The following is a 228186-nucleotide window of genomic DNA, read 5'->3' as shown; positions in this document are numbered from 1 at the left end:
AACGAGAAAAAAGCAGCCAGTGGTGCTCAAAACCCGCTTAGTTATTTTCATTTAGTACTGGGGATACCCAGTTGCCAAACCTCCCCCTCCCTCATGGCAGCCCTCAGACCCTCTCACCAATCTCTTCTAATCCCACATCAGAACCAGCAACCAATCCTGAATTGATTTTCACTTCGACTCTCCCCAAAATCATTTAGCTGGAACCCAAACCTTAAGATACTTTCCTCCTCTGTCTTGGGGTGCAGCATTCCAAGATTCCTCTGGAATTCCCTCCCTCACTTCAGATCAACAAACCTGATTTTGTCAAACTATGGCTGGATCCTGGTGAGTTGTTTTGTTTTGTTTTTAAGTAGGCTTGGGCCTTGAACTCACAACCCTTAGATTAAGAGTCACATGTCTCAGTCACAAGAGACTGAGCCAGCCAGGTGTCCCCCTGGTGAGTCTTGGCTGATTAGGCTTTAACGCATTCATTTTACAAACATTTTTTAGCTCCCACTGAACAAGAAATTTCAATAAGTCAATCTTCCAAATGAACCAGGAGTGGACAAAATTTCTGTATGCTGCTTCTTTCACTTGATACAGTGTAAATTTTTCCCCTTGTTATGGTCAGAATGGCTTTTTGTTTGTTTGTTTGTTTTAATATTTTATTTATTTATTTCCAGAGAGAGTACAAGCAGGGGGAGCGGCAGGCAGAGAGAGAAGCAGGCTCCCCGCTGAGCAAGGAGCCCAATGTGGGCTCGATCTCAGGACGCTGGGATCATGACCTGAGCCAAAGGCAGATGCTCAACCGCCTGAGCCATCCAGGCATCCCTATGGTCTGAATGTTTTATCCCTGCAAACTTCCTGTGTTGAAATCCTAACTCCCAAAGATGATGATGTTAGGAGGTGGAGCCTTTGGGAAATATTTAAGTCATGAGGGTGAAACCGTCATGAATGGAATTGGTGTCTTATAAAAAAGATTCAAGAGAGATCCCTAGTCCCTTCCATCATGTGAAGACACAGCAAGAAGGATCTGGCTATGAACCAAGAAGTGGGCCCTCACCCAAACCATGCTGGCACCCTGATCTTGGACTTCCAGCCCCCAGAACTGTGAGAAATAAATTTCTGTTGTTTACAAACTACTAAGCCTATGTTATTTTGGTGGAGCAGCTGAACAGACTAAAGACACTCTTTGTTCTTAAATATCCTTTTGCAAAGATGATTCTCACAACTGGTTGCAGCTGATCTCCCAAGCTGATCTGAGTTTGGGAAAAACATAGATCCACCATATAAATTCCATGAAGACAGGAATTTTGCCTTTATCACTTCCATTCCTGGGACCTGGAAGAGTGGCAAAGAGTGTAGGCATTCAACAAATTACTGTTGAATGAATGAATGAGTATATATGTGTTGTGGAGGAAAGAAGAGGGACTAAAATGGGCAAATTATAAAAATTCAAAGATGAATGTAAATACCAATAACTGTAATTAGCCTTTACTTAGCCAAACTGAGATGGTCTTTGACTCTACAGATAGAAACACAAAGCTCAAAACATACATTTCTGAGGGAGTTAAGAAGTACCCAAAAACGAATTTTGGTCCAAGAACCAAAGAGCTAGAGATAGGGAATAAAGGGAAGGCTGGGATGAAATTCATGCAACTGTAGTGTTGGTGCTGGAAGCAGTCACCTGAGGGGTCATCCAGATCACAGGTCACATGCCAGTCAGGGTCAATACTTTACTGGTCTATGGTAAAAGAAGTACAGTCTAGTGATACTCAATGCCTTTGCTGATATTCAAATGCCTTTTCTTTTACAAGGCAATAGTGAGACTAAATGGAAGGTTTTTCCCCCAAAACACTATTATTTGCCAAAATAAAGAGTTGGCAACATTTTGTTAGGTCTTCTCTTTTTATTTTTTATTTATTTATTTATTTATTTTTTAGAGAAAGGAGGAAGGGCTGAGGGAAAGGGAGAGAGAATCTTAAGCAGGCTCCACGCCCAGCACAGAGCCTAACACGGGGCTCGATCTCACAACATTGAGATCATAACCTGAGCCAAAATCAAGAGTTGGACGCTTAACCCGCTGAGCCACGCAGAGGCCCCAGGTCTTCTTCTTCTTCTTCTTCTTTTTTGTTTTTTTTATTTATTTATTTATTTACCGGGGGCGGGGAGAGTGCGAGAGCACAAGCAGGGGGATTAGCAGGCAGAGGGAGAAGCAGGCTCCCTGCTGAGCAAGGAGCCCAATGTGGGACTCCATCCCAGGACCCCGGGATCATGACCCAAGCCAAAGGCAGACACTTAACTGACTGAGCCACCCAGGTGCCCCATCTTCTCCTTTTAAAAACAAGTTTACTGGGCGCCTGGGTGGCTCAGTTGGTTAATCGACTGCCTTCGGCTCAGGTCATGATCCTGGAGTCCCGGGATCGAGTCCCGCATCGGGCTCCCTGCTCAGCAGGGAGTCTGCTTCTCCCTCTGACCCTCCCCCCTCTCATGTGCTCACTCTCTCTCTCTCACTGTCTCTCAAATAAATAAATAAAATCTTTAAAAAAAAATAAAAAATAAAAACAAGTTTACTAATGTGTAAAATTAAACATATCCGTAACAACTTTTCACTGGAATATCTGAACCAACTCTTCATTTTGCGAAGTTCAGAAAGGTGAAGTGATTTGCACAAGGTTTCACAGCAGAGTAATTTATTCAGTGAGACACAGAAAGAAGTAACCATAAAAGAAAATATTGATAAACTGGAATACACTAAATGTAAGAAATTCTGCTCACAAAAAGACACCATAAGGAGCACTAAGAGGCAAGCCAGAGTGAGAGAAGATATTTGTAGTTCATAAAACTACAAAGTATGGCAGCATATATAAAGAAATCCTACAGGGGCGCCTGGGGTGGCTCAGTCGGTTAAGCATCTGCCTTTGGCTCAGGTCATGATCTGAGAGTCCTGGGATCAAGCCCCATGTGGGGCTCTCTGCTCAGTGGAGAGCCTGCTTCCCTCTCCCTCTGCCTGCCACTCCCCCTGCTTGTGCGCGCTCTCTTTCTCTGTCAAATAAATAAATAAGACCTTAAAAAAGAAAAGAAAAGAAATCCTACAAATCAATAAGAACTAGACAGACAATCCACTAAGAATGGGCAAGAGACATGAATGGGCACTTCACAAAACTGGATATCCAAATGGCCAATTAACAAATGGAAAAATGCTCAATCTTGTTAATCAAAAGAGAAATGCAAATTAAAACCACAATGAAATGCTACCACAAACCCACCAGAATGGCTAAAATTAGCAAGACTAACAATAGTAAGTGTTGATGAGGGTGTGGAGCCACTGGCCACATATGCAACAGGAGGGAGTATCAACGGATACACCCACTTTTGTGTGGTAGTATCTAGTAAAACTTAATGTATACCTTCTCTATAATCCAGCCATTCACTTCTGAGTATATACTCAACAGAGATCTATACTTATATGCATAAAAGACATATATGATCATGTTCATAATAGCCAAATACTGGAAATGACCCAAATGTCCATCAGCAGCAGAATGGATAAATAGATTGTAGACTATTGACATAATGAAATAAGATAGTATTTAACTGTATACAGTAATGAGAACAAGCAAACTACTGCTACATGCAACAGCCTGTATGATCTAAGTTGAGCAAAAGACTCCAGACACACAAAAAAAGAACATCCCATTAGAAATTCAAAACCAGGCTTTGTTATTCTACAGTATTAGAAGTCAGGATAGCAGTGACTATGCTGGAAGTAACTGAGAGTGGACACAAGGCTTGTGGTAATATTCTAATTTTTTATTAGAAGGGAGTTTACATGGATGTCTATGCTGTGTGATAATTCATTAGCTGTGCACTTATACTTTGTGCACTCTTCTGTATATATGTTACTCTTCATTGATTTAATAAAAATAGAAAGTGCTCCTGGCATGCAGAGCAAAGAGAGCACGAAGACTGTTAGTGTGAGAAGGTGTCACTGCTGAGAAGATAACTCAGTGCTGACTCTGGGCCCTGTACCTCCAGCCATGAGAGTCAATACACCACCTGCCGGCAGAGCCCACTCCTGGGACACAGGCTGAGATCCGGGTGGTAAGGCTGAGAAAAGGGAACTGGTGGCCTGAGGAGGAAGAGGAAGCCACGTTTGGAAACTTGTAAGCAACCTGGTGCTCAGAGGTCTAGATGTGGGAACAGTCACTGAGAGAAGACCTAGAAAGTGTTGGTTAGAGTCTGGACTTACTTTACCCCATGACACTGGGCAGGGATTTAACCTCTCTGAGTGTCCGTTTCATATTCTGTAAAGTGGTGATAATAATACTGAACCCATTGGGCTACCCTGAGGATTCAATATGAAATTGTATGTGTATGTCAAAATACAACGCCAAAAATGTTAGTGGTACCTTGTGAAGGCTGTGGTGGTGCACCTTTGCCACCAGAGGGAGTTCTGCCAACAGCCAGTTAAAACTGAACCCTGGAGAGAGGCAGCAATATCGGCTGAGCAGGCTGGAATTTTGCAAATCAGATGGGGAGAATGAAGAGGCCCCGGCTAGTGGCAGCCTTCCCAACCTTTTCCTGGTCAGCAGACACCTGCTGGCCTCCAAACTGAGTCTGCTAAATCACAACCGGGTACAGCCTCTGGATGAACCACCTCCCTGGGAGTGCCCTCCATCTGGAAGCGTCAACTCAGAGCCTCCTCCAGAAGATGGTGTCAGGAGAAGCGACACAAGGTAGCCACATGGCTTGAGCATACTTTCTCCCACTCTGCACAACTAGGGTTCACCTTTCTGGTGAAGGACTGACTTCGCTGTCCCTGAATTCCAGCATTGTCTTCCACCCAGAGGAATTAGCCTTCTCTATGATAATCCATACAATTTATGGCTAATAAGAACCACTCACATTTGGGTTAGAATCCAAGTACTACCACTTGCTGTCTGACCTTCAGCAAGTCACTTTACTTTCTAGGCTTCTAGTTTTCCTCAGCTGTAAAATGAGGATAAGAATGCCTACCCATAGGGTTTATGAGAACTAAATAAGATAATACCTATAAAGCGCTTAGCACACTGCCTGGCACTTAGTGAGAAGGCAATAAATGTGACCTAATTATTATTATTATTCAAAATGCTCTTCTTGAATTCCAAAACACCTTCTAACCTATTCTCTAACTGAGGCAGAGCAGTGTCCTCATTTCACAGTTGGGGAACTGTGATTCCAAGGGCTTCAGTGACACCGCAAAGTCACACAGTTGGTCGATGGGCAAAAGCCAAGAGACTCAGCCCTTACCAGAGGAGCTCCCTCTGCAACCATTACTCTCAAAATTGTCTGTGAAGCTCACGTGGCGGGAACAGGGCTGTTGCATCCAAAGTCCTGAGCCCAAGACCAACAGGAAGGCCATTTTTACATCAGTGGGGCTGTTATCTGTTACAACACTGGGCAGGAGGAAAGGGAAGTTGAGGCTTAGGCTCTTGCCCTACACCAAGAGGAAGCAGATGGTTTGGGTGCTTAACTTAGGGATCAAGTTCTGGGAGAGGGAGACGGGCCTTGTCACCCTGGGCAGCCCATCACGACCCAGGTGGTGGAGTTACAGCTGCTCGGAGGGTTGTCCTCACTGCTGGAGCTGTGTCAAAGCCCCGGCTATGGACTCAGGCAAGCCTGTGTTTGGAGCCACATCCCAGGTGTGACTGGGGGCAGGTGGCTGAACTTCATGAGCCAGTTTCCTCACCTGAAAATGGGGCTGCTGTTCTGAGGCTAAAATGAGATCATGCACACAGAACATTTAGCCACATACCTGGGACATCACTGTCACAGAGGCCTGCATGTCCCTCAGCTTTTGGGGCATTAATGTTCCATCTGGCTGAAGAAGAGCTTTTAAAAAGAAGGGCTTGCTTCCTAGACTAAGTCTGGGGGGATGAGCAGATGGCCTGGTGTACTAAAGAGGACCCCAAACTGTGAAGAGGATTGAAATCTGGGCATGGCAGATGTGCTTTTACTCCAAGAGGGGACTGCCCCCAAAGCAGAGTTCACCCTTGTTTGTCACCTGACAGCAGGTGTCCATGACAGGCAGAAGGGAGTGTGGGTGAGCAGGGACCATGTGATCACCACTCTAACCTGGCATCCTGATGCCCCCAAATTCATTCTTATTGCAAAATTAGGCATTTCCCCACCTACTACTTCCAACCCCCCATTCTCGTCAGGGCCTCTGTAGCAGGAATGAATTGTGTACAGGGGCTATAACGGAGACCTCAAGATAGTGGCTTAAACCCACAGGATTAATTCTTCACATTCAGCAAGTCAGGAGGTAGGTGGGCAAATCCAGGCTAATATGGTGGCTCCATAGAGTCCTCAGGGTCCTAGGCTTTCTCTCTTTTTTCTGCTCCACCCTCCATGGTGTGTGCCTTCCATCCTCGGTGTCACCTCATGCTCCAAAGATGGGCTGCAGGAGCTCCAACCATCACATTCACAGTCCAGGCTGAGGCCCAGACTCAGTAAGATAGAAGCAAGGAAGAGCCAAGAGGGGCATGCCCAGCCAAGTCAGCTCCCTTTAAGCCAGTTCTGCTCACATATGATTAGCTAGAATTTAGTAATTTGGCCAAACTTAAGTGCAGAGGGGCTGAGAACTATAGCCTTTTAAGTTGGGAACATTGCAGCCCATCCCCACCCTCCCAGTGGGAGTTTTGTTGCTAAGGTAGAAGGGAGGAACTGATACGGGGTAGGCCATGAACAGCCTCTGAATCTCAGGTGTTGAGAGGATTGGTTCTGATCAACTTAACTCAGTTACATACCCAAAAGTTATCTCTTGAGCACTAATTATATGCAAGACACTGTGTTAAGTAAGCACATGGAAGTACATAAAGATGCTTGAAGGCTCTCATTCTGCTCTTTTTTTTTTTAAGATTTTATTTATTTATTTGAGAGAGAGAGCACATGAGAGGGGGGTGGGTCAGAGGGAGAAGCAGACTCCCCGCAGAGCAGGGAGCCCGATGCAGGACTCGATCCCAGGACTCCAGGATCATGACCTGAGCCAAAGGCAGTCGCTTAGGGACACCTGGGTGGCTCAGTGGGTTGAGTGTCTTACTCTTAGTTTCCACTCGGGTCATGGTCTCGGGGTCGTGGAATGGCTGTCAGGCTCCGCGCTCTGTGCTCTGTGGAGAGTGCTTGGGATTCTTTCCCTCTCCCTCTGCCCCTTCTCCACCACTGCCGCCTTCCCCGCTCCCCGCTTGCGTGTGCGCACGTGTGTGTGCATGCCCTCTCTCTCTCTCTCTCTCAAAATAAATAAAACTAAATCTTAAAAACAAACAAACAAAAGAAACCTACAGGTTACTGGTGCTGAGACAAGCACAAAACATTTCAGTCTTCTCATTTGTAAATCGAAGATGTATCTAATTCTCTCCAGGACCTTGGAACTTGAATGCTCACTGAAGCTCAATTCATAGAACTGCATTTCGCTTCCCTGCTTCCTCCTTGAAAAAAAATATTATTTATTTATTTGAGAGAGAGAGAGAGAGAGAGCAGAGAGAGAGAGAGCATGAGTCGGGGTGATGGGCAGAGAGAGAGGGACAAGCAGACTCCCCACCGAGCAGGGAGCCTGATGCAGGGTTCGATCCCAGGACCCTGAGATCATAACCTGAGCCGAAGGCAGATGCTTAACCGACTGAGCCACCCAGACGCCCCTCCCTGCCTCCTCCTTGACTGTTGGCCCCCCTGAGGACAGGGACCATGTCTGGTCTACTCTTATGCCATCAGAGCCTTCCTCAGTGTCTGCACATAGCAGGTGTGCAATACTTCTATTTGTCAAATGAATACGTGACATAAGCAGAGCTCAGCCAGAGGCACAGGAGAGGTTCAGTGTGGCTGTCAGAGGGCTATCTTGGATGAGTAGGAGACTTTCCAAAAAGTGAAACTGACAAGGTAGATTGGGAGCAGTTCCTGAAGGGCCTGAGGGTCGGAATAAAGAGTCTGGATTTTAGTAGGGAGTTTCTGCACATTGCAATCTGGGAAAATAACTTAAGGGCCTTGTACTTTAGGAGTACTGGTCCTCCACTTATTCAGCCGATACACATTCCTGCTGAGTGTTCCGGGCACTGTGGCGGAGAGGAGGAGAGGAAGATAATATCTAGCGGACGTCTCTGTGTCGGGGACTCTTCAGGGTCATAACGACGATGCTCGCCGTCGATTAGCGTTCCCAGAGCCAAGCGCCGGGCCAGGCACCTCACGTGCGCCCTCCTGCTGGGGCCTCACAGCCACGCTGTGCATTCGGTGCTATTGTTTTTTTTTTTGAAACTGTATTATTACTTTTTTTATTGTTAAGGAATCCACTTCTGTGATTGTCGTGAAGCCCAGGCTGGGTTAAGGGTGACAAGTGTGGGAGGTAATTACACCCCATTCTGGGCTTTGTGGATATAGCCCCAGTCTTCTCCCTCTACCTTGGCTGAGAACCCAGACCCATGAGGCCTCCATCCCTGGCCTCCTGTTCCTGGAAGGTGCCAAGTACGTGCCATTGTTAGCCACGCTTCACAGACCGCAAAACGAAAGCTGGGGAAAGTCAAGTAACTTGCTTAAGTTCTCAAAAGCATTAAGTGGTGGAGTTGGAATTGTAACTTACTTTGTCCCAGGTCCCATCCTTCACGACGGGTTACAAAGAGATGAAAGTAGCCTTGCTCTCCCGCGCAGCGCTCCCAGGCTGATTGGAGACTCAGCAAAGGCAGCTGGGGGGTGATAAGCAGGGCAATCATCTAGCTCTGCCCCGGGGGCCTGGCAGGGAGTGGTCGGGCCTAGGAGGAGAGTCAGGGACAACTTTGGGGTAAGGGGACTGTCCTGGTCTGTTTGGGCTGTTTATAAACAACAGAAATTTGTTCTTCACAGTTCTCGAGGCTGGGATGCCCAAGATCAAGGTGCAGATTCAGTGTCCGGTGAGGGTCACTTCCTGATTCCAAGACTGGAGTCACGGATGCTAGTTAGAGACTACCGCACCAGTTCAGACGAGAAACGCTGTGGCCTGACACTAAGACTGTGGCAGTGGGGTAAAGAGGAGGCGAGAGATTGGAAACTGTATTTAGGAGGTAGAATGAGCAGCACTCACTGCTGACCAGGTATGAGGGGTGAGCAGGGTTGCTGTATACAGTTATGCAGACTGTGGACGGCTTCATTTCCCAGCTGAGGGGTTTGAAATCCAGTCTTCACTGGGCCTTGTCTAGAGGAGTTGGCCTTTTTCTATTTTTTTTTTTTTTGTTTAAAGAATTTTATTTTCTCTCGCCAGATAAGGATACAAGTTAAAAGTTTTACTAAATTTAACCATAATCCTGGATTCTTCAAAATGGGCACAGGCCTCTAGACAGTTCTCAGGTTACACAAAACCCTCGTGAGACTGATTCAACCAAACTATCACCCTTTCTCAGGAAAGCAGAGGCAATCTTTTCCAAGAACCCTTGTATTCCAGCTCTATAGTTGAGAAAGTCCCGTTGCAGGACAGACTGAACCAAGCACATTCAGGCCACATCTATTTACTGCCCTGTGGCTCACAGGGCTCCCAAACCGCAGGAAGTTAGCCCGTAAAACCAAGATAAGTGACCGGATTAGTTGGCCTTTTTCTAATTCACCAACAACACTGGAGCAATGGCCTTGGAAGTGAGGATAAATTACTCCCAGGAAGGGGATATTCCAGAACATGAGCGTGTCTATGGAAGAGACCCCACTCTCAATATCTGAAACAAGAGCTGCATCTATTACTTCCGGAGAGCAGAGCAATGCCTATCGGTTGGGATCTCTTTGAGGGGAACAAGGGTCTTCTATAAGGTGCTGGGAGGTGTGAAGGTCAGTGATGGACACACTTAGACGAGGTAGAGTTTAGGGATGGGTTGGTGGTGCAGAGTGTGGCTGTTGCTGATTGGCTGGCTTACAGAAGTCTGGTCACTGAGGCAAATTGTCATTGTTCAGTAAAAGAGAGATGAACTGTCATCGATTAGATGGTTTAAAACCCTTTGTGGTGGTTCCTCGTTGCCATGGCAACAGGACAATCTTTAGAAAATGAGAACTTCTTTCTTCCCCTCAAGTGACGGCTAACTCAGACCATTTACCCTCCCAACGGCATTTCACTTTACCAGTGACCATGTTTGCTCAAGGGGATAGATCTCCAGAGGATTTAGAGACTGTCTGGGGTGAGGCCACTGCCTGGTCCAGGCTGTGGCAGGAAGGTCTGGTGTCTGTCACCTCCCTCCAAAGTCTTGGGCTGGGTGTTCTGAGAAAAACTAGTTGCACAGCCAGGAAGGCCCTCGCCTGGGGTGGCATATGAAGTCAGAAATGGGACCTACGCACCTGACTTCCGGTCACCTGTCAGGAAGGAGATGTGAGGTACCTGGAGACAGAGTTTGGGCCGTGAGGCTAGACCTCCAAGTTTTTGTCCCTGTTGCCACCAAGACCTAGCCTTCGTCCCTCCTTCACGTCTCTCAGTTGGTTCAGCAAGAACCACTTACTTGCGCCTGCCCAACCACACCCAGAGGAGCACCGCTGGAGCTGCCTGAGGAGGTCGGGGGCTGCGTGAAGACTGGCGGGAAAAGAAGACGGCTGCTTCCTGCCACTCAGCAGCTTCGTCAGTGGCCCCAGGCGCTCCCCCCACACCCCCTCCCTGCCCTCGGGACATGGCTCGTGGTGGCTAGGCTCTCACAGATTTTTTTTTTTTAAAGATTTATTTATTTATTTTGAGAGAGAGAGAGAGAGAGAGAGAGAGAGAGCACACATGAGAGGGGGGAGGGCCAGAGGGAGAAGCAGGTTTCTCGCTGAGCAGGGAGCCTGATGCGGGACTCAATCCCGGGACTCCAGGATCATGACCTGAGCCGAAGGCAGTCGCTTAACCAACTGAGCCACCCAGGCGCCCTCTCACAGATTTTTTAAAGCAGCTTTATTGAGCTATAATTCACATACCATCTCCTTCACCCATTTAAATTGCACAATTTAATGTTTTTAGTTCACTTCACGGTTATGTGTAACCATCCCCACAGCCAATTTTAGAACATTTCATCACCTCACAGAGAAACTCCATGTCCCTTATTTAGCAGCCCTCAACTTTCCAGCACCAGGCAAGCACGAAATCTACTTTCAGTCTCCATAGGTTTACCTCTTCTGGACATTTCATAGAAATGGAATCATATATCATGTCACCTTTTGACTTCTTTACTTAGCGTTCGATTTTCAAGGTACATCCAGGCAGCACGTATCAGGGTTTTATTCCTTTTTATGGTTGAATATTCCACAGTATGGATATACTGCATATTGTTTATCCATTCATCAGCCGATGGACACTCGGGTTGTTTCCACATTTTGGCTTTCGTGAATAATGCTCTTATAAACATTTGTGTATGAGTTTTTGTGTGGATATTTGCTTTCTCTTGAGTATACACCTAGGAATGAAATTGCTGCATCATAGGGTAACTCCATGTTTAACCATTTGAGAAACTCATGTGGGTTTCTGATTGTTGTTCTTTCTTGTCCACATTTCTTAGGCTGGACAACCCTGAGCTGGCTCATGTTGTCACCTCCGGGAGACAGGCATTTCCTCCACTGCGCTCAGGTATATGACAGCCACCAGCTCCCCTGCTCTACCCCCAGCAAAATCCTTAGCAGGCATATTGGAAACCTGGCCAACCACCTTGCCATTGGCTGACAGGCCCCTTTGATAACTTTCCTCAGTTAGTCAGTAAGTAGTCACTAAGTGCAGACATGAAAATATTTCTGACTTGGGGCGCCTGGGTGGCTCAGTCGTTGGGCATCTGCCTTCGGCCCAGGTCAGGGTCCCAGAGTCCTGGGATCGAGCCCCGCATCGGGCTCCCTGCTCCGCAGGAAGCCTGCTTCTCCCTCTCCCACTCCCCCTGCTTGTGTTCCCTCTCTTGCTGTCTCTGTCAAATAAATAAGTAAAATCTTAAAAAAAAAAAACAACACACTTCTGACAAATTTATTGAATGTACGTGCACGACCATGAGACTTTATCTCCCCGATCTCATACAGCTGGTTGACCCAGGGCCCCAGCTGTGTTACTCTGAAACCCCTCAGAGCATTCAGACAGAGGTCACGCTGCCCACGGGCTGTCCAGCCCTGACTTAGTATCCCTACGTCAAGGATGCAAAGGCAAGGCCTGCTCTGAAGAGTGATCTTGGCTCCAGGATTCCTCAACAGCCTTCCTGAATTTCCTCAGAAACATACCGCAGTCCAGATGCTTCCACCTACCCAATCTTCTTTTCCTTCTTCCTTTACTTGGGTCACACCTACTCTATCACCTCCCCATTTCCTGTCTCAGGCATTTCCCCTAATACATTTTATGCAAATCCTGTCTGGGCAACGGCTTCTCAGAGATCCTGTCCTAACTCATACGACTAATCTCTCAGTCCTTCACTAAATTTAATGTGAACTATTCCCAAATAACAAAGTGTCTGCCTGTTTTGTACTTAGAATTTCATCCAAAGAAATAGAGTAGGAAAACAGTTCTACGTGAAGGAAAGTAGAGGGGTCAAAAAGGTTTGCTTATTGCCCCGCTTTGAGCAGTTTAATCATCGTACTTATGACACGCAGGGCCTAGAGGCAGAGGGCACCCCCCCCCCCCGTGGTTGGTGGTTTCTTTTTAGAGACCAGAAGAGTTCCAGAATCCAGAAAGAAGGGCTTGTACTATCGCTGGGCCAGACACTCAAGTCGGAGGCTGGGTTTTGAGGACAGAAGGAAGGGTGTTGTCAGGGGAGTTGTAGGAAGCCACAAGTCCACGGTAGCGCTGGCCTCCCTCTTTTCCAGCCACACTCCTTCCTGCTGTTGATTCTCAGATGGCGACTGCAGGGGCTGGAGCGGGACTTTCGGGCCTCCTTGAAGCACTCTTCCTTTCTTCCAAGCCGAGTCCTGAGGCATGAGCTACGATCACCTGGGCTCACTCTCTGAGACAGAAATCCTGTCTTCCTCAGATAGCAGCTGAGCTGACACATCCGAACAGCAGGCCATGAAGTCACAAGATGTTCCACAAGTAAGGACCTGGGGTGTCCTGCCGGGGACCCCTGTGGGCCAAACAGCAGCTGCCCCTGTAGAGAACTTGGTTTGCCTCACTTCGATTCTAAATCGGGCCCTCCACTGAATGTTTGGCGCTTGGTAACGGAGTGATACTTCTGTGGACAAAATAAGTGGGGAGGGAAAGCTGAGAGAGGCCTTTATTGTTTTAATGAACAGTGGAGGGTAATAGGGCTGTGCCTACTGATGATCCTTATCTGAATTTTTGTAACAGCTTAACCAATAAGCTGGTTGGTTGAAAGCTGTTCCTGAGATTTTCCCTAGGCCTGGGGAATTAAAGCACTGGGCTGGAAGAGAAGCTATCTGCCCTAAGAGTTTGGAATTTTGAGGCTGGCTGGAGGCCTCAGGTGGAGGTGACGGTTTGTTATTAATGACTGCCCCTGGCCCAGGAGATGACATCGGAGAAGAGTCTGGAGCACAGATCCCCACCCCCACACTCCAGGCGGGAACAGGGTCCTAACTGGCCACAGTTGCCCCCTGCAGGGCAAAAAAGCGAGGGCAGTGACCTGGTTAGGAACTGTGAAGTAGGTCCCTCAGGTTGCTCCTATAGCTGGACCCCAGCTGCAATCAGCCCCTCACTCCTGTTTTGTTCTCGGGATGTATGAATTCTCTCCTGTATCCACGCGGTTCTTCAGAAGGGCCCAGGAATCAACCCTGACAAATGTCTCTGTGTTGTCTGTTCAGTAGAGATAACAACTAAGGTTAAAAAAAAAAAAAAGTTGAGGACAAACGCTACTGATTTATCCTTACCTTTGACTGACATTTGGGAAATCTCTGTGGTTTGATAGGCTCTAAGCTTCTTCCCAGATTTGTGATTAAAGCTGAGTGAATCCCCATCTCTGTCCAGGAATTCTGGCTTCTGGCTGCAAAGCAAGCCTTCCGGTCTTCCCACAGTGCTTCTCATTCCCCTTACTCTCCCACTCTCCGGATCCCTCCAGGCTCCTGCCTCACTTCCTGACACAGCAAGCCCCAACTTAGGGGCCCTTCCCCGGGGATTACCTCTGATTTCTCCCTGATAAACCTGCTCCCCTGCTCATCTCCTGCTCTTTTTGAATGGTTCATTTCACTTTCCTCTTCTGTTACGTGTGAACTGGGGGTAGCAGGAGGTGGGGGGTTGCAGTGGAGGATTTTCAAGGTCTCTCCCAGCCCTGACACTCAGGGACACTCAGAGAGTCTACCAAGGGCAAAGGCATCACGCTAAGTGCATGTGTGTGTGTGTGTGGGGGGGTGTGTATAAAATAGTTAAGGTGTGGTGTCCGTCCTCAAGGAGTTTCTAGTTGAGTTGATCTGAGGCCTACCTAAAAAACTTCTGATGAGTTAAGGAAAATATCCTGTAAATGGGGTGCATAAAGTTATCAGAGTTCCCCAGAATTCCAAGGAAATGAGAGATGCCTTCTGGAGGCAGAGGGGGTTGGTAAAGGAATAAAACAGGATTCCCAGGCTCTTTCCCAAGGCTGGTGGTACAGATGCCTTAGATACCCAAAGTATCCTACTTATCTGCCAGTTCCAATCCCAGTGGGTAAACCGTCCCCTACCAGGCATCCTGCTAGAAGGGAAATCTGCTCATGGACCCCCAGGCTCATACCCTTTGAATTGGTGCTCTTCATTAAATCTTTTTGCCTTCTTGATCACACTGCTAGTAACATTTGTTATTAATGTTAGTAATGTATTTATTGTTATTATTATGACTATTTGCTAGGCACAGTGCTAAGCGCTTCCCATGCATGATCTCACTTATTCTTCACAACAGCATTTTAGGTGGTTATGAATATGATTGTTAACCCAGTTTACAGATGGGGAAAATGAGGATGAGAAGTTGAGTGACCCATCTTAGGTCCCATGGGTAATCAGAAACAGAGACATATTTGAACTCAGGTTTCTTCCCATTTATACTTCCTACTTAGTGCATAAATGGGAGACCTCATCTAGACTAGAGCACAGAAATCTTGAAGCAGAGAGCAGGGGGAGGAGAAAGGGACATGGCAGGAGCCATGACTGGGAGTATGGATTAGGGCCAAGGCAGGGGGACAAAAAGTCCAGTCTGAGAAGCCAAGGTTAAGGCTGGAAAAGCTCTCCCTGAGAGGGCCGGGGTATCAGGTTGGGATGACCAAGCACTAGGAGCAAGCAGGAGGAGAACCTGCAAAGACGGATTCTTTCAAGGATCCCCACGTGGGCCATGCTGGAAGCTTGAACTGAAGGCCTTCCAAGGCAGTTCTCACTTTGTAGCGCTGGGATTCTGTGAGCTCTGGGTGTAGTTTTAGTGCTGGACCTCACTCTGGTCATCTCTCTGGTCACTGAATTCCATCTTCTCCCAGGTGCATTGTGGTTAGAGGGCACCCTAGGCCCTGGGACTGCCTGGGTTTGAGTCTTGGTTTCTCCTCCATTTCCGAGCTGTGAATTTGGACGGGGATTTGGAAGCCAGCCTCAGCTTGAATCCTGAGTCCTGTAACCTTAGGCAGTTTACTTCATCCCTCATTTTCCTCATCAGTAAATAAGGAAATATAATACCCACCTCATAGGATCATTATGAGGATATGAGGATTAACTGAGTTAATGTTTGTAAAGCACTTATAACATTGTCTGGTACATAGTTTTTTTTTTTGAGAACATCTTAAAAACTTTTCTAGAATCTGTTAAATACAGCACACAGCACAATTTCATTGTTAGCTGTTTACATGTGGGTCTTATTTGCACTCCACTTGCTGTGAAGGGCAGAAAACACATTCAGCCCATCTTTGGCCCTGGCCCACTGACTGACTCCCGGTTTGGCGCTCAATACAGTGGCTAGTTTGAAATAAACCAGGAGTCAGCGCCAAAGGCGTCAGAGAGCTGTCCAGATAAGCAGATATTAAACTGCTGATTGGGTGTAGGGGAGGAACAAGCAGTGACTCTCCTCTTTCTGGAATGTTTGAAGGGGTCCAGAGTTTGCGTCACTGTTGGAGGACCAGGAGGCACCGACTAGAGGCTGAGAGACACCCGAAGAGGTGGGATAAACAGCCCCGTGTTTCTATAAAGAGCAGGACTTTGGAGCCCGCAGTCAGAGCCAGCTCTCTTACGTGCACAATAGGAAATGAGTACCCACTAAAAAGAGAGAGCACCGGTAGTGGCTATTGACTGAGCACCTTCCAGGTAGATAGGCACCAGCTTAGCATTTATTATGACTATTCACAAATGAGGCTGGGCGAGGTTAAGCGACCGGCCCAAAGATGCAAAGCAATAAAATGGAAGAGTGACGATTCGAGCACAGGTGTGTAAATCAAACTCTGCGTACGGATGGAAAAGTGACCTGGCGCAGCTAAGGGCGGTTCAAATGATAACGGTCACTTTATTACGACAAACGGCTTATGAATAACAGCAACACTGGGAGAGCAGAGACGTTCTCGAACGCCACCGCGGGCACACCCACCCCGGCGCTGCCCGAAAGTCCCGCCGCCTTTCGGCGCTTACGTGCGCTCCGTGACCGCCGCGGCAGACGAGGGGCCGGCGGCCGAGACCGCATGCGCTCTGGCGCCCTCGAGCGCGCCCCTCCCCCTCGGCGGCCGCAGCGCTGGCACGGGGGCGCATGCGCACGCCCGGCGGGAGGAGGGCGGTCTCCAGCGAGTGGAAAGATTTGGGCGACCAAGTGCGCGGGAGCCCGGCGGTAGGGTGCGAGGGCGCAGGCGCGGCTGGGGCCGGGCAGCGACTCCAGAATCTCGGCTAGTCTCAGTCTGTGTCGCACCCGGAGCCGCCGCCATGGCCGCATACAAGCTGGTTCTGATCCGGCACGGCGAGAGCACTTGGAACCTGGAGAACCGCTTCAGCGGCTGGTACGACGCCGACCTGAGCCCGGCCGGGCACGAGGAGGCGAAGCGCGGCGGGCAGGCGCTGCGAGGTGCGGAGCGGGCCGGGCCGGGCTGTGGGTGGGGGCTGCGGAGGCCCGGGCGGTCGCCGCTCAGTGAAGGCCGCCTGGCTCGCCCCCTTGCCCTCCCAGAGAGGGCTGACCTTGGGCTTCAGCTCTCCAGCAATTTATTTTGCAATTGACAAAATGGGCCCAGATTTGGGGGGGGTCGACTTGATCAAGGTCATCCAATGGAGTGAGGGGCCGCCCCAGGAAGAGGACCGGGGGCGGTCGTCCCTTAACACACTGCGTTCTCCAGGGCACCACCTTGCGAAATTCTCCCATTTTTTAGCCTGAGCATTTAGTAACTCGGGGACGGGTTTTTACATTGGATGCCCGGTGTCTTCCAGCAGCCGTGACCAAGCCTTTTCAGGAGGTCGCTGCGGATCCTAGTGAAGCGTCAGGCCACACGCTTGTCCCCGGCTGTGGGGAAGTATCGCGGCACTGGGGGGGGGGGGTGGCCCAGCGGGCCTCAGAAGCCCACGTGCTTATGCAGGCCTTTGCCGTTAAGCAGCATCCCACAAATCCTGTGTCCAAAATCTATTTTCAAATGTAATTGAATGAATGAATGAAGGATTTTAATTGATCCTGTGCACGATTCCATAAAGTAGACGATTTTTATCCCCCTCTTTTCTATCCCTCCCTGGCCCTCTCTTATAGTTGGGAAAAGTAAGGATTGCATAGATGACTTGTTCAAGGTCGTATCTTTTTATTCCTAGTCCATCTCGCTTGTTCCAGTTCAGGGTTGAGTAACAGGTAGATGCTGGGCAAAGGTGGAAGTGGCAGTGAGATAAACTCGCCTACCCCGGCTTGCCCCGCTGTGGGGGGAATAGCTTTCTGTGGTTTTGGAATGCTTTTTATAAGGAGTCATTCTCAGCTGTCCGCAACCTGGAGAATCTCTCTGGTCTGAGAAGGTGAACGCGCCCGATCTCGTCTGATCTCGGAAGCTAAGCAGGGTCGGGCCTGGTTAGTACTTGGATGGGAGAAGGTGCTTCCATTGATGATTAGGGCAGATCCCGCCCTGCTCCCTTCTAACCTCTGGACAGAGAAGCAACCCTTTAAAAGGGTCATTGATGCCTGATATGGAAGAGGTATTTGGCCTCAGGTTACTCTAGCTGCTGCTTTTTTTTTTTTTTTTTAAGATTTTATTTATTTGAGAGAGAGAGAGAATGAGAGAAAGAGAAAGCACATGAGATGGGGGTAGGGTAAGAGGGAGAAGCTGACTCCCTGCCGAGCAGGGAGCCCGATGCGGGACTCGATCCAGGGACTCCAGGATCATGACCTGAGCCGAAGGCAGTCGCTTAACCAACTTGAGCCACCCAGGTGCCCAGGTTACTCGGGCCTCTTGCCTTCACTCTAGATCCTTTGAAATGAAGCAAAGGTTTGGAAAGTGTGGGAAATGTAATCCTGCTGGCTGTGTGTGTGAATGCTGGTGTGACTTACATTAGGAGAGGCTGGGAAAGGGAAAGTGCTGGTAAAGGAGGCCATTTTCTCTCCTGTCTGGCAGGAAGAACTGTATGAGTCTGTGGTGGTTTGCTGAGGACTAGCCCAGGACAAAGATAATTGCAGCTGTACACTAAAGACTGATCAAATGGTCAAACTTGTAATTTCTCTTTAACAGACCCTATTTCAGTTTTTTTTTTTTTTTAAGATTTTATTTATTTGAGAGAGAGAATGAGAGCACGAGAGGGAAGAGGGTCAGAGGGAGAAGCACAGGGAGCCCGATGCGGGCGGGACTCGATCCCAGGACTCCAGGATCATGACCTGAGCCGAAGGCAGTTGCTTAACCAACTGAGCCATCCAGGCGCCCCTATTTCAGTTTTTTTAAAGTTTATTTTTAGTAATCTCTACACCAGTGTGGGGCTCAAACTCCATAACCCCGAGATCAAGAGTCAGATGCTCTTGTGACTAAGCGAACCAGGCACTCCCCATTTCAGTTTTTAAGTAAATGTTGGTAGCATTAGTTAGAAAAATCTCATTTAAAATCTTAATATGAATATGTTATGGGCATCACAAATGATACTAAAAAAGACTAAAAGCAGAAATCTGAATGGTGAAGACCATCATGAGTAATTTAAGAAACCTAAAATAAATATATTAAATTCTTCAGAGCTTTAAATCATAGTAGGGTTTTTAAACTCTTGAAACGTTTCAGGAGGAAGCTAGTGAGAACTGAGTTTCCCCATGCAGTCTTACCTCGGGGGCAGGGGGGAATGAGGTCCACACCACACCATTTACTCCACCCATGGGAGTGTCCTAGTCTATGTGTTTTATTTAATGGGCAAGTTAAAGGAAGAGGCCTTAGAGTTCTCTGTTAAGTGCCCTGAGGCGAACTACTTTTCTCCTTGGGGACTTAATTTGAATATCCAACGGGATTGCAAGTGGAAAGATCTGGAGTGAAACAGCCGGTAGCTGTGCAGCATGGGAGATGAGGCTTGCACAATGGATGGTTGCTTTCCCTTGACTCAGCCTTTTACTGGGGAGCCATTCCTCCCCTTAGAGTTAGGGAGGAGATGGTAATGGAGTCTACTAGGACTTGTCCTGAGGCTCAGTGATGAGATTTGTCATCTTTTCCCTTGTGGGTAGTGTAGTGATGGGTTTCCTGGTGATTAATCCTCCCTTCCCCCATCGGCATAGTTCTTACTGGCCTCATTCTCAGTCGAATGACTGGCAGGAGAATTCACTTCACATTGCATTAATTACTGTTGGCAACCTCCATATGAGGCAATACCCAGGAAAGTTTGTGCTGAATTTCAAAGAGGGCCTTGTAGCCTCATGGAGGAAAACACTACATAAAGGGCTATTTCCTTATTAAATTGGGAGGGGGGATAATATTTCATGAAATATGAATTGTAACCTGTTGGTTGGGGCAACGTAACTCTTGATTACCACCCCTTAATAACTACCGTGTATGTGTATGGAGGAGAGGTTCATTTATAAATGAATCAGTGCACAGCACTTGCTCTTTTTGCTCTTTCTCCAGGGAGTGGCTTCTCCTAACCTTGGTCTAGCCGTCCATCTAAGTAGGTACAGGCTGGCACCTGACTAGAGCAGAAACTGTGGATTAAGAGATTGTGATGTGATTTCCACTCCATAGTGAAAATATAATTTCAGGCAACAAACTGAAGTTTTAATCATCATCCTCTAAGAGCTCTTGCCGTGTCCTGATTGTTGGGGGTTTAAAATCCATTTCCCCTAGGGCGCCTGGGTGGCTCAGTTGGTTGAGCGACTGCCTTCGGCTCGGGTCATGATCCTGGAGTCCCGGGATCGAGTCCCACGTCGGGCTCCCTGCTCAGCGGGGAGTCTGCTTCTCCTTCTCACCCTCCTCCCTCTCATGCTCTCTGTCTCTCATTCTCTCTCTCAAATAAATAAATAAATAAATCTTTAAAAAAAAAAATAAAATCCATTTCCCCTAGACAAGCAGTTAGGACTGAAATATATTAGTAATTATTGGTCAGAAGTGACTATTTTAACTAAAATACATCTAGATTCTTAGGGGTTAGGAAAATATGGCAGGGGCTAGAGATGGTGGTTATGAGTTGGATTTTCAAGTCACACAGCCTGATTTTTTTTTTTTAAAGATTTTATTTATTTATTTGAGAGAGAGCACATGAGAGGGGGGAGGGTCAGAGGGAGAAGGGAGTCCGATGTGGGACTTGATATCCGGGGACTCCAAGATCATGACCTGAGCCGAAGGCAGTCGCTCAAACTGAGCCACCCAGGTGCCCACACAGCCTGGGTTTTAATCTCCCACGTATAAGCTTCAACCTTGAATGATTTGCTTAACTCCTCTAGCATGGGTTGTAAGGATTGTTAGGAAGACAAAACACGGACAAAATAGTCCAGTGCTTGACAGATGGTAAGCCCTCTATAAATATTAGCTATTATTATTTATTAAGAGATTCCAAGTTTTTAAGCATCCTTTTCTTGAAAGAGTTGAAGCAGAAATAAGTTCTTCAAATGGGCTTAAGCACAGCACTCTGGGGTTTAGGATAAGCCACACAGATGGCACAGATTAGCTACTTGACAATATGTTTAGGTCTTGAGTTAGATGAATTATTGGGGAACCACTGGGAGGTATGTTGTCAGCTATAACATAAATCAACAAATTTTATCTTCCGTGAAGGCGGAATATTTCTTTCCTGCTAGAGTATACAAACTAGTTAAATTTTTTTTTTTAAGATTTTATTTATTTATTTGAGAGAGAGAATGAGATAGAGAGCACGAGAGGGAAGAGGGTCAGAGGGAGAAGCAGACTCCCTGCAGGGAGCCCGATGTGGGACTCAATCCCGGGACTCCAGGATCATGACCTGAGCCGAAGGCAGTCGCTTAACCAACTGAGCCACCCAGGCGCCCCCAAACTAGTTAAATTTCTATGTGAGAAAATTCTGGTTCCAGAGTGGACCTGATTAGCTTATCACTTTGAACTTGTGATTCCCAGATGCTGGGTATGAGTTTGACATCTGCTTCACCTCGGTGCAGAAGAGAGCAATTCGGACTCTCTGGACAGTGCTGGATGCCATTGACCAAATGTGGCTGCCAGTAGTGAGGACTTGGCGCCTCAATGAGCGGCACTATGGGGGTCTGACTGGCCTGAATAAAGCAGAAACTGCTGCGAAGCATGGCGAGGCCCAGGTGAAGATCTGGAGGCGTTCCTATGATGTCCCACCACCTCCAATGGAACCCGACCATCCCTTCTACAGCAAGATCAGTAAGGTATGGACTAATGGAGGTTTCACTCACTCCACCTAGGACCACAGGTTAGGGTCCTGGGCCTCACTCTTTCTTAGCTTTTTATTAGTGTCTGCCTAGTCCCATTGAGTTTATAATTTATGACAAATTGTTAATTGTTTTAGTTCCCCTTCTCCAAGGAATGACCTTCACTTGTTAAAAGATAGAGCTGGTAGTTATTTAAAATTTTTTTTTAGATTTTATTTATTTGAGAGAGAGAGATAGAGAGCACAAGTGGGGAGGAGAGGGAGAAGCAGTCTCCCCGCAGAGCAGGGAGCCCGGTGCGGGACTTGATCCCAGGACCCTGGGATCATGACCTGAGCCGAAGGCAGTTGCCTAACCGACTGAGTCACCCAGGCGCCCTATCCTTTTTTCTGTCTTTGCTGACATACTTTATAAAACCCATCCATATGTGCTCGCTTTGGCAGCACATATACTAAAACCCATCCATAGTTGTAGGGCCTTCCTAAGCCAAGTGCAAGATTAAGTGAATTGGGAAGAGCTTTGTGCCTACCTTTTTTGCCGCCTTTTCTAAGTTTCTTTTGAATAGTTAATCTTCCCAATTAGTGGGTAATGGTGGTAGGAAGAGCAGCAAGATAATAATTACCCCCTTTGCCAAGCTCTCAGCTCCATTCTGTGCCCTGGTGAGAGACTTTCATCCATCACTTTGACTTAGGGGATGAGGAGTGGGCAGAACAGATGCAACTACTACTAATTGGTGAGTTTGGGGTTTTTTTGTTGTTTAGGATCGAAGGTATGCAGATCTCACTGAAGATCAGCTACCCTCCTGTGAAAGTCTGAAGGACACAATTGCCAGAGCCCTGCCCTTTTGGAATGAAGAAATAGTTCCCCAGATCAAGGAGGGGAAACGAGTACTGATTGCAGCACATGGCAACAGCCTTCGGGGCATTGTCAAGCATCTGGAGGGTATGTATATTTTTCAGGGGAATCCTCAAGGAGGGATACAGCAAAATTGCCACCAATCAGGGACTTAATTCATGCAAAGGAGACCTTTAGGAAAAGGCCAGACATATGGAGCGCCTTGGAGATAGTCCAGATTGACTCCTAGTCACCCTCTACCCTTGTTGCCTCCAAGCATCGTAGATAGACTCGTTGGGTGCTTATTATATATGCAGAGCTTCCGGTCCCCCTTCAGACCTGATGCAGAAGCCGCATCTTACCCACGTGAGTCACATACACATTATAATTTGAGATGCTCACCTTTAGACTAGGACTGCCACTTGAAACTACTGATAAAATCCTCCTTAATCACAACCTGGTACAACTTCACATGTGAATCTCAATTTGCATCCTAAATTGTTTCACCTGAAGGCCTCGAGGCGCAGATGTGCTGATTTTTGGCAGGCTGCATGGACTACATAGGACATTTGAGATGTGTATGGTCCTGCTTCGCTGTGGGTTTCCAAACCCTACTTTGGGAGAGAAATCTGTGGTACACACCTTTTCATACTTTTTTCTTGCTTTTCAGTGGCTGAGAAATAAGTATTTGGCATTCTTTGGGTGACTGATCTATAATACAGATCATCACTGTTATTACAAATATCGGAAAGGGTGTCTTGTTTTAATTCCTACTGTAGTCCTTTGTCACCTGCAGGGGTGATGTGCATTTGTGTCTTGGTTGGCTAATCATGGTGTGTATTTTCAGGTCTTTCCGAAGAGGCTATCATGGAGCTGAACCTGCCAACAGGTATTCCCATGGTCTATGAATTGGACAAGAACTTGAAGCCCATCAAGCCCATGCAGTTCCTGGGGGATGAAGAGACCGTGCGTAAAGCCATGGAAGCTGTGGCTGCCCAGGGCAAGGCCAAAAAGTGAAGGCAAGCAGGGAGACTACTTTCCCAAGGATCCCTCCTTGCCCATCCCACTCCTCTGCACTTCTTCCCTGCACATGTCACACTGACCACATCTGTAGGAATCTTAAGTTTTAGCTGCAGATGGGAACCAGTGGCTCCTAATTTCATTTAGCCATTTTATTTCTTGCATCCATTCCCTTCATATATTCTAGTCAGAATGGCACTTCTGGGGCATGAGTTCTCAGTCCAAGCTGAGAGAAGACTCTTACCCAAGAGTAGGGAATTAGTAACACTGGGGTTTTTGCTACTGCTTTATTACTAAGGACCTGCTTGATTTGGGGATAGGGAGGAACCATGCTAGGTGTGACCAAGTGAGAAGCAGGAGAGCCTATGTGTGGTCTCAGGAGCAAGTCCTGTACTATTCTGTAGTCAGGTGGGGGGCTCTAGTCATTCCAGTGGAAGATGAATGTAACCTGCATGGTGATTAAAAACAATCATTTCCCCTCTGACCCCAGAAGAGCTGGCTCTAGAAGATTGGGATCAATCTGAATGTTTTACATGTTGCATTTACTTTTACAAGGAAAAAAAAAAGTGTGTGTGTGTGTGTGTATATATATATATATATATATATATATGTATATGTATATGTATATGTATATATATATATAAAATACAAAGCAAAAACCCTTCTGGGGTTTCTAATGGCGGTTGAAATATTCCCACATGTGATCATCCAAAAATAAGCCATTCCTCACACCAGTGTGGGATCAATTCCTTGACTTCTGAGGCCTAGGAGTTTATCCTGCTGTGTGTTTCAGAACCCCTCCCCTGCCTTAATGTTTTATGGCAGTGAGATGCCTCTTGATCATGTCCAAGTGTGTCTTTCACTGTATCTGTTTCTGATCATGTTCCAGTTGCTTGGCCCTGCCACGGGCCCAGTACTCATTTTGAGCGTACCTGTACTAAATCTTTTTTCCAGATCAGTATAATAAAGGAGTGATGTGCAATATCTCTGTGTGATGTAGTGATACCTCTTATGTGAGGTCAGCTTGAACATTAAACTTGAAATGTCCCTCATCACCCAAGTCCTTGTATGACAGAATGAGAGCTTTAGGACAACCAGTCAGTTTACACAGTCTGGTCCAAATACGGTGTATCTTACTAGGTTTTCCATCTTAGGTTGGAGAGCTGATGTGTGGGGGTGGGCAGGTCATCTTGGCTGAGCTCTCCATTCCTATTGTCTACAGCTCTTGCTCAGTGATGCTGGTTACTGAATACCACTTGAGTGGAAAGTCAAATTCTGAAATCCCATTATGCCTTTTGAGTAAGGTAAAGTCTTGTTTACCTTAAAAAGCTACTCTTTTTCTATTAGAAATCTGTAAACTTGATTCACACTTTTCATCCTCAGAAATTACACAGACCCTTATAAAATGATGCAGGAGAAAAGGAGTATGATTATATATGTAATTAGGAAGGGACATGGCTCACATTTACCTTCTCTCTAAGGCCTCTGAAAAGATCGTGGGATCTTGCCTACAAGGCAAGAGAAAGCTCTTACTGCCTTTCTTCTAGTTGGAGGAAGTAACGCCCTCCGTCTGGGAAGCTCTCATGAAGCTCCTCTGTGCCGGCCATTGGGTGAAGCATGTTATATACAATCTGTAATCTTCACCACCGCTGAAAGGGCTGCTATCCCCAGTTTACAGAAGAAACAGGCTGAAAGAGGTGCAGAAACTGGCCAAATATACACTGAGTACTGGAACCCAGAGGAAAAATATTCAACTACAAGTCCTTATGCTAAATTTAAATACTTCTAATCATCTTGCTTCTCCAGTTTTTTGCTTGATCTATATAGAAACCCTAAGATGAGCTTTAGTAATTTTAATTCCCCAACAGTTTGGTGGAATGTTAAATTTACTTAGCCTATACTGAATTGTAGACCAAAAAAAGTTGGTAATTTTCTCTGACCAAGGCTCTTCACCCAAGTCAGACTGGATCAGCTTACTCTTATGTCTTGACATCACCTAAGTTTATGGCCGTCTTCACTCATTGACTAGAACTCTTAGGGGTAGGAAAGTAACAGAAAGCCTGCATTATTTACCAACACCACTAGGAGGCTAACAACTATCCTTCCAAGACCATGCTTGGCTTGGGTAGCTAGCTAAGCATAATCACCTGTGGAGGGGGGGAACCCTTTGTAGGCATTTTGAAGTTCATCTCACCCAGGCTGAGAATCACTATTCCAAGGCACAGAAACAATATTCTCCTTGTCTCTAGAACCAGTTGTAGGTGAGCAGATGATATCACTAAACATCACTGTTCGGGCACAGCCATTGAGTCAGCTATGAGAACACTCAAACTTTTAGTGTGCTTTGCTATGTTTAGTCACAATACCAGGTACTGAAGATTCAAAGACAGAATCCTGCCCTAAAAGCTCAGGCTAGTAGGGGAGACAGGCACATAAACTTGTAATACAATATTGGACAGTTAATGGAAAAATCCAACCTGCTCTGCAGCAGATCAGAGAGAGCTATTCAGCTGTTTCAAATGTTTTTTTTTTAAATTTTTTTTAAAGATTTATTTTATTTGAGAGAGAGCACATGAGAGGGGGGAGGATCAGAGGGAGAAGCAGACTCCCCGCAGAGCAGGGAGCCCGATGCGGGACTCCATCCTGGAACTCCAGGATCATCACCTGAGCCGAAGGCAGTCGCTTAACCAACTGAGCCACCCAGGCGCCCTGTTTCAAATGTTCTTTATGACACTTTATTAGAACGTTTGTTTACATATCACCTGTCTTTCCCCATTCTGAATGTAAGCTCTACAAGGAGAGGATTCTATCATGTTCACTGCATTAACTCCTAGTTCCTCAAACAGTGGTTGGGAGAGTAGTTGCTCAATATATATTTATTGAATGAATGATGTCCCAACAAGCAATTAATGAACCACTGTCAATTTGGAGAGCCTCTAACTTCATGCCCAAGGTTCTGGTCAATACTTAGCTAAGGAGGCACAACAGTAGAGAAGAATGTGGGCTTTACACTAAGACAGACGTAGGTTTGAATAATGCTCTAATGCTCTGCCACCTGACGTCTATGTGATGTAGGGCAAGTTAACTAATTTTTCTAAGCCTTAGTTTAATTCTCTGTAAAACGCAGAAATGATTAGTACATTCCAGGGCCACTGGGAAGGTCAGAGAGAAAATAAGTGGCTAATGCTGTAGAATCAAATTGGTAGCATCCTCCTACAAGGCAACATGGGGAAAATCTAACCAAAATTTTAAAAGTACACATTCTTTGGCCCAGCATTCCACTTCTAGGAATCTGTTTTGCCATAAAACCCAGGCAAGCACAAGGATATATAGTAGAGGGGTTTTCTCAGTAGCATTGCCTATAAAAGAAAAATCTGTAAAGTTTAAAACCTCTATCAGTAAGGGGACTGCTTAAACTACATCAAAGTGTCTAACATAAGGCTTGGAATTTGACAGATACTTGATAGAAGGCAACCAGGTCTATAATAACAACACATAATAATACCGGCATGTACTGGAACTTTAGCATTTCTTCCTCACAATAACCCTGTAAGACCATACTATTCCAGATGAAACAAGACTTTAAAAGAAACAAAAATAGCTTGCACTATTATCAATGTTCAACATCCTGATTATTTTCGTATACTGTAATTTGTACAATGTCACCATTGGGGGAAAATGGGCAAAGTGTACAAGGGATCTCTCTGTATTATTTGTTAAAACTGCATGTGGAGCTACAATGATCTCAATTCTATTTTCTATTTAACAAACAAACAACTTAACCTATTCAAGGCTAGCAGCTAGAGAATATAGACCCAGGCAGGATGACTCCGGAGTTCACCTGTAACCACTGTCCCTACACATAAAAGATACGGGCTCCTTGAAGAACGTCTCAACAACTGACCTCCGCTAATTCTTTCCTTCCATTCCCTCGGCAGCTTCTCCATGCTTAACCCTCATCCCTTCCTCATCCCCAAACTTGCATGTTCATTCCTGCTTCTGCACTTTGCTCAGGCTTCTCTGTCTGCCTTGAATATCTTCATTCCACTTAGCTAAGTTCTTCAATTCCTTTTCACATCACAGATCCTTCCCTGGTCACCTCACATGACAGTGCTCTGTCCCTCTCTTCAGATTTAGCAAACATTTCCTGGGGTACCCACTAAATCAGTAATACTATGTTCACCTAATTACTTTCAGAACTACTCACATGTACCCTGAATCCCCATGTGTTCTGTAATTTGCACTAAACTGTAATCGCTCTAAATGGATGTATATAAAGTGCTTGATCCAGTGCCTGGCACATAGTAAGTACTCAATAAGTGGAAGTGCTTAAAATAGAACATAAAAAATACAAAAAAGGTTGGAGATTAGGCTTTTCCAGAGGAAGTAAGCACTTGACACATGTCAGTTAATGGGTGTCAGCAACCAGACAAACCCCTGCTCTAAATATCGTGATGCTTTTTGGATTCCCTTCCCTACTGAAGACAAGAGAAACCATAAAATCCTTTTAGTAAAAATGTTTTGTCACAGCCAAAAATATGTATTTGCAAGACTGTTAGAAGGAACAGGCTACTTCCAACATTATACAGTTTGTTTGCTGGCTCCTCCAAAAGAGAAATTGATCACTTAAGAGAATGAAATGCACTGAAAGGTTCATAAGAAAAATATTCCACCTACAGCGGAAGTTGCTAGCAGGTTTTTCTAAAGGTGGTTGTTGGCCAACCCCAGGTGTCTGAATAAAGACAATGGCATCTTGATGTTGGGTTTATACATGTACTCTTAGAAACGGCTTACCCCTCTCCATGGGGTAAAATGTGGCTTCTTAGGTCTGCAAGAATTCAGGTTGTACTCGGGCCACTTTCCGGAATTCTTTAGTGTGGGTCTTAGGGCACTGCATCTCACACCAGCTAATGGGAACCATCTGGACACCTGGAAGGGAAGAGCTGATGTTGGAACTGGGACCCCAAATGTTTACCTAAGACTCTTCCCTTTCAAGGCTGGCTTTGAACTGAAGTATCACCAGACAACCTAGTGAACCTCACCTCATACAGAAAAAGCCTTGTTTATTCCACTGATTTATACAGTGAGTCTCCCATTACAATTATATAAGGAGAATCATTCTAATCTCAGGAGTAAGTACTGACACTCATATTGCTGCCTAGATAATTAAAAAAACAAGGGTAACGAGAAAAACAGTGGATTAAATCCCAAACCACAGCTCCCAGGGACAAATAAGCATGTGGACGCATGGACCTACTCACCCGATTCACTGTGGGCCACCACCACCCCAAGTTCATTCTCAGCAGTGGTCAGGAGGTAGTTGGACTGTGCATCACCCAGGGAGATCTAGTCACACAACACTGGTAAAGGAAAATGATGGGTGATAAGTCTTCCCTCCCATAGCCACTTGAGTTGTTTTCTACTTGTATTTTTTTTTTAAGATTTTATTTACTTATTCAAGAGAGAGAGAATGAAAGAGAGAGAGCACGAGAGGGAGGAGGGTCAGAGGGAGAAGCAGACTCCCCGCTGAGCAGGGAGCCCGATGTGGGACTCGATCCCAGGACTCCAGGATCATGACCTGAGCCGAAGGCAGTCACTTAACCAACTGAGCCACCCCAGGCACCCTCTTTTCTTTTTTTTTTTTTAAGATTTTATTTATTTGACAGAGAGAGTGAGAGAACACAAGCAGAGGGAACAGTAGAAGGAGAGGGAGAAGCAGGCTTCCCATGGAGCAGGAAGCCCGATGTGGGGCTTGATCCCAGGACCCTGGAATCACGACCTGAGCTGAAAGCAGACGCTTAACCATCTGGGCCACCCAGGCGCCCCTCTATTTCTTATTTTGACAAAGGACCACAAGACTGCTGGGAATAAAGGATACCACTTTGGCCAAGACAATGTCACCTGGGCGGAAACTCTTATAAATCTCAACCTGCAAAAAAAAAAGAACAGGATTGTTAAGTGAAAGCTCTAAATCAGATCTACATGAAACTATTACCCCTCTGGTAGAAGCAGTCTACTTTTTAACCCACAGGGTGGAAGTCATCATTAATCAAGCCAATTAACAACTTCTACTGCTTTTACAGCATCATCATATAAACAATTTTTAATTCAGTAACCTGATCAGGAATCTGACTTGGACAAAAGTTACTACAGTTGGCTCTGAAAGGATCCAGAGTAAATCTGAGGGATCAACAAAAATAAACATCTGGTTTCAAAGGCAAGGAGTAAACTAACCCCCTTCTGGTCAACAGAGCAAACAAAAATCCTAGGGAGAGGAAAAGGCCAGTGAGGAGAATGCCCCACTTTCCAGTAGGAAACACCTTAAAATTCCTTGGATCTTTGGATCTACATTCCCACAGATGTTTGAAATTCACTGGAATAATTTAAAAGGATTGAGATTCCTAAAGTCATAAGGAAAAAAAGAAAAAGGACCAACCAACAACCTTGTCTTTTTCAGTAGCTCGGACATCTTCCTTGCTATAAAAAAGAATTAACGGAAAGATTAATTATCGGTGGGAAAGAATTATTCTGCAGAATCATAGTAGACAAAGAGCTATAAGAGTAGAGATAACAAGTCATAATTGGGACCCAAATGCCACGCACAGAAGTGGGGTAGAGAAGCATTCCAAGTCCTCATCCGGAGGAGAAAACCACATTCCCATTCTTGGGTCACACACAGCAGCAGTATCAATACCTCTGACTAGTGAAAAGCAGATCAGATTTGGCAGGAAAAAATAAGGAACTTTGCTGCCTTAGGAGAGCTTGAACAGAAGCACTATAGAACCACATGGAACCCTGAGGGTGGAAAGGGCCTCAGAAGTTAAATTATCTAGCTCACAAGAATTGTTTGTCCCTTCTCAAAGAACCTACAGGAAAAAAAAATACCATTTCACCCACTAACCATTTTTAAAAATATATTTTTAAGATTTATTTATTTACCTATCTTACCGAGACAGAGGGAAAGAAGAGACCACACACACGCATGTGAGTGGGGGGAGGACACACTCTATTTTACAGAGGGAGGGAATCTCAAGCAGACTCTCTGCTGAGCACAGAGCCCAACATAGGCTCAATCTCATGACCCATGAGATCATGGCCTGAGTTGAAATGGCAAATCGGTTGCTCAACCAACTGAGCCTCCCAGGCACCCCTAAGACTTTATTTTTAAGTAATCTCTATACCCAAAGTGGGGCTTGAACTCACAACCCCAAGATCAAGACTGGTGCATGCTTTACTGACTAAGCCGGGCAGGTACCCCTCACCCACTAACCTTTTTAATATCTTAAAATCCTTGGGTTTAAACTATATTAAAGAAAGGAAGATGCTTCCTAAAATGTCTTCTACTTTGTTTCATATGAATCATCCTGCATCACTAGTCTCCAGCTTAGCTCAATTCTTTTCATTTTATTTTAAAGCCCAATCTTGTCAATATTTTCCTTTTGTCCTAGCTCATACATTTTAACATTTCCTTTGGACACTACCTGGACAGAATCAAAACACTAAGAGGAGAGCCAGAGAGGCAGGTATAGGAACTGTAATTGTTCCTAAAAATTCCAGTCCCCTGTTCTATCCTAATCTCATTCCAGGTGCTGAGGCAAAGGCAAAGACGTGAACACTGCTTACCGGATAGTTCCTCGAAAAGAGTTCTTAAGTGGTGTGGACCCTACATATAGGATGTGCACTTTGGCAAAGCGCGAATTGATGCTAGAGACCTGGATAACAGAGAAAAGATCAGCATTAGAGTAGTAGCAGTTGTCAGCTCAAGGAGGAGGCAAGAAAGTAGGAATTACCAGGATTTTAGTCCAAGCAACCCTACTAATTATAGGATTTAAGACAAGTTAACTCCTACTTAACTCTGTATAAATGATATATATAAAGTGGAATGACAGTCACTCTGGCCACCTAATAAAGTTACTGTGGGCATCCAATGAAATAATATGGAATAGATCTTGAAAAATACAGAAGCCTAACATAAAAGACACAGGGCATCACAGCAAATCTGGACCTTTAACAGATCTTGCTACGAGCCCTGTAGAGTGGACAGAATTTAAGTGTACACCTCAGCTACTGCATAATATTTGGATCACTGCCTCTTCAGTTATTTTGAGAATAACACATAGATTTTTTGCTGGAACAATTTATAAAGAGAGCAACTAAGAGCTACAAGTTAATTTAACTGGCAGAAGGTGGGGATGGGCAGGAAGTAAGGATGTATTACATTTATTGATCCGTACAGCCTTAATTTGTACTTCCCCTGAAACACCCTAAAAGATGAAATTTAACAGGAATGCTATAAAATAAGGTCTTTTGCTTCTCTGCAGAATAAGATCTCAGCTTCTAGATGTTAAAAAATAGACCTCCTTATTACCCTTTGACATCCCTGTTTCCCCAACTGCATACGCAGAGACTCAGCTCAGTGAAAGAACTATGTGTGCCTGAACCTGGCTGCCTGGATCACTATCCCAGAACTTTCCAGGCCAGCACAGTCCAGTAACACTGTGATGACAGAAATGTTCTGTGCTGGCCAACAGGGCAGCTCCTAACTGTATGTGAGCACTTGAAATGTAGCTAGTGGGACTGAAGAAATGAACTTTGAATTTTGTTTAATTTTAATTCAATTAAATGGCCACATATGGCAAGTGGCTGCCACATTATTAGACAGTGCAGTTCCACAGTGATCATGATTTCACCACTGAACAAGTGTCCTAAGCAGGGAGGTTAAGACCAACTTACCTTACAGGTTACAATAGCCCCCACATCTGGTAGTAATTGGGACTCTGTTTCTCTCATGACAGAAATGACAGGAAGCTATAGAGAAAACAATAAAATGTGAGATCCTGACTAAGCCTTGCATAAAGGTAATCTGTGGCTTAAGAGTAATGTAGGAATGCTTTGGTCCACAGCTGAGATCACAAGGATGGGTGGACTATAGACTCATATGTGCCCAGAGCAGACAGCCTTAGAAATTTTAGGCAATAGGAAGGTCAAGGGATTCTTCAAGGGAAGAATGCTACTAGAAGACATAATCTAATCATTTCAGATCAGTTCTAACAAGGTTTTTGGTGATTTTCTTGGGTTTCTTGGTATATAACCATTGTCTATCATCATGGATAACTTGACTCCTCCAAAGTTATACTTCCCTCTGTTTCTCACTTTATTGTACTGGCTAGAATTTCCAAATAAATGTTCTATAATAATGGCCATATTTGATTTCTTCTATTTTAAAGGAATACTTGTAGTTTTCTCTTTGAGCATGGTATTGGTTGTTGGTGTAAGACAGATATCTTTTTTTAAAGATTTTAGAGATAGAGCACGTGCATGAGCAAATGGGGAGAGGGGCAGAGGGAGAGAGAATCCCAAGCAGACTCCCCACTGAGTGGGGGTGGGGGAGCACTGACACGGGGCTCGATCCCAGGATCCTGAGATCATGACTCGAGCTGAAATCCAGAGTCGGATGCTCAACTAAGCCACCCAGGCACCCCAAGACAGATATTTTGAGCCTCATCTTTTATTTACCTCTCCCTCACTTACTATGCTTCAGTTCCCCAGCCTTCTTTCAGTTTCACTAATTCATTAAACATCTTCCCATCTCAGAATTTGTGTTCAACCTGTTCTTTCTGTCAGGACTGTGCTCTCCCCACCTACCCAATTTTTATTTATCCTTTAGATTAAGGTTAAATGTCACTTCTCCTGACTATGGTGGGTTTGTCTTTTACATGTTCTCATGGTAACCTGTAATATTCTTTCAACATAGTCATCCCATTTGTAGCCATGAACTAATTTGAGCATTTACTTGTTTACAATTTATGTCTGTGTCCCTTGATAACAGAAACCATGTGTATTTGGCTTGTTACCATATCTCTAGAGGTCAGCATTGCACCTAGCACATAAAAATGCTCAATAAATATTTCTATGAGGGGCGCCTGGGTGGCTCAGTCGGTTAAGTGTCTGCCTTCGGCTCGGCTCATGATCCCAGAGTCCTGGGATCGAGCCCTGCATCGGGCTCCCTGCTCAGCGGGAAGCCTTCTTCTCCCTCTCGCACTCCCCCTGCTTGTGTTCCCTCTCTCACTGTGTCTCTGTCAAATAAATAAATAAAATCTTTAAAAAAATAAAATACATAAATATTTCTATGAAATGAATAAACTTAGATATGTTAAAGACATTCCCAAAATTGATTGAATAAAAAGTCTCTCATTTTACATATGAGGACAAAACTAAAACCAGAGAGATCAAGTTTCTTTCTTTTTTTTAAAGATTTTATTTATTTATTTGACAGAGAGCACAAGTAGGCAGAGTGGCAGGCAGAGGGAGAGGGAGAAGCAGGCTCCCCGCTGAGCAGGGAGCCGGACGCGGGACTCGATCCCAGGACCCTAGGATCATGACCTGAGCTGAAGGCAGCCACTTACCGGACTGAGCCACCCAGGCGCCCCCCAAGAGATCAAGTTTCTAACCTAAAGCAGAAACAAGGTCTAGTTAGCCAGTACCTAAATGTTCTAATTCTGAATCCTCTTTCTACTATGCTCCCTGTCTTTAAGCTGCTCCTTCCAAGACTCTTTATCTGATCCTGGGCTAATCCTGGATCAGCCTTTGGAACTAGAGAGAACAGTGTTAGGCATTCAACAAACATTTACTGAGCATAGGCCCTTGTGCTTGGCACTAAAGGTATGGTGGGAAGGTTTGCTTCACATGGAACTTAGAGTCTAGTAAGGGAAGAGTCTAGGGGGAACATGTAACTGAATGTTTAACTGTATGCAAAGATGAGCGCGCGGAAAGAAAGAAATTTAGTTCTTTGTGAGAGTTTAACAAAACAAACAAAAAATAAAAGCTCACAAAACTCCTTTCCTTGACTAGTGGGTCTAGCATGGCTTCTCTCATAAAGTGATACTAGAAAGGCTATCTGAAAGATAGGTAGGAATTAAACAGGCTAAGGAGATGAGCGTGTTACAAATAGATGCCGTGTGTACAAAGGCTCCGTGGCAGGAGAGAGCTTACCCCACTAGCGACAGTGAAAGAATCCTATATGACTAGACTGCAGAGTGAGGTGGGAATGGCGGAGCAAGATGAAACCGGAGAGGTGGGCGACATTTGGACAAGATTCAGCTCACTGCAGGGCTGAGTCCGCCTCTGCTCGTCCCCTAACTTCCTTCCCCGAGTGTCCGCAATATAATGAAGCGAGAGCAACACATCTGGTCTGTGGTGGCTAAGTGCCCAGCAGTGGAGACCTCAGCTGGAAGAAACTCGGAGACCAGCTGTTCTGCTGAGGCACTAAAGACGCGTCCGTAGTGCCCCTGCCTAATGACCGCGAAATCAAAACCAGCCTAAAAAAAAGGAAGAGAAGGAGGAAATGGGAAGCTGTCCCTTTACCGCGCCGTTCTCGCTGCTCTTCGTCAGGCAGCCAGCAAGCGACGAAAAGATGTAGCCGTGTCGGGTGTAAGTGCCGCTGCCCGGGCTGCCCTCCTCCAAGTTACACAGACGTTCGCCTGAAGAAAAACGCTGCATTAGTCACGGGTCCCCATAAGGTGTTGGCCATCCAGCCTTCCTGCCTCTGTCCCACCCAGAATTCGCTATGGGCCCCGCACACTTACCCGGAATACAGTACCTCACGGGTGGCGCCATGACTGCCACTGGAGGGAAACGAAGTCGACTTCTCATTGGCCGAAGTTCAGGAGCAGTTTCACAGTAAGAAACGCGCCAATTGGTGTGATTTATCACGTGATCGTCGGGAGCTCCTTCTCCGGGAAACTTTATTTCCCAGGTTGCCCCGGGACCAGTCCGGGGGCGGGGCTCCAGACCGCCTGCGCGTGCGCCTGTGGTCCAGGATGGCCTGGCGGCGGGTCCCAGTCTGCGGTCTGGTGCTGTGGGTGGCGGGCGATGGTTGGTTGGACTGAGACGGGCCCGGCCGGGTTGCGGAGCTGGAGGGGGTGGCAGTGAGCGGCGGCGGAGGCTGTGGGGTTCCATTTGGCTGACTGGGGAGTCGGCAGGCGGCAGGTAAGAGCGGAGCCGCGGCCTTTGCTCCCAGTGCTGCCCTTTTTTCTAGGGTCGGGCCCTGTTCGGGGCCTTTTCGTGAGCCCGGGTTCCTGTTCTCTTCTTGCCCCGCCCTGCACGGCAGTGCCCTGCACAAGTCTTGGGGAGTGCCCCTTCGGGCAGCGTAACGCGCGGAGCTGGAAGGAGGTCAGCCAACCCAACTTGCCCATTTTACAGATTTGGAAACTCACATCCAGAGACAGGATTTGACTTGTCCAGTGGCTCAAAGATAGTTCAAGGTAGAGCCCAAACGGGAACCCAAGTTTTTTTTTTGTTTTGTTTTGTTTTTTACTTCCAGTCCATCGCACTTTGACTACGCCACCCCATTCAGGAATAAAGCCTGTTCCCGGTTTTTATTGACTGCAGCTTCAGATCTTGCAGTCGGATCCTCTCAAAAGGATCTCAGGTCGTGTGGGCCCATCCTTAACTTTTTCTCTTTCAAACATGTTAGTCCGGAAGGGAAGTCTGCACGAGTAGAATGCTGCTCTTACTGATGACTGACAACTACTGCTTAACACAGCAAACATCCTGAGAGCAGCATCTTTGTCCAGATGAGATTTGCTATGACTTTCATCTCAGTTTCCCTTGCCTTCTGGTGGCTTTGGAATATGTCCCTCCCTGTGCAAACCCTCTAGCCCCCACCAATCCAGTTTCCCCTTGGAAAACAGATGGTGACTTAGAGCCTTGGAAAGAGGGGAGTGCTGTGGCCATCAATCCCCTCTAATCTGGTGGCAGACGGCACTATGGCCTGTGGTTGCTGCTGAGGGATCAGAGTACTAAAGGCTTGTGCTTGGGGTGATAGTGAAGCTCTGCTTTGCTCTGTTTCCTTCCGTGTTCACTCTGATTCTCCACCCCCCACCACAACACACACACACAATTTTTTTCAATTCTGGTTTAGCTCAATTTCCTGAGAAATGAGGAACTTCGTATGTTCAAGTGTGGTCCCATGGACCACAGTATCTCTTCCCTGGCATCCCCATACCCTCTAAACCCCACTAGCTAAAATGAGTTGGGAGGGAGTTGGCTTCAAACTCTTCACTCAAATCTGATCTGCATCTACAAGCTTTCAGTTTACATGTTTGGGTTGATTTCTGGCTGGACATATTTTCTAAAATCCTTTCTAGCTCTTAAGTGCTATGATTCTAACAATGGTTTCTATTTCTTTTTACTGACCGTGAAGAATGATAGCATCAGATACTTTTTTAGTGTTACCACATTGGCAGGAGTGCACTTGCTATTATTTGTAGCACAGATAGACGTCTGACCAGCCTCACCACTTCTGCATCCTCCATTCTTTCAACAAGCAATTATTGAGCCCTTCTATGAGCCAGTTTATTGTGCTAGGCATTTTGTAAACTATTCATTTATACCTTAACCAATTGTATATATAGAACAATAAAGGGTTAGAGCTGGAAAGGACCTTAGCATTTAACCCTACCCTGTCACTGAATGAGGACACAAGGAGATTGAGTTCCAGCAGGGTTGGGTGATTTGCCCAAGGTCACAGAGCTACTTAAGGGCAGTATGGAGCCCTAAGTAGTCAAGTTATGGGGTAGATGAGAGTAAGTCTAGTCCTTGAGGCAGGCATTTCCTATAGAGCTCAGGAATACCAGAGGTGGTTGAGGACAGTCTGAAAGGTGGAGAATCGGAAAAGGAATGTTTCTGGGTTTTTTGTAGACAGGAGAGATGGCATATAATTTGTGTTCATTAACAGGTGGGGAAGGCATCTTATTTGCAAGCTGTTGCTGTAAAGAGTATTTTAGCAAATAGGAAACTCTCCATTAGCCACAGTAAGGGAATGAACAGTGATGTGGACAATCTGAGTCACTTGGATTTGTTGTGGGGTAAAATGTTCCTGTCTTACATTTGACTACAGCCATGCACTATTTTGAAAATTCATGCTTCAAGCCAAATCATGGTTCCAAGCAACAGGACTCCAACTCAAGAGGAAGTAGGAAGGATCACTTTTTCCTTTCTTTCGTTTCAACACTGCTTCTTAAATCTCTTAGCTCCTAGGAGTGATGGGAATGGCCAGTTTCTTTATTCTGATGCACCGTAGGTCCTTACTGAATTGTCTTTCTTCTCTTTGCTGGTCTTGTCTCCCGGATTCCTTTTTGCCTTAGGTCATTACAGGACTTGTGGAAGGAGGTAATGAAGTGGTTTTTTTTTGTTGTTGTTGTTTTGAAAGGCCTCTAGTGATTAGCCAGTGTGCAAGGAGAGTACCTTGCTCCAGTTACTGAACTGAAACCAACACTCCAGTGGAGCAGCCTCCTCCAGTTTCTGTTGGGTTTTGAGCTGCCTGTTAAATAAGTCAGTGGAGTTGCTGAGGACAGAGTAGCCCTAGGGGAAAATCAGATAATTTCTTTTCTGGTAAGGGCTTTAAGCTGCAGAATTGAGGAGACTAACGTTGAAGGAGCCCATGACTTCTGTGCTGGATGTTGCCTGGGCAGCTGACCTGCCATGGCTATTGAGTGAAGTAGAAATCACATAGAGGAGATGAAGGTACTTGCAGGGTGGGAAGGCTGGTTGGGAAGCTTGGGGCCAAGGGCAGCAGCTGCAGAGAAGACTCATGAGTGTCCAGCTAGAACTGGGCAGGGGAGATTCATCACAGAGGATAGGCTCTGTGCTCTTCATGAACCACAGCATGAAGGCCCCTCTCCCACTGCCAGGGTCTCCTGCCGGTGGTGTTATTCTGCTGTGAACAACTGAAATTGTCTTGACTTTTGTATCCTTGGGGTGGGGCTGGGACTGGAATTGGAGACAAAGCATCTTATGTCATGCAGGATAGCTGAGGTGTCCTGACAGAAGGCAGGGACTCTCATGCTACCAGGTTGGGTCTGGTGGCCTGTAACATCAGCTCAGAGAAAGTAGGAAAGATGAATATCTTTTGCAGAGATTCAGCACCAGGGCAGATCTAGATGTAGGATCCACATGCTACGCACTTACTCCCCCACTGGCCATTCCTTGGTGAAGAACAATTGTCAGGAAGTAGGTCGATGGGGTGCAGCAGGCAGGATACCCCTGGAGTCCTCTGCTATGATGGCCATGTCCACAGAGGCTTGGCGGCAGCTTTGTGCACATCAGCTGTGCTCCACCCAGGGGTCTGTCTACACAGGCAACTCTAGAGACCCTGCCTTGGCTTGGAGCAGCCTGCCTCTCCCTCAGCCCTTTACTGTGGCCCTTCGCTCTAGGCGTGCCTTATCTTGGATTTGCAGTGCACCCAAGTAGTGTGATGTAAGTAGGGTTTCTGCAGGCTCAGAGCCTCCGGCCCCTACCCCGTGTGATCTGGTTGGGACACCGGCACCAGCCATTCCGCAGAGAAGTGAAGTGACCTCCCTACTTCCCACAGCTGGTGGCTGGCCCAGGTGGGCGTCGTCCTAGGTCTTCGCCTCCTCCTCCCTGGTGGGCTAGGGAGGGCTGGGACTGGGCTGGCTCCTCCCAATGGTGTGCTCTCCTAGGAGCCATGCGGGGCCCGCGGAACCTGCTGCTGGGGCCCGCCCGCCTCTGCCTGCGCCTGCTTCTGCTCCTGGGCTCCAGGCGCCGCCGCCCGCCTCTGCTTCGGGGCCTGGTACAGCGCTGGCGCTACAGCAAGGTCTGCCTGCGCTCCCTGCTCTACAACTCCTTTGGGGGCAGTGACACCGCTGTCGATGCTGCCTTTGAGCCTATCTACTGGCTGGTGGACAACGTGATCCGCTGGTGTGGGGTGGTGAGTGATGCCCAGGGATGTTTTGGGCTAGCAGAAGGACATGTGTCTGGTGGACCCACATTGGGTTTGGGACCCACACCAGCCCCCTACCCCAGGGAAATTCCTGAGTCTGCTCTTGGTGTTGGCAAACTCTCACTGTGTCTCCCCGACCTCACTGGTGTTGGCAGGTGTTCGTGGTGCTGGTGATTGTGCTGACCAGCTCCATCGTGGCCATCGCCTACCTGTGTGTCCTGCCTCTCATCCTCCGAACGTACTCAGTGCCACGGCTTTGCTGGCACTTCTTCTACAGCCACTGGAATCTGATCCTTATCGTCTTCCATTACTACCAGGCCATCACCACTCCACCTGGATACCCACCCCAGGTGGGTCCCCATGGGCATGTGGGAGGCATAGAGCTGCCGGCTGTGGGAGCAGCCCCAGGGGTGGGGAGGGAGAGTGCCTTGGTATCTTCTGAGGTACAAAACTGGGCTGTCACAGTTGTCCTGATGCTTTTCTCCCTTTGCACAGGGCAGGAATGATATCGCAACAGTCTCCATCTGTAAGAAGTGCATTTACCCCAAGCCAGCCCGAACACACCACTGCAGCATCTGCAATAGGTGGGTCTTGGCTTTGCTCGCTGTGAACCCCAGCTATGGCCTTTTTGCTGAAACCCTAGGGCAAAATTTAGACCTAAAGTTTGAGAAGACGTTCATGAAACGCCCGTCATATACCAGGCAGCATGCCCTCACATCGTGACACCTGGTCCTCAGGATGGTCCTGGGCTAGGCATTGTCACCACTTATGGACACTGAGCTTCAGAGACGAGTTAACCTTGTCAAAGATCATGTAGCCAATGAAGCAGGGTTTGAAGCAAGGCCTGTCTTCAAAGTCTGTGCCCTTTCCACCTCAGCAGGATGCTGGGCCTTGTAGGAAAGGATGAGCACTGACCTCTCAAGAACCTTGGCCACCGTAACAGAGCCTGTGTCCCTCCCTCACAGGTGTGTGCTGAAGATGGATCATCACTGCCGTATCCTTTTATGATCTCTTCTGCCTGAGGCCTTTCTTTAGCTCCAGAGCCCTGCACTGGGTTGTGGTGCCACAACCAAGGCATCATCCCTCCTAGGACACTGGGCTTATGAAAAGTTAGTAGAAGAGGAGTGGAGGGGACTGGCCATCTCCGGGGTGGGCGGTGGGGGGTGGGGGGAAGCCGGAGACTTATAAGCTCTCTATGGGACAGATCTTGGAGCAGGGCATCTATTCTAACAGTTCTTTCTTTTGTAGACTGTCATGCTAACATCTGTGGGGTGTTAAGATATGTTTAGGCTTCATGTTGTCCACTGGGTGTGCCAGATAGAACCATTGGTCCCCTTCTGCTGTCCCATACAGGTGGCTGGTTAACCCCAGTTAGGTTGAAGTATTGGCAGATTCATTTTGCTGAAGGATTTCAGTTTTCACAACTTCCCAGTGGGACTAGTGAAGGCTCTGAAAAGCTTTAACCTCTGGAAACAGTCCCATATTTTCCTGCCTTTGAGGAATAGTTCTTGGTGACTGGAAGCGCTGTGTTTGGGTGATGCCATCATGAAGCAGGGATGAACCAGAGAGACCAGAAGCTCTGTTTGATCTTGTCCTTAATCCTTCCCCCACCAGCCTGGCTAAACAACTGTGTGGGCCACTATAACCATCGGTACTTCTTCTCTTTCTGCTTTTTCATGACTTTGGGCTGTGTCTACTGCAGCTACGGAAGTTGGGACCTTTTCCGGGAAGCTTATGCTGCCATCGAGGTGAGCCCATAGTTAGGAGCAGGACAGCTCAGTAGAATTGTGGGGCATGGAATCTGTCCCTAAGAAGTGGGGCTGGTAGCACCCCTGCCCTAGAGGCCTGAGAGTATAACCAGTACTGTTTTCCATCCCCTTAGAAAATGAAACAGCTCGACAAGAACAAACTACAGGCGGTTGCCAACCAGGTGGGCCGTCCCCACCCCACTGCCTCCTGCTGCTCAGGCCAGGGGGATGGGGTTGCTGAGGCAGCAGGGGCCCACCTGCTAGTGGAGTTGTAGAGACTGGCTGAGGGGCCTCTCAAGACTGGATCAGGGGTGTTCTGGGAAGCTATCTGCTGACCGAGTGGCTTGGGGTAAACTGAAGTCCCTGGTTTGTGACAGTTTTGGGCTCTCTACCCCATTATCACCTTCTTTGGGCTGAGCAAGGGCTCTGCCTTGGTGATGGCCTGAGCAGCAAGGAGTCTGTGTTAGTGTGTGTAATGGGGTTCCAGGGGACAGAGATCAGGCTGGGCCAGTCTGATCACCCTTTGGTCCTGATCTTTCTGCGTCCATTGTCAGGATCGTCCCTTCTCCCGGGCCTTTTAGGACCCCTTACTGAGAGGTTCTGGGCTCACGACTATACCACTTATCTCTGCTGCCCTTTCAGCCCTTAATCGGAGCTCAGTTCTCCCTGCTTGTGCTTGTATTCTGGGTGTGGGCCTCCTCTCTTGAGGATTGCAGCCACATAGCAAGGGAGTTATCCCTGGGAAGTGTAGTGGCTTCCCCTGGAGCCCCATTTGTGTTGTCAAATCTGGAGGCCCAGGGTCGGCTCCTCCTGTGCTTTGCCATCCTGTCCAGACCCGCTCTGCCCAGTGTGTGTCCACATGGTGATGCCGCCGGGCCTGGCCCACCCATCTGGCTGCCACCCTGACTCCTCTGTGGCTTAACTCCCTACTTTCTCACCCTGGGCTTTGGTCCCTTCCCTGCCTATAGGTGCTGGGGGCTGTGGTGGAGACCAACAGAGCAAATGAACTCCCTTGCTCTTCTTTCTCTAGACTTATCACCAGACCCCACCACCCACCTTCTCCTTCCGAGAAAGGGTGACTCACAAGAGTCTTGTCTACCTCTGGTTCCTGTGCAGGTACTGAACATTCATTTTTGACACTTTAATGGGGGGCAGCTTTGGGAAAACAATTCCAGTGCCCATGTGTAGGTAGGGACCCAGTCGTCATCTACCACTCTTCTTAGTGTGACTTAGCTTGGCAGAGAGTTGGTGCTTCATTTTCTTCAGTGTTCTGGGGCAGGGAGTGCTAAGGATGCTAGCACTGAGTGTTCTGTGCCAAGGTAAGTTAAACTCCTGCCTCAGGGTAGGGCAGTGCAATTTCCAGATGAGAATTGAAGAGGAGAGGGTGAGGTGAGTTGCTGTGTGATCATAGCTGGGAACGGGAGAGCTACAGTTGGAACTGTGTGCCTCCTGTTCTAAACCTGGTGCTTTCTCTCCTGTTTCCTAAGCATGGGGATTTTAGAAGATTTGGACCATTTTTATTAGCAATGCAGACTTGTTTCCCCACCCTTCTTTCCAAGTGTCAATGCTTCTTCGTTGGTGTTTCTTATAGATGTACTGAAGCAACAACTCACCTAGGATGTAGGCTGGGAGATAAGACTTAGGCAGAGAGGTCTCTAGTGGATCATTGCTCAGCTCAGTTTCAGATTCAGACCTACTTGTAGCCGCCCCCTCCCCTAAGCTCGCCACCAATCTTGGCCCCTCTTTTCTTAGTTCCGTAGCACTTGCCTTGGGTGCCCTAACTGTATGGCATGCTGTTCTCATCAGTCGAGGTGAGACTAGTATCGAAAGGCACATCAACAAGAAGGAGAGACGTCGGCTGCAGGCCAAGGGCAGAGTGAGTAGGGCTGAGGGCTTGGGGTGGAGGGTAACTGAACCTGCTGTCCTGAAAACAGAAGCCATGGTCAGGGCCAATAGGCATCATAAAAGGTCAGAACTTGCCTAGCTGAGCCTTAGCTTAGCCAGTTTAGGCTCTAAAATTAGGAGGGGATTAAGTGAAAAGGGGTTTGTAGAAACCTGTGTTTTTCTTGGCTCTAGGTTTTTAGGAATCATTACAACTACGGCTGCTTGGACAACTGGAAGGTATTCCTGGGTGTGGACACAGGAAGGTAAAGTAAAACATCTAGACCAGTGCCATCCAGTAGAACTCTTTGTGATAAGAGAAGTTTTCTGTACCTATGCCATTTAAGACATTAGCCACTAGCCACATATGGTTGAACACTTGAAACATGGCTAATGCACCCATAAATTGTATTTTTAATTTAATTTTCACTTAATTTAAATAGACACATGTGGCTAGTGGCTACCACTGCAGATCTAGACTCTGGGAGTAGAGACCACTGTTCATTTGAGCCAAAGGGGCTTACGGCCAAAACTGTGTGGTATACATGCATATGAGGCTTACAGATGACCACAACAGAACCCTGAGAGCTGTTGTCAAGAAGGGACCTCTAGGGAGGACATAGTGACCACCAACCTCCTCCCATTTGTATGGCAGTGTCTGGAGTTCAAGCCAGCAACATGTAGGATCGCAGTAATCTATTTGTAACAGAAGTCCTAAGACAAAAAAATGAAGTTCGCTCCCTGAGCCCAAGAGACAAGGGTAAACCACTTTTCAAATTGCAATTCCCAAGACAGTAATAATCAGGTGACCAGAAGTACCTGCCCTCTTCCCTTTCCCGTCCTCATTACAGTCCTGCCTGTCACTGCCTGCAGTGGCCCCTTAGAAGTTTAGCTTGAAACCTCTAAAGGCCCTCGAGGCACCAGAGGGCATACTGCACAAATTAGAACTTTTGTTACCTTTGGGGTTAATGCCAAGGTGGCTTCAGGATACTTTGAATCCTTGCTGAGGACTGAGGATCGGGAAGACCAGGAACTCTTGGAACTCAAGACATTCTATCTTCTCTTGTAGGCACTGGCTTACTCGGGTGCTGTTACCTTCCAGTCATCTGCCCCATGGGAATGGAATGAGCTGGGACCCCCCTCCCTGGGTGACTGCTCACTCAGCCTCTGTGATGGCAGTGTGAGCTGGATTGTGTCAGCCATAGCTTGAGCACCACTCTGCTTCCTGCATTGTCTCAAGGGCCTCCAAGGATAGCTTCTTGGAATCCTTGGGCAAAAAGAGTCAGTGGGCCTGCCTTCGAGTACCATGCAGGGACAACTCAAGGACCAATCTCCTGGCTACTGCAGAAACAAGGCATGATGTGGAAAAATCCTAGGACTGACGGACCTTTACTCAGCTCAGGCAAACTGAAGTTCCAGCCCCACACTGGAGATTAGGCAGCTAGCAACCTTGCCAGGTGCTGACCCCAACCTCCTCCAGGTTCCAGCACTGGGGTTGGCCACCACCTCTTCCACTTGCTATCTGAGAAAACACCTGAACAGTAGAATGGAGATTCTGGCTTCTCAACAGGGCAAGACACCAGTCCTACTGCTGAGGTCACTGCCACTTCTCACATGCTGCTGAAGGTGAAAAATAAAGGTATTTGATTTTTAAAGATATGTAGCTTCTCTTTGCTTTTACTAGAGGGTGAGGAAGGGAGAAGTCAGGGTCAAGGCCTAGTGTTTTGGTCATGCTTCCTGTGCTCTACTTGATGGGGTGGATGCCCCAAAGAATTGTTAGTGTTCCTCTAAGCGTATGCAGTGGTGCTCTAGTTAGGTGCCACAGAGACGTAAGTGGAAAGGGGGAAATACCTGACCGCCCCATTACCAAAAGAAATCTTTATTCTGTAGTAGGTACACACACATCCATCATTCTGGTCCTCAAAGCCACATTCATCTGCATTCGCCTCTCAGCAGCATATCTCCCTTTTTCTGACAAATGGAAGAGCCCCAAGACCAAAATCTTTCTTCAAACACAAGTGGTCTCACACTCAGTTACTTCACAAAGCCATTAGAAGTCAGGATTCCTATGTTATAGAGCCATGCAACAGTGGCCCAGGGAGAGGCAATCAGAGGCCAGTGGTCTCCCTGCCTTGGGCAAGATGGCTTGATAGTTAGTAATTCCAGGTTAGATTGTCTGTAGAACAGCCTAGTCCAGGACTGAGGGCTCAGCTGCCAGGGCTCCCCAGCAGAAACCTGTAGGCAAAAAGAATGTTGGCAGCATCAGCGATGAGGCTCATTTCAAACCCATCTTGCCCATGACCTAGAAACTCACCATTCTCCCCTGGCTGATACTGCCTCCTTGCGTACCAGTCTCTTCTTGTCATCCAGGGGCTTGGCTAAAGCTCGGATCACCTGTGGTTTGTACGGCAGCAGCTGTGGAGTTAGAAGAGTCACGGCCTTGCTCAACCAAAGCAACTGAAAGGGCTGCTTCTCTGACTCTACGACTAATGTTCTTCCTATTCTCCTTTAGTGATTCCAGAGAATGCTCTGTGGCAGGATGGCTGTTCTATCAGGCAAATCCCTGCCTGTGTATACTCAATCACACAGCAGGGTGGCCAGTCCCACTTGATTAAGGCAAAAAGGTACTTCTCTGGCTCTTCTAAGAAGGGTCCAGGCCAGAGAGGACTATCTCAGGTACTCACCACAGGGGTGGGCAGACGAGTAAGAGCGTGCATACACTGCAGTGCAGCAATCCGGACAGCCTGGAACACAACCATAGAGGGTGACGGGAGACCCATGAAGGAGAGACATAGGCGCCAAAGAGTTGTGGGGGCTTAACGCACCATGGAAGGGCTAGAGCTGAGGTTCAGAAACTTGGTGACGAGGGTGTCCACGTGAAGACTCATGACCTGGGGGGCTTCCAATAGAAGAGGCTGAAGGCAGCTGAGGGTGGAGAGCTGTACTACACAGTCAGAGCAGGACAGGGCTTCCAGCAGCAAGGAAAGCAGCTAAGGGGCCACAGAGAAGGCGGGCACGATCACGTATGTGATGAGCCTGCTTTCCCTCCACCCCACCATGCCCTGGCTGGGGTCAGTGGCTTAGTCCCTGTTTGAGGCTCTGACTGCAGGGCTTACCGTGGGCAACTCTGGCAAGAGCACAGGCTTAGGCAGCCTATTAAGGACATGAGACAGGCCCTTTAGGTAATTTGGCTTCACATCTGTAAAAACATGGAAAAGCTTAGGGAGAAACTGGTCTCAGACATAGAGCTTGGGAATTCAACTCCAATCTCTATGAAGCTGGGACATCAGCCTAGAAAAAGGTTGGAAAAAAAACCCCCAAAACCCTCACACACAGAAAAGGCAAGATAGGCTCATCAAAGGAAAAAAGTGGGACAAGAATGTGGAAATTTAGCCTTTCAGGTACAGATGACAGTATAGCTCTAAAGAAGCACTCGGGTCCTAAATTATTTGAGAGAATGTGGCCTGAGCAAAGGAAAGGTCTATATATTTGGGGCCTTTCTTTTAGAGCCTTCTCACCTTGGGAAGCAGCATGGAAGCCCTGGACCAAAGCAGGCACATTATCTGTGAAGAACCGCTGGCGGAACATGATCCGCACCTCAGCATGGCCAGCACGGGTCAGCACATCCGTGCAGTCGGACATGAGCAGAGAGAAGCCATCGGCTGCTGCTGGGCCTAGCTCTGGATCACTCAGGAGGCCCATGAGCTGGAGAAAAGAGGTGCACCAGAAGAGAAGAATCAGTCTTAAATACTCAAGAGGAGGATGGCTGTCCTTTCTGGGAGAATAAAGAGGGAAGTTTCTGTGTAGGTCCTTGGCTCTCCTGTCTCCAGAATGGACTTACCCGGTCTGTAAGGCAGGAGCTGAGAGGATGATATCTGAGTACTAGGGCCTTTGTTACCTGTAATCAGAAAGAAAACAGGGCATGACACTCAAACCCCAGAACTCCAAGAAGCATGCTTATGGTTCAAGGTCAAATGGAGAAATTTTATTTAGCCAGACATCATTGTCTCTGTCTAACCAGAATCCATTTTGGCTCCGTACCCAGAGAAGCAGTGTGAAGGCCTGACTACGACAGGGCCCAGGGCTCAGGCCAGCCTCTACTCTGTCCACAGCTAGCTGCAGGAATCCATCCAGCTGTTGCCCTAAAAATAAGAAACACTGATGGAGAGGCTACATACACATTTCTCCTTTAACAACAAAGGATAGAAGTCATTTAAATGCAGAGCTCCCTGAGAAGCCTTTAGAAGAGAACAGTATCATTCTGGCTGTGACTTTGCTCACTCAGCTCTAGGACACTAGCATGAGAGTCTGGTATCTCCTAACATGGGTGCTAGTATTTGGAAAGAGCAGTCTACTTCTAGTAAAAAATCATCTCTAATAGCTCCCTGTGGTGAGTAGGATGACAGACCTAGACAGAGCACTCTCCTTGAACCCTCTTATCTTCCTGTGTCCCTTAATGCTTTGCCCAACTCTGGTCCCAACTCTTGTCCCAAGGGCTGTCCCTTGGGAGTCCCTATTACATTATTAGCAGCTCCTTTTTTAAAGAGCATAAGGGCTAAACTTCCAAGATTTCATCAGTAATCGATTCAGGGAGGCTCCCAACCCCCAGCCTCATTTCAGTACCTGAAGGGAGCTTGTTGAGGAGTCCTGCAAAGCATTTGGCAGCAGCGGTGGAGGAAGAGGGGCAGCTGGGGCAGCAGCTCAGCTCTACAAGCTCCCGCATGAGTTGGTTCAGCTGAGGGATTTCCACCTACATAAAACCTGACCATGTGATGCACGAAGAGAACACTCGCACTCCAAGAAACACCCAGTAGAAAGTGGCAGCAGGGGCCAGGATGGATGAGAACTAAATTCTCCAGTGAGGAAAACAGAAGATCAGCTTAGCCCATGGCAAGTTTCTGTCCAGAAGTCACTTGGGAGCTGCCTCCCCTTATCAGAGTTAAACTAGGGTACTCCCCGAATGTACTCACATTTCGAGGTAAGGAGCAGACAAAGGCCATAAGCAGTGCAACCAGCCGCCTCTGCCCTGAGGAGCCATCCTATAAAGGAAGAAGAGCTCCAGCAAGCCTGTCCTGCCAGCAACAGGCTTGTCTGCCCCCAAACCGATCCCAGATTAGCCCTAAAAATTTGAAGGAAAGAAGTCCTGGGGCGCCTGGGTGGCTTAGTCAGTTAAACGGCTGCCTTCAGCTTAGGTCATGACCCCAGGGTGCTGGGATCGAGCCCCACATAGGGCTCCCTGCTCAGCAGTCTGCTTCTCCTTCTCCACGGCTTGTGCTCTCTTGCGCGTACTCTCTCTCAAATAATTACAATCTTAAAAAAAAAAAAAATTCCCAAGATTCTTTCCCTTCTGATCCATCAGACCCTCACCTGGAATGGCTGGAATCTGCAAGGGAAGCTGTTTTCAGGCAGGAAGGAGATGTTGCCATCCAAGAAAAGGGGCACAATGCGGGCGACACTCTGGGCAGCTAAGCTGGGGATGGAAGACTACGTATCACCAAGGAGCCAGGGTTCTGAACTGAAGTACCTTGAGTTCACATTAGAGTCACTGAGTCAATGGGCCAGAACATGATCATTCACTCATTCAGCAAGTATTAATTCAGCATATATTATGTGCTAAGAACCGTTCCCATTTTAGGCCCTGGTGATTTAGCAGTGAACCAGATAGATTAAATCCCTGTTCTCCTGGAGTTTACAGTCTAGAGAACTCAACATATATTAAAAAAAAAAAAATGCTCCATTGGTGATTCTTATGCACATCTGTAGCTAAGAACCATTAGCCCATGCCTCCACTACCCTCATAGTCCATGGTGCTAAAAAGCACCTTCCTTTTACTGTCAGCAAAACTACTCCCTCCACATTTGATTCTGGGTAAAAGGACAGCTCAGAAGGCAGCTACCTGCTGCTTCTCCCCAAGACTGCTATCCTCCCGCCTAGGATCAAGCCACATCAATGATTATACTCACTCAGGGCTCAAGTGGGTAGTGGCAGTGCCAATGACAGACACCATGGCGGCCAAGACCTCATCCTCCAACAGTACTTTTCTCAGAACTGAGTGTTCTTTCTCTGAAAAATCAACACACACACACACACACACACACACAGAATCACCAGGCTACGACTATGGTTCAGATGATTAGGTCCTGTCATCATCAGGGCTCCAGTCACAATGGCAGCAGTTTCTAACCTGTCCTCTAGTGGGGTTAGAGCACCAAGTAGCCCTGAGCACCAGCACGGCACCAGAAGGAGTGGTTAACGTGGGCCACAAAGAGTTCTTGAGAACTCTGTGCTGTCCTTTAGACTGGGCAATGTGGAAAATAAAGCTAGCTATTATGACCTTAAACTTCAGAAATATTTTAGTTTTTTCCAAAACTTAAAGATAACACAGATGTATCGTCACGGGTCTTCATTATCACAGCAGTTACCTACATGGAACCACCATAGGTACATACTATATGCACCACACATTCTTATTTACTCCTTACTAACTACCCTGTGACGTAGATACTACTCTTTATCTTCCCCTTATAAGCGAGGGAACAGAGGCATACAAAGGCTAAATATCTTCACTTAACAAGGAGTGGAGTTGAAGATGAAACCCAACCAGGTCAGCTTAACTCCAGAGCCTCATTCTAGCTAAACTAATTACATAGCAGTTATAGAGAGAAAAGGTGTGCATCCTTTTGAGTGTTGCTAACACCGGTCAGGCTGGCACCCTTTGCTTGAAGTGAAATCTCACCTCGGGGACAAAGGAGTCAAAAGAAGCCTCTGCCGGTACAAAATGTAATACCAGTGATAGCCTCAGGGTGGCAGCGCTGTTCAACATTAGCGGATGGCTGAGGCCCAGAGGAGGCATAGCTAGAGAAGTGTGGGGTGCAGAGAGTCACCTGGCATGGAAGCCTGCACAGCCAAGGCAAGCAGGCAAGGTAAAGCTGTCTGATGGAAATACCAGCAGCTCTCGCGGTCCCGCTGGCATTTTTCTGCCACCTGCTGGAGGCTCTGACAGACGGCAATAACTTCACTGGTTCCTGCAATCATATTCCCTGTGTGGTGAGAAAATATTGTCTGTCGTTTCTTTAAAAGCACTTCCAGGTCTTTCAGATACAGAATATGGGAAGAGTATCAAAGATGAGTGACTAAAGAGTCCAAGAGTGTCTTATAAAGAGCCAAATAATTTTATTCTCTTGGCTGTTCTTTTTCACCTCCGATTTTGGAGCAGAACCAGCTCTGTGCCATCTCTGCAATAGAAACACTCATACGTTTTCTCCTTTCGTTTTCACAACCACCCGAGAAGTATCATTTCCCCCATTTCATACAGGAGGATGAGGAGGCTAAATGAAACCATCAGTGGTTTTCCAGGGTCACATTAAGTGCAAAGTTAGAGGAGTCAAACCCCGGCCATACTCCTAGTCCAGTGTTCTTTCTACTACGTAACGGCTGCTGGAACACCCACTGGATATGCCACAGAGGGCTGGGCAGTGCCAAGCTAGGAGCTTAGGGAATTAGTGAGGGTCCACAGTGAGCTTGCATAGGTCCACAGTAGCAACAGCTGCTGTCACTTATGCCTTGGAGCAGTGGTGCGTATGAGCTAGCTGAAGATCCTGTTCAAATTCTGATCAGGAGGGCCTGAAATTCTGCACTTGCAACAAGTTCCCAGACAGCGCCCATGCTGCTGGTGGATGGAACACATTTTGAGTAGCACGGCCCTAGAGTGGTGCTTTTCAATTCTGACTTCACACTGAAATCACCTGGACACTCAACAATTCCCATTGTTCAAGCCCCATCCCTCCTCAGAGACTGACTCAGCTGAATTGAGGCCCAGGCCATCGACATTTTTTAAAGGTTCCCATGTGACTCTTACATAGAGCCACCAATGGAACCACTGACTTAAGAGGCATCAACTCCAAACCTGCCTACGGCTCCCCATTCAGCCCAGCTCCTTGATGGTTATTCCTGGTATTACCTTTGTTCATCTGGCAGAGATGCTGTAGCAGCAGAGGCAGGGTCTCCTTGACAATACTGGGATGTGCTGATGCAGCTGACAAAGCTTGCAAACAGCGCAGACGCCGGGAGCATTTGGTGGGCTCATCCCCTCTAGTCAAATCTAACTCCCCTGAAAGCAACCCAGGAGACATGACTTCACTGTGTGATGGCACACATGAAGGCCCCAAACATCCCTGGGAAGGGGTGAGCCACAGAGGACAGAGACATATACCTCTGCGCAGTTCCTCAGCAAGCTTGGGCACGAGGTGACTGCTGAAGGCTACGGGGTAGAGAGCGGCCAGGGCTCCTGATGCTTCCAGTGCTGCCACCCTGCTGGGGCACAGTGCAGATGAGCAATAGCTGAGCCCTGGCCCACAGGTCTCTTGCCTAGGCCTGCCACTAAGAAGACTCAGGGGTGTGGACTCCCAAGCCTGCCTTGCTTAAGAGCAGGACTCAAGAAGTTCCTATACCACCAAGTTGTACAGGGCTTCTTGATGCCCTCAAAAGAGGCAAGTCTGACATCTCCAATCAGTTGGCAGGCAGAATCAAGCACAGGGCCCCCCTCCCCTAGGGATAGTCAAGGGTCAGAAGCACAGAGCCCTGGAACAGCTTGCTCTATCTCGCTGCTTTTGAGTCTCACCAACTCTGGGAGTCCTCCTCCAGGAAGCTCAGTCTGTACAGGTGACCCACTGCCAGCTCCAAGTCCCCAGAAGACAGGAGATCTGTGTTAGAAAGAAACACAAACCTCATCTTTCTTCCTCTGTAGCCACCACAACCCTTTCCAAAGTCCTATGAGATATCCCAAACTGCGGGGCGCCTGGGTGGTTCAGTCGGTTAAGCTGCTGACTTTGGCTCAGGTCATGATCTCAGGGTCCTGGGATCAAGCCCTGCGCTGTCAGGCTCGCCGCTCAGCAGGATGTCTGCTTGTTTCTCTGCCCCTCCCCCCGCTTATGCACACTCTCTTTCTCTCAAATAGAATCTTAAAAAAAAAAAAGAAATCCCAAATCATCCACAGTTGCGGTGAGAACTAGGGTATTAAGGTTGCTCTTCATTAAAGACAGAAAATCGCAAGGAAGGACCAATACCCTTTCTTTTCTCTTTCTCTTAAGTGTACCTGGCTGGGCACCCAAGACTGCGAGTGTACGGATGCCAACAAGCTGAAGCTGGGTGCTGGGGTCTGTCAGAGCCATGAACACCAATGAGCATAGCTGGTCCTTGAAGCCATTCAGCGGCCTTTCATCTAGGGACAAAGTCCAGGTTAGAGGGAAGCCCTGACTTAGCAGTGTTGCAAAGACAACTTGGGGCAAGATTCAAAGAACTTAATCCACTGGGTGTCCAGGAAGTACACTGGGGAAAAAATAAACAGGCCTCATCTGATTAAGTGTTCTCTTGTGCTACAACCTCAGAACAACAGGACCACTGTTGTTCTAGAGTACTTCTCTGCAGCATTCTTTGCCTGCCATCCTTTATAGGAATACAGTGCTCAGCAGCCCCTAGGACACCACACCTGGAAGGTGATCTCACCCTTGTCTTCATAGCTCCATTTCTGGTGCAGCTTCAAGAAACCCAGGATCATTTCAAGGATTGTCCGTCGCTGGTTGCTCTGTAATGTTTTAAGGTGTATAGGGATCAAAGAATATTTTAAAGGATTTCAGTCCTGCTCCTCTCGAAGGAGGGAGAATTATTCTTTTATGTAAGAGTGTCAGGAAGAGAATCAACAAGGAAACCAGCAGCAACTGATGAGAGCAAAACCCAAGATATACGATCTGGGAGAAGCTCAACACTTAGCTCTCTCTCTGTGAAAGGGATCCTAGCAAGAGGTCCCATCATTTCCTCAAAAGATTCCATCTCCTTACCTGACTGTGCTTGTGGAACTGTTCCAGCAGTAAAGGCAACACGTTGCTGGTGATGTGGTCACAGGCCCGAGCAGATGCACCTGCAGCTGCCTGCAATAGTTTGGCACTAGGCCACACCAGTTTCATGTCCGGTTCACAAAGATGGTGCCTGCAGTCTAGAGAGGCAGCACATCACAGACCTGGGGAGTAGGCTGAATGTTGCCTGATTCCCCTGCAGTCCACAGAAGTTAGAGATTGAGACCTGGGACAGTTTGCTAGCAGTTACCACTCAAAGTGTTTTTAATTCAAAGTAGGGCTCCAGCACCCAAATCACTGAACATGGAGGGCTAGTCATAAAAGGTCACTGGCTTTATGGAACTTCTTTCTGTGGTGCTCAACCCCCTTTCTGGCTGCCATGGCCCCATTACCCTGTAGAATGTTGCTAAGGAAGGAGTCAAGGAAGTCCTCAGCATCAGCTCTCAGCACAGAGCGAGACAAACACGCAGTCAGAGAGTGGAGGGCCGCCAGGCCATCGGCCTCCACCCGCTCACTTGCCGTCTGGAACACCTGTCAGGGAGGGATCCCATGGCTACTGAGGTGAGCCTGCACAAGGTGAGAGCCCACCCACCCATTGCCTGTTTTCTTTGAGAGGTGGGCTTTGAGAGCCTTTAGGGCAGAGCAATGGAAATTAACCCCTGAAGTGAGTTTCATCTCAACAGGTGTATTCTCACCAAGTCCTTAGCCCCACTAGAATTGGTACACATACTTTTTGAGAAACAGGATACCGACTTGGAGCATTGGCTATTGGGATCCCCTTTCCTACCTCTCTTCCTCTCCCCTCCACCCCCTTATTAAGTATGGTGCCTCTGGCACCATGACCTATGCTCCTTACCATGGAAGGATGCAAAAGTGATTGTGTGCCATCACCAAACAGCTGACCCTATGTAGGGACTTTCTCCCCCGTCATTCAACTAGATGTATGCCCCTTTACTGGCTTGCGACAGGGAAAAGGACAGGGTGTGTTACTTCCTCTGATGCCTGACAACTGGGAGTTAAGAGTAGTGAGTTTATCTAATTAACACTCACCTCTCTGCGGATAGAAGCCCAAAGGCTGGGAAGGAAGTCCTTTAGTTCCTTCTGGCCGTACACAGCACAACAAGCATTCTGCCAAGGAAAGTGTAGGTATCAGCTATCTACACAATCAGACTTCCGAGGACATGCAGGCACCTCAGCAAAATGGCACCTGAAGAAGCATGGCTCTGAGCAGAAGAACCAGCAGGATTTCACAAGAATCCTATCAGGTCACAGAAAAATGGGAGCTCATCCTGACTGATGGAAAACAAGCATAAAGAAGGAGCCCTGGGATGCCTGGGTGGCTCAGATGGTTAAGGGTCTGCCTTTAGCTCGGGTCATGATCTCAGCGTCCTGGGATCGAGTCCCATGTTGGGCTTCCAGCTCAGCGGGGAGTCTGCTTTTCCCTCATTCTCTCTCTCTCAAATGAATAAATAAAATCTTAAAAAAAAAAAAAGGAGGAGCCCTGGTCAGCCTTTCCTCAGCTGCCACTCAGTTACTATTGGACCAGACAATATGTAGCTGGGAGGGCTTTGGGTCAACATACAGGCCCAGATTCTGGGTATCCCTCTCATGAAGGCCACTGAACTATTCCCTGACTCTGAGTCTATACCCTTTAGTACCTCTACATTGTCTAAAGGCAGCTGGACCCTGGAAAAAAAGAGAAATCCCTCACCAGAGTCTGCAGAGAATCCAGCTTGGCACTCAAAATCTCAGAATCCACTTTCTCAATCAGCAGGGGCAGCAGGAACTGTGGGAGAGAAGGAAGAACTGAAGCCTGAGATGGGTAGTGTCATAGCCACACCAAAGCACCAAGGTCAACTACACCCTTATTACCACCTGTCCCCAGGGGTAGGGGCTACATTAAAGAGCTACAAAAAGTTGAGTCAGGAGTTGTGACTGTAAACCAACCTTCCTGCCAAGCTGCGGCCAGACTCCCAGTTAACCTGAAAAATGAGCTAGTTGGCAACACTACAGGATTTTAAAAGATAGCACCATATAGAGATTGGATTATTATTTTAAACAAAGAGATGGTAAAGGTTTCCACTTTGAAGATCTGAAGATACTTGCCACATAAGCCTGAAGACACTTGCAGGATGCCATACCCTAAAAATGTATTCTGGATCTTTCTTTTTCCCCATGCTCTTACTGTTCTTTCTTCAGAGCCTTCTTTGGGCAGAGGCTACACACCTAACCTTGGCTAGACCCACCTCGGCAAATCGTGGTGTCGAAGCCAGCACAGCTCGAAGACTCAGGATGAGATCTTCTCTCTGGATACCATGGGGATCATTAGGTGGCTGGAAAAGGGAGAAGGGCTAAGGGTTTGCACAACTCTTCAGACCACTCTTAGACACATGATTTAACCCAGCATTGGGTGAAATTTAACCCAATCGGACAGAATAGTGTGACAGGAGGCCCCAGCAGGAAGACTTGCTTACACATTCCTTGAGAATTTCTGTCTGTTGGGCATTTATTTTCTATCTGATCTATCATCTTGCCACTCAAGAGAGAAGCACTCTTTCTGGTACATTATTTTTCTTCTCTCTATATATATTGTGACTATATGTTAGTAGACACTGTTTTCTCTTTAAAATATACTTTTAAAAGTGTGATTGTTGGGGCGCCTGGGTGGCTCAGTTGTTAAGCATCTGCCTTTGGCTCAGGTCATGATGCCAGGGTCCTGGGATCGAGTCCCGCACTGGGCTCCCTGCTCAGCGGGAAGCCTGCTTCTCCCTCTCCCACTCCCCCTGCTTGTGTTCCGTCTCTCGCTGTCTCTCTCTCTGTTGAAAAATAAATAAAATCTTTAAAAATATATATATTTATTTAACAGAGACAGCAAGCGAGGGAACACAAGCAGGGAGAGTAGGAGAGGGAGAAGCAGGCTTCCCGCTGAGCAGGGAGCCCAGTGCGGGACTCGATCCCAGGACCCTGGCATCATGACCCAAGCCGAAGGCAGACGCTTAACAACTGAGCCACCCAGGCGCCCAAATAAATAAAATCTTAAAAAAAAGAAAGTGTGATTGTTTTGAACATATGATTTATGATCTTCTTTTCCCACTTAATATATTAGGTCCATTTTTTTGTAATATTAAATTATTCTTTCACATTAGGTTTAGTGGCTGATACTATTTCATTGTATAGTTGAGCCACAATTTATTTAAATAATTCCCCTTTGATGGACATTTCTATTTTTTCACCCTTATAAAAAAGGTATAATTCTGGGAACATAAAAAGCATTGATGGTTTCTGTGTCAAAAAGCCAGACTGAAAGCATGTATCAGATTTTCCTTTTCCTCTTTAGAAGCAACACCAAAAATATAGCAAAGGGATTTTCTTTTAAGACATAAAGCTAGGGCGCCTAGGTGGCTCAGTCCATAAGCATCTGCCTTCAGCTCAGGTCATGATCCCAGGGTCCTGGGATCGAGTCCCGCACTGGGCTCCTTGCTCAGCAGGGAGACTGCTTCTCCCTCTCCCTCTCCCCCGCTTGTGTTCTCTCTCTCAAATAAATAAATAAAATCTACAAACCAAAAACCAAAACAAACAAAACAAAAAAAACAAAATATAAAGCTAGGAGCACCTATCTGGCTCAGTTGATAGAGTATGCAACTCCTGATCTTGGGGTTGTGAGTGCAAGCCCTACACTGGGTGTAGAGCTTACTTAAAAAAAAATAGAAATAAAAATTTAAAAGACATAAAGCTAAAGGTTGAAGAAAATAGGTTAAGAGGTGCTGGCAATAAAATTTTAGGAGCTGAAAAGCAGATGGATAAGAAAATGACTCAACAGGCCAAGACAACAGAATCCTCAGTAGGCTTGGGAAAAGCTGAGTAACTACCCATATACACTGCAGTACCGGGTGCCTTTGGAATTGGGAGTGGGGTTAGAGAAGAAATCTGACCACCTAGATTGCTTCCCAGCTCCTCCCGTTCTCCAGCTCTCCAGCAGAATCTGGACGTTTAATTCTCTGGAGAAGGTACAACAGACGTCTCTAATCTTAGAGCTATAGCTGCAGTAGACGGCCTGGGGAAATAGGGTCTCTGATGCAAGAGCAAGGATAAAGGAATCCCAAGGGTGATGGTAAAGGAAGATTCAACATCTCCTTTGCATTAGGAATAGGAAGCAACCACTTGAGACTGTATGTATGGCCAAGTTAAGCATGGTTTTTACATTTTTTTCCTTCTAATTCCAGTGTAGTTTACAGTGTTAAATTAGTTTCAGGTATATAATATAGTGATTCAGTGATTCTACATATTACTTGGTGCTCATCAAGATAAGTGTACTCTCAATCCCCTTTTACATTTTTAAATGGTTGGGGGAAAAAAAATCAAAAGAATATCTTTTTTTTTTAAGATTTTATTTATTTGAGGGGTACCTGGGTGACTCAGTCGTTGGGCGTCTGTCTTTGGCTCAGATCATGATCCCGGGGTCCTGGGATCAAGCCCCGCATCGGGCTCCATGCTAGGTGGGATGCCTGCTTCTCCCTCTCCCACTCCCCCCTGCTTGTGTTCCCTCTCTCGCTGTCTCTCTCTGTGAACTGAATGAATAAAATCTCAAAAAAAAAACTTATTTATTTTGGGGGCGCTGAGGGGCAGAGGGAGAAGCAGACTCCCTGCTAAACTCGGAGCCTGATGAGGGGTTTGATCCCAGGACCCTGAGATCATGACCCGAGCCAGAGGCAGACACTTGACCAACTGAGCCACCCAGGCACCCCCAAAAGAGTAATATCTTATGACACATGAAAATTATATGAAATTTAAATTTCCATGCCTATAAAGCTTTTTTTAAAGATTTTATTTATCTGACAGTGAGAGAGTGAACACAAGCAGGGGGAGTGGGAGAGGGATAAGCAGGCTTCCCGCTGAGCAGGGAGCCCAACACCGGGCTTGATCCCAGGACCCTGGGATCATGACCTGAGCCAAAGGCAGACGCTTAATGTCGGAGCCACCCAGGCGCCCCTCCATGCCTATAAAGTTTTATTGCAATACAGACACTACCACATTCCAGTGTCTATGACCATTTTTGTGTTAGAACAGCAGAGCTGAAGAGTTGTGACAGAAATGATACAGCTTGCAAAGCCTAAAATGGTCACTATCTGGTCCTTTACAGAAAAGTTTGCCTGCCCCTGCTCTAGAATGAGCATATATGCATACTGAAAATCAAAGAAACCCTCAGTTACACTGATGTGATCCACTATGATGATGGCATATGGCCAAAAGGGATTGACAGGACCATAAAGAATGTATCTTTAGTGTAACAGAGTTACACTGAAAGCCGGGTGTCTCTTATTTGAATTGACAAGAGCTTTCTGCTTCCCATATAGACTGCAGTGCAGAAGAACATACAAAAATCTGCTTGAGGGGCACCTGGTTGGCTCAGTTAGAGCATGCGACTCTTGATCTCAGGGTAGTGAGTTCAAGCCCCATGTTGGGCATAGAGTTTACTTACAAAAAAAAATTTATTTTGCTCAAATAAAGAGAAACTCTCTTATAATTATCTATAACTTTTTTTCACCTAGAATATCTGAGAAAATGGATAAGCAGTTGAGAGCAGTGATGATCTTTAAAGGGAAAATGGGTGGTTGCAGGAAAGGGGTATAAAAAGGCTTCACCCTCCATCCTTTAAATGTTGAATCATGCTCACTTTACTACCTTTCAAAAAAGTGAATGACATACTCTTTCCTGCCCTAAAATTATAAATGAATATATTCCAGCAACTCCACTTTTAGGAATTTATCCTACTATTATATCCATATATATGTGAAACAATACATGTACAGGATATATAAGTTGCAGCACTGCCTGTAACAACAAAAGATTAGCAACAATCTTTATCCTACAGAGGACTAGGGAAATTAATTAGGTATTCACACTGAAAGGAATACTACACAGCCATAAAGAATAAAGAACTAACTTATATACCAATATGGAGCACTCTCCAAGATACACTAAGTGAAAAAGGCCAAGTACAGGAAAAGTGTATACATATGCTGCCACTGGTAGGGACTGGGGATCATTTGTTTATATATGGATGAAAAAGTTCTGTAAAATACAGACATAATTGGTAAAAGTGGTTGACAACAGAGAAAGAAATGATGGTAGACAGATTTTTCACCTTTTTACAGCATTTAGATTTGGATCATGTGAATGTATTATCTTTTCAAAACAAACAAAAAATAAAGCAAAAACAGAGAAACCTGGTGGCCTAACAAAGAGCTTTCAAGATTTCAAAGGCATAAGTTCTTCTGAGTTAGAAATAGTGATGACTACTACAGAAGAGATGAAGAGAATTTTAGGAGAGGTGGCCCCAAGGACCATGGTGTCAACTGGAATAAGCTGGGAAGCAGGTCCCTGCAAAAAAGATGGCTGTGTAACTTTAAAAGAGCTAAGAGTCAATACTCTGATGTTATTTGGTGTGCTGTGATTTAACGCCCTTCATTTCTTTGAAACCACTAATGCTTGCGGTACACATACCCATGCACACCCATATAGTGGTGTGACTCTGAGTTTCTGGAAGTAGAAGGGATATCAAGATGCAAAGTGAGAGGAAGGTCCAAGGGGGTCAGAGCATGCTGTATATACTGCGCTCAATTGGGTCTTCTTTGTCAATTTGTTTGTTTTGCCTGAGATCACCCCTCAGACTCCAGGATTACATCCTATCATTCCTCAGAAACCAATTGAAATCCCATCTTATCTGTGAATTCCTTCCTACTCTTCCTACTCTAGCTCACACTGAACTTGGTCTTCTCCGAACAACTATAACACCACTTGTTTCGGTCCATAATCTCATATTGTTACTTGTTTCAGCTTTCAAGGGCAGGAACCATGTTTTACAATCCTGTAGCCTGAGGAGCCCCCCAATACCCACTGAATTGAATCCTTCCTCTGATGGCAAATGCTTCTCCATTTCCCAGTTTACCAAAACGTAAGCTCACGAGGGCAGGGAATGTCTCTTTTGTTCATTGCTGTCCCTTCAGTGCCCAGAACTGGACCTGACTCACAGGAGGACTCAAGGAATATTCGAATGAATCAATGAATGAACAAATGAATGAATGAATAAAAGGGGCTACTTACAGGGGTAAAATCAATAGGGAAGTAACAGGACGTCACTTCAAACAACTCCTCCACAAAGGGTCCTAAGGTAACAGAGAAACAATGAGGTCAACTTACAATTTTCACTCATCGGACAAGCCCTAACCAGCTAATTCAAGCTATAAGGACGTACCCAGGCTATAGTCCCTGGAGATGAGGTCATGGACAATGCGAAAAGCCACCAGAAGATTTCGGGGATCCTTTTCCCCATCCATCACCTGGATGAAGCCAAAGGTGAAGTCCGCTCCAAGGCCCTTCAGCTCTGGGGAGGAAAGAACAGGTCACTACCATCCCTTGAGATAGAAAGCTGGCCTTTCTTCTGGCTTGTGTTCTCCCTCTACTATCGCTAGCCCACCTTTGCTGCCTCCCAGAGCAGACCCTTTATGTTTTCCTATTCCAAGAGAGTACACATTCCAAGAGAGTGCAGTGAAGAGATGTGCATCAGTATATAACCATTAGAGGTAAGAATTTAAAATATTAGCCCAAACTCTACATTCCTTTACTTGGGACTGAGTGGACCCCCCAGTTTCCCTTCATTCTTTACAGAGTATTGGGTCTCCTATAGGACTTCCAGGCTAAACATGAGTACTGATAATGGGGCTAAAACGGATATGCTTGCTTTTCAGACTTGCCAAAGAACCCTGCCTCTTACCTTCTTCGCGGGTTTGCATGAAGTTGGTGATGATACTGTAGACTGTGTGTCGGTCCATCTGTGGCAGGGACTTGGGGGTGGGAGAGACCGGAACTAAGTAAAGAAAGTGCTCAAAGAATACCTAAGCTGACAAAACTACTTCGTGCTTCATAATCTCTAAGTGGACAGTGCTCTTTATACTAGTATAAGATGAACCTAAGAAGTGCAGAGAAAGGTTATGGCTATTGGCTTAGCAGTTACAGCACTGGGGCCAATAACCAAAACCTGTCTGCTTTACTTTCTCCAGGTGTGAGAGGACACAGGTCAGACATAATGGTCTGGCTCCTTCTCCTTATAGAGTAGCAAAGACTAGCATGTAAACATGGTCAAAGACCTGAAAAAATTCAGGACTTAGAAGGCAGTATTTTTTTGCCACCTAATCCTTGTCATATATGTCAGGGCTGGAAGACAGAGAATACAAAAGTGACTGTCTTCACTCACCTGGACGTGGACTTCCTGGAAGACAGCTTTAAGCACAGAGACAGCCAGCCCTGGAGGCAGGGCGACACACAGGCTCTGGGGAAGAAGAGATGTGTGAACACAGAGGGAATTCTAGCCTTGAAGACACAATCCCAAAAGAGGTATAATTAGCTACAGTGGGAAACACAACATCCAGGTTCAGGAAGAAGTGCTAAGAGTGATAAATGTGGTTCCTTTTCTCAATCTGACTAATTCTCTGCAGCTCCTTCCACTTTGGTTCTGAATTCCAGTCCCCCCAAAATACTTTTACTCTCTAGACTAGAAACAGAAGTGAAGTTAGCTGACACTAGTTTAGTCCCACATTTGGGCATCTGCTCCTCAGCACTTGGGAGTCTCCCCGCCAAAGGACAAGGACAAAATTCACTGGAAAAAGGCTCCTGCAAACATAGTATGTAATGAAAAAAGAACTCACAAGTGCTCTCAAACCTTGCAGGACAGATGGGATCACAAGATGATGGTCCTTCAGCCGGTTCTCGTAAAATAGGATCAGGTGTACCACTGCACAAACCAGAAATGCAGCCATTATTTTACACAGGCTCCTTCCCAAAGTCTGTAAAAGCTGTTCCTGTTTGGGCTTCACTACAAATTTTCTCCTTCACTAAGAGGTATGTCCCATGCCCTTCCATTTGAGAGTGCCTTGATCAGTTAGGAAAATAGGTGAACATCTTTTATTATCCATTCTCACATAGGTCCACAGTTGAACCCACTTTTACCCCAGAACTTCCTTTCTACAGAATGGGAGTTGGCAAACTTTCTCAAAGGGCCAGAGAGTAAATAGCTTAGGCTTGCACGACAAAGTATGGGTCACAACTACTTAATTCTGCTCAACTCAGCTGCTGTAACATAAAAGCAACATAAACAAGAGATAAACAAATGGGTGTGGTTATAGGCTAATAAAACTTTATTTATAAAAACAGGTTGTAGTTTTCCTACTATGTTATAGAAGATAAATAAGTTGTTGGCTTTTTTCCTTGGGACTTCAAAGCACTTGATGTTTCATTACATACTCTTCCACTCTATGAAGTACTACTTTGTCCATTTTACAGAGAGGGGAAGATACACTGAAAAAAATGTCTAAGGCTACATTTGAAATCCCATTGTCTTCAGTCACGATTCTTATCATCTCTGCCACATATACCAGGAGGAGTGAAGATGCTGAATTAGTAGTTCACAGATTCCTTGTCTTCCCTTCTTCCCTCCCTCCCTGTAAAGTTGGCTTGAATAGACAAGGAAGGCCTTGGCTCAGCAATCCAGGAAGACACTCCTACTAGTGATGCCAGTACCTTCCTTCTCCAGGAGCAAGGACTGACACTGGAGTAGCACCTGTGACAGAAGCTGGATTCCTCGTGCCCGAGTTCGGGGTTCTGGATTTTCTAGAGAGGACCTGGGGGAAAGTAAAGATAGAGAGCCTGACATAACCCTGTTTACACTTTTTTTTTTTTTAAGATTTTATTTATTTATTTTAGAGAGACAGAGAGCATGTGAGTGGTGGGAGGAGCAGAGGGAGAGGGAGAAGGAGAGGGAGAGAATCTCAAGCTAACTCCCTGCTAAGCATGGCGCCTGACATGGGGCTTGATCCATGACCCTGAGATCATGACCTGAACCGAAATCAAGAGTCAGACATTCAACTGATGGAGCCACCCAGGAGCCCCATGTTTTTTTTTGTTGTTGTTGTTTTAAAGTAGGCTCCATGCCTAGCATGGAGCCCAACACAGGGCCTGAACTCACAACCCTGAGATCAAGACCTGAGCTGAGATTAAGAGTCGGTTGCTCAACTAAGTCACCCAGGCGCCCACCAAACTTTTGAAGGAATATTTTGAAATTAGTTACACTCACCCCTTGGGCATGGAAGCCAGCCCAGGAAGGTATTCTGTAGGTACCTAGTATTACAAATAATAGTAAAGCCAGAGCCTAAAGACCCAATCCTCAGATTGACCTGGCATTCATTAGAGGCTCATCTGACACCACAGCAAACAGAAGTATCCATCTCTAGGCACTGACTGGGCATTGGGCTTACTCTTAGATGATAGTGACATTCCTCTGAAACAGAGCTTAGTAGCTACCCATAGGGCTCAACAGATGATGGGCAGCTGCAACTTCTACCAAAACAGGAGAATGAATATATTACTACCAAGGAAAAAAATGCTGAGAGCAACCAAGGTCTTACGGGAAAAGAAAATCTTTATAACTGGAAGTTTATAAAGTAAGATGGTCAGAATAAAGGTTTTAACTATTTAGGATTGTTGAATGGGAAAACCTGGACTGAAGCAATAAGGTGACTTATCTTAAAATAGCTTTTATAGAGATTACATTTAAACACACTGGAATAAATCTAAGCAAGTAAATGTATGAAGCAGAAGATTTCTGAAGGAGAGCTGACCAGGACATTTGACTGAAATCTCAAGGATAAGGGTATCTATAACTAGGGGTAAAGGGGCAAAAATAAAATCATCCTTTACTGGATCCCCATAATAGGATCTTGTAGAAAGGACCCTGTTCAGAAGTAGAAAACTGTGCGTTTAACAAAGGACTAAGGCACACAAATGTTCATAGCAGCATTATTCAGAATACTCCAAATTTGGAAACAACCCATAACCACCACCTGATGAATTGTTGAAAATGTGGTATGTTCATATAACAGATTATTTTTCAGCGAGAAATGAAGTACTGACAAGAGCTACAACAGGGATAAACTGAAAACATTATGCTAAGTAGCCAGTCACAAAGGTTACATGTTGTATGATTCTGTTTATATGAAATTTCCAAAACTGGCAAATCCACAGAGGTAGAAAGTAAATTAGTGGTTGCCAGGGGCTGAGAAGAGGAGGGAATAGTGGCTGCTAATGGGCATGGGTTTTGTTTTTTTTTTTTTTTGAGGTAATGAAAATGTTCTAAAATTGATTAAAGTAAGGTTTGCAGAAATCTGTGAATACACAAAATATGATGAACTTTGATACATGAATTATATATATCATATATAAAAATTGATATGAATTACATATCTGAATTACATATAACATATATATATATAGAGAGAGAGAGAGAGAGCTGTGATTTTTTTTTTAAATGGACAAAGGCCACATGTGTAGAAAGGCCAAATGGTCTCTTACGTGGGAGAGATGCATAATAGTGACCTACATTCCACCCCACCCTCCCAATTTTCTACCTTTCTGCTTCAGAAGATAAGCTGGCTGTGACAGTTAACAACCTTTGCAAACAAGACTTGTCAATTTAGGTGGTCTACCAAGTATAAAACAGGAGAAAAGCAGGCATCAGAGTATAAGCACATACCTCCTCTGGTGCTTAGAGATCTGCTTTTAATACTGATTTTCCAGCTGTTTCCCCAAGTTTCCTATAGTGAGGAACTGGTGCAAGGTCAGCTTCCTGGCAACTCCCCAGGCAGAGCCCACGAGCAGGTGTGAGTCAGATCCAGGCTGACCAGAATCCCATGGGGGCACATGGGTCTTTAAGAAGCACAGGAGGAATCCCAGTTCTAATGAACAGTTGATGGCCTTCAACCACCCATTTCACCCCACACCTGTGGGCTGATCCAGGCACTTCCTACACTCCCTTAGGAACTTTAGTCAGGTGGCGTGAAACTTATTTCAGGACAAACACAGGCTTAGACGGAGATACTGATACAAAAAGGGGGTGTTGGGCTACAGTAGGAGAAATTCAGGACCAGTTAGCTCCAGGAAAGCAGCAGTGTACAAAATAACCTTTTCAGAGTGCACAGGCAGGGTTAGAGAAGGGCGCTCAACAACAGAGGCTCTTACCCAAGGGCTTCTACCACTTGTAACACGGTATAGCTCCCAGATTTCACATCTAGAGGGAACAAAAGAAAAAAAAACATGAAAAAACAAAACTCAGTCCTAGGGTTCAAAGGCTCTAATTACCAGTGTTTCCACCTATCCTAGGGTTTGTACCTTGGGGCCCACTATGCTCACCAAGAGTCCCTTCTACATGAGAGGTATTACTATAACACTTCAAACACGCCACTTCAACTGTAAAAACTGAAAAGGAAATAAACATATCATTTGTAAATATGGCTGTACACTTTGAAAATCCAAGAGAAATAACTGAAGGAATACTACACGTAAAATGATTCAATAGGGTGGCTAGGTACAAAATTAATATTATGAAATGAAGAACCCTCACATATACATATATACACAAAATACCCTGTAAAATGATCTAAAGGAAAAAAGATCCTATATGCGATAGAAGAAAAAAAAGGGAGGGGTGTGGGGGGGATACCTGGATATAAATTTAACAAAAAAAAATGAAGATCTGAATAGTGAAAACTTAAAAGCACCAGTGAGGATTCACAAAAGAAAATTCGAACAAATAGAAAGGCATGTCATATTTGTGAAACACTCCAAGATGACATGCCTCCCCAAATAATTTTAAGATAATCTCTGCAAAAATACCAGAAGTTTTATTTTGGGGGGAACTAGATAAGCTTACTCTAAAGTGCAAAAAATAACAGATAATTAGGCAAATTCTGAAAAAGAGTAATGGGGGCAGGAGGGAAAGTGGACCCTCCAGATATGAAAAAATTGTTATAAAGTCACAATAACTAAATTAGTGTGTACTTTTGTGTGTGTGTACTTCTGAAAATACTTGAAGTTTCTAGAATAAAAGTAAAAAAAACAACCAGGATAATATGAGCTCATATTTAAACAAAGAAATCAATGGTATAGAAATAGAACAGAAAGTCCAGAAAGGGATACAAATGCGTATGAGAATTCTATTCAATCGTATTTCAATTAATAGGAAAAACATAGACTATTCAATAAATGGTGCTGAAATGATTGGGTAAATATTTGGAAAAAAAGTCTTGGCTCTGAATCATTCATCAAAGTAAGCTTTTCAAATGGATTAAAAAGATATGAGAAAATTCCTAAGTATACTTAACATAAAACTCAAAAGCCATAAAAAAAAAGACTGGTTAAAATCAGCTACATTAAAAAAAGTACATTTTCTGCAGGAAAAAAAACAAACAAAAATACATCATAAGACCAACTGGGAAAACATATTTGCGATTCTTATAACAAAGGACTCTTTTTTTTTTTTAAAGATTTATTTATTTATTTGAGAGAGAGAGTACATGAGAGGGGGGAGGGTCAGAGGGAGCAGCAGACTCCCCCCTGAGCAGAGAGCCCGATGCGGGACTTGATCCCGGGACCCCAGGATCATGACCTGAGCCGAAGGCAGTCGCTTAACCAACGGAGCCACCCAGGCGCGCAACAAAGGGCTTTTCTGACAACATATAAAGAGCTCCCACAAATCAATGAGAAAAAGATCAATAAGGAGATGAATGAATAAAGACGTGGTGTACACACACACACACACACACACACACACACACAATGGAACATTACTCAGCCACCAAAAAAATGAAATCTTGCCATTTGCAACGACGTGGATGCAACTAGAGGGTATTATGCTAAGCAAAATAAGTCAATCAGAGAAAGACAATTTTATGATTTCACTTATCTGTGAAGTTTAAGAAACAAAACAGAGGAGCATAGGGAAAGGGTGGGAAAAATAAAACAAGACGAAATCAGAGAAGGAGATAAACCATAAGAGACTCTTAATCATAGGAAACAAACTGAGAGAGGGGACCTCGGTGGCTCAGTCAGTTAAGCATCTGCCTTCTGCTCAGGTCATGATCCCAGGGTCCTGGAATTGAGCCCCTTGTTGGGCTCCCTGCTCAGTGGGGAGTGTGCTTGTCCCTCTCCCTCTGCCCCTCTCCCCAGCTCATGCTCTATCTCAAACAAATAAATAAAATCTTAATTAAAAAAAAAGGAAACCAACTGAGGGTTGCTGGAGGGGAGAGGGGTGGGGGGATGGGGTAACTTGGTGACGGGTATTAGGGAGGGCATGTGATATAATGACCACTGGGTGTTATATACCCAGTGAATATGAATCACTGAACTCTACCTCTGAAACTAAGAACACACTATATGTTAATTAACTGAAATTAAATTTAATATTTAAAAAAAGGTCAACAAGGAATTTAAAAACGAACAAAACCAAAAAATGAACAGGCATTTTACAGAAGATACCCATATTCACCATAGAAATGCAGATTAAACTATAAAAAAACTTTGTTTTTAATATACTAGATTGGCAGAGATTAAAAAAAACTTTGTAATACACCTATGTTTAGTGATGGTATGCAGAAACAGGCACTCTTATACATTGTAGGTGGAGTATAAATTGGCACAACCCCTTTATGGAGGGCAATTTGACAATGTCTTTAGTAAAAATTACAAGTGTACATATGCTTTAATCCAGGGAATCTTCTCAAAATTTACCCCATATACTTGTAAAAAGTGCAAAATAATGCATGTACAAGGTTATTCATTACAGAGTTATTTATAACAAATGACTTTCGATAACAAATGGCCATCAATAAGAAACCAGTTAAATAGGGGTGCTTGGGTGGCTCAGTTGGTTGAGCATCTACCTTCAGCACAGGTCATGATCCTGGAGTCCCAGGATTGAGCCCCACATTGGGTTCCCTGCTCAGCGGGGAGTCTGCTTCTCCCTCTGCCCCTCACCTTGCTTGTGTTCCCACTCACTCACGCTCTCAAATAAATAAATAAATAAATAATCTTGAAAGAAAGAAACAAAACCAGTTAAATAAATTACAGTATATCCATACAATGGAATTCTCTGCAGCCACTTAGAAAAAAAAATGTACAAGACTAAATGTGTGTGTGCGTACACACTGATAATGGGACATGATCTAAAAGTAGGGCAGTGTACATAAATAGCATATATACTACTAAGTGCACAGCATTGTTTTTAATGGATGGATGGATGATCTATTTACCTATCTATCTTATCTATTTAGAAGATAAAAGGAACTAGTAATATTGGTTGTCTCCAAGGAGGGACACTGGATAAGTAGGGGACTGAGGTAAGCTTTTTAAAAAACAGATGTTTTATTTTGGAATGATTTTAGAGTTCGAGATTAGCATTGGTATATGACTATTAAACTCTAGGCTGTATTTAGATTTTACCAGTTTTTCCACTAATGTCATTTTTCTGTCTCAGGATCCAGTTAAGGATACCGCATTGCAATTAGCCACTGTGAATCCTTGGTCTCCTCTGGTCTGTGAAAGTTTCTCAGTATTGTTTTTTATTACCTTGATATCTCAAAGAAGTACTTTATAGAATGTCCCTCAATTTGGGTGTGTTGGATGTTTTCCTTATGTTTAGACTAGAGACATGGGTTTTGAGAATAACAGAGGTGAAGTGCCCTTCTCATCTTATCATATCATACCATACACCAGGGGTACAAGGTATCAATAGGACTTACTTTTTATTGGTGATTTTTACTCTGATTACTTGGTCAAGGTAGTGTCATCCGGGTCTCTGCACTATATAGTTACTATTTTTTCTTTCTCATACTCTCTTCTTTGGAAGAGAGTCACTCAGCCCCACTTATACTCAAGGGGGAAGGAGAAGTTAAACTCCACTTCCTAAAAAGAGGAGTATCTATATACCTACCTATATTATGTGGAATTATTCTGTAAGGAAGATTCATTTCTTCTCCTCATTTATTCAGTCATTTATTTTACATCAGAATAGATTCATGTATATTTATTTTACACATCAGGTTATAATCCAATACGAGGTTATTTTGCTGTTCAAATTGTTCTATCTTTGGCCATGGGGAGCTTTTTTAGGTTGTCTCTTGTCCCATCCTTTTATTATTTTTATAAAGTTTTATTGGGGGCGCCTGGGTGGCTCAGTTGGTTGAGTGACTGTCTTTGGCTCAGGTCATGATCCTGGGGTCCAGGGATTGAGTCCCGCATCGGGCTCCCTGCTCAGCGGGGAGTCTGCTTCTCCCTCTGACCCTCCCCTCTCTCGTGTGCTCTCTCTCTCTCTTTCTCGCTCTCTCAAATGAATAAAATCTTTAAAAAAAAAGTTTTATTGGAACACAGCCAGCCCATTATTGTTTCTTTGTTTTTTAAGTAATCTCTGCACCTAGTGTGGGGCTTGAACTCACAACCCCGAGATCAAGAGTCACATGCTCTACCAATTGAGCCAGCCAGGCGCCCCATCATTTTATTTTTTAGGTAGTTTCTTACTTTTTTAGCACTACAAAATACTACTGTCTCATCCTGTAATTTCTTTGTCCCAGCTGTAGAATTTGCCTTTTCTCCAAGAAGCCTAGGTTCCTTTTATTGAAGAATGGTATTACAAACCAAGATCTGGGTGTGACTGTGCTTGTTGCTATTGGGGTACCACTGCTCCTAGGCCTTCCTTGGCAGAGAGAGCTGGGAAATATATGTATGTATTAACCTACGTTTACATACATATCTTTCATTATTTTTCTATCCATATATATTATAATAAACATAAAATATTAAAGTCTCCAGCTCTAATCCTGGACCACAGGGTCCATTCTAGCCTCCCTGTTTTTTTTTTTTCTTATTTGTAATTTGTTTCTGACAGTGAGAAATCTGGTTCCTATTATCTACCATTTATTAGTTTTTCAACCCTAGTATAGCTATAAATTACTTTCAGAATTGTCAATCTCTGTGAGAAACAGATTTAGAAGTAAGAGTGCTGCAGCATTTGCCTTTAGACTTACAGTTTCCAAAATACTGTTTTAGCGAGTCACTTAGATCAGCTCTCCCCACGCCTTTAGTGAGGACACATCATATACTAGTAATACAGTAGATGCATTTGTCACAGTCTGCATTCCACACTGAGATAGAAGGGAGACTTTTCTGTGTATCTTTTTGTACCTTTTAAATATTGTACCATGTAAATATATTACTTATTTTTTTAAAGATTTTATTTATTTATTCGAGAAAGAGAGAGAACATGCGAGCAAGAAAGTGAGAGAGAGCATGAGCAGGGAGCCTGATGCAGGCCCGATCCCAGGACCCCAGGATCATGACCTGAGCTGAAGGCAAACGCTTAACCAACGGAGCCACCCAGGTGCCCCATATTACTTATTTTTTAAAATACATTTTTAAAAAAATTTTATTTATTTACTTGACAGAGAGAGAGAGAGAGAGACAGCATGAGAGGGAACACAAGCAGGGGGAGTGGGAGAGGGAGAAGCAGGCTTCTGGCCAAGAAGGGAGCCCGATGCGGGGCTCGATCCCAGGACCCTGGGATCATGATCTGAGCCGAAGGCAGTCGCTTAACCAACTGAGCCACCCAGGCGCCCCTAAAATACAGTTTTAAAAAAGATTTTATTTATTTATTTGACAGAGACAGTGAGAGAGGGAACACAAGCAGGGGGAGTGTGAGAGGGAGAAGCAGGCTTCCCGCTGAGCAGGGAGCCCAATGTGGGCTCGATCCCAGACCCTGGGATCATGACCTGAGCTGAAAGCAGACGTTTAACGACTGAGCCACTCAGGCACCGCAAAATACATTTTTTTCTTAAGTAGGCTCCATGCCCGGTGTGGAGCCCAATGTGGGGCTTGAACTCACGACCCTGAGATCAAGACCTGAGCTGAGATCAAGAGTCAGACGCTTAACCAACTGAGCTACCCAGGCACCCCTTTAAAATACATTTTTAACACAACAGTAATTCATATAGATCTATCAGGACCACCTTGGGATATATTCTCAAGGAGGAAACAGAGAGTAAAAGGTTAGCAATCTTCCTAAGGGCTTGACTAACATAGAGGAGTTCTAGCTCAATAAGGTGTGGCAATCAGGGAATTACTTCCAGCAGCCTGTTCTGGGTCCCCAACCCACCTAAATCTAAATGCTAGACCTAATATGTTAGCTCTCACCAACACAAGACTTTGGCTAGAGTGAAAGAGGCTTGAGAAAACTCCTAACCTTCCTGTTCCCCTTAAGCCTGTGGTCTCAGAACAAAGCTGTGAGCAGAACTGGGTAGAGGCTCACGCTGGTACTAGAATAAGTGCAAATCGACTGGGAAAAGGAGTGCTCTAGTCAGGATTCATAGCTAGTGACTGGCACCAATTTAGACATCAGGCACTCTTAGCCCTGCTCGTGCCAGGGTGTGGAAGGCCCAGCTGCTGTCCCTGCTCCTGAGAAAGAGCCAAGGGAAAAAATGTGCAGGCTGTAGGGTGGGGGAAGGGAAAACAGCCAGACTAACAGGGCAAACCAAGGAACTGACAGTTTTGGGCTCTGTACCCAATTCCTTAATGGCAACACTGAAGTGAACGGAGATACTCATTTCTGGGTTATACACTATAAAAGAGTATTGCACAATTTGGGAAGGTGGAAAAGTGTGCCTTTTTGGAACCTCTTGGCCAAAGTCCAGGAAACTCTGCTGAAAACCCTATCTAAACACTCCATTTCTGGGGCGCCTGGGTGGCTCAGTTGTTAAGCATCTGCCTTCGGCTCAGGTCATGATCCCACGGTCCTGGGATCGGCCCCGTCTCGGGCTCCCTGCTCAGCAGGGAGCCTGCATCTCCCTCTGTTTGTGCTCTCTCTCTCTCTCTGACAAATAAATAAAATCTTTAAAAATTTCATATAATTTACATACAGTGAAATGCACAGATATTAACAGTACAACTTGATGAGTTTTAGCAAATGTATACCCTGGGTAATCAACACCCCAATCAGGATGTGAACTATTTCCATCACTGGACAAAATTACTAGGCCATTCCCCTTACTAGTCAATTCCCTCTCCTACAGGTTGCCTCAAATTTGATAAATGAAAAAGACTTCTTCACCATGAAGCATACAGTATTATGAAACTGGCTGCTTTATAATTACAATAAACACCCATTTGCATGTGATTCCTTGAATCCCTGTGTATGGGTGAATCCTCCTGGCAGAGCCTTTTTGGTCTGCATACTTTTCACAAGGATCCTATCTTGAATTAATGCAGCTCAAACATAAAAGACAAAGTGAAATATAAAAGTAATACAAAATTAGGAAACGTTATTTATATTAGCTGTATAGCTGTCACACAATAATAAACGAGAGAAAGAAAATGGTGAGTACGGTGGCAAAAAAACTAGTATTTTGAGGATGTTTTCACAAAGGTAACTAAATCTAATATTTTATTCTAGTTCTGTTGAATCTACCTCAGAAATGTTTTATTCTTTTTTTAAAAGATTTATTTGAGAGAGAGCACGCATGTGTTTGTGCAGGGGGGAGGGGCAAAGGGAGAGGGAAAGAGAATCTCAAGCTGACTGCACTGAGCACAGAGCTCAAGGTGGGACTCAATCTCATGACCTGAGATCAGGACCTGAGCCGAAACAGAGTCAGACACTTAACTGACTGAACCACCCAGGTGCCTCAGAAATGTCTTTTAAATGACTCTTCCTTTTCATCCCTATAATCAGACTATATAGCAAGAGTCCTCTGCTTTTTGGTGTGCTAAAAAAATGTTCTGGAATTTTTAGATAGTGGTGATGGTCGTGGAACATCATGAATGTTAAAAGCCAATTAACTGTACACTTAAAATGGTTAAAGTGAATTTTTCCTCAGTTTTTTAAAAAGGCCTTTTAATTCATCGACATTCTATCTAGAATTACCTCCCTAAAATACACAAGTACTTCTCTGCCCACCAATCTCCTTTTGCTCCTTACTGCCTAAGACCTGACTCCTTGGCTTGATGTCCTTACAATTTAGTCCCCAAATCACCTCTAGCCTCACCTTTCATCATGATTCCTATCATTCAGTCAAGTCCCAACATATCAAGCTCTTCCATATTGTTACTCCTGTAAATGTTCGCTCGGTTTGAAATGCCTCCTTCCTGCCCTTGTCAAAATTCAATTCTTCAAGACCCAGCTCAAATGTCAACTCTTTTGTGAAGCCCTCCCTGATTCCCAAAATCAAATTACCCCCTTCTGTGTTTCTCCCTAATTCTTTAACAAAATCGTCATGTGTATTTGTTTTTATTTATTCATCCAACATTTATTAAGCACCTATTATAAATCAGGTATTGGGTTAGGCCTGGAGACAGAACTATAGACAGGGAGCTCTAAGGAGCCCCGTCTGTTGGGGCAGAAAGACATTTAAAACAATCACAGCGGGGCGCCTGGGTGGCTCAGTTGGTTAAGCGACTGCCTTCTGCTCAGGTCATGATCCCAGCGTCCTGGGATGGAGCCCCGCATCGGGCTCCCTGCTCGGCAGGAAGCCTGCTTCTCCCTCCCCCACTGTCTGTCTCTCTCTCTCTCTCTCTCTCTCTGTCAATTAAATAAATAAATAAAATCTTTAAAAAATAATCACAGCGTTAACAAACTCAGTGTTACCATAGTGATATAAACAGAGACTTAGCATAAGAAAGGAGTAAAATTCCTGGGTTTATGAACCATCCATCACTAACTTTAAGTGATTCATTCTCTTAACACTATAAGTTCTCCCAAACAATAAATACCTGAATATCTGGAAGTACAGTTACTTATGCACTTGGACTCCTGGGATGAAAGAAGCTAATAAGGAGTTAATTCTCCTAAAGGTAGTCTCACTGGCATTAAGGAAAAACAAGCGTTAAGTTCCTTTCCCTACATAAGTAGACCTAAGTTTTTCCAGCGTGTCCAAGATTTACTCTCTAAAAATGGACCTACCAGCACCTCCTAACTACCCACACTTCCCTCAGCAGGGCACCAGTTCATGTGGAACACTGAGGAGTCATCAAAGAAGTATTTATATGAGACTGGCAGAATGCACAATCAGACCTCTGTCTGACCGAGTTGCAGCCTCTTGAGAATCTGGAGGAGCAGCCAATGGAGGAAGGGCGAAGGACGTGAAGGAGCAGGAAAGAGAAAAATCCCAAACAGGACTCCGTTCTAATCAAGCTCTCAAAATGCCTTTTCTGCCGAGGATGCCACAGACATTTCACAGAACTGTTTTATTGTTGTTTAACAATCTTTCGGTTTCAGGAATAGTGGTTTCCCACTAACGTGGGACAATACAATAAAGACCAAAACGAAGGAAAATCCATGAAAGGAAGAAAATTTATATCCATCAACATGTCCAAACCTCACACTCTTCAAAATCAGTTCCTTCCCAACCTCCATTTTTGGACAAAGAAACTTCTCTTTTGCTCATCCTCAGTCTCAAAAGCTCGGGGTCATCTTGGAGTCCTCCTTCTCCTTCAAGCCCTGTAACTAGTTAGGCCCCGAATTCCACAGATTCTTCCTTTAACATCTCTCATTCCATTCACTTACATAGTTTTTTACTGTATACTTACTTATGCTAGTCTCCAGGAGACTCGGGTGGTAGGCCTAGGACAGGAGGTGGAGAGATACATAGAAATAGCTACGACACAAGTCTTCTAATAAGTGAGGGGTTATGAACAAGTCTGCTTAATAAGTGCTAATAAATGAGTGGTTGAGAAATAAATACCACAAAGATTTTGAAGTGGGAGATGATGTCTGGCTGGAGCAATCAGGAAACACTTGGGGGGCAGGCAGTAAGCACTTAAGCTGGGCCTTGGATTCGAGGTCTAACTTTGACGAGATGGAGCTAGTGAAAGGAACTGGGAAGGAAAGCACTCAGGAAATAGCAAATCCAGGCAGCCGCCTGCCACTAAAGGTCCAGGAGGGGACTAGTAAGAATAAGGGCTGGGCCAGGTAGTGGCAACCTTTGAATGCTAGGATGAAAAGTCTTTAACCCTGGGGTGCCTGGATGGCTCAGCCAGTTAAGCGTCTCTCTGTTTTGTCTGAGGTCAGGATCCCAGGGTCCTGGGATTGGGGCTCCGCGCTCAGTGCAGAGTCTTTTTGTCTCTCTCCCTCTGCCCCTCCCCCTACTCTCTCTGGAATAAATAAAATCTTTTTTTTTTAATATTTTATTTATTTATTTGATAGAGAGCCAGAGAGCACAAGTGGGGGGTGAGGGGGAATGGCAGAGGGAGAGGCAGGCGCCCCTAAATAAAATCTTAAAAAAAAAAGGGAGCACCTGGGTGGCTCAGTTGTTCAAGCATCTGCCTTCAGCCCAAGTCATGATCCCAGAGTCCTAGGATCGAGCCCCGCATCAGGCTCCCTGCTCAGCGGGAAGCCTGTTTCTCCTTCCCCCTCAGCCTGCCACTCCACCTGCTTCTGCGCACTGTCAAATAAAACTTAAAAAAAACTTTAACCCTTAGCCTACCGGGTCATTTCTCTTCCGTCATTTGTACCTTTACATCTGACACCTACTTTCTTCAGGAACTCCAGTGCAAAGGTACAAAACAAAGTTGGTCATAGCTGCCTGTGATTACAAGGTGTTCCTTCTGCATTTACAATTTGTAGGACAGGCTGCTGCTGTGAGTGGCTGAATAGAAAGCTGGCCCCTTTAGTGCTAACAAAACTAGACTTCAGGCTAGATTAGAAAGCACATCTTATTCTGGGAATGCTTCAAAACTCTGTCAGCCTTCAAAATTTTAACTAGGGCTGTCATCTCAGATTGAGAATATCAATTTAATCCTCAAATTCACTTTCATTATGTGACTCTCTTGCTCAAGGATCTACAATGATTTCTATTACCTACAATAGGTCATTCAAATCCCTCTGCCTGGAATCAAGGTTATGCATAATCCAACCCCACCAAACCTTTTCTTTTCTAACTTTATGTTTCTACCAACCCCCTTTCCTAGTCAGGAGGGCTAAATTACAACAGGGCTAGTGTTACAGTCTTAGTCGAGCTGAGTTAAATTTAAACTAGACAATAGTTTAGGCCATTTTTTCAAGCATAAAAAATATAAATTTTACACAGGTATTTATCAGAACTTGGCCGTCCTTATCCATGCTGTGTTCTCAAGTGTGTTTTGAATTTGAAAAATCCAAAATTATTGTGTTCATGATGTATAAATGTGAAAGAACAGTTACAAATGGCACTGCTGTAACAGCAGGGGGTAGGCATATGCATTTTTCAAAATCAGTGAACATTACACTTAAGACTGTACACTTCATTCAATATAAATTGTACACCAAAATAAACTATAAACAACTTCTAGTTAATAACATGCCTACCAAAGTATTTAGGAGGAAGTGTACTGATATCTGCAATTTAAATAGATGGAAAGATAACCGATAAAGCAAGTTATATTAAAATGTTAATGACAAAAATAAATAAATGTTAATGGTAGTTTAGGTGGTGTGTGTGGGTGTTCCTGTTATGAAATTCTCTGCTGTATGTTTGAAATTTTTCATAAGAAAACACTGGGGAAAACGGCATTGATAACATACTATACTTTATAAAGCTGTAAGAAGTTAAAATTTGGACGAATGACAGCATCAGGCTTTTGCTCTTTGATGCTTCCTTGCCACCTTGCACATACCCCATATAGGGGGTGGTCCTTTTAAGGTGTGGTAATACTATCTGTTTGCATGGCTGTCTTTCCCACCACAGTATAAGTTCCTGGTGGGCACAGATGTAAACTAATCTGTATTTATATTCCTATTGCTTTGTATCCTGTTTGGAGAATAACATGTGCTCAATAATGGTGGGATGACTGAATGAAAGCGGAACTGCTAAGGACCAAAGTATTATACTTTCTCACAGATTCACCTTATCCACTTCTCACATATTCTAAAATATGTTCAGGGGCGCCTGCGTGGCTCAGTCGTTAAGCATCTGCCTTCGGCTCAGGTCATGATCCCAGGGTCCTGGGATCGAGCCCCGCATCGGGCTCCCTGCTCCGCAGGAAGCCTGCTTCTCCCTCCCCCACTCCCCCTGCTTGTGTTCCCTCTCTCGCTGTGTGTCTCTCTTTGTCAAATAAGTAAATAAAATTAAAATAAATAAATAAATAAAATATGTTCAATTTTTAAGAAAAATATCTTTTACTTTTTCCCAAGCACGCAAAATTTCCAAAAATAGACACGGCTCATTTGTATTGACGAGGTAATTTGGTATTCTATTACTTAAGTCTGAAGGCCCCCTAACACTCAACTTCTTAGATTTTTTTTTCCTAAAACAGTGAAGTCTCTGACTCCTAAGGAAATCTGGAATTTGTTTTATTCAAATTTTGATTAAGCTGATCTTAGAGAAGAGATCCCTGAACTGGTCAAGAGCAAGAAACTGGAGATCTGCGGAAAATATAAAAACAAACACCACATAAAAAAAATCATGAAGCAAATTAATCAAGAACTGTACCAAGACACGGAGGGAAAGTCTTAAGGAGCATACCAGAACATCTCAAACTCCCCCCCTCCCCCCGCTCCCGGCTTCTCCCCTCCTCTCTCCTATGACAGCCAGTCAGAGATCGCGCCGCTCGGCCACTCCCAACATGCCACGCGACTAGAGCTGAGGACGCCGAAGATGCCGCTTCTCACGTCAGCCTCCGCCAAACAACGTGGTTTCGCGGCGGGAGTACCAGATTTTGGACTGGAGGACCTGGGTCTGAGTCCCAGCTGCCCCCCCTCTGCCTAGTGTGCGAGTCTCCTGCCCTCTCCGGGCTTCAGTTTCCTCATCTGTGACTCGGTAATGATTCTCTAACCCCAGCTGGAGCACAGAGTCTCTGGGAGAGACTATCTACTAAGATGAGGGGCGTGAAGGCGCTTTAAGGAAGACGCAAGCGACTCTCAATTTGTTACGGCTCTTAATCACGCAGTGCTCACAACCAGCCCCAGACCAATCTCTCAAAGTCACCGCTGTCCCCTCACTCCCTTCCCGCCCGGCGGCTGTACTGAGGCCGCTCCCTCTTGTCGGCCCCATGCGGAAGCCGCGCGGCGCCGTCTGCCGTACCTGCAACCACTTGGTCAGCGGGGCCCTCCTGCTGACCCATGACGAAGTCGTGCACGAGGCCCCACAGTGCGCCCGTAGGCGCCACCGCCTCCAGAGCGGCGGCGGCGGCCATGACGCGAACCAGAGACCGTGGGAGGGGAAGTGGGCGGTGGCACGGGACGGGCCTCTAAGCGCACGCGCCTCCTGAGCCAATTGCCTGGCGAAGGTTAAAGAGACGGGGCGCTCCCTGGATCACGTGCCTGCCGGCTCCTGGGAGGGATGGGACGGTCCCTCCCTGAGGGGCGGGGCTTGGAGTCGGGGCGGTGGCGCGGGCAGGGAAGGCGGCCGCTGAGCACGCAGCCGGGGCCATTGAGGGCGAATAATTCCCGACTCGGCTCCCGGGGAGACGGGTGGCGGGGCGGACACCTGGCTGGGTGGGGCCAAGGGGCGGTACACACCCTGGGGGAAGCCAATGAGAAAATCAGGCCCGGCCCGAGGGGGCGGTGCCGTCGGTCACATGCGCACCTGGGGCGGGCGGTGGCGGAGGCGCGGGCACCGCGAGCCGGCGGCAGGGAGCTGGGCCGGGCTGGGGCGGGGTTAGGCAGGTGAGTGACAGGCTCCGGGGGGCCGGCCCCAGCTGGGAGCCCCGGGCGATCAGGGAGTAGCTGCGAAGGTGCCCGCCCCCTCTCTCCGCCCCTCCCGCGGAGCTGGTCTCCGGCCGGGCACCGTCGCGGGCCCCCCTGGCCCGGCCACCTGGGACTGTGCTGGGGAATCGGCCACCTCCCTCGCTCCCCTCGCCCGCAAAGTTTGTGGCGAAGCCGGCGCCCGGGCAGAGCGCGCCCCCGGGGGGAGATCGAGGAGCGCCCGATGCGGGGAGGCAGGAGCCGTTGACCCGGGACGTCGCCGTCCGGGGCAGAAGCACGGAGCAGCCGCCAAGCCCGCCGCCTCCGGTGCATGGGGCCCGGCTGAAGAGCCAGCATGGGCAACTGCGTGGGGAGACAGCGCCGGGAGAGGCCGGCCGCCCCGGGACACCCCCGCAAGCGAGCAGGTAACGACGAGGAAGGGAGCAGGGCCACGGGCGCCTCGCCAGTTGTCCCCCTCCTCGCCCGAGCGCTAGGCTTCCCAAGCGACCTCCCACGGCTCCTGGCGCCTGGGTTTCCCAGATGGCTGTTCCGGAGCCAGACGGGGGCCCGCTCTCCAGCCCTAGTGGCCGGGGGAGCCGAGTTGGGGCAACTGCGAGCGCTGACCCGGCTGCGAGCCCAACTCGCTCCAACTGGGAAGCTCCGAATGGGGGTGGGGGTGGGGGCAGGAAATGTTTGCAGACCGCAGTGGGGCCGGTTGAGGGGAGGGGGCCCGGGACGGGGGCGCCGCTGGCCTGGCAGCCGGGTCGGGGTCGGAGACTGGCCCGTCGGGGCACGACGCGGGCGGCCAGTCGTCCCCAGAACTCGGAGCGAGCGAGAACTGTCGCTCTCCCAGAGACTGCCTGTGTCATTATCGGGCTGCAGATCGTGTCTGCCGGAATCCAACTGGCAAAAGCAGCGCAGGACTCTGGGAAAGAAATCTTTCTTTTCCCCGCAGGGCTTTTTAGAGCCTCCCGGCTGTCTGGAGTCTAGAAAAGGTGGGGTGTGGGGTGGGAATCGCGCTCGGGTTTGTTGGGATCCTTCCCAGCCTTGGGGATAGGATCTGTTCCCTGGTGATCCGCGAGGGCCGGGCAGCGCCTTCTTACTTTCTTGGTACACTCCTACACTGGCGCTTCGCCCTGGGAAGAGGTCTGGCGTTCATTTCCCCGGGTCTTGTACTCACTTCCTTCTCTGAGGGTGTTGCAAGGACCTTCTGACAATGATAAAAATCGTATACTTTAGAGTTGAAAGGGACCTTCAAAACTTGTCTGGAGTCTAGATAGACCTAACTCCTCCTGTCTGTGTAGAAGCCCAGATCCAGAGAGGTTGAACAACTTGCCCAAAGCCACACAGCTAGTTAGTAGTGCAGCTGGGGACTAGAGCGCAGCATCCTCTTCCACCCAATCGCTACCGATCCCTTTATGTATGAGGAGCCACAGGCATAGTTGTTAATGAAGTGGAAACTAGTTGGAATTTCCTGTGTCCTTTGACACCGAAGGTGTGTTGCTTGGGTTGTGGAAACTGGGAAGGAAGATGAGGGGAAACGTGGGGGAAGCAGAGAAGGATGTCTGTGTGGTGGACAGGATGACTTGTGGAAGAAGAAACATGTTTTTCTGGGGGTGGAGGGACGAGGTAAATTTAACATTGAAAAACTTTTGGCAACCCTGGCCATTCTGACTGAGGAAAGTTGATTCTCAAACCCAAGGGCTTTCTTTCTTTCATTCATTCATTTATTCAGCGAATATTTATTATTTATGTGCTCAGTCCACATGATTGATTTTGTAGCATTTTTCACTGGTGACAACCCTCTCATACTTGAAACTATCCCCCCCTTCCCTTCTCCAAGTTAGATTATCCTGTTTTTTTCTCCTCTGATCACTGCTGCTCACTATCACATCACCTCCTAGGTGTGGACACACCCATGTTCAGTTTGACCTTTTTTTTTTCTCTCATACTCCCTCCCAGAGAAATTATACTCAGTCCCACAACTCTGTCCCCTGGGAAGACCCGTATACTGTATCTTCAACTATTACCTGTCAGACTCCAGACTCGTATCAGTAAACGCCCACTGGACACACTGATGTAGTTATCCTTAGATTCAACACTTCTAAAACCAAGCTCTTCATCTCTCCTGTCAGCCAGCTTCCCTTAACTCTTCCATTCTTGCAGCTGCCTGACTTCATACTTTGGAGATGTCTCTCTGCTGACTTTCTCTGCCTCCCAGCCAGTCAGCCACTGGGACCTGGTTCTTCCTTGGGAAGTTGTACAAACCTGCCCCTTCCACTCTGCTTCACTCCCTAGTCATCTCAAGTCCAACCCACCTCCCAGGCTGAAGTTAGTTCCCCACCAAATGCAAGTTCATCTTCGGTCATTCATCCGACGCCTGCACACTGTGCCCTGCCTCCAGAAGATGTTTGTTAAATTAACCTGTTTTGAACCTGATAATTCTATGTTTAGGAACTCTTTTTTTTTTTTTTACAGAAAGTACTTTTTAAAGTAAATTCTATACCCAGCGTGGGGCTCGAACTCATAACTGCAAGATCAATAGTTGCATGCTCTACTGACTGAGCCAGCCACGTTCCCCTGTTTAGAAATCTTTTGGCACCTCTCCACTTCTGTAAGAATTTTAACTTTTTGTTTTTTAGATTTTATTTATTTATTTGCTAGAGAGAGAGAGAGCATAGGCGAGAGAGAGTGAGCGAGAGCATAAGCAGGGGGAGCTGCAGGCAGAGGGAGAAGCAGGCTCCCTGCTGAGCAAGGAGCTGGGGCTCAATCCCAGGACCCTGGGATCATGACGTGAGCCGAAGGCAGCTGCTTAACCGACTGAGCCATCCAGGCGTCCCAGAACTTTAACTTTCAAGGCTGTTCAGTTTGGTCTAGTCCTTTTTTAAGGCGTGATTTCTTTATCTTCCTTGAATTAAGGCCACCAGTGTTTGCTCATTGCCATTTCCCCATTCTTTTCAATAGCCTTTCTTCCTTTCAAGGTTCGCCTCAAATCCCGTATCTTTCTAGAAGCACCTTGCCTGACAATTCCAACTCCCCCCTTCTGAGAACTCCTGTAGACACATTATGCCACTTACTTAACAATTACACACCCCGTATTATTAGTCATTTCTTTGATGTTTATAGTCTTGTATCAGCAACTACCCTGCAAACCGTGAAGACCTGGGTTCTGTCTTATCCCTGTGTGTCTCTCAAACTCGCTCATATAGCCATACACATACACACATGCTCATGTACACACACACACACTCAGCACTTACCACCATGACTTGTACAGAGGAAACACTCAATATTTGTTGATTTTAGAATGTTAACCCAACTATATCCTAGCATCTGAATTTTTCATGTAAACATTTTACTGAAGTATATATCTGCATTTTTTTTACCTGCTAGTGTATCATTTTTTCAATTCTGTAGGCCCCCCATGAATAGCTTTATTCATAAAGTCCAAAGCCAAGGGGAACTCTGTAGGATGACAAGTTTGGTATGAGGGAAGGAATCCTTCTTAACTTCACAGCGTGCACCTGGCATTCCTGTAACATCTGCAGCTTACCCTTTGACAAAGACATAGTTTGATGTTGTAACACTAATGCCTAAAACTCCCTAGCTACCTTGGTAACTCTTACCTTCCCTTTGCCACTGGTGTAATGGGAAGAAACCATCAATAGAGAGCTAGAACCTGAGTTCTAGTCCCTGGCCTATAGCTGGGTGACCCTGGGCAAGTCGTAAAACCTCTCTCGGGTCTCACTTTCAGTATCTCAGAAAGGGACCAGGTTGTACAAGATCACCAGAGCTGTTTCATCATCTCATCTTCATAAAGACAACTGTTCAAAACTGCAAAGTTATTGAGTTGAAATCTTATGCCTTGTTATGTCACCCTTTGGCCTTAGTTCTGTCTTCCTAGTCACTTGGCAGGTAAAGCAGAGACATGACACCCATTGGTCAGGCCATCTTGCTTTAGCTAGAAGGTTTGTGATTATCATTCTTTTTTATTTTTTAACTGTTACTCGTAATGCATCCCCAGAAGGATTGTGTTTCCCCTTCAGGTGCCAGGTGGTCCTTATGTGTTTCAGAGAATACTTGGGGATTTATCATGTGGGGGGCTCCCACCACCTGGTACATATACCCTGAGTAGATCAGTATCTCCACCCCTGCTGTGGATAAGGCAGCCCCTCCCCCAGCCACCCCAGGGAGAAAGCGAGGTGGTAGAACAGGCAAGGCTCTGGCCTAGCTCCACCCATTGAGAATGTGGCAGGGCTGAAACCGAAATATCTGACTCTGTGATGTACCAGGCGTATCCACTTACGTTCTGGAATCTCAAGCCCGGTGTGGACAGACCCAGGGCCCTGTTTTGAGCTGGTTGGGCTTGGCACTGTGGTTGCAAGAGAGTCTGCTTCTCATAGTATGGGCTGCTGTGGCTATTCTTGAGGGAGTAATTGGGCAACTTCTCCATTTGCCCAGTAAATATTTACTGAATGCCAGGTACCTTGCTGGCTGTGAACAGACATGGTCCTTGGCCACATGGAGCTTACAGTTTAGGGGTGGGGGCAGATAATAAACATATATTCATGCAAATTACGTGTGATCATACATGAAAATCCTGTATGATAATACATGCAATTATGTTTTGCTATACAGCTGGTGACTCCCACATTTATAATTTCAGCCCATCCTCTTCAGCTCTAGCCTTGTATGTTCTGCTGGTACTCACCACATTTGACGTCTAAAGGGCTTCTCAGTTTAGCATGTCCAAAACAAAAGGAACCCGCACCCCCCCACCCCTGCTCCTCCCAAAGTCTTCCCGTCTGTTAATGGTGATTTCGTTCTTCCATTTGCCCAGGCCCCCAAAACTCTAGTCATCCCTGACAACTCCCCTTTCTCTCAATCCCACATCCATTTAATCAATAGATCCTATTGGCTTTGCCCTAAATATATCCAGAACTGAGTCCATCATCTTCACCACTTTAGCCCTGGTCTCAGCTGCCATGGGCCTCGTACCTGACCTTCCTGCTTCCTCCCTTGTCTCCCGATGGACTGTTTTCATCACGGCAGCCAGAGTGTTGCTGCAAACTGGAAGTCAGATTTTGTTACTCCTTTGTTCCCCCTCTCATCCAGAGTCCTTTTGTTGGCCTATAAGACACGGTATGATTTCACCAGCTTACCTTTAAGCTGTCTGATGCTCTTCATCCCCTGTTCCACCCTCTGATGCCTTAATGGGTCCCTTCCTCCCCCTCCTCCTCCACATTCCCTCAAACATTCCTCCTCAGTCAAGCCCTCCCAGGCCATCCTTTGAAAACTGGCTCCCGGGTGCCTGGGTGGCTCAGTTGGTTGGGCGACTGCCTTCGGCTCAGGTCATGATCCTCGAGTCCCGCATGGGGCTCCCTGCTCAGCGGGGAGTCTGCTTCTCCCTCTGACCATCCCCCCTCTCATGTGCTCTCTCTCTCTCACCCTCTCTCTCAAATAAATAAATAAATAAATAAAAATCTTAAAAAAAAAAAAAGAAAGAAAACTGGGTCCCCTTCCCTATACTCCTTGCTGTCAGCATTATCTACCCCCTTCCCCGTTTTGTTTTTCTCCATGGCAGTTACCATCCTCTGGCATTGGCGGCCTCCCCTGCTGCATGTGCGGTCAGAGATTTTGGTTTGCTCCCTGATACATAGAGCAGTGCCTCGCATACAGTAGGTGCTTAATAAGTCTTTGTTGGATGAAGCTACTGTGTCTAACAGAGTTGGGAAGGTCTATAGGAAAGCAGGAATGAGCAGACCCGATTGCTCTCTCATGTCCAGTGAGTGTTAGGGCACGCATCTAAGTAAGGACCTTAAGCTGCAACTTCACAGTGCTTACTGTTCCTGAGACTGGCGGTCTCTCTCACCCCAGGCCTGGGTCAGGTCTCAAATATCTGGGATAGAATTCCCTCCAGTTTGGGAGCCTCTTACTAGGAGACCCCGGGCTATAGCAACAGAGCAAAGTCAAGTCCCCTATTAGGGTCCTAACCGGGCAGTGGCACTTTCTTGACATTTTATGTCATTTAATGCATCTGAGAGGGGACCCCTCTCCCAGATACACATGGTATTTGTAGTCATGGAGATGGGGTGGTCTAACAGACTGGGAAGCAGGAAGGTGGATGCTGTGGATTTCAGGCCTCTCTCTACTGAGCAACTTGCTGAGGAATTTTTAGAATCATAGCATTTTAGAGCTGAAAGGAACTTAAAGTTTTCTTTAACCTCTTTTTCTTTTCCAGCTATTAAAAAGAGAATAAAGGTATATCTACTCCCTGCCAAGTTCACAGAAATGTGGTGCAACCTATATAAAACCTGCATGGGCTCCTTTAAGTTTTGAGTGCGTTGGGGTCAAGACATTATAGGGAAGTGCTCAAGGTCAAGTGTATTCAAAAGGGAAGAGGTCTAGTCTCTCTGCCCCTTCTTGAGTGGTGATCTTGGGCAAGTCATTTGTTTTGTGCTCGGTTGATCCTCTATTTTAAAAAAGATAATATTTCCAGTTTACTTCAGAAAGATGTTATGGGGATAAAATAAACTAACACTGTTTTTACTTATTTTTTATTTTTTTAAAGATTTTATTTATTTATTTGACAGAGAGAGACACAGCGAGAGAGGGAACACAAGCAGGGGGAGTGGGAGAGGGAGAAGCAGGCTTCCTGCTGAGCAGGGAGCCCGATGTGGGGCTCAATCCCAGGACCCCGGGATCATGACCTGAGCTGAAGGCAGACGCTTAACGACTGAGCCATCCAGGCGCCCCTAAACTAACACTGTTTTTAAAATTACTTTCATGACTGCGTGGTTGCTCACATGTGAGGTCCCAACCCAGATCCTCATCTGGCATTGATGGGAAATAAGGCCTTGGTTCTCCGCTTTTTCTTAATTGTGTGTGTGACTTTGATCTATCTGAGCCTCAGTTTCCCGGTTCGTACAGTGGGATGACTGCTACCCTGCCCACCTCCCAGAGAGGTTTTAAGAATCAAGTGAGATCCTGGATAAAAGGAGATTTTGTGAACTCATAAAGTTTCTATTACCCTAGCCACAGGATTTTTACACACAAAAACCATAGCCAGTGATTTTCCTCACCAGATCATTGAAGCTTACTCTTTTTTTTAAAGAGCAAAACTATAAAAGAAGTGTTTAAAAACTATTTTTGGTTGGGAATCTTTCTGAAACGGATGATATGCTTCTAAGCAAAATATACTGAGCATGAATAACTTCCTCTTTGCGACTCAGGGGTATTGAGTTCAGACCTGTATGTACAAAGCACCTGCTTGGTGGAGGTGGGGCCCACACAAGCTTCTTTCTGTCAAAAGCCTTTATTTCTGAAAGAAGTGGGGTGAACTGGTGGCAAACAAGGAAATTGCTGAGGGAGAGCCCATTCCACAGTGGCCTGCCTCAGGGTCCCAAGCAGCATCAGGGTGGGGAGGCTCTTGATTCCTGTTCTGGGCTCTGAATGAGAACGGCGTCTGTCTGATCAGTAACTGTGCTTATGACAGTGTGAGGCCTCTGGGTTTCTGAGACTGCAGGGCAGTGGGCCCCAAACTAAATGGTGTCCGGCTGCTGTGCTTTTCGGGGTTCACGTTCCACCTATGATCTGTCTTCTCCCTGGTAGCAGTCACTTCTTTTTTTCCTTTCCCCACTTAAAGAAAATGTGCTTAGATATACATAATATATGCTCAGGTATATAGTTCTATACAGTAAGTACAATCACACTGCCGTGCAGCCATCACCACCATCCATCCCTACAACTTTTTCATCCTCCCCAGTGGAAACTCTGTCCCCATTAAACACAGACTCCTCATTCTTCCCTCCCCCAGCCCCTGGCAGCTGCCATTTTGCTTCCTGTCTCTATGAATCTGACCACTCTGAGGCACCTCATGTAAGTGGAATGAAGCAATATTTGAACGTTTGTGTTAGGCTTATTTCACTTAGCGTAATAGCTTCAAGGTTCTTCCATGATGTAGCATGTGTCAGAATTCCCTTTTTAAGGCTGAATAACTTTCCATTGTATGTCTATACCACATTTTGTTCATTCATCTGTCAGTGGACACTTGGGCTGCTTCCACCTTTTGGCTACTGTGAATAATGCTCCTGTGAACATGGGTGTACAAATTGGTTTGAGTGCCTGCTTTCAGTTCTTTTGTGTATATATCCAGAAGCGGAATTGCTGGATCATATGTTCACTCTAGATGTAATTTTTTGAGGAATTGCCCTACTGTTTTCCTCAGCGGCTGTACCATTGTACATTCGCCCCCAGCAATGGACAAGGGTTCCAGTTTCTTCACATCCTCACCAATAATGCTTGTTATTTTCTGGGTTTTTTTTTTTTAAAGATTTTATTTATTTATTTGAGAGAGAGAGAATGAGAAATAGAGAGCACGAGAGGAGGGAGGGTCAGAGGGAGAAGCAGACTCCCTGCTGAGCAGGGAGCCTGATGTGGGACTCGATCCCAGGACTCCAGGATCATGACCTGAGCCGAAGGCAGTCGCTTAACCAACTGAGCCACCCAGGCGCCGCTGTTTGTTTTTTTAAAAAGATTTTATTTATTTATTTGAGTGAGAGAAAGAACAAGAACACAAGCAAGGGAAGGGGCAGAGGGAGAGGGAGAAGCAGACTCCCCACTAAGCAGGGAGCCCAACGAGAGGCCCGATCCCAGGACCCCGAGGTCATGACCTGAGCTGAAGGCAGATGCTTAACAGACTGAGCCACCCAGGCGCCTCTGCTTGTTTTTGATAATAGCCATCCTATTGGGTGTGAAGTGATACCTGATCGTAGTGGTCACTTCTTGACATTCCATCTATGGGGCTCAGATAGCAGCCCCTCCCATTTCCTGGGGAAACAGAAGGCTGGGATTTTTAGAATCGCACCTAGAGCAAAAGTAGATGAGCTCATAGTGAAGCCTGAGGGGCCCTCCAGGGAGGGAAGCACAGGAGCTTGTGTGGGTGGATTCTGTGACATCTTGTCTGGTCAGTCAGAATTTGGCTTGCTTCTGGGTTTCTAATTAGGTGGTCGATGGCTGGGTTGGATGGAGGGATGGATGGATGGGGCTTCCAATTAAGCGAAGCAGGTCTGTGTTGTTACAATTCATCTGGCTCCCAGAAAATGTTAGCACTGTCTTACTTGGGGTGAGCACCAATTTTTTTTTTAGCCCCCTTTTGCATTTGAGAGATGTAGGACAGTGGTTCAGATGGGAGCATGTAGGGTTGAGTAAAAGGGAGTGACGGTGACATGGTAACATGGTGAATTTGCTACACAAAGCCATGTGCTTCTCTCTGTTGGGGACAAGATCTCCCTGCTTACTGAGCTCACAGGGAAGAGGGAACGAGCTCAGTGTGCATCCGTACCTCTCTGACTGTCCCCAGCCCCTCAACTCCTGTCACTCATTGTCAGGCTGGAGCATCTTCTGCTGGGTATGGGGTGGGGGGATGAGGCTGGCTCCTCATTTGTACCTGTCTTCTCAGGGAGGCTGGCACCAGAGTCCAACCTAGGCAGCCAGCCAGTCACCAAGCAGCCTAGATCTTAGAGGACTCAGAGTTTTGTTGTTTTTAGGGCTGGAAGAGATACACTTGGCAGCAGCTCACCTTTGCTTGGTGTTTACCGTGTGCCACGAGCATCACGTGCAGTATCTTGGCTAATCCCTACAACCATCCTATGGGTGGACACTATTATCACCTTTTTACAGATGAAGAAATTGAGCCCTAGAAAGGTAACATCTCCTGCCTGACGCCATGCAGGTTGTAAACAGCCAAGCCAGGACTGGAACCCAAGCGGTCTGATCTCAGAGCCTGAGCTTTTGGCTCTTGTATAGTTTATCTTCGCTGGGCAGGAGGAAGAGAACACATGGTTTTCGTATTTAAAGTGAGTTTTGAATTTTAGCATCTTTAGGCACCTTGCTAGGCCCCTTCAGGCAATCATCTCATTTGATTGTACTCATTTTACCTATGGGAACATTTCTAGCCATTTTACCTATGGGAAAGCTGATGGTCAGGAAAGTAAATTGATTGCTGGGGGTCCTGAGGCTGAGGAGAGGCAGTGCTAGAGCTCAGGTTACGTAGTTTGATTCAAATTCTAGTGCTCAGAGCTCATTCTCTTGTGCTGCCTTCCCCCACCTCATGAAAAGGAGCCTGAAGTCTGCTATAAAGCCTGCAAAGCTCCAAGGACTGTAGCCACTCTGCTCCCTTCTCTTTGCTGTTCCCTCCTCCTTTAATTTCCCAGCCCCCAAACTACAGCCTATACACCCCGGAGCCACATGAATGCATTGTCCTGGAACAAGTGCTTGGCACTTAGTAGATGCTCAGTAAATTTTTGTTGAACATTGTTTGAGGGTTGAGTGTGCTGGAAGCAGTAGAATCTCAGCCAAGATTGCATTCCTAAAGAGAAATACGAGTAGAATGCAAATACCATTGTTTCCTCCTTCTCCCAGAATGAACTTTTTTAAAAAAATATTTTATTTATTTATTTAATTGACAGAGAGAGAGAGAGAGACAGCGTGAGAGGGAACACAAGTGGGGGGAGTGGGGGGGGCGAGAAGCAGGCTTCTGGCCGAGCAGGGAGCCCGATACGGGGCTCGATCCCAGGACCCTGGGATCATGACCTGAGCCAAAGGCAGTCGCTTAACCAACTGAGCCACCCAGGTGCCCCCCAGAATGAACTTCTACTTTCTAACTCCCAGATGCCAGAGACTTGAAGAAAAGAATGCCCCGGCTCTGCAGACTTTGAATTAGTCCCAAATTCCCAAGGGAAAAGAGGCACTGGAGTCCTGTTAGCAAAGTGCTTGCTGGATCAGGTGTCACCCTTTGTAATTAATAAGACTAATGATTTCTTGCTTTGTTCAGCATTTTGCAGTTTTTTTTTAAAGTGTTTTCACAAGTAGTATATATGATTTGTTCCCCCATAGCCATCCTCTTAGGTAGGCAGGGCAGAGATCATTTTTCCCATTTTATGGGTGAGGACACTGAGATTCAGTGAGGTTGCTAAGCTGCCCAAGATTATTGACAAGTAAGTGGTAGAGAGGGAGGAGCCATGGGAGGCGATGGCTCCACTACTTTCTCCCTGTGGTGAGAAAGCCTCAGGTCAAAGCCTCAGTTTCCACATCTGTAAAATGGGGACAAGAGTGGGGTCATTTAGGGTAGTCAAGGGCTCCATCACACAAGTGGTGATGTGTGTGAAGTGATGAGCACTGTGCCCACACCTAGCAAATGGCAGTGAGTTGTTAATGGCAATAACCAAAACCAAGTTCGTGGTTACTTTGGGGACATGTATTCTAGTAACTTTTGGTCAGCCCAGAGTGTTGGGAAGAGCAGAATGTAGCCTCCCCTGCCCCCACCTCGGAAATCTGCTTTTTCAGATTTCCGAGAGTCAGAGTGTATAGCAAGGGCTGACCATGAATTTCTCTCTCTCTTTTTTTAAAGATTTCTTTATTTTAGAGAGAGAGAGCACACGCACGCACAGATGCATGCACGTGAGTGGGGGGACGGGCAGAGGGCGAGAATCCCAAGCAGACTCCCTGCTAAGCAGGGAGCCATCTCATAACCCTGAGACTGTGACCTGAGCCGAAAACCAAGAGTTGACTATTTAACTGACTGAGCCACCCGGGTGCCCCCAGACCATGAATTTCTTTTGATTTGCAAAATCTAGGATCTTCCGAACAGGACATTTATAAGATACCATTTTTCTTTTGGTAGCAGATAATTAGGACAATATGACAAGTATTTTGTTCATTTAATATCCATTTGATTTTATAATTCCAACTCTTCCAGTTCATTAACTATGTAACCTTGGGCAAGTTATTTGGATTTTTGGGCCTCACTTTCCTCATCTGTAAAATGAAGATAACAGTACCTACTCTGTGGAGTTGTCATGAGGATTAAATGAGTTAATGCACATAACATGCTTAGAATGGTGCCTGGGACATATGAAAATACTCAGTAAATGGCAGTTACTATTATCACCATGCTTGGCACTGTAAGCTGGCTGTCCCCAACCTTCCTCTTCCCCCCCGCCCCAAGTTGAGATGCAAGGCCAGTGAGGTTCCTACACAAGACCTAGCTTCCTCTGTGTACCCTGGTTATCTACCATTCTTGTAATTCCACTCATTTATTCAGGAAAGCAAATCGGAAGCAAGTTGTGCAAGAGTGATATTATTATAGAGATAGCCTTTAATCTAGCTTCATTTTTAAAAATGTGAACCTTTCACAAAAACTTGAGAACTCTTGTTAGTTACAGATCTCTTGCCTCTACCCCTCCCCCCCCCCCCCCACATACTCTGGCTGATTCTAGCAACACCCAATGGCTGCTTTTCTGGGCTGTCTCAAAACAGATACAAACATTTCTTGCTTGGTAGGTCAAGGCTGGGGAGTGCCCTCAGTGTGCTGTGGCTCATTTTTGCCTTGGCAGAACATCTCTGGGTCCACTGGGGCTTCCTTCCTGGAGCCCAGCACATTTCTCTAATATGCATTGTCAACTGCAGACACCTCCTTCGTGAACTTTCTTGGAAAGTGATCAGCATCCACAGCAGAGCCACTTTTCTGCACTTGATAAACAGGTCCCTGCAACTCAATTAAAAAAAAAGTTGTTTTATAGTTATTATATACTATTCTTTATTAAGCACCAACTGTGTGGCAGGCACTGCCATAGGTATTTAACATGCGTCTCATCTAGTCTCCCTGATAATTCACTGGGAGGTTGTCCTCATTTTAGGGGAGAGGCTCAGTGATATTAACAGTTGTATACAGGGTCACACAGTGAGCAATGGAAGATTTTGGATTCCAGGCCACTGTTTTAGATTCCCAGCTCAGCGTGCCTCCCATGAGGTACCTAGCTCATTGTCAATTTCAGCCAAGGGCTCACTGGGCCCTAAACAGGTATAGCTGGTTTATTGACGTCATTGCCACCCATGAGTAGCAAATAGTCTGCTTCTGCCAGTTCTTACACTACACATCCTGAATGTGCCAGAAAGTATACTTCAGGGGACAGCCAAACCTTCATGTGTTTGTCCCCCCTGCCCCCTCTCTCCCGCCCCATGCAGTGTCTGCGAAACAGACCACACTGTCCTCTGTAAGATGGGATATCACACATGGCACTGATTTATTTACTTAGCGAAAGTACTGTGTTCCCCCAAAATAGACTGTCACGTGGCACGGGCGTTTTCATTTCTCAAGACCTCACATCACTGACTCAGTACCATTATCATTATTGAAATCAGTACCATTTATTAACCTACCATGCATGCATTCAGTATCCTACCAGGTCTTTGACACCAGCATCTTCCATTTTCACATCAGCCTTGTAAGGTGGGCGTAATTACCTCCCTTTTCCAGAGGAGGAAACTGAGGCTCAGGGAGGTTTAAGACCCTTGCCCATGGAAGTGGAGGAACGGTTATTTGAATCCTAGTAGTTGTATCCCAGGGACCTATACCTTAAGCACTATGGGAAACTGCCTCCAAATATTCAGTACTTGTCCCAGGCCCTGGGTTAGGTGCCAAGCACAGCAGGAAGAGTTGGTTCCTTTCCTCAAGGAGCTCACGGTGTGATGGACTCAGTAATACTGGAGCTTCTGCGATTGGGTTCCCTTTTTTCCAAACTTGTTTCTTTCTGGCCACACCCAAGTGGGAAGATCCATAACACACAGTGCCAAGGGTCCATGGGGAGCTGGTGATGCTCTGCACAGCGGGGTTTATGTCCCAGATGTCTCTATTTGCTCTTTGTCCTTCTTCCCTCTCTGCTGTCACATCAGGTTCATGGAACCAAGCTCACCTGGGTCTTGCCAGTGTGTTATTCCTGTGTGTGGCCTGGCCCAAGACTGGCTGCAGAGGAGAAGGGAGGCCTTACTTGGCTGGGAACTTACTGTTACTATGGCTTTTTATAAGGCCCCAAATGATTTTTTTTTAAACATTCACATGGTGCATGCAGTGTTATCTGGGCCCTCTCCCTGAGGAACAGGATGGGCAGTCTTTGGAGTCAATGGCAAAAGGAGAGCTACACTGGGCCCGTTCATCTGCTGCTGACCCCTCCTGTTTGAAGCTGAGCCTAGCTCTGTCCTCTGTAACATGTGTCCCATGGAAGATCCAGGGCCTGGATGTCTGGTTTATTACTGACCATCAAGTACTTTTATTGCAGCCTTAGGCAGAGGTGCTCAGCCTGCCACTTTTGACTGCACCACCCCTCGGGCATTTGTCTATGCCAGGGTCCCTGGCCCATAGGAAGTGTCTAAGGAGAGATTTCAGCCTACTGTCCCTGTTCTCCATAGTCCAGTGCTATTTTAGGTATGGATGGATAGGGACCTCTTCTATAGGCTGGGTCTGGGGCCTCTCAGTTTTAGAGATGAAATGATCTCTTTTTCAAAAGCTATGGGGTTGGTAGACGTGCTCAGAATCTTTCCTTCCTTTTAGAAGAGAATTGGCACTAATAAGGAATTCAGCTGGAGAAACTGGTTCAGGGAGGTCAAGCCACTGGTCTGTGGTCTGTCCTGTGCAGTCAGAGGTGGAGCTGGTATCACACCCAGGAAATCTGATTCCGTTTCTCATGTCTTTTTCTTTCCCTCTTGCTTCACACCTGTGTCCACATTATACATACATGTCTCGTCATCCATGACAGCTTCTGGTCAGTCTCGGGAGGCAGCAAAGACAAATTGAGATATGGTACCATTTTAAGCAAGACATACAGTGTAGACACGCAGAGACAAAGGCAATGTGTAGACATTTTAGAAAGAGTTCAGATGGGATAGGGCAGTAATTAAGGGTAAGTGAGGAAAGTTATTGAAGGGTTAGTGATTTGAGTAAGGAGTGCATGTTGGAGAGAAGCAAGTAATGTGATTTGCCTTATTGTGGAAGTTGTGTTTATGTAAAAAGTGTGAACAACACCAGAAAGCCCACAGAAGAAAATCTGCACACTCCCACCACCCTGTGAGAGTCCCCATTCCCATTTGGTGTTCATCCTTGCTTGCTTTTGTATTTATTTTAGGCAGCAGAATCAAAGGGCTGTGTACCCCAAGGTTAGGGAAGGTCTCGAATAGTGAACAGGGAGTTTAGATCAGAGGGGGCCTCTGCTGGTCCCCGCACGTGGGGTGCAGATGAATGACGGGCTTCGGGTGCCTGCCATCTGTGAGCAGGCGGGATGGAAGCCTCCGATGAAGCAGGGGCTCCCCCCACCCCGGACTTGGGACTTAGTTTCATCACCCACTGCACAGGAGTCTCCTGTTTGCTCCTGGGGGTCAAGGGAAAGAATTTCTCCTTCTGGAAGGCTTGCTCCCGCCCCCCACCCCCCAGGCCACAGACTCCTCTTTTTCCTATTTCCCATCCAGTTTCTTCAGCAGAGCTCTCTTCCCTGGAGTTGGGGATGCGTAGCCAGTTTTGCCACACCACAAAGCCTTGCTGCTGCGTGAGGTCATTTCAGGGGAGAAACTATATATAGCAGAGGACTAGTATCAGGACAGCTCCATACTGTTCGGACTGCTTCGTATTGCCCTTCCGCCCATCTAGCCAGGGTGACCTCAGACTCCGCGCCAGCTAGTGGGCACCAGGTTGTGTCTTTAGTGCTCCCTCCGTGTTCCTTGGCCAGTGCTCAACCACACAGGACCAAGTGCTGGGCCTCCTCAAGCCCAAGAGCCTTTAAGGGAGCGGCCTTGAGAGAGGGGCAATGGGAAGAGTCCGGGGGCCAGAGCTCCCTCCCAGCTCTGCCTCTTGGTGCTCAGCTTGGTATATATAACAAATAGGTGCTACGCTGGTTGACGCCAGGGAGACTGGGGCCCCAAGAGGTTCCATTGAAGTCGTGGGGTCCTGCAGAGCACACAGTTTGAAAACCACTAGGCAGGACCACCCTCTGGGGTTTCTTCCACGGGTCCGACCTTGTGATGGTCTCTGGCATCAATAAGCCATCAGTAGGGGTGCAAACTTTGTGACCTCTTGGAGATTCTGATGGTTATCAGGGGTGGACTGGGGGCATGGTAGAGGGACAGAAATGTCGGGGAGAGTTGTTTCCAGTGGGGCAGATGGGGATAGCACAGAGTTTGTGGATCCAGTCTGACTTGCTGGCCTGCGCTGCCGTAGGCTGTTTCTCTGGCCTGCTCCCACCTGCCTTTCCTTTCAGTGATGGTTTGTCCCAAAGAAGAGATGAAAATGAAGTTAAAATGCACTTCAGGCAAGGAAAGTGCATTTAATTTAAGTTGCCTGGGGCTGAGTTTCACATTTTATATGTGGAGTATTTGTAGAGTACCGAGGTGCCCCTGGTGGAAATCAGAAAGCCAGGATCTGGAGCCAGTTTTCCTTCATTCAGCAAGTTTGTTTGTCGAGCGCCTACTTTGCGTTCCTGGAGAAGCATAAAGGAGATCCCAGCTGTTGTAGGACCCCTTGATTGCAAGTAACAGAAACCAGCGGAATCTAGCTTAAACAAAAAAGGTGATTTATTATAGGGTTTCAGGGGGGGCAGTGCTCAGGACCCCACAGCAGGATTGCTGCCTGGCCTTAAGCAGGAATTGGAAAAACCTCTTTAGGATCTTCTTCTCTCAACTCCATGTCTCTTTGGCTTCCTCTCTCCACAGCCCATACAGCCTCAAGTGTTCCTGTAACAGTCCCAGCCATACTCAGAGGGACTCAACTATCCCAGCCCCAAGTCCAGATTCCCAGGGGAGCATGTCCAGTTGGCCCAGCTTGGTCCACTGAACTCCAGCCGGGGGATGGGGGTCACATGTGACAAAACCTATCTGGGAGGGGCCATTCCTGACCCCTTGTAGACTCAAGGCAGCTCCAGAAGAGGGGAATTTCTTTTTTTTTTTAGATTGTCATTTTCAATTTTAATATTTTTCATCCAGTACTACATTCTACATATATGTACCTTCCATTTGCAAATCACCGTATAAAATGAATATATAGCATTCTCTTTTTTTTTATTATGTTCAGTTAGCCCCTGAATAGTACATAGTTTTTGATGTAGTGTTCAATGATTCATTAGTTAAGTATAAAAAGTATAATACCCAGTGCTCATCACAGCACATGCCCTCCTCAATACCCATCACCCTGTTACCCCCTCCCCCCACCCTCCTCCCCTCTGAAACCCCCAGATTGTTTCTCGGGGTCCATAGTCTCTCATGGTTCATCTCCCTCTCTGATTTCTCCCCCTTTGGATTTCCCTCCCTTCCCCTACGGTCCTCAATGCTATTGCTTATGTTCCACATATGAGTGAAACCATTTGATAATTGTCTTTCTCCGCTTGACTTATTTCGCTTAACATAATCCGAAGAGGGGAGCTTCTGAGCTGCATCCATAGCTCTGAAGCTGTTGGTTCTTCCAGGCCTTGGTGAGGAGCTCTGGTCCAGGGAGGGAAGCAGGCGTATGTGGAACACCTACTAGCCATCCAGGAGACAAAGAGGTGATCCTTGGCAGAGCCTGCTTGTTGCCGAGTATATCGCTCCTCCAGTTGGGGCTGTCAGGAGGGGACAGTGCTCCCCAAGCTGGTATGGACAGACACACAGAGCAGAGGCCCCTCCAGGTTAGCTCAGGGAAGAAGGGTTTGCTGGCAGGATCACGGCAAGGCAGCTGGCCTCAAGGGAGCTTGGGCTGGAGAGCAGTCAGGAATGGAGGCAGCTCTGTCTTTTGGGGGCTGGTGGCCTCTCTGCTTTCATCTGAGCATCTGCTCTTGGCTTCCCTCTCTGTAGACCCAGCCTTCTCCTCTTACTCATCTGCTTGTTCCATGACTGAGCACACTAGTGCTGAGTTCTGGCAGCCTGTGGATTTGATTCTCTGGGTCACGGGGCCACCCAGGTACAGGCCGCAGGTGCAGGGCCTGATCACACAGGATTTGAGCCTGCCCCTTTCAGGGCTTTGGGTGGGACGGGCATTAAGAAACAGTCTCCTGCAGGGGCGCCTGGGTGGCCCAGTCGTTAAGCGTCTGCCTTCGGCTCAGGTCATGATCCCGGAGTCCTGGGATCGAGCCCCGCATCAGGCTCCCTGCTCCGCGGGAAGCCTGCTTCTCCCTCTCCCACTCCCCCTGCTTGTGTTCCCTTTCTCGCTGTGTCTCTCTCTGTCAAATAAATAAACAAAATCTTTAAAAAAAAAAAAAACAGTCTCCTGCAGTCAGGGGACGCTTATGGACACTGGAGAGTGGAGCCTTGAAGATGGAAGAGAGGAGGGGCTTGGCAAGGCAGACCAGCGTAAGCTCAAGCAAAGATGCAGGGAGGGGCTGGGGGCAGGTGTGTGCTCCGGGGAGGGGGCCGTAAGAGGTAAGGCCTGAGAGGCCCCTTCGAAGCTGAGCCATGGGGCAGGGGTGTGGAGGTGATGGGGAGACCCTGAGAATGCGTGACCAGAGGGATGTTGGGGTCTTGAGAGGGTACTCTACTCTGGATCAGAGGCTGAAGAGGATGGCTAGGGAAGGGATGGGGCAGGACAGAAGACAGAAGCCCACTAGGAGGCTGGCAGTGCTCAGGCAGGAGGGAAGGCATGTTGGCAGTGGAAGTGCCAGGGATACGGAAGCCCCTTTGAAGAAAGAGCTTATGGGGGACAGGTTGGCTGAAGCAGAGGGAGGGCCCAAGAGGCGCAGGCAGGGGGTGGGGGCATTGGGGAGGGCAAGCTCTTTGAAGGAGAGGTTGTTAGCCTTATGCAGCAACACTGCTGGAGTGCTTATTGTTTAGGTTGGAAGAACTGAGGATATTTAAAGCAGAAAGGGAAGTCCCAGGGTAGAGGAGGAGACTTCTGGAGAATGGGTCCCAGGCCCACCAGCTCTGCTTCTCAGGAACTAAGACCCTGCCCACGTTGCCTCAGCTTCCTCATCTTCAAAATGGGAACAGTATCTGCCCAGGCCCCTCCTAGTTTTGTAGGGAATGTCCAAGGTTATGTACATGACCATGCTTTGTGCTCAGGAAAGGCTCACATAGTTGCAGGCAGCCTTGTTACGATTGCTGCTTGTGTGACAGCCTGCACGGTGACCCCCCCTGGGGGGTCAGGGAGCCTTCCTTCCTGGACCTGGGACGACGTGACCTGATCCGAGCTCCCATAGCCAGCTCAGACTCCCTGACTCCAAATCACCTGGGGTAGTGTCGAGAGCAGCCCCCCCTTTCTGGAACTTGAGTCCGGGGGTACCTGAATGACTGGTTAGGGCTAGGATGAGTTCACTCACCCCCACTGACTTCCAGCGTTCCCCTGATGGGTGCTGTGTGTGTGTAGAGCCTAAGCCCAACGGGCAGGCCTGAGGCTGAACCCTCCCTTCAGAGAGAGAGAGAAGAGGCAGTGGGGAAGGGGGCGGCTCTGGGCAGACTTAACCCCTGCACATTTCAGAGTGGAACTGTAAGGGGATTTCTCCCCTGGGTGGGCCTTCTGGGCCTCTTCCCTATAGGGAAAGCCATGGAGCACTTGTTTCAGAGTTCCCAGGAAAAGGGGAAATGAAACCTGCATCCTGTTTTGCCGCCAGCCTAGCGAAGAGGACCCAGATGGCGAAGGTTGATGGTGGCAGTAACCTAACTGGTTGAAATCCTGGGGCCTGTGGAGTTGGGGGAACAGAGAGAGCTTGAGGAGGGGATCCGAGGTCAACCCGGGACAGAGCCTGTGGCCTTCCTGTTGTGTCCCAACCTTTCTTCTCCCATTAGTGCCCAGCAGCCTGGTTCTTTCTTCCCAGCTGCCCCTCCGTCAGGATTGACCCAGCTTCCCCTTCTGCCCACATCCTGTGGTCTTCCTGGCTTCCTTCTGGCTCATCTGCAGCTTCCAGTCTCCGGGAAGGGAGCTTCCTGTGCCCACCCGTCTTTGATTTGGGTTTTTCACCCCATACTTTCTCTTCCTCCCCCTCCAGCCCCTTTGGCTGTTTCCGGTCATTTCCCTCCCACGGAGCCCCTGCTGGAGTCGCCTGCCCTCCCCCTCCCTACCCAAGCCAACTCTGTAGTGCGCTGCCAGCTCCGTTCCAGTCCAGGCCCCTTGGAGTATTACTTTTCTTAAAACGCAGCAGCTGTGCATTTTGCTGGCCTGCCCGCTGTTCTTGTCCTTGACCACAGAGGTCATGTCATTTGTGACAATAAATAGGAAACAAGAATGAGAGGGCTGCCAGGTGCCTCTGGGCTGCCCTTCCAGCTGCCTGCATTCCTGCTGGGAAACAATACTAGTAATCCAAATAGTAAAGCTCACATTTATAAATACATTCTGTGTTCACTTATCATTTTCCAGATGCTGTGCCAGACATTTTACACATATTATCTCATTTAATCTTCATCCTGACCTGGTGAGGTGAGTTGAATTGTCAACCCTCTCACAGCTAAGGAAAATCTGACATCACGAGCCAGAATTCATGCGGGTCTGACACCCAGGCCCATGTCTTTACTGTGGCGATGTATCTGCCTCCGACTGGAGGGGGAGAGGTGCCACGCAGCCAGGGACCCCCACAGCCCGCTTCAGGTTCTTCTTTCCTCCAGTTGCCTGTTGCAACTGGTAACTAGTCCACAGAAGGAACCCTTGTGGTGTCTGTGCTTTGTTTTTCTTTTCTCCATACCCCAAACCATGAAAGACCTTCAGATGGTAGGGGTCCTAGTATATCTCTTTACTGTGGACTCCCCCAGACCAATGTCCCATTTTATAGCTGGGAAAATGTCTTCCTAGTCTTAATTGGACATCGTCCTAATCAAGGAGCTTCAAAACTAGAAGTAAATAATAGCCTAATCTCTCGACTTTCCATCTGATGCTCTTTCCACTTAGATCCTGTTGCCATTCTATTCTGAGAGTGCTAGAAATATGCCCCAAAGTTTCCTCTTCTACACATTCTTTATTGACTTAGAACATTTCTACTCTTTGCGGTAGGCCCTTTGTGTTCTATTCTTGTCCATGAGAGGTGATTGTCAATGGAAAAGAGAGCGAGAAAAAGAATCAAAATCTCTGGGGATTAGGGTAAATATGAAGTTTGAAAAAGCATATTCAGTATCATAATCACATTTTAGGTTTAGCAGAAATATAGTGTTTTTAAAATGTAAGCTATTGAAAGTGGAGTTTGACAAAACACTTGCCTGATGTGATAGTAATTCTCAAGTGGGAGATGGCACAGTTTTGGGTAGGGGTGTGTATATGAAGACTGTGTATTTATCAAAAGGGGGAGTGTGCTTAAAAAGGCTGAGAAACACGGTCTTCCAATAGGAGACCGTAGTATCCTGTCTTTCTGTGTCCTACGGTCCTGTTGGTACTTACTGGAGGGCTCTCAGGATGATGTGCACTATATGGGGGGATCCTGCCTGTCTTGTCTGAGTTGAATCAAACCCTCTCAGGGCTCTGGGTGGCCTACCCAATGGCCTCGCCACTCACTTCCTGCAATATGCCAGATGAACGTGATACGTAGTGTAGAGGCCTAGTCCTGGAGAGGTCAAGGCTAATCTGAAGCACATAGTGCCAAAAAGCTCAGATGTGCATTGAGTTTCTATATGCCAGGCCCCATGCTTGGCCCAGGGTACGCAGCTGCATAAAACAGATGTGGCCCTTGCTCATGGGACCCACAGAGTAGTAGGCAAGTAGATTGTGCTCAAAGAATAAAAGTGTAACACGTGCTATGAAGGAGAGAAGAGGGTGCTGGGAGAGAATTATGAGGTAGGAGGAATGGATTATTTTGGGATATAGGATCGAAAAGACTTCCCTGAGAAAGCTACCTAATCTGCCCTGAGGGCTGAGTGAGACTGAAATAGCCGTGTGGGTCTCAAGTGGCCCCACCCTTAGCCAGAGCTGTTTGCTGCCCATGTGACACTTGTAGGTGAGTCAGGAAAAGATGCCTGCCCCGGGCAGAGGCAGCCCTGCCAGGACCCACCGCTGCTGAGTGAACACGGGCTAGGTCTCAGCCTCCACTGGCCCCTGGTCCTGGTGCACATGTGCTCAGCAGAGCCCAAGATGGGGGCCTTCCATAAGCTGAGGAAAGGGAACTGCATGTGTGAGGCCCTTGGGCAGAAAAGAGCTTGAGGTCTTCCAAGAAAGGAGAAAAGCCACTGAAGGCAGGAACGGCCACCTCCGTTTCTCTCCCCCGTAAGGAGAAAGGAGAGGGAGGCCATGTCCGGAGCACTGCCCGGAGCTGCTAGGCTGCCCAGCAAGTCCTCGTGATCTGGCTTCTTTGGGGCTATAGCTCTTAAGTGTCTGCTCTGACTTTTCCATTGTACGTGTCCCTTCTGCGGTGGCCCAGGAAGAGAGAAGGAAGAACCGTTAGGAGGGAGTTCTGGGGAAGCTGGGCCAGAGATCAAGGCCCAGGTCCTGCCAGCTTCCATTCGGTCTCCCCAAGACAAGTGCCTACTTTGTGCCGAATTCTGTGCTAATCTTGTAAATTTGGAACATCATGGACTTTTCACCTTCTTCTTTGTCTTCTCACCTGAGACACACAACCTTGCATTCCACAGGTAGGGATACTGGACTCACATGCAAATCATGGCTAGTAAAGGGAGACTCTGCTGGTGGCGGGGGGCTCTGCTCGCCTTGGGGAGGGTAGTGGGGCATGCTTGTGGAAGTGGCATTCAAGTTCAGTTCTAGACATGTGTGGACCATTAATATGTGGAGTAAACAGAACTCTCAGCTCTTGGAGGGAGGGATCATATCTTGTTGAGTGGTGAGTCTGCAATGCTTAGCATGATGCCTCACTCATCGTAGGTGCTCAGCCGGATTTGGAGGCAGAACGGTCCCCTCCAGCATCTCTCCAGGAAGGCTGTCTGAATTCTAACCCAGGTTTTCTGTCCTGTTGCACAGGGCCTGCCATTGTGCCACAGCAGCCTAGTGACAGAGCAACTAAGGGGTGTTTGGGGAACTTGAAATCATGTCTTGAGGAGCAGGGACTCCTTAGCAAGAAAACACAAGGCATAGGAAGGTCAGGAAGGTGGTCTTTAAATCCCCAAAGAATTGTGGTTATGATATTATTACCATTTACTGAGCCTCTCCTATGTGCCAGGTATGTGCTGGGGGCTTCACATACATGATCTCATTTGGTCTGCACAGTAATCCATAGGGGAGAATCATCTCTATTTAATAAAGGAGGGAACTGGGGTTTAGATCAGATGATCCAGCCAAGATCACCTACCTGGGATTTGGAGTGGGTCCCTCTGGCTCCCAAACTCATAACCGGAGATATTTTAACTATCGTACAGTGTTGCCTGGAGCTCTTATCATGTAATTCAGGAGATAGAGCCAGCACTCAAGGGTCGAAGTTCCAGGAGGCAGTTTTTCTGTTCCCCATAAGGGTGATTTCTCTTCCTAAAGGAGAGCAGTCTGAAATTAGAAGGGGCTGCCCTTGGAGAGCCCAGCTCCTACTGTAGGACCCCCTGGCCCCAGTGGGATCTGGTGGGTGCAGAAGTCGAAGCTGCCCTGCCCTAGCCTGGTGGGGGCGGTCCATGCACAGCCAAGCACAGGCAGAGGCATCCACATTTCCTGGATCATCCTGGCCCAGATCTTTTGCATCCTGTTTCCTTGATCTCCCTGAAGCCCCAGCAACAGGCCTAGGTCCAGCTTTCCTCCATGAGGAGCTGGGCAGCAGCGTTGCCTGGCCCCCCTTGGAATGGGCCGCATAACCCACCCAACCAGGTCTCTGGAGCCTGGCCTGGAGGCTGGCACTCAGACGGGTTTCAGGAGAGGGCAGACTGGGGTGGATGCGCTTACTCTGGGCTACGTGGGGCTACAGAGGTTTGCAAAGCCGTACTGATTGTCCTTTGATTCTTGCTTTGCCTCACTGACTTCCCGTGGCCCCACGGCTGGCTCGGGGGGTGGTGTGGTGCTGTAGGGTTCTAGAGCCCCTGTCACAGCATCACATGAGTTGATGTGGGTGGAAGCCCTTTTGTAAACCGCAGAAGGCCCTCAACGGTCAGAGCAGGCCTGACAGCTGACTGGAGTTGAGCCCTGGAGGACATCGATGGGATGGCCCATCAGTGCCAGAGCACATGTCAGGACGTTAGCGCTGGGAGAGCCGGAAAGGTGGGGTCTGGCTGCCTACCAGTGTGGGGTTGCTCCACTCAGCACCCTGCGGGGGCTCGGCCAGGTTTTCCTTGAGCAAGGCTAGCTTTTGATGGCGCTCATGGAGAAACAGTCCTTCCTTGCGTGGGCCTGGCCCTCTACAAAGCCAGTTCCTGTGTGCTGCCTCGCTGCCCCTCGTGGTGGCCTCATGAGGGACGTCTGCACTCAGTGAGCTCAGTGAGGCCAGCCGGGCCTCTTTTGTGCCTCCCACCTGCTGGTTCTGCAGGAGCAGGTCTGCTGCCCTTTGGTGAAGCTTTCCTGTTTCTGTTGCTGGGATCTGAGTCATTGATGAGCATTGGTGACCCTTCTTACAGTGTGGTGAAGGTCAAAGAGGTGCGTGGGCCTTGCCCTGGTCTTCCCAAATGTGTGGCCAGACGGGAAACACAACCCCAGAGATGCTCAGTCTTGTCCTTCACTGCTTGGGTGCATTCTGCCTCTTTCCTGACCGCACGCATGTTTTACAACAAGATTGTGCGAGTGCTTTCCAAACAGCAAGGTCAAAGCTTTTGGCTTCCGTCTTCTTTAGAACATACCTGGCTGGTAGGGTTGGGTGGGGATGGACACACAGGAGCCATATGGTGCCAGGAATGGGACAGAACAGCTCAGAGGAGGGATCTGGAGGGGGATCAGGGGATGATGGCTTAGTGCCTCTGCTGCCAGGGGCTGGGTTCACCCCGGTGACTCCTTCCTAATTCTCCTTTAGAGGACTTTCACCTCCCTGTCTCTTTCCTTTTTCTGCTTTTCCTGTTTTTCTTCTTGTGAGGCACCCCTGAGCTGTTCTGCCTTCCAGCTCTGCCCACCTGGAGATTCCCAGATCTGAAGCTTTAGCGTCCTTGACACATCATCTTTCTTTAAAACGTCTTCTCCTTCAGGGCTCGGCAACCATACCTGCCACTTCAGAGCAACGCCTGCCTGCACCTGGGAGCTTTAACATCAGAGCCCCAAACAGACACTCCAGATACCTGCCTGCTGGCCTGCCCAGAACATGTAATTGGCCCTTGTGGTGGGTGACATGTTACGGCACAGGGACATTTCACGACAGTACCTTAATCCTGAAGGACAAGTCTAGCGGTAGGAATCTTATACACCGTGGCAGGCCAGCAAGGAGGACATCTGGGGGTAATAGCAGGAAATTGGCGTTTGTGGAGTACCTTCCACGTACATCCTGTCGTTTCTCCTTGCAGCAGCCCTGTGAGGTGGCATCATCTGTTGTACAGATTTGAGAACTAAAGCTTGCTTAGAGTCACAAGGCAGGTTAATGGGTGGGGTCAGCATGAGAATCCTCTGCTTGGCTCTTGAACCTGAGCTCCTCCCCCTGGTCTGTGCTGGCCCTCCGCAGGTCCTCTCTGTTCTTCACTGTTTCTTCACTGGTGATGGTTGTATGAAGTGGGGTTGAGCTGTCAGGGCCTTGTCGAGCCCAGCAGAGCTGGGATGGCTGGGCAGATGATTCGGGGACCTGGGGGTGCTGGGGGAAGGCAGTGGCTGTCTTCCGCCCTTGTACCTTCTGGTTGGGTGTGAGTTGGTGGCTATCCAGAAGTGGAATGAAGGCAAGGCGGTGCTGGGTGTAGCAGCCCCAGAATTATGGCAGGACTGTTGATCTGTGGGGGCCCTCGAGGCTGACAAAGACACAGCTTCCCTGGTTCCTTGGTTCCTTGGTGGGAGGTGGTGTTGGTAGATGATGCCCCCACCCCTGGGCCAGTTCCTTCCCCATTTCTCTCATTCCTTCTTCTCTTCCGCCTGGTGACAGCCAGCTGGATGGGTGTGAGGAAACCCAAAGAGAGGCTAGAACAACCGTGTGTGTGCATTTGGCCTTGCATCCCTTAAGCCCTTTCTTACCCACAGGAGTCAGCCTTTTTTTTTTTTTTAAGATTTTATTTGTTTATTTGACAGAGAGAAGGAGACAGCATGAGCAGGGGGAAGGGCAGAGAGAGAGGGAGAAGCAGGGAGCCACGAGGACTCAGGCTTTCAGACCTCCAGGACCAGCTTTGTCTTTCATGTCCCTCTCATGGGCTCTGCTGCTGCCTTTTCCTGCTCTCATCACGGTGCTCTTCTACCCGTTTGTGGGTTCTTACATGTTCCTTACAGAACTTTTGCCCTGATTTGTACAATGGCTTCATCTCACCTCCTCTCCTCACCCTGCTGGATCTTAGTGGGTTGGCCGGAAGTCAGGACTGCCCATTCCCCGGTGGGCCCTGAGAAAAGTGTTTGAGGATGATGCAGACTTACGTCCCATTGCTGTGCAGGAGTGCATTCAGTAATGTAAGACTGCATATTGCTGTGAAAAGGGGCCTAATGATGCAGTGGCTTAAAGAATGAGAAATTGATTTTTCTGGCTCATGTAATGGCCCTGACATCCCCAACCTGAGCAGACCAGGTGAGGGGCAGCTCTGCTGCTTGTGGTATTTCTGGTACCCAGTCCCTTTGGATTGTCACCCCATCACAGGATGTCATCTGCATGGTTGAAGCTGGGTTGCCAGCACACTTGGGTCCCAACCAGAGGAAGGGAAAAGAAAAGGCGGACGAGGCATGCCCACTGTCCTTGGGCCCAGGTCCTCTACAGCTTGGCTCCTGTCCCTACAGCTCACGTTCTGTCGGCAAGGATGTAATCATGTGGCCACCCTGACTGCAGGGGAGGCTGGGAAGTGTAGTCTGGCTGAATGCCGCTTGCCGAGGCGGCGGGGAGAATGGGTTTGGGTAGACAACTAAAAATCTCACCACAAAGGTGGAGAGTATTTTCATTTGCGTGTGCTGAGGGAAGAATGTTTCTCTGCCAGTAACGTACCCTCTCTCTCTGATAACTGTACACATGCTTCCCTCTTTGGCAAACATCTGTACACCAGGCTCTAGGCTATACAAACTGGGGGCACCAGAAGCTGAGTGAGGCAGTTCCTTCCTGCCTTTGAGCAGCTCAGTGTGGTCTGGAGGGGGCATGCGTGGAGACCAGACCGTCTCTAAGTGCCAACATAGAGATCCCTTGTTCTTGTGTGTGAGGTACGGCAGATAGAGAGCTAAAAGGCCACCCATGGCCTCGAGATGCTTGCAGTTGTGCAGACTAGGAGATGGAAGTGGTGGAGTGCTGGGAGCAGGTTTGGTTTGTGGAGTCAGGAGGGCTTCACAGAAGAGGTGATGTTTGAGCTGGGCGCAGAAGGGCTTCCCCGTCAACAGGAGGGGAATCTTCAGGAGAGAAGACCAAGAGCAAAGGCATGGAGACTTGGAAGTTCATACAAGGTCAATGGCTCTGGGGTGGTCTGAATATACTGGGAGAGATCTACATGGCTCACTTCTCACTCCATCCTGGCCTCTGCACTGTCTCCTGGCACCTGCCTTCCCTGGCCACCCTTCCTACAATTGTGTGTTCCTTGGCACTTAATTTTCTTGCTTTATTTAGTATAACATATAAATACTTGGTATAGGGGTGCCTGGGTGGCTCAGTTGGTTGAGGAGCGGCTGTTGATCTCGACTCAGGGTCCTGGGATCAAGCCCCACGTCAGGCTCCAGGCTCAGCAGGGAGTCTGCTTCAGGATTCTCTCGTCCCTCCACCCTTCCCCCCACTTGAGCACACTCGCTCAGTCATGCTCTCTCTCAAATAAATAAATAAGCCCCTGGTGTATCTTTATTGACCTGTGCATCATTTGTCTCTCCCACTGGAGTGCAAGCTCCATGAGAGCAAGGACTTTTTGTACAGTGCCTAGTAAATAGCAGGTACTCAAATATTTGTTGAATGAATAAATGAGTATATAGAAAGGTGTATTGCAGATCCTATTTTTGGGAAACCTTGAATTCCACACTAAGGAGTTTGGCTTTTATTTTGTAGTGGGGAGCTATGGAAAGTTCTTGAGCAGGGAGATGACACGATCTCTGCTGAGAAGGTTACTGACAACAGCAGGAACTTAGGTTGGAGCAGGGAGAGAGTGCCTCTTTCCTGGCCTAGCCCAGCGCCAGAGCAGCACACACTTCAGCCTGATGTCCAGTTTGTGCAGTCTTTTTTTTTTTAATGAGATTTTTTTATTTCTTTATTCGACAGAGAGAGACACAGAGAGAGAGGGAACACAAGCAGGGGAAGTGGGAGAGGGAGAAGCAGGCTTCCCACGGAGCGGGGAGCCCGATGCAGGGCTCGATCCCAGGACCGTGGGATCATGACCTGAGCCGAAGGCAGACACTTAACCGACTGAGCCACGCAGGCGCCCCTGTTTGTGCAGTCTTAAAGCCTATTCCTGGACATAGTCATTTTGTGTGGGCCAAGCAGAAGATTTAGTCCATAGCAATGGGGTGGATGTGAGCTGACCTCTGCCTTTCTTTTTGGGGGCCAGAGAGGGTCTAACAAGCACTGTTGTATACTGCTAGAGGACATGAAAATTGATATAGTCTTTCTGGAAAGCAGTTTGGCAAAGGGCACCAAGAACCTTAAAAATATCCCTACCTTTGACCTAGAAATTCTCCCACGAGGACTTTATCATGGGGAAGTGAGCTGAAGTATGTGCAAAGCTGTATGTGTACAGACGTTCATCCTAGTATGAAAAAATTGAAATAACCTAAATATGTAACTCAACTACCTTTCAAATCTATCCCTCAACTCTGTCTGCTACATAGGAGACACTCAACAAAGTCCAAGTACAGGTCCTTATTTTCTCTCCTCTGCTAACGTAGCACCCTCCTAATTGGCCCTCCTGCCTCCAGTCTAGGCCCATCCTATGCACACATTCCAGAGTGAGCTGTCACAACTTCTGCTTCATCTTTTTATGGGCCTCCCATCTCTTAGGGAGTAATATCCACATTGTTTCACTGGCCTAATGGCTCTCCGTGAGCTGCCCACTTCCCACCTTGCATGGTGCATTCTGATGGCACTGTTTGTGGTTCCCAGACCCTGCTCACCTCTGAGGCCTTGCTCATATTGTTTCCTCTGCCTGGCTCAGCCCTGCTTGTGCCTTCGATTCAGAGTAGACTTCAGGACCTGCCACAGGCTGGGTGAGACCCATCTCCTGTGTCCCCACGATTCTGTGTAGAGTTCAGCCCTTGCATTTGTGCATTGGTTTCTCTTATCTCCTTACGTCTCTCTCTCGGTAGCTCTGACCTTGAGAGCCTGTCTCATTGACTTTGTGTCCCTGTTCCCCATGTTGGGGTCTGGTGCATAGGAGAAGCTCCACTCATGATTCTTGAATGAATGAATGAATGACACAGCTTTCTGTTAGGAAGAAACGTATCTTATAGTGCCCAGCAAATAGTGAGTGCTCAATGAGTGTTTATTGAATGTTTCTACATGAAACAAAACAACAGAATTTTTGAAGTATCTTATTATTCTGGATTTCCTTTATTTCCTGAGTTGATCTCCAGGGGTGGAACCTGGACATCTGCATTTTCATGGAACTTCCACAGGTAAATCTGATGAGCAGCAAGGGTTGGAAACCACTGGGTGGCAGCTGGCATCAGATGAAAATAAAAATAGGATGGGACCAAGGACACACTAATGGTGGCAGTGTGGACTGTATTCCCTCTGTGGTCCCAGCGGTGTGTGTGTGCGCACTGAGAAAAACGGAACGGAAATCTCTTGACATGTTATTGCCAGTTTTTGTTGGATGATGGGATTTGGGAGACTTAAATCTTTTTCTTTTTATGTTTCTATTATATACTTCCCCCCCCCACACACACTTAGCATCTGTCACCTTTTCAACCACATAAAAAGTGACAAGAAGGGCCGTTGGACCGGGGAGCCCTGACTGTGGTGTTGTGGGTCCTGGGGCCAGTCCCTGGGCTGCAGCCTTCAGCTGCCTCCTAGCGCTGATTTGGCACCAGCTCCAGAACCTGACCCTTTGGCCCTTTCTGCACACCCAGCATTCTGGTGTTCCCAGAAACCATCCAGTGACTGGGGACCTTGGAAATGACTATGGACTATTCCCAGGCATGAAGCAGACGGCCTTGTGGTTTCCAGGCCCCCAGGGGAGGAATGTGATGGGATTTTGGTAAGGATTTGCCACCACAAGGGAGTATCCAGATGGGTCCAGAACAGAAAAGCTGAGCTGAGGTGGGGACAAGGCCAGAAGGGGCATTGTGATACCGGCAGCAGGGGACTGACTGGATCAGGGAAAGCAGCTAGCCTGAGGGAGGACCCCAAACCAAGGTGCTCTTCGTTTGTGGAGTTGGAGTTGTCCACAGGAGGATATGTGTTTGCCTCTTTGCTTAATGCCATCTTTTCCCCCAGGAGCTTTTATGAGTCTTTTTCCCTTTATGTTCCCCATCAAGGTGAGCCCTTTCTCCTTTAAAGCCATGTTAGTCCTTGTTCATGCCTCTTGTGGCCTTCATCACTTTCTGATTTGGTCTTCTTTCTGGGCATGTCCTGGGCCCTCCCAAGGACAGGACAGGGTCTTGTGCATCTTTGCAGTCTACACGGGCCATGGTCAGGTCCAGGGAAGGCAGTGGACTGTTTTGCATCAGCTTTCCCAGCTGGAAAGGTCAAGGCCAGTGCTAGAGCAGGGAGGGCTCTGCTCCTGGCCTTGTGGCTGGCTCCTGGCTGGTGCGCCCTGGGTCACCACGGCGACGAGATGCTCCCTTGCAAGCAAACAGGATCCCCGGCTGGGCTGCCAGCCTCCGCAGTTCTTGACCTCCAGCTGAGTTGAAACTGAGAGGATGCCTTTTCCAGCAGCGGGAGCTGAGCCCACGGGGCTCCCTCCCTGTCCCTTTGGTGGCGGTGCTGAAAACAGCTAACTCCTGCTGCCTCTGGTCCGCCGCCTCCGCCTCCCCACCCTGGCCAGAGCCTGTCTGCATGGATCCATGGCGGGGGCGGGGGGAGGTTTGGGGTGAAACAGGTGGTCTCCTCCTAACACATTTATCAGCTGTCTCCTGGCTGTGAAGGAGCCTTCCTGGGGCCTTCCTTTCTCCTGGGTTTTGGCACCTTGGGAGCCTGCCTTTCTCTCAAGCCCTGGGAGTAGGGGTGGAGGATGAGGAGGCTGCTTCTGCCTGGCTTCTCTGGTGGAGCCCATCTGAGAGGATGAGGCCTGACCTGTCTTCCCCGCCCCCCCCCAAGCCTGACTCAGCTCTTGTTTGACACAGATCTTAAGCCCTAGTCAGACTGGTCTCGGGGAGGGCAGGTGATATGGGCCATGGCTCAGCTGTCCCAGATGGGGCAGGCCTGCTGCCTTCTACTCTGGGGAACCCTGCAGGCAGGGCCAGCTGCAACCTTTCCTGGCCACCCAGCTGCTTGCCTTCCCCTGACACAAGGGCCTAAGGACGGCTCCACCAGGAAGTCTGTTGCTTTCGGCCTGGCAGCTTCCTTCAGTTGCCTCCCTTTTCCATTCTTGCCCTCATCCTGTCCCAGGAGACCTCAGCTCTGGTCACCCCACACGTGACCCATTCCCCCATGTAATCCGTTCCCTGGTCGGTGTCTCAGCCTTCATGGAGCACCTCGTGTGTGCCAGGCACTGGCTTGAGCCCTGGGGCTCCTGAGATGGGTAAGCCCAGCCCTGCCCTTATAGCTTATTTGCGGTACAGCTCACTCAAAATGGCTTACATGGGAGCTTTATTGGATCCAGGATGGCTCGAAAGAGTCTTTAGAGGTGCCTTGTGGGTAGAAGGCACCCACAGTCCTGGCTGAGCCATTTCAACCTTGTCATGACAAGGATCTTTTATTGCCTTTCCCCGTAAGGCTCAATGAAGTTTTCCACCAAACCACATTGAAGCAAAGCTTAAGGAACACACACACATACACACACACACAATTTTTTTTAAAAGTTAGTGCATACACAAATATATGGTTCTAGATAGTTTTGCCATAGACCTCTTTGTTTTCAGCATTTTCAGAGCAAACATTCTCGTCACGTAACTAATTGACTATAAGGCAGTTTTGCTGTAAAAGATAAAATAACCGATTGACAGTCTCCTTTCTTCGTTGATGAATCAGCTGCCTTCAGTAGAGTTAATCTATTGAAGCTAGTTGTCAGTTTGATTTCATTTCTTCATTGATAAAACTCTCATTTTTTTAAAATATTTTATTTATTTATTTGAGAGAGAATGAGAGATAGAGAGCACGAGAGGGAAGAGGGTCAGAGGGAGAAGCAGACTCCCTGCTGAGCAGGGAGCCCGATGCGGGACTCGATCCCGGGACTCCAGGATCATGACCTGAGCCGAAGGCAGTCGCCTAACCAACTGAGCCACCCAGGCGCCCCTAAAACTCTCATTTTTATATTATATAAACCTCAGCTAGCCCTCCTAGTGGTCTATGCAGTGACAAGTAGACGAGATAGGGTCTTAAAATAGTGGATGATGACAACTCCGTATATGGACCTGCTAGAAAGTTCGGTGATAAACCTTGCTGGAAGTGTGGACTAGAGTGTGGAGCCAGGCTACACACCAGACGACCCAGGAAATGGGAACACATCAGTTACAGTGACCGAAGCTCAGTTACAAATGCATCAGCGTTATAGCGTTAGTGTTTCTTCCACGTTTTCCATAGAACTTTGGAACGTCTATCAGCAGATGTGGGACAATCTGCCAAGAACAAACAGCGGTGGGGAAGGCTTTCACAACACAATACAAAGCTCTGTTACAAATATGCATCCTAGTACAGTTGACCCTGGAACAATGTGGGGGTTAGGGATGCTGACCCCCTGCACAGTCAATAATCCATGCATAACTCTTGACTTCCCAAAAACTTAACTACTAATCATAGCTGCTGTTCACCAGAAGCTTTACTGGCAACATAAATAGTCGATTAACACATATTTTGTCTATTATATGTATTATATACTGTGTTCTTACAATAAAATAAGTTAGAGAAAAGACAGTGTTAAGAAAGGCATAAGGGGGCGCCTGGGTGGCTCAGTCCGTTAACGTCCGCCTTCGTCTCAGGTCATGATCCCAGGGTCCTGGGATCGATTCCCACGTCTTGCTCCTTGCTCAGTGGGGAGCCTGCTTCTCTCTCTGCCCCTCACCCTGCTCATGCTCTCTCTCGCTCTCTCTCTCAAATAAATAAAATATTAAAAAAAAAAGTCATAAGGAAGAGCACAGTGTGATATGTGGAAGTGTTGAATCATTATATTGTATACCTGAAACTAATGTAACACTCTGTGTTCACTAACTGGAATTAAAATAAGAACTTAAGGGCACCTGGGTGACTGAGTTGGTTAAGCGTCTGCCTTCGGCTCTGGTCGCGATCTTGGGGTCCTGGGATCAAGTCCCACATCAGGCTCCCTGCTCAGTGGAGAGTCTGCCTCGCCCTCTCCCTCTGCCCCTCCACCCAGCTATGCTCTCTCTCTCTCTCTCACTCTCTCAAATAAATAAAATCTTCGTAAAAAAAAAGAACTTAAAAAAAATCATAAGGAAGAGAAAATCCATTTACAATACTGTACTGTATATATCGAAAAAAAAACCCTGCATATAAGTGGACCTGTGCAGTTCAAACCCATGTTGTTCAAGGGTCAACTGTGTTTGGACCTTGATACCTCTCTTAATGAAGGAAGAAACTGTAGTTAAAAAAAAAAACAACATAATACTATGAACTAAAGACTTTGAAGACAAGTGCTTAGATAGAATCCATAATATAAAACCAGTTATTGGCATAGTATTGCCATGAATCTACACACATTTTTTTAAGATTTTATTTATTTATTTGATGGAGAGATAGAGAGCACAAGTAGGCAGAACAGCAGGTAGAGGGAGAGGGAGAAGCAGGCTCTCCGCTGATCAAGGAGCCCGATGCGGGGCTCGATCCCAGGACCCTGGGATCATGACCTGAGCCAAAGGCAGACGCTTAACTGACTGAGCCACCCAGGCGCCCCTCTACACACATTTTAAACGTATGAAAATATTTCAACATATGAAAAATATTTCACAGTAAAGTCTTTTTAATTTTGTTATTCATTTTTCGTGTTCCATTATGTCCTTTTTAATGAATTTTCCTTTTTAAAACTTTTCATGACTTTATCTTTTACAGCAAAATTGCCTGATGGCAATTTTATTAATTTTTTTCATGTTTCATTATGTCCTTTTTAATGCCCCTCTTTTAGTTTTCATTATTTTATCTTGTATGGCAGAATGGCCTTATAGCCAATTAGTTATGTGGTGAAAATATTTGTGGCAAAAACACTGCAAAGATGTCTATGGCAGAGATGCTGGGCGAGAATGCCATACCCTTGAAAGTAAAACACCCATCACCCCACCCCTCCCATGGAAAGGCTGGTGTGCATTTCCCCAGATTGTTCCTTTGCAGTTGCTAATGCTGTCTGTATAAATTTGGGCTCATTTCCAGCTGCAGGTTTTCCTGAGAAGCACATAGCCTCTCGGGGCCACCATCTGACCCCTGGCATTTTCTCTAGACCTAGACTTCTGCCCAGAACAGAAGTGGTGTTAAGCTCCCAGGCCTCCTTGACAGCCACCCCTCCCCCCTGCCCCCACAAAGTCACTCCCAGTCAACATCTAAAATGCTGTATGGAAAGCTCCTGTTGGCCAGGATGGGGCTGTCCCCCTCTTCCACTGCGAGGCTCTTCTTCCCTTGAGGAGGAGCAGGACTGTGCAGTGTAGGAAATCTCACCTGGATCTACGGATTGGGGAACTCTGGGTTTTCCCACTCATTCTTCCTCCCTCTGGCTATATCTCTTATCTTCATTCTTGCCCCATCCCTTGGCCTTGAGAAACTGACTCACAGAGACATCATAACCTTCCAGATTAAGCAGAACACCTTTTCTGGCATTCTGTCAGCTCAGTGTGAACCTCTGGTTTTTATATGCTGACCAGAGGCTTAAATTGACAGGTATGTCTTAGCATTTCCATTTTAAAAAATGTAATCTAAATGTCGTTAGAAATTCTTTTGAGACCTGGGATGGGGGGAGGGGTAATAAAACGTCTCTTCATGACAAGGTCGAGTTACCCTTCAGTCCCCTAGTGGGGGATGGCGCCTAGTGGTGGCACAGATGTTCAGAACCAGAACCAGTCAGCCAGGGGCGAAGGAAACTAGACAAGAAGGCGGGTGGTCTGATGGGTGCCACCGATAGTGTTTGCCTGATTAGAAATGAGCCCTGCTCACCACGCTGCAGAGCTGTACTCAGATATTTATGTGGTCCTGGCTCTGTCAGTGAAGAGTGGACCCCAGTGATTAGTCAGAGGCCAGTGGGGCTGGGAGCAGGGCACCCGTCAGGGTCCAGGCGGACTCACTGGGCCTCAGCCCGTCTTGCTGCCCTATGGCTCCAGGTCAGTGCTGCTTCCCTACCTTCCACCTGGGATTCCTCCTCCCTCACCCTTTATGCAGGCCACGCTCGCAGGGTTTGTGATATCTCCTCCACGGAGCCTCAGAGATGTGCCCGTTCCCTCCTTTGCGTCCCCACAGACTTCTGAATTGTTGTTTATGTTCTTTCCTTCTCGTCTGGTGGTCTAGTCATTCATTTGTCCATGCATTCCTTCACTCACCTAACACTGAGGACCTACTCTGTATGAGGTGCTGGGTGCAAGAGGCGCAGGGTGGGGAGAGACCAGGGCCCTGTCTTTAAGCAGCTGAAGTACTAATGGGGAGACAGAGCAATGAGTAGACAAACCATGGCAGAATTGGGATAGACACTACTGAGAAGAGTGGAGACTGGGACGGGGAACAGGGGAGCCCACTTTCGTTAGATTATCAGGGAAGGCCTCTCTGAGGAGATGCTGTTTAAACCTTGAGACATGCTTAAGGTAATTAAAGTGTCATCCTCATTTTCTCAGGTCCCTTGAGTGCCGAGCAGGATCTTGAATGCAGTGGGTGCTCAGGAATTGTGTTGAAAGGAATCTGGGCCATGACCCTTTTGTCTGGGCCTCACCACCCTGTGAGCCAGTTATCATTGCCCTTCCCGCTTTGGGCTCCCTCCCTCCCACCTCCAGCTGTCATTTGACCGGGAAGAATTGGGTTACCTTGGGGGTGGGGTGGCAGGGTCCTGTGTACTTGGGTGCCGGTCAGCAGGGCTGCTTCCAGGCCAAACCCATCAGCATCAGGTGCAGGAGAGAGATAGAGACCAGGGCTGAAGGCTCCACAGACATCCTGGAGGCTCTGCATATGCTGGTCCTCTTGTATGTGGACCCTCCATCAGGGATGCTTCACATCCCCTGCCACCGCCATTATCCCAGAGGGAAACTGAGGCCCAGAGCTTGGAACCTGCCGCCTCTATAGCAGCAGCAGAGGTCAAAGTGGGGCGGTTCACTGTGTGCAGAGGGCGGAGGTGGGAAGTCAGAAATGCGGCAGTGAGGGTGAGGCTTGCCCCCAGCCTTCCCCCAGCCAGCTGGAGTCTGCTTATTTCCAGAGTCCGTGTCATACATGGTCAGAGCTGGAAGCTGCGGAGAGGATGTAGCCCAGCTCCCGCCCACCCCTTTGGCAGATGCTTAAGAGGCCCGGTCAGTCAGGGTGTGGGCTCCCAATATGCTTTCCACATACCTCTGCTCTAGTGTGCAGCAGTTTGCCTGCTTGGGTGTGGGTGGGGGGGTAGGGGTTCTTTGAACAGAATTTGCATGTATCACTTGTTTATTATGCATTTGTTTATTTTTTTTAACGTACCACCGAGTAACAGATTACAAGTGTTTCCTAAATTATGCATTCGAGTGTTTTCAAAGTAGTGAGCATGAACATAATGTATCACAAAACCAAAGTGGATCGCTGTGCATCATTTGAGCCCGTCTGGTCAGGGACTTGTCATGCTCATCTGCGTGTCCACAGTATCTGGCACTGGTAGACGACTGGGAGAGACCAAGCAGTTTCCATGGGTTCCCCATGGGTTTTCGAGAGTCTCCCCTCCGACTCTTGCAGCATTTTGCACAAAGAATCCTGTAGGTCTTCCATGTGTGTGTTTGTGTTTGTGTGTGTGCATGCACATGCATTTGTGTGCTTGTGTGCTTACATTATCATACATGTGGTCTGCCTTGCAGTTTTCTGCAGGGGCTGTGAGTTTTTGGAGGGCAAGAGTCTTGCCTTAGCCGTCTTTGTGCCCCTCAGGAGCCCCACACAGGCCTTTCCACGGGGCAGATTTGAGTTTAGTCTTCGAGCTAAAAGGCTTCCTGAATCCCTTAGTCCAGCCTGCTCATTTTACAGATAGGGGCCCAGGTGAGGGGCTGTCCCAGGTCATGGGAGCTGAGCTATGCAGCCGCACAGAGAGAGCTGCCCTGGAGGGGACGGGCACCTGTCCCTGAGGGGCCTGGGGGGGCGTGAAGCTGGGGGCCTGGGGTTTGGCGGAGCTGTCAGGGAGGTGCCGGGACGGAAGGGCATGTTGGTGTTACCCCCTGCCCCCCACAACAGATCCCCTTTCTCTGCCTCACATGGTAAGTGGGCTTCTCTGAAAGCCATTCACTATTTTCTTTGAAACAGGGGTTTTGCTGCTTAGAAAAGAGCTCCCCTGCAGCTGGCTGAGGAGGCCCTCTCCTTGTCTAGTTTGGGGGCCTGCCCTTGTGGCCTGGCTGGAGGGTGGTGCTGTGTGGGAGGACTTGGGGGCCCCCTGCCTCTCCCTGCCCCCCATATGGACATCAGGGCCAGCTCCTCGAGGCTACTCAGCACTGTGAGCTCCCTGCCCTCTAACCAGCCCCTCGCCGGCGGCATTGCCAACATTAGCAGCTGTGGACGAGGTGCCTGGGCAGCTCTGAGGCCCTCCCTTCCACACAAGCACCCCCAGTGGCACCTCGGAAGGCCAGGCACAGCCAGCATCGTTGGCCGTTTCCTCCCCCTCCTTCTCCTGAATCCCATCTGGAACCTTCTCTGAGGAAGGGGGAGGGGCATGGAACTTGCAGGGTTGGGATCCCTGGCTCTTGCCCCAGCAGTCTGGATCCTGTTACCCTCCTGCAGTGGGGTGAGGAGGCCTTGCTTTCTATTTTTTTTTTTAATTTGTTCTTTTTTAACTTTATGTTTCACAGAACTTCAAATAACAGTCTGTATGCAGATGAGGGCTCAATAATATATGCTTGTGCATGGAAATGAAATTAGACCAAAAGAAGTTCATTCATTGATTCATCTTAGAAATGCTTCCGAAGCATCCGCTAGACTAGCTTCTAACTTCTGAGCACTTAGGACATACCAGGCACTTGACACTCAGAAGCAGTGGTATCTTGTGGGGGTGTCAGAACCAGCCCGCCATCTAGCTGTGTGACCTTTGGGCGAGGCAATTTGATTCGTAGAAAGATCTTAGAACAATGTCTGGCGTAAGAACTTAATAAATATTAGCCATGATTGTTATTACCATAGTTATCACTGTTTATTACCGTGGTTATTACCATAGTTCTCAGTAACTGTAAGGCAGTGACTTATTATCCCCATTTTCCAGAGGAGGCGACTGAGGTTCTCAGAGGTAAATAACATGCCCAAGTCCTACAAGTACGTGGCCTCGCATCTCAGGTCTGGAATCGGAGGCTTTTGGCAGCCCGACTGCCTGCTTATCCGGTTCTAGGCTAGGGGCCGGGTGTTCACATGCCAACACTGACAAGACCAGGTGCTGCCTCGAGTAGCTCACAGCCTGGGGTGGAGGCTGACGCGCACACAGGCCATAGTGAGTGAATTTCCGGACACGCCACGTGGGCTAGAGTCAAGCCAGACTGGGTGGGAGGCAGGGCAGGACTGGTGGCAATGCCATTCTGGATGCAGAACCGGTCAGTGGTGTCGCCAGCCAGGCCTTCCAACCTGGGCTGGAGGCAGAGCTGCTTCTGTGCCTGTCAGCTGTGTGCGTTGTCACAGCCACGGGGTCCTTCGCATTGCCCAGGGGAGGTGGCATGTCGGACGGGGTCCGAGACAAGCACTGGGCCGGGAATGAGGATCTGAAACCACTCCCTGGATTCTTGCCATGGCCCCAGGGTCCCTGAACCTCATTGTCTCATCTGGAAAATGAGAGTAGTAGTATTTGCCTTACAAGGTTGTTGTAAAGATTAAGTGAAATGATGTAAACAAAAAACCTTTTTATAATCCTAAATCTGGTACTTATACACCTAGTAATAATCACTACCACTTTTGAGCTCCTACTTTGTGCCTCACACAGTACTAGGAGATTACAGATAATGTCTTGTTTAATCCTCAGTAGTCCTTCAAGACTTATTGCTCCCATTTTATGGATGTGGAAACTGAGGTCAAGAGGCTCCCACCTATGAGGGCACAGAGTTAAGAGTCAGACTCATGTCCTCTCTGATTCCAAAGCCACCTCTCTGTGTTCCAAACCTGAGTTCTCTATTCTTCCCAGCCCTGCCCCTTGGTGTAGCAAGTTACTAAACCAACCGTGGGAGGGTGTGGCTGTCGGGGCACCACTGAGCAAGGCACTCCTGCCAGGCCAGCCACCCAGGCCTGGAGCTGGTGGTGAGCAGGGACCAAGGGATGGGCTTCACCTGCCCATGGCCCCTGGTTGTGGTGGGAGCAGCAGGCTCTCCTCCCTGCCAGTCTGGCAAGTAAGTTTCGTCGGCCTGTGAGTCACACAGCATGATGAGTCAGATTTTTCCTTTCTTCTTGCCCAGAGCAGCTGGGGAGGGGGTGGGAGATTTTCTTAGGAAATAGGACCTCCCTCCTTCTGCTCTCACACTGTCCCCCTTGCCTTGGAGCTGCACATTTTCTATCCAGAAGTCTGTGGCTCAGCCCCGGAGGAAGAGGCCTAGGTCTACCAAAGAGGGTGTCTGGGTGCTGGCCATACAGGCATGAGAGACCAGGCTTCAGACTGAGTTGAGTCAGGAGGGGCAGGGCCCTCCTTGTTAATAAGGAGAGTAAGATATCTAGTCCAAGCTAGTCCTCTTGTGGCTTACCCTGTCCCTTCGGCAAGCAAGGGCTTAAGCCATATCCTCTGGACGGTGCAGCTGGGTTTCCCCGAGTGCAGGGTCCCCTGAGCTACTCACTTTTTGCCTTATGACCAGTCTGGCTCCAGGCCTTGAAAGGACTGTCCAGATGGTCAGCCTCAGGCGGGCCTGGGGTTCTCCCTGAGCAACCCCCTGCCAGGCCCTCTCGGAGGCTTAATTAAACAATCGGAGCACCCAGCCAGGCTGGGCAACCTGGTTCCAGATCAGTGCTTTTTCAGCCCCAGCCATATATCAGAGTCACTGGGAGAGCTTCAAAACCCCTCTGATGCTCAAGCCATACCCCAGTGCAGTCAAATCAGAGTCCTGGGGGGTGGGTCCCAGGCAACTTTGTTTTCCATATACCGCCCTGCATTTTGCCTCTCGAGAGCCTGCCCTCCAGCCACTGAGAGTCGCAGGGGCAGCACTGTGCACGGGGAACACGCATGGGAGATGGCGTGTGACTTAGAGCTGCTGTTGGATGCTCACGTGCCACGGGGTCAGGGGAGAGGAGCCCGTGGGCCCTGGTGGGAAAAGGGCTGGCCTCCTGCGTCCTGAGGGATGGAGGTCGCAACCAGGCGCAGTGCTCGGGAAGGAAACCAGGGAGGACACTGGCCTGACGGGGCTGGTGATTCATGGGCTGTAGGGGAGGAAGAGGGAAGAGTGAGTCAGGCACAGCTGCATGCAAGGCCTGAGCCCGGCTTGGGAGAGTGAACGTGCTCCGACGAGTTCTCTGTTGATCCACAGAGTGTTGTGGGTCTTGAGCTGTGCCACGTGAAGAAGGGAGTGAGCCTTAAAAAGATGGGGTTGCAGATCTCAGGGATGTCAGGCATCTGTGTGCATGTCGTACTTGACCACAGCACTTTGCACAGAAACTTGCTGGAGCATTTCAGTGGTTCTGTAAGGTGCAAAGATGAGAGGTATTCACATTTGGCAGGTGTGCTCAGAGAGGTTAAGTGCCACGCCCTGGCTCACACAGCATGGATCACCATAGAAAAGACCCAGGTCTTCTGACTCCAGGTTCACCCCACTAGAGATACACACCTAAAAGACCCACAGTAACTTCGGCCCAGCTCCCCGGGGTAAGCTGGACTGTGAGTGAACACCGGGTTTGAGAGAATGTAGAACCACAACCAGGAAGAGGATGATGGGGTCTTTTCTGGCTCCAGCTTTAACAGTCCTGGGCGAACTTGTTACCGTGTTTGCCGTGGAGGCAGTGGGGTTGCTGCTCAGATCGAGGAAAGCACAAGCCCAGAGGGCCTTGGCACTGGGCAGACCTCACTTGGGCCAGTAGGTTAGGTTGGTTGAGGGGGGGTGAACAGAATGGCAGAGAACCCACAACGAGAGAAACCACAGAGGAGGAAAAAGGATCGTCATTCTGGGGAGGAGGAGGCTATCAGCCCCGTGGAAGAGGTTATGACTTGTTCTGTGTCGCTGCAGAGAACAGAGCCGATGGATTTCGGGTCAAAAGAACAATGTTAATAATAATAATGGCAAAAACAATTTCAGTGACCATAATAAGTGCCTGCTCTGTGGCAAGTATGGTGTTGGGGTATGTGTGTGTCCTCCGTTGAGGAAACAAGAGTCTGGTGGGGCTGGGTGCTAGGGAGACCACACTGGAAGTGTTCCAGTAGTCGATTTATTACATATAATCTTCTTGGCTCTGTTAGTTAATTTAATATATATGTATATATGTTTAATCCTCGCGACCTCCCTAAGAAGTAGGATGTTACCACTCCCTGCTTCCCAGGAGAGGAGACTAGACCGCTGAAGTCATTTACCCAGAGTCACTTCACTAATTTATGATGGAGCTGATGTTCAAACCCAGTTCTGACTCCAAACTCGGGACCTTCAGCCTCTGCGTTTCTGTTCTGCTGCCTGCTACATAGCTAGTGCTCAGTGAAGGGTGACTGTAAGATTATTAACTTTCTCACCTTTTGGCCGTTCTCACAAAGCAGTAGGCTTCCCCTTGGTACCGTGAGCACCTTGTCACTAGAAGTGAATTGCCCCCAGCAAGAGTGTTATGTGGGGTAGGAGGTTGGTCTCTATCACTGAGCCCCCAACCAGCCATGCAGAATTAGAGTCTGTGTTTCTAGAGACCCGGGTGCACAGTTAGGCCACTGTGTCCTGGGAGGGCCCGGCCCTTAGATTCTGTTCATCTCTAGTGGGAGCTAGAGGGTGGGGCAGACTCCTAACTCCTCCACACTTGCTCTGATGTGTGTTCTGCTTGCTGCTTTCCCGTTGGCATATTTGTCATCTCTCAAACTCCTGACATTTTAATATTCTAGTTATAATTCTGCTTCCACTGGCAGTGGAGTGGTTTGAGAGGAAGAATCTGCTTCCCACCCCCACTGTGTACACACACACACACCCGCGCTCACACACACACACACACACACACACGTGTGCGTGCGCGCGAGCATGCGCACACATGGACAAGAGCTGTGTGGTGCGGGACTGTTCGCAACACCTCTCAGAGCCTGTCTCCTCGTCTATGAAATGAAGGGGCTGGGCTGACTGACTTTAAGGTCACTCCTGGCTTCAGGATCCCGCCACGCTCTGGGGCACCTGTCCTGATGGCGCAACGCACGTCCGAGTAGAGGGCTGGTGGCACTTGACACCCGGTGAGAGGGAGTCTCCAGTGTCAGAAGTCAGGCTGTGCCATTCGGCCTCCAGGCACCTGGCCACCAAGCCCGTGGGAACCCTCCTTGCCAGCAGGGCTGTGGAAAGCACAGTGGCAGAGATGACCTCTCTTCCCTGGAGTCCCGAGGTAGCCAGGGGAGCTGGCCAGATACCAGAGACCTTTCTAGCAACCTCTGGAGAGTTTCTGTTTTATTTATTAGCCACCGTCCTCCCTCTTCTGCCCCAGGAAAAGTGCTGACCCTCTGCTGTGCAGCTGCCCAGGAAACAGGTAGACATTGAACCCGCTCTGTGTCCCTGTCAGATGTCATCTCATTTAGCCCTTCCGTCCTCCTGCACCATGAAGGAGAGACCAGGAGTTCACAACAGCAAGAGTTTTCAAAGTTTTCAAAATCACAGCAACGTGATGGGAGAAAAAAGGATAGTGACCTTTCATTCTCTTAATTGCACAGTGGTAATAGGCATTATTGGCTTGGCATGATTGCTAATTACAATAGTACTGCCTTTTAAGCATCGGGCTGAGTGGTGTCTGTGATCCTTGCAGCAGTCCCACGAGATGGAGGTTATGTCCTCTTTACAGATGGGAACGCCGAGGTTAGAAGGGTGAGGAGGTCCTCCCGTGCTCACACAGGTGGCCAGTCGCTGGAGCAACACCCCCACCCCCATATCTGAAGCCCGTTTGTGAGGGCGTAGCCACATTGGAGAGAGAAGGTTTGTGAATGTGTCTCTTACCTCATAATTATCTGTAATCTAGGTTTCCAGAAAGCACATGTAATCAAGTTTCCTTCTAGAGCTGGTAGCAGTGGAACCATTCACGTTCAGGCCAGGACTTTGGTGCACCTGAAACAAACATCAGTACACGATGAAGACAGGAATATATTCGAAAGGAATTGGCTGGGGTGGCGGGGGCGGTGGTTGTTGTTTTAAATTCATATGAACCTAAAACAAGGAGAGGTACAGTGATTTCCCAAATATTCAATGTTTAACTCTACTTGTGAATCCCAGCCAGCCTCAGAAAAGGAGCTGTTGGTTGTGTGGCAGGTTAGATCCCAGAGCAGACCCTGAGGATTTGGGGGTTCTGTTTGTATTTGAGATCAGATAGCCCAGGAGTTTTCCACCAGGGAATGGGACAGGAGGGTGGCTGGGGGAAGTCAGCGCAGGTCGGGGGAAGAGTTGGTCAGTGCCTGGCCCTGGGAGGCCACCTTTCACCCTGCCTGGCCACATATGGAGGGGGGTCCTAGGCTGGAGGCACAAGGCGGAGTAGATAAGGGCCCTGCTCCCCCTAAGCTCACCCCAGTAAATGTGTCCATTGTGTGCAAGCGCAGTGAAAGCACGTACTGTCTCTGCAGTTATGTATGTGCCCCCTTGTGCACACCCACTGCCCAAGCAGGGGGCCTCTGGGCAGGTTTATTTTTCTTGGCTGCACTTTCGTCTTTCCAATTGCCAAGAAGGTTCCAGGCCTTCACTGGGCCTGGTTTCTGACATCCAGCCCCTCTTCCTCCAACGGGTTTCCTCCCTGTGCACCTCAGGAACTGGTTTGTTCTCTCCTGGACTTCCTCTCTGCCACCCCCTTTCTTCCCAACTAAGTCTCTTGCTTATAGGAGTTTCTTCCAGACCGCTCCATCTGCTCTCCGAACTCAGATCTTGCCTCTCCCCTCTCCAGCTTCCCCCGCCCCCCCCACTTTTCCTAAACTGCCTGCTCACTTCATTTCACTCACTCACTGGGTGAACGGTTACTGAGACCTGCTGCGTGCCAGACCCCGGGCCTGCCCCAGGACCCCAGAGATGAACTGGAGGTGGTCCCAGCCTCTGGGGGACGGACAGGATCATCACGGAGAACGGCAGGGGCAGCCGTTGCCACAGAGCCTGGTACAGGGCTCCCAGAGGAGCCTTGATTCTTCAGCCCTGCCCAGGACCACCTGGGACCGACGTGACCCAGGTGGTGATACAGTTTAGGAAGCCTGGCTTGTCACTTAGCAACTGGCTCCACCCCCTCCCCTCCCTGGACCCTGGAGCTGGGCCTGAGGGAGTGAATGGGGAAGAAGGGCCCACGCTGGGGAGGCCCCAGCTAGCAGAGCTGGGCCAGCACTTTCCCTTCAAAGGTTACCGGCTCTGAGGGTCATCCTGGGCTAAGTCTAACTATAAATACCACGCTTCCTGAAGGGATTACCTGGGCTCCACTTCCCCTGCCTGCACCCTTCCCCAGCTGGGCTGATCCTCCCGGAGTCTGATGTTCTTTCTGACCTATTACCCCCTCCACCAGGTGCCATACTTCAGCCCCATTGCACCAGCTCCCTGCGTCCCAGCTGTGACTATCGGGATGGGAGGGGAAGAGGAGATAGTCAAGTCTGCATCTTGACCAAAGGGCCCTTGCAGCCCAAGATGTTGGGACAGGGAGGCCCTTGTCCCTGCCTTCTGCCCGGAGCCTCTCATTTCTCACACCAGCCAGAGCAAGCCCAGACTTGCCACATAATCAGGACTCCTGAGGAGGACAGTGTTGGCTCCATCCCTGGAGTAGGGGCCTGGGGATGGAGCTCGGTAACCAAGTGTGGAAACAGAGCTTGGGGATTGCTGAAGGTATAAATAGGGCCATCTCCTGGCTTGGGTGGACTGACTGTCCTGGGAAATCTCTGGTTCCCTTGGCTGGCTTCAGACTTGGTGTCACTTCCCAGTGGCTCAGTTGTACCAGTCCCCAAAGCTACAATAAGGACCTCTTGAGATGTGCTATCAAGAAGCAAAGGGACTGGGGTGCTGGGTGGCTCAGTCGTTAAGTGTCTGCCTTCGGCTCGGGTCATGATCCCAGGGTCCTGAGATCGAGCCCCGGTGTCGGGCTCCCTGCTCAGCGGGAAGCCTGCTTCTCCCTCTCCCACTCCCCTTGCTTGTGTTTCTTCTCTTGCTGTGTCTCTCTCTGTCAAATAAATAAATAAAATCGTAAAAAAAAAAAAGGCAAAAGGACTGCCTAGCTTCTCTCTCATGCAGACCTTTCCCCTACGTCCCCCGCCTGCCCACAGCTGCTCTCAGCCATGATTCCTCCACCAGGCTCCCCACCCCATTCACTGGGTGTTCATTGGCTCCATTTTCAGCTCAGCAGATACGTGTTGAGAACCTGCACCAGGCCAGCATGCTATGAGGTCATGGGAGGGAAGAGGGAAGTAGCCAGGGCCTGTTTTCCTTCCATAGGTTCTTGAGAATCTTCTCCTCGGCGGCGTCTCTCTGAATTAAGCAGGGCGAAGCAGGTGGTATTAGTGTGCACACACACACAGGCTCAGAGACACCAGCTGCAGGTAAACTGGAAAGGACCTTTAGTGTTCGCTCCCACTCTTTGCAGTGCCCTCCCTTGGGGGTGGTATCAACAAGACACCATTCATTATGGAGACCAGACCACAGCGTCCACCATCATTATCCTCCCCCAACCCAGTCCTTGTGCCCTCCTGCTCTTCTCCCTCTTTCCTCTCCACGTCGGCTCTCCGCAGCAACTTTGGAGGGGATCCACTGAACTCACTTGCTTTAAGGTGTGGATGAGCATGCCATTTCCACGTCTATTTTGCTGTGTTTACAAGTGGAATTCTTCTGTCGGAATCAAGTACATAGCCCAGCCCAGGGAAGGGTCTGCATGAGAGAGAAGCTAGGCAGCCCCCATGATTCTGATTCAGTGGGTCCAAGGAGGGCACTGGGGTCTGCCTTTCTAACCAGCACCTCAGGAGATCCTAACACAGGTGGTATGGTGGACAACCCTTGGAGACTCCAGCTTTGACTCTGAACTCAGAAACCTACATTCTCTGCTCAGCCACGGCTCTCTCGCTGCGCCCTGTGTCTGCCATAATCACAGAGACCTGTCGTTTGCATGGGCATTTTGTACTTCCCCAGGCAAGTGTGGACCTTGACTACAGAATGATCTCCTGTTGTGTTTTAAATCTCTCTTCTCTCCACTTCATTAAGGATAAGGACCATTTGTTTTACTCTGTCTTTGACCTGGAGCGTATTTAGGACAGGTAGAGACTTAAGTAGAAGCTACTAGGTGCTCCTGTAGAAACCAGCAGCACCTGCCCTGCCCCTGGACAGAGTTACCCAGAGCCGCCAGTAACTGAAGTCTCAGAGGCCGTGGCCCTTGGCTTCACAGCTCACCAACCCCCCCAAGGCTTCTCACTCAGCTCCCCAAACTCTTCCCTACTTCTCTGTGGCCACTCTCTGGAACTTTATGTACCCCTTTACTTTGTTAACAACTTTTATTTTATTATTCTTATTGCTGAAGTCATAAATGCCTGTTGTAGAAAACTTGGAAAATAGAAGCAAAAAAAATTTTTTTTCACTGGTAACTGCCAATCGGCTATAACCACTGTTACCATTTTGGTGTAAATCCTTCCATTCTTTTTAATATATGTAATTTCACATACTTTTTTAGAAACAGAAGCTGGAGCACAGAGCACTTGCTGTTCTATAACCTTTTTTCGCTGTTTTGTGGACATTTTTCCACATTAGTCAGCATTGCAGAGTGGCTGCCATGGATGCACAGATTTTATTTAGCCTTTCTCCTGCTGGCGTACATTTAGTTTGTTTCTAGCTTTCCCTGTTTAAAACCGTGTTGAGTTAAACAGCTTCATAGATGAACCTTCGCCACATACTTGCAATTATTTTCTTAGCATACATTCTTGGAAATTCAAATATCTGAGCCAAAAGGATGCACATTTTTGAGTTTTTTGGTACCATACCAGATGCCCTCCAGAAAGTTTGTACGAATTTGTGCAGCATATGAGAGTGTTCACACCCTTTCGACTGCCCAGTGTTTTTGACTCAACTAACTATAAACCATTGTGTTTTTTTTAAGTAGCTGAAATTAAAAATATTCATCAATTTGCTTTTATGTTTGGATTAAAACCTTCCTTTTCGGTTTTCGTCTGTATCTTTGCCTAACTTGTAAGCATCAGAATGTAGGGATCCAGACATCTTGGCATGTCTCTCACACAGGCTTGCCTTGGGCCCAGAGAATTTTGCTGGGTATTTTTACGCTGTATTTGACTCACTGTTGGAGGGAGCCAGCACCTGGCCCAGAGGTGCTGCGTCTGCCCCCTGCTGGCTCTGAGGTGCCATCACAGCTGCTCGGGCTGCCTTTTCCTGACATCAACCCTCCCTGTTCCCACCGCCACCCCCCCACTCCATTCTAATACTTTCTAGTGTTTTCCGTCTGAAAGGACCAGCATACAGGATAAGGAATTTTATTTTAAGTAGGGCATTAATACCATTTGTTTTTATTTTATTTTGCTTTTTAAAGATTGTATTTATTTGTCAGAGAGAAAGATTGAGAGAGGGCGAGCACAAGCAGAGGATGCAGCAGGCAGAGGGAGAAGCAGGCTCCCTGCTGATCAAGGAGCCCGATGTGGGACTCGATCCCAGGACTCTGGGATCATGACCTGAGCCGAAGGCAGACACCCAGGATAAGGAATTTTTACACCATTGTATCCTGGGTGACGGCAGATACTGTTAATACTTGCAGATGTGCACTTGCACTGTGTCCCTTCTGTGGGTGGGTCTTTGATAGTTGGAAAGCATTCTACTGTCCACATGCAGGGGAGGGGACTCTGAAAGCCAGGTATGTGAGCAAAGCATCCTTCAGGTGATGACTTTGAAAGGGGACACCATGGGGCTATTTTTATCTTATGAAGACAATGAGAGGCGTGTGTACATGCTTATACCTCAGGTATCCTCAATTGTCAGGAACAGAGCCAAACCCCATTTGATGGGGCAGGGGTTGCGGGGATCTGAGCAGGAACAACAGATGTCCTGAAGCCTAGTCTCTTTCTTCTTTAGGAAGCCTTTTTCTTAAAACCGGATGCTCTCGATTTCGAAAGTACTGACAAGCTTTCTTAACCCTCAGCAGATTAGGAGCCCATTAGCTGGGCCTGACCTCTACCCATAGGAGCCACAGCTAGACAGGGACCAGTAAGAAGTGACATCTGGGGGCTCCTGGGTGGCTCAGTCGTTAAGCGTCTGCCTTCTCAGAGACACAGCGAGAGAGGGAACACAAGCAGGGAGAGTGGGAGAGGGAGAAGCAGGCTTCCCGCCAAGCAGGGAGCCTGATGCGGGGCTCGATCCCAGGATCCGAAGGCAGACGCTTAACGACTGAGCCACCCAGGCGCCCCAATAAATAAAATCTTAAAAAAAAAAAAAGTGACATCTGGCCAAGAGGAAGGAGACAGGAAAACTATAGAAATCAGCTCAAGAAATTAAAAAGATGATTAGGTCAGAGAGTGGAGGGGCAGAAGCCCCACACCACCCAGAAGTCCTTGAGAGTGTCACCAGATGACTGTGAACCCTGGTTGATCAGAGTTCTTGCTAAAGGACCAGAGAAATCATGAAGCAGAGCTATTTCTTTGATCCAAGCAAAAACACATCCAAGCCAAACTTTCACAAAAAACATTTGGACAAAACTGTAATCTTCTGTCTTTCCAGTGCATCCTTTCTCTTCCACACTTTTAAGTCCCTGTTCTGGTTTTGATGTTTGTGGCTGGTGTGAGGTAGGGATTCTGTTTCATGTTTTCCTATATAGGAGAACCTATAGCCCTAACACCATTTATCAGTAGTTCATCATAAAGAAAAATCTCCTGTGTTTCTCCTTTACTGATCACACAGAATACTTCTGATGCCAGATGAATGGGTGTTTTTCCCACACCAAGCAATTCTCCAATTTTCTCTGGATGCCAACTGGTGTCCTACAATTCTGTTCAATTCTGACACTACCTGGAGTGAGTGCAGACCCCACATGTTAAGGGCTTACCTGTCAAGACTGCCCCCAGCTTCCAGTTTCAAGTAGTGGGTTCCCAGGTTACCCACAACTTCTGTCCAAGTTGGCTACAAATCAGAGGTTCCCATGACCCTCTCCTTGGGTTCAGTAATTTGGTAGAGCGGCTCAACAGAACCCAGGAAAATAGTTTACTTACTACTGCTGATTTATTAGAAAGGACATTTTAAAGGATACGAATGAATAGCTAGGGGGCGCCTGGGTGGCTCAGTCGTTAAGCGTCTGCCTTCGGCTCAGGTCATGATCCCGGGGTCCTTGGATCGAGCCCTACGTCAGGCTCTCTACTCCCTCTCCCACTCACCCTGCTTGTGTTCCCCCCCTCTCTCTGTGTCTCTCTCTGTCAAATAAATAAAATAAAATAAAATAAAAACAAATGAATAGCCAGATGAAGAGATACATGAGGGGAGGTCTGGAAGTGTCCTGAGCACAAGAGCTTTTGTCCCAGACTTGGGGTGCACCACCCTTCCAGCACATGGATATGTTTACCAACCTGGAAGCTCTCCAATCCCATGTTTTTGGGATTTTTGTGGAGGCGTCATCACATAGGTATGACCAACTGTTAACTCAATGTACAGCCCTTCTCTCCTCACCAGAGAATGGGGAATAGGGCTGAAAGTTCCAAGCTTATCATAGAGCCCACCAAGAGCCACTTCATTAGAACAAAAGACACTTGTATCACCCAGGAAATTCCAAGGGATTTAGGAGCTCTGTATCAGACATTCCTATCACTCAGGAAATTTTAAGGGTTTTAGGAGCTATATATCAAGAACCAGGTCAAAGACCAAATATTACCAGAAACCAGGGGCAGAAACATACATATATATAAATATATAATACATATAATGAATATATATATTTATTTCACATCCTTCTTGCACACACACCATCTGCAGTGTTCCTTCTCATTTTAATCACATTTCCATATATGCTGGGTCTATTTCTGGGCTCTCTGTTCTGTCCCATCGGCCCATTTGTCTGTCCCTGTTCCAGTACTGCCCTCTCACCATAGCTTTATAATTAGTGTAGGTAATGGTAGCACAGGTTCTCCCACCTCATTCTACCCTAGGGGTGGCTTTGTTCTTCTATATCAACTTTAGAATCAGTTTCTCGAGTTCCTGGTGGGGCGGCGGCAGGGCCAGAGGGGGCTTTCCAGTTAGGAATCTTAGTGGAATTGCATTGAATTTATGGGACAGTTTAGAAAATGGACATTTTTATGATCTCTTTGAATATTGTTTCATTCCCATTCTTCCTGTTGTATCCTTCTGGAAATTCTGACTTAAAATGTTAGACCCTTAAATATCAATATTGTTTTTCATTTCTAGAAGTCCTGTATGGTTCCTTTAATTTCTGCTTGGTCATTCTCTGTAATCTCTTTTTCCTTGTTCATATGGTTAAGACTCACTTATTTCTTAAACTTGGTATTTCATAATCTGTGTCTGATAAATCCCATATCTGAAATCTTTGTCGGTCTGATTCTTCCATCTGCCGTTTTTGCTGGCTCTGGCTTCTATTGCCTTGTTTCCTTGTATGTTGTGATAAAAAAACAACAACAACAACAAAAAACTATGACCCTATCATCTCTTTTCCTTGGAACTTTATCCTGGGAGTTCTTTGAGGCCTGCTTTAAAGTTGTTTTCCCACAAAGAGGATTTGCGTTTCTTTCTGCTAACCCAGGAGCTCTTTAAATTAAATGTCTGGCTTTGAGAGTTTTCTGCCTGCACCTCAGCGGCAAACCCGCAGGAGGGCCGTCTGTGGATTCAGTCTGACCTGAGCCATATATGCTCTCTCACTTACTGCGTGACCTCAGGCAAGTCACTGGATCTCTCTGCCTGTCCCATCCTCTGTGAAGAAGCTATAAACCCTTAATGCCTAAGGCTGCTGCGAAGCTGAACCGGGGTAATATATATAAATACAGTGCTTGCAGGGGGTTCTTTCACACAGTTCGTAGGGGTAGGATGCGTCGTGTTCCCCTGAGGAGCCCCCTCTCCTGCCCCAGCCAGACCAGGCAGCCTGGTTGGCAGACCCCGGCCTGGGTTCGGCCCCTTGCCTGGAGGATCCGAGTTAGAGTGGGAGCCGCAGGCTTTAGACCTTCCTCCTGTGGATTATTCTGCCTTCAACTCTGAAAGGACTGAGCCTCCTAGAGCCTTTGAGAGATGCTTCTGCCCTCAGTCTCGACTTGTCTTGGAAGTCACTTGGGGCCAGGTAACAAGAAAAATGACATTTAACAGAATTGTTTTCCTCTTCAGATGCTGCAGGGTTTTTTTGGTTGGTTGGTTATGGTTTTTTCAAAAAATGTATTTTGTAACTACATGGTAGGACATTAATAACATATAGACGTTGCAGTTTATCATTTTTAATGATGGGAATATACATTGACACATTGACGGTAATGTAACTGTAAAATAAAGTTGTATATTGGCATGAAAAAATGTGAAGTCCTTTCTGTAACAAGGAATAGAAAAAAATAAAATTAGTAGTATCAACTCCACTGGGGCACCTGGGTGGTTCAGTCAATAAAACGTCCCGACGCTTGATTTCGGCTCAGGGTCGTGAGATGGAGCCCCACTTTGGGCTTTGTGCTCAGCAGGGGGTCTGCCTGGAACTTTGTCTCCCTTGCCCTGCCACAAACCCCCACCCCTGCTCATGCACGCGCGCTCACTCTCTGATCTCTCTCTAAGTCTTTTAAAAAAATAATATCAACTCAACTATATTGAGAGAAATGGGGGGAAAGAAAATATGTTTAGGTGTCAACGATGGTTATTTCTGCATAGTGGAATTCTGCAGTTGTTTCTTCCCCGGTGGCAGCATGGCGCAGACGGAGGGTGGCCTCAGCACTCAGAATGTCTTGTGTGAAATCTGTACCCATGTGGCCTCAGGCAAATGATGGGCTCTCCTGGTCTCAGTGGGCCCATCTGCTGGGTTTTGCGGACCAGATGAGCAGTGGGTTTAAAGCGCTCGCCCTGCCCCCTAAATGGCCACCGTTACTCTCACACACTGACATTCTTGCCAGGTTTTTAAGACTACTGAACATGTACTCCTTTATAATCAAAGAAAGAGGTGATCCATGCTGTGCTGACAAAAATTGTTTACATCCCCAGGTTGGGTGTATGCAGTTTCCAGACTTCCCTGACGCTGCCAGGAAAGGGCCCTGAGACCGGAATACTTCGGAGCCATTCCTGGGGAGGAGAGGGGTGGGAGGGTGCTGGCAGGGGAGGGGCGGGAGAGAGAGCGGGCCGCAGCCTGGCTTCAGAGGCACTCAGCCTGTCCCTCCCGTCCTGCCCAGGGCGCAATGAGCCCCTGAAGAAGGAGCGGCTGAAGTGGAAGAGTGACTACCCCATGACTGACGGGCAGCTGCGGAGCAAACGGGATGAGTTCTGGGACACGGCACCTGCCTTTGAGGGCCGCAAGGAGATCTGGGACGCCCTCAAGGCCGCCGCCTATGCAGCCGAGGCCAACGACCATGAGCTGGCTCAGGCCATCCTGGATGGAGCCAGCATCACCCTGCCTCATGGTGAGCAGGCAGGGCCGGGCTTTCTCCCCGTTGGGCTGGGGGCCGTCAGGCTGCTTCGGCTAGAAGAGAGCTGGCGGCCGGCCACACATTGGGAGTTTTTATCCCAGCTGCTAGGTGGCCAGGGTAGCCATGTGCTTGTTGATTCACGCGGCCCTTACTGAGCATGCACCAGGAGTGGGGACAAAAACTAAAGTGAGACACAATCCTCGCTCGTCTAATGAAGGGATAGAAGGGCACCGACTGACCTCAGAGCAGTGTGATGAGAGCAGCTAGCGTTGCTCAGGGTACTTTGGGATCACAGAACATCTGAGGCACTAACCTTCTGTTGTGAGTTATTATGTGCTGGGCACTGAGCTAGAAGCTTCTACTGTAGTATCTCATTTAAGTTCATAACAGCCTTATGGGGCAATGTAGAGGGTCACAGTGAACAGTAGAGTCACAGACCTGGGTTTAAACAAATGTCTCTGTTTTTGGTAGTGTGTCCCTGAGCAGGGAGCTTCTGCATTTTAAAGTCTCAGGAACTTACAACTGTAAAGTGGGGATACCCCACCTCATAGGATGGTTGTTAGGACTCAGCAAGATATGCAGAACAGCCTTTAGTCCAGTCCCGGGACTTAGTAGGTGCTCAAGATGTAACAAATATATTACTGTGTGCAATACATAGTGCAGGAAGGAAACTGGGGCCCACCAGGCTATAAGCCATGAAGAGTAGGGCCCGTGCTTTCTCATTCACCCTGGTAACCCCAGCACCCAGCACATATGCTCAGGAAAGAGTTGTTGAATGAGCACATGGAAAGTTACATAGTTTGCCAGCATTGAACCAGCCAGTACCTAGTAGAGCCAAGATGCCGGCCCACATCTTCCTGATTCTACCTTGAACTCCTCCCAGCTGCCTGTCCCAGAGACAACTGACTGTAGGGTGGGTTCGGGGACTGTGGAGTGGCCAGAACAGGTGTATTAGTTTGCTCGGGCTGCTCTAACAAAACACCACAGATTGGGTAGCTTATTGTACAACAGAAATTTCTTTCTCATAGTTCTGGAGGCTGGGAAGCTTGAGACCTAGGTGCCAGCTGATTCGGTTTTTGGTGAGGGCTCTCTTCTTGGCTTGTAGATGGCCACCTGCCTGCTATGTCCTCACGTACATACTGCCCCACCGTCTCTTCTTAGAAAGACAGTAATCCTGTTGGATCGGTGCCCCACCCAGGTGACCTCATTTAACCTTGGTGACTCCCATATGGGCCCCGTCTCCAAATTACAGTGACATTGGGGGTCAGGGTTTCCTCGCGGGAACTGTGGGGCTCCCCAAGCAGACTCTGACTGCCCCGCTTTTCACCCAGGCACCCTCTGTGAATGCTATGATGAGCTGGGCAATCGCTACCAGCTGCCCATCTACTGCCTGTCGCCGCCCGTGAACCTCCTGCTGGAGCACACGGAGGAGGAGAGCCTGGAGCCACCTGAGCCCACGCCCGGGGTGCGCCGCGAGTTCCCCCTGAAGGTGCGCCTCTCCACGGGCAAGGACGTGAGGCTCAGCGCCAGCCTGCCCGACACGGTGGGGCAGCTGAAGAGGCAGCTGCACACCCAGGAGGGCATCGAGCCGTCCTGGCAGCGGTGGTTCTTCTCCGGGAAGCTGCTCACAGACCGCACGCGACTCCAGGAAACCAAGATCCAGAAAGATTTTGTCATCCAGGTCATCATCAACCAGCCCCCGCCGCCCCAGGACTGAGGAGCCCGCGGACCCCTGGGAAGAGAGGCCGTGGAGGCTTCTTCGGGGTGAAGAGGCCCCCCCGCCGGCTGAGCACTGGGTGCCCCCACCCTGCCTCCACGTGCTGTCGCTTTCTTCAGGGGCGCCTCCGGCCGCGTGGCTGCTGGGCCAGCCGTGAAGGGGCCCTGCCTCCCAGGCGCCCCGGCCCCTGGAGCCCCCGGTGCCCTGCACCCAGGAAGCAGTGCTGCCACACACAGGCTTTGCCAGCCTTGTTGGAGAAAAGGCGAGCGGGGGCCTTCCACCCTGCCTCTCTCCCGCAGCAGGTTCGAGCCACGAGCGCCAGCCCGGAGGCCCCTGGAGCCCAGATCTGTCCTCTGGTGCTGCCGGCTGTGCTCACTCCGGTTTTCTGCTCAGGGTCTGAAGCAGCTGCTGTCCCCTTCCCCTGCCCCCACTCCCTGACTTTGCCCTGGGCCCAGTGCCGGTCCCCTGGAGGGGAGGGGATGGCCCGTGAGCCCCAGGGGCATGGAGCCTGAGGCCGGCCTCTGCCTCTCCCTGCCCCTCAGCACAATTGGCAGAGGTGGAGCGGGCGGGTGGCTGGACGGCTGTGCTGTTGAGGCAGGGGTCTGCACGGGGCCATCTCCTGGCTGTAACCCAAGCGGTGGGGGGGGGGGGTCTGCAGCCTGGCCATGGCCCACCACAGGTCCCTGTGTACAGACATATCTGCATATTTATCAATAAAGCCTTTTGCTCCTTCCTTCTCTCTCGCCTAGCTTTGCCTGTGGGCTCCCCAGCCCCGCTGTGGAACCAGTTCTGGTGTGGCAGCGGACAGTAGGGAGCTTCGAATTCCTAGTATTCCAGGCCCTGTGTTCTCATGGGTCCTCGGGACAAACCCTTAACCTCTGAGCCCACTTGGCTCATTCTTTTTTTTTAAGATTTTATTTATTTGACAGAGAGAGACACAGCGAGAGAGGGAACAAAGCAGGGGGAGTGGGAGAGGGAGAAGCAGGCTTCCCGCAGAGCAGGGAGCCCAATGCAGGGCTCGATCCCAGGACCCTGGGACCATGACCTGAGCCGAAGGCAGACGCTTAACGACTGAGCCACCAGGGCGCCCCTCACTTTGCTTATTCTTAATGTGGAGGAGATGCCTCTCGCCCTACCTCTTCCCTCAGTTGCTGGGAAGATTAAATGGGATAGCAGATGTGAACGTGCTTTGAAAGCAGAGTCCGCGTCTCAGGAAGGTGGCATTAGTAATCTGCTCGTCTGCTCCTGTAGGGTGCTGGTCGCCTGCTGCAGCCTCCGAGCCGGGCCCTCCGGGCTGAGGTATGCGCCCAAATCCTGAAGATGCTGCACTGCACCCTTGGGGATGTGAAAGCAAAATCTTGGATTTAGATTGCGAGCAGGTGTCAGCTTACCAGCAAGGGAACCAGAGAGAAAAAGGAGCCAATGCCTGGCCTTCCTTCGGGGAAAGTGTGCGTATCGTCCGAGGGGGACCTCTGATGAGGTGGTTTAGCTAAGGGCGAGCCACGTGAGCGTTCTGGAACTCCAGAGCTATGGCGTCTGTGCTCACTGGCAGGTTAAAGCTGGGTCATGGCAGCCCGGGGCTCACTCCCACAGTTCTAGGTGTGGAGCTGAGCAAGTTCAGGCCTGCTTTTTCTCCACTGAGAGGATTTTCCTTCTCAGCGACCCCGGTCGGGGTGGCCTGACAAGGAAACCAGGAGGAAAGGATGATCAGAAGGAGCTGGTCGTCACCCGGACTCGGCACTGCACTCTGGCCCTTTTAGGGTGGCTTCCTGACACTCTTTTTGAAGCCAGACCTTTTAAGTTTTGCAGAGGCCTTGTGAGACAGTCAGATAGATGGTCAAGGTTGTTTGTCAGAGGCTAAGGGACATGCAGCCACATACAGTGATGCCTCACTAGGGGGCGCTGTGGGACCCCGGAGAGGCGAAGGCCCGCATGCGCTGTGGGCAAAGAGGGAGGCACCTGCCCTGACTCCTGCCCAGCACCCTGGCACTCCAGCCCAGACATAGCAGAGTCTGCCCCACCACAGAGCGAGCAGATCCTGTTCACAGGACAGCTGGGGACACAGGCCTGTATTTGGGTCCCCACTGTTGGCTTTCAGTTCCCCTCACTGGCACTTGTTGGGCAGTTTCCAGGCGTCCAGCAGGTGGCACTGTCATCAGGCTTAGGGGCAGCCAGTGGGTCCTTCGTGCAGCCCGGCTGCCGTGGCTAAGACTCAGCTGGACCCAAGCACTCAGGACGGAGGCTAGGCGGGCTCCTTCCTGCAGCCCTACTCTTGGGGCACTGGGCTCTTCAGTTCCAATAGGCCAGAGAGGGGGAGGGGGCAAACCGTCCCTGCTTCCCCCAGCTCCCTGGGGCTGCCCGGGGTGAAGGTGACAGGTGGGGGAGGCAGGTGGAGAATTGGGCCGGTGAGCTCATGGCAAAGGCGCCCAGCAGGGTGGGGGTGGGTGGCCTGGCTTATAAAGCCCCCGAGGCCCTGTGGCCTGCAGAGGCTGGTTATAGACGGCACCATGGAGGGCTCTGAGGCGGTGCAGAGGGCCACGGCGCTTATTGAGGAGCGCCTGGCACAGGAGGAAGAGAATGAGGTATGGGCACGGGTGTGGGGACCCCAGGGGATTCTAAGGAGATCCAGCTCTACTATCAAGGGAGGTAAGAGCCTGGCTGACACATCTGTAGTGGGAAGGAGGGCAGGGGTCCCCAGGGACCCAATGGCATCATTCCAGCTCCAGGGTGCTCCTGGTAGAGGGGGCTGCTGGAAGTGGGAGACTGAGGCTTCAACCCCAAGAACTGAGAGACAGTGGGGTGGGCGAGCCGAGCTGGGCTCCTGAGATCCTGCCACCCAACTGGGCCTCGAGGAGGCGGGCCTGGCTGCACAGAGCAGGACAGCTGGGGTGCTGCCTGAGAAGGTGGGAGTGTGGGGCCCTGAGATCTCCCAGCTGCTCAGCGGGAGTGGGGGGTGCTGAGACGAGAGAAACTTCAGCATTTGGTCCCTGAAGAAGAATAAAGACTGGGAGCAGAGCAAGGAAGGGGTGCTGGGAAAGGAAGCATGGGTTTTCCCAGGACTACCAGCTGCATTTGGGGAGGCCTTTGGAGCATGCAGCTCTGGGCGATTGCATTTTCTCTGGGATAAAGAAGTCGGGGGAGGGGGAGGTGCAGGCTTGTCCACTCTTCATTCTTATTTAAACTGGTATTTCACTTAGAGTCTGCTCTGCCAAGTGCCAGGTGCTGTGAGGAATAAGAGGGTCAGTAGGGCCAGCCCCTGCCTCCTTACCAGCCCTACAGTCATTCTAGCCAGCATCCGTCGGGGGCAAGTCCACAGAGAAACGGGCAGAGTGAAGCAATGGTGAAATAGAGCTGTTAAGTCAGCAGGGAAGGGCACCAAGGGTAGGTGAGTCGCTCTGACTGTGGGTGCTCAAGGACTCTTGGGAACGGGACGGCATTTGAGTGGGGCCTTCAAGGCTAGTGAGTGGAGATCAGGAAGGGAGGGAATTCCAGGCTAAGGAAAGGACAAGGCACTGAAGTTTGGGTGAGTGATGGTGGGACTGTTGTGAGAAAGTCTGATAGTAGGTAGGGGCTAAGGCTGGGCACAAACCAGCGAGGGCCGTGGGAAAGATATTTATTCTTTGGGCAGTGGGGAGACACTAAGTGTTGCTGAGTGAGGGTGAGTCGTGCCATCTGACCTATTTTAGGAAGGCAGCTCGGACAGCCTGAGAAGGACACGTTGGAGGGGAAAGACTGGCCCTAACAGGAATGGGAGGGAGGAGATAAATCAGTTTGGAGGTAGGCTCCGTTCAAAAAAAGAGTGACTGAATGGGGGTGAGGAAGAGGGAAGGACCGGGGCTCTGGTGGAAGAAGAGATGAAGACTAGGGGCGGGGGAGGGGGGCAGGTTTGTGGGGGAAGAGCTTGGGCTGAACCCGCTGAGGCCGGGCTGGGGCACCCCTGGATCTCTAGGAATGCCACTTCCCCCCTGGGGCCAGGTAGGTGAGTCATGCTGCTGGGCCATTTCTGGAGTGCTGCCGCTGGACACAGAGACCTTCAGCAAGGGGACACAGAGCAGTCCTCATCCATTCATTCACCCAACAAATATAGCAGCAGGGCTGTTGGGACACTGGGTGCCCACAGAGCCAGCCTTCCCACCAAATACCTCCTACGTGTCCGGCACCATGCTAAGCTCTGTACAGGCATCCTTCCATTTAATCTGTACAACGATCTACAAAGTAAGGTGGGAGTTTGTTTCTTTGTGTTTCACCCACTAGCACCCAGTTCAGTAAACATTGAGTTCTCATTGTATGTCAGCCCCCAAAGACAAATCTGCCGCAAAGGACTAGAGAGTCTAGTGAGACCAAGAGTCTCTAGGTGTTCCCAGCAGGTCCTAGCCCATCAAGGTTCTCAGAGGAGAGCCTCTGTCCTGCCTGCTCCCCCTTCTTGGTGTGGGAGGCGAAGGAGAGTCTGGAAGCCCCTGAGCTGGGGCTCTGTCATGGGCGCAAACTAGGTCAGGTCATCACTGAGGACTTAAGGGTGGGCAGAGATGCCGGGCACCCCCTGTCATGATCCATTCACTCATTCATTCATTTATTCTCCAACATTCACTGAGCACCTGCTATATGCTAGACCTTGTCATAGCTGCTAGGGTTACCAAAATGATTATGACCCAAGCCCACCCTCTGGATGCTCCATGAGGAACCCAGCCAGGGTCCCACATGCGGTAGTAGCTGCAGCCCAAGGTCATCCCTTGTTCTTGGAGGAAGATGCAGTGTTTCAGGTGAGGCCAACACTAGGGACACCTCAAACCATGTAAGCCCAACGCGGAAGGGAGCAGCCTGGGAAATCAGCCCTGGAGGAGTATACCACCGGAGCTCAGTGGGAAAGGAACAAGGCAGCTGAGAGCTCTGTAAGGGTGGCCATTCCTCCCCAGCCGTCATCTGGACCCCCCACAGAGATGGGGTGCCAGCACTTCACAAAAAGTGGCTTCCTTAAAACCGAGGAGGAGCCCACGAGGAAGCAGTCCAGGCAAGTCAAAACTACAAATGGAGAGGAGACTTGGAAGGAGTTGCACCCATCTAATTACAATGAGAACAAGGGCAATGCTAGGAGCCCCTTCAGACTGAAGGCTATGTAGCTGTGGCTCCCGCCCTCAGGTTCCCTGACAACAAGTTTCCAGCCCCAGGATTTCATGGAGCAGTAAAATCTGAGAAAAAAAGTTGGTATCTGAGAGTTGCCAAATTTTTGTATGGACACATGAATCTATTTGAAAAATAACTCAATTCTTACCACAATCATTTCATCAATGCGAATTTTTAATGGCAACAAAGAAATCACCACCACCACCACCATCATCATCTCAGTGCTTTGAAAGGGGAATATATTTAACTTCATGAAAACTCATTCCAGTGGCCCCTGAACTTCTTTTGCTAAGGACACACGACCGTCAGTGGACAGGTGTTTGAGCTGAGCTTGGGGTAGGGATGGAATTGGGGAACTATGGGGAGCTTGGCTCTGGCCAGGGGCTCTCCAGGACCCGTCAGGAGTGGGGCTCAGAAGGGCTCTGAGGTCACACAGTAGGAGGTCTTTGGGGTTTCCTTGGAGTGGGTTGGGGGAGAGGCTACCTGCCTCCCTGGGTGCTGTGGGCAGGTCCTGGAGCACATCCTCTCCTTGGCTCACCAGAAACTCCGAGGAACTGCCCAGCAGAAGCTGCCCATGGACATGCTGGTGTTGGAGGATGAGAAGCACCACGGGGCTCAGAGTCCGGCCTTACAGAAGGTTAAGGTAATGTGTGAGGAGAACCCAGGCTCCACGCTCAGGGGACAGGACAGGCAGTTATGGCTTTGCTCCCCCTGGTGAGGTATGCAAACCATTATCTCAGCTGCCCCTCCCCAGGATCACGCTCGCAATGCCAAATCTCCCGGCCCCACCCCAGACCTGCTGAGTCAGAATCTGCATGTGTACAAGGTCCCAGGGGATGGACTCATTTTGGAAGCCCCTATCGGAAGCCCCAGCTGACTGGGTAGCAATACAGCAGGGCACCATGCCCATGTTAAGGGTGCTGACTGGAGAGACCTCGGTGCTGGTACAAGGAAACCAGGGTTTCCAGAGCACTATTGTGGAAGATGATCCCATAGGATGCTATTTGAAGGGCATCAACCAAGCCATAATAGAAGTTACCTCTGGGAGGGAAGGGCTTTCTCTTCATACCTTTTATGTTTCTGTATTGCTTTTTTTTTAATTTTTAAAAAATTGATTTGAGAGAGAGAGAGAGCACAAGCGGGGGAAGGGGCAGAGGGAGCGAGAGAAGCAGGCTCCCCGCTGAGCAGGGAGCCCAATGCGGGGTTCCACCCCAGGACCCCAGGATCATGACCTGAGCTGAAGGCACAAGTTTAACTGACCGAGCCACCCAGGCGCCCCTGTTTCTATATTACTTGTATGATCTCACACACACACAAATGAAACTGCATGGAAAGCTGAGGATTCAGATTGCATTCTGAAGGCCTGGGCGGAGGGTTACCTCTGAGATTCCCTCCTCCTACCCTTCACCTACATGAAGGCTCAAAGCTGGCAGCTTCTACGCAGTCCCCTCAGGTCTCTCCTTGTCCCCTGGTCCCCCCCCCCGTGTCCTGGTCTCATCTGCTTCTCCTAGTCCTGGGCAGGAGAGCTAGACCTGGATTCTCTCTCTCCTGAGAAGCTCTCTCTATCCTCCTCCCCCAGCGTAGCTCAGGGACCCCAAGGCCCCAGCATGGGGTTTGATGAGCCACCTCCATGCAGGGCCAAGAGCGTGTGCGCAAGACATCCCTAGATCTTCGGCGGGAGATCATCGACGTGGGTGGGATCCAGAACCTCATCGAACTGCGGAAAAAACGCAAGCAGAAGAAGCGGGAAGCACTGATGGCCTCCCAGGAGCCACCTCCAGAGCCCGAGGAGATCGTAAGGGTCTTGGGGAGGCACCTGTGTCGGCAGGGGGCATGGGGAGCCCAGGAGGGCCTCTGATCACTGCAGGGCAGCCTTCCATTACTGGTTTCATGCCTTCCAGACTGGCCCTGTGGAAGAGGAGACATTCCTGAAAGCGGCCGTGGAGGGGAAAATGAAGGTCATTGAGAAGTTCCTGGCCGATGGGGGTTCCCCGGACACCTGTGATCAGGTGATGTTCTACCTGCACCTGGGCCTGCCTCCCTTTCAGAGTTGCCACCCCCACTCCGCCCACTGGTGGGCCTGTTTGAGAACAGGCATTGGGTGTCCTTTGGGAAGGGGGCCCTTAGAAGATTTGGGATGCCACCTTGCCCATGCAGGAATTTACCTAAGTCCTTAAGCCCTTTGCAACTTGAACTACCTCCAGAGTAACAAATGTCATGTGGTCTTTTAGGGAAAAAAGAGGAATGGAATTAAGTAAAAAAGAGCCCAAACCAAGAATTTGGGGCTCAAATCCCATCTCTATCACTCCCTAACCATGCGACCTTCAGCTAGCTCTGTGTCTCAGTTTCCTCCTCTGTAAAATGGCCTCCTTCCCTCAGAGCATGTCATGGGGATCAAATGGAATATTAATGCCTCGACTAGTATTTACGGACTGAAGGAAAAAACTATAAAGCACATGCTAGGATATGATATTTTTGTGTTGCATTGTATAACACGCTTCCTTTTAAAACTTATTATTGTATTGTGGCAAAATACATATAACATGAAATATGCCGCTTTAGTCATTCTAAGTGTACAGTTCAGTGGCATTAATTATATTTACCATGCTGTGCAACCGTCACCATGGTTTTCAAAACGTTCCCAGCACCCTTCATACTTTCCTGTTTTCCCTGAAACTGCCTCTTTCACATTGGCAGAGCGCTCTTTCATCTTCATCTCCCGGGATTAAGCAACTTAATGGTCACCCTCTGCAGCCTGCATCATTGTGGGCGTAGACTACACGGTCCTTCCGTTCCATGAGACTCGGGAGTCTCAATCCTCTCGGTCTATCCAAACCCCTCCTACCTCTGAGCACTGTGCCAGGTGCTGGGAGTGCAAAAAAGGAAAGACCAGAGTTGAGAGTAGAGGGAGACTGGCACATAGCCAGATCTTGACTGTGGGAAGATATGCCTCATGGCGTGAGTGTTTCAAGAGACCAAAGCAAAATGCTAAATTTCATTTCTTCCTTGAATCAGTCATGGGTGCGCACCTGCCCCTTCTGGCCCTGGGCTAGGGACTCAGGGGAAACAGGGTCTAGTAAGACTTGGCCTGCCTTCCATTCCCCTCTCACTGTTTCTCTGGGTCCCCTGGGGGCAGCTCTGGCCTAGAGGTTTCAAGATAATGGCACTTGAGCTGCCCTGCCTCTTGAAGGAGTAGCAAGAATTGATCAAGCACTCACAGAAAGTAAGGGCAAAAATGGGCATTGCTGGCAGAGGGAACAGCCTGTGTCAAGGCCTAGCTTGATGTGCTTGGGGGTGGGGGACAGTGAGAAGGTCAGAGTTCCCAGGGCATAAGAGGGCTCCAAGGCTGGTCTGGATAGAACATGAAGGAGCTGCCAGAACATGGAAGCTATGGGGACCCAGCACAGGGCTCAGAATCGAAATGGGGTAAGGCCTGGTCTCAGCCTGAGAGAGATCAGGCCCTGACAGTCTCTCTGGGGACAGTTCCACCGGACAGCACTTCATCGAGCTTCCCTGGAAGGTCACATGGAGATCCTGGAGAAGCTTCTAGACCGTGGGGCCACTGTGGACTTCCAGGATCGGGTGAGCAAGAGATACCTATTGGGTGGGAGGTAGGAGGTGGGCCCAGCACCAATAGACTCCCTCTCCGTGCAAACCTGTGCCAAGCTGGGAGACAAACAGGCTTCCTCTGGGGCCAGGCCCCACCTCCAGTGGGTTGTATGGCCTGGGGCCATCCTCTGTAAACCTGACTTGGACCTGAGGGGTCCCCTGCTCTGCTCAGTCCATTGCCCAGGCACAGGCATGCCCCTGCCCCTTCCCTGCCCCCTTTCCTTTGATTCCTCCTGCCCTCTTGGCCGGGGTCCTTTCCCCCAGGGCATTTTCTCCCTTACAGCCCCATCTTTCCCTTCCAGCTGGACTGCACAGCCATGCACTGGGCCTGCCGCGGCGGCCACTTGGAGGTGGTAGAGCTCCTGCAAAGCCGAGGAGCAGACACCAACATGAGGGACAAGGTGAGGCAATAATGCTCATAGGTATTAGGTGGCTGGGGAGGGAGGGCAAGGGGCAGAGAATAGACAAGCCCAGGAAGCAGGAGGATAGTGAGCTGGTCTGGTTTCTAGAGGGGCTGCAGAGCCCAGGGAGGGGTCTTGGCCATCACCTGTAGGTCCTTGGGGACCAGCATCTGGGGATGGGAGCAGAAAGGACAGAGGAGAGGGGAGGAGAAGAAATCCACTATTTAGGGGGCTTTGGGATCACCCAAAAGATGTGGGATTTGTTCATCCGTGCCATCCTCCATCATCCTTTATCTATCTGTCCATCCATCCAACCATTCATTTATTCATCTGTTGGCTTGTTTATTCGTCCACCATTTTTCTATTCATTCATTCCTTTGTGTGTAACCTTGAACTAGTGAGCCTCTGTGGCTTATCTGTCACATGTCTTACAGAAGTCCTATATAATTAGATGGGGGAAATGTATGTAAATTATTTTTTCAGCATAAGGCTGATGTTTTATAAGCTTTTGCCATGCCTGTCACATAGTTACCTCTCAGTAAATGGCATCTATTATAATTATTAAAAGAAGGGCAAAGGAGTGAACAGTGGGTGAGAGGGAAACCACAGAAGGCCTCCCAGAGGACGAGGCACCTAATGCTTCCGAGGTAGACCATTGGATAGGATGGTGGAAATTGTAGCATTCCCAGTCGTTGCGGGGCTCAGGCCTTGGCACTAGGACTTGGGGAAGGGATTAGGCTGGAGTTAGGACAGCCTCCCTCCCGGAGGCACCACAGTCCAGACCCCTTCAGCCAGCAGTTCCTGCTTCCTTCCCACACAGCTGCTGAGTACCCCCCTGCATGTGGCAGTCCGGACAGGGCACGTGGAGATTGTGCAGCACTTTCTATCCCTGGGCCTGGACATCAATGCCAAAGACAGAGTGAGTGTCCAGCTTCCCTTCTGTTCAGCCCCATCCTGGGGGTGCAGGAAGCCTGAGGGCTCCCATATGCCCCCGTGGGCCATACTGAGTGTCACATTTGCTCTAGGAAGGGGACAGTGCCCTGCATGATGCTGTGAGGCTCAACCGCTACAAAATCATCAAACTGCTGCTCCTGCATGGGGCTGACATGATGACCAAGAACCTAGTAAGTTCATTGCTTCCCTGATTCAGTAATTAGTGGGCACCACTCACCCAGGCTCTGTGCTAGGGCACTCAGAGGAAATACAGAACTGAGCAAGACTCAGCCTGCCCTCGGAGCACACTCACCGTGGAGGGTCTCTCTGGACCCCTGGGAATTTGGGGCCCACCCACCTTCCCAGCTCTCTCTATGCTTATCTCTGTCCAGAGTGCAAGTGCAGAGAAAGGGCCAGAAAGGACAGTAAGAGGGCTTCCCAAAGGCCCCCAAATAGATCAAAGGGGGTCCTAATGTCTAGGCCCAGGGAGGCCAAAATCATGGAGGAACACAGCTGGAAAGAACCTGAGTGCTTTGTTGGCACCACCACCCCTAGCACACTGTGTGGGCCTGGAGTTCTCTCAGGGTCCTACGTGCCCTAGTCGGAGCTCTTCTCTGGGGTCTGGAGCAATCGCGAAAGAGGGGGTAATGGGAGGGCACCCCTGACTCGAGAAAGACTAAGGGGATAATGGGAAAGTCAGGAAGATATGGGGAGGCAGTGGGTGGGGGTTTCTCAACCAGGACATTATTGACATTTTGGGCTGGATAATTGGTGTGAGGGAACTGTCCTGGGCATTATAGGATGTTAAAGCAGCATCCTTGGCCTCTATTCACCAAATGCCAGTAGTTCCCACCTCCCTGATTGTGACAACCACAAACATTCTAGACGTTGCCAATTGCCCCTCGTGGCAACCCCTGGTCTAGATGAGGGAACCTCCTGGTACAAACTTCTGAACAGTGACCAGATCTCCGCTTGGTTCCCCCAGGCAGGAAAGACTCCCACGGACCTGGTGCAGCTGTGGCAAGCTGACACCCGGCAGGCTCTGGAGCACCCTGAGCCCGAGCCAGGGTCAGAGCAGAACGGGCCGGAGGGTCCTGCCGAGAGTGGCCAGGAGCCCCCCCAGCCTGTGCCAGCGCAGTAAACACCGGCCTCAGGCCAGCTGGGCACCCGGGGGCTGTCCCCTGCATGCAGCCGGAGGGTCATAAGAACGGCCCCCAGGGCTGAGGACCCTGCCATTCCTCTGCGTACGATCCGGGACACCCACAAGCTAACTGCAATAAAAAAGTCGTTTTTGCTACTGGTGATGTTTGTTTCTATTTGTGTTTGAAATGTTTAGGAGAGAAGGAAAACGGAGCCAGGGTAGGTTCAGGGAAGAGGGGAGCCTGGAGCCCTTTGGCCCCAGCCCTGTGGCTTTTCCTACCGAGGTGTCTTCTTCTTTCCTGCCAGCCCTCTTCCCAAATTACCAGCGTGGGTCAGCTGCTCCGCGCACCCCTCCTGCCCCTCCCCCCGTCCTGGTGACCGCCGTCCCACAGGGCTGTGTGCGGCCAGCACAGGCTGGTCACGCGGCGGCCCGCCCGCGCAGGGGGAGCCTGGCCCGGGATCCGGGGCAGCGGAGCGCGGGCGCAGGGCCGCCGTTCCCCGCGGCGGCTCAACAACCACGCCTCCCTCCCGCAGGGCGGGGCCGGCTCAGCCAATCGGCTCCGCCAGCCGCGGCCTGCCTTCCGGGCCTTGGGGCCGGGAATTGTGGGAGGAGGGCCCGGGCCCCAGTGGAGAAGCCTTGTAGGGTCGGTACTCCAGGAACCCGCGCCCCCCACCCCGCCTGGCCCGAGGGACACTAGGTTGTGGCGTTTGTCCAGCTGTTCCCTCAGGGGAGCGAGGCCATGGGGCCTATAGGCTTAGCCTCTGACCCTGGGGACGCTCAGCCCAGGCCTGCCCCAGCACCAATAGTCAAGGGGCAGCAAATTTTTAACTAGACACACTGATCATTAACAGGGTAGGAAGGAGTTCAAACTCAGCCTCACTCAGGGGCAGAGACCAGCTGGGCCTTGGGCCTCTTGCAGAGATGTTGGGCCGTGGAGTCTGGTCCTCCGTGAGGCAGGGGCTGAGCAGGGGCTTGTCCAGGAATGTGGGGGGCTGGGCCTCAGGGGAGGGGAGGAAGGTGGACATTGCAGGTATCTACCCCCCTGTGACCACCCCCTTCACTGCCACGGCAGAGGTGGACTATGGGAAACTGGAAGAGAACCTGCACAAACTGGGTACCTTCCCCTTCCGAGGTAAGTGGGGTCTGTCCTCTCGGGGAGTCGGGGGAGATGTGAATGACCCCAGTCTCCTCGGCCAGTGAGCTGCTCAGAGACATTGGGTACCCCAGGAGTCGTTTTATTATGGGAGAGGAGCAGGGGGCACTGCTTTGGGGTCAAGAGGCAGGAAGCTCCTTGCTGGCGTGCAACCTTGACTGAGTCTCACCGGCCTCGGTTTCCCCAGCTGTAAACTACCAGAGGGCCTTCTTAGGCCCTAGGTAATGGGTATGAAAGTCCTTGTCAGCTAAACACTGTGCGGTTGTGAAGGCAGCTGGGGGTGTCACGTGGCAACCCAGCCAGTGGGCTCATCTCCCTACAAGCCCTGTTTGCACACTCTCTTCTGAGCCAAGCCTCCCTGGATCCTCTGAGTCATTTCCCTCTTTACACATGGGTCTCCCCTCGCTGAGGTCAGGGACCGGACAACATGCAACACAGCCACAGGCACAATAAATGGAGGGAAGAAGAAGTGGTCAGTCCCTCCCATCCTGCCCACCCTCGTCTGTCACCTGTGACAACTCCCCGAGGCGGTAATCTCACTAGCCCCATTTCACAGATGGGGCGCTGGGGCTCAGAGTGACACAGTTGCTTGCCCAAGGTCATTGCTAATACATGGCTGAGCTGGGATTTGAACCCAGGTCTGACTGCAGGGCTATGCTTGGTTTCACTCCACAGCACTAACCGCTGAATTGCTAGACCAGACTGTTTCAACAAAGTCTGGTTGGCACCAGCTCTGGGAGTGGAGAGGTTCTGACTGAGGGGGGGCAGTGGAGCAGTTGAGAACATGGACTCTGGATTCAGATCACAGCTCTGCCACTGACCTAGCTGTGAGATCATCTCTCTGAGCCTCAGTCTCCCCATCTGACACCTGGGAGTAATGATGCCCACATCATACGATGGCTGGGAGAGAAATCCAAGAGAGGGCAAATGAAAGCACGCTGTGAATAGAAAAGGGTGATGTACCCTAGAAGTTACGGATCCAGTGGTCACAATCACTAGGACCACAGTGCCATAGAGCTTTGTGACTGACTACTGACCTGACCAAACCCCATCCACGTCTCAGGGTTGAGGTGATGGGACCCTTTCCTAGGGCTCAGTGAATGCCCTGTGGATGCCCATGGTGAGCAGTGACACAAACTCTAAGTAAATTTCTCTTCGGGCTCAGCTTGCTGGGAGCTGAGAGTCTGCACGGAGGCCTGCGTCTCTTGAAGCAAAGTGAGAAGCTCCTTGAATTCTTATTTATGAAAAAAAATTTTTTTTAAGTAATCTCTATGCCCAGCATGGGGTTTGAACTCATGACTGCAAGATCAAGAGTCGCATGCTCCACTGACTGAGCCAGCCAGGCGCCCCTTGCTCCTTGAATCTTAAGAGAAAGGAAGACTTGGCTTCACCCTCCAGGTTCAGTGACACCCTGGTGCAGGGGGTGGGGAGGGTGAACTCTGCGTCCAGTGCCTGCCTGCCACCCAGAGAATCCACAAACACCCCCAGGCTCTTCTCTGGACCTTTCCTTCCCTCCTAGCTGCTCATTCACTCCTGCAGAGCACATGGGGGTGCCCGGGATCACAGGCTGCTGTGGATTTGGCAGGCCACGGGCCACGGGTGCCCACTGACCCACACAGGGTCCTCCTCCCGCCTCATGTCTCTCTTACCCACACACCAGGGAGGCAGTGGGCTGAGTAGAAAGAGCTCAGCATCCCGAGTTAGAAGGCTGGGTAAGAATCCTGGTTCTGCCAGTTATGGCGACCTTGGAGAAATCCCTGAACCTCTCTAATCTGACTTCCTCGTTTTAGAATGGAATTGAGCCACAGGGTTAATGCATTCCTCCCAAGCAGCTCAAGTGTGAGGCCCTGGCACAAAGAATAGAGCCATAGGGTCCTGTCACTGCTCCCAGGACACAGCCAGAATGCCCGGGAAAGGAGCCGTGAGCAACTTTTGCTCTACAGACAATGTTTCTCTGGCCCCATCCTGGCCCCCAGCTTTGACTTTGCTGCCCAACGCTCGGAGGCAGAGGAGGAAGCCATCACATACCACATTGCCACGGCCTCCTGCAATAAGTTAAAGGGCCTCCAAAGAGGAGGTGGGAACCTGCCTTTGATGAATCAGTGAACAGTTAGAGATTCTTCTGGAAGGTATTGTCTGAAACTGTGTAGCTCTCTTTATTTCTTATTTTTGAATTGTTAATTTTTGCTGATTATTTGTATAAAGAGTATCATTTTTAAATGAAAGTTGTAACTAGAGACCGGAGGGTAAAACTGTTGCAGAGGGGCCATTTGGCCCTGAACTCGCTCCCACAAACAACCTCCAAGATGAACTTTGAGTTGTTATTTCCAAATGAGTTCAGTGGACGACCACAGAGCTACTTCAGCAGGACTAGGGAGATGATGTTCCCCATAAAACTTTGAGCTTGTATCTTATTCCCTTAGTACGTAGACTAAGATATTATAGTGTATATTAAAGCCATTACTTTGTTAAATAAAAATATTTTGTTTAAAAAAAATCACAGGGCGCCTGGGTGGCTCAGTTGGTTAAGCAACTGCCTTCAGCTCCGGTCATGGTCCCAGGGTCCTGGGATCGAGCCCCGCATCGGGCTCCCTGCTCGGCGGGAAGCCTGCTTCTCCCTCTCCCACTCCTCCTGCTTGTGTTCCCTCTCTCTCTGTCTCTCTCTGTCAATTAAATAAATAAAATCTTTAAAAAAATAAAAATAAAAAAAATTTTAAAAAATCACAATTTTTACAACCCTGTTTTGGCATTTACTTTGGCATTCACTTTTAAAAAGTGAAATGTGTTTTCTAAAAAATGTGTTAGAGGCCTCTGGGAGAAAAATGAGGGGCCCAGGCCTGTTTCTACCCTGAGAGGCTCTGGATATAATTTGGAATTGTGGGCCAGGCTCTCCATTGTCTGTACCTACAGAGAGCCTGGCCAGGTGGCTCACCTGCTCACCATCTAAACTGTGCCCATTTAACCAGGGCTCAGTGGGAGGGGGGAAAATTCTGGGTTTGCAGGTGTGTCACTAAGGCAAGAGGTAGCAGCCCCCATCCTGAAATGGCCTCTGCGATCTGGGATCTGGTGAAGACCCCTATCCTATCTGCTCTGCCTTCTCAGCCCACTGTTGTCTCCTCTCAGTTGTGACCTCATGTCATTCTAGAATGAGCTCCTTCCCTTCTGGACCCTGCTCCGTAAAGGGGTTGGGGCTGCAAATGTGCCAAGCTGGCAGCAGGGGTGGGCCCTGAATGAAAGGAGACACCGACATCAGGCAGCCTGGAATGGATGCCTGGAATGGAGGGACCCCTTTCAGCCGTGGTTGGCAGCACCTGCCGCCTGGGGGCCACCGGATGGAGTGGGAGAGAAACCAAAGATTGGAAAAGAAGAAAGATTGGTTGCAGAATGGGTCACAAGCAGAAGGCAGAAGGGACTCAGAATTGGGGAAGCTGCTTTTCCACTGACCTCGGGGACAGCTGTCAGGGTGGGAGACGGGACTTGGGCCTCAGGAAATGGCCTGCCAGGTTGGACATGAGGGATGCTGTGGCCTCTCCCCACCCCGCCCCCCTAGCCACCTTCCTCACAATGGGGTTCATTGCTGAGGTGGGAGGGGCATCCTAGGAAGGGTCCAGCTGGGGGCCTGCCAGCCAGACAGCCTCGGGGAACCTGCCCTTTCAAGCATGAACCATACCATCCGGGCTCCCCCACTCCCAGTGTGCTCTTAGCTCTGCCTGCCTGGCTTAGGGTCCTGGAGGCCTTCTTGGAGCTCATCCAGCAACCATCATGCAAGGTGGTGCTGGGGGCTGCCCTCTTACTCGGCGGTGGAGGCCTCATGCTGTGGATTCAGAGGAGGAGGAGAAGGAAGACATCCCCTGCTCCTGCCCAGGAGGAGCAGGGGCCACCCAAAGGTCACCAAGCAAAGAATGAGAACTGGATTAAATCTCACTTTAGCTGCCTTTCCGAAGAGAAGCTGGCCGCCAGCAACAGCACCCCCCCTGCCCCCGAGAGTGGCAGTGGGGAGGCCAGCACCACGGTGCGCACGGAGACCTTCACCACCAGGCAAGGAGAGGTGGGCGCAGCTCTGCACGGGCAGTCCTTCACCAGCAAGCAGAGGTTGTCTGGCTCCTCGCTGACCAAAGAGACCCAGAGGGAGTCTGGAGAATCCTCGTCCACTGATGTGGCCGTGTGGGCCACTGTGGCTACCTGTACCAAGGAGATTGACAACCTGGGACAGCAGCTGGCTAATTCCATGTTGCAGCGCGCCACGATTTACCAGAACTCAGGCCACCTGGAGTCCAAAGACATCAACCAGGAGGAGCTGAAGGCCCTCGAGGAGGTGGAGTTGAAGCTGAAGGGGAATTTCCTCACTCAGCGAGAAACCGCGGTAGCTGGCATGAACCACGCGCACACCTTCCATGGCCACGGTCACCACGGCCACCAGGGTTATCCGAGCCACCTGAGCCACCAGAGCTACAGTCTGCCCAACCGCAGCCAACACACCTACCACCCCTTTGAAGCCACCACCTAACCATGGATGGAGACGCCCCTTCCCCCGACAGGGCTGGCACACAAGTGCAGGCCTGTTTTCTTTCCTGTGGGGCAACCCGTGTGGCCCAGGGTGAGAGGCTGCCGCCCAAAACCCTTCTTCCTCAGCCCCCCACGGGGTTCCTGGGCCCCTTTGAGTCTGTGAGTAGGGTCTGCCACGGAGAATGGCTCCCGATGGAGGGGCAGGTGGAAGGAAGGGAAGCAGCCGAGACACACGCGCGGGCCCCTGAAGACCCACCAAGAGAAGACAGACGAGGCAGATCCCAGGAGTAGCTGAGAGCCCCGGACTGACGCCAAATGCCTGGAACTGAGCCAATAAAGCCTTGTATACCCTCATTCTGAGTCTGGGGGGCTGTTGCCAGCCTCAGGACTGGGCGAGGATACGGGGAGAGGGTTCCTGCTCCCACAGTCCTCTTCGTGTGGCCCTTGGCTTGGGCTTTTCGCTGGGCTGATTGAAGACTCCATAAATCAGCTTCCCTGCGTCTCAGGTTCTGGGGATGGGATGTCTCCTGGGAGCTCAGCACCCACCAACCCGCTGTTGGCCAGGGAAGGAGGAAGCAGCCAGTTGTCGGGAGGTGGGGGGAGAGACGGGCTTTCAGAAGCTAGTAAGCAAGGTGGGGTGCGGGTCTCCTGTCCTCCTGGGTCATCTTCACCCTTCCGCCTGCTGCTCGAGTCGTGAGGCCTCCTGCACTGCAGTGCTCTCTCCCTGCCCCTGCTTTCCGGGGCCGCTGGGATCCCCATTAATGCCTCCCCACCTACCTTCAGAGCTGTTGTGCCGTATACTCTCTCTTCCTGTTTATGTTACTGTGGCTGGGGCTGCTGCTGGTACTACGAATTAGTAGTATTACTAGTACGACCAGTAGCTCCGTCTTTTTTTTTTTTTTTTCCTTTTCAGTTTTTAGTAGGTGCCATGTTCTGTGTTAAGTGTTACAGCACAGTCCCATGGGGACAGTATTGCGTTACCTCCGTTCTGCGGATGAGACACTTGAGGCTCAGAGCTGTAATTCACCGGACAGGGCATGGACAGTAAGTGGTGGAGTTAGAGCCCTGCTCTGGCTGACTCCAATGCTCAGACCCCAAGTCCCTGCCTTGTGCTGCCCCCTAGCAGTGGCCCTCCAGGGGCCTCCCTCTCTCATGCTTACCTCTGCCCTCTTACCCCATGTCCTGACTCTCTGTGCCCTCCCTCAAGCCCAGGACTTCCCCTGCCGCCTCTTCCTGGGTCCCAAGAAGCCGTTTCTGGGGCAAGGGGGGACCTCCAGTAAGGGGGTTAAAGGGAGGCAGCTTTCTCTCCCATGAAAGTTGAGAGAAGTCAGCTACACCGCACTGTCTAACCCCCAGTGGCTCCTTTACATAGAAATGTACCATTGGCATCTGTGATGAACTTACCAGTGTTTCCCAGCCTGTGGGCCTCAAACCTCCCAGGAGAAGGCGCCCAGAATCCTTCCAAAGGATGGATAAATCTACAAACACCCTAAATGTTGTTGATTGATTTTATGGGGCATAATTGGAAGTATTTGAATTCATCTATCTATTGTAAAGATTTTAAGTAATCTATACACCCAACGTGGGGCCCGAACTCACAACCCTGAGATCAAGAGTCACATGCTCCACCGACTGAGCCAGGCAGGCTCCCCAGTATTTGAATATATTTTAAAATTACTAATAAGTGACTTTATACAATGTTAATGTGTGTGTGTGTGTGTGTGTGTGTGTGTGTGTGTGCATGTGTGTGTGCATATATACACTTTAAATTTCAAATACTTCATACTGGGTGTCGTGGAGGAGGCCAACAGGAGGGGATGTCCATGATCTTGATGATTCTTGGCAAAGTAGGGCCATGTGCTGTGCGAGGGGGACAAAATACCATGAGGGGCAGAAGCCAGGGGGAGTGAGGAAAGGCTCTCCGGGGCTGCAGCTCAGGGAGGAAGGTGGTCCAGGCAGAAGGGAACAGCATGTGCAAAGGTGTAGAGGCAGGGTAGTGACACTGTGTCTGGGGGACCTTGACAGTTTGGCTGAAGGGAAACATTTAGAGATGCGCGAAAGGTAGTAGGAAAAGCCAGAAACATGACTCTGAAGCTTAGAGCCCAGAAGGACGTAGAAGAGCATCCAGTCCAACTAACTCATTTTACAACAGAGACCAGTTTGCGAAATTTTGCCTAATCCTGCACGTGGAGGTGGGGGAGATGGAAGGGTTCTGGAGAACCTCTGTATATTTTTGGGTAGGCCACAGGGAAGGACAAGGAACAGGAGATGGAAGTTCAGAGGAGAGATGTCCGGTGGAGGGATCCCGGGAAGACTTCTGAGGGGAGGTGGCAAGGATGATGGGTCAAGGGGCATAACAGTAAGAGACTGTGATTCCTTTGGGCCACAGTCAGTCACCATGTTCCTTGTGCATGCCCAGCCCTGAAGACCCACTCCTCTCCCCCAGGCCACTCTGGCTCCCCAGAGCAGTCAGCATAACTGTGGGGCCGAGGGAGAGTAGCTTCTGTGATGAGCCGTGTTGTCTTGCAGCTGGAGGGGGCAGGAGAAGTTCCTGAGAGCAGGCTCCCCTCCCACAGCAGCCAGCCTCCTACGCCTCAGATGGAAAGCTGCCACCCTCCTGATTTAAGGCTTGAGCACTTTCTCCGGACTCTGTCATAATTACAGCTAACACTGCTAGGTTCTAATCTAAGCACTTTATAAGTAGTATCTCGTTTAAGCCTCACAACTCTTTTTTTTTTTTTTTTTTAAGATTTTATTTATTTATTTGACAGAGAGAGACACAGTGAAAGAGGGAACACAAGCAGGGGAAGTGGAGGAGGGAGAAGCAGGCTTCCTGCGGAGCAGGGAGCCTGATGTGGGACGCGATCCCAGGACCCTGGGACCATGACCTGAGCCAAAGGCAGACGCTTAACGACTGAGCCACCCAGGCGCCCCAAGCCTCACAACTCTTTAAGGAGGACACTAATATCCCCATTTTTCATGTGAGGAAACTGAGGCTTGGTGAAGCCATTTGCCCAAGATCTCATAGCTGATAAGGGCCTGCACCGAGTTTCACGCAGGCTCCTCTGAGTTCAGAGCCTGCGCATCCGACCACTCCACCCACCTGCTCCTCCATCGCCCGCTGTCTTCACTCCCTGACCCGTCCGGGGCCCTGGCCCCCCCTCCCTAGTCTAGTCCCCTCTCTACACCAGGGGAGGCACAGCAGGCCTAAAACTGGACATCCCACCCGGGAGAGAGAGGGGGCTCTTTGCAGCATCAGTTCACAGATTTCAAGGTGCTTTCTTGCACAATTTTCTTGTTTGGGCCTTTAAAGTAGCCTTATGAGGTAGGATTGAAATGTTTTTATTATCATCCCATAGAAAAGGAAATGGGGACTCAGAAACATGATGTAATTTGCTCAAAAGGGGAGCTGGGTCTGACCGCTTCCCGACTCTGTGATATTCCCTCCTCCCCAGCCTGGCCTGCCTTCCTCCGGCCTGGGTCACATGCTCCTTTCTGAGACAACGGAGAGGCCACCAGGAGTCTTGAGCACAGGGGCCTGCCTCCCCTCAGAGAGTGCAAGACCCAGCTGTCCTGCTGCTCAGGAGCCCCTGGAACTGGCCCCCAGAATGAAGGGGGTCTTGGGGATGAGTGAACACGGCTAAGGAGTGGCTGGTGCAGGAACCGGCCTGGCCCCCTTCCAGGGCGGTGGTGGCAGCCAGGGTTGTGGAGGGAAGGAGATGTCTTTGGAGGCATTTCCATAGAGGCAGTGGCAAAAGTTCCATCTCAGAATCCTTGACCTCTCAGCAGAGGATGCTGGTCCAGTCCTCTCCGGGGTTGGCGACTCATCCATGGGGGCACTCACACTGGCAAATCACCGGCACCTTTTGTAACAAGACAGAAGGAGGCTCCTGGCCTGACATGGAGAAATGGATCCTGAGGAGGCAACACAACAGAAGCCAAAAACTATTTGCCTTAAGATGCTCCCTGCAATGTTACCAAGGCAAAACAGTGGGGGGAAAACTGCTAAGTATCCAGGGAGCCATTCTGGCAATCCACTCCATGGAATCTGGTGGTGTCGTGAACAGCATGGAAAAAGGTTTGTGGTGAAAAGTTGACTCTCCATCACACTGTGTCCCCTAAGGATGACTCACTGGAACAGTCTCTCTTGGTCCCAATGCCAGGAAACTCTGTGTGTCTCTGGTGCAGCTGCTTTGCTTTTATCTTGAGTTCTGCGTATCTGTCAGCTGATCACATTTCCCTTTTAGCTTTGACTGTCAGGAAGCTCCAAATCAAAGTGATGGCCCATCTCTCACAACTGCGTGGCAGGGATTTTGTACATCAGTATCACCCCCGAGCTTTCTTTGCTTTGCTTTCTCCCAAGAGGTCTCCTATTTATTAATAATCTTGTTGTGTCATAGGCTGTATTTGTCAACTATTTCAGAACAATGTTTTTGGAATGGGATGGAGTAGAGAGGAGGAAGAAGAGGAAAGAGAAAGTGAAATAAAAGAAGCAGAGAGGAAAATGGTTTTACTCTAACATTCCCTTCAGATTCAGCCAAAGAGCATCAATTCTGTGATATAAAAGGGTTGACACCTTACCCGGTGGTGTTAGAAACCTCTCAAATGATCGGTCAAACAGGAAAATGCAAAATAAAATAATGGGATGTCACTTTTTACCCAGAAAATTGGCAAAAATTAATTCTGACAATACCCAGCATTAGCATGGATGAACACTAACAGACCCTTCCATGTGGTACGAACTGGTTAATGAGGCAGACGTTTGGCACGTGAAGATACACATGGATGGGGCTCAGCAATTACACACCCAAGTAGACTGTAGAGAAGCTCAGACATGGGCACAGAAGACCTTATAGGATGTGTTTGTTTCAGCATTATTTGTAAGAGCAAAACTAAGGAAACATTCTAAATGTCCCCAAAAGGAGAATGAAAAGTAAATTGTAGTCTAACTTCACAATGGAATATAATATAGCAATTAAAATGAATCAGAACTGTGTACTGCTATGGACAAAGCTCACAACATAATCTTGAGCAAAAATAGCAAACCGCAGACGTTTGTATGAGCTTGATTCCATTTCTATAAAGCTTAAAATGGCAAAAAAAAGTCTTATATCTTGTTTATGGGTCAATATGTATGCCTTAAGGGTATAAAGACATGAACGGGAACAATGACACCCGAGTCGGGACAGCTAGAAGAGGAAGAAAAAGGTGATCAGGGGAGGGTTGCTGTGGGTGCTGGGTACACACCTGTGGATTCTATCATTATCGATTCTTTTGGGTATAGCTAAAATATTTCATTAACACAAAGAAAAATGGTGTGGACACTGCCGTCACAACTGGGTAAAACATTCTGCCTGCATCAGGACAAAGACGGGAAGGAAATGTGTGAAAAACTATGATGTTGGGGCAGTAGGGACCTGGGTACGCGTAACAGCAATGTCCCGGTTGTTGTTAGAGGATGGGAAGGCGTTGGCTGTGATGGGACCTCTCTTGCAGGCTTCGTGGTCCAGGGCTCCAACGGCGAGTTCCCCTTCCTGACCAGCAGCGAGCGGCTGGAGGTGGTGAGCCGAGTCCGCCAGGCCATGCCCAAGGACAAACTCCTGCTAGCCGGCTCTGGCTGCGAGTGTGAGGCCACAGTGCTCTGGGCTCTGGGGGTGCTTGGGGGGGCCTCGGAGTGGGGAGCCAGGCTCCTTGGCCCTGGGGCTGGTTCAGTCCCCCGGTTCTGTCTCTTCTGAACCCCTTGCTTGCACTGCCCTTCGGCCTCCTGCCCTCACCCACCGTGGCCCGTAGGGAAGACTCCCTCTTTCCTCCTATAGCCACGCAAGCCACTGTGGAGATGACTGTGAGCATGGCCCAGGTTGGGGCAGACGCCGCCATCGTGGTGACCCCTTGCTACTATCGTGGCCGCATGAGCAGTGCGGCCCTCATTCACCACTACACCAAGGTGGGTATGGGGTGTGGGCATGGGGTTGGGGCCTGGGACCGAGAGGAGGCTGCCTGGGGAGAGAGACAGGGCAGCTGGGGGTCGAGGGCGGAGCTTCCTTCCCGTGAATGGCAGCCGTGGGGACAGGGAGGGCTGCCGCTGGGCCACTGGCCAACCACACTGTGTGGCCGTTTCCTCACCTCTCGGATGGGAGGAATGACCCGGTCTTCCTCACGGGGTCCTTGTGAGGACCGAGTTCCATTGAAATGCAGAGGACTTAGAGCTGAGCCTGGCACATAGAAAGTGCTCATGAAATATTATTATTATCGCTTACAAGCAGGGAACATGGCACTGTGACCCCCTAGTGCAGGAGGTGGGCGTGTCCAGGCGGCGCCAGGGCCCCAGGCCCAGAGCTGGCGGTGGTGGGCAGTGCCTCACACTCCATGGGGCCCCACTGCCTCTCCTCTCTTCTCTGCCTCCCTCAGGTCGCTGACCTTTCCCCAGTCCCTGTGGTGCTCTACAGCGTCCCAGCCAACACGGGGCTAGCCCTGCCCGTGGATGCAGTGGTCACGCTCTCCCAGCACCCGAACATCGTGGGCATCAAGGACAGTGGCGGTGACGTGAGTGGCAGCGGCTCCCGGCTGGGGCTCCTTCCTCGTGCCCCGGGCCATCAACTTCGGGGTGGCTCTGGGACCCGCTTCAGTCCTGGGCTCCTCTTGGGGTCTTGCTGTTGTGTGGGCTCTCTGGGGCTGGGGCGCTCATCCCCGCCCTCCCCAGCCCCCATCTCGCTTGGTGTTGGAGCTCTGGGCACGGTTCTCACGCAGGTTTGCTGTTGCAGGTGACCAGGATGGGGCTGATGGTTCACAAGACCCGGAGGCAGGATTTCCAGGTGTTGGCTGGATCGGCTGGCTTCCTGCTGGCCAGCTACGCCGTGGGTAGGCCTCCTGCTGCACTCACGCTGTCGTGGGTGGTACAGCCAGGCGCCCCCCGCTGAGGGCTGGGGCCCGGTCTGCAGGGTCCTTTTGCCAGCCTGCCTGCTTGGAAACCTCAGAGTGCAGCACGCTGCTCGCTTGTCTGAATGCTGGGTGCTTCCAAGTGACCTTTCCGGGCAGAAGAGGGTGGCTGTGTATAATCCTTGGGCTGTAGCAGGGATGCCCGAAGTTTGTTCTAAGTCCCGAGCTCCCTGCTTGGTTAACAAATTTAGCCCCTCTAGTCTCACCCTGTAAATCATTCTCTGAGGATAGAGGCCTTGGGGCCTTCCTTCTGGTCCAGGAGTCTGTTTTCCCCTCCTCCTGGTGCCAGGCCAGAAGGAACTGTCAGACCTATAGGGTTGGACCAGGGAGCTTCAGCTGCCTGATTCTGTTCCAGTCTAGGATCCTAGGAACATCACCGTTAAACCAACCATGCCGGTCTGTTGTGTGTCGGGCTCCTTGGGTTCAGGTTGGATTTGAGCCCTGGATCGGGGAAGAGGGGAAGCATCTGCTCCCTTTGGCTGAAGCCGCAGCAAGGCCAGATCTGCGTTACTTGTCCGGTGCTGAGGGGGCAATGCTGGTTCCTGGCCTCTGGTGTCCACAGACTTCGGCTTGCTGCCTGGGTCCTTGCACATCTCTCCTCTGCCACGTCACAGTCTCTAAAGTGCAAGGGTAGAAGAGGGGACCCACTGAAGCCTTGTTCCCGAGGGTGGGGCAGGTGGAAAGAGCACAGGCTCTGGAGGTGGGGCGGGGGAGTGGGGAGTACTTACTGCCAGGCAGGGTATTCAACCTCGCTGGGCCTGAGCTTCTACTCTGTAAAGCAGGGAGGTGTTGTGAGAACGTGTGAGAATGTGGCCATGTTGTCTGCTAGTTCCTGGCACAGAGTGGGGATCCATAAATGGCAGCTATATTAGCTCATTCCAAATTTCCCACTCTCCATCTTGAGGCCACTGTGCTTAGGGTCACCCCTAACTAGCCTTAGAATCACATCATAGGCTGGCAGAGTGGCAAGGCCCCCCAAGATCACAGCCAGCCCGTTTTCATTGCCCAGATGAGAACAAAGAGGACCGGGAGGTCTAGGGCTTGGGCAAGTTCACGCTGCCAGTGGGAGGAAATGTCTGGTCTCCCGACTGTGTCCAGGGCTCTTTCCACCCCCCCTGCCAGCGCCGTCCCAGGCCAAATTCACCAGGAGGCGGGGGGAGATAAGATTTCAGAAGAACAAGGTCTTCCTGCTCACTCCACCCCCTTCCCGGACTGATGAGTCAGGGGGCTATTAGGGGATCGTGGAAGTGTCAACTGGCAGGTGGGACTTTACTCTGGGAGGTGTGTTTGGGGGTGCAGGGAAGGAACTGTCCTTAAGTTAGCCTTCAGGCTCTGTTCCCTGACCTTCAGCCTGTGGGATTCTACTTCAAATATGCTGGCAGCTTTTCTCTCTGGAAATCTCTACTCTGGACTCACAGAGCATGCCTTGGATATGGCCAACCAGTGGCATAGAAATCCACATCCTCTCTCCCCAGAATAAGAGGTGCGGGGGCGCAGGCTTTGGAACTGCCCGAGAGAAGAGGCTCTGGCTGATGTTCTGCATCTTACTCTGGGGCAGGAGCTGTGGGGGGCGTGTGTGCCCTGGCCAATGTCCTGGGGGCCCAGGTGTGCCAGCTGGAGCGACTCTGCCTCACGGGGCAATGGGAAGATGCCCAGAAACTGCAGCACCGCCTCATTGAGCCAAACACTGCGGTGAGCTCCCAGCCAATGACCCCAAGGCATGTGTGTGTGTGGAGGGGGGGTGTCTGTGTCCTCATTGGGGCAGGAGCCAGGGCAGGCACAGGGGTCCCCACATAGCCTCTTCCCTTTCAGAAAGTCCTTTTAGAGAACCTCCCAGTGTGGGAACTCCAATCACGACTTCAGACAAAGTTGAGCCCTGTTGGTTGTATTGGAATTCATTTAGGGAGCCAGTTAAAATTCTAATCCTCTAGACCCAGGAATAAGCGTTGAGACAAACAACCTGGCTGATTGTGGTGACATAAGTAATCCCGGGACCTTACCTAGAGATGCACTGCCTGGGGAGAGTGAATCATGGGTCTTTCCATCAGCTTTATAAGGAGTCAGATCCCGGAAAACAGAATGATTGGGAATAAAGGAGGAGTTAGAAGGTTGGATGTATTCAGAGCCCAGACTTCCCAGGAGAGTTTTGTCTTTAATAATCTTTTCTGCAGTCAGGTGGTGTACCCCAATTCTGTATTGAGCAAGTCAAGGAGAAGAGCCGAGATGGAATGCCTGTCAAGAGCCCAGCAGTGCTGTGCAGAGCCATATTGGGGTCTGAGGCAGGAAGGAAAATGTGTGTTCTTAGAGACACATTTGTATGTGTATTTTATTTTATTTTAATTTTTTTAAAAGATTTTATTTATTTATTTGAGAGAGAGAATGAGATAGAGAGAGAGCATGAGAGGGGGGAGGGTCCGAGGGAGAAGCAGACTCCCTGCTGAGCAGGGAGTCCGATGCGGGACTCGATCCCGGGACTCCAGGATCATGACCTGAGCCGAAGGCAGTCGCTTAACCAACTGAGCCACTCAGGCGCCCTGTATGTGTATTTTAAATTAAACTTTTAATTTTGAGATAACTGTAGATTCAGATGAGGTTGTAAAAAATAATCCAGGGGCACCTGGGTGGCTCAGCCGGTTAAGCGTCTGCCTTTGGCTCGGGTCATGATCTCAGGGAGACTGCTTCTGCCACTCCCCCTGCGTGTGCCCTCCCACTCTCTCTTTCTCTCTCTCTCAAATAAATAAATAAAAATCTTAAAATAAAAAAAAAAAGAAAGAATACAGAGAGAGTCCATGTACCCATTCCCCAGTTTCCCCCAATGGGAACATCCTACAAAATTACAGTACAATATCACAACCAGGATTTGGACTTTGATACAGTCCAGATATAGAGTATTTTTATCACCAGAAGGATCCTTCATGTTATGCTTTCATGACTACACCTACTCACCTCCTGCCCCCACCCCCTCCTTAACTCCGGCAACCGCACATCTGTTCACCATTTTTATACTTGTGTCAGTTCAAGACTGCTATGTGAATGGGATCATTGGGTCTCTAACCTTTGAAATTGGCTTGCTTTCACTCTGCAGAATTCTGTGCAGATTCATCCGAGCTGTTGCATGCAGCAATAGCCCGTTTCTTTTTATTGATGAATAGTGTTTCACGGTGTGGCCGTGCCACACTGTGTGTAACCATTCACCGGTGGGAGGACAGCTGGGTCGTTTCCAGTTCGGGGCTATGAAAAGCTGCTCTGAACATTCATGTACAGGTTTTTTCGTGACTGTAAGTTTTCATTTTTCTGGGATAAATACATAATTCGTAGGTCATATGATGATTGCATGTTTAGTTTTTTAAGAAACTGCCCAACTGTTTTCCAGAGTGGCTATGCCGTTTTGCATTTACATCAGTGTAAATGTATGATTGACCCATTCTCTGCCTCCTCACCAGCTTTAGGCATTGTGACTATTTTTTATTTTAGCCATTCTGATAGGTGTGTAGAAACATTTCATTGTGGTTTTAGCTTGCATTTCTCTGATGACTAATGCTATTGGACGTCTTTTCTTGTGTTTATTTGCCATATGTATATCTTCTTAAATGAAATGTCTGTGTATGTCTCTTGGCTATTTTATAACTGGATTTTTTAAAAGATTTTATTTATTCATTTGTCAGAGAGAGAGAACACACAAGCAGGGGAGCGGCAGGCAGAGGCAGAAGCAGATTCCCCGCTGAGCAGGGAGCCCGATGCGGGGCTCAATCCCAGGACCCTGGGATCATGACCTGAGCCAAAGGTTGCTTAACCAACTGAGCCACCCAGGGGCCCCGGATTTTTTCTTTTTACCCTTGAGTTTTGGAAATTCTTTATATCTTTTAGATACCAGTCCTTTGTGAGATATGTGGTTTGCAAATATTTTCTCCCCATCTGTAGCTTGTCTTGTCATTCTCTGAACAGGTCTTTTGCAGAACAAAAGTTTTTAATTTTGATGACGTCCAATTCATCAATATTTTCATTTACATTTATATTTATGCTTTTAATATCAAGTGGAAGAAGGCTTTTTCCTGGCACTAGATTGTGAGGATTTTCTCCTATTTTTTTTCCTAAAAGTTTTATAGTTTTACATTTTTTTAATGTAAAAAAATTTTTTTTAAGTTTTTGTTTTTGTTTTTTTTTTTTTTTGGACAGAGAGAGAGAGAGACAGTGAGAGAGGAAACATAAGTAGGGGGAGTGGGAGAGGAAGAAGCAGGCTCTCCGCCAAGCAGGGAGCCCGATGTGGGCCTCCATCCTAGGACCCTGGGATCATGACCTGAGCTGAAGGCAGATGCTTAACGACTGAACCACCCAGGCGCCCCTAGTTTTACGTTTTACAAGTCAGTGACCTATTTTGAGTGCATTTTTGTATGAAGTGTGAGACTTAGGTGGAGGTTCATTTTTTTTCGCTTCTGGATATCCACGTGCTCCCCCACCATTTGTTGAAAAGATGATCTTTCTTCCACTGAATTACTTTTGCACCTTTGTCAAAAATCAGTTGGGCATATTTGTGTGGGTCTATTTCTGGATTCTCTGTTGCTCCCATCATCTGTGTGTCTATCTGCAAAACCACACCAAATTATTCTAAAGTTTATATGGAAAGGCAAAGGAATTAAACTAGCTAAAACAATTTTGGAAAAAAATAACAAAGTGGGAGGAATTAGTCTACCTGGTTTTAAGATTTATTATATACCTACAATAATCAAGTCTGTGTGGGATTGCAGAAGGTATTTTGTCAAATGCTTTTCTGCCTTGATTGATATGATCGTGTGATTTTTTTTCCCTCTTTAGCCTGCTAATATGCTGAGTTATATGGATAGTTTTCTAATATTGAACTAGACTTGCATCCCTGGACTAAATCCCACTTAGTCATGATGTGTAACTCTTTTCCAATATTGCTGAGTTCCATTTGCGAATACTTAGTTGAAGATTTTTCTGTCTATATTCATAGGAGATAGTAGTATATAGCTTTCCCCTTTTTTTGGCGCTGCCTTTGTCTGATTTTGGTCTTAGGGTAATAATAGCTTCATCAGTTGACTGGGAAGTATTCCCTCCTCTATTTTCTGGAAGAGACTGTGTAGAATTGGTGTTAAATATTTTTTAACCATTTTTTAGAATTCTCCAGTGAGATCATTTGGGCCTGGAGATTTCTTTTGGGGAGGGTTTTTTTAAATTACAGCTCGGGGCACCTGGGTGGCTCAATCGTTAAGCGTCTGCCTTCGGCTCAGGTCATGGTCCCAGGGTCCTGGGATCGAGCCCCACATTGGGCTCCCTGCTTAGCCAGGAGTCTGCTTCTCCCTCTCTCACTCCCTCTGCTTATGTTCCCTCTCTCGCTATATCTCTGTCTGTCAAATAAATAAATAAAATCTTAAAATAAAAAAATAAATTACAGCTCTGCCCCCAACCTCTAGTGACACCTCCCTGACTGGAAGGGGTAGGAATGCCTCCTTACTGCTTCCCACGTGGCCACCACTGACATTACAAATATGTCTGGAGGGGGGTGACCTCCTTCGGTGTGGGCAGTGACGTGTAAGCTCTGATCTTCCTCACTGGGCCTCTGCTGAGACCATCCATTGTTGCGGGTGAAGGGCACTCTTTACTGCTAGAGTGTGGGGGTGGTGTAGAAGTTCTGGCTCCCAATTCAACCTTTGCTGGCCTGGGTGGGGATGGGGCCACAGCTTTTGCTGGGGTGCCTGGCTGGAGTAGAGTGGTGATTGTCTTAAAGTTTTCCATTTTTGCTAGGCTGCTCCTTCCTGGTCCTTGGCTTGAGTTAACAGGCTTTTGTTGGGGGCTTGTATTATCTGTACCCATTGGCATTTTGAGGTTGCTGGCTTCTTAAGCTTCAAGTTGAGGCCAGGGAACTCACCGCTGTGTTCCTTGGGTCCTGAAGTCCCTAGTTTGTCTTCCTTCTCTCAACCTTTCAGAGTCTTAGGTTTGTTTGTTTGTTAAGATTTTATTTATTTATTTGAGACAGAGAGAGAACATGCACGAGCAGGGTAAAGGGCAGAGGGAGAAGCAGACTCCCCACTGAGCAGGGAGCCCGATGTGGGGCTCGATCCTGGGACTCTGGGATCATGACCTGAGCCGAAGGCAGCCGCTTAACTGACTGAGCCACCCAGGCGCCCCCTTATGTTTGTTTTTATATAATGTCCAAGGATTTTTAGCTATATTTGTTGGGAGGAATAGGGAAAAGTACATCCATTCCATCTTCCTGGAAGTGGAAACTCTAAGTATTTTTCCTCCTTCCCTCCCTTCCTTTCTTTCTTTTTCCAACCTCAAGATTAAGAGTTGCAGGCTTGGGGCGCCTGGGTGGCTCAGTCGGTTAAGTGGTTAAGCGTCTGCCTTCAGCTCAGGTCCTGATCCCAGGGTCCTGGGATCTAGCCCCGCATCAGGTTCCCTGCTCAGTGGGGAGGTCAGGTTCCCTGCTCTGCAGGGAGCCTGCTTTTCCCTCTTCCTCTGCCTGCTGCTCCGCCTGCTTGTGCTCTCTCTCTGTCAAATAAATAAATGAAATCTTAAAAAAAAAAAAAAAAGGAGTTGCAGTCTCTACCAACTGAGCCAGCCAGGTGCCCCTCTAAGTATTTTTCTAAATGGTGATTTTTGCCCCCCATAGAACATTAAACTATTTGAAAAAATATATTAGAAAATTAAAAAGTAGGTATATTAAAACAGCATTCTTTTAGTTTTAAATATCTTATCTACATTAAAAACATAATTTATTATAATTTTACTTCCCTGGCTTGAATAGAAACAACCTCATCAAAAAATTTTTTCCTGCATCTACTCCTAGAAAAACAAAAATGAACCAATAAAAAACACACAGAACATGGATATAGGGGCACACACTTACTTTTGCTTCTGGGCCATAATACGGCAAGGCACGGTTCCGTCGGATCCTGTCTTTTTTTTTTTTTAAGATTTACTTATTTGACAGAGAGAGAGAGAGAGAGAATGAGTACAAGCAGGGAGAGCAGCAGGGGGAGAGGGAGAAGCAGGTTCCCCACCAAGCAGGGAGCCCGACGCGGGGCCCCATCCCAGGACCCTGGGATCATGACCTGAGCCCAAGTCAGACGCTTAACTGACTGAGCCACTCAGGTGCCCCTGTCAGATCCTGTCTTTATTAAAAACATTAACACTTTGTTCATCATGGATTTTTTTTTGCATTGATTTCGATTTTTTTAAAAAAATATGGCACTAAATATTACTTACCTGGATGACTGATTTTTTTGGCATCCCCTCAAATTTTGCATCTGAGCTGATAGTCCCAGGCTAAGCAGTAATGTTTTGTTTGGGTAAAGTGGTGGGCTCTAGATCGCTCTTACAGCTTGTATCTTTACCTCAAAGGGGCAGATTAACTCAGCTTTAGAGAAAGGACAGCTGAGGAGGCAAGCACGAGTCCCCCTGGATGTGGAGGTTCTCCTGGGATAGGATGCCCTGTTAATAGGATGCAAGAACGGCAGAAGTGAGGGCCACTCAGCTGAGCCCCACCAGGGCACAGCCTGTCTGGTATGTACCGGCCTCCGCACCGGGGTGGGGCCTCTGCTCTCTACGCCCACCCACCTGCAGAGAGAAGGTTCCAGAACAAACATACCACCAGGACAGGAAAAGGAGCAGCTTTTAGGTCTCTTGGGGTCTGGTCTTATAGTGGTATTTTTCTCATTTGATTCTTGTGACATGGGGTAGGTGTTGTCATCTCCTCATTTTACAGATGAAGCTGTGGGCTGCCCCTTGGGAGGAGAGGATGCTCGCTGCCATGCTAGTTCCCCGCATGCCATCCTGCCTTACTCTTGACTCAGTGCCTCCTCATATGCCAACTCTGGGCACACATTCAGGAATTCCTGGAACACCTTTCTGCTGCCTGGGCTGTCAGCTCAGCCACCCCAGGAGCAGCTTGATGTCACCCTATTGCCCTGCCCTGCTCGAACACAATGTCCTTCCTCTGCCTTCCCACCCAGCTGGCCTCCTGCCCTGGCTATATTTAGGACTTTCCATGGTCTTTACCGCAAAAAGCATTCAATTATTTCTGTGGGTCTGGGGAGGGGGCAACTCAGAGTTCCCACACACCTAAGGTGGAAGGCGGCTGTTCTCTAGGTACTTCTTATTCCCATCCTCTCCCCTAGGTCTTTCTTTTTTTTTTTAAATTTGATTTCATATGGATTTTTTTTTTTTAGATTTTATTTATTTATTCATGAGAGACAGACAGAGAGAGAGAGAGAGAGGCAGAGGGAGAAGCAGGCTCCCAAGGAGCAGGAAGCCCGATGCGGGACTCGATCCCAAGACCCCGGGATCATGACCCGAGCCGAAGGCAGACGCCCAACCATCTGAGCCACCCAGGCGCCCTCTCCCCTAGGTCTTTCATACCCCACTCTGGTTTTGGGTGAAAAGCCCAGGTTATTAGAACATCATGGCTGGGGCCAGGCCTAGGAGGCGGATGGCGTATCACTCATTCCAGGAAAAAATTCCCCGGCCACTAGTGGTAAATAGTTGGTCGTCAATCATTCATCAGTGGCTTGCAACTTTTTTACCCCAACCAACCTCTTTTTTTATTTCACCCTTCATGAAGCCCATACTTCTAAGGTTTTATCTTCCCTCCAAATAAAACTTTATTAAGTAATGATTACATTCCTAGTTTTTAGGTAGTCAAAGATTCATCTAACACTTCTGATCAGCATGAAATAACCAGTTGCTATGCCGAAGACAAAGAAACTTGATGCTTCATTTTCTATAAAACCCCATGCATGATTTTAAGTTATCACAATAGCTTTAGGCCTGGTATGCCCTGGCCCTAGGTCCCTGTGAACTGGGCTGCAGACCCACAGCATTGCTATCTTCTCCCATCCCAGCTTGATGACTGAATGCCACTTTTCTCCTCAATGGGGTGGATTTTTCTCCTAAAATCCAAGGAGGTGACTTCCTTCCTTAATCTGAGTTGTTGGCATGGTATTCTCTACTGCTGACCTGCCTTCTGGTCTCTCAGTCTGAATTTCCAATTGACCGTGGTGTCACCGATGTGGTAAAGTTACTCTACCAGGGGAGGCGGGGAGGAACCCTAACTTTCTGAAAGTGACACCTGTGTCCCAGTCATGTGTATGCAGGGGTTCCCCAGTTTCTTCTAACAGGCCCTGCTTCACAGGTGACCCGGCGCTTTGGGATCCCCGGGCTGAAGAAGACCATGGACTGGTTTGGCTACTATGGAGGCCCCTGCCGAGCCCCCTTGCAGGAGCTTAGCCCCACAGACGAGGAGGCGCTGCGTATGGATTTCAGCAGTAATGGCTGGCTCTGAGGGCAAGGGGAGGACCCGTGCCCATCTCTGCTTCCTGCCTTGTGCCTGCAGCTAAAGAGGCACATGGGGGTACGAGCCTTCAAAGCCTGTTTCCCTACTTGAGTCCTCTAGGTGGCCTCTTCCAGGCTCTGCCATGCATCCTCATTTCCTAGTCTCACAGCCCCATGACTGCTGGCATTTGTACCCTAAACTCTGCTCTCTAGAGACCCTCAGTCTGGGAAGGAGCAATTGCTTGTCCTTCCACTGTGCCTTCCTGTGCCCTGGGACGTGACCAGGAACCAGAGGGCAAGAGCAGGGGCGTACTGGGCACAAGTAACATCATGTATTTTACTGATGGGACGGCTGCTTAGACTTGGCTGGACACACCTGAGCCCAGCACAGTGCAGCGGGGAGCCAGAGCTATTCTTAAGAACCTGACTCCTTCCAGGGAAAGTGGTGGGTTCGGAAACCTAATCAGAAGTGTCACTGGCCTCTGAAAGGCCCCCAAGCTGCATTCCAGACACAGTGCCCTTTCCTAAATCCATTTTGATCCTCTCATATTCTCATCTCTTGCGTTGACCTCAACCGTAGAGAGCACGAGCTGACCCAGGGGCTTGCCAGAGTTGGTAAATAATGACCCCTGGTGGATAAATGTTACATTCTAGGAGACTTCTAGCCAACCTAGGTCTGAAACATTAGGGAAGGAGACTTGGTCTAAGACCGGGCCATCCTCTTGCCTTAGGCACTGTGCTTTCATTGTTAAAAATAATACTTTGTTCTTGCAATAAAGTTGAATAAGTGAAAACGGTGTGGCCATGTACAAATTGACACCTCGTTGCCATGTAGGTCTCAGGTTTCCTGCCTAGATGTCAAGAACCTTCCTAGAGGCAATTTAACCTTCAAGGTCTGCTTTCTCCTAGCTCTGGGAGGCCCTAAGAGTCCACAGCAAACGAGGTATTAGATCAGTGGTGGCCTAGGGGAAAGGCTTGTTGAAGTTCCGAATGGGAGGTAGGAGGCAAAAAGTTTCAACTGAGATATTTAGAAACACTTCAGCACATTAACCAAAAAGGCTGCTTTCTCAAAAAATGTTTAACCTTATTCAGTGATACTTGACTAGTGGCAGTAAACCAGAGATGAATGTTTTAAAAATTACTCTGGCTAAAAAGAAAGGTAAAGAGATCCTTGTTTAGGGCAAAGCCTAGAGGAGAGACTATAAAAGGTATCAATCTTCAACTGAAATTGGCCATCTGGATGGTACTGAATCTTGGGGCTTAGCACTTGGGCTCTTCTCACAAGGCAACGTCCAGATCTGGGCTCAGAGGAGAATCCAGCTTAGTGACGGGGCAGAATTTAGGGCTCGGGAGGCTGGTCAGTGTACTGGTCAAGTACTCAGCCTCTGGGCTTAAATTAAGCAGGCCTGGGTTTAAGTTCTTAGATCTGCCCCTTAGGGACGATGGGACCTTGGGCACTACTTAAGTGCCCGATCCAATCTGTAATTTGGGGATAGTAACAGTTCCTTTCTCTCAGGGCTCCATAAGATCACGCATGTGAAGGGGTTAGCGTGGCAGGTGAACACTGCACATTAACTCAGTTGGGGAGGTACTGTTGCAGAAAAAGGGAAACCCAGGCAGGAGTTGACTTGCCCAAGGTTACCTAGCAGGTGTGACAATAACTGGTCTCAGGATGTGGGCACTCTGGACACTCAGGACAAAAGAAGTACAGTGGCAAGTGATTTGGAATCAGAAAAACCAGGATACAAATCCCACCCAACTCTGCCACTTCCTAGTTTGGGCAACCTGAGCCTGTCTGATTTAAAAGAAAAAAAAACTCCTGCCTTACAGAGGTTTTGAGAATTAGGTACTATGTAGTAAAGTGTGCAGTGTCAGTTCCAAGCCCCCATCTGTGATGAACTTTTGGAAACACCAAATGGGTTGATCCATGATGAGGATGCAGAGCAAGAGTCAACGAAGTATAGGCAGTTCTGGTGATTTGTTTATTCCCCATAAACACTTGTTTCTACAGTACAACTCAGAGAACAGAGGCACACGGCTATAATCTCCACCACAATCTGCTGTTGAGGAGACATTCAGTGTGAGGATAAGGGGCTGGGAGTGGAGTGGGCATGTCTGGGTTCTGGGATAACTGGAGGCCTCCATGATGAACTATGCAGGGATCCTAACCGTCCAGATCTGACCCCCAGGCCTGAAGGCTAAGCTTGTGGTGGAAGAGTTAATAGGAAACCAAATGTAAGAAGCCAAACTCTCTTTTGGTTCACTTCGGTCCTAGGATGGGTCCAATTCTCCCCAAGCTCCAAGGGGTTAAGGTGGGTCTGACCTACAGGTCTGCTGGGAAGGGGCTGTGTCAGCCCAAGCCACCCCTAAGAATTCAATTACTCCACGGTAGGGCCTTAAGTGGCCCAGAGATGCCTGTCCTCTGCCCCAGAGTAAGTAACAAATACACGTTATGAGATGACTCCTCGTCTCAGTTTCTTGACTGTTCCCCAAAAGGGATCCTGTCCCGTGTCTAAGGAAGGAGAGAGGCACAAAAGGGGCACAAATTAGCTGCTGGAACTCAGGTAAGGAAGACAGCTTGTACAGTCAGGGGAGAGGGAAATCGCACTCTTACCGTACCCTTCACAGGGGGACAAGCAGACACAAATACCAGCTTGGGGGGACAAAGTGGAAGGCCTGGAGCCATGAAGCCAACCAGCAGCCAATGAGGGGGTGACACAAGGAAACGCTCTGGCTTTGACTTTCACAGGACTGCGGAGCTGTCTAAGCCACCCCTATGTTTCTCCTTGTTTCTCCAGGGTAGCACAAAGCACTAGCCCTAACGTGGGACCAGGATCATCTGCCCCCAGTACAGGCAGAATGAAGAGATTCTGCCTCCGTCGGCAGGAAATCGAGTAGAAGCAGGTCTGCACTGGGCGACCCGAGGCGTTAGGGACACAGAATACCAACTAGGGAGAGAGGCAGAGACAGAACTGGTGACCCTGCTGTGGGCCGGGGGGCCAGAATCCTCACGACTTTCGTCACTGAATCCCCACCGGGCAGGTGAGGGGGCATGTCTCCGGGCCTCTGCTCCGTTGGCATTCTCATCTCCTCTCCCATCTGGTTCATGGATTCGCCTCGAGGGCGTCACGGGGCCTGCGCTTTGGCCTGTGCCTGGGAGCGGGTGCACGATGCCCGTCAGGCAGTGAGATTTCTGGCCGACTTGGAGGCACTCTGGGCCCGCTGCACGACCGCGGAGCACTTCTCACGCCGCAGCAGCTTGTTGTTCTCAAACAGACCTTCGTTGCGGGGTATTCCATGAGAACCATCAGGGAAGGTCAGCAGGCCTTTGAGGGGGACAGAGGAAATATGGGACTGACAAGGGCGTGCGTGACTCAGAAAGCAGCTTGGTACCACGGAGCGGCAGGAAGGAAAACCTGCAGCTTTACTCCTGAGAGCGGGAGCACTGGACGGGTAAGTTCAACAGACCAGCGTCAGAGCCTGGTCGCTAGGGATTGGTAGACATCCCCGAAAGCATCCAAGCTAACCAGGTGTACTCCCCCCGCAGTATGCTCCCCCCGGTCGCCCGTCCTGCGGGGCCGTGACTTACCAAAACCGTCTACTCGGCCATTTTTAAATTCCCCTTCAAATGTCATGTTGTCATGTCGAATGAAGACTCCGACGCCGTTAAACTTGCCCTGGGCGAACTCCCCCTCATACCTGCAGAAACATGAGATGGGAGAGGCAGGGTGGGTAGTGAGCTATGGAGATTCACTGTGAAGCAGCTACCAGTGAGTGTTACTTATTAACGCCAAGGCGCTGAGCGGATTCTGCTTGTGTCAGAATCCCTGCCCCCATACACTCCATTCCCAACTGGCAGAGGAGGGCCAGAGAGCATGTGTGATATGGGGCTCTAATCTCAAGGAGGTAACACAAGAGAATGGCAGTCGGGTGGAAGGTCACTCGGCTCCTTGCCATTTCAAATTTTAGAACTATTTATAAAGTAACTAATAAAAGAACTGCTTACTTCTTGCCTGTTTTCAGAGGGCCTGGGCCAAGCTCAGGTCTGACCAGCTATTTAATCACTATCAAAGCTGAGAAAGGAATGACCCAGGACTTACCTTGAGCCATCGGAGAAGGTCAGTACCCCGAAGCCATTAAAGAGCCCATTCTCAAAATGACCCAGGTAGATGCCACCATCTGCAAACAACAGTTGACCAAAACCATGTCTGCGGCCTGAGCAAAGAGAGAGACGGTTGTCAGGTTGGGATGGGGCAGCTTCAGGGACCCCCCGCTGCCTAACATCCCTTGTCTTTCGTCACCTGATGCACAAAGCAAAGAAGAGAAGCAGTGATGTTAGCTGGGCAGAGAACTACTACCCAGAGTCAGGCACCAGGAAAATCTGGCTCCTGGGACCTTCCCACCTTGTCACAAGCATCAGATGTGGAGCAGGTCTCTCTTGGTATGAGTAAGAGAGCGCTGAAAAATAACACTAGCTACCAGAGCGCCTTCACTATGTGTTAGGCACTCTTCTGAGCACAGTATTTATCATCCTATCTAATCCTCATGACGTTAAGAGGTAGGCACAGTACTATTATTATTCCCATTTCACAGATGCAGAAAGCAAGGCTAGGAGAAGCTAAATCACTTACTCACGACCACAGAGCTGTTGAATGGCAGAGCAAGAATGAAAAATGCAGCAGGCATCCTGGCCGGACAGCCCTCACCACTTACTTCTGTTGCCTCTCTGCGAGAAAACAGTGCTACACGGCACTGTGAAGCTAGGGAGCAAACCTAACCGGCTGACTGTCAACACTGATTCGGGCTTTGTTCCATCAGTAGGGCTGTGCTTACCCATTGAACTGACCAGAAAACAGCAAGATGCGGGAGGAGCAATCACATCTTTCTAACAGAGTATGAGGGAGTTCTTCCCGGGGATAGAGACCGCCTGGCAGAATGGCACCTCTAATGGGCCAGATTTGAGGGGACAGCAGGTGTTGGGGAGGCAGGAGAAAGGCAGGGGAGGTACCGAGCAAGGTCATATCCCATCTGCCCAGTTTCTCCTCTCAGGGCTCAAGAATTCATGAGCTGTAGGGATCTAACGTGAAAAGAATGGGGTGAATGTCGAAATGGTCTAAACTTCTCTTCACTGGCACAACGGTAGGAAGTCAAGGCTCCTCGGGGCAGTTTGTGGCTTGCTAGGATTGGCCCCACGAGGCTTTTAAGTGGTCAGACTGTGTTTCTCAGGCTCTGAAGAATTTCACCAATCCTGTGACTAGATACTTCCAAATGCAATGAGCTGTCACAGGAAATTCAAGGCAATGACTGTCATTTGCTCTTGAGTACCTATCTGTCCTAATTTCCAGATCTTCCTTAACTTTTTAAATTCATCGGAACCAAGTCATTGCAATGAATTCTGTACTTTCTAGTTTGTAGGCACTCAAAATAATTCATTTTACTCTCCCTGGTACATGAGTATTTATAAAAACAATTCCCAAATAATAACACAAAAGGATAAAAAGATGTTAAGACACTTTATATTCCGAAGCAGAAAGATTTAACTCATTGCTGGAGACTGGGCAACCAATGGCATTTTCTAATTCCTTTATTTAATCCTAAAATCAAAGAAAAGGAAAGGCACTATTACTATTCAGATTAAATCCTGGAATTAGACATGAAGACTCATCCAGTTGACTTCTATAGCCTGATGTATCTGTCCTACAGCCAAATGAAGTGTTCATCACTTGATCCCCGGGGGGGGGGAGGGAGGGATGCTCTCACCTTCCTTCCACTCGCCTCGATATTCTTCCCCACTGGAGTAGGTGAAGGAACCTTTTGTCAGGGTCATGGTGACAGCGTACGGAAGAAAAGGATAATGACTGCAGGAAACAGGGGTGAGAACCAGAGTCACAGGATGGCTGGAGGAAAGGCTTGCAAACCAATTTTGCAGATACATTCTATCAACTAACCGGCCCAGTAAGTATATAGTACCTTGGATACATTTAACAAACATACCCACTTCTCCCCCCACCCCCACCCTCATCATCACCACCTCTGCTCAAGCAGTCTTATCCTCCTACTGGTTTTAAAAGTTATCAGCCTGGGGTACCTGGGTGGCACAGTCGGTTAAGTGTCCGACTCTTGGTTTTAGCCCAGGTCGTGATCTCAGGGTCTTGTGATCGCTCAGCACAGAGTCTGCTTGGGATTCTCTCTCTCCCTCTGCCCGCCCCCCCGCAACTCATGTTGTTTCTATCTCTCTCAAATAAATAAATAAAATCTTAAAAAAAAAGTTATCAGCTAGTTCCTATTATCTATGACCTGGGATAGAAATTGAGGATTAATCTACAAATAAATTTGCTTGATAGCTACTATGTGTTTAGTTGATGTATAAAATACAGTCTCTTCCTTCAATGAGTTTACAGTCTAGCTGGTAAGACTAATAACTGAAACAGAACAATATGAGAGATAATGTCATTAAGTGCCAAACTGGATGGCAGAGATGAACGGAGAGACAAGGGCTGGGCACAACTGAAAACAAGCAGCCAAGAAAGCAAAGGGCAGTTGCCCATGGAGAAAACCTGGGGAATGAAAGCACAAAGAGCTATGTAAGCTGGATGTTCAGTGGGAAACTAATAAGCTGGGTTTTACTGCAGTGGAAGGTTTATTTAAGGAGTAATAGGAATTAAGTTTGTCTAGGTACTCAGAGGAAATCTGAAATCTGAAAAAAGACCTCTCAGATTTAAATCCAAACTCCGTCATTTCATAGATGGAGAAAGAGAAGTGAAGAGCTAGTCTGTGGCCGGGCTGGACTAGTGTCCCAGCCTCCTCTGACTGCTGCTAGTTCTTTTTCTCTTGTATTGCACGCTCTGCTTTTCAGGTCCGGCTACTCTAAGGAGACCTTGGAAAGCTAGGCAGAAGAGTTTACAGCTAATAAGGCAGGGGAAAGACGAAAGCTCTGGGAGCTTATGAACAGGCACAAAATATGAAAGCAGTGCTTACGGGAAATGAACGTGGCAGCAGGAAACAGGATGCTTTGGAGCAGCAGAGCCCACAGCCAGAAAAGCTTGCAAGGCAGGAGATGTGATCATTCAGGAGACTGTGAAAATGAGCACAAATTGCTCTCCCTCTGCTTGTGCCCTTGTGATGTGACATGGCAACACCTCCATTAACAGGCACTTTATTCCTCCACCCACTCGGTCTGGGTGGGTAGAGGTTTGGAAAGTGCTCGTCCACACGGGGCTTGCCCTCTCACTGCACTTGGAACTATCCTGCCCCCATGTGGACAAGCCCGGGCGAGTTGGCTGGTGACAAGGGGTCATGTAGAGCTGCTCTCCCAACTGCCCACAGATGCATGGGTGAGCTCCGGTATGACCAGCAGAGCTGCTCCTGAGCCCAGGTCCAAATTACTGACACACAGAATGACGGACTAAATACATGGTGGTTGTTTTAAGCCACTTTGTTTTGAGGTGGTGTGTTATTACCCAGCAAAAGCTAACTGACAGACCCAGGTACGAGATCGTAAGGCCTGAACTAAGGGGATAACAGTGTAATGGGAGCAGAAGGAAGGAGTGGCTGTGACAGAGATATTATAGAAAAACAAACAACCCAGTAACATTTGGAGACTGGCTAGGTATGGCTTCACGTGTGCAGTAAAAGAATGCTTGTATTCAAAGATATCCTAGGGGTGCCTGGGTGGCTCAGTCGTTAAGCGTCTGCCTTCGGCTCAGGTCATGATCCCAGGGTCCTGGGATCGAGCCCCGCATCGGGGCCCCTGCTCAGCGGGAAGCCTGCTTCTCCCTCTCCCACTCCCCCTGCTTGTGTTCCCTCTCTCGCTGTGTCTCTCTGTCAAATAAATAAAATCTTTAATAAAAAAAAAAGATATCCTATAAGAAGGGGGTTAAGATACCTAAAATATCATTAAATATGAACAGAGACAAACAAGCATTTGACATATTTTTACAAGTGCAATCCCTACTTCTTATTTAATTTCCAGGTCTGTTTACTCATCTCTTCATCTTTCCCAGATCTAAGCAATACATTTTTGCAAGTGACTGTGACAATGCAGAGTCCTAGGCCCACACCCAGATCTACTGAATCAGATTCTGTAAGTTAGAGCCGGGGAATCTGCAGTTTTAAAAAGCACATCGTTGGATTGCTACACATTTGAAAGTGTGGGGGCTACTACTCCAATAAACAGATAAACTATGTGTGAAAGTTCTCTGATCTATAAATCACTATTGAAAGGTCCCCTGTTATTAATAATGAACCTAAAGGGGGGCGCCTGGGTGGCTCAGTGGGTTAAACATCTGCCTTCAGCTCAGGTCATGATCCCAGGGTCCCGGGATCGAGCCCCGCATCGGGCTCCCTGCAGCAGGGAGCCTGCTTCTCTCCCCTCCCCCCTGCTCATCCGCTCACTCACTCTCTCTCTCTATCACTATTTCTAAAAGATTTTTTATTTATTTGACAGAGAGAGACACAGCGAGAGAGGGGACACAAGCAGGGGGAGTGGGAGAGGGAGAAGCAGGCTTCCTGCTGAGCAGGGAGCCCAATGTGGGGCTCGATCCCAGGACCCCAGGATCATGACCTGAGCCAAAGGCAGATGCTTAACGACTGAGTCACCCAGGCACCCCAAGTAACTAAAATCTTTAAAAAAAAATGAACCTAGAGGGGTGACTAGGTGGCTCAGTCGGTTAAGTGTCTGCTTTTGGCTCAGGTCATGATCCCAGGGTCCTGGGATGGAACCCTGCATCTGGGCTCCCTGCTCATCCGGGAGTCTGCTTCTCCCTCTCCCTCTGCCCCTCCCCACTCCCTTGTGCACTCTCTCTCTCTCAAATAAATAAATAAAACCTTTAAAAAAAATGAACCTAGAGTCTAACCCTCAAGCATCTGATTGAGTTCCAATAGGACAAGTGCACCTCTTCTTCAGAGCATGGGGGCCAGGCCTGGAGGACCAAACAGGAGTGGATTTTTAAATCCCTGCGGCCTGATGCCAACAGCCAGCTTTCTTCAAGTCCCAGAGAAGCCCAAATCACACACAGTGTTAACGGTTGTATTGCTGTTTCCATTATGGAACATCAAGATGGGCTTACAGAGAGTAGGTTCCTTGGTACAAGAGGGATCTGGCACATTTGATACTAAAATGATGCTTTAAATGTTCAACTAAAACAAGATGTACATTAGTTTGTATTCTCCAAATTGTGATGGTAGACGGGGCTGGGTTATTTATACTCCAGGTCAGCCAACACAACCCTCTGGAATCAACTGAGCTAACCCCAGAGAAGCTATTTGAAATATCTTTACAACAGCAACTAACAGGAATGGACTCCTTCCTGTGTGCTATCAGTGCTTTTGAAATACGTAATCTAATTTCAGCTCACAACTTTATGAGGTGGGTAGTACTATCATTTCCACTTTACGGATGAGGGAACTGAGGGGTAGAGAGGGTAAGTAAGTTCGCCAAGGTACCCTAGCTAACATGTGCAAGTTAGAAGCAGAGACTTGGGGGTCGGCCTCTGGGGCCCATGCTCCTAAACCCCATCCTGTCTTCCTATCCCACGTGCCTCCCAGTGTAATACAGTGGCATGTGGGCCCAGGAGCGCCAACACCGAGGCTCCCATCCCGGTGCACTGTGTAACTTCGGGAAGGTTACTTAAATGCCTCTAAATCTTGGTCTCCTGCCCTGTAAAGTGCAGAAAATATACCTACTTCAGAGAATTGGCATGGTTTAAATTAAATAAGATACACTGGGGTGCCTGGATCGCTCAGTCGGTTAAGTGTCTGCCTTGGCTCTGGTCATGATCTCAGGGTCCTGGGATCAAGCCCCACTTCGGGCTCCCTGTTCAGTGGGAAGCCTGCTTCTCCCTCTCCCTCTGCTTGTTCTCTCTCTCAGATAAATAAATAAAATCTTAAAAAATAAATTAAATAAGTACATGAAAGTACCTAGAACACCACCAGGCCCTGTCCCTTAAATATTATTCTTTTCCTCCTTCCAAAATAGACACCTCAACTCACACATTCACTTACTGTAATGGAAATTTCTCTAAAGTCTCAGTATAAAAATGCTACCAATATGATTCAAATAACATTTGGAAAAAAAATCAGCAATTTTGCCTGAGGTAAATTCTAAGGTGAGAGAAAGTAAACTACAATTGCCACTTGTCTGTTTTTTATGGCCATCCCATGGAATATTTTAATTTTGGCCTATGTCATGATGCTTTTGGATATAGATGCCGTGAGCCCAGAAATGATCTGATGTGCAAACATCTGGGCCTGAACAGAGCGGGGCTCAATCACATCTTCTGGGTCCTGGCCCTGTCTCAAAGCTCTCATTTCCTCCCAGCTATGAGGACAGATGAGTCCTGAGAATCCCTGGCTCTCACCCAAACAGGGAGCAACATTCATTTCTACCCCCATAATGAGGCCAGCTTGGGAAGCTCTTCCAGTGATGTCTGGGAGCCCCTCCCACAGCTCCACCAGGGATTTTCTCGCTGTTGCTACTCGGGAGCTCCATGCCCAGGCTCTCTCACATAGCAGAAGATGTCCCGAGGCAGGGATCATTTTCTTCTTGTCTTAAAGCCCCTGGAAAGCTCTGGGGCTGTGTTCTCTGATGGGAGACGCTGGTACCTGGTGTGCCATCTCTGCTCCACCAATGTTCCACAAGGTCAGCATCCAAGTTCAGGCTCAAGCCTCTTGTTGTCAGCCCAGGATCAGTGTGCCTGGGGTAGAGGTCAGCATGACTCCACTGCAAATACAACATTAATGAGGGGAAGAGAAGCAGTTTTCCATCGAAACTGCAGAGGAAAACTCTTTCCAGTCCAGAAAGGCTTTGACAACTATAGGCCGTCTTCAGCTCTTTCCAGAACTAATGAAGTCGGCATACTAAAAGTCAGCTTATGGAACAAATCTGAAATATTTCATTCCTTCAAAACAAGTCAGAATCTTAAAGGCCGTATCTTATAATAAATCTTATCACTAAACAACGATTCCGAAACATAAATACAGAATCATGATTTATGCAGGGAGATGATAAGATAAGGGCATTTCCTTTTGATGTCTGGCAGCTGTAAACTTGTCTTCACTCCGAGGTCTGGAAGGAGTTACTGCGGTGCCTCGTGAGGAGTCAGTCTGACTGCCCAGGGGCTCAGGGGCAGCAGACTCCAGCATCTGTTTACTTTTTCTTAAGGCTATGTGAAACTTCCACATAGTGGCATCCCACTTGTTTCAGAGGGAGCAACAGAAGGTCCCTGAAAGAAAGGGAATGGCGTTTCTCCAGTTTGAAGACTATCTTTGGACAAAGTACTATTCGGCCCCTCAAATTGTAAAACTAGCCACTCTTGGTATGCTGTTAGCTCTGAGGGAATAGATCCTAAAGTTTTTAAAGATGTCAATGAACCTGAAAAGATCATCCTCTAATTACCAAATGTGGCAGATTGTAATTTCCAAAGACACTTGCAGTAGTATCTCCTGTATTACGCGTTCTATAATTTGACCTTGCCACTGCCCCATCAAAAGGTGGAGTCTAACTCCTCTTCTTTGAATCGGGGCAGGCTTGTGATTGCTTCAACCGATAGAACACGATGGAATAGATGATGTGTTCTGAGGTCAGATCAGAAAAGGTGATGCATCTTCCCTCTTGCTCACTGGTACGCTTGCGCTTGGAGACCTGAGCCACCACAGAAGAAGCCTTAACTACAGTGGGGCTACTGTGCTATGAGGAAGTTGAGCCACAAAGAGCCACATGTGTTGGTGCACCGGTTGGCAATTCTCATCTTTGAATCAGCCTACCCCAGGCACCAGCTGTGAGCAAAGGAGCCTTCAGATGATTCTAGCTCCCAGCCACTGAGTCGGCATCCCATCTAAGGTAGCATGGAGCTGAGCGAGGTCATCCCCATGATGCCCTCTACAAATTCCTGATTCACAGAATCTGTGAGCATCACTCGGTTGTTTTAAGCAGCTGAGGTTGGGGTATAATGTTATACAGCTATAGTAACTGGAACATCATCTCTCCACCTAACCCCGCCACCTCCTCTCTCATTTGTTTTTCCAAAAGTCCATTTCCATTCCTTTTTTTATCTAGGGAGACAGAGCAAACTCCCTTCAATAGTTGCTGGTCAACATGATGTCCATTCCCAAGAAAACAATCGGAAGTGCTAACTAAAGGACACACGTGGACTCTATGGGTCTCAGGCCATGGTTGAACACATTTGACTAGAAACTTCTACCTATGTCCAAATAATTGGTACTGTTACCACCTGGGACAGTGATTTTCATTTATGACTTCTATAATTAGCCTGCTAAGTAATTGTCAGCTGTACAGCCACTGACCCAAAAAGAAATCATGGTCATTGAGACAAGTCTAGTTTAATACAGGATAGCCGGCGCTGATGAAGACTGAAAACCCAACACTTTAAGAAGGATGCAAATCAGTATTTATATCAGTTACCCAAAAAATCTTCTTAAAGAGAACACGTAGCCTAGGAATTTAGGCTTCAGCTATACATATGGAATCTAGTCACAAAACCAAGAAGATTCAGGCTTTTAAACAGATACCCACCCTTTCTGCTCTTTTGATAGATGGGTTGCAAAGGATCAATCCAAACACTTATCTAAAAGAAAATTACTTTTGTCCCGGAACTGAATATACTATTGGTCGGCACAACAGACTACATCCCTGCCCTCTTTATTTTCTCCTCACCCAGACATTTCCAAATAGAACTTGGAGACAGGAATGTTAACTTTTGTTTCCATTCCATTTGTCTTTTTTTAGAGTTTAGAAATCAAACTTGCTACAAAATATTTATGCATTCAAGATGTCTTCTGTTCAAATTCAGAGGATTAAAAACAACAACAACAAAAAAGCTAACATAAAGAGGAACAGATTTTCACTTTAAGAATATTGCTTTGAGGCAGCCAGCTTTCCCTACATATACCTTTACATTGTTCCTCCAAAGCCTCCCCAGAGTATGAACGTCTTGTCAAAGTTTTCTTAATTATAAAGAAAGCAGTCTTAGGCTTTTAGAATCCTAAAGAGAAGAAAAGGAAGACTTTGGTGAACAAAAATTAGGCTTGTAAGAAACCTAGAACAAAAAGTCACACATTCCTTTTAAAGTGTTTTAAATGAGCTTGAAATAACTGTTTTTCTTATAAGTCTACAAGTCTTTTTACTATAAGTCTTCCTTGAACTCGAAAAGTAAAAAAAAAAATGTTTTGCTACTAGATAAAGGTCTTATTTAGGAAGACTGGTCTTATTTAGGAAGACTATGGGACTTTAGGGAAAGTGGGAAGAAAATCCTGACACCAGAAAGAAGATTAAAAAAAAAAAAAAAAAGACTTGAGGGTGCTGAGGACTGCCATCCTATTTCATGAAAAAGTAAATGCCTGGACCGAGTTCTAATAAAGCCGAGCTACTCCTGCGGATACCTATGCAGTTTGGAGATGCTACCCAGGAGGCGTGCCACCATCCACTAATTGAGGCATCCCATTCCCCAAGCCTCGTTGTGTGGGACGTCGCTCCACCAGAGTGTGAGAGGCGGGCCCAGGCCAAACAAAGCCCTAGACCAACTAACATTTCCTAGTCGATCTCTCACCCCGTTCTTGCATCCCAGCACCGATCTTTCCCTCTACCCAAGCTCCGCTCTACCGCCTGGGCCAGGTCTCTGCTCACACTGGTCTGCCATCCCTTCTGGACGCAGCCCCCACCCACCCGCTCGTCAAGCGGGTACCGTGGGCTCTCCCTGGCCTCGGCCCCAGCGGTAGAGACCGGAGGCCCGGGCTCGGCACCCCACCGGCCCCGCCCTCTGGTCAGCGCGTCCTGGATGGAGTCACGATCCCCAGCCAGTCATCTCGGGATGGGCTCCTCAGTCCCTTCCTCACCAACCACACCCTCCTGGCCCCCTCCCTCCTGCGCTGCCGGCCAACCTGAGCTCCGCCTTTCGGGATGACAATCACGCCCAGACGCGGGGCTCCAGCGGCCGGGACGGCGCCTCCGCCGGGCTCGCCCCTGCCACCAGCCTCTCCCAACACCTCCACCAACGCCTGCCCCACTTGACGCCGCCATCCCGGGCGGCCGCACTGGGCGCAATTCCCGCTGCCCATTGGCTGTAACCTAGGCAACCGGGAGCAACGCCACTTTCCATTGGCCCAGTCGGACTCTGCGCCATCTTTGTGCGGGGCAGAGTGTCTCAAGAGCTCGGGTCAAACATCGGAGAGAGGGGTGGGGCTGAACCAACGGTCCTACCTCGGCCATCCGATAGAGAGAGACCTTAGGTCTCGTCTACTCAGAGACAGCCTAGCCTAAATGTCGACAAAACCAAAACAAAACCTGGGTCAGAAACAACAGTGACCACCAACTCAAGCGGCTCGGATCCTGCGCGGAGTTGTAAATGGCTCCACCCTGGAGTTTAAGGACAGAACCCAAACCTGGCTTTTGAGTTTCAGCTTTGTGACTTGTAACATGCCGGACCAGGCAGCCGCAGTTTAATGAATGTCAGCCCCATGCCAGCGCTGTGATACCCGGACACTTCTGCATTCACTCATTGTAAGGATTTGTGTTGTTGTCATTACTCAGATCTTTTGTGTTTAAAATATAGTGTCAAGATTGGAGCAAATTCTCCAAATATCGTGCACGCCATTCCTTTTAACCACATGTTTATTTACTGGCCAATGTGAATGCAGCTAGAAAAGACATGATCGCTGCCCTCATGGGACTTACTGCCTAGATGTGGAGAAAAGATTCATGCCCATGGAAAAATTCAAGACTATATTTAATTATTAAAAGAAGGCAAGTGCATGAAGAGAGTAAACAAACTGCTTCTCTGATTTGGGCGTTTCCTCATCTGTGGAATAGAAGATGAAAATAATAATAATGATAAAGACTCCCCAGCACTTGTGTGAGACTACAGTGTAAAATGCTCAGTACTGTGTCTGTGACATTGTAAGTGCTCCATAAGCAGCAGTTTACATGGTTTTAAAAGGACTTGGATTCTGTGTTCAGATCCCATGTCTGCCACCAAGTGTGTGTGACTTCAAGCAAGTTATTAAGTTCTCCAGCCTATAAAATGAGATTGGACTAGCAGACCTGTAAGATTCAACCAGCTCTGACGCTCAATGGTTAAGCATGCTAAACTGTGTGCTAGTGACTATAAATATAAATACGGTTGTTGAGAGAATGGCATGTCAAGAAAACAGATCTTATTAGATTAGAGAAAGTATATTAGAAAATTTGATGAAATAAGGTTAAATAGACTGTGGTTAAGTTATGGAGAAACCTGAAAAATTAGGGGGAAGATATGGTTTGCAAAATGTAGTGTTTTGAATGGGCAAATTCATAGACACAAGAAGTAGAAGTTACCAGGAGCTAGAGAAAGAGGAAGTTATTGTTTAATGGATACAGAGTTTTTGTTGGGATGATTAAAATGTTTTGGGTATAGGCAGTGGTGATGGTTATGCAACATTGTGAATGTATTTAATGTTACTGACCTGTACACTTGGGAATGGTTAAAATGATAAATATGCATTTTTACTGCAATATAAAATGTAGTTTCTTAATCAGAGCAGTGACACCAGGAAACCAGCGTTTTAAGAAAATTAATCTGGTAGTGATGCTCAGAGATAACCAGAGAGATTGGAAGCAGAGGAACAAACTCACAAGCTATTTTAATAATGTAGCTAAGACATATTGAGAGTCTCAAAAGTAATGTGGCATCAGTGAAAATGGAAAGGAAGAGGGTACACGCCGATTTAGGAAAGATGTTGGGGTTCAGAGGCAATGGCCAAGAAAGAATTTCTGAGCTATATTGAGTGCAAAAAGGTGGTTTTATTAAAGCACGGGCACAGAGCACAGGGACAGGGCCCGTGGGCAGAGAGAGCGGCACCGGGCTCCTGAGCAACGGCCGGTGATGTACTTTCAAGGGGTAGCGTGAATCTCTAAGGAATTATGGAAGCAGGGTTTCCAAGACTTTGAGGGGGTTTAGCTGTTGTTAGGAAAAGGTCATTTATCACCGTTTAATAAAACCTTAGTCATGAGACCCTTCAGATGTATATTGGTAGGTCATATGCTTGGGGGATGATTGCCAACTGATATCTTGGGGGGTAGAGATAAAGGAAGTTTCTAAAGGAATGTTTATATGTTAAAGTAAACTTATAGGATGGCGGGGGGTGGGGGGGCGTTGTCGGGATAATGTTAAGCTAAGCCTTTTGCCCTTAGCAAAATATTAACGTTGGGACAGCTGAGTTCCTAGAGGAATGTCATTTTGCCTGTTTTAAGGACTTGTCAGTGGGCTGTAAGTAGTAAGGAAATTTAATTTTTCTTTTGCCTTTGCTTCCCACATCACATATAAAACACATCTTATAGAGATATTTAGTAAGAGGCAATATAGTGTTAAAAGCATTGAGCTGGTCTGCCTGGATTTGGATCCAGCCCTGCCACTTACCAGCTGCATGACCATAGGCAAGTTACTTTACTCAGTTTCCAACATCATAAGACCTGTAATGCCATTTACACGTAATCCTGTTATATCCGTGTACTTGACATGAAACAATGTCTGGCACGTGCTTAGTATTTGGTGAGTGCTAGCTCTTCATAGGTAATAGGGAATGTATTGACACTTTTTTTTCAGTAGAAGGAAAATCAAGTGCTAAGGGGTAGAATCAAAAATAAATTCTGAGAATCTTCCATAGAGTTCTTAAGGGAGAACTCTAAATCTTGCAGCTTTCCTTGACAATAATTTGAAGCTTACGGGCTAAATGAGAAGAATAATTCCAAGAGATCATCTCTGTGGATGTGATCCCTGGGATGCAAGAGGCAAGTATTAATGAATTATTCGATGTCTGGATAGGAAAGCGAAATACATGTCTTCTAACTGGAAGAGGAAACTGTATGGATCTTTGCCTAAAATGGTTTACGTGGCAAAAAATGTTTAAGACATTCTCACACATAAAATTAAACAATAGTTGTTTCAATTCAATTCAGTTCAGTTCAGTATTTCTAGTATTTCTAGTACTGTGACAATAATTTGATTCAAGAAAGAATGACTATGAAATATTGGTTACAATAGGGCTGATTATCTCTTGTGAAAACACATGGCTCTAATCTTGGTGATTTTAAGCACAAAAACAAAAACAACATCAACGATAAAAAAAGGTGGTACCATTTGTTGAGTGTACTACCCATTGTGCTGTTTTACATACATTATCTTCTTATTTAATTAAGGGAGGGATAATTGTTTATGTACCAAGCACTATATCAGTGTTCTACAGACATTATCTTAATTCTTATTTAATTGAGGAGGGGATGATAATTCCCATTTTACAGGTGAGAAAACAGAGGCTTAAGTGTAGAGATGGGGTTCAAACTCAAATGATTCTGATTCCCTCTTTTCTCCCTTTTCCCCCCAGTAATCTAATTACATTCTTCCTTTAAGACTTAGCTCATAGCACATGCCCCCTTTAAGGCCTTTGCTGACTTTCTAGCCTACCCCCAAGTTGCTGAACTTCTGAGTTTTCAGTTTTCATTCTTGGCTCCTTTTCTCCTGCCGCCTCAGAGAGCTATATGTCTTCCTCTTGAGGGCAAGGACAGTTCTTCCTTCTCTTTCCCACTAATAAAAAATATAGAGTCCCTATCATGTCTACACCAAGGTTTTACAGTGGTGAATAAAACAGTCATGTACTCCTTCCTCATGGGACTTTCTAGTCTTATAAGACCGTATCTTTTCTTTTTCTTTTTTAAAGATTTTATTTATTTATTTGACAGAGAGACACAGTGAGAGCAGGAACACAAGGGGGGGAGTGGGAGAGGGAGATGCAGGCTTCCCGCTGAGCAAGGAACCCAATGTGGGGCTTGATCCCAGGACTCTGAGATCAAGACCTGAGCCAAAGGCAAACACTTAACGACTGAGCCACCCAGGTGCCCCACATAAGACCATATCTTTCTTCAATTAACAAAGAAGCATAGAGCATCAGGGCCAGACTCTGTAAATTGCACTGGGCCTGTGATTTTTAAAAAACTTTTTATTTAGGTAGATAGGGATTTTTGTTTCTTTGCTTCATTTTTGTCTCTTCTAGCACTTAGAACATAGTAGGTGCTCAATAAATATTTTATGAATTAGTGCATGATTGAATGAATGTAGATACGAAGATTAGATTTCTCCAGTTTCATAGCTGGTTGGTTCATAAAAGGCACTCACCAAATGACTGACTGATTACGTAGGCTACTTTACTGAAAGCTCCCACAGACAGGTCAGCAATTGGAAGCTAAGGGAGGGTCTGGGCTGGTAAGAGCAGGGGGCGTGTCTGACCCGGGTTTGGCTCTTGGAACATGCGCAGTTTTCACAGACGGTGACGAGCGAAAAATGCGGAGGACGCGATTACGTAGACGCTGGTTCTGATTGGTTACCGTTCGCGCGCGAGGGGTCGTGCCGACTCGTCGCCAAGTAAACAGGCTAGGTGGGGGCGGGGCCAGCGAGGTGCCGCGACCTGGTTGGCCAGTCGGGGGTTGGGGGTTTCGCGGATTGGTCCCGGCCCGGAGCTCAGCTGTGGAGCGTACCGGGACCCGCAGCCGGCGGCCTGAGGGATGGACGAAACGAGCCCACTGGTGTCCCCCGAGCGGGCCCAACCCCCGGACTACACCTTCCCGTCCGGCTCGGGCGCTCACTTTCCGCAGGTGCCGGGGGGCGCGGTCCGAGTGGCGGCGGCGGCTGGCCCGGCCCCCTCTCCGCCGGGCTCGCCAGGCCACGACCGGGAGCGGCAGCCACTGCTGGATCGGGCTCGGGGCGCGGCGGCCCAAGGCCAGACCCAAACCGTGGCGGCGCAGGCCCAAGCCCTGGCCGCCCAGGCGGCGGCGGCGGCGCACGCCGCGCAGGCCCACCGCGAGCGGAACGAGTTCCCGGAGGACCCCGAGTTCGAGGCGGTGGTGCGGCAGGCCGAGCTGGCCATCGAACGCTGCATCTTCCCCGAGCGCATCTACCAGGGCTCCAGCGGAAGCTACTTCGTCAAGGACCCTCAGGGGGTGAGAGCGGGGTGGGGGCCGCCGCCGCCGCCTTTGGGGAGGGTGGGCCTGTCCGGGGGAGTTAGCAGCTTCGCACAGCCAGAGGGAGAAGGGGGGTTGAAAGGCTGCAAAAGGGAGAAACTTCGCAGTGCAGAGCCCCTTGGCAAGATTTTGGAATGCCCCTGAGGACTGGAGATGGAGAAGCTCTGCGGACTGAAGAAATAAATCAGAACCTATTTGGTGGGGGAGGAGTGAGCGGAGAATGAAAAAGAGGAAATTGACCAGATACAGGCAAGGGGCCCGGCGGTGTGGTGGGGCAATCGGCCTGTCGACGGAGACGCGCGGGGAGATGCTACTTTCTAGTAGATTCCTTAGCTTTAAACTACGGAGACTGCTATTCGGCCATTGTCCTACAGATTTGAGCTTTGGGTCCATTTCCTCTTTTTGGACCGAACCAGCGTTGTCGCTGTTCACTGAGGAGGACGGGGTGATCCATCAAGGGCTCTGAGGGTTCAGTTCCAGCCTTCTGTGTTGTGGGGATGTCTACCACCGTCCCAGGTCTCTTGCTGGCAGACGTCAGTGATGGAGTGGGTGGACTTAAACCAGTTTCATCTGTCCTGGTTATTGCTCACTTCTGGGAAATTGTTCAAATTCTTTTTTATGGTTCTTCAGTAAAGAATGCGGAGTTTTAGAAACAACAGGACTGCCTGCTACATTTTACTTTCATTTCTCTCCTAGGACTATCAGCAGTTTGCTTTTTAGATAAGGCAAAGTGCTGACCTTTATTTTTTGTCCCTTGCATATGTTTAAAGGGGGATGGGGACGAGATGGGTTGGGATGGACATGGGGTGACCAGGGCAGCTGAGAGGTGACTTTATTCTTTCGATAGCTGCAGAAGAATTTTTAAGGCATTTATATCAAACCAGAGGTATCATTGGAATATCAGTGGGTCAAAACATACTAACTTTTTCCTGTCAGAGTTCTCAGATGGGCCAGAATGGTGTATTGGAAAAATATACTGTTACACTTATTAAAATAATGGTTGTCAAATCTCCTGCAAATTTTTGCTGCGTCTCTCCTGGGTGAGCTCTTTATGTGGGTGGTATGCTGTTCCTAGAGGAGTGCCGTGTGGCCAGGATGGACTCTGACTTGTAGCCCTTGGTTAGGTTCATTGAATGATCTGGTCATTCTCCCAGATGTTGTTGTCCCTGAATTATCAAGAACCAGAAAGCAGTTCTGCCATCAGTGCAATTAACATAACCTGAGTTGGGGAAGTTGGGGAAAACTTTGAGAATAATAGGTCTTTCCAGGTCCCTCAAGTAAGGGAGCCCTGAGTTAAATTGAAAGCTCAGACGGGAACCATTACTTCTAGAATATAAGTACAGTGGGTGTCCTGAGGTCTAAATGTTAATAGCAAGATACTTTCATTTTTTTATATGTGTGGTTTTTATTTTTTATTTTATTTTACTTTTTTTTTTTTTTAGCTTGTTGGCTGATGTAAGAAGGGACTAATTATCTTTGATAGGTATAGGAACAGGAGTTTTTATTTTTCTTTCATGACACTGTTACAGCTTTGTTGGAAGTGTGTCAGGTCAGCTGAGAAGTGATCTGGTGCTCTGACAGGTGGGAGTAATAAGATCTTTCACTTCTACCTGGCAGGTAAAATTATGCCACCTCTGTGCATAGGCTACAGAGAATGACAGACTATGGGTATGTTCCTTGGTGATTTGCAGGATCCCAGGGTCTAAAATTTCCTGGCCACTGTCCTTTCTTAGAGAGGAAGTCAAAACACGTATGCCCTGACAAAACTTATTAATATAACCATCTTGCTCCCACTGAGGAAAATGTGGTTCAGAGCAGAGGACCACTTCCTAAATGCTGTGGTGGGTTAAAATGAACCACAGGTTCACTGTAGTTGGTCGTGTCATCTTTGGCCCTGCTCCAAATGTGTTTGTTTATTTTATTTAACAAGTACGTAGATAGCACTTACTATATACTAGGTACTGTTTTAAGTGCTTTACAAATAATAATTTACTTAGCACTTATAACACCCTTGGAAGTAGGTACTATTATTATCCCCGCAGATGATGACATCAAGGCACACAGTATAACTAATTTGCTTAGGGTCTTAACAGCTAGTAAGGTAGGAGGCAGGATTCAGACCCAGGCCAACTGGCTGCAGAATTCATGCTCTTAACCACTATGCAGTGCTGTCTCAAAGTTAGTCATCTGAATTTCTGCTTCCTCTTTTCATCTACCATATTAGTTAGGATTAAATTTGGCTATGTGTGGCAGAAAATTTAAAAAAATAATGACTTGAATAAAAATACATTAACTCTCATAGAAGAGATCTCTAGGCTGCCCAGGGCTGGCATGGCAATATGAACAATGTGCATCCTTCCATCCAGCTGATGAGCCATTCCTAGCATGTGGCTTCCACTTCATGATCCAAGATAGCTACTCAGACTGCAGACATCTTGTCTGTTTTTCAACCAGTTGGAAGAAGGAAAGGAGAGGGAGAGTATGCCCTCTTCCTTTTAAGATATTTCATAGAAGTTGCACCAGACTCTTTTTATATTCCATTGTTCAGAACTTAACTGCAGTAGTGGCTGGGGACTGTAGTCTTTATTTTGCCCCACTAAATATGCGGAGTCCCGTGTCCAAGGAAGAAGAGGGAACAGAGATTGGGGGAACCAGCAGTTTCTGCCAGAGCTGATTTTGGAGCTAGAGAGGCTAGAAGGTTCTTGAAGATAATAGCCCTGATTTCATTTCCCAATTTAGGATGGTTTCTCCCTCAGGGCAAGCAAGTGGAGACCTAGAGAACAGTAAGATGGAAAATGCTAGATTAGAAGGCATGGTAGAGAGTGCTCATATTACCCTCACTTGCATTCTTGTGCTTTCTGGTCTTAATGCTCAATCACCTATGAAAATATTTTTTGAGCATTTTCTGTTTTGTGAGGCTAGTAATACTGTATGTTCATATTGCCAAGAATCATAGAATAGCATGTGATTCATTAGTTTATTAAGAAGATTAAATGCGATATTACACATGAAAGCCTTTGGCATAGTTCCTGGTACGTAGCAGGAGCTCCGAGTGTTTTGCCTTTTGTTAAGTTAATGCTCACTGACCTCTGGATTAGGGTTTCTTGGATACATGGCATTGAATAAAGCAAAAGTAGTATAATTTTGAGATGATTTTATGACCACTGAGAATAGTAATTTATTAGATAATGTTAATTGGTATTTGCTTCAAAATTCTATGGATACTGCCCACATTTCTAGGAACTAGGCCTTATATTTAATTTGCAGTCTTTTAAAAATACTTATCCATCAGGAGCTTGTCATGAAAATGGTACAGATTTTTTTTTCATTTTTCAAATATAAAATTATGTTATAGTCCTGAGTGTGCTTCTTCCAACTACCTGTGCCCTCCCAAGAAATTCTGATGTCCTTATACGTGGTTGAGAGCAACACTGATAGCCCAACAAAGAATAAAGATCTCAAACAGAATAATTTTTTAAATTCTTTTTTATTTATTTGAGAGCGAGAGTGAGAGAGTGTGTGCAAGCACAGAGGGAGAGGGAGAAGCAGACTCCCCACTGAGCAGAGAGCTGGACTTGGGGCTCGATCCCAGGACCCTGAGATCACGACCTGAGCCGAAGGCAGATGCTTAACGGACTGAGCCACCCAGGCACCCTCAGAATAACTTTTTTTTTTTCTAAAATGTTAAGAGGTAGTCAAGTTTGTTGTCATATTTAGATGTAGTTCTTGAGGTTTTTAAGCATCATTACTGTCTATTGTAGGGACCTGTCCCAGGCCACCAGTTGTAACGGATGAGACAGGTTGGGTCAATGGCAGTGGATAGGAAAATAAATACAGTCTGAATCTCTTCTGTTGGCATTCTGTTTGGATCCCATCTTCTTTCAGGGTCTCATATATTTGGAGTAGCCCATCCCTCTCTTTTCTGAGAGTTAACATGTAAATAAGGCTTCTCTGCCTAAATAGGAGTGCTGTTTCTATCCGACTCCTAATACAGGATACAGCAGTTGTCCGAGGCTGAAGCATCTGTAGGAATCCTTTTAGGAGTGCACAGGTCAAAATTATTTTTATAACAATTTTAAGACTATTTGCCATTTTCATTCTCACTTCCTTGTGTGTGCACAGTGGAGATTCCCAGGGGCTACATGATGTGTGATAACAAAGCATTGAATATTAAGGAAGATGTGAAAATACAGTTGCCTTTTATTAAGCCAGACACTAGAGAGATTGCAAAAATGTGAAACAGTGCCTGCCTTTTCACTAAAAATTGTTTTTGAAAATAGTTATTTTTCACAAAAACATAGCACCTATATTAACATGTAATAGGTTTATTTTTATTAAGTGAATTAACAGTCTTAACATTTCAGTTTTAATTTGTAATACAGCAAATGTAGGTTTTACCCACATAAACAAAAGTTTTGGGGGTCTTTAATAATTAAGAGTTTAAAGGGATCTTCAGACCAAAATGTTGGAGAATCATCAGCTTCATGTTTACCAAATTAAAAAAAAAAAGACTTTTATTAGATGTTATTTCTGTGTACTTCACTGTACAGTATGAGCGATGTGCTTGAACTATCTTAAATTTTAGCGTCGCATAATACCTTCCTCCTTGGGGCTGCTGGATAGATAGAGAAAACCCTTTGCGTTCCAGTTCCCAGTATTTGGTTTGGGTTCTGACATCAGCCAGTGAGTGGCCTCCTGATTCCTGTGCAGTTCTCTTTGGATCCCCAGCTCCATTGCTGCTGCTGCTTAAGCTCCCTGTACCTTAGCCCTTTCATTAAAGGAGGGTTTGTCAGTGGGTGGTAAGGAAAGGCATTTGAAAAATACTGGCGGGGCCCCTGGGTGGCTCAGTTGGTTAAGCGTCTGCCTTTGGCTCAGGTCATGGTCCCAGGGTCCTGGGATTGAGCCCCGCATCGGACTCTCTGCTCCGCAGGAAGCCTGCTTCTCCCTCCCCCACTCCCCCTGCTTGTGTTCCCTCTCTCGCTGTGTCTCTCTCTGTCAAATAAATAAAATCTTAAAAAAAAAAATTGGCATCAAACTGAAGCTTACTCCTAACCAAATGTAAGAAAGGAATTGAAAGTATAGTAAAGAAGAGAGAGGAGAATGAGAAAAATTAGGCAGTAGACATTTTCTTTCTCAACCAAACCGTGGTGGGTGCCTTTCTGATTTGAGTGGTTCTAGAGTATTCTTGAGTATTCAGGAATACAGCTGAAAATGTGAAGTTCACATCAGCTTTGGAAATTAGGCCTGAGGCTGTGTCATGTATCATCCAGCAAACCTGCGGCGCTCACACACTGTCTTACACAAATGAAGGACTGAACACATGTTAGCAGAACTGAATTGAACTGAGGCCATGCTTAATCCTGAAGGGCCCTTGTCTCCCTTCCTGCGTAATATCTTTCTGTTCATCTATTCTTCTCACCCTACTGTCCCTCCATTTGTCCAGTCCAAACGTTATTATTTAATGAACCTGTGTGATACTGAGGTAGTGATGGTCACTAATGCTTTCACAGTCCTCAAGATGCTTTCCAATTCTCCTGTCGGAAGGAAATGGAGAAGTTTGAGAGGTGAGTCTGTAAATGGGGCTTTGCTGCGATCTTGGCCTTCAGTTTCTGCTTTCTTTAATGGAGGTATTTAAGCCTCAGTCCTGGTATGTTTCAGCCTCGCTAATAAGATTGTCTTGGTCTTCCTTCCGCTGGGAAGCAGCCTGCCGAACTCCACATTGTACCTCAGTTGAACTGACTGTTAAGTTGTGGGGGATGTGCCTCAAGCTGTCCTGTGGTTTTACTGTCTGGTTCCAGAGAGTTACCATGGACTCACTGGTCATTCTCTGAGTGATAGGGAGCCCCTTGTTACTGCTCCTGTGTGGTTTGGAGCCCAGGGTTCCGGGGGGACAGAGACAGGAATATTGCTAACTTAGGCCTTTTGCTAGCCATTTTGGATAAAAAGGTAATTCTGAAGACCTAGGATATGAATTTATGCATTTGACTTTCCCCAGTGAATCAGTAAGGTTGTTTGTGTTTAAGAATAAATTGATTCCCTTGGAGGGAGGAGAGTTCTGTATTTTTCTTGTCCTCTCAAATTCTTGTAAGGCTTCTTGAAAGAACTAGCCTCAAGATGGACCAATTATTGTTGGAGACATGTATCTAGCCAATTCCTAATATGAGTACATACTTAATGCAGGCAGATGGGCCTATGTTTTCTGCTGTGACCTGCCTGTCAGGAGGTGACACTCAAAGGAAAATGTCTTATGACCCAGACTAGCTTGAGTTGGCTGTGGGGGTGAGAGAGAGGGAGAGTCATATGATACAAAGATGAATCACTTGGATAGCATATTTACTTTTCTTCCTTTGAAAGTACCAGTTTGGGGACTAGAGGGAATGAGACAAATGTGAAATAACTGTGGAGGGCTGCCTGACCTGGGGAGGAAGACTCCAGAAGGGAGGCCCATTGTTTTGGGGTTGCAGCAGCATCCCATATGTCTAAGGACCTCTGAGGATTAAGTTCTCACCTGCAAGAGGAGATGGATTTTAATCTTTGTGGGCTCTGATGTCCTAATCTCTTGCCTGTCAGAGTTACTTAAAAGAACGCTGTTGTAATCAGATGGCAGATTCTTTTTCACACTGTGAGTTTTTCCTTCCATTGCTTTCTTAATTTGTCATTCCTAAACTTTTTATTTTAAGGTTTTGTTAACACCCAGGGAGTGAGATATTAAGACTGATAGAGGAAATCAAGCACTGCTGGAATTTTTTTAACCTCATACTATAATACCTTATTAATTACCTTTCAGTTGGTGCTTTTTTGAGCTTTTACCTAATTGATGCAGAACAATAGTTTGTATGAATTTACCTTGGAAGTTGGGGTTTGATGGTGTGAAAGTCTGTTTTACCAGGTATACTAGATGTGGCATCTTCTTTGGCCACAGCCCTTTCTGGCAGTGGGTCTCTTAGCTGCACATATGAGCTGTGTCTTCCTCTTACAAGCTGGGGAGAAGCCAGTGTCTGTCTTTAGGGATTGTCTGCCTGTGCCTTCCAGTTTCTTTCTAGAGTCTGTGACCTACTTTAATCAATTTGCCTTTAACATCCTATTTTTCTTTTCTCTGTGTAGAAGATCACTGCTGTCTTCAAACCCAAGAACGAAGAGCCATATGGGCACCTTAATCCTAAGTGGACCAAGTGGCTGCAGAAACTATGCTGTCCCTGCTGCTTTGGCCGTGACTGCCTTGTCCTCAACCAGGGCTATCTCTCAGAGGCAGGGGCCAGTCTGGTGGACCAAAAACTGGAACTCAACATTGTACCCCGTACGAAGGTCAGTGACCTATCTCCAGGGAGCCTTACTGCCTATCCAGAGTTTTCCTGGGCCTAAGTCCTGCTACATGTTAATGGAGCCATTACGACCAAGGAGGGCTATGTATGCCCTGAATCTAGGGCTCTCAGCCTTTTTGGGGGGAAGGTGGTAGATTTAGGCTCATGATATGATCATCTGATGGAAGCTATCCTGAGAGGGCGCCTGGGTGGCTCAGTTGGTTAAGCGACTGCCTTCGGCTCGGGTCATGATCCTGGAGTCCCTGGATCGAGTCCCGCATTGGGCTCCCTGCTCAGCAGGGAGTCTGCTTCTCTCTCTGACCCTCCCCCCTCTCATGTGCTCTCTCTCTCATTCTCTCTCTCAAATAAATAAATAAAATCTTTAAAAAAAATAAACTATACTTCCTTTAAAAAAAAAAAAAAAGGAAGCTATCCTGAGAAGGATACACATAAAATTTTTGCATACAATTTCAGGAAATTCACTGACCCTGTGATGCACATTTATGGGTTTCCCGGGTCTTTCCATCCTAGGTAACTGCAAGCTGGTTAGAAACCTAGCTACTTTTGTAGCTCATTCTCTTAGATTTCCGAGCTGTTCCATGATTTAGATATGTTCTAAAACGGACTAACTGATGTTAGCTAGGCACTTAGGTAAGGTCTGGCAAGGAGGAGTCTAGGATGGGCTGAGGTTTAGAGTAAAGATCTGGCTTGAACCTGTACGGGAACTGACATGGAATTCTCATCCATCTTTATGCTATGGGAAACTGGTACTTATCTGAACATAACAAAATCGGGGTCCCAGATCCAGGCAAATCCACACTTAGAATGAATTTGCACACACCTTATATGTGTGATAGACTTAGCTTAGGTTCTGAGCCCTGCCACCCCCTCAGTATGCTGAAATACAGAATTGATTGCATACATTTTACTGATGCCGGGTGAAGAGCCCCTGTACTACAGGTGTCCATGAAACTTTCCAAGGGTTGTGAGGGGAAGGAATGCCTGCTGGTCAGCATATGAACTTTCAAGGACACATCATCACCCATTTAGTATGTGTGGCTACCTGAGGTTTAGTAACAACTTGAGGTGGAACTCTGATATGATGCCCTAAGGCTACAGGGGCATCTTTGTAGCTATCGGCCTTAATCCTCTGAGAATCTGATGAAAGCTAGAGATGTCGTTCCCAGAAAAAAATTCATATGTTTACAACTGTTGTTTTGCATATAATTTCACTGGGATGGTTCATGGACCAGTTGGAGTCCATTCATTAACCTTGTAAGGACCATGCCAATAGACTAAAGACCCCTGCTTGAGGTTTTCTTTGTAGGTTTAGATAGTAGACTCTGTGGGCAAAGAGACTGATCAGCAGACAGGAGCTTCCCTTCAAACCTATTTTTTCTGTTTTCCCAGGGTGTTTTAGAAGAAATTGTGATTGTTGTGGTGGTTTAACTGTCTGCTCCTTTGCTGCCAAACTCCAAACAATCAGCCAACTGGTTTGTAAGTTTGTGGAAGTCAGGGACCATTTCTTGAAATTTCCTCTTATTCTCAGCACCTAGCAAAGTACTGTGGGTTTTTTTGTTTGTGTTTTTGTTTTGAGAGAGTGTGCACATGAGCTGGAGGGCGGGGCGTGGGGCGGCAGAGGGATAGGGAGCGAGAGTCTCAAGCAGGCTGCATGCTCAGCACAGTCTCATGACCCTGAGATAGTGATCTGAGCCAAAATCAAGAGTCGGACACTTAACCGACTGAACCACCCAGGTGCCCCAAGCAAAGTCCTGTTTTTATGGTAAGTGCCAGCTGAATCAGTGAGTGAATGTCAAAACATGAGGGACAATCCTAGAGATCTCCCAGCTCAGATCTATGGGGAGAGTGTTTGCTTATAGCTCCCAGTGACAGCTGATTCACTGCCTGACCTTGTACAGCTCATTCCTTCCCTTTATGCTTTAGTTGTGTTGAACATCTTGTATGATGATTAATGCTCCAGAGATCTCCTGCCTAACCTGAATTCCTCCTACTAGGCCCCTCCTAGACTCTAAACATTCTTTTAAATACTCCTTGCTCATCACTGTAATTCCTTTTCTTTACTAGGTAAATAGCAGTCTGCCCCTGGCCCTGTGCGTGTTCTGCCTGTGTTTCTGGAGTGTAGTGCCTAAAAATCAGGGCTTGAGTTCCAATTCTGGCTCTGCAGCTCTTGATTGGGTGACCCTTGGCAAGTCACTTAAGACACCCCCACACGCTTTGTGTGCTCAGTTTCCTCACTATAAAAATAAGGATATAAATAGTTCCTACTTTATGGGCCTGCTATTAAGATTACACAGGATAATCCATGTAAAACACGTAGCCCAGTGCCTTGGCACAATGTAAATACTCCATATGTCTTAGCCTGTGGTACTTTTATGACAATTCTAATCATAATAGAATGTCACCTGCCATGATCCTGTTCTTCCCCATCTCTGGTCTTCCTCTTTCCCTGTTAGATGTTTCCCTGTTTGATGTTCTGCATCAAAAAGTCAGCAACAACAAAATACTAGCCTTCCATGAGACTGAGATGAGACAGAACTTTGCAAGCTTAACCTACAGCTGCCAGAGAATAGTGAGAGGAGGTCTCTCCTCTCCCACCCTCCCCACCCTTGTGACAGGATTCTATCCAGTTAATGAGAGCATCTATTGCTATGGGAACAGGGCTCATGTTATGATGGAGCTTCAAATAGTAAGGTTCCAGGTCTCACTCGATAGCTTGTTTTCTGCTCTCTGTTACTGTAAGGTTTCGGGTTATGATAGTTTCATTAGTCATAGAGAAAAAAGTAGGTTGTTACAGAGAGTGATTGAAAATAAATCTGAGGGGCGCCTGGGTGGCTCAGTCATTAAGCATCTGCTTTTGGCTCAGGTCATGATCCCAGGGTCCTGGGATCGAGCCCTGCATCGGGCTCCCTGCTCTGCGGAAAGCCTGCTTCTCCCTCTCCCACTCCCCCTGCTTGTGTTCCCCCTCTCGCTGTGTCTCTCTCTGTCAAATAAATAAATAAAATCTTAAAAAAAAAAATAAGTCTGATTGGGGGGAAAGGGTGGTTTATTGCTTGAGAGAGTGAGGGTTTTCATTGTGGAAACTGGCAAGGTATTCTTAGGACAGCCTTTTTTCTCCTTAATTTCTGTGCTTGTGTTTCCTGGGCAGAGATTGCCAACCTACTGTACCTTGCACATCCATTGTAGATACTCCTGTTAACTTTGGATGGACAGATGAATGGCTAGGAGGGAGGGAATGATTTTGTCCCTCTCTAAGATTCATAGGCACAATAATTAGTTATTTGTAATGAATTTTACAAGGCTTAGAAAAGAAAGAATTTTAAATTTGATTTTCGTTGTTTATATGCTGAGACTCACTTGTTGCTATCTCTGAAAGGAGCTTGTAACTCATTCATGCATTCACTTAATAAATATTTAATGAGCATGTGCCAGCCACTGTGTTAGGTACTGAAGATGCTAATATGAATAAAATAAGATGTTCACTTTTCCCCCCAAATCTCTTGAGTCTTAAGAGAGAGGTTAGATGTATAAATGGATAATCACAAGATGGTGTGATAAGGGTGATAATGGACATACATACGGATTACAGTGTTATTACCACAATTTGACAATCAAGTGTAATTTTTTTTGGGGGGGGTGGGACAGAGGGAGAGGAAGAGAGAGAGAATCTGAAGCAGTCTCCATGCCCAGTGCGGAGCCTGACGTGGGACTCGGTCATGACCTGAGCCGAAATCAGGAGTTGGACACTTAACCAACTGAGCCACTCAGGCGCCCCAATGAAGTGTAATACTGATGGCCCATTAAAACATGTTTTTTTGAAGGGTTTTTGGGTGGCTCAGTCGGTTAAGCATCTGCCTTTAGCTCAGGTCATGATCCTGGGGTCCTGGGCAGAGAGCTGGGAGCCTGTTTCCTGCTTCTGCTTCTCCCTCTCCCTCTGCCCCTCCACCCTGCTCATGCTCCGTCTCTCTTTCTCAAAGAAATAAAATCTTTAAAAAAATGTTTTTTTGAATAGTTAATGCGGGCATCTAGTGTAGAAATCAGAAGGCACAGGAGGGTAAACAGAGAAGAGCAGTTCAGCCTCTCTCCCACCTCTGCCTTCCAGCCACTCCATTTCCTTCCTCAGAGGCAGCTTCTGGTACTAGTTTCTTGTGTAATATTCCAGATAAAGTCTGCATAGATATGCATGTTATATAGCAATTCACTAAAGATTAAAAGCCATTTTAATGTTTATTTTTTAATTTTTTTTAAGGTTTTATTTATTTGACAGAGCACAAGTAGGCAGAGCAGTAGATAGAGGGAGAGGGAGAAGCAGACTCCCCGCTGAGCAGAGAGCCCGATGCGGGGCCCAGTCCCAGGACCCTGGGATCATGACCTGAGCCGAAGGCAGACACTTAACCAACTAAGCCACCCAGGCGCCCCTAATGTTTATTTTTTAATGTTTATTTTTAAAATGTGAATAAATTGCACATAGTACAGAATTCAAAAGGAATAAAAGGGTATAGAGTGAATCGCAATTTGTTTTTACCTGGAGAGAAAAATAGGCCCTGGGCCCTCTTCTCCTAACCCAGGAGATGGCTGTATTAGACAGGGGAATTCCTGCTAGCTGCTATAACAACTCCTGAATCTCAGTGGTTGAATGGATCTCGCTCACATCATAGATTCATGCCAGTTAGGCAGTTCTCCCAGATCCCTTATCACTCCATGTAGGGACAAGAGATCTAAGATCCTTCCATGATGTGGTTTTGGCTCATCTCTGAGCCCTTCATTTCCAGCTGCACAGATTGGGGAGTGTGAACTAAGGATCATGGGAGATTTAAGGGGACAGGCCCGGAAGTGATATACGGACATCACTTTGTCAACATTCCATTGGCCTGAACTACTCATATTAGAAAGGCTGAGAAGTACATTCTTTCTGCATCCCCTGGAAGAGGAACAGTATTGGTGAGCATCCAGGTATTCCCTGCCATAGTGATGTATTTCCTTATACTCAACTGTAACCTAGGTATCTGTTCTCTTTCCACTGTAGGTAGTATACCTGGCCAGTGATACCTTCAACTATAGTGCCATTGACCGAGTAAAGTCCAGGGGCAAGCGGCTTGCGCTAGAGAAAGTGCCAAAAGTTGGGCAGCGGTTTAATCGCATCGGGCTACCGCCAAAGGTATACACTGCACCTATGTGGCTTAGTAAAGGTGATGATGTATGGTGGCATAGCCATCCAAGTGGTGAAACAAGGCGCATAGAGACTTGCGTATAGACATGTGAATAGCCTGCCCTGAGGCTTCCGTCTTCCTCATTTCTGAGGGTCTAAGGTTTGGGGAATAATTCTCCAGAGAACAGAGCCCCTAACTTTCTCACTTTACTGCTCTGGCCCATTTAGATGCGCTTCTTGAATTTGGATGGGCAGTCACTCTTATGACCTTTTCCTGATATAAACTCCATAGGGCATTATGGGCCACCCGGCTTACTCCTGGGCTCTCTGGACTTGAGCTGTAGGGAAATACCTTTATTCCTGCTCTTTGGCTGCAGGTTGGTTCATTCCAGCTCTTTGTTGAAGGCTACAAAGATGCAGACTACTGGCTACGGCGTTTTGAAGCAGAACCTCTCCCGGAGAACACTAACCGGCAGCTACTGCTGCAGTTTGAGCGGCTGGTGGTGCTGGACTACATCATCCGCAACACTGGTGAGCAGCTATGGGCAGCCCGGGACCTGTGCTAGACCACCGTGAGGTACTCCATACCAGAGTGCCTTCTTGGGATGAAGGTTTCCTAAGTCAGAAGGGCCTTGAAAATAATTTTCCAAGACAAGCTTTGTTCAGGCACATCATGTGCGGTTATCAGAGGTAGGGAATCCTGGAGCCAGTAGTTACTAATGTTTTATCTTAACCTCTTTCCCGGTCCCAGACAGAAGACACACTGGCTCTTCCAAAGCAACATCAGGAATACTTTTGCCCTTGATCCCTAGTTACTCATAGTAGCAAGACCTATCACAGGACAGTTTTGTCTTTAAGTACCTCATATTAGTGGACTCATACAGTATTTGTCACTTTGTGACTGGCTTATTTCACTTAGTATATGCCCCTAAGCTTTATTCATGTTGCAGCATATATCAGAATTTCCTTTTTAAGGCTGGATATACATTGTATGTATATACTGTTTTTGCTTATCTCTCCGTCAGTGGACACTTGGGTTGCTTCCATGTTTTAGCTCTTGTGAATAATGTTGCTATGAACATGGGTGTACAAATATCTTTGAGACACTACTTTCATTTCTTTTGAGTATATACCCAGAAGTGGAATTGCTGGGTAATATGGCAGTTCTGTTTTAATTTTTTTTTAGTTGAAGTATGGTTGACCTATGTTTAATTTTTTGAGGAGCTGCCATCCTGTTTTCCACAGTGGCTGCACCATTTTTACATTCCCACCAGTGGTGCACAGGGGTTCCAGTTTCTCTACCTTTTCATCACCACTTGTTATTTTCTGGGTTTTGTTTTGTTTTGTTTTTCATTTGTAGCCATCCTGATAGGTATAATGTGGTCTCTCCTTGTAGTTTTGCATTTCCCTAATGATTAGTGATGTTGTGAACATCTTTTCATCTACTTTTTGGCCATTTGCATATCTTTGGAGGAATGTCTGTTCAACTCCTTTTCCCATCTTTGAATCACGTTGTTTTGTTGTTGAGTTGTAGGAGTTTTTTTAATATATTCTGGATATTAATTCCTTATCAAATACATGATTTGCAAATATTTCCTACCATTCCATGGGGTGCCTTTTTATTCTGTTGATAGTATCTTTTGATGCAATTAATTTTTAAATTTTCACAAAGTCCAGTTTGTCTATTTTTTTGTTTATTGTCTGTGCCTTTGGGGTCATATGCAAGAAATTATTGCCAAATCTAATGCCATGAAGCTTTTGCCCTATGTTTTTGTCTTAAGAGTCTTATAATTTTTGGTCTTAGATTTAGGTCATGGATCCACTTTGAGTTAATTTTTGTATATGGTCTGAGGTAAGGGTCTAACTTCATTTTCTGTATGTGGATATCCAGTTTTCCCAGCACCATCTGTTGAAAAGACTATCTTTTCATCATTGAAGGGTCTTGTCACCCTTGTTGAAAACCATTTGATCATACATGCAAAGGTTTATGTCTAGACTGTATGGTATTTCATTTGTCTATGTGTCCGTCTTTATGCCATTACCACACTATTTTGATTTATATAGCTTTGTATTAAGTTTTGTAATAAGCATAGTTTTGTTTTGTTTGTTTGAGAGAGTACGCGCACATGTGCGCACAAGTTGGGGAGGAGGGGCAGAGGGAGAGAGAGAATCCTAAGCAGGCTCCATGCCCAGCGCAGAGCCTGACCCAGGGCTCGATTTTACAACCCCAAGATTACAACCTGAGCTGAAACTAAGAGCTGGACACCCAACAGACTGAGCCACCCAGGCGCCCCTATAGTAAGTATAGTTTTATAGTAAGTTTGGAAATTTGAAGGAAGTGTGAGTCCCCGAGCTTTGTTCTTTTCTTTCTGGATTGTTTTGTCTATTTGGTATCCCTTGAGATTGCATATAAATTTTAGGATGGGTTTTTCTATTTCTGCAAAAAACATCATTGGGATTTTGATAGGAATTGCATTAAATCTCTAAATAGCTTCAAAGTAGTATTGACATCTTAACCATATTGAGCCTTCCAGTCTGTGAGTATGGAATGTCTTTCCATTTATTTATGTCTTCTTTAATTTCTTTCAGCCATGTTTTGTAGTTTTTATTATACAAATCTTTCACCTCCTTGGTTAAATTAATTCCTAAGTATTTTATGCTTTTTGATGCTAAATGGAATTGTTAATTTGCTTTTTGGATTGTTTGTTGTTAGTAAGTAGAAACACAAATGATTTTTATGTGTTGACTTTGTACTCTGATACTTTGCTGAGTTTATTCTGATTTTTTGTGTGTGGCATCATTAGGGTTTTCTACATATAAAGTCATATCATCTGTAAACAGATAATTTTACTTCTTTCTTTCAAATTTAGATGCCTTTTATTTCTTTCTCATGCATAATTGCTCTGGTCTTCCAGTACCAAGTTGAATAGAAATGTTGAAAGCGGGCATCTTTGCCTTGTTCTAGATCTTAGAGAAAAGCTTTTGGTCTTTCACCATTGAGGATGATGTTTGTTGTGGTTTTTCATGTATGACTTTTATTGTTAACATGGGGCTTGATCTCATGACCCTGAGATCATGACTTGAGCTGAAATCAAGAGTTGGCTGCTTAACCAGCTGAGCCACCCAGGCGCCCCTGCATGGTCTAGTCTTTAGCTTTTGTGTTTCTAGGAATGTGGCCATTTCATCTAGGTTATCCAGTTTCTGGGTATACAATTGCCTATAGTACTCTCTTACAATCCTTTTTATTTTTATTTTGGTAAAATTGGTAGTAATGTCCCTACTTTCATTTCTGATTTTAGCAATTTCATTCTTCTCTCTTTTTTTCTTAAACTAAATAGCTCAATGGTTATCAATTTTATTCATCCAGTGAGACAACTCTTATATTTTAGTTTTAGAGCATTTGGTTTATTTATCTATAATGTACATATATATTTGGATTTTCATCCACCATCTTATTTCCTTTCTATTTTGTGTGCTTGTCTTTTTTTTTTTTCCTCCCCTTCTCCCTATGATCTCTTTTCTTTCTTGCTTTCTTTTAAAATTATTTTGTAATTAGGGGCGCCTGGGTGGCTCATTCGGTTAAGCGTCTGACTCTTGATTTTGGCTCAGGTCATGATCTCAGGGTCATGAGATTGAGCCCAATGTCAGACTCTGTGCTCAGCACAGACTCTGCTTGAGATTCTTTCTCCCTCTCCCTCTGCCCCGCCCTCTGCTCACACGTGCTTTCTCTCTCTCTAAATAAAATCTTAAACTATTTTGTAAGTATTTCATTTCTCCCCTCTTTTAGCTCAGAAGTTTATATGCTTTGTCTTTTCCCTTGATGGTTACTCTAAAGATTACCATGTGAATCTTTGATTTCCTATCTCCAGACTTTTGTACTATTAGTGTCATACATTTTAATTATATATGCATGTATGTATGTATATGTGTCTGTATGTTTGTGCATATGTAAAACCACTTTTCTGTAAAACCATAAGATGATATTGTTATTATTACTGTTATTAATAATACTTATGGAGACGTTTGAGCCTATATAAATAAAGCAGAATAGTGAACCTCCATGCACTGGTCATTCCAGCCTTAACAACCATCAGTCCATGACTAATCCTATCCCATTCACACTTCCGTTTACTTATCTTCTTTTATTATTTTAAAGCAAATTACAGATGTAATTTTATTCATAATTATTTCAGTATGTGTCTCTAAAAGATAACTCTTTTTTTTTTTTAAGATTTTATTTATTTATTTGAGAGAGAGAGAGAGAGAATGAGAGAGAGCACGAGAGGGAAGAGGGTCAGAGGGAGAAGCAGACTCCCCGCTGAGCAGGGAGCCCGATGCGGGACTCGATCCCGGGACCCCAGGATCATGACCTGAGCCGAAGGCAGTCGCTTAACCAACTGAGCCACCCAGGCGCCCTCTAAAAGATAACTCTTTAAAAAAAAAACACTTATATCACAAAAAGCTAATATTTATCTAGATTTACTAATATGTTTACCCATTTTATTGCTCTTTCAGTTTTCCTGTATCTCCAAGCTTCTGTTTGGGATAATTTTCCTTTGACTTAGAGAATATAGATACTTTTGTTTTTAAGATTTTATTTATTTATTTGAGAGAGAGAGAGAAAGAGCACAAGCAGGGGAAGGGGCAGAGGGAGAGGGACAAGCAGACTCCCCACTGAGTGGGGAGCCTGAGGCAGGGCCTGATCCCAGGATCCTGGGATCATGACCTGAGTCAAAGTCAGACGCTTAATCGGCTGAGCCACCCAGGTGCCCCGACTTAGAGAATATTTTAATACTAGTCTGCTGATGATGAATTTTGGTTTTGTTGGTTTGAAAATGTCTTCATTTTTGTTTTTTGTTTTTTTTTAAAGATTTTATTTATTTATTTGATAGAGACACAGCAAGAGAGGGAACACAAGCAGGGGGAGTGGGAGAGGGAGAAGCAGGCTTCCCGCTGAGCAGGGAGCCAGATGCGGGGCTCGATCCCAGGACCTGGGATAATGACCTCAGCCTAAGGCAGACGCTTAACGACTGAGCCACCCAGGCGCTCCTCACCTTCATTTTTGAAGGCTATGTTTGCTGGGTGTAGAATTTGGGATTGGTAGTCATTTTCTTTCAATAGTTAAAAAAAAACCCATTCCATTGTCTTCTGTTCCCATGATTTCTGTGAAGCCAGTTGTTCCTGTATTATTGTTGTTTCTTTGAAGGTAATCTCTTTTTTTCTCTGGCTTCTTTGAGATTTTCCCTGTAGTTGGTTTTCAAAATTTTTACTGCAATATGCTTGGTATAGTTTTCTTTGTATTATCCTGTTAGGGATTCACAGTTTCCCTTGAATCAATAGTTTGATACCTTTTGTCAGTTTTGGAAGATTCTCAGCTATTCTCTCTTTATTTTATTTATTTATTTATTTATTTATTTATTTATTTAATTTATTTTTTAAAAAAGATTTTATTTATTTATTTAATTGACAGAGAGAGACAGCGAGAGAGGGAACACAAGCAGGGGGAGGGTCAGAGGGAGAAGCAGGCTTCCCGCGGAGCAGGGAGCCCGATGCGGGGCTGAGATCATGACCTGAGCTGAAGGCAGTTGCTTAACCAACTGAGCCACCCAGGCGCCCCTATTTATTTATTTTTAAGTTTAAAAAAACTTACACCCAGCCCTACAACCAGCAGGTGCTCTAGGAGAAAATAAGCCACAGATGATGGACTCCCTGTCTGAATTTCCTTTCTCTCCCAGGTCTCAACACTTTAACTCTTAATGGTCTTGTTAAAATCGCCAATACCTTCAAGAGATTTAAAAATATTTTATCAATTTTTTATAGGTGTTCTCAGTAGAATGATTGGACCAAGTGCCCAAAATATGTAGTCCATCATGACTGAAAGTGAAAGTCACCCCAGTTTTTTCTAACTTCATGTTTCTGTTCACAGATCGAGGCAATGACAACTGGCTGATTAAATATGACTGTCCAATGGATAGTTCTAGCTCCCGGGTAAGAGATTGATCTGTGTCTTAAAGAAGAAGATGAGATAGTGTGTATGCATAATACAGAAACACATAATAATCAGAGATTAGGTCACATAGGTTCAGAAGAATCAGGATAGCACATATGTTTAAAATTGATAGGTTAATATTTGATAGAGTTTGTCTCAATCTGATTTTTAAGTGGTATCTTCTTGAATGGTGTTCATAGAGATAGAATGAAGAAAGGTTCAAATATGTTTGGAACATATTACATACTTGATGCCTTTCTTGGAGATTCACATTGCATGGTAGCATAGTAAAGGTTTGAGAAGTAGTCCATTAAATGAACCTCTTTAATTTTGTTTGGCCCAGTGATTTCTAAACTTTTTTAGAATACTTTCCTCATAATAGACCGTTCCATAGAACATCAGATTAGAAAACGCTGCTTCCTGCAACTTTCCTTACTTTCTCATTGCTTTCATCCTCTACCATGCTTTTCTATTCCTGCTCAGTCTGCACATTTAAAAAAATTAGTAGGAATGCTACCTAGAATAGGAGAGTAAGGTTGACTTTTATTCCTTATAATAAGTTTTTCTCTGTCCAGCTTTATTTAAATAGAATTGACGTATAACATTGTGCAGATTTAAGATGTGCAACGTGGTGATTTGATGCATGTATATTTTGCAAAATGTTTACCACAATAAGGTCAGTTAACACATTCTCATAGTGTTTTTACTTCCTTCTCTAATTGTGGTTCTCATATTTGGTACATGAAGAGCTTATTAAAAATAGTCAGAGTCTTCAGGCCTTTCCTCCACTAGGTCTGGGGTAAAACTCAGGATTCCATACTTTTTGTTATTTTCATTTATTTGACAGAGAGAGAGCATAAGCACAAGCAGGGGGAGGGGCAGAGGGAGATGGGGAAGCAGGCTTCCCACTGAGCAGGGAGGCTGATGCGGGACTCGATCCCAGGACCCTGGGATCATGACCTGAGCTGAAGGCAGCGCTTAACTGACTGAGCCACCCAGGCGCCCCAGGATTCCATACTTTTAATAAGACATCCTAGGGGATTCCGATGCAGGTATCTTCAACCTACATACCCTATTTCTGTGATGGCACCTGTGAACCTGAAGTATGGGCCAAACAGACAGTCATGAGAGTGTCTGACAGGCTATCATAGGTAGCCTGCCCCACTCTTTGCAGTCAGCCTTGTCCTTTTCCCTTATCACTGAAATGGCAAGAGACTGTCTTGTGCAAGAGCAGCCAGCTGTTACTTCCATGGTTCTGTTATGTCACGGGAAAATGTGGTCACCAGTGCAGTAGCATCTGGTCAAGGTCCACACAAAAGGACCTTGGCGGGCTGATACTTGCTTTTCCTTTTTCCTTTTCATACTCTCAGGACTCTCACTGCTTTTCCCAAGGAGGAAAGGCTTAGAGTTACCTTTGTTACTGTCAGTTTCCTTCTTACCAAGGGCTGTGGCAACTCCTGGGGAAGTGCACCTTTTCTAAGATAAGGGACTCTGAGAACTTTGAAGAGGCCGAGTCAGAGGTGCCATAAATGTACTAAATTTAGGAACTATGGAAACCAGTTCAGAGGTTGACTAAGGATTGGTGCCTGAGGGGGTTGAGGTGGGGTGCTTTGCTACTACTTTGAAGGGCATGAGACAGTTGGGAGCCTAAGTATTCAGTCTTTCCTTGCTCTTCAGGACACAGACTGGGTGGTGGTGAAGGAGCCTGTTATCAAGGTGGCTGCCATAGACAATGGGCTGGCTTTCCCCCTGAAACATCCTGACTCCTGGAGGGCATGTAAGTCTAAGACCACTGTGGTCTGGCTCTTTTCTTGCTCAGTCTCAGTTTCTCATCTATGCAATGAAGATAATAATGCCTCTACGACAGGATTATTCTAAGACTTCATGGAATAATGCAGCTCATGCATTTAGCACAGTAGCGGGCACGTGGCAAGTATGCAGAACACGAGCTGTTATCATCATTTTTACCTTTACGTTATTCCTATTAAAAGCACACAATTGAGTTTTCTCATGTTTTCGCATTTTCTTTCGTTCTTTCTGAGGACTATCTTATTTATTCTATTTGTGTTTCTAAATATAAGCTATTGTCAGTGTTCTGTCTTCCTTGTTGACATCCTGGAAGTCAGCTCCTGTTCTAACTAAGAAACTCTTGGAAAGAGAGAGAGATACAAGTAGGGGGTCACTAGCCCCTGTGCAGTACCAGTCTGTCTTCTCAGAAGGAGCATCTGAATATCTCAGTGGCAAGTCACTGGAAGGTCATGTGATGTCTGGGAAAGAGCACCAGCTCTGGGATTCTACAGTCCTGGGTTTGAATCCTAATTCCTCCACTTACTCTGTAGCCTTTAGGATTAACATCCCTTGTAATTTTCTTTCCTGTTGTATATCATGTGAGAGGGGCGTTCTGCCTTTTGCTGTGCTCTGATAGGTGGAGGACATAGATGGGCAGCGTTGCTTTGTGCTTTTCTTCTTTTCAGATCCCTTTTACTGGGCCTGGTTGCCTCAGGCAAAAGTCCCGTTCTCTCAGGAGATCAAAGATCTGATTCTTCCAAAGATTTCGGACCCTAACTTCGTCAAGGACTTGGAGGAGGACCTATATGAACTCTTCAAGGTTAGCCCTGGGAGCCTCAACCTTATAACTATATAGAAGAAGGAATTTCTAATGGCTTCTCAAATGGCTTCTGATACAAGCCAAGAGAGAATGGCTAACACTCTTCTGACTTGTGTTAGCCAATGAAGAGTGAGCAAGATTCCCACATGTGGACAGCAAGACCTAGTTTGGGGCAGTTTGAAAAAAAAACATTGACAGCTGTGATGAATCAGCGTGGGTTTATCCTGCATGTCATGGGGCTGCAGTGTGTTTACAGAGCCCTTCTTTGCAAATGGAGCACTAGAGCCTGGAGTTCTTTATAGAGTTCATAATGAGACTCAGGACAAGATATTTACTTGTTCTCTCTTTCCCCATCTGTGAAACAGAGTTCTTAGGGTGGTAGTTAACTTCACTAAGCCTCATAAGCCTCATGTAAGTTTTCTTTATTAGAAAGTTTCTATTTGGGGGAAGAAAATGGGTTCTTCTGAGGGATTCATGCAGTTTCCATCTCCTGCCCTTTTACAGAAAGATCCTGGTTTCGACAGGGGCCAGTTCCATAAGCAGATTGCTGTCATGCGGGGACAGGTAAGCCTCGGACTCCCTCCTGGTGTCATCCCTGGGATCTCTCTGGGCGGGTCATATGCTTATGTTGAGTAAATGCATAAAGCTTGTGTTTTACACCCTTTGAGTCTATGCCATACTTATTTATGACTCTGTCTTAGCACATGGGAGAAGAAAGGGAGCCCTTTCAAATCTCCCACCTCTTCCATGGTATCCAGTGCTCCGTGAGGCACTATGTGCTCAGCTCTGTGCCAGTTGTGCTGGGTGGTTCATTGGTAAATTTACCCAGTGGCCCCTGTCCTCAAGTTGCTCAAGGCAGGCCATATGCTTTGGTGGTTATGAGCTAGCCTCTGGAGTCAGACTTCTTCACTGCTTACAAGCTCTGAGGCCTTGGGCAAGAGCCTCTGCTTCCTTGTTTATAAAATGTGACAATAATAACACCTTGCACAGTTGGCCAAAGGATTACATAAGATAATGCATGTCAGATGTTTAGTAAAGACAATTACCTAGCACGTGGTTAGTACTCATAAATTGGCTATGGTTATAATTTTTGTTATGGTTACAAGTCGTATTATTTCTTCTCTCTCCACTTCACCTTCAAAGAGAGCTAAGGAAACCCCTAGGGAATTGTTGATCTTCCAAAGTATAGTAAAGACTATGCCTGAAAAATTGTATTAAAACTCTGTAGGGCACTGACGTTCTTATCACTTTAAAGAGATCCGGGATGGCTCAGTGGTTAAGGGGCACACACTGGTCATGGTGCCTGTGTTTGAATCCTGGCTCTGTCATTTATTGGCTGTGAGTTCTTGGAGAAGCTGCTTAATCTCTCCTTCCTTTAGTTTCTCCATTTGTAACATGGGATTAATAACAGCACCTACGTTCATAGGGTTATTATGAAATAAATGATTTGGAGTAGTGCTTGATGGATTGAAGTTCTCGATATGCATTAGCTGTTTTATGATTTTGTATATAGAAAAAGCAGCTTTTCACATCTTTAAAAGATAGGAAGGTCTTTCTAGTTGTAATTAGGCATTTACCTCTTCCTACTGTTTTGGTAAAGGCTTCTGGTGAGAGCAACTCTTGGGCTTACCGAGTCCATGTTTCCTTGGAAATGGGACGTACAGAGGTTTTAAGAGCTGTGGTTATAGCTGCCTGCATACCAGTAACGCGGTCTTCCTACATTTCTCAAGTTGTGTAAAGGCCCAGTTAAGCTGGCAGAATTTTTGGAAGCCTTAAAAACCATATGATGTGCTGTGGTATTATGGAACTCAGCATAAAGGAATGAACTGTTTCTCAAGTTTATGTAGGCCGTGCCTCGGTCCCTGTTGTATTATCTTCCCTGATCCCTTTCCAACTCAGTCCCTTGCCAAAACCATAGCAACCCTCCTCTCATATCCAGTTAGGGATGTTATCTAGAGTGGCAGAAAGGGAGGGGAGGGGGAGTGTAATTTTATCTTTCTTTCTGTTTTGTGCCCTTAATGTCTTTTGAGGGCCTTTTGGCCTCTTACAACCTAGAGTGCCTACCTCTGAAACACCGTAAGGTTTCATGAGCATCCAGCTCCTTTCAGCAGGTAGGTGGCCAATACCAGTTACATCCTTATTAGCTTACCAGTCAGGGCAAAATGAGCCGTTGCCTTCCAGAAGTCTGACCTACCACAGGGAAAGGAGGTCACAACCCTTTACCTACCTGAGCCTAGTCACAGAGTGCCTGTATGAGGGCCCTGAGCCAGGAGAAAGAGTCAAGAACTCCAGAGAGACGGAGTTGGGTGACAGAAGTTGTTACTCACTGTAAAGACGTCACACCAGGTGTTAGATAGAGTGCAGGGTCTGAGGTAAAGCCTCTTTAAATGGCATATTCAAAGACAATGTTCATTCTTTAGCATTATGGGCCTGCTATCACTTTTTCGTCAACTTTTTAATTTGAAAAATTTCAAACCTCAGTAAAGACTATCTTTTCCTAGATTCACCAATCATTACACTTAGCCACACTTGCTTTATCTCTATATCTATTTGCTTGTATCTCTGTAGATTATCTATCAGAATAATGTCTATCTCTATATATCCATGTAATTTCTCTCTTTAATATACCTGTGAAATTTGTCTCTCCCTCGGTAGATAGATTGATATATTTTCTTTTTGACCAAATCTTTTGAAAGTAAGTTGTAGATAATTTGACATTTTACTCCAGATACTTCAGCATGCATGAGAGGCAGCTTCTAGCCCAAAGAACCAAAGGAAGCACAGGAAGAACCAGCCAGGGCAGGTTTAAAATCCTGTCTCTTAAGTTGGGTAGTCTCCTGTACAATTCACTCCAATTCTATTTGAACCTCCTTTTCATTCTCTACCCTGAGTTTTGTGTTCAAGGGTCTTTGAAGCAGTGGAGGATGCTGACAGATACCAAACAATTAAGTAAAAAATATAATTACTGATAGGATCCACTTCTGACTTCCCCCTCTGTTTCAGGTGTATCTCTGCCTCTTTATGGGCAGCATTTGCAGACCCAAGATATTTGTGGCTTGAGGACTATGTGTCTGTGTGATTTGAGGGTGCAGCCCTGCTTATCCTCCCCTGTGTCTATGGCCTGGCCATGAAAATCTTCAGTATCAGGCGGTTTAAAGAAGGTGCCTGTCTGGCTCAGTTGGTAGAGCATGTGACTCTTGATCTTGGGGTTGTGAGTTTGAGCCTCAACGTTGGGTGTAGAGATTACTTAAAAATAAAATCTTTTTTTTAAAAATTTTTTATTTATTTGACAGAGAGAGACACAGTGAGAGAGGAAACACAAGCAGGGGGAGTGGGGGAGGGAGAAGCAGGCTTCTGCTGAGTAGGGAGCCTGATGCGGGGCTTGATCCCAGGACCCTGGGACCATGACCTTAGCTGAAGGCAGACACTTAACGACTGAGCCACCCAGGTGCCCCTAAAAATAAAACCTTAAAAAAAAAAAAGAAACTTAAAAAGCAAGCAAGCAGGCTATCATAGGACAACTTCCATTTTTGTACTGTCCTATCAGAGAAGATAAATGGTGGTGATTCTAATTTTGACAAACATGTTCCCATGAACACATTTCTTTTTTTTTTAAGATTTTATTTATTTATTTGAGAGAGAGAGTATGCGAGAGCACAAGTCAGGGAGAGGGAGAAGCAAACACACTGCTGATCAGGGAGCCCAATGTGGGACTCAATCCCAGGATCCTGGGATCTTGACCTGAGCTGAAGGCAGATGCTTAACTGACTAAACCACCCAGGCGCCCCTCCCATGAACACATTTCTGAAATATCTGTAAAATATGGACAAAAGTTGATAAAGAGCTAAATGCAATGTGGTATCCCTAATGGGATCCTGAAATAGAAAAAGAACGGTACTGGAAAATCTAATGAAATCCGAATTAAGTCTGGAGTTTGGTTTATAGTAATGTTCCAGTGTTAATTTCTTAGTTTTGGTAAATGTACTGTAGTTATGTAAAAATTTAAGATTAGGAGAAACTGAGTAACTTCTGCACGATCTTTGTAACTTTTCCATAAGTCTAAAAAACAATGATAGCATTTGAGAGAGAAGCCAAGTGAAATGTTGACTTTTTTCAAAATACATGGTCTTTGTAGGAAAATCAGAAAATAAGGGTAAACAACAATGAACAAATAAAAATCACCTATAATTTCTTGACTCAGAGATAATTACTGCCAACTTCCAGAATTTTTTTTCTCTGTAGATAGGTAGATAAGAAGATAGAATTTCAGAAAATAAAGGTGGAGTCACGTTATAATACTGGCTCCTGTCTCTGTCCTTTTCTGTCTGTTGACGTCGGGATTAGCTTTCCATGACAATAAAATAGATCTTTTAATTGCTATTTCTTATCCCTTAGATTATTAACTGATCCCATGCTCTTGGGCATTTATACCATTTTCACTGTTATAAACAATATTGCACTGTATTAGTTGAAACTAAGTGTTTCGTGTGTATCCATGATTGTTTCTTTAGTTCCTACAAATGGAATTGCTCAGTCAGAGGGCCTGTTCACTTTTAAGCCTTTCTGAAAAACTGGCCCAGGGTCCAGCCCCATAGCCTGGCTCTGAACTTTCCTCAAATCTGAGGCATCTTCTTCTTCTTCTGTATCCTTACTAATGGGAAGGGCAAAAATGGGAGGTTTTGGTTTTAATTTGCATTTTTTAAATGACCAGAGAGATTTCCATTTTCTGTATTTTGCCCCCTTATATTCCTACTTTTGGAAATACCCTATTTGTATAATTTTCCATCAATGTGTTATTTATTTTTGTATTGATTTATGGGAGTACTCTTATCAGCAGGTCTCCCTTCAGAGGCAGACCAGGATGCCTTGGTCTTTCCCTCACTGATCTTATTTTTCCTGCCGCAGATCCTAAATCTGACCCAGGCTCTGAAAGACAACAAGAGTCCCCTGCACCTTGTCCAGATGCCACCCGTGATTGTCGAGACGGCCCGTTCCCACCAGCGGTCTTCTAGCGAGTCCTACACACAGAGCTTTCAGAGTCGGAAGCCCTTCTTTTCGTGGTGGTAGCCCAAGAGGCAGACAAAGACATGTTGTTTGAGACTTGGGCTGGGAGGAAGCCTGGGGAGTGGGTTGCAGGAAAAGCCAGAGAAGCCGGTGGAGAGCAGTGCCCTTAAGAGCCCTTCTTCTCTGCTTGCCACCCCCTCAGCGCTTTCCCAAGCACAGGGAGAAGCACAATCGGAGGGACAGTATGTGCTGTTGGGCCCTTCAAAGTGCTAGGGAGGGCTGGAGCCTCCATGCAAGTGAGTAGTCCAGAGGCCCCGGAAGGAGCATCTCCCAGCATCCTCTGGGGGCAGGCTGGGAAATCCCCTTCCCTCCCTGACACCCTGCTCTGTGGCAATTCCTCATTATATTCTGCATCAGAAAATGAGCACACAAATACGAATTTAAATATTAGTAGCAAAACCCAGGCAGAATCCCAGATCCTCTCAGGTCAGAAACCTCTGATCCAGACCTAAATTTGCATGGACCCAGACACTCAGGTGCCTCACAGTTCCTTACTCCCGTGGACCAATGCGGCTGGGTGATTCAGAGAGCCACTGGGTGACTCACCAGTTGGGACAGACAGAAGCCACACCTTTCCTTTGGATTTTTGCCAAGTTTTCTTCCCCTTCTCCCACCAGTGCAATAGGTGACTAAAAGCCTCCCAGCCCAGTTCTCATGGTCGGGACACTTTTGCTCCGGAACTCTCAGTGGTTCTGCATATGATCATAGAGATCGGCTCTGCTCTCTGCCCTGCTAAGGACGCAGGCTCCCTAGTCCAGGCTTGCAGTTTACCTGCCATTTAGGCAAAGGCAAGAGGGAGGAAGTGGCCTCCCCAGCATGCAGAAGCGATCCATCTGGCCTAAGTGCATGCTGGGAGCTGTAATTGGTCTGTGGGTAAACTTATCCCAGCCTTGCTTCCTGAGTCCTGGTGATAAACTCCCCCCGGTCCTCTAATTTGTTCTGTTGTTAGCTATTTTTTTTCTCAACACTTTTGACTTAGGGGTTCAGTTCTGGGTTCTGGAGTGGGTCTCTGAGGTGAATCTCAGCTCATGAGAGGACAGGATATTAGGTCCCTGGACTTCTCTGTATGCCACCACCTGCTGCTTGGTGGAGGTAACGGGACTCATGTTCTCTTCCTAGTCGGCAGCTTCCCTTTGCTCCCTGACTTCTTGTTCCAGGCCAGTTTTTCGCTGGCTTCTTGAGAAGGGCAGGGCCCAGAGGAGAAAGGCCTTTAAACTGTCCCGCAGTGCCTGCCCAGCTCAGTGTGCATCTTCCTGCTTCCATGTCTCTTTCGCCTCAGCTGTCCCCCTTGCCAGGTGTCCGAGCCCTTTCTACACCAAAGCAAAGAATGGCCTCAGGAGGGAGTGAAGAGGGTGCCATCTGTGGCTAAGGGGCAGTTCTGCGCTACTGGACACTTCAAGATTCTGGCACCCTGCGATTGGTCAATCAGCCTTGGAAAGAAACAATCTTGAAGGTTTGAAAAACAACCAAAGAAAGGGAGCGAGGACTATGGCTGCGTGCCCTCTGCTTGCCCAGCTCCCGCTGCCCAGGAGGCAGAGCAGAGATGTGCAGTCCTCTTGTCAGCTGGGCCAAGCTGGCCCCTTTGCATTCCAGCCCCCAGGAGCCAGTTTGTGCTGGGGTTCCCTCCAGCTGACAGGAAGCGTCTCTGGGAGCTGGATATGCATGCCCTGTGGACAAAGACACAGCTCTTAGCCCTGACAATCTCATTCGGCCACCCTGGAATCTGGCCTGGCGGGACCATGTTTGTGACAGTGCCTGCACCCAGACTGCAGGAGCAGCAGGGCTCCCAGAGGCCAGAGGGGACCCAGGTGTGTCTAGCTCTCCAAAGACCTCTCTACACAGACCTGTTGGTAAAACTTCCCACCTGGGCGTTGAGAGAGCCCAAGCAGTCTTAGAGGAAGCTGCTTGCTTCCCCCAGCCAAGTACATCTGCACATTGCCCTCATCCAGACCAGCTCTCTGATGAGAAGGAAATTGGGTCCAGCGTACAAGGGGGCTGGTCCCAGTCCTGGCAGGCAAGAATGTGGGGCATCCTTTCTTGGCATGTCTCCATTCTCCTTGAAGTCTGTACTCAGGTTGCCTTGAATGTGGACTTGGGGAGAGCTGGGGGCCCAAACTGCCAGGGCGGGCTTCTGGGCGGCACTCACGGGACAGCCCAGCCCTCTGCCAGCCCCAGGCCCGGTCCCCGTGTCAGGGAGGCGAGGCCCGGCTGGGAGAGTGCTGCTGCCTGTGCTGCTCTTCCAACGCACTGTAGGGCTTGTATGTAATGTATTTAAGTCGATACAAATGTATGAACAAGTCCAAATCTGACCTTTTTTGTCTAGTGTTCTTGGGTGAAAGGAAGACAAGGTAGAATGCAATTTTAAACCATGTGTTTCCATGGAGTTGCTGAGATATGGCTCCTGAGTTATACAGGTCCTCATTTCCAAAGTCCCAGTGCTTATTATTTTCATTAACTCATTTGACACCAAAACGTCACCTGAACCTACACTGGTATGAATTGAAGCTATTTGTAACCATCATGTTTTCCTCTTAGTGTGTATATCTGTTGCAGAAATATTAATGTTTTGTTATGAGATATTTCCCTACTAGGGATTATGCAGTATTTGCACTGACTACTTCCTAAAAGCTGAAAAAATTCTGAATAACAGAGTCATCTAGCCCAAAGGGTTTGGGATGAGGAATATGGACTCAGCGTCTCTTCTTGGCTACAAGAGGTCAACCCTTTATGTGTGCACATGGTAGCCTGCTTGAAGCACTTTGAATCCTTTAAGTGGTGGGTGATCGGGCAGATAGGATTCCTGGGGAGCGGAGCTGAATGCTAATGAGCACATAATATGCTATTGAGGCGAAGCCAGCAGAGTAATCAAAAATCCTCACCTTAAAGGCTTTTTTTTTTTTTTTGAATGAGACAGACTCTTTTTTTTTTTAATTTAAATTCAGGTAATTAACATATAGTGTATTATTAGTTTTAGAAGTAGAGTTCAGTGATTAATCAGTTGCATATAACACCACCTTAAAGGTTTTTAGGCTAGGAAACCTCAGGTAATGCCAGAGGCTTAAGAATGATTGGTCCAGCTGTGGACCCACCTCAGGATGGTTGGCCCACGGGGATGAAGAAACCAGCTGCAGGGCTGGCAGCCAGGACGTTGACTGCAGGCTCACTGCTCACTATGCAAGGCCGACGGGAAGAGTCTTTCCCCTTCTAGAACTGGCCAGAGTCCAGGAGCCCTCTCTCTCCCGTGGATCAGGACTGCCCTGAAGAGATGCTTCCATCTCCTGATCGGACAACCTCTGGAAAAGGAGCCTTGGGCACTAGGGGACGGGGGGCTCCCAGGGACGGGGGGCTCCCAGGGAAGGGGGCTCCCAGGGAAGGGGGGCTCCCAGGGAAGGGGGCTCCCAGGGACGGGGGGCTGTCCTATTTTCTCCTTCCTGGAGTAAGTGCAACCTTTCATCCCCTGGCTCCAGAGTGGCCATCTGGGGACCCTCCCTTTCTGTGACAGACACACTGTTGTTCATGTGAATGTTTTTATTTTGCCACTTAAACCACAGTTTCCTTGTGCTAGCCTGACAGGGGCAGGGGTGTGGGCAGGCCGCCGGGCCACGGGTTACAGGAGCAGCAGGAGGGTTAGGAGCAGGAGCGGCGAGATGCTCCATCGGAGTGCCCATCACTTGACTCTCGGGGGAATATCACGCAGCCCAGGTGTACTGTTAGATGGGAAGAGCTGAGGCGCTGTTTCTCCACGTTCTGGTGAGGAATGGGTCCCACATAACCTAGAGCTCGGGACGTTTCCAGTCCTGTTCTGAATGGAGCAGGCCAGGGGCGGTGGTCTTTCATTTACCCCTGCGGGGCTGTCTTGCCTCAGGTCTCTCTTCCTTCTTCAGCTCCTGGGCCCTTTGGCAAAAGTCCCTCTGGTTCCTGGGGAAGATACTGCCGTTCCCAGCCCCTTCCCTGGATCAGTGTCTGATCTGATGGAGGTAGCTTGTGGGGCCTGGCTTCTTCCAGTTGCGGCGGATCCTGGCAGTTGTCCTCCTGGAGTTCAGATACTGATCGCCAGAAGCCGTCTCCGTGGCACCACTCTGTGGGTCGGCCAGTGGAGTGCAGGGCTCGGGCATTCTGCAGAGAACAAGTGTGTGGCAGGCCCTCATCAATAGGAAGAGCAGAATGGGGGCTAAAGAGATTGTGGTCATGATGAACTATTAAAACACACTGGTCGGGGTAAAACGGGACCCGGGCTCGGGTCTCGTCTGCCCTCTGAGAGCTAAAGACGAGGCAAAGCTTTCAGATTTCTTCTCTGTAAAGAGAGCTGGACTAGATCAGGGTGTGTGATACTCTGCATTTCTCCAGCTTCCTCATGCTGTCCTCATGGCAGTCATCCTTAGTCTGCTGTGACACGAGACTCGAGGAACCAAGTACCCTCCTTAGCAAGGTGCTTTAAACAGGGACTGCAAGTCAACTGGAGTTAATCTGAGCAAGGGCCTGATTTGCTTCCCCTGGAACTGATGACTCGGGAGACCTGTTCAGGTCTAATGCCCTGACTGGGGGCCCCGAGAAGGCAGCGGGAAGAACAGAGCCCAGAGCAGAACACACAGTGATTGGCTAGGCCATGTGGTTCAGCCTGAGCTCGTGGGGCTCACTGTTCCCAGGCTGTCAGTGACCTAGGCACAGGGGGATGACGAGGGGAAGTTTCAAGTTCCTCAACAATTTCCAAACCTCAATACCTCTACCGAACCTTCCTACGCTATAGTCTCTATAATCCCACAGGCGAGGTTTTAACCAGGCTTACTTGTGATTCTTACCTGTTCTATGATAGGGAAACAAATTTTCCCAAACAACAGTCCCTCCCACCTGGCTGAGAATCACTGCAAAATTAGGACCCAGCACTCCTTCCCATGGAAGTTCACAGGGTCCAGTATGACTCCAGTAGTAACAGCAATCCTAGCACTGCCTAGACCTGACCACCCTCGTGGCAGGTACTTCACAGTGAGGCCAAGTCAGTGGCGCCAGGTCCCCGCGCCGGGAAATGGGGGCAGGGGCACCCTTCGTGCTCACCTTCCCTCAGCCCTCCAGTTCCAGGAACCCACCTGAGCCGGCTGCAGTGGTGCAGTGAGTGGCCCAGGGCTTGCGGCCGGGGGGGCCTCTTCCTGCGCAGCCTCCTCAAAGCCTCTGCCACACGGTGGTCTCCTGCACACTCCCAGATGATCTGTGCCCGCTCCTCGGCCAGCTGGTCCCCACTGCGCTGAAACAGGCCCTGGATCTGCAGCAGCTCGGCGTCCTGGAAGATGTTGGCCGAGGCCTGCTTGCGGCTCCGGGCCTCAGCCGGGGCCTGCCAAGGGGGCGGCTCACTCACCACAGAGGCTGGGGTGCCCATCCTGGGTGCTCTGTGGAAGGAAAGCATGGAGAGACAACAGCTTAGCAGGCCCTTCCCAAACCTGGGGTCCTGACCAATACAAGGCTTCTTGGTGTTTCTATTCTCCAGGAGCCAGTGTGCAGTTAAGTCTTGACCTAAAGTCACTCTAACTTCCAGGGCACCTGGGGGAAATAGTATGAATAATGACAGTCAAACTTGATTAGAAAGTGCTTATGTGTGCAACACATGTAGTATCTCCCTGGAGAGTCACAGCAACCTGTGACATAAGCATGGCTTATCCCCACCATACAGGTGAAGAAGTGCAACTCAGTGAAATGACCGTTGGCAGTCACAAAGCCTTGTGTAAGTGCAGAAGTGGCAGTAGAAGCCAGGTCTGTCTGGCTGTAAAGCCCAGGCAGACCCCAGGATACCTAGGTCCTAAGGACAGTGCTGGCAGCACCTACCGCACTGTGTGGCACATTTAAGTGTATCGGGCATGGCTCTAAGACTTGTAGTCACATAACTGCACAGCAGCCCTGTGGGAGGGAGGGTAGTGAATCCTCATTTCACTAGTGAAGAGACTGAAGAACAGAATCTAGATCTCTCTGACGCTAAGGCCCAGGCCCTGTAGTACAGAAGTGAGGGGAGGTTATGGGCTTGGGCTACCTAGGCTGGAATCCCACTTCTAGCCACCTCCACCACTGTCTAGCTCAGCTGCCTCCTGTACCAATTCCTACTTCCCAGAGTCGCAGTGAGCTCGATGTTCTATTCTGCTTTCCCATCTGTAACACAGAACAGTCATCCCACCTATTTTCAAGACCCTGGAGACAGACCAAGTCCACATAGTTTAGCAAACATAGTATGAAATAGATCTAACTGCAGTCCAAAAGGCCATGGAGAGCAACACGGGCAAAGAGGCGGCAACAGGGTTAGAATATACAACCATGGGCAGAGGCTGAAATCTGTAAGAAAGTTCAATAAAAGGAAGGCTCATGTCAATGCTCCCCCCCCCCCGCAATAGGAAATGAAAATTAAATGATCTTCCTCAGTTCTAGAGAGTTCAATTTGAATAATAAAAGGAGGCTCACTCACCCTATCCTTGTCTCCAGTACAGCCTGAAAACGCTATGAGATTGGAAAGCAGAGTAGACAAGGAAGACCAAGGGACCTTGGCATTACACAGAACTGGACTCAAAATCCCAGACCTGCCACCTTCCTAGTGGTGACCCTAGGCAAGTTACTCAACGTCTCTGAGCCTCTCTGCTTAGCTGTAAAGCCTCATAACCACTTCTCAGGATTGCTGTAAGGATTGAGTAAGTCTAGGGTGGTATGGTATCAGGTAAGAGCCAAATAAATGTGAATTCGTACCCTCCCCCTGCCCCCCCGCCGCCCCTTTTGGCCTCCTTGACTTTTGTACTTGGGTCAGGGGTGTGATAGGATCCCTGTTCCTCTGTTCTGGCCTGAGCCAGCTGAGGACTTGCCTGTGCTCCCTGCGCCCCTCAGCCCCAGGCCTGATGGCAAAGGCCAGGCTGCTACACCAGACCTCAGCTCATTCCAGTGAGCTATGGAGATACCTGTCACCCAGAAACTAGCTTAGAAAGGGAATAAAAATTAAAATACATTTCAATACAAAATGTCCATGCTCATTGTAACCAACAGAATGGAAAGCACCTAAAGCATTCCCAGCTTCGTGGCCCTTACGCTCACCTGCCTTTGTTCTCCTGAGAGTTTGAGACCTCTCTCCAGCCCATTTAGACTCCGCAAATGGAACTGGCCCTCCCTCCTCCTCACCTCAATATCCACCCTCCTTACTCCAGTAATTTCCACACTCACCCTGTCCGAGTGTCTAGGCCTCCTCTCATAAGAACCCCACTCTCTTCAAAAGGTTTAATAAATAAGCCTGTAGAAGACTTTCAGCTAGATTAACTCCATAAAAATTGTGCTTTTTATCTGGACATGGGAATTTAAAATCTCTCTCTCCTTGGCACTATTACGGAATCCAGTTAAAAACCTAGTATGTGTGGTAATTAACTCCCCTGAGCTGGATGATAAAAACATACTGTGGCCAGAAAACAGCAGCAGGGAACACTTTGCAGGCTGATAAAAAAGCTGACTCTGGGTCATTTACTCTGCATCAGGTGATAAGACAGTATGCATGCTATTTCATCCTCAACACAATTCTAGGAATCTGGCACGGTCCCCCTCCTCCCAGCTCAGAGAAGCAAAGGAAGCTGAGACACAGACTCAATGCCAGGGGCTCAGCCAAGGCCAGAGGAGCAAAGGGAGCTGAGACACAGATTCAATGCCAGGGGCTCAGCCAAGGCCAGGACCTGGTGTGAGGGGCTGCAGCTGTGTCCGAAAACCTCAGCTGCCTTCACAGCCGAGCAGCTCAAAGCATGCTGCTGCCCGTCATTTCTGTGGGGGATATTTCACTATTGTCACCTAAGTCACCAAGGGGGAAACCTGCCGGTGGAAAAGGAAGAACCACACAAGGCAGGGGCGGGGTTGTAGAATTTATTTTAATCTTTTCAGTAGCGTCAAAGCTGTTTACTGCATGACCCACTGTTCTAGCCTTGAACCTGCGGCAGTCTAAAGAGGAAGATCCCCCAGCTTCCAAAACAAATCTGGAACTGCAGCCCAACCCAGTGCACACAGTACTGGCTTATGAGTCAGAGCCCTAGGCATGCCACTCACTGGCTGAGGGGCCTTCGGTACTTCTCCTCCCTGGGCCTCTGCTTCCCCCTTACATCTGTAAGAACAGGTTGATGCTTATGGTCTCTGAGGGCGTGTGCAGTCAGTGATTCTCTGACGAGGCTAGGTCAGTACGGAAGCAGTGACTGGGTTTGCTTGGCTGCCAAGGCCTAGATGCAACATGTGTGGACAGGTCTAGCTAATTAGGTGCCAGGAAATTCCCCAACCAGTAATTCTTCTCTGCCCTCCTCAATCTTCCCTGGAGACAAGGCACTGTTTTGCTGGTGGGATGTGGGGTTTAAGGTCTGGGAGAAGACAGAGAACTCACTGCTCTAAAGCACTCCGGTGACCTAGGCTGGCTACGACCAAGCCTGGGGCACACTCCTAGGCTGGTCTGGGTGGTGGGAGAAGAGGTGGTATCGTTTCTCTCAGATTCAGGCAATCTTACCCTCCCTTCGGAGAGAACAGCAACCGGATTAAGTAGCAGCAGCTGTCTAAGGGATGGCTTGGAGTCCGATTCCCAGATCCTCTCAGCCACCTCTGCGTGGCTACAAGGCCCTACAAGGCCCTACCTCCAGCCTCTAGCGTCTGAGTTAAAACACACCAACAAACCATCTGGGGAGTCTAAGCCTCCAGCTTCAAACATACCCTCCGTGCACCTTGGGGCGGGGGGCCTTGGCACCTCCAGATTTTGAGGATCCTCACTCTCGGCTCTTGCTTGCCACCCTGGGATTCAGCCAGCACTAAGACTGGTAATAAAAATCAGTGGATTTCACATAGGATTACATGTAAACTTTGGGAAAATGAATCAGAACACTTTAATTATCAGAAGAAACTTTTTTTTTAAGATTTTATTTTTAAGTAATCTCTACACCCAATAAGGAGCTTGAACTTACAACCGGAGATCAAGAGTAGCATGCTCCACCGACTGAGCCAGCCAGGCTCCCCAGAAGAAACGTCTATCTTATTCATTGTGTTATTTGCCCCCTAATTTCTTGGACAAGACCTGAATCCAAGAGAGTCAGTGTATACTTGAACAATGGTACTTTTTTAAACTGGAAAATGACACCACAGGGATACTAAAAGATTACAAATGGATCGTTCATTCCAGAGCTGACATGAAAGAATATAAACATGGGTCTGTAAGCAAATGAGTAAAAACTCATTGCAAAAAACTTCAGTTTGCCATAAACTAGCTTAAAATGAACCCCCAAAGTAAATACCAAATGTGGAAAATGACAAAGTTCAACTTGTTTTGAAATAGGCAATAAATGAACCGGAGAACTCTAACAAAGAAGTATATTTAAAAAGTGACTCACCATGCAATGAACTTGTAATACATAAATACAGTGCACAACTGCGCATCCTTTGTAGTATATGAAGCTCTGTTTAGACACAGCTATTCCGACCGTGGTCTCAGGGAGGCACACGTAACCACAAGAGGCAGAACACATCTGCGTGAGCTGGGCCGCTTTCACACTCAGCTCCCCTCCTTCAGATAACCCTGCTGATGGCAATAATCTGTAATCGGAGGCAAAGGGCCTCTTGGATGAAGAACTGGAGGCTCTGGCCCAAGGCCCAAATCAACACTTGTGGCCCTGGCCTGCTTCCCTGCCCCTGGACAGGAGCCCAAATCTGTGGCTCCTCCACTGGGAGGCCCAGTCCACTTGGCTGTGTGAGCCCCCCAGGCCTTCAGGGCCTAGCCTCCGCCAGGAGTGCCTGAGAGAACTGCATACACGTTAGTCTCCAAAGCTAATGTGGAAGTGGAGAAAGGAACCGGGCCTTACCCCCAGACCAATTCTCACATACGTCTGGAAAATAAACTCTAGATGTAGGCATAACTCTTTTTAAGAGTTGAAGAACACTGAATTCTGGCTGTGCCTCTGAAAACCAGGTGACGTTCCTGTTCTCCCCTGCCCCATTTTGCTCATCATCAAAATAGAATAGTGAGAGTAAATAACCCGTAAGGGGATAAGGGAGATAAAGCATCCATCCCAGTACATTGCAGCATGAATGAGTGATTTAGGGAAAGGCTGTTTAACAACGAGGCAGTATAGAATCATTGTCATTTGCATGAAACTCCCTTAAAAGGGGCCTTCACTCTTGGGAAAAGGGGTTTAAAGGGAGATGGATTCACCTGTGGACTTTTAAGACACAGCTGCCACTAAGGCAGCTTGCTCCATGTCAAGCACAGAACATCACTTTCAAATAGCTGATCTTTTTAATCCTCACCCCATGAAGAGGCACTATAGTTACAGGTTATACCCATTTTACAGACGAGAAAGCTGAGCTCAGAAAGGTTAAGTAACTTGCCCAAAGTCAAACAGGAGGTAGGTGGTGAGGCTGGATACACCCCGGTAGTATGACCCCAGCGCCCAGCCTCTCAGCCGGTGTTATTTTTGTTCTGCCACATGGCTGACGAGGTCTTCAGGGGAAGGAACAACCCAGTAGGCTCTGAAACCCCTCGGAGCCTTCTATCTGCTTCTGCGGGTTTCGGAAGGCGCAAGGATTGAAAGTCAGGTCTCCCAAGCCAGCCTCAGCGCGCTCAGCACTCCACGGCCCCGCGGGGAGTTAGAGAGATTACTCACCACGCTGAAAGGCAGCGCCGACAGACCTCAAATCGGGATAGGGCAGGCTAAGATGTGCCCACCCCAACCCCTTCACGGCCTTTCGAATGGGCGGGCGTAGCTCTGCGCTTCCTGCTGCGAAGGTGCTCACCAGGACCAGGCAGTGTTCACCCACAGGACGAGAGCTTGGGAGGGGATATCCTGGCCCAGGTCGCAGGGCGACATCCCCAGCACAGGTCAGCCCCCGGGGCTCAGACGTGGCCGAAGCTTCGCACAACGCCGGGCCCTAAGTGGACCTGCGGGTTCGGGTCCCAGCGGCACCCGGGCTCTGACGGCCCGCCCGCCCGCTCGCTCGCTCGCTCGCCCGCCCGCTCGCTCGCCCGCTCCCACCGCAGCGCGAGCCGGGCCTCCGATCTACGTACCTCGCTGCCCAAGGCGGGCCACCTAGGTCACTGCCGCGACTCCCGGGAGAAAGCGCTCCCCAGCCGGGAAAGAACCAATCCACCGCCGAGCCTGGGTGAGAGCTCCCCGCGAGCCTTCCAAAATCGAACGCGGAGACGCTGTGGGCCAATCATCAGCAACAGAGGGGCGAGGGGCGTGTCCAGGCTCCGCCCCCTTCCCTCCGCCGGCCTCGAAACCCGAGTGCGAAGATTCCCCGGGTCCAATCAGCAGCGGAGCAGCGGCGAGGGGCGTGTCCGCCGGGGCCCCTTCCCTCCGCCCTCGGTCGCCCTAGCGCGGCGCCCGGAGGCGCCCCCTTCATTGACGTCAGTGGCCTGGGAGAGCAGGGTTTTGCTGGCGCGGGAGCGGGGCGGGGCCGCATTCCAGCCTCGGGGTGCGGGGCGGCAGGCCCTGCAGGGTACACGTGACGCGTGCCCCCTCTCCTGGGCCCTAGGCCAGCGCGCACCGCGCCGCGCGCCTTGCAGCGTGTGGCCCTCTGCAAATAGATACGCAGTTCCCTTAAATCCACTTCCCAGACGGACCACTTGTCTTCTGGCTCCAGCTTTGAGGGAAAGGAAGGAAGGAAGGGATGGTGGATATCTTGGGCTTTAAAGCTAGAATGCCGTGGGTTCAAATCTTAAGCCGTCTATGCAACCTTGGGCCAGTTATCTAAATGAGCAGTATTAGGAAGGTTTTATACATTCATTGGACAGTGGTCCATTAGGGACCCATCCTGTCCAAGTTCCTTAACAGGCAGTGAACTGGAGACTTCTATAAGCCTGTGCCCTGGGGGAATTTACAGCCTAGTAAGGAAGACAGACGTTAAAGAGCTGAAAACATTTAGTAGTGATTACAGTTATAAACATAAAAGGGTCAAACAGGAGGAAACTCAACTCCCTGTAGGAGGTCCTGGGAGGTAGAAGAAGTAACATTTAAGCTAAGAAAGGAAGGAGAAGTTGAAGTTGGTCAAATGAAGAGGAGTGGGTCTGGGAAGAGTGTTTAAGGAAGAAAGAATGGCATGTGCGAAGTCTAGGAGGTAGCTTGACAAAGGAGGACTTGCTATGAGACCCGGGGCAGGGCTAGCAAGGGGCAGAGTGGTGAGAAAGCAGAAGGCAGAGGTGGACGGTGAAAGTTTCCATTTCACTCTCTGAGGGGAATAGCATTATATATATCGTGTAACAGATATTTTATAGCACTTACCATGTGCCAGTAATGCCAGTCAGCACTTTACAAATATTAGTTCATTTCATCCTCATGAAAAATTTGTGTTTTTAGAAGGTCACTTTGGTCGCAGCTTGGAACTTGTATTAGAGGGTTTGGAGTGGATGCAGTGGCCAATGGGTTCTTCTTCTCCTTTTTTTTTTTAGGTTTATTTATTTATTGGTGGGGGGAGTGGGCAGAAGGAGAGGGAGAGAGAGAACCTCAAGCAGACTCCCTGCTGAGTGCAGAGCCAACGCTGGGCTCCATCCCATGACCCTGAGATCACGACATGAGCCAAAATCAGTAGTCGGATGCTTAACCGACTGAGCTACCCAGGTGCCCCCAATAGGTTCTTGATAAATGCTTGGTTAGTTTTTTGGAAGATGAGGAGTTGTTTGCACACAGGTTCAAAAATGGTCAGGAAGGTGCCTGGGAATAGGCAGCTAGGTCTCCCTGACTTCTATTTCACTTCAGAGCCGACCTTCATGGTCGTTTAAGTGTGATCTCTCCTCTGTAAAAGTTCCGAGGGGAAAGAGTAAAAGCCAGCATATAAGGATTTGTGGGTCCCTTTCTGCAAGGTGGAAGGAATGTTTGGGAGCTGTTCTTCCTCATCCTATGGTCTCTAGTTCCTCTTTCCGTCCCGCACAAAAACAACATCAGCAAGTGCTTTGCTGTTTTAAAGTGTTTTAACAATGGTTTCTCTTTGCTTTTCCTGAAGACCTAGGGAAATAGTAAAAAGAATAAAGAAGTCAGCCATGTTCGTCTCCAATAGAAGGCACTCATTGCTGCAAAGCCTTTCAGCCAACTGCTTGGCTCAAAAGAGGAGTCTGTGGAGTCCTAAACAGGAAGGCTGGGCTTGAACCAGGGACACCCTGTTCCCTGGTCTCAGAAATAGGAAGGCCAAACTCTTGGCATTATCAGTGCTTGGAGAGCCTAGGACTTCTGATGCCACGAGCTCAGATGAGCATACCAGGGTGAGAATTAGGAACCTGTGGTTTCTGGGTCAGATGTGACTAAGGCTGGGTGGAGAACATCTGATGTCTTCCCACATTTTTGCAGGCGTGTGACCATGCGCTTACCAGACAATGGAAACATTTCTGTTGTTACAGCTTTATGATTCCATAGGTCTGATGAGAAGACAGGGCACTTCTATCATGCAGGAGTGGAGGATTTGGGATCAACCCCCCAACGGGGGGGACCCTGTTTGGAAGAGAAGGTCAACTCTGAGGAATGGAGCCCTGGTGTAATTCAGGCCAAGACTTGGTTTTACCAGGGATCAGGTTATGGTGAGGTGAGTGAGGAATACTCCTTGGGTGCAATACTTAAAGGGACACCAAAACAAAAGCAGAAACAAAAACAAAAACCCAGTAATCAAGATAAATATTTTAATGTAATATTTTTTAAAAATCAAAATTAATGTAAAACATCCACGGTGAACAAAATATCAACACTTAAAATAAAGACTGCTTGTTTGTTTTATGACCTGGTGTCATTTTGCAACAGGAATAGTCATTTCCTATCAGCCCATGGCTCCCACATAGGTCGCCATTATGCTCCCTGCCAGTTAGCTTTATGACGACTGAAAATAGTGTGTGAATCTATTGGGCAACACAAGGCCTTATGTATGGTCATGTTTTTTGATTGTGTGACTTTCATCAACTTTTTCCATTTAATTCAGAGAATATTTTGATAGGTGTGTAGAGGAGTACACCTGTTTCCTTTTGCCTTGGGCGCCAGTGTGGCTCAGCAGAGTACTAATTTCTAGGGGAGTAGAGTCTAGGAGAGGGGTTCCAGCTGTTCAACCTTAGGCAAATAATCTAACCTCTCTGCTTTCCTAGTTTCTCATCTATAAAGTAGAAATAATCATACCCACCTCTCTGTGTTACTGTGAGGTGCTATAGGCATAGTGCGCAATAAGAAACCTTGCTATAGACACCAAACCAGCATTTGACTCCTTTGATCTCTGTCCTGCAGGAATTGCTCAAGCAGCCCTTGCAAATGGTTCCCCAGTGGACTTGAGGTTTGTTCCAGTGGGTTTGTTGTTGCTCTCTGTCCTGTTCTGGGGAGAGCAGAGAGAACTTTCACACTCAGCTGACAAGCAATAGTATGACTGTTGAGTCAACTCTGTTTTTCTTGATAAATGCTCTTGGTAATTCTAAACTTTTTAAAAAGCACCCTTCTGCTTAGGACATTACACAAGACAACTTACTACAGCCCTCTTCTCTGCACTGTAGCTAGCAGCTGAGAAGAGCAAAGCCCTACAGACAAATGGTACATTATATAGAAACACTACAAAACAAAGCAACGCAAAACAAAAAACCCCACACCTAATCTGACTCGTGTACATTAGAATTAAAGGTCAATTTTGTAGTAATCTCCTCGGCAGACTACAAAATAGCACAGGCTGGGTGGCTTAACAAGAGAAATTTGTGCTCTCACAGCTGTGCAGGCGAGAAGTCCAAGCCCAAGGTGGCAGCGCATCCGGTTTCTGGTGAGAGCTGTCTTCCCTGGTTGCAGACGGCCGCCTGCTCACCGTGTCCTCATATGGTGAAGAAAGAGAGGGAGCTTTCTGGTGTCTCTTCTTATAAGGGCACTAATCCTATCAGATCGGGGCTGCGCTCTTATGGACCTCTCACTTAACCTTAATGACTTCCTTACTCCAAATACAGTTATATTGGAGGGCAGAGCTTCAACATGTGAATTTTGGGGGACACAATTCAGTCCCTAGCAAGTATGAACTCATGGTTTTTAACATACAGATAAGTAGATATAGAAATAAATAAGTTGTAAATGTATGCGTATGTTTAAATGTGTATGTGTATGTATATACATGTGTGTGTGTTCTCCAGCTGTGTCTTCTGAAAGGGCCTAGAAGTGATGATACCCCAATAGGAATAAGCACATTTACAATCCACATACCGAGTTCTCAGTACCATCCTCCACAACAGGAACCGTGGCTCCTTGGAGAAATGATCTCAACCCCTCTGGGGCTGAGAAAGTTCAGGATGATTCTAGAACATCTTGTCCTGGAAAGTAAGGAAGTACTCAAAGAATGATGGAAACACATCAAAAGGACTAGGAGTCCGTTTATAAGGGCTCCCATTAGCAAGTGCAGAGCATCAAAATGAATCATAGCAGTAACAGATTATAACCCAGTGGGTGAAATAATACCTAAGTCCGTAGCAATATAAATAAATGAATAAGTAGGCAAACAGAGGAGAAGAAAAAGGCCTTTCTTATAGTAATATACCAACCAATAAGTGTAGAAGGAATGAAGCAGCTAGAAAATCATTAATGGCTACTAAAACAGCCCTGTGGCCAATTATAAAAACAAGGCTTGGAGTAGCTTTGCTTATTTTTTCTCTGTTTGTTATATATACAGGGTGTTTTTTGTACATACTAACCTTTTTCTTTTTCTCTCTCTCCACGTTTTCATTTCATATGTAAGTTTATATGTAAGTTGTTAGAAGTTAATGTCACCAGGTTAGTCTTTAGTTTAACAGTGTATTCCAAGGGACTCTGACAAAATCTGAGAAGTTTTTTTGTTTTTTGTTTTTTGTTTCTGAGCAGTATTTAATGCAGACCATTGGACTGTGTATCTCCTTATTTTGGAGGGGGGGTGAGAATGTCACCTCCAAGAAAGATAGCAGCTGTATCTCCTTAGGTGGTAATATTGAGTTGTTTCATTGTCGTATAGAAGTCCAAATGTGTATAGAGGGTTGCATATGGAAGTTGAGTCTCCAAAGAGGTAGACTGTACCAGTTATCTCTGTGATAATGGAGCTGAGTCCTGCAAATATTTCTCTTTTCCAGCAGGCACAATGCTCAGCCTTGTCAGCGGAGGGAGCCGGCAAGCCACCGTGGGAGGAAGGGTTTCTCTCCTTAGTTCTGGTGTGTCCTCTCACCAGGCTCCCGCAGCTTGCCAGGCTTCTCCAGGGCCTGCTGCTGGAGCTCAGGTGACTTCTCAGGTGCCAGGTCCCCCCGTCTAGGCTCCCGCGGTGTGGGTGGCTTGTTCAGCGCCTGGGTCCTACAGTGCGGGGCAGCCAGTAACACACACGGGCTGGTAGCTTCCCTCAGCCCCTTGGGTGGCTTTGCAGTAACGTTTTTTTTTTTTTAAAGATTTTAAAAGATTATTTATTTATTTGAGAGACAGTGAGCATGAGTGGTGGGGAGGGGCAGAGGGGGCGAATCTTCAAGCAGACTCCCTGCTGAGCTCGGAGCCCCACGCAGGGCAGGATCCCATGACCCATGAGATCATGACCTGAGTCGAAACCGAGTTGGACATTTAACCAACTGAGCCACCCAGGTGCTCCATTTTGCAATAACTTTTGATGTCCATGCAGTAGCACCCCAGATGGCTGATTTCCGGCAAGTTCTACAAGGACAGCACCTCACTGACTTCTTCCCCATTTACTGAGCCACAGCTATGTCTCCTCTCTAAGGAGATCTGAATCTTGGCCCTGGTAGGAGGGAGGGGGAGGAGAGCTCTTCTTAAGGGCCTGTCTCAGCCCTAGGAGTAGTGGCTGTTGCTTAGGTCTTCTTTTCCTATATTCTTTAGAGTTCTCTTTAACTTTTTTTTTTTTAAGATTTTATTTATTTATTTGAGAGAGAGAATGAGAGAGAGAGAGCACATGAGAGGGGGGAGGGTCAGAGGGAGAGGCAGACTCCCCGCCGAGCAGGGAGCCCGATGCGGGACTCGATCCTGGGACTCCAGGATCATGACCTGAGCCGAAGGCAGGTCATGCCTTAACCGACTGAGCCACCCAGGCACCCTCTCTTTAACTTCTTGTTAGCCAATGCCTCAGCACTCCATTAGAGTAAATAATAATTCCTTATATTGAGGTTTCCCTATGCAAATTACCGTGTGGTTTCTTTTTTTTTTTTTTAAGATTTTATTTATTTATTTGAGAGAGAGGGAGAATGAGAGATAGGAGCACGAGAGGGAAGAGGATCAGAGGGAGAAGCAGACTCCCCGCTGAGCGGGGAGCCCGATGCGGGACTCGATCCCGGGACTCCAGGATCATGACCTGAGCTGAAGGCAGTCGCTTAACCGACTGAGCCACCCAGGCGCCCATTACCGTGTGGTTTCTGCCTCGAGATTGGACTCTGGCTGATCCAGTGGAGGATAGCGAGACTGGTAGTGTGGTGAGGATAAAGAACCTCAGGTGAAC

The 228186-nt window shown here is 47.8% G+C and overlaps 11 protein-coding genes across 37 annotated transcripts; 7 read left to right on the top strand and 4 right to left on the bottom strand.

Annotated features, from left to right (window-relative positions):
* The first annotated feature begins 16595 nt into the window (after positions 1 to 16595).
* On the top strand, positions 16596 to 24454 carry PGAM1 (phosphoglycerate mutase 1). Its single transcript, XM_025880589.2, has 4 exons — positions 16596 to 16894; positions 21342 to 21616; positions 22378 to 22558; positions 23298 to 24454. The coding sequence occupies exons 1-4, from the start codon at positions 16756 to 16758 to the stop codon at positions 23465 to 23467; spliced, it is 765 nt and encodes a 254-aa protein (XP_025736374.1). The 5' UTR covers positions 16596 to 16755; the 3' UTR covers positions 23468 to 24454.
* On the bottom strand, positions 24012 to 35148 carry EXOSC1 (exosome component 1). Of its 3 annotated transcripts, XM_025880498.2 has the most exons (8): positions 35056 to 35147; positions 34835 to 34950; positions 32204 to 32278; positions 31094 to 31182; positions 29914 to 29947; positions 29349 to 29399; positions 28732 to 28816; positions 24012 to 28399 (listed from the first exon to the last, which is right to left on the bottom strand). In XM_025880498.2, exons 1-8 carry the CDS (start codon positions 35120 to 35122, stop codon positions 28293 to 28295), a joined length of 624 nt encoding a protein of 207 aa, XP_025736283.1. In that variant the 5' UTR covers positions 35123 to 35147; the 3' UTR covers positions 24012 to 28292. The 3 variants fall into 3 exon arrangements, with proteins under 3 accessions (XP_025736283.1, XP_073760471.1, XP_073760472.1); XM_073904370.1 differs by lacking the exon at positions 32204 to 32278; XM_073904371.1 differs by lacking the exons at positions 29914 to 29947; positions 31094 to 31182; positions 32204 to 32278 and having other exon boundaries at positions 35056 to 35148.
* Positions 35149 to 35259: 111 nt separating this feature from the next.
* Positions 35260 to 44500, top strand: ZDHHC16 (zDHHC palmitoyltransferase 16). Of its 7 annotated transcripts, none has more exons than XM_073904366.1 (12): positions 35260 to 35458; positions 38686 to 38859; positions 38953 to 39200; positions 39368 to 39562; positions 39708 to 39796; positions 40178 to 40206; positions 40827 to 40960; positions 41095 to 41142; positions 41991 to 42076; positions 42713 to 42836; positions 43037 to 43107; positions 43911 to 44500. In XM_073904366.1, exons 3-12 carry the CDS (start codon positions 38958 to 38960, stop codon positions 44023 to 44025), a joined length of 1134 nt encoding a protein of 377 aa, XP_073760467.1. In that variant the 5' UTR covers positions 35260 to 35458; positions 38686 to 38859; positions 38953 to 38957; the 3' UTR covers positions 44026 to 44500. The 7 variants fall into 7 exon arrangements, with proteins under 7 accessions (XP_073760467.1, XP_073760465.1, XP_025736280.1 ...); XM_073904364.1 differs by having other exon boundaries at positions 35793 to 38859; XM_025880495.2 differs by lacking the exon at positions 38686 to 38859 and adding an exon at positions 35672 to 35733.
* Positions 44501 to 44704: 204 nt separating this feature from the next.
* MMS19 (MMS19 homolog, cytosolic iron-sulfur assembly component) lies at positions 44705 to 77790 on the bottom strand. 5 transcript variants are annotated; one of them, XM_025880709.2, is made up of 31 exons: positions 77616 to 77790; positions 64762 to 64810; positions 62269 to 62369; positions 61398 to 61483; positions 60947 to 61021; positions 60467 to 60536; positions 59948 to 60076; positions 59797 to 59858; positions 54939 to 55025; positions 54404 to 54478; positions 53743 to 53820; positions 53085 to 53223; positions 52678 to 52832; positions 52346 to 52424; positions 51936 to 52061; positions 51462 to 51543; positions 51054 to 51154; positions 50802 to 50975; positions 49726 to 49881; positions 48805 to 48904; positions 48209 to 48311; positions 47812 to 47880; positions 47465 to 47591; positions 46883 to 46983; positions 46683 to 46739; positions 46360 to 46546; positions 45958 to 46040; positions 45667 to 45831; positions 45526 to 45585; positions 45156 to 45256; positions 44705 to 45076 (listed from the first exon to the last, which is right to left on the bottom strand). In XM_025880709.2, exons 1-31 carry the CDS (start codon positions 77725 to 77727, stop codon positions 45049 to 45051), a joined length of 3117 nt encoding a protein of 1038 aa, XP_025736494.1. In that variant the 5' UTR covers positions 77728 to 77790; the 3' UTR covers positions 44705 to 45048. The 5 variants fall into 5 exon arrangements, with proteins under 5 accessions (XP_025736494.1, XP_025736495.1, XP_025736496.1 ...); XM_025880710.2 differs by having other exon boundaries at positions 51054 to 51151; XM_025880711.2 differs by having other exon boundaries at positions 50802 to 50951; positions 77616 to 77789.
* A 144-nt stretch (positions 77791 to 77934) lies between these two features.
* On the top strand, positions 77935 to 133281 carry UBTD1 (ubiquitin domain containing 1). The gene is made up of 3 exons (XM_025881046.2): positions 77935 to 78642; positions 130598 to 130825; positions 132163 to 133281. The coding sequence occupies exons 1-3, from the start codon at positions 78573 to 78575 to the stop codon at positions 132546 to 132548; spliced, it is 684 nt and encodes a 227-aa protein (XP_025736831.1). The 5' UTR covers positions 77935 to 78572; the 3' UTR covers positions 132549 to 133281.
* A 1144-nt stretch (positions 133282 to 134425) lies between these two features.
* ANKRD2 (ankyrin repeat domain 2) lies at positions 134426 to 143909 on the top strand. The gene is given in 10 exon segments (XM_025881121.2): positions 134426 to 135039; positions 135041 to 135130; positions 138211 to 138312; positions 139306 to 139464; positions 139571 to 139678; positions 141153 to 141251; positions 141581 to 141679; positions 142500 to 142598; positions 142705 to 142803; positions 143598 to 143909. Coding segments are annotated over 10 exon segments (1089 nt in total). The 5' UTR covers positions 134426 to 134961; the 3' UTR covers positions 143754 to 143909.
* A 394-nt stretch (positions 143910 to 144303) lies between these two features.
* Positions 144304 to 166433, top strand: HOGA1 (4-hydroxy-2-oxoglutarate aldolase 1). 6 transcript variants are annotated; one of them, XM_025880820.2, is made up of 8 exons: positions 144304 to 144396; positions 144826 to 144885; positions 154909 to 155037; positions 155229 to 155356; positions 155821 to 155955; positions 156174 to 156270; positions 157907 to 158040; positions 158520 to 159425. In XM_025880820.2, the coding sequence occupies exons 3-8, from the start codon at positions 154995 to 154997 to the stop codon at positions 158787 to 158789; spliced, it is 807 nt and encodes a 268-aa protein (XP_025736605.2). In that variant the 5' UTR covers positions 144304 to 144396; positions 144826 to 144885; positions 154909 to 154994; the 3' UTR covers positions 158790 to 159425. The 6 variants fall into 6 exon arrangements, with proteins under 6 accessions (XP_025736605.2, XP_073760468.1, XP_073760469.1 ...); XM_073904367.1 differs by lacking the exon at positions 144304 to 144396 and having other exon boundaries at positions 144419 to 144885; positions 158520 to 159421; XM_073904369.1 differs by lacking the exons at positions 144304 to 144396; positions 158520 to 159425 and adding an exon at positions 159434 to 161563 and having other exon boundaries at positions 144420 to 144885.
* On the top strand, positions 147626 to 149766 carry CUNH10orf62 (chromosome unknown C10orf62 homolog). Its single transcript, XM_025880822.2, has one exon. The coding sequence runs from the start codon at positions 148718 to 148720 to the stop codon at positions 149411 to 149413; it is 696 nt and encodes a 231-aa protein (XP_025736607.1). The 5' UTR covers positions 147626 to 148717; the 3' UTR covers positions 149414 to 149766.
* A 1165-nt stretch (positions 166434 to 167598) lies between the features above and the next one.
* MORN4 (MORN repeat containing 4) lies at positions 167599 to 179706 on the bottom strand. Of its 7 annotated transcripts, XM_025880932.2 has the most exons (7): positions 179536 to 179706; positions 178548 to 178640; positions 176242 to 176359; positions 171400 to 171497; positions 169740 to 169854; positions 169229 to 169338; positions 167599 to 168965 (listed from the first exon to the last, which is right to left on the bottom strand). In XM_025880932.2, exons 4-7 carry the CDS (start codon positions 171464 to 171466, stop codon positions 168817 to 168819), a joined length of 441 nt encoding a protein of 146 aa, XP_025736717.1. In that variant the 5' UTR covers positions 171467 to 171497; positions 176242 to 176359; positions 178548 to 178640; positions 179536 to 179706; the 3' UTR covers positions 167599 to 168816. The 7 variants fall into 7 exon arrangements, with proteins under 7 accessions (XP_025736717.1, XP_025736721.1, XP_025736719.1 ...); XM_025880936.2 differs by lacking the exon at positions 176242 to 176359; XM_025880934.2 differs by lacking the exon at positions 178548 to 178640.
* Positions 179707 to 184097: 4391 nt separating this feature from the next.
* Positions 184098 to 213454, top strand: PI4K2A (phosphatidylinositol 4-kinase type 2 alpha). The gene is made up of 9 exons (XM_025880572.2): positions 184098 to 184621; positions 191747 to 191947; positions 196988 to 197119; positions 197488 to 197641; positions 203037 to 203098; positions 204777 to 204876; positions 205574 to 205707; positions 206212 to 206271; positions 210613 to 213454. Exons 1-9 carry the CDS (start codon positions 184187 to 184189, stop codon positions 210772 to 210774), a joined length of 1440 nt encoding a protein of 479 aa, XP_025736357.1. The 5' UTR covers positions 184098 to 184186; the 3' UTR covers positions 210775 to 213454.
* Positions 213455 to 214281: 827 nt separating this feature from the next.
* On the bottom strand, positions 214282 to 221959 carry AVPI1 (arginine vasopressin induced 1). Of its 4 annotated transcripts, XM_073904374.1 has the most exons (4): positions 221801 to 221924; positions 220131 to 220332; positions 215856 to 216152; positions 214282 to 214887 (listed from the first exon to the last, which is right to left on the bottom strand). In XM_073904374.1, the coding sequence occupies exons 3-4, from the start codon at positions 216140 to 216142 to the stop codon at positions 214728 to 214730; spliced, it is 447 nt and encodes a 148-aa protein (XP_073760475.1). In that variant the 5' UTR covers positions 216143 to 216152; positions 220131 to 220332; positions 221801 to 221924; the 3' UTR covers positions 214282 to 214727. The 4 variants fall into 4 exon arrangements, with proteins under 4 accessions (XP_073760475.1, XP_025736358.1, XP_025736359.1 ...); XM_025880573.2 differs by lacking the exon at positions 220131 to 220332 and having other exon boundaries at positions 221801 to 221959; XM_025880574.2 differs by lacking the exons at positions 220131 to 220332; positions 221801 to 221924 and adding an exon at positions 221400 to 221748.
* Between the last annotated feature and the right edge of the window lie 6227 nt (positions 221960 to 228186).

Source organism: Callorhinus ursinus, unplaced genomic scaffold (assembly GCF_003265705.2).
Source record: "Callorhinus ursinus isolate GAN/ISIS: 27379988/994484 unplaced genomic scaffold, GSC_fseal_2.0 scaffold20, whole genome shotgun sequence".
Lineage (NCBI taxonomy): Eukaryota > Metazoa > Chordata > Mammalia > Carnivora > Otariidae > Callorhinus > Callorhinus ursinus.
This window is presented reverse-complemented; position numbering and strand designations above follow the sequence as displayed.

Bases quoted from the DNA above. Each gene is read 5' to 3' on its own strand.
- PGAM1 (XM_025880589.2), top strand. From the start codon at position 16,756: ATGGCCGCATACAAGCTGGTTCTGATCCGGCACGGCGAGAGCACTTGG. The intron at 16,895-21,341 runs GTGCGGAGCGGG...TGTGATTCCCAG, and splicing joins CGGCGGGCAGGCGCTGCGAG to ATGCTGGGTATGAGTTTGAC. The intron at 21,617-22,377 runs GTATGGACTAAT...TTTGTTGTTTAG, and splicing joins TCTACAGCAAGATCAGTAAG to GATCGAAGGTATGCAGATCT.
- EXOSC1 (XM_025880498.2), bottom strand. From the start codon at position 35,122: ATGAGAAGTCGACTTCGTTTCCCTCCAGTGGCAGTCATGGCGCCACCC. The intron at 29,400-29,913 runs GTTGTTGGTTGG...TTTTTTTTGCAG, and splicing joins GAGCTACTGAAAAAGACAAG to GTTGAGATTTATAAGAGTTT. The intron at 28,817-29,348 runs GTATCCTTTATT...TTGTGTGACTAG, and splicing joins ACATTGTCTTGGCCAAAGTG to ATCTCCCTGGGTGATGCACA.
- ZDHHC16 (XM_025880493.2), top strand. From the start codon at position 38,958: ATGCGGGGCCCGCGGAACCTGCTGCTGGGGCCCGCCCGCCTCTGCCTG. The intron at 40,961-41,094 runs GTGAGCCCATAG...CCATCCCCTTAG, and splicing joins AAGCTTATGCTGCCATCGAG to AAAATGAAACAGCTCGACAA. The intron at 42,077-42,712 runs GTACTGAACATT...CTCTTTTCTTAG, and splicing joins TACCTCTGGTTCCTGTGCAG to TTCCGTAGCACTTGCCTTGG.
- MMS19 (XM_025880709.2), bottom strand. From the start codon at position 77,727: ATGGCCGCCGCCGCCGCTCTGGAGGCGGTGGCGCCTACGGGCGCACTG. The intron at 49,882-50,801 runs GTAATACCAGGA...CTCACCACACAG, and splicing joins TCTCTGCCAGATGAACAAAG to GGAATATGATTGCAGGAACC. The intron at 45,832-45,957 runs GTAAGCCCTGCA...GTGGCCCCTTAG, and splicing joins TCTTGCCAGAGTTGCCCACG to CTGCTTTCCTTGCTGCTGGA.
- UBTD1 (XM_025881046.2), top strand. From the start codon at position 78,573: ATGGGCAACTGCGTGGGGAGACAGCGCCGGGAGAGGCCGGCCGCCCCG. The intron at 78,643-130,597 runs GTAACGACGAGG...CGTCCTGCCCAG, and splicing joins ACACCCCCGCAAGCGAGCAG to GGCGCAATGAGCCCCTGAAG. The intron at 130,826-132,162 runs GTGAGCAGGCAG...CTTTTCACCCAG, and splicing joins CAGCATCACCCTGCCTCATG to GCACCCTCTGTGAATGCTAT.
- HOGA1 (XM_073904367.1), top strand. From the start codon at position 144,675: ATGTTGGGCCGTGGAGTCTGGTCCTCCGTGAGGCAGGGGCTGAGCAGG. The intron at 155,956-156,173 runs GTGAGTGGCAGC...TTGCTGTTGCAG, and splicing joins TCAAGGACAGTGGCGGTGAC to GTGACCAGGATGGGGCTGAT. The intron at 156,271-157,906 runs GTAGGCCTCCTG...ACTCTGGGGCAG, and splicing joins GCTGGCCAGCTACGCCGTGG to GAGCTGTGGGGGGCGTGTGT.
- CUNH10orf62 (XM_025880822.2), top strand. From the start codon at position 148,718: ATGCTGTGGATTCAGAGGAGGAGGAGAAGGAAGACATCCCCTGCTCCT.
- MORN4 (XM_025880930.2), bottom strand. From the start codon at position 176,128: ATGGAGCTCCCGAGTAGCAACAGCGAGAAAATCCCTGGTGGAGCTGTG. The intron at 169,339-169,739 runs GTAAGTCCTGGG...ATGTTTCTGCAG, and splicing joins ACCTTCTCCGATGGCTCAAG to GTATGAGGGGGAGTTCGCCC. The intron at 168,966-169,228 runs GTAAGTCACGGC...TCCCCCTCAAAG, and splicing joins TGGCCGAGTAGACGGTTTTG to GCCTGCTGACCTTCCCTGAT.
- PI4K2A (XM_025880572.2), top strand. From the start codon at position 184,187: ATGGACGAAACGAGCCCACTGGTGTCCCCCGAGCGGGCCCAACCCCCG. The intron at 184,622-191,746 runs GTGAGAGCGGGG...TTCTCTGTGTAG, and splicing joins TCGTCAAGGACCCTCAGGGG to AAGATCACTGCTGTCTTCAA. The intron at 197,642-203,036 runs GTGAGCAGCTAT...TTCTGTTCACAG, and splicing joins CTACATCATCCGCAACACTG to ATCGAGGCAATGACAACTGG.
- AVPI1 (XM_025880573.2), bottom strand. From the start codon at position 216,142: ATGGGCACCCCAGCCTCTGTGGTGAGTGAGCCGCCCCCTTGGCAGGCC. The intron at 214,888-215,855 runs GTGGGTTCCTGG...TGTTCTCTGCAG, and splicing joins CACCACTGCAGCCGGCTCAG to AATGCCCGAGCCCTGCACTC.